Source organism: Echeneis naucrates, chromosome 15 (genome assembly GCF_900963305.1).
Source record: "Echeneis naucrates chromosome 15, fEcheNa1.1, whole genome shotgun sequence".
Taxonomy (NCBI): domain Eukaryota; kingdom Metazoa; phylum Chordata; class Actinopteri; order Carangiformes; family Echeneidae; genus Echeneis; species Echeneis naucrates.
In genome coordinates this window covers 6990951-7279308 of record NC_042525.1, presented here as the reverse complement: position 1 = coordinate 7279308, position 288358 = coordinate 6990951, and the positions used below count along the sequence as shown (strand labels likewise).

The following is a 288358-nucleotide window of genomic DNA, read 5'->3' as shown; positions in this document are numbered from 1 at the left end:
CCAACCGCTCCTTAACCACCTCAGGTAAGCAGCAGGATTGATAACTCTGTTGCCATTTTGCCAGGACTGTTGAAAAAGAGATTTAGCAGGATTGATTTTGTCACCAAGGAGGGCTGGGGGCTTGTGGCTGGTCTGAGTCAACCCAATCTGTCCCTGTAGACAAGCCCAGATGTTCCGGAAATGAATGATGCCTGACTACGTGAACACCATTATCTATTTTTATTGTTAGCTAACTCATTCTTGAAGCAATTAGGAGCGTGCGGCATATACCTCATGTCTCATACAATTACTCATGCACTGTATTGCATTAGCCGTTGAGTGGTGGTGGGGTTTCTTCCCAGTAACTGCTCACTTAATTGATTTAGAATTTTAAAATGCGATGCATTTTCATGATCAAATAATGGATTAAGCAGAGCTCAGTATGCAGCCCTCACAAGACAGACTCCATATGGTATGAATACCTGCTTCATGCTGTGCTGTGAGCAGACTCTAATGAGTGCCCATGATGTGGATACACTCAAGATACAAATGCTTGAAGAAGTGTCACTTTTCTTGTTATATTCTGAGGTACAGAAAAATACAGAAAGTATAAGCCTGTAACTTCATTTAAGTGCTCAACCTGAACTTTTTGTTATCAGAAAGTAACAGAAATTTCCCTAAAGTTAACTGTAACCTCTTCAATAAAGTGGTGCTGCTGCTCACTATGGCTGCACTGAGATGAAACTTAATTTAATGACCTTAAACATGGTTGTCACTTAAAGTTGACACACATCAGTAACAGCACATAAGTTTGCAGAAAATGCCAGCTTAAGAGCAGATAAGCCAATTTTAGTTTTAATAGCCAAGGGGAACAACTCTGAGCATTTTGAGGATGTTTATCTTACTCTAGATGAAAGTAAGAACATGAATACAAGGGTGGAACAAGTCTTAGTGTTCGATTAATACTGAAGTTTAGTGGGCAGGGTGTTGTGATTAGTGAGCCACTAATCTCTGTGGTGGTGGGGAAACACAATGTGTGAAGCATTGCCACATTGGACTCACTGGATTGCCAAACTCATCGGCTTGGAAATCTACTGATAGCAGCTTAGGTGTTTAACATTTGTTTGGCAGGAAGTGACAGAGCACATGTTCTTTTGTTTTAGTAGAGCTTTCAATATTTCAGCCCAGTCTTGTCCAGTCAGGTCAGGTCATGTCAGGTCGTTACTCTCAGGTCTTAACCTGATTTTTCGATGAAGAGGATTTCAAATGGCCAAACGTGCCTGAAAAAATATGTGCACTTTTCGTGGCGGTACCAATTGCCTCTAAAAATGTATTCATATTCCTAAAGGAATACAGTGTCATCTGACACAGTACTGGTATTTCTCATGGTTTTCTGTCCTTTCAGTCATGCCTATGTGGGGCAGGATTACAGCTTCCAGAAGAATGTTGGGAAAATCTCCTTGGAACAAATTGATTCAGTAAGTAGCACTGACCATTTCTTGAAATGTCAAGTTCAGGGTGGCATGTTACCGAGGAACGGGTGGTGTGAAAGTCGAGAAACGAGTGTGTAGTCACTTTAGTGGCCTACAGCGAAGAATGAACAGGAAGTGTACTTAGGCTCATGTTAGTTTTTATTAGTCAGTTTGCAATATGCTGAACATGTTGTACATAGAATGAAAATAAGAATATATAAAATCTAATATTCTTAGAAATGACTAGTTCATTTTGCTTGTTAGTCTGTAAATGTGTCTTCTTTCAGCTTTCAGGAAAATCGTACCCCCTGTGCATGAGGCAGCTGCACCAGGCTGTCAGAGAGAACCACCACCTCCGTCATGGAGGCCGTATGCAGTACGGACTCTTCCTCAAAGGAATCGGCCTCTCTCTGGAGCAGGCATTGCAGTTCTGGAAGTCAGAGTTCATCAGAGGAAAAGTGGATGCAGACAAGGTAATGTTAACAATATCATTGTTATAATATTAGAATTTAGGCATGTGCTGTCAAAAACACATGGCGCCGCCACACTAGAGTTTATTTTTAACAGAGAGGCCCCATCAAAGCTTTATTGATTAAAAAAAGAAAGTTCACTGGTTTCATCAGTTGCAAGCAATACTGTAATAAGGCTCATGATGACTTAAGTGGCTGTGGGTTCAGTTGTATCTTTCAATAAAAGAGAAATTAACAGCTTGGGGAGAGCAACTCTCCTATGTTAATGTGAATAATAACAGGATATGCCACATGAGGGAGCACAGCTGACAAAATATCAACTGAATGCTGACTGCTCAACTGAATCATATGGCTTATTCTTAAGTAGATATGCACTGATTTATTGGGCATCAATTTTTATTGGATGATTTTCACTCTTTTTGGTTTTCTTTTCTTTTCTTTTTTTTTTTTTCCTCCTTCATTTAGTGCATCACATAGCTGCCGACATACTATGGCTGACTGAGCTTGGCTCGAGTACAGGGTCTGATTTTGAAAATGCTAGTGCTTGTCTGACTTGACTGTAAAGGAAATATCTGCTTGTTAAATCAGTAATTGCTTGGATTGTATCGATTTTGCTTTTAGGGTTATGACTCTATACACTAAAGCCTGTAAGAATTTCCCTGTGCACCTCACATTGACTGGCCCATTTAAAATAAGATATGGCTGATTCAGACTGTGGTTTCTAAGTAGTTCTTTCATGCTCGAAAACCCTCACATTGCAGGGAGAAGTGAAACATGTTCTGTTAAAGTGAGTAAAGTTCAATCTGCACAATGTTCTGAAAACTAAAAAAATCAGTCATACTCTATACTTATTTTACATAATACATAAGTTTATGTAATCAATGCATTTTTTTTTATTCACACCTTACTGACACAACCCCTGCAGCATGTTGGAAATTTAGCTCTCAATGGTTCCATAATGCAACCAAAAACATCCAAATAAACCTTGTGCTAAAGAATACCCATGAAGCCAGGTAACACTGCTAAGCTTCATAACTAAAAAATTATGAACCTTTTTGTTGCTCACTTAGTAGCAGTATCATTTGCTTCATGTTGTTATATCTCGTGAGTTTGCTCGAATTAACTGACTACCACAACAAATAAACAGATAATCATTTCAGTCACTTCAAGCAGCAATTAGTATTATTTGATGATATCATGTTCTTAAATGTGCAGATTTGATGAAAATACCTTTGGGTGAATAAACAGGGATGAGCTTTTTTCTCTAGTGTTCATATACCAGGAATCAAGAAAGTAATCATTATCTTTTTCAGAGGTAAGCAGAACGATTGCATCACATTGTGACACAGTGACAGATTTGTGTAAACAATGTATCTATTACTACTACGATTTATACATTTTATTTGCAAACTAAATTCAAGTTAAATTACTAATGATCTGCCAAGCCCTCTGTCCTGCAATGGTTGATATCCATCCAGAGCTGAATCTCAGACATAAGTGTGTTGCGTTTTTCAGTGCTCATCAAAAGATGCAGCATTAACAGCATCCAAGATGCCAAGAAATCATTTAATTGTGCTGAGTTAAACAGAAACCCAGCACGGCAGTCTGGCACAGCAGTTACTGTGGATTTGCCTCAATCTGCTGCGTTGTCTTTTATGGCTTGTAGTGGTATAGTAGATCACATGTCACTCCAGGTAGTCGGCATTTTTCTCCAGTCTAATGATGTGTTCTACACCAGCCAGTGTCTCCAGCCGTGTTGAGTTTTGATATCATGAGTCTCTGCTTCCTGCTGCAGTCTCAGTTTTAGTTGTCACATTAAAAGAATTTTGACCACTGTGATACACAGAGGCTTTCATGTTTTCATCTGTCAAAAACCATCTTTTTAAAAAGGAAAAATTGTAGAAAGGGAGAACAAGTGACACTAGCATGCAGCTGGTTCAAGTTCGATGTGTTATTTTGTAATTTCATACAGTGTGAAGACACCAAAACATTGTTGTGGCTAAAATCCTAAACGTGACGTTTGAATAAGAACAAATCCAAGCAATAGGAATAGATAAGTCTAATGTTAAGCACCAATTGCAGAGCTGTGTATGTCACTGGCAAATGAAAACAGTAAAGGCACAAAAAGCTAAATTGTGTCTGAAACTTTACAATTTCAATCGTACTTAAAAGTAAAAAATTTAGTTTTGGAAACATTTAAGTACTTCTTCTTTGCCTAACAACAACTAATAGTCAGTATCCGGGTTAATGGTTGGTTGTTGTCTGCAACAAATACCTCTACTTGAGTGAATGAAGTACTCTAATTCCAAACCAATCTGAGACAAAAAGTCAACCACAGGTGCTTCTTCACCCCCTAAAGCGCATACTTTCGTGGGCCCACATTTAAAAGGAAAAAAAATATAGTCTGAGGCATTGAAAAATGTATCATCTGTCCTGCTTTCACTCTCTCCTGTCCTTCTGTCCGTTATTGGCTCTCGGTAAAAGCCTCTGGGCAACCACAGTCGACTGGATTCGTGTTATATCCCTCTTTGGTGCCCTGTCTCAGAGGTGGCACGTACAAGCTCCCAGAGATAATGGGATGGCTTCTGCATAAAGTCCAGCTCTTGTTCTACGGCAGATGCAGCAGAGTAGTGCTGACCAGATCGCAGCTCTCACAGTGATGTATGTGTTGTGTCAGGGACTGCACTTTGTGGCAGGCTGCACAAAGCTTGCTCATTAGTATGCGACTGGCACGGAGAAAAAGATGGGAGGCAGCGATGCCGAAAGGGAGGCCTGGAGGAAGAGGCAGTGTAATATTAGACTAGAGGGAGAGAGGAAAATTGATGAAATCAACTTGATCTAGCCATTTTTCTTGCCACGGAAGTCAGCCAATTCATTTAGAGGAGTGTCTATTTGTAGCAGGTTTTAGCGTGTTGTTTAGCCTCAGGGTAGGACTGCTCCGAAATGCTTGTTTTACAGGTGTTAACTTCAGGCTAATTAATTTTCCACTGACTGACACCATTTTTCACATTATATGTTGGTTCCCTCTGGGGTCTTTTCCGACCATCGAGGAGATTCATTAGATGACACTTCATATTAACTGCTGCTAAAGTTTGCTTGCAAATGTAAACCATGTTATTTTAATCACTGGTATAGTCAGTGCATTTTAAAGTAGCCCCCAGCTCCTCCCTTTCTATGGACCTGCCTTACCTTTGAGGAGTCTGATCAAGGCGAGATGATCCTTTTTGTTTTGATTTTTTTTTATTTTTTTTATTTTGAAAGTTAACTCTGATTTAAATAAATAAAAATCCAAATCCTAAAATAACCTTAATATCGATTCGTACATTGTTATCTGATACAAGCAGTTGAAAATGAACTTCAGCACTAAAACGAGGAGAAATTCTCTAGACCTTGAGTCGCATTTGTTTTCATGGAGAATTCAGATGCATAGTTTATTCCAGTTTTAATTATAGCAACTATAATTTATTTGTAAGGGTTAGGGCTCTACTATAAGGTTCTACATCAATGAAATATCTGCCAGTTTCTTTTCTGTTCACAAACAAACACCTTAACTCGTGTACACCTCTAGTATTTTATAGTCCTTCTACTCTTTATTGTTTTCAGGATGTGAAAAGGAGTGTAGTGCAGATTAAAAAGTATTTTAATGGTATTACATATAAGAGGGATTGGCACTACAGAGACATCAGTCACTGTGGACGCTTAAGAGGCCATGCCAAGTTTACACACACACACACACACACAGACACACACACACGTACATAATCCCTTTGATTGTGTCCTATTTCTCTGTCTCCATTGCCGCAGGTTTTTGTGAATGTGTCCTAGAGTGTAGGGGGATGTTGCAGTGATGTAGCCCCACGAGCCAAGATGTGCACTAGAAGAGCTATGGCTCAGCTCCTTTAATGCATCTTTTGTGATTGTGTTCAGACTCTCTCATTTTATTTTCTCAACTCTGTCATTTTTGAGGTCAGCTGTATGAGAAAATGTCCAGGATTACCTAAAGCGTAGGGTCACATTTGGTGATTAGGAGAACAACTGAAAACAGTGTTTTAAAGAAGTTGCATTCAATTTGATGAGAAGCTGAAAACAGAACTGCACTTTACAGCATCTCTATGTGGAGGAGAATTTGAATGTTGTGTCGAAAACAAACTGGTCTCTGCAGTGACATTATTTTTTATTTTTAGACCCATTTACAGTTAATCTCAATTTGTGTGAAGTTCAGTTTTGTTGTTCATATAAAGCTTTTTCTTTAATTAGACTGCCTCACTCTTTGCTGGAAGAAGCTGAAGTTCAATGCCATATCATCTCTAAGTGTATCACTTTTTTGATCACATAGATCTTTTTATGTCCTAATTATTTCATATAATGCATATTAAACACATTTTAGTGCCACTGGAGTTCCAGAATTCATTTTAATAGAGTAGAGGGGTCTTAAATCTGGAAACAGCCTCTTGAATCCTTAGAAGCTCTACGTAATTAATATTTGATTTATTGTACTTAAGGAACATTTTATGCGTTTTTAAATTGCTATTGCAGGTTGTCACATTAGCAAGCTCAGGGGTTTTATTGCAACGTTAATGCGTTATGATGGGTGCAGTCATGGTGATTGTGTTCTGCCACTGTTGAAGCACACTGTGTATTTTACTGTTTGGTTTTTGGAGGCAGGGTCCTTGTAATTCATTTTTAATGGTGGTGCAGAACTATGGTGCTCATAAAAGGAGTTCACTGTCGAGATTGTGTGGAATGACCCACATCAAAAAAAAAAAAAAAGTTTCTTTTTTTGGGGGGTTAAGAAAAAAAAAAAAAACCTGGACAGAAAATGGTGTGAAGTTCTGCAGAGGTTTTGCACTTTAAAGTTTATAGATGCAATTCACTTGTGTCCTTCACTTTGATGTTTTGATTTTCTGGAGATCATAGAAAGATTTTTTTTTTTTGATATTGAATCAGATGTCAGTTTGTTTGAATATAAAACCCTGTGCCATAGATAAAATATATGAAAATCAGCCAAAAGAAATGTAATGTAAATATTTGTATAATCTATATGTTAGCCTGTTGAGCTGTAAATGCTATGAAGATCATACACTAACCTACGGCTGCAACTATTGATACTTTTGCTTATATCAATTCCAAAAAGTCAAAAATTTTGAGATTTCCTTAACTTACTCGTTTTATCCAATCAGCAGCAATGCAGATACTCACTTGATAGCAAAAGCTTATGGCTGACTTGTTAAAATATTGTTCATGCCGAAACATCAACGAGTAAGCACTGATTTATAAAAGTGAACAAGTGTTCTCTCCTCCTGTCCAGTGTTTTCCAGTGGAAAAATTAAATGGAAACTCTCTTTTTAGGGTAGCTGAAATAAGTCACTGACCTCTGACAAGGCACACCGACTGTGCGCTGCTTTATTTTTTTATAGACTAACTTTGATAAAAATGTAATGAAAGAAAACTCCAGTTGACCAGCTGTAGCTCTATATGACACAAACCCTCGTTAATATGGATTTTCTGCATTTAAAGAATACCTTAATGAATAGAATAGTAAATTAAACTTCATATTTATACCACAACATAACACATTGCATTGAATACATAATACATGCATTGTTACAGGATTCCCAGTCTTTTATTTAAAGTATACTCCACGCTGTGTATTAAAGAGCTCAACAGGACAGGGGGCAAAATCAGTGAAAAGGAAAGATAGCCCTATTAAGGTATCCATAATTCAGCTATCTGGACACCTCTACAGCAGGCTCTCACTAATAGCGCTATATTTCATTGAGGAAAACACCTTGTCAAAACTGACATGATGTATGACAATGTCTCTTTTCACCCCGACCTTGTCCCTCTTACACTTTCATCCTCACTAATGCCCTCTCCTCCTCTCTTGCCTCTTGTCTTCTTCACTCTCACTTTCTCTGTAGTTTGACAAAGCATATGCCTACAGCATCCGCCACATGTTTGGCAAAGAAGGCAAGCGAACAGACTACACCCCCTACAGTTGCATGAAGGTGATTTTGTCAAACCCACCCAGCCAAGGAGACCATCACGGTGAGCTGATGACTGTTGCAAGAAGGCATTATCCATGTGATGAGCCACTCAACTCTAATGCTAAGGCTTTTTAGTTAAAACTTGGCCTGAAAATTGTAACAAAACAGACGGCGGATGTTCATCTTGAAAATCAGCACCAAAATCTCATGATATACAGTTTCATTATGCTTATTATTGAACATTTTATTCAATTCTTATGTTGTTTTTAGGATGTCCATTTCGTCACAGTGACCCAGAGCTGCTGAAGCAGAAGCTTCAGTTCTACAAAGTGTCTCCCAGTGGGATCGAACAGGTGGGTGTGACACTGTCCTTAGTAGGTCCTTCAAACAGCCAACATGTTCTTGCTCGATATTTCTCCCCTGGTCTCATTAATGGATGGTGCATTAATTTTTTTCTTTTCATTGGGTTTATATAATCTGTCAAGTTCATTTGGAAAGAAGAAAATGTTAGGACTACTCACCACACCCACAAATTCTGGCAGGGGCCAGCTGAGCTTAGATGTGGTCTTGGTTCAGTTAACTGTTCATCTACAGTGTAGAAAATAAACACACTGAGAGTAGTTCATGCAGAAGCCACTATAAGTGCCGAGGGTAGATTCCAACTGGTGCTTGATTATTTTTATTTTTTTGCAGCTACTTGGGTAAACAAGGTCAATTTAAAAAAATAACCTGATGATGGCGCTAGAGGAAAAGTTAATAGATCACTGAGACATAATTTCATGGCAGGTCATTATCAAGTAAATCATTCAAATCCACATTATCTAACTCACAATGATGCCAGAGGAAATTCACTGCATATATAAAAACCTTGCTGAAAAGTCAGGATAACCAGAGTCATGAGGATTCATCTGTGGATGTCCGTCCAAAACAGTTTACTCCAACAGTTCACTTCTAAAAGACTTGTAACGTAAAACATGTTCTTTTTTTACTCAAATCCCTGCAGAACATTCCTGAGTAAAGCTCACAAATACAAAGTTAAGTACTCGCGTACTCAAGTTTGATATTTTCTCTTTTGCAAAAGAGAAAATTGGGGAAAGAAACTCAGAGCACAGCCAGTGTTTGCTTTTATTTCCACTCTCGCAGATCTAATACTATCCAGAGTGTTTTAGGGTGCTAGTGGCAGTATCATGCTGGAGGCAGCCTTCAGGAATATAGAGAATAATGAAGGAGCTAAACACAGGCAGATTCCACAGAAGAGGCTCTCTTTTAGCTGAGGCTGAAGACCTTGGATTTATTTTATTTATTTTGGCATATCAATCTGAGTGTGTAGTTCCACCAATGTTACGGTGGCATTGGTACAAGAATCTGAGAGCCCTTATGTGACCCAGCCAAGTCTGGGCATCAAGCTGCCCCCCTATCTTCTTTTCAATAAAACTAGGAAGGAATTAAAAAAAAAAAAAAGAACAACTTGATCTACGAGATGAGTTGAAGCTTTAATTGTTGGTAACATTTCCTGCAATCTACAAAGACTTGACTCTGGGCATGAATATTTAAAGTGATCTGTTTTGATTACATTTGCAAAGATTTCTTGAAGGATGTGCTCACTTCTGTCTCAATGATTTATGAGGGATGCTTGTGTAGGTAGTTGATCGAAAGCCAATTAAAATAATTTTGATTATAAAGGTGCAAAATCGCTAAATCTTGGCCCTACCTTACATAAATGTCCTGTACTGGTATCTCAATGTCATAAGCTGAAATTCTGTTGAATTTTTTTTCTACGTCAATGTTTTTCATGTTCTCTTTTCTATCCTCTGCTTATTGTTGCAGATCCTGGAGCTGGTTAAAGGAATGCACTATCAGTTGGCATGCCAGAAGTACTTTGAGCTGACACACAATGTAAGTGTAGATTTGATTTGTTGCGGGGAGTACCTGTGTTGGAGGCAGGTGTAGGGTCTTTGCATGCGATCCGGAGAAAGACCCAGAACTGTCATCACATACATCATTAACTGGCTGTCATAGCCACTTAATTTTTTTTTAAAGGTTTATTATAGCGTTCAGATCTGTTTTGCCCCTAGTGGATAGTTACTTACTTTAATCTGTTTACGTTTGGATGCCTGAGTCATCATCCCTTTCTGTCAGACTCAGAGTCTTGGTTTCAGAGAAGAGCAGTGTGTGGAAAACAAACAAACAAGGTCTTAGACTTGCAATTTATTTGCTTGTGACTGCAAATTTCGTTCATGTAAGTTTGGCACATTATGTTTAGAGGTTAAACACATGCTCTGGTTTTCCGCTCATTCTGCTTACTACATTTACACAACTTGATATATGATGTCTAAGTGCTATTTTGTATTCTCAGACCTCTTAAAGTTCATTTTTGGAGGAAACGTTTTACCTTTAGTAAGCTAGATGTGTGTCCAAGCTGTGATTAGAATTGTCCTTCAAACAGTCACTTTACACAAAAAAATAGCACGAGGTGAGTAATTTTTCTGTTATAGCTTTGATATTGGATCAGATGTTTTTGTCATTTCAGTCAGTTTCTGTACTGTCGCTGACAAACGCCCTGTATAATAGCGTTGAAATATTTTCCACAGCCTAACGTTGAGACCCTGACAGGTTCAGGATTATGTATAAACACATCTTTAATTAACTGGTTTTAACAGATTTTTTCTGCATCCAACACGAACATGTGTGTTGTGTGTTGACCAAAATCTCCTGCAGAATTTTTTCCTTCACTTTAGTCAAACAGGTCGACTATCTTAAGTGAAATGTGTGTTGTTGTTTTTTTTGCTTTGCTTTTTTTAACAGGTCTGTTACAGTAGATATTAAACCTTAAGTCCTCATTATGTAAAGGTTTTCATTTGATCACTCCCTATTAAACAATGATTTCAAAAGTAAAGGTCATTTTATGTCATTAAAGGAAATTTCTCTGATGGAGCAGCTTGTGAGCTAGCTCTCTAATGTCCCAGTGAAAGATTTCATTATTATTACTTAGGAAATAGTTGGTCAGTTAGAAAACCATTCAACAGCTTGCCCACTGAAGCAGATGATATTTGGTCCTCTTGTAAAATGTGACATGTATCAGGTCAGTCTGCCACCAACCTCCTACTTAACTGAAGAGCTCTTTCCTCTTGACCAAACTCTCCTCACTTCTTTCCTTTCTGAACAGATTGAGGAATCCAACTTTTCCCTCAACCACCCCAACCAGTATTTCATAGAGAGCCAAAGAGTTTTGAGCGGCGGCAAGGACATAAAGCGAGAGATGGAGACGCCACAGAGGTTGCAGGAAAACTCTGCAGGATCCACTGCAGCACGAGAAGCAGCAAATGCATCGCAGGATTTGGCTGGAATGACGGATCTGGACTCTATCTTTCAAGACCCCTGATTTCTTTTTTCTTTTTTTTTTGCAGGGGGATTTTTTATATATATATAGATATATTTTTTAGCATACGGAAATAAATGTTTGGCTTTTCTATTGTGGATAAAGCTTTGGATGGGGGAGGAAGGGTTCCATGCTATGATTCGATCTTCAATTGAGTCCGTTTCTTGTATGGAAATTACTAAACCTTCATCAGTAATCTTTTAATAAAGTCAACTTTAAACACAGTAGGATTTAAATGAACCTTTAAGCAACGTTATTTTAATCTCAGCATCACTGTTCCTCCCTGATAAAATTCCTTATTAATATTGGTGAGGCCGTATCACTCTGCTGTTTAAGCCATGTGTTAAAAGTAGTCTCTTGGTTTATTGTCTGTCTTTGTTTTCACTCTGGTCTGGACTCAGATGGCTTATACTCAGTCTCACTGCACAGTGTTTTGGCAGGGAAGCAGTTTTAGGGGTGATGACTAGAACATTTCCCAGCTGTCTCAGAAACAATGTCATTGTATTTGCTGGCAGGAGTATGGATGAATGGTGGCAGGAGGATGGATAGAAATAAATAATTTCCACAGTTGTATTATGCTGCCTTGGAATATTGCCTCATAGTGCACAATGCAATTTATTCAAAGCGTCCGTGGTCAGGAGATATTTCCTTTCTCTTATCTCAAACTGCCTGCCCAATAATTTGTGAAAAATGGTGGCTGTCTGAAAGTTGAGGACCTTTTGTGCTGCTTTGATGTGAATAACAGACTACTTCTCTAATCTTTGTTCTTTAGGAGGTACAGTTTCTAGCCCTTATCTCTCTCTACTATGACTTTTATTTGATTACTAACTTTAGATCCAATTAGAGGCCCCAACGAGCAGGCTTTGAATTATATAAGTACAAATGTGTTTCCAGGGGGCCAAAATAATGTCAAATGATGGGGTGGCAACCATCCTGTAATTTAATGATTGATATTTTAAATCTATTTTGATGTCCCAGACGGTGCAGTCAAGAGTTAAAAATAATAATAAAATAATCTCTTGGCATACTTTTCGACCACACTTCATCACTGTCCTGTGCTTTTTACGTCAGAGCACAAACACATGGTTTGCACCAGAGCTGCATATAGATGGAATTAAATTAGGTCTTAAAATCCAGACATGGTGCTTGACATGGAGAGGATTTATTCAGTATAATAAGGCAACTGGATAACAGTGAGCAGCTGGGCTGCTGTCAGCAAAAGAGCCTTGATGTTTAATATTTGGTAAAGCATGACTACATTTGACAAAGCTGGCACTTTCTTAGACTGTGGGCAGGCAGTTGACTAGAACAGTGTTTATCGCCTCAGAATGGATTTACAATCATTAGTCATGAACTTGCTTGCTTTCCTCGTGCGAGTCGTTCTCTTCCTCTGCTCATTACATGGGCAAGAGGTGTTCAGGGGATCGTGCATTATCTGAAAGAGCAAGAAATTCAATCCAAGTCCGAAGTGCAACCTTTGTTTCATGAGGCTGACATGCAGGGATGTGCAGCGTGGCTGGAGTGAGGCTTTTGTTGCAACCTGCAGCTCGTAAATGCTGCAAACATAACATTTGCACTGCATCTATTAATCAAAATGTAAAACTGAACAAAGGATACAACGCAGGGAAGTTAGAGTTACAAAATCTAATTGTTGCGTTATGATGTGAAAGTGCATGAAAATAAATCAATAGGTCGTTTGTCAGTGGTATTGAATTCTCAGCATTGACACCATTGTGCATTTCTATTCAAAGCCTGATGTTCCTCTTTGTCCTCTTCCTAATATAATTTCGCCCTGGGGGCCAAGTGTGCTGCAGTTTGATTTGTTATTTAATATGCCTTATTAGCAGTTCTGGTTAATTTGGGGGGTTTGTGCATGTTTTGTTTGATATTTATTTTTAAGGATTGCATAACGCATACTTGCACACCTCACACAGGAGCCATTTAAAAAAAAAAAAAAAAAAAAAAATCACAATTTTCGTTTAACTGTCTTGTTCCTGATTTCAGATTTCGTAAAAGGCTGTGTTGTCATGATGGAGTATTAGTGTTAACAGTGGGAGGAGGAGCAGATTACTTTGGGTCTTTGGTGGATTCTTGTCAAATTAACTGAACCGCCTTGATCCTCAGTGTATCATGCTCGCTGCCACAGTCAAAAAAAAAATAAAGGTAATAAAGTCGAAGCAGTTGTGAAGTGGTGCCCAATGAGCAGCTTGGGAACAACATCCATGGCAGTGGAAGTGGTGGTGCATGAATTGAGTCTTGGAACAAAAACAGTGATTTATTTTCTCTTAAATGCTCCACTGTCAGAAACTGGTGTATTTGAACATAATGACAAAGGGGGTGACATTTCATTCCTTTACTCTGCAGAATCACTCAAATGTCATCCACGAGTGCATTCCCCATATTCCGAGTTCACCCTCCACCTCAGAGTCCCACTGGGATGTATTAAACACACTCTGCCTGGATGTTTACTTTGCTGGCAAAGGAAGCAGGACAAAAACTGTTTTACCACGAAAAACATTGCTTCTTTCTGCCAACCACAGACTGAAGATGGAATCCAGAAAAATAACGCATAATAAAAAAAAACTTCTTTTTTTTTTTTTTTTTTTTTGATATGTCACATGGCCAGTCGGGAAAAGTATTTTTAGACTTTTAACTAATTCATTTTCCTCTGAGTTCTCATATGACTCACGAGACTGACATTTGATCAAGAAGCCATCTTGACAGATGACTGCAGAGGTGAATTTGAGAGAACTCTGTTGTCGCAGGACGCACGACTCATGGTTACCATCTACATTTGGTTTCATCCTGATGGTAGCGTTGAACCAAAGCAGCATGGTGCCGTCTTACTTTGATGGCCGTTTTTGATCTGAAAAGCATGTCAGGAGAAGCAGGAGAAAGTGAACTGTGGCGGATGTACCTGTTGGCACTGTTCCATTGTTCTAAATCTGGAGATCCACCAGTGTCCATTACTGTCTCTTGGTGATGTTCAGTATTGATCGTATCGCCAGATGGAAGCATCAGTTACACTCCCATCGGCACTTTGTCTAATTTATGTACAACCTGGTGGTTTTGATGCAGCGTGATATTTGTCTCTTAAATTAAAAAATGTATTATTTTATTAAAAACACACCAAAACACCCGCAGTGCTTTTATCATCAAGTCCTCCATCCAAAACAAAAATTTGGCCAGGAGATGTAACCACCCCGCTAATTGTAAAAGTGGTAGTAAAGTACCTGCAGCTGTATGTAAACTACCCATTAATCCCCTAGGCGTTGTTTCATTAACCTGACAGATGTTTGAGCTCCTGCCTATGTGATTAACTTTGCTCACAAAACTCATCTGCTCTATCACAGCTCCGCCTGGAGCCGTTCTGTCGCTTCCTGTTACACTTTATGTTGGACACAACCTGTGAAAGTGGAGAGTTGGTTGCTGCTCCTGCTTGCTTTGGTAAATCAGGTCTTAATCACTGCGGCACGTATCCACGTTTTCTTTGCCCTTCTTCTTTGCACTGCTGTGGCTCAAACTGATGATCTGTTTGAGCTCCTTACACTGTGGACTTTGGCCAACCGCATCTTTCTCGCCACTATTATTTTTCCCATGGGTTATTAAAGTTTTGAAGACAAAATCTAATGAGATCATATTGCTGTATTATCCATGCATCTCATTTTGTCCGTATTTAACCACAACTGCGTTTGCAATACTCTCCCTTTATTGCTTGTGAGGACATTATTGTACATCCAAGATTGCAGGAAGGGCTACAATTCCCTTTAAATAGCAAAACCCATTTTGGTTGCACTGCATCAGTCAGAGCCAGAAAAGGTCACGTGGCTTGGTTCGTGTGTGGACAATTTCTAGAACACACTTATAAGCAAATAATTATTTTTCCTCAATTACAATTTAAAGATAAATCTATAATTTAGTTTATGATCTTTGTCTCTTGGCTGTGCAATATAATATTTACAACACATACTGATGGCTGCTTCTCTGTAATTGCTTGTTGTTGAATAAAACAGGCAAGAATGTGAGTGTCGCGTCTGGGTTAAATGTCTGCTGTCAGTCTGGGGGGGGGGTTAAGTGGATTCTTTCAGACATGTTAAAAACAAATCTGCAGCAGAGTGTGACACATCAGAGGAGAAATGGAAAACAAACCCCCCTCTTGTTAATGGAGGGAATTGTGGAAACAGGGACTGTAGGGTGGTGGGTTTGGAGGGGGGGGGGGGCATAATGACCCTGACAATCAACCAGCTGAGTGCCTGTCCTTTTTCCCTGCAGGAGGTGTGGATGGAGACAGAGCACTGGAGCCTGTTGATGCTTCCTGAGCTGACACAGAGTTAGTGGTCTGAACAGACCGGTGATAAGAATCCAAAAGATGAGGCTGGGTGGAACCAGAGTTAAGAGTAATCCTCCAGATTCCCTCTTTGACATTGATAGATTGATGAACGAGGGCTCGGAGCAGTCCACCAGATTGCTCCTTTGTGATTGATGGATAAATACATTTCCCCCTTCCTGTATTTTCCATGCTGATGCCCTCCCAAAGGGCTGCATCTATGTTGGCTCGAGCCAGATAAAAGATCACGAAAAGAGCATTTTGTCTCACAGAACCCATTCCCATTTGAAGCCAACGTTTAAATGAAGAATGAACCCGATGTCTTCTTTTGGTTTACGATTTCTGCAGCCAGTGTAGACGCTTGAATTTCATGTCATCGCTGTAAACAGTTTGAAATTATGCCTAATGCATCAACACAGGAGAGAAATACTGCACCTTTTACAGCTTTGTTCCAATGACAAAAAGAGCAATATGATAAAACGACGGCGTTTTTCTTTCAATGAGTCAGTTTTTCAGCTTCGTTGTTTTGTTCTTGGAGTTTTCATTGTGTGAGCCAACTGTTCTTTGGAACCTTCAAGTTGACAAAAATTATTTGCCCCATTAAATCACACCTGTCTACGAACATTTATTAAAATATGAATCACTCTGGGAATTATCGTTTTGAGAGGGAGAGTTGGGGAGAACGGGGAGCTAACCTCACTCTCACACGTTTATTGGTTAATCTCTTTCTCGTGGCTCATAGCTTCAACGCCCTGCAGGGAGATGGGACTTTTCACTGCTGACATGCATTTTTCATTTTCACCAGGTCTCCAGCAGCACTCACTACCTGGGGAATTGCAGTTTTCCACAAGCCACATAATTGTCTGTAGTTTGATGTCTTAGCTGTGGCATGCCCCCCACGTGTTCAGATTGGAACCAGAGACTTCACAAAAAGGTATTCTTTTGCGTTTATAATTTCTACACTTTGATCTACAGTATTATTGTCAACACCTCTGGGACGTAGACAGTATGGTAGGCTCCATATTTTTAATTAATCACAGTGCATATGGGGTTGGCCCTTAGCAACAGCATTTATTTTGTAGAAGAAAATCAAATCAAATAGCATACTTGCAAAATTGGGTTTTTAAAATAACGTGATGACACTCACATAAAATCACACAGTAGACTTTTTTTTTTTTTTTTTAACAAAAAGAGTATGAACATTTTCTTCCCCTTCGTAGGAAAGTGTGTCAAAAACAAAGGACTGCGTAAAGTGTTAATTAGACAATGCCAGAGTGGCTTTGTAAGAACTTGCATCTTATTCAATTCAGTAAATGAAACAAAGCAGTAATATGGGCCCATGGGTTACCACGCTGATAGGGTGAGGTCAGCAGATTACTGAGGTGACACTCCGGGCATTTTAACAAAGAAACTAAAGCAGCAGAAACTGATGCAGAATACTTCAGCAACATTTGAACTATGGCTGTGTAGGGCTTTAGTGATGACAACTGTATCAGGATCGTAGTTACCTTAAACCCCCTGAAACTTAATATATTAGTTATAATAATTATTATTGTTGTCATTTTTTTTATATAGGCTATAAGCCCGCATTTTAACCTGCAGTTACTTGGTGAAAAAAATAAAGCAAAATAGTTTTCATGGTTTATTTTTTGGAAAACGTCTATCAAAAAATTGATTAAGCAATGGACAAATAATCAGACTTCGCTTCCAAGTTGGGAAACTGCTACCATTTTGTCCCTTTGCAATTTCATGGAACTGGGATATCTGAATCAATTATACTTTTGTAGTCATGGTTATTGTGGAATGAAGCCAATATTTAATTTGTAGAGAGTCTGAGCCAACAAAATGCATGTTGCTGTGTTGCTTTACAAAAGCTTTAGGGTGCTCAGCGGTGACCAGGTATTTGTGAAAAGCTCGGCTTCCTGCCTGGCAGTTTTTAATTGGCAAAGTTACCGGCGAAGTTGCACTGGTCACGAGTCAGGACTGGAATGAGAAACTAATTCTTTGCTTGCGTGGTGGAGCAGAACACAACAGACTGAGAGAGAACAGTAGTGTTTCCCTCTGCCTTATACATATTGCAGTGTGATAAGATTACTTCCTATAATAGGAGTCTCATATGGATTTACACTGCACTGAGACAAAGCGCATCTCAGTAAACCAACCTTCATCCTAGTTTATGACGCTACCCTACAGCTGCAGTTACTGCAGTTAAAAGGAAACGAGGACTGCCCCCGTTTTATTAAGATAAAACACTATTTTCCATATTTACCACCAACTAGAAATGTTCCATTTTCTTTGGGCTTCAAAAACAAAAAAGTTGTGTTCATTTGTTTGAATAAAACATGCCAGTAAATTTTTGTTGGTCACAGACTTTATTTAGTGGAGTATTTTGTTATTGGGACCAGGTTCGTGATAACTTTTGTGTTGAACCCCCCCCTCAAAAAAAAAAAGTAATCACTTTATTTGGAACAGAAAGTTTAATGGGGTTTAAAGTAAACATGTTTGTGGAAGAAAAAAAGTGAGCAAGAGCAAATAAACTTTAATAAAAAAAAAAAAAAAATCTAAAAGAGAAAAACTACGTAAATTTGATAAGATTTTTATGATTATATCAATTGGTTGCAGGTAATGCACGTGAAAAATGCAACATATCCTCAATAAATACTAGTTATAGCTCAAAAGGGGTTTTATGAAAATATAATGCGACATAACAAACCAGTGAAGTTGAGCGTATCGCTGAAAAGTTCATGATTAACATCATAAATGAATTGGAATTAAAAAATGTATTCACAACTACAATCTAAAATGAGAGAGAGAGAGAAAAATGAAATACTCAAGCAGAACTGAGAAGACAGATAATCAGTCAGATAGAAGGGAAACTTCCTTCATAACTTCCTCTTCCATTTCCCCCTCTTTGTTGAATTGTTGTTGTTTAGCTTAACAGTTGTTATATATTGTTTTTGGAAACAATTTCAACTATTTATTGACGCCGCAAAATCCAATGAGTTCATTGTTCAATAATTCCTCTTTTTCATAGATTATTAAACGTATCAAATAATTCATCACGTAACTTTATTGATTTGATACTAAATTACACATGAATGTTTTTCTTTCTTTTCTTTTTTTTTTTTTACTACATACAACATGTGTCGTCATGTTTAAAATAATAGCAGCAAATGTGCTCCTTGCATCTTCCTCCTACATTCGCTGGGACAATGAATGTAGCAGAGTCGCAGAAGTCACAGCTACCTACAGTGTTAGTACCTGCTAGTTGTTGACCTTCAGTCTCCATAAAAGACCCTGAATGTTTGCAGGGTGTGACAAGTCTGACTAATTTCACTTGTTTGGCTCCAAAGAGATTTTTAGACAAAGTACAGACTCGTGCCATCTTCTCTTCATTAAAGCACCCAGGGGCAAAATTAATCAAACATGACCTTGACTGACAATCAGCTGCACAATCAATATGCAACTGTTTTTGTGTGGGCGAAATGGACCCCCTTGTCCTCTGAGCAACAGTGGCTTGTATTTACCTTTTGTTATCCAGGTTGAGTCCAACAACTGTGTACTGTTTCTTTGTCCATGAAAAGAAATACAATCCAGGCAAAACAGAAAAGCCTCCATTGGGGACACCCGTGACTCTGAATGTTGACAGCTGACACAGTATTTTACAGCGTAACTCAGGAGGATGTGAACTCTGGGGTGAAAAAAGCTAAGAAACCGAGCAGAGGCACCTGTGGTGCTTTCATCTTTTACAGCAATCTTCAATGTCGTTTCTAAGCTGAATGGACTTTTCAACATCCATGATTGGCACAGCTCACCTGAAATAATAACTCAAATTTAGTTTACATTGTGAAACAGTATGAAACGGTATGAAACAAAATCAAAGCTGTAACACATCGCAGTGAATGAGATAGAAGAGCTTGGAGAATATAAAAGAATCCATTTGTAGTAAACAACTGCTGATGGTGCGAGTGAGGTTCGTTTTCACCCCTGGCATGGTGCATACTTAAGAATATACGTAAGAATAATGATAATCTAGAAACAACGTGCAGAACAAATGTCCTACTAAACATGTACTTACCGTCGGCTTTAGGAGTTTAATTTGGAGCTCTTGTGTTGTATCATGTCTACTTTAGAAATGAATGAAACTTACTCTAAAACGTTCAGTAAGAGTCTGCTGCATATTTCACAAATCATGAGTGGCAGTTTATGTAAAAGTACTTCACATACACAGAAAGTAAGTCAACGTGAGTCATATCTGGCGCAAAAAAAGGCTTTTTGAGTACACTTAGAATATTTTACCCAGGAGGATAGAAGTTCAATAAAAATAAATAAATAAACAAAACAACCCAACAACAACAAAACATCATAACAGCAGTCCTTATTGAACATAAATTTAAAGTGTATACTGGCTGCTTTTATTTGAATCTGTCTCAGAGAAGTATTCTGCACACTATAGAGAGCATGGCAGAAATTACTGAATAGACTTAATCCTGTTAAGACATGGTGTAATATATACGTCGTGTACATTCGTCGCATATTTTGCCATTAGTCAGAAAACACAATGAGTTCTTTCCTACCTTTTTGATCTGTAAAATCTCAGTTATTAATAATAGCTTTTTGTATTATGAATGAGGAGATGTATTTAGCAACTTGTATTTCATTATGCATGAAAACACTTTCAGCAAGAAAGATTTCAGATTCTGCTGATTGTTTTAAGACATTATTCAGACCGAATTGTTTCCATTTTCATTAAGAGAAACTTGAGGCAAATTTAGACCTTGAGCCCAAACACTTTAAAATCACAATAATGAATGTCAGCTTTTTTTTTTTTTTTTTTTTTTGAGGGGGGGTTTGGTGGTATTTATTGTGGTTTTATTAAATTGAGCTTTGCAATCCTGCTACAAATGTTCCAAGGACTTCTACATCTTCTAAAACCTTTCCTGCACTGTTACAAACCACACACACACAAAAAACAGTTTATTAAGTCAGCAGTAAAATCATTTCTGTTTTATGTACCAAATGGCTTCATCAGTGGAAACCATAGTTAGCCCACTTCACTGGCTGCTGAATTTATCCAAACGCACACTGCAACACAACATGCTAGAAGTCATCATCCCTCCAAAAATAGCTTTAATGAGCTGGTGGCAGGCTTTTGTGCAAAAGAGAGCTAAGATCAGGGCTATATAGTGTCTCCCAACTTACTAAAAGCTGCAACCCAAGCTATACATCCTCACCTTCTGTCACCTGGCTCAGATCCCAGCTTGCTGTCGCAGGGGAAACTACATGAAAATCATCAAAACACATCAAGGACTCTGACTTTGCACACCGTTTCATCACAAGTGCTGTGCTGGTGAGGAGGCCCTTTTAGACTTGGGTGATCATAAGCTCTCTCTTTCTATTCTGGCTCATCAAGCAGCTGTCTAAACAGAGCTCAGTTTGCTCAGGTAGCTGTCCCTGGCTGGGGGAAACGCACTGCTTTGCATGATTGAACATTTCTGGGTACTCGCCTAGATCCTGAACCACTTTACTGTGTCTTTGTGTTCCCAATATCTTTGATCAAGCGATGTTGAGAGAGATAAATAGCATGTTGTCTGGCTGTGTGGGGCCCATGTCATGGAGCAAATGAATTAAATATATGCCAGAATCAGAGTTCCATGTTTGGTTGAAAGGAGTCTGTTGGATTTATGAAATGCATTTCCATGAAAGGAGATGAGAAACGGATCGTCCAGACAGATTCGTTTGGTCTGCAAGCTGTTTAAGTTGAACATGTTAGAGACACTCAAGATGCTCTCGGGTGACAAGGCTATCTATTAATTGTTTTGTAAATCACAGGGGAACAAACGAATGGGGAAAGAAGACATTTATGAACATTTATTTGAACAGAGAGATGCCTATATTGCGCCTATCAATCCTGAGTGTTAATCACCGCGTACCATATGTAGAGTGGCAGACGGCACCATTCATTATGACCACTACTCAGAAAATGACAAGGTGTGAGCTGTGACTTCCTCCTGAAATATATTCAAGAGGCAGTGATGGGTCGGGCTCGTAAAGCAGCGCTGACATTTGGTCAGAACGCCAGCAGCGGGCTGGATGTGCTTAATGAACTAACATGTTCATGTTGGCAGCTCTAAGTGAACCATTTATTAGTGAGCTGGGAACAAGGTTCCCACACAGGTTGGTAATGACAGCAGCCACCAGATGACAGTGCCTCTCAACATGGCTGAAAATAAATTACAATCATGTTGATTTTTTTCAGAGATATTTCCACCATAAAGTCTCTTTTGCCATCAGCTGTAATGAAAAGATATTATAATGAATCAGAAGTAACACAATGCTTTAAACCCATCTAATGTCAGGAGCAAGGTGAGATTTACTCACCTGAGGACATTTTTTACAGTTTCAAGAAATGTAACAAGTAGATGCACAAATTCAAAGTTTTATTGTCCCAAGGTGTCAGTTCTTGTTGCCTTCTTTGTAAAACTCAACCTGTAACACACAAAAAAGCACAAACTGCACCCTGAAATTGCAAAAACAGAGCGTAGTACGAAATTAAAGGACATATGGTTGACTCTATATATATGTGTGTGTGTGTATAATGCTTCTTATCTTTCTTATCAACATTCAGATGAGAAGATTGATGCCATTCTCATGTGTGCTGGAAATGTGAAGGTGGATTAAGGCGCAGGTCACTCTAACTTAGCACTTAGGACGTCAATATGTCAAATACAATAATTATGCCAATTCTATACAATAATTGTGACAACAATTTATGTGTCCAGCGTGTTGACATCTGCCAGAATTGATTCAGAGCATGTGAGATGAATGACACTGTGTCCTTGGTGTGCAGTTATTTATATATGCAGCAAGCCTGTGAGCCCCAAGTCTGCCATTTTGGCGCGGTGTGCATCAAAAACAATATGGCAATTCCCTTGATCCACTAACGGTCTGTTTATGAATCCTCCAGTTATAATCTGTCAACAATTGTCTGACATCTGGGATGACATTCTGTATGGAGATGCAGCTTTTAGCCAGAGACAATCAGCTCGTCCTTGAGATGGCGGTAGAATGAGATAGACTCACCTCGCACCCTCACCTCAACCTTTTTAAAATGGGCTTTCATTGTCTTGTTAAAAAACAAATAGGTGCAATTATTTGAGAAAATAAGGCAGTAAGTGTGAGAGTTGGCACGACAGAGCGTGCTGCCATCATTTATTTGTTCACATAGTTGTCGACTGAATTAGAGAGTGTGGCGTGTTGCATATTGGAAGATGTCTCTCGGCCTCTCTCTCTCTCTGTCTCAGCCGGTCTGAACTCATAAGCAGATGGTATCATTGCATGACTGCAGAATGTGCTGGTGTCAGCTGGAGCCGCGCAACGTCTATTTTCAATCATACATATTTATAAATATTTTTCTGCTTCTTGTCTCATTACTGAGACACTGAGCAGCGGTAAAGTATGATTCAGCATACCATTTAGAAAAAGTAAAATCTGAGACATATGCTTCAGAGCTCTCTTGCTAGATATGAGGATCAATAGTTCTGTGAGGAGACATTTAGCTTAGCACAAAGACTGGAGTTAGCTAGAGTTGTGCTTTTATTGGGGATACAGTATTTGTCAGACTATTTCCTGGCGCATGAAAATACTTTGGGAAGGTCTTGGCTAGCTGTTTCTCCCCAGTCTCATTCCTTGTGTGAAGTTAAGTAGCTGGATTCTGGCCCCGACTTTAGATATAATTCAAGCAATTTAAACTAATTTGAGATTAAAAAAAAAAAAAGTAAATTGACATTATATAAGTGTTAAATAACTGTTAACATACATTGGAAAAGCATAGTCTAATATTGAATAGTCATAGTTACCACCACCTCTTTACCCGTGGCTCATTTGTCGCTCTCTGGCATTGTGTTCCGTCACCTTTTTCTCTCGAGTCTAAATTAATCTGTGTGAAACTAACAGATGTTAATATAAACACACTGTCTTTACTTTTTCAGAGGAACAGATGCATTTACAGAGAATTTGCAAACTAATGTGTGTTCTATTAAGATTGTTCTGGCTACACAAACAGCATTGCCAAAGGTGATAAACTTGGCAAAGCAACAAAACAAACAGCTGCCAGTTTGTTTGTTCTTTTAGGTTTTGTCTTTTTTTGTATACATATATGCCAAAGCTGCAGCCCAGGACTCTAATAAACTAGAATCACTGTGAATCCATGTGATGACTGATGGCGTAGAAATATAAAGACGGCTTAGGTCTTTAAATACCCAAGACTCAATTCATTGTTTGTTTGTTTTTTTAATCCTTTTTGTAATCTGGATGTGAGAGGACTTTTATCAGTGGTATTCACTTTAAGAAATGCATCAACATCCGTAGCAGGCTTTGGGATTTCAGCTCTTGGCTGGATTCGAGCTGGCGGCCAGCTTGTTATGAAAATGGATCTGAGAGCGCTTCTGGCAAAGTCTGCCTGAACATCACTGGCATACACAGCCAGCAACACTGATCTCTTCCAACTCACGGTAACAAGTAAACATGGCAGTTATAAGAAACAAGTAAAAGAGGAAACTTCATACAGAGGGGGCTGAAATTGTGAAATCATAGCAGCAAACATTGACAATAATTCTGTTACAGCTATCTGATTAACATAATCTTATTTTTGGCATTTTCAGAAATAACAAAAACTGAACTGGATTTAATCAGCAGTCATCTGTGAACGGTGTCTCAACAGCTTTACTGTCATGCTCCCTGAAACAAGTATTTAATAAATAGAGCACTGCAGTAGCTCACAACAGATTTACAATAGCATTATCCTCACACAGCAGGCCTGAAAAATATACTGTAAGAGAATGTCATCTATTAATGCAAGGCAGAATGAAAGCGTCTTGTTAATTCAGAGTTAAAGTTGACACTAATTCTTTGTGTAACCTCAATGATGAATCTTTACTGATGCAGACAGCTTTATAGCCAGTTGCTTTATGGAGAACGACTTGAAATACGTACCGACTAACTTTGCTGATGGATGAAGCACCTGAACGTGTCTGATGGCTGAGTACAATCTTCCCTCCGCTGGGAGCCAATTTTTGTGCTCTGGAAAGAAGCACCAACAGTAAAAGCAGAAGTAGAAAATAGCATTTTGAAAAAAGGCAGTAGTGCCAGCATGATGCGAGTAGTGTCAAATATGTGTGTGGTGTGTGTGTGTGTGTGTGTGTGTTTGCGTGTATATATATATATTACAGTGAATCTGTGTAATTGTACAATTCAGCTGAACAGCACTTCAGCACACAGCAAAAAAGCTCATCCAGCTATATGCAGCTTTTATTTTTTTTATTTTGACCACCATATGGAAGGTGAAGCAGAATAAATATATACATATATAATATATATACACGGATGATGTAGCTATCCAGGGACCTGACCATTATTTCATAATATATGAAGGCGGCAAATGGAAACAAATGAAAATAATCATGTTTTCATCTTGTGTCCTAATTTTAAATCCAGAATCAGTTTTCTAATGAAAAACTATCCGTATGTTGTTTATAATTTTAAATACCAGAAGTCACAGAACATTTGTCTTACAGTGTGTATCTGTGAGCTGAACGTTATGTGAGTTCATGTGCTGGTCCGTCCACATTTCTAAAAGCACTCAGGTGAAAGCGACTGTTTGGACTTTCTTCCATCTAAGCAAGCTTTTCATTTTAAAGTCTCCAACACAGAAATTAAACCAGTGTATAGCCATTGAGACAACTGGCCAATGGCCTGTCGAAACATCCATAAAGTTTTTATTGCCTCCATCAGTGCCTTTACCGGCAGTCAGTGCCATTTGTGCAGCGGATGACTTGAATGCTTTCTTTCGCAGTCTGACCTCGGAGCCAAAACTGATCTGGATTTACCAAGATATAAATCTGCTCAGGAGCTCCAGCTGGACTGAGGACCAGCTTTGGAGCTGGTGCAGGCCAGAGCCAACTATTTTCATTGGCAAGGTGAGAAGATGCTAAATGTGGCTGGATGATGTAATTTGTCAATTAGCAGGTTCCTGATGCCATGCCTTTCATTGGCAATGAGCCTCGTGTCCGTCACTTTACACATACGTTAAAGACAGTTATTGCTGGAATCTCAGATGTATTAATTGTATAATCACTCACAGAGAAAGTTAGAAATAACAATATGCATGACAGGTCAGTTCAGTCAACTCTCTTCCTTTACGTTGCAGTCATCTTCCTAGGCTCTTAGAAATGACAGTGCTGTGACGGCTTTGTGGTAAGAATCAACAGATTTCTTCCAGAATATTCCAGTAAAAAAAAAAAAAGAAAAAAAAAAGAAACAATTTTAGTTAGAATAATGTCCTGGTTTTTGGAGTAAAAAATATTAAAACAATTCAGGACGAAGGCAACAATAACTGGCGCTGCGTCTTGAACTTCTGGATCCGTGTTGCTCATAAATCTTGTTGTGGAGTATAAGTACAAGTGTATAATTAAGGTATTATATCTTTGATACCTTTTCAAAAAGCATTGCAGGTTTGGAAAAACATCAGTAGAGCATGAATTATAAATAAGTCACCAGATATGTGACCATAGGGATTAAGTGTAGCCAGTTTGCTTGCTTATGTAACAGATTGAAAAAAAAAAACAAAACAAAACAAAACAAAACACAGTGATACGATAAGAGCGTTGCAGAATAGGAGAAGCAAAATCTGCAAATAACTGATGTAGAAAACAAATGTGTTTGACATAAAAGAAGAGATCTAATAAAAGAAAATATACGTATAATACATATTTTTCAAGTTCGGAGTACTTGAGCTTCTGCCGCTGTGAAAGTAGTCATTAGTCTGCATTATGATTATCTCTAATCACATTGCCGTTTTAGTGAGATTTGTTTCCTTTATCCCTGTTTTTCTACTATTTTAATTCACGTCTGTATTTTATTGTATTTTTAATGAGCTTTCATAGGAATAAAAACTTTGTACTGTGAGACTTGGAGCTGAGGTAAATTAGCTTTAATGTTGAATTTATGATAGGTATAGATTACATTTTAGTCCTTTATGAACAGTGCATGTTCAGAGAGAGAAATTCATGCTCTTTTCAAAACAATCGCAAAGACATAAAAGTGATTAAAGACTGCAAATATGCAGTAAGCGTGCGATCTATTGACAAGATTCACACAGTGTGTATTCAAAAAGTCTTAAAACAAGCCAGCTGGATTTCGTTAACTTTGTGACATCACAACTTGACAGTCCCTGCCCCTCGGCCTACCTGGACTCAGTGTCCAACGTTGCAAGATCTGGTTTCTCCAGTGGTTGAATTAAAATCTGCTATATTTCTATTTGATAGCTCGCAAATTTTTACTGTCTCTGCAAGAGAGGCAAGAGAGGCGTAAAATGAAACTTTTGGTGCCTAAAACAATGAAGGTCTTCTTAGAGAGATGGACAGTAAAATATAAAGCAGACGATTATATGGAAAATATGCGACCTGAAAACGTATTCCTCTGAAATAAACATGTGAAGTCTTTGCTCTTTGGAGGCTGAATTAAATCAGGAAGGTCAAATGTGAAATCTGCTGAATTCCTATTAATTATGTCTCATTTAAATGTTCAAATTGAATATGACTCACTTGTGGCCCCTGAAGATTTCAACGGACCTGACTAAAAATCACTTGCATACATATTTTCACTCACCTGTTAAATTCATCTCCACTTGGACCAAATCACATTTCAGTGTGTTTCCTTATCTACAGGGAAGAAAGACAGTATGATAAAGAATATGTCAATCCCGAATATCATCAATATTGAACAAGTGTAGGCTGTCAGTCTGCATGCCATTTAGAATATGAATGTAATGCATATAACAGAGAAGTCACTACAGTCCATCACTGTGAAAAAAGTAAACCAATTCAAGGTGTTATAAATGTCATGTTTTATTCGGCGTTTTGAGCAAATTTTTGGAAAATATTTATATCACTGAGGTGATGTTTAGTTTGCCGGTCATTATTTTAGTGTCTTTTATAGAAACGTATTATTTCTTTTATCACAGTTTAGCTGGATTCATTATCGGCTGTCGAGTTAGCGATAGAGAGGGATTTTAATTCAATCGTGCATTTAATTGGGGTTAAAAAGGGCAGGTTTACTTTTTTTAAGTGGAAGTTAGCATTTGATGATTAAACTAGTGTTATTATTAGGGTTACCTGCTTAGTGTTTAGTCTTCCTTTCATGTGAGCCAGGCTTCAGGTGTACTAATCACAAAAGAGAATTCAAATCGCTAAAAGGACTTCAACTTTGATGTTTAAGGCACGGAAAATTACAGTGCAGTACAGCTTTGTCAGGTTAAATGACAGAAATGCAAAAGAGATTAGCAGAAACACTGATGAGTTACAGATGAGACACTAAAACACTGAGCGTGCTCTTTTTTTTTTTTTCCCCACTCAGCAATGACAAAATATCAGATGGTAAAAAACCAGTACCTACAATCTGTATGGCTCATTATGCTCTTCAAGAGACATCTTGAAACGCTGAGTGCATTTAAGGAATTATTAAGATAATATATGCGGACTTCTTACCTCTTTTAACTCCATATCATTCTCAGAGTGACTCAATGTGTGTCTGTTTAATGGTGTAAAACTCCACAGAATGGATTAAGAAAAGAAATATATTAGTTTCTAAATACAAAGATGATCAAAGATTCAAGGACGATTGAGCAGGAATATGAATTTTTGAACCAATAATTCATTTGGGTCAGGTTGGTGGGCTTTCTTTACGAAGCGGGTTAGCTGTTACCTGAAAGCAAATGTTAAGTTTTAGGAACAAGAAACTCAAATGCAAATTTAAAGCTCCATAGCCACCTATTTAGAAAGTCTTACACACCGTGTTGAGGTTTATTTTGTTTTTATTAAATGCTTTATGTACAAATACAGATTACACACAGAACAAAGCACGCATTATAAATGACACACTGTACACTGCTGATTACTGTCAACCAAAAAGAAGGGGAAAAAAAAGTGTTTTACACGATTACGATCTCACATTTTCTATCATTTAAAATCACAATATAACTTAGGCTAACTTTAGTCTGTTATATCAGCTCACTTTTACCATGAAGTCATCATATTGTAATCAGTTATGGGGAAAATTGAGGACTGATTTAGATGTTTCCACATTAAACCTTTTTTTTTTTTTTTTAATAAATGTTTGGTTAATTTACTCACTTTGCATTCTGTTCTGGAAAAGCTTTGGTTTCCATCTGTTGCCTTCAAAGTAAATTATTGTGGTAATAGTCTGCCTTCAATGAAAAAAACCAAAACAAACTGAATTCATAAAAAGTGTTTCTCGTACCAGTGACTGTGCCCATGTAAAGGCACACTTGACTTGTTTTATGTGTCTTCTCACAGTTGGAGACAATTCGAATGGGATGTTGCACAACGTCCTGAAAGAAAAGGGTGAGCATAGGTGAAAGTGAGGGTGGAAGACAGAACAGATGTGATTGGTCCATGTCCAACATCCCATTTCTCTGGGTAAAGTCACAGCAAAACGTTCTGACTCTCAAAATAACATGTGTACTTTTGACAAGGTGTTACAGCTGATGACTAGTTAAGCAAGTGACTGCATTAAGGGCAATAAATGTAAACTGATTCGTCAAAATCTCAGACAGTATGCGCATAAAAAAAAAAAAAGAAATACGTTTTTGAGGTAGAGGTGAAATGAAGGGCATTTAAACGGCCAATTTTGAGGACAATATTCCAATATTCATAAACTGACTCTGCCCTTTATGAATATAATTAATATACATATCAAAAATTAAATTCAGAATAGTCCATTGACATAACATTTTGTGGATTTATGTGAAGGAGATAGACAAAAGAAGTAAATGTTACAACAAAAAACAAAACAAAACAGAGTTTGAAATATATGTGGAGCACCTTCAGTATCTACCGTAGGGGTGTTTCCTGTAGCCCCCTCGTGTCAGCCGTAAAACAGGCGCTTTGAGACTAGGACGGGGAGAAGTCCACTCCTCCTCTGCAAAAACAGGTAAAAAGACTTTGTAGACAGCGGCTGCATTTACCATGCTGAGAGAGCTTGTGTCACACAGGTATTGTCTTCTGCCACATCCCAATTTTCTGTGGAGAACAGCCTCCAGAGGATGCTCTCCACGGAAAATTAATTTCATAAGCTCTTTGCCCTCTGTTGGACCAATACTGAGATTTGACAGTCGGCAGCTCTTTCCTCTGAGCCAAATTACATAAAGATGGCTACCTCTGCTGCATGGCACATTGCACAGCTTCCAAATAAGATAGTGTTTATGGAGCAGAAAATCAAATCATTGCCCCCTTGGTTTTGGTTTGGTCTGACCTCAACACACCAGCGCACAGTTCATTGTGCTGAAAATGAATGAGCCTGCCAACCCGCTGTGGCGACCAGCTTATCGCCTCCGTCTTGAGATAACCTTGTAACCCCACTTTGGGCGATTTCAACGTATTTGGCCAAAATTGAGTGAACTTGAAGATGCAGTTGGTGTTTTGGGGAGATTCCTTTATACCTGACAGCAGTGTTTTGTGAGCAACAGATCTTATTCAGCCGCTCGTGAGAGCTTTTCTGAAATAGGCCGTTAAAAGGAACATATCCAAATGGACAAGAGAAAGAGGCAGCTCTGAAGGCAGAGGTAGCCCACGGCCTACCACCGGCACATTTTCTGTTCTCATCAAACACACAGTCAGGAAGGTCGGGATGGGGAAGCACGCAGAGGCTCACTGGGTGAAGATGACTACAAGTGTTTTAGAAGCATTGGGCTATTTTTCTTTTGTTTCTCTGCTGTCAGACATATTTTAAATATCATTGTGTTGCCAAGACTTTTTTTTTTTAACCGCTAAGGAATTTAAATTGGGTCCAAGGATAGTTGTGAAAATGTTAGCGACCCGTGTTTTGATCAGGGACGTGATGCTCAGCTCACAAAACAATGCTTTGCTCTGTAAGCTACATATCAAGCTGTTCTTACCATAGTTGTTGTAGGATTCATCGCTGGTCCCACGTCCATATTCGTAGTATTCAGAAATGCTGAGTCAGACAAAGAGGAAACATCACAGTCAAAATTAAGGCACATTGTTTTGTTTTGTAAAAGTCTCTGGTTACAAAAACAAGTCTTCCAGTACTTCAAATTCCTCTTCCGAGACTTGAGCTTTATATATAATTACTCATTTTAAATAAAAGACAGAGTAACTTCCAAAGACTGCTGGACACTGTTCTTATCAAACAGCACTAAAGCCGGAGAACTTGCTGGGGACTATTTTAAGCCGTGGATTAATACATATTTGATGCTCCAGTTAGTATTTATGGCTGCAGAATAGTGTATTTGGGATTAACTTTGGTTCCTGATACTCATGTGCTTTATTGGGCAGTTTATGTTTTGTGGCAGAGGAGTCGTATACTTCAGGGTTGTGCTACACAAGATTTGTTAGTTGGATCAATACTGACAATACAATATCCATGTCAATATTTCTTGTCAATACGTTTGTTGACAGGAAGAAAAATATCACAACAATAATCCTCTAACAAGGATATACGATCCTCGTTCTCAATGTTGTGAATAAACACGATTTAAATGGAGGTTTTCAGTTATTATCAATGAACACATAAGAGTGTAAGGCTGAGCTATAAAAGCAAGACAACAAACCGAGGTGCACGGACTCGTTGTAAAAATCATGAACCCAAACCTGTGAGTAAACATCACCTCTTTGACTGATTGCTGTAGTTATCCTCATAGGCTTCGTAGCTCTCATCATCATACTCTCCACCATATCCATCATCGTAGCCCTGTGAGACAAAACACACTGTTAACTGTCAGGTCGACTTATCTCTGCACGCTTATCCACCAACTGGTTAGAGATGAATGAAAAGACAATCGATAAGCAGTTCCATGGGCAGAGTCCATCACTTTGTGACCGAAGTATTAGAGAAAACAGGAAAAATTCATATCCAAGTGACTATTGATTGGGATTTTCAGGAGAACACGTCTCACTAGTGGAGCCTAATGGACGCTGCCTGATTCTGAATGGCAGTATGGATCTCAGCTCTTAATGACTGGCAACTAAAAGCAACTAAAGTCATGTTCAGTGACAATAAAAGCGGCTCGACAGCACACAGCAAATATCAATGTGTGAACAATGGTTCGGATGTCTCCCTGACCCCATTTGGTACACATATAAAGCAGGTGAAACAGATATATTACTCTTGTTTATATATTTCTCACAAGCACATAGCACTACATTGACAATGTGTAAAATAATTATGCGATGAGAATAAGATTTTAGCATGCAGGTTTTGTTTTTTTGTTTTTTTTTTTTTTCATTTCTAATCATGAGGAAAAAATGGCTCCTCGTGTCTATGAATGGCTACGCTGTGACTCTTTTATCCAGACTGTTAATCCAGTTAGTGACGTTTTACATCTGCAGGGAACTTCGCTCTGAAATGGCCTGCTTTTTGAAGAATCCTGGTAAACACTGCAGGTCAGTTAGCTGAAGAAACTACAGAAGAGTTGGCTAAGAAGACTGGAGTATGAAATACACTAACATTAAACTGGTAACTGTGTGGCATCTCACTGATATTTTAAATTGTTTGCCTGGATTCTTTTCTTAGAAATCTTTTGACCACTTTACTTCTGGTGGACTCAGGGCTGTGTTGTCCACCGGGGACGGGCTGGACCCATTTCTCTAAATGGTATTTTTGTCTGACTCACTTTGCGGTTTTCGTCTGATTTATTCCCCAAAACCTTGTGTAACAGAATAATGTCTGCCCAGCTGATCAGAGAAAAGAGGAGCTGGACCTGATCCACATACCCTCTTCAGAGTTGCTTACAAATGGCTCTACACTCACACCAATTAACTCATCATATTGTGTTGAAACTGGCTAACGTGCAGCAAATTGTAATGATGGCGGTATGAGGAGTATTACATTCATATAAAGCAAGCTTGCACTGCTGATCTGTCTGAAGAAAATCCTCCACATGATCTGTGAAATGGTTCATTTCTGACAGCAGGCACAACCATCCTCCAGAGACCACAGGTTCACGTAAACAGCTTAACCTGAATGACAGCGTGACTGACGAGAGGCCGAAGTGCGTGCGGAACAGTAAACTTGGCTATTGTCTGCCCTTGTAATTGTTGGATCGCGCTCATTTAAGCAGATTTAGTGGAGTTTAAAGTGCTTATGTTTCTTTTTCAGCCATGATCTAATCTCTTCTAATCCTCTCCAAACTCGCTGTCTCAAATCAAGCTCCGCCATGATATGTACAAGTGTTCAGCTCCTGTTGGAGATCCAATGCATTTTAAATCAGCTGAGTTAAATGCGCCGAAAGCTCGGTTGGAGCTGGTTTATGCCAGACGTGGCCTCAACAGCGTATTAATCCTTCACATCTACCTGTAACAGTAGAATAGCATCATCTCGCAGTAGGTGTGGCTGCGTTTGTGGTACAAAAACAGACGCATCAATGTGAAGGACATCAAGTACAGCAATGTAACACACACACACACAAAAGTTCATTTTTTAGAACTGTACACACTCTTCTGTCGGGTAATGCTGCCGGGTCCCGCTGTGTGGCTTTATTTGTATGAACATGAATTTGACTAAATTAAAGTTAGGGATTATACCAGGGATTAAGTTGTTCAGGGGATCCAATGCTTCTCCTTTTCTTGCGCGAGTCTTTCCCCACAAAGCCGTCAGGGGTCAGACGCTTGCTTATCTCAGTAATTGACCATTTTGTTACCAATCCCATATCCACACTGACATGAATTCATTTCAGTCACATGTATTATGAAAACCTCAAGTTAGGATAAAGAAAGGCAGGAACGTGAAGTCATGTAAAAATTGAGTCTTTCCGAGTGAAGCATTATAATATCTTTGCTCTCTTTAGACATATGAACTAAAAAAATGGGTTTGAAATGCAAACGCAGCTGCACAAAATAAATAACTTTACTGAATTCATTGGAACACATCACAGCTCACCGCAGTCTGCAGCTGCTGAAGATGTGTTTGTGTGCTCAGCTTGCCATAAGGTAGCTGTTGATAAAGTTCTGCTGCTATTTACTCCCCCCCCCCCCCCCCAAAAAAAAAACAAAAAAAAAAACCCACCACCCGTCTGGTTCATGCATTTAAATGTATAAAATGTTACTTTCTACAGTTTCTATTCCTCCCATTACTCGACTAAGGTTAGGGTTATCACTTACTGCCATCTGGGTATAGGTCTGCACTGCAGGTATGAGTTTGCATCAGTTCTGTCAATCCAACTGATACACTTACATTACTAAGGTTATTGCTGACAACGGCTGTCAGATCTTCTCTCGGAAAAATGCTCTATGGATGTCTGAGCATTGTGCATATACATGTAAATAACCTCCATTCATAAATATGTATTGTCGAATTATTTGAATGCATTTATCTCTTTAGATGATGTAATCTTTACCCCACATCTGGTTTGGATGGTATAGAAGCAAAAGTTTCTCTAATGAGTTTATGATCTCAGTGTTCTCAAGCTTTCAGTTTTATTCCATGCAACACAATGTTTATTTTATAAATGATGCTCCTATTTAGAGGAAAATATATCATGAAGCAGGGTATGCATCACTTTAGCTCAGCTCCACCATGTCCTCCAGATATGGTTTCTTCTGTTCTTTCAACTTTGCAACGGCTAATTTACGAACTTGAGGTTTTAACACAGCAGTTTATAAGCCAATGGGTCACTTGGCTTTACATGAACAGTTGAGTTTGTGCGCATGTTATCCATCCAGCTTAAACAGGACTTGTCTCACACGGTCGAACCATTTGTTACCCTCACAGTTAGGTTTCACACACATACCTGACTCTGAGCATGTTGTTAATTAATAGTACATGCCTAGGCATGCTAAGAGGTATTTACATTTAATATTAAATTAAAAGTATGACAACTACAATGAGGTGACGATGAAAGCTATCATCACTCGCATTGATACATCCTGTTTTCAACTGACAGCAAATGCAAATTGAAATAGCATGATTTGAGTTGGCTGCTGAACAGTTCGCGCAGTCTACTCGCAGCACGTCCGTGGTCGGGTTTAGGTTTTAGTTTGACATTTGAAATGAGATGTGGAGCTCCCGGTCAGCCTGCTCTGGGATTGTACTAAATTTAACCAGTTTTCAGCAGCTTCTTAATAAACAGACAAAATCATTGACCAGAGTCGGACTATTTGAAGCTTTGCTCTTCTAACCCCATGTTCTTTGCTTTGTCACTCATCTATTCAATACATTGATTTTTTTTCCATGCAAGCGCACCACAACACCGATACTGCCTTATTGGTTTTGGGACTATTTGGGAGTTCAATGGGACAAAGCTTCATTTTATTGGCAAAGTGCAGACGGTGGACCTTGAGTTTTTTCTATATATATCGCAGCCTTGTATGTATGTATACATATACACGACTGCAACTTATCTGTTATGAAATCCAGGCAGTGAGTATTTATTGAATATTCATTGGGGACAATACAGACAAACGCTGATAAAGTCTTAATTATATTCAGTGTCAGCTCAAAGCAAACAAAATGTTCATCACAGTGACTTCTCTCACTGTCCTCAGTCTGACCCACAACACATGCTGCATTCAGATTGGACAAGGCAGTGTGTGTAAATGGACCTGCCCCCAATTAAAGGGCCTTGATTTCTTTGGTTTGACCCTTACCTGCACAACCTATCAACAGTGGTCCACTTTAACCCTCGTATTATCCTCAAATATTACTAACACATTTTACACTTGGGGTCAAATTGACCCCAGGTATATTTGCCTCCAGAAAATGATTTACAGAAAATTGTTGACCAAGTTTTTGTGTCAGGCACTTTGTTTATTTGTTGAATACATAAATAACCCCTTGATAATGAAACCTATCAGTGAGTTTACCTGCCCTCTAGCGCCACCATCAGGCAAAACTTTTAAATTAGAATTAATTTATCTTGAAAACTTTTCATACAAATCTTCTCAAATTTACTGACAACATTAATGACCACAAGAGTATGAATCCTATTGGAAATATTGCCCTTCCAGTCTCAGCATTCCAAAGGCTTGCTGTTGCTTCACCTTTTGATTTATAAACTCCCGCCAAAATGAGCAAGCCAATGTAGGCTTCCAAGTCGACTACATCCAAGTCTTTCCAACTGTCCCCATACACACGCTTCCCCTCTAAATTTGTCATCCCAAGTACAATATTCTCAATCGATGGTGTTATGAAGAGCTCTAATGATGACTTGATGTCTTCAACATGGCTGATTGCATATCTGGTGGGGCCTGGAACCATTTTGATAATATTAGTAGCGCTAAGTCTACCTTGCTGTCTAAGTGGGGAAAGGGACCATATTATCTTTCCATTTTTGGAAAGGATCGTGTCTGCTGGTGGTTGAGAAGCAAAAGGAGGGTCAACACTCTCATTCTCATCAGATGAGAATGCCTCAAAATCAGGGTCCTCCTCAACACAATCCTCTGTCTCAGAAACATTCTCCTCTATGTCACTTTCACTGTCAAAGAGCTGTTCCAAAACGTCATTGACAGTAAACCTTTTCCCAGAAGACATTTTCAAATGAGAGAGCGTGCAGATTGCAGTGTACACAGAGCACAAAGAAGAATGATGTGGATAGAGGGCTGCAATGCAAGCTTTTATATGTTTGCTCCTCCCTTATTTTGCATGAACTACCAATGTCCTTGCAGGAATACCCCGCCCTCCACAGAGCGGGAAAGTTCCCCCCCCCCCTCCACAGAGCGGGAAAGTTCCCCCCCCCAGAGCGGGAAAGTTTCCCCCCATTATGTATCAACTCAAAAGTATCAACTCTGCACCTGCAGGTGTGGGGATGTTAGGTCACACACACAGACAGACAAGTTTTACACAGCTAAAACAGCTTGGGGTCAAATTGACCCCAGAGGAACACCGATGCGTGGAATATGCGTTCAGCACATTGAAAAAATATTATCATGATAATTTTACGCTTATTCAGTTGTCCCCATCAAATTAGGAAAAGTCATGAAATATGGAGCAAAAAAAAAAAAGCCAACTATTGTTTTTTGAATGATAAACATTGATTGGGGTCAAATTGACCCCAAGGATAATAGGAGGGTTAACAAGGCGAAGGAAATAAATCAAATGTTAACACAAGGGTGGAGAGTGCGAGCTCAGTGTAATTAGGACAGTGGGAAGCAAAAGACCCTTAGCGCTGTGCTTCATTATCAATTGACAACCTGTACGTCCCCTGACAGTGACAGATCTTCATAGGGAGCTGCCTGTGAATGCCTCTCCACACAGCAGAATAGGGGGGGGAAATGAGATTTACAGCCTTTTGTCTCAGTGAATGGATGCTACTCCTCACTGCTTTCTACCTGTGCAAATTCAATCAGCACCAACCTTTTGTTGTCTGTTACACACACACCCGAGTTCATGTCTGAATATACTGGAGTGAAGTGTGTCAGAGTTACATTTGAGAAAATTTTTGGCCACAGGAAATAATTGTGATGGGATGGAACCTCGACTACTTTAGTGACATTTAACAATATCATGTTTGTCATGTCGGCTTCATGGAGGCTGAAGAACGGAGTAAACAAATCAGACAAGGCTTTCCCTCTATACAAATGTTAGTACTTGGTTTGCTTGCTGAGTTTAGCATCAGATGTAACTGCCTGCGTCTTCCTCCTCTTCCCTCACCAGCAGCGTTAGTGTTAGCCCGCTATGATGCACCAGAGACCGTCAGGCACGCTACCTGAGTTTTTCTTCTATCAAATGATCTGAGTGCAAGTGTGTGTCATACATCTGTTTTAATAAACAGGAGAGAATGGCGTGGAGAGTTTCCGCAGTTAATTTAACACAAGTGAACTCAGCAGTGTAACCGAACTCATTGTTATAAAGCAATTACAGCAGATGTGCAAAGACTGTCCTTAAGGTGGCCTGAGAAACTGCTCTCCTTCAAGAAATACACAGAACCTCATGAATCTCACGCATCTTTTATGTTCATGAAATAGATGAGACGGAGAGACTTTCTGTCCCCTGTTTCTAAAGGGCGTCCTTTTGCTTCCCCCCCCCCACAGTAGATAGATTAGACTTTTTTTTTTTTCCTTCAAAGCCTCCCAAAGCTCTGTGTTTAATCACATTATGGCATTTCCCGCACAGCTTTGGTATGGTTGCAGGGCTCGGGTTTTAAAACCAAGCAATGTGTTTCAGTTTTTTTTTTTTGTTTTTTTTTACCAGCAATTTGTACAATGAATGGTCCACTGTCAGGGACAGAATCTTGTATCACTCTCAGATTCCGCTCTTCCATCATCAGCCCTGACATTAAAAGATAAGATTTGATACAGATGGGATTTGATCTTTAACATTAAACTGAAGCAACAGTCCCAGTCTATATGAAATGCCATCAATCACATCTTTAATCTCCTTCTGCACTTTTCACATTGAAGAACTCTCAAATGTCTCACAGCTGCTCTGTCTCGAGCGATAGTAATATTCATTGAGCGGGGCTTGTTCAAAAAGTGACAAAATCCTGGTCATTTGTGATAATTTCAGCTCTTCACTATCAAATATACCTCAACGCTATACCTGCACCGACATACTTCGAATGGATGATTTTCACATTAATAACGGATTACAGTAAGCACACTAAAATGAATGTCTGCAGGTGCTTAAAACTTTAAGTTCTATTTCAACTTTTCATGAATCCCTCAAATACATAATATGAAAATCAGTTCCACCTTAGATCACGTGCTGTGCTATAAAAGCTCAATAGAGGAAAGACATTTTCTTCGGTACAATTATGAAACAATTAATCACACAGCTTTACATTTCATCTTAGTGCTGAAATAGCAGATAGCATATCACTGGAAAACAGGCCTCCTTTGGCTGGATAACAGATCTGCATTCTTAGCACTTTCACATTACAGTGCAGATGGGGAAATTCATTCCACAGCTCTATGCAGATGGATGGCTGATTGCTTATTTTCTTGGTTTAATGAATATGTCAAATAATTGGGGAGATTTGAAAAGAGCCAAGCTTCAACTGTTTATATTTTTAGTTACATTAATGAAATGCCAAATTTCAAAGAAGATCAGAACACAAGATATGGTCTCATGCTTCAGTTGACCATGTGGGTGGCCATTTCCTGTCTTAATGAAAAGTAAGCAGCGCCTCACATTAAATGACGAGTCATTGGAGGAATGATCAATCAATCCTTTCTGGATAACAGAATCACCAAAGGATCTGTCAGCTAATCTGAACTGATGCTAAAAGCCCAGTCATACTGATATCTACCTGACACGCAGCAGATAATTTATCGTCACGTCTGGTGCAACATGTTAACATCCTTCCTCAGACATGAAAGCCTGGCAATCATCAATCTGTAGATCAGTCGGATTTCATGTGATGAAATGTGAAAAATCTATTGCAAAAATGTAGACAGTAAAAAATTAGCTAGCTTCAACTCAGAAAAATATTTGTGCCTCACAACGTGGAAGTGTTATCATTACTTGTATGCGCTGAGCCCTCTCACACTCCCTCTCACTGTGAGACATTGCAATCCACGTCACACCTGAATCACTGCTATCCTTTAGGACGCACAATAATGGTCACTGTCACTGTATTAGTTTTGCGACACTGACAGTGTGACAGAGGCCATTAATCACTACAGTCTCCCTCTTACATGATAACCTGCTCCACAGCAAATACAGCATAGCAAATATTTATGGGCACTTCAGCACAAACTGAGGAGTAAACAATGGTCTGCCATTCATTCACTATGCAATAACTGGAAACTACAGGATGCATGCACAATTACACGTGTATGTGCTGGTTATGAATAAGCAATCTGATGCAGATTGGTTTCTGCCAGCAGACTATGCAACAGTGGTCATAACTGCTGTATTGCCTTGCGCATAAAATCACGAGGATCAATGCAACTCCAAAATATTGTGACGCAGGAAACAAAGCAGCGACGAGAGTCGTGTGCTACATCGTACAAACGATTCCATTCTTCAACAACGTTTATGTCATGACTATTTCAGTAAAACCTCAACAATTTGCCTCACAGAAACATATCTTACCCAAATAATGAATGAATCATTACTGTTAATTAAAGCAAATTTAAAACATTGAGCACTTATCTGGTGGTTATTCGGCCAGAGCTTTTTCTTTAACACATTAAGAAAGTATATTTTTAAAGGCTAAACAGTGTACTAAAACACCTGGGCAGTGTGGTTTTAGCATCTGGGAACAAATGTTTTTTTCAGCAGTGGCGTGGTACCCGTTCGGTGCTTTAGGACTTACAGAAGCAGTGGAACTGAGGTGGAATAAACGCCAGTGAAAATGCCACTGAGTGCAAGCTCCCAGTTTCTCATATTTATGTGGCGCAGAGGAATAAATCACATCCTAATTTGGATAGACAGACAATACTTGTTTGCAGGATCAATTTATTCCTGGTTTCGTTTTTCAATGGAATTTGCTGAGGTAAGAGCATTTTATATTATCAACAGATTTATCTTTTAACATCTGCAATAAAACGAGATCTCAGCCAATTTGGCCTTAAAGTCCTTCACAGATTCATGTTGAAAAAATATAATTTAAGGGTGCAAATCTGTTTTTGCTTTTGGCAGGTCTGTTTTATACGGTGTCAGTGAGTGATGGGCTGCGTTCTGTACACCTGAATGGTGAGAGCTAAGGTGAGTCATCGAACAAAGAGCCACACTCTGTGAGTAACAAAGAAAAACGGGTGTCGGAGTAAAGGGTAGAGCAAGGTGAGATTTGTGCGAGAAAGATGAAGAGAAAACATTCATACATCATACGGCAAACAACGATACATGATAACTAACAGCTTCCTCGCGCTTCCCATTGCAGATTCAAATCAATATCAACCTCGATTAGGAACAATTATGGACGTTCTCACAGTATCAGTTCTATGAGACAGACTGACAGTTTGACAGAGTCCATCAATCAGCAGTCTCTGGAGGAATCTACATGATACCCATGCACAGCAGAGTACAGTGAGTATCTGCCCAGAGACAAATACAGGATGTAACAACAAAGACCCATCTACTGCCGCTGATCTATTATTGTGTTTCAGTAGCCTGCACAGTTCAAGATTCTTGTAGTGGAATAACAACAAGCCGTGCAGCATTGTGTATATTCAGCATTTGAAAAAACAAACAAACAAACCTGGACCTCGAGATAAAGAGGTCCAGGCACATTCTGCAAACATGCTCAAAGAAAATCATGTAATGTGGTAGGGGAAAAAAAAAAAATCTTTCCTCATATAGTGTCATATGAGGAAAAAAAAATTTTCAGGACAAACTCATCTTTTTATAATCCCCTAGTCTCTGTGCTCCCACCCTCCAATTACAAAGAGAAAAAACTGCCTCGCTTTCTCACTCCTCAGAAATACACAGGCTCTACATCAGAACTCAATTTGGTTTGGTAATGAGACTGCGCTTGTGCATTTCCCCATGCAGACAGCCCAATCTTCAATTGCCAGCACACATGGGGGCTTTGCTTAGTAGAAAGGCTCTGAGGAAATAGACTGGTAAAAGTGTTGCCTTTTTTCATTTGGATGAAACTTAGAACTCACCTTGTGTAGTCTTTTTGAAATGACCTTGGGAAATTTCCAAGATTTGATGGCGAGGTTACTTTTAAAAAGGGGCTTTAAAAAAAAAAAAAAAAAAAAATCTGGATCCCAGCGTTATTTAAAGGGAAGTGAACAAATATTTGGTAGAACGCTGGTCCATTCGCAGCACACTGGGCCCACTCACATCAGCGAGACAATGGACCATCAATCCTGCTGTTTATGGCCAATCTGCATGTATCTGTCACTTAGGATGGGCATTAGAACATGCATGCATCAGGGTTGTTGTTTTCTTTTTTTTTTTTATTGTTAATCGTGCAGCTGCTCACATTACCAAGCTTCATGAGCTCGTTATTTTCCGTCATTCATAGTAGCTTTATATTTATTTGACACTTTTGTCAAGGTGAACCTTTTTCCATAGACGTAAAGGGTATTTCAAGTAAGCACTAGAAAAAGAAATTTCCTCTCCTGAGGACATTGATCCTAACTAACTAAAGAACTGAGAAATGTGACCTAAATTTACATTTCAGCAGAAATTTCTTTTACCAATTACAGTTATAAATTGTTTTCCATTAAGTTTACTGCAATATTTATCAGTAAATCTGCCCAGCAACATTGGAAATGGATGAAGAGAAAATAATCCCTGCTTGCAAATTATAAATATGCATGATGCATATAAATACACTTCATTATGCATGCAAATAATGCTTGCAAATATATTTCATTCAATAATAACGTGTTTTAATAGTGTACCGGAATCATTGGACACCAAAAGGTTGTTTAGTTCCAAGTTCAAGATGAAATTAATGGAATGCTTTCAAAAACTTGTTCGCACAGAAATATATTGCAATAATTTCGTGATCATTTTTCAAACACATGTCCCTGAATGCCTCACCTCGCTGTGTTGAGCAAGTCATCCAGATCACAGGAAAGCAGATTAAGCCAAATCTAATTTACACAGAGTTCAAGTGAAATTACTATCAGCTATACTTTTCAGTGTGTGAAAAGAGGATTGGACTCACATAGTCGTCGTATGATTCATGTGTGACTGCTAACAGCGGGACCCTGAATCCAGTGCTGCCTGCTGCCCCTCTGGCTCTTGGAGCTTGTACCTCCCTCGATAAAACGGTCGTTGGGAGTTTGCTGTGTGTCACTGCTGCTGTCCCCCGAGGTGCCGCTGCACTCCTCCCCGTGCCTCTGTGGCCTCTGGTAAAGCAAACAAGCAGACAGGCGAGGCGCGACTTAGCCCAAAGAATTTTACCTCACGTCTCTAAATAAAGTCACAAGATTTCAGGGGGAAAAAAAACTGAGCCAAAATAATAGGAAATCTGTTAAATCCCTCTTATCGTTGGATATGTGCAGGCAGCTGGGGCTGAAGGTTGGTGGTAACCTCTGCTGGCACAGAGGCTCTTGGAACGAGGAGAGTGTCTGAGGAGTGTCACTTTGTGTCTTTCTCTGCTCTGCTGCGTGGTGATTTCGTCAACGTGATGGAGTAGTGCCACGCCACTGTTTGCACAAAATCACATCTCCATTTCCCGACTCAGGTCGTAGTCAAACAGCTGTAGTGCTCAAAGGGGGTCAAGACTCATTTAATATTATCCAACTGAGAAACATGAAGGGCCCGAAGGCCTCGGGCAGGCACGAGGAGTTGGAGCTGAATTGTTTCTTTTATGGGAGATGGACTGTCCAGCAGCAAGACCACATGGACACTTCAGGGACTGCAGGATCGATTTAGTGTTGGAGAGCTATCTATTGTCTGCTAACGTCTGTTCTAACAGCAGAATGATGTAGGTGGGCTGCAGCACCCCTCCTTCCTCTGGAACATCCTTTAGGTAGCAGATAGCAGCTCATTGTCATCCAAAAATACAGACACTTTTTATGGAGTTTTGTAATAATTGCTTATCAGTGTACCATAAGGAGAAAATCTGGGAAGTGCCGGTGTTGACTTTAAACTGGGAGCGGCCTGTGTTGGTGCCGGATTTAGAGCAGCTGCATACGCTGCCCGAATTAGGCCAGCCTTCTCTGGCTGTACCTGCCAGGGCTCAGGTAGATTACATAAAATTTGCTCTAAAAATGAACTATAAACGTGTCTGAAAGAGGCAGACACGAGCGGCGTCACGCATGGCTAAGCCAATAATTAGGTTTACTACCAGCTGGCCCTGCCTACTTCCTGAAGACTGCTTGACCTACAGAACAAGTAACATTTATCAAACAAATGACAAGTTATCAAGAAGACATAACAGGAGGAAACACAATAGAGTTTAAAGCTATTAACTACAGCCCACAAACGAAAATGACTCATGTGAAAACACACCATAAAGGTGACTGCTCCCTTTTACATCACAAAAGCACTTTCTCATCATGACAATGCCCATTAGCTTTAGATTATCCATAAATGCATGAAATTGCATTCATCACATTAGAATGAATAGTAAATCTTTGTAAGATGAAAGCTGCCTTCGTCTGTGTGAAGAGACAGCTTTTATGCACAAAGATTAGTTTTCTCATCAGGAGTAGAAGTCAGCCTGTAACAACAGTTGTCTCATGTCTTCATTAACCTTTTATCTGGAGGAAAAAGCCATTAACAGTAACCAGGGGGTATCTATGCATGAAAAACATCAAAACATACCCCATATCAACTGTTAGAGGCTTCATTTCAAACAAAACAAATGTTTTAAGCATGTTTTTTTTTTCTTCTTCGATTTGTGGATTATGTATTTTGCCATTTAATGATTCAAATGCATTTGTTGCATATTTGTAAATTTAACAAATAAAAGAGAAATACATCTCCAAAGTCAAAATCAGAGTATCTGGTAAATCCTGGCATCCCAAATCCTTTTGTTTTTTACTTTCTCATCTTGCGCCTCAATTTTTTGAGTGAATTTATGAGAGTATGATTTTTTCAGTACTTTATATTCCCATCTCCACAGAAACAGCCTTCCTTCCATATTAATGAGCCTGTGCAACACCTGAAATGGCGACTGAAGCATATAAACACTGCAAAAGAACTCCAGCTATTCTGGTACTGCTAAAAGGAAATGGATGAGAAGAGTATTAGAGAGATTTCCTGATGATGTAATCGGGGCTATCATGGCTTTGGCTGAAGACTTTGAAATGGGGTAAATGCTGATTTACTGGTTTTGTTTTTGGTTTCTTTTCTTTTTTTTTATCTCTTTCAACATCATTAAGGTCCCATTCTAAATCACTGGGAGTAAATAAATTGATTTGACATTACGAGTCCTATATATGAGAAAAGCTTGACTTTTAACTTATATGTGTGACAATTTGGTGAAAAAGTTTGAGCTCAAATTTGGGATTTTACAGCAGATGTGCTTTGAAGGGATTTTATTAAAACAGAAGCCTTCAGGATGTCAGGAAACACACGCTGCTGTAAGAAACACTTTACCTTGTGGACGGTGTGGTTGCTGGTCGGACGCTCCTCCCTTGTGCAGTCCTCCCTCTGCTCGACTCATCTGAGCCATTCAACAGGGAGAGCTCCCTCAGTTGCTCCTGTCTGATCTCGTCGTTGTAGTCCTGTGGGAATATAAAACAGCATGTCTCATATAGAATTAGGAAAAAAGGACATTTGTCATCTGACTGCAACAGATGCTCACAACAGCAGCAAATGCCATCAAATTAAAATTATCTTGACGTGCAAAGGAAACACATGGTGTTCCTGAGCATTGAATACTCAATGAAGACTCTTTTCTTTGGGTGCGTTTGGACGCCAAATGCAGTGGAGTGATGAGTAATGTAGGAAAAGACAATACATCTTTCTAAAATGGGCTGTGCAGTTATTGTATGCAGTAAGTTTGGTTGGAAAAAAAAAAAAAGAAAGAAAGGAGGAAATTTTTTTTTTTCTGCATTACTTGTATGATTTCTGACAACAAATTGCCTTCCAGGTGGCTGAAAAACAAAATTATGTTCACCCAACGAAATCAGGACAAGGCTTCCATAAAATTCCAGGTACCTTTGTGTTGAGAAGAAAGAAAACAGAAGTAGGAAATAAATCCCTGAAAACTAAAAAGATGTGTTCCTTTAACGCAACAGAAACATATCTGTGAGTTTGTCAGCACAAACCGAATGTAATTGACAGTTTTAACAAGTTTGTGTGCAGTATCGTCATCTCTGTCGTCAGCACCGTTTTCCTGAAACCGTTATCAGACACGATATGGGTCCTTACACAGCAGATAAAGGAGTGGACAAAGCGGTATTCATTATCTTGTCACTGCTGACAGATAAACAGGCTCATTTCTCTGGAACTTTTGAATCAAACTCACAGGATTTGATGCAAGGGACAATGGACGTTTTTGTAATGACAACAAAGCTACGGTGGCAGCGACTTGTTCACTTTGGTTCTCAGTTGTTTTTGAAAGAAGCCCCCCCCACACCCCACAAAAAAAAAAAAAAAAGACTTAACTCATCAGATTTTAAAAAGATGCATAGGTTATTACACACAAAGACTCAGTTTTCTACATTGAGATCAAATTTTCAGTGAGCTTCCAGGCATGTGAGACAGTGTAAGAGTGAAAAACAATTGCCCTGGATGTCTATTAATCATTACCCAAAGAGTCAATGACGCCTTTGTGTGTGCATTGATTCAACCAATAAATTAACTGCACATTGATGTATAAGATACAATCCTCCCCCGAGTGATGAGTGCAAGACAAGATAACATTAATGAGTGTGCAGGTTAGATTACAGCTCACAGTGCAATACAATAGATTAGTGAATGAATGTCACCTTTTTTTTTTTTTTTTTTTTTTAAACCACCCTCCTTCGTATTTCCTTCGGTGTATTTCCATTAAGCTTTATCTATCAGACCGCCTACACCACACTGAGGAATGAGGATATCACAGCTGAGCGTTTGGCTCACTGAATGCTTTTCATAGACACTGAATATAATAACAATTTTGGCAAATATAAATATTAAATATTGGTTTGTTTGTTTTTTTTTTATGTGTGCAACCGCCCACAGTTGTGAAAGGAATTAATTGTCTAAATGACTTGTAGACTTGTTCAGATGTCAGCTTTAGCAGGTAAGGCGATACTGCGTCCCTCCTAATTCCATAAAGCTGCTCATTTTCAACTCTTTCAACAACATATGACAAAAAACAAGTTGAGAAAAAAAAAAAAAATGAGTGGATGAGCGTGGAGCATGATTGTGTGATGTCACACACACAGCATCCAGCTCACATACAGTTAAACTGCCTTTGCAGTAATGTCTGCTGAATGTGCCCATCTCCCTGTTTTCTCGGTTAATGCGCTCACGGGTGAGGCGATACACGCTCCAGTCCGCGGTTTCACACTGAACAGGTACAATACGTGCCAGCCAAAGCAGTGAGGAAGATGACGGCAAGACAGTGAGCACTGCAGGTTCCACACTTTCAAGAGAAATGTGCTTTATAAATGTGGATGTTTTATGTGGAAGGGACTGCATTCAACACACCTGCTAAACCTGCAGGACACAGACTGAGTAACAGTGAAAATAGATTTTTCAGTTATTTACTTTAGTATATATATTTTGTATATACCATTTCCATATGTTTTTAAAGTATGTTTATACACCGTGTCACTTTTTTATGCCTGTTTATTTTATTTTATTTATTTTTTGACAATTCAATACTGTCAAAGAGAAGATCGATGATGGAAAATTATTCACATCCTGCATACTGGAGCACCAAAACGCAAATCACAAGATCTTATATTAGCAAATATTTAAATTTATTTATGAAATATTTTGCCTTTATCCAGAGATGGGATGAAGATATGGGATGGGAAATTATGGGAGAGGTTGGAGAACTAACCGAACTAGAGCTGAGGCAGTGACACTGTCGTCAGGACCAGGTCTGTACCGAAGAACCGTATTTTATAGTCGGAAAAACAAACTATATTGCGATTGTGTATCTGTAGCAAAGCTTATGTGGGCTAGGGTTTGGACTTATTCAATTATATTTTGCACACTTGCACATGTACCAAACTTCAGCATCGTCTTCCTCACACTGTTTCAGTCACTGAATATGGGACATGGAACTTGGAAAGGAGGCAGGAGAGCATTCGCAGGATGTGTCCTTCACGTACAGTAGCAGGATTCTGATTCACAGGGACTGTATGATGAGCACAAGCACATTTCACAGTGAAGGGGAAAAATCCAAAACAAAGGAAGGAAACCCTTATGGTGGATTTCCAAGCATTTGCCACATTAGACACATGCACTCCTGTTAATGAATTAATACAGCCTAAGATTTTGTGTTTGTTTGAATGAGGTTGGCAGAGCTTTTAATTGGAAAGCTGGCAGCTTATCCGAAGCACAACAAATCTGCCAGAGCCTGTATAAAAAAAGTTGACTGTTGACAGAGGCGTTAACATGAGTACAGAGAAATAAACCCCCTGCCGAAACTTCTCAGGTCACTGTTTGCTCACCGAGATTGATTTTGATCACGCATGACCTTTTGCACACACACACAACGCCCTTCAGACAGCTAAAGTAAGACTTTCTAAGAGGTCCACACATGAAGCACAGTGTTACTGATGCCAGTCACTCTTATATCCTCCACTCGATATGAGCCTTGCCTGCCAAAGTATATAACCAAAGATAAAGCAGTAATTAATTTAAAACACAACCCAAAAAACACACAACACAAAAATCAGTTCTGGCTGTTTGGATAATCAATCTCAATGGATTTAATCTGTAATTAAATGAGATTTCATCAAGCTGGGCCTCCACTGAAACTATGAGATTTGAAGTGGTGGGATTTTACTGAGAAAATACAATTCTTAAGAGACGAGACCAGATATGTTGACCCACATAAAACAAATCATTGCCAGTTGTTAAATACTATACAAACCGTACAACTAATCAGCTCTAATATTATTAAACGTGGTGTGCTTCAGGTTGGCTGCAGGGTTTGTTGGATCCCTACTATTGTTTTTACTGTAATGAGATCGCCGTGGTTACCACGTGCTGTCACGTTGATGTATGTCAGGAGAAGCAGGACAGAGCTGAGGACTCAGTGATAACACAGATAATACAGACTGGGGTCAGTTACAGGGTGCAGTGATGACGAATCCAATTGCAAAGGAAAATTTGAAATGTATCTCCTTTCAGATCAGCTGATGTAGCCAAGCCATCAGCACCCCTTTTAGACGACCCCCCCCCCCCCAAACTCCTGAACGCCTGCACTTGTTTCAGACAGTACTTGAAACATCTCAGGTTGCGTCCTGTCTCCAGGACTGGGAGGATTTGTGAAACACTTAGTAAACATGTTACATCGCTATTCCAAATCAACATGCAATCTGTGACGCACTCATTCTGCAGATACGGTGCTTCCATTCTACCAGAGGCCACAGTTTATTCAATCTATTTCAGAGCTTTGGGACTTCACTTGTCTGTCACCGTTGAGCATTTTGGGATTCACGGCTTCACCCCTCTCGGAGACAACAGCACAGAAATGATGACAGTTTCTAAAACTGTATTTTGTTCAGCTTACAAAAGTCTCCAAATAAATAAATAAATAAATAAATAAATAAAATCACGCACGCTGTCTCACAACTATCTCGTGAAAGACGTTCCTCCTAAAGCGCAGGAGCAGTCACATGGATGCAGCAGCTGCTAATCTGCATCCTGATATGAGGGCTGTGAAGTTTTGTCCTGTGTGACCGTATCTTTCTTGGTGTGAGCTGCTAATTTCATTTCTTAACAATAGATGCCGGATGCTTGATTTACATTCATATTCATCCTGATTTAGATGTGTGCTTTTTGGGTTATTGCATGGTGTGATATTAAATACAGAGAAGAATCAGAACTTTGGATGTCCTGATGCAGCAAAGCATAAGTGAACTACTGAATGAGCCTTTTTCCACATCTGGAATTTGCATATGTTTATACACTCTCTGCCACTTTCACAGTTAACTCAGCACAAATTGCACCGGCCTCATTTCCAACACAAAATTGCCCCCGCCTTGTTAAGAGCACCTGCCACAGCATGGATCTGTCCTGAAGAGGAAAATGATGAGAATGAAATATTCACCCCTCCAAACCCAAACCGACCTTTAGTGCTGTAACTCAGGCTTCTTTATTGGGAGCATATGGATAAACATAATTACATAAAAGTAAAAAAAACAAAAACAAAAAACAAACCAAAACAAAACACGCAGACGTGTGTTGGTCATATGCAAAAACAAATTAGCGCTGCATGTCTTGTTAAAGCATCTGTGTCATCCTCTATCTGCCAAAAAGCTCACCATCGCAGCTTGGTCTGAGATGAAGGCCACATGCTCATCCTGCTGAGAGCAGGATTGCTCGTCCTTCTCCAGCACCTCCAGTCCCAGCCGGTACATACAGTACTCCGCTGATTAGGTTCGTGCCTACATTTCCCCCCCCCCCCCTATTCTCTCAGAGCTGACAGGACGGATCAGATTTTGCCTCACAGCAGATCTGAGGGCTCCCACTAGGACCAGCTTTTCTTTTTCTCAGTGATCTCACAAAGCTTGTAGTCAGACAAACGGCACTTGTTGCCGGTCTGTGTGTTCATTGTCTGCTGAGAACCAGACAAAAAAAAAACACAATAGGCACAAATTATGCACCTTAAATTCCACTGCAAATAATTGCGTGGCTTGTTCATAGGAGGAATATTTGACATTAATCACAGAGTTTGCATAACACACAAGAAGCCTTTATGCATTAGATGAAAAGAATGTCTATTAATTTCTTCCATTTTGTCGATGGTAGCTCCACAGGAAGCAGGCTTTGCTAAATTGTAGGGCCACAACATTTATTACCAGACATCATGGGGCTGATTGAATAATACTTCCCAGGATCTGTAAACAAATTTTGAGAGAGATACCCTTAAATTCCAGCCGCAGTTTGTTGGAAATATATGTTCTTAAATCGTTGCTGCTACTTTACAGCCAAAACAAACACCTCACATGATGTCCCCAAACTGAGTCTGCTCATCCGCAGTAATGATTTTCAGCCCTTTTGTCGCTCGCTGAAATATTACTGTATTAAATCCTTCAGAGTTTCTCCACACTATTAGTTCTGCAGGTGGATTTACATAAAAGATTCAAACTTCTGCCTGGCCTACCCTACCTGTGCTTATTGAGGGACTGCGCCTATTGAAAGAGAAATGTATTACAGCCAAACCTGTGTGTGTACGCCATTTAGAAAACGCAGCTGCAGTTCTGTGAGAATAATTCAAACTACAATACCTCATCTTTTCTCAAGGTGCTGCAGTGAGAGAGAGCTGAGACTCTGCCAGCATATTTCCAGTCAAATAAACCTTCACATACAATACGTAAAAGCCCCCGCTGATCTAAAAGCGGGAGAGGGGGCTGACCCTTTTACATTGGCTTTGCTTGCACACTGAAGAAGCGCGCAAATGGGACGTTGATTTGTGAAAAAATGCTAACGGGATGTGCATTTATAACACCAAGGTAAAAGAAAGATTTCACAGCATTTTAACCAGATCAAATGTGTGCTCGGGATTCGGGCGCCATGGTACAGCGCTGGTCCAGATCTTTTTCCTTTTTTCAAAAACCTAATTTAGCATGAAAATTATCGGCACCAACATGAGTCATGGTTTTATACTCCGCAGAGTCAAAATTGTTTCACCCTTCAATTTTTACTCCGCTGTTACAGTAAATGTAGACGAGGTAACAGAGAAGGTTTTCCTGAAAAATAACGCTTGGAAATATTTCTTTGTTAGCTTACTGGGAAAATAACAGCAGGTTAATTTATCTCTGAGTTGTTCTCTTGTTTTTTGGGTTGGCTCTTTTTTGGCACACAGTGGCAAGTGTAGACTAATTTGTATTTGGAAGAGTACGAAGTACTCAGTGCAGATGCACTATCATCATCCTCCTGGCTCAGTGAGCAGACATGCTTGTAAGAACATTGGCTCGCTATAGAAGACACATGAACTCCATAGTAGACTGATGCAGCACAATTCCTCTATTAGGCTTGTCACATTTGCAAAGCTTGATTAATATTTACAGCTTTGACTCAGCAAGAGTACACAACACACACATTAATTATTGCTAAGTTCTCCGGGCTATAAGTTGTTGGAGTCTTGCGAGTTGTTCCATACTGCACTTTAATTGCTGAATACATTATTTTTCATTTGTAAGTAATGGCCTGAAGTGCAAAGCAGTGGTTGTAATTCTGGGGAAAACTTTGTGCTTATATCTTACTCTCATGTAAACAAACCCTGGATATTCTGCAGAGTGCGGTAAACTATGGAGCTGTTTGCTTTGTGTTAATAAGCCTGCTAGAAAAATTATCAAGTCAGCAGTAATGACTGATGATCACCTATGAAACAAGACGAGATAAAAAGGTGAAACATTAAACTTACGGGAACTAGGAATTTCTTAATCTCTTCCAAGGCATGACTCATGCGGGAATACGCTTCTCCAGGTGGAGCGAAGACTTCAATTAAAACGTGAAGATCATTACTCAGATGGGCGTACTTGGCCTCCCCACTTTTCCGTAATTCCTCCTCCTATAATAATAATAATAATAAGACAAAAAAAAACAGAGCATGTGAAGGATTTATGTGAACAAAGAGAAATCAACATCGACATGATTAGTATCCAATGATATCCTAGCGATGATATTATTATATTATCTTAATAATAAAACAGCAAAATCCACGTAAAAAGCTAGTTTGGATCAATATGAACCAATAACTTTAAGACAATGATGTCAACTTCATGGAGGCATGAGGCAGAGCAGGATTTGCCCTCCAGGGACCAATAATGTCTGTGAAAGTCCAATCAATAGCTGTAAAAGTATGTCAGCCCCTGGACTAACATGGCGGACTGGCTGACAGTATCATCCCTGGAGAAAACACAGCCAGCCTGGTTAGATATCTACATCTACCCAGATGGAGGACTTCTGCACCGAAAATGTGTGGCAACACTTGCACAAGGAATAATTTAAATTCCGGGGAATGATTACAGATTATCTGACAACAGCAGCAACAAAAACGTGTCATATTTTTAGGATGCTGTTAGTGAATATTTTTGCCACAACAAATGAACAACTCCCAGAAATGTTTGAAGGAACAGATATCCTGCAACCCAGACAAGGTTTTGAGTTCAGGTCATCTTGATGGTCAGTAAATGATTTGGTGCCAAATGGATGTAGGCACCTTTACTAAAGAAATGAGCAGAAAATGGTGCCCCAAAAATAGACTCACCTCAAGGGGTCAAAAAAATCTCAACGTATAAGAAATTGTCATGACACACAGACTAAGGACAAAATAAGAGCAGTCACACATACTCACCAACTGGCAGAGATTTCAAACTATATCTAACGTGTATATATAGAAACATATTTTTAAATGTTGTGTTGTGAGGACCAAAGAGAATATTTTTCTAATGTAGAGTGACAGTCTTGTTCAGTAGGACAGGCTGAAGAGTGAACTGGGGGAGCGTGAGCGAGAGAGAGAGAGAGAGAGAGAGAGAGAGAGAGAGAGAGAGAGGAATGACATCGGCTGTGACCAAAACAGGACCTTGTTACCGCCTTTTCAATTAAAATTCTCAACAACTTTTGGATGTGTTGGTCTAAAATTTGGCAGGAACATTCAATTCCCCCTCAGAACCAATCATAACTTTAATAATTTCTTAACTTCACTTTCCCCTGACAGTTGCCAAGAGTCTGCTCTTTGTGGAAACAGCTGAGTCTCCTTGTCTGATAATCTTGTGTCTTTATCTTAACTGTTAAGTGCTTGAAACAATGTTTATCAAGATTGACCATAATACAAATAAAAGTGAACTGAATTAAATTGAATTGATTTTTTTTTTATGACTGCCATGAACTGAATAACTGTGAAACTACAACATTACCATCACCTCAGTTGTGCATCATGGGATACTAACGCTCCAATCTAAAGTGGCAGTCATTGTAAATATTATTAGCCTGTTGATATTCGTGGTAATGTCAAGCTCAAATCTGTGTCTGAGTCCAGCTGTACGTGCAGCGTTTATGCAGTGGACTCAATATGTTATCCACGATGCTAAAGAGAAATTATTATTTAAAACCGTGTTACCCAATAATTAGTCCTGAAAAAAAAAAAAAAAAAGGAAAAAAGAAAAACACTGAATTGAGCAATTTGACCATTCATTGCGGCTCTGAGGCAAGTCTGACAAATTTCAATCCAAGCACCTAGTGGAAATTGTTAGAGTTTGATCACAAAAAAAAAAAAAAAAAGCTGTCACCTCTTAGTATTAACCCGGGCTCCGAGGAGTCCTACCTGAGGCTTCACACCGGCTTTGAGGGCTTAAAAGATCTGTAATATAGCTTGGGGGCCTTAACTCCATTTTAAAAGGATTCATTTGAATCATGAAGTCTGCTCTCATCTCAAGAAATAATCAGAAGTCATTTCAAACTTGGTCTGGCATCTTTTCCCAACTTGTAGCAGCTATAAATGCAGCTTCTGCAGTTTGAAAAAATCTGGAGATTATTCACAGTTCAGGAGGCTTAAAAAAAAAAAAAAGAAAAAAGAAAATAAAAAGAAAAAGTGCCTTGCTCAGGGACACCTTGATTTAGAGAGGTGAGATGGGCGTACCTCATGCATTTTACTCAGCCATTCAAACTTTTGTCCTTCATCACAGGGTTGTTCTTTAGCCTCTGGGAAAAGTCAGCCAGCTTTAATTAAACATCGCTTCAAAATTTCAGCAGGCCTCACATTCCTCTGTTGGAGAGCCTCTGTCAGATGAAAGCATACAGATGATTGAGTTGTTTCAGTGCTAAAATAGTTTGAGACAGCTACACACAACCAATGCTTAACCTTCCTGTTTAATCAATCCGTGTTTGCCGTGTTATGAAGACCAACTCAAAAACAACACTTCTCTCTGACTTTGTTTGCTTTGACTTGCAGTGCACAGGCTTGAGTACAAGAGGTAACATGAGGACTCTGCCCTTTTCTTAAGCGATTATTTTTGGGCTTGTTATGCCTTTATTATAGATAACAACTGGCAGAGAGGCAGACAATAGACAGGAGCATGAGAAGGGGGAGTGATGTGCAGAATAGGGCCCTGGTTGGAGTGGGACCCATGGCGCTGTGAAATCCCCGGTTAAAGATGTGAATATTGACCACGTGGTCGATGATATGAGTGGATGGGCTGCTCTGATGCAAAATTTCCAAACTCGAGCTACTGCCTTTCCACTGGATTGATGCACCCTACAGAGGAAGCGGACGAGACGGCAGGAATGTGTTGCTGCATGTTATCGGTCTTCTGCTGCCTCTGTACCACGCGGTCCTGTGTCCAGCTGCTTGGATCGGCAGCCAGTCATTCAGTCACAACCTTTAGGCGTCAGTACTTCAGACCGGCTCAGACAGTACACAAAATCAATATCGCAGAAAGAAAGTTAAGTCCAATCGTTACATAGGCACCCTTTGGTGGGCAACCAAAGGGTGCCTATGGTTCTATCATTCTTCCTCAGTGCTGCACGCAGCATGTGTCTCGCTCCGACTCAGAGTGATAGTCATAATGATTGCTGTACAGCGCTGAATCACAGTGTGGCATACGTGTACATGCAAGGCCACATTGACAGTTTGGCTATTATTAACTTTATTACAACACCTCTCTACTGTTTTCTAAATGCAGCACATGGGTGAACTAAACGGACTCAGTGGCAGGAAGCCAGATTTTTAAATGAATTCTTGCACACGACTAATCCGCCACCAAAAATGTGGCAGTTATGAAACATTCGAACGCTTTCAAACGCAGTCAGAATGGAGATTTTAAGTTTCACCAGACCGTTAGGCCATCCATGCAAATGAGATTTCTTTCTTACTAAAAATCCCAAAGATTTTTGAAGACTTCTTAATTTTATTTTCTTGAAGGCTGACAATTGGACGGTATAAAATAAAAGATAAATCCTCGTTATGCAGGTAAAAGAGGGTGAATGTTTGGATATGTATCTGCATACAGAGGAAGGCCATGAATTCACTTTGAAATAACGTAGACAAGAATCCTTCAAGGGCTCAGAAAAGAAAGAAAACTTGGAGACATATTTTTCCATTAGAACTAAAGTCAAAAACATCATAACAGTGAACGAGCGGACCCTGTGGTGAGACTGCCAATTCAGCCGAATGACAAACATTAAAATGTGTTCAGGTGACAACTGAGCCCCAGTGATCTGTTGAAAGTGGTTGAACCAGCTCCCGTGGCATGTTCCCCTGAACATGTTTTTGACACATTAAAATGTAGCTTCAGTTCACCAGGGAGGACGTGAGACTGCAGGGCCTTTGTCATGTCTTGATGTCTGAATCAGAGGCTACAGTAATAATAGCGTGGTAACTCTATAGCAGCACACTGAGGCCCGTTCTGAGCGTGAATACCAGATCCAGCAGCCTGTCTGTGTACATGCTCGAATAAGTTTGGCTCCAGGGGACCACAAGTCAGCAGGATAAATGACTTTGGCAGAGATTCATTACTTTGCATCCATAATTGACTATTACAGAATATGCTATTAAACACAACACAGAAAAACATCCCCATTTTCTCCTACATATGTTTGTCAACTGAACGCTATTAATTCCACTCCAGGTGCCATTTGTCTAAGTTACAGCTCAGATATTATTATAACAAAAATATTCTTCCATGCTTTGGGGGAATTTCTTCTATAACTTGGACCACCCAAACAACTACATTTTAACACAAATTGATATTTTTTTTCTTACCTTGCCTTTGTCCCTCATGGACCCTTTGCCAAGGATGGACATCTTCACTCCTGTTTCCTCCTGTAATCGTTTCATGGAATTTCCCCGTGGCCCCAGCAGCTTCCCGACAAAATTAAACTGTGACACAGGTCAGAGAAAAAGGAGGAATCAAACTCCTCATTGAAGCTTTCACAGTTTGTAATTTGAGGACAAATGACGAAAATATGTAAACGTCAAAATGAATCTCTGTGATGCCGCCTTTCTCTTTATGTCTGGAATAGAACAGGAATTTGATCTGTTTGGAGAAAAGGTTAAGCATATAACGTGCTTGGTGGCCATTCGTTATCTGCTATCAATGTAATCTCATCTTCCATTCAACATTCATCATGTGAGGAAAAGCTGTAAATGGCCTGTGATAAATCAATATAATTGTGCTCGGTATGTAGTACGTTAAAGGTGAATGGGAGCCTCATCTGCAGCCTGGAATAAAGCATACCTCCATTCTTTTGCTTGAACTGTGCCCTTGCTAGTTATGTATCTTATTGGCATTTAGGGTCATGCATGTCCTGCCAAGAAAAAAATAATTTAAAAAATGAAAGAACAAGAACATGGGCTCAAACCAATAACATTCCTGGGACTGTTTCAGAGGTCAGTGGTGAGATAAAGTCAGAAATAATGAGTTTCTTCCCAGTGGGAAAGTAAGTAATACTATCCAGATGACAAACTATCAGATCCAAGCCTCAGGGCCCTGACGATCATTTCCCTCTCACTGTGCTCCAGCTATTGTTCATATTGAGAAAAGTAACTCTGGGTTGTTGCAGGCAGAACACTGCTGAGATTAGTGACGTTTAAGGTGAAACTCACAGCACATTTGCAGTAAAAAGGCTGAAAATATGAGCAAAAGATCAATTAGAAAATGACAACAATCTCCTGCTATTGGACACAACCTCATGAAGACAACTCGAACTATCCGGTACACTTTTTGTTTGTGGTAATAGATTGGTCGACCTTCAAATGTTTGCCGTTGGATGAGACGATGAGAGACCACCTCCAGAGCTGAACAGGTGGTCAGTCAACCACCACAACATACTCTGGCCAAAGCTAAAATGATATTAACCTTTAGACAAAACAGCGTCTCCCACTGTGGCTGAGTGGCTAATAACATCTCTTCCAGCTGTGTGGCTGCTGCAACTCAATTCCAACAAAAACGCACGCTCAGCTTATTTCGTGAACACGATTAACATCATGAGTGGATGCTACATCTAAAGTGAGGTGGGTGGCAGGGACAACACTCCCACCCCCCAAAAAAAAAAAAATAAATCCCCGTCCTTCCCTGTCCTCTGATCTGACTGATTAAGGCAGCTTTTGTGGACACCGTTCGTCACAGGGGTGGCTTTGACAGGACTATCCTATAGCTGGCAGGGAGCTGGAGAGCAGATGGCTGCAGCGGCTACACGGAGAAGGCGCTCGCTGGGCGGTAGAAGAGTGGCCTGTTTTCATTAAGCTAATGAATGTCTGGAGCCACTCTGCTGCTCCATGGCGAGCAATTTGGGCTTCAGAAAGGGGCACGATTCGGTGTTAAATGAGGTTTGAAATGATGCTATGTGCCCCCTGCAGTCTCAACACTGATAACAACGCAGATATTAGAAGGAAGGGTGTTGTGAACGCAACAATCATGCACAAAGACATTTAAGACAACAAATCTTCAGAGATAGAACAAATGCATCGACTTCTTTGGTTTTCACAAAGTACACATTATTCTACATGAAGGACAGATATTTCTTTGAGAACTTTTGTACAGGACACATTTTAATATAATAACCAGCATTTCAACTTGACGAAGCTGACTTTTCAAGTTGTATGCTGTGGACCTCTAAGTTTAGAGAGCTGGCTGCAGAAGGTGTCGCACAACTGAGAATCTGCTGAAAAAAAAAAAAAAAAACTCTAACAGAAGCTGGTTGAAGCACCTTCCACAGAAAACTCAGACACCGAGGCTTGTTACTGAAATGTATCTTTGTTGAATGTCCTCATAAGAGATACATAAAGTACAGCAGCCTTGAGAGTTCAACTAACTGAACTAAAATGTTTAAGGCTACATTAGCTGCTACCGACCAGAATCTCTGACCGAATGGGACGTGTTCGAGAGGCATTGTGGGTAATGCAGGGAGAATTCACGGAGTAAAAACAAAGAAACGGTAACAGCAGAACAACATGCTCTGAAATGCAACACAGCCAGGAGCTGCTGTGAGGACCTGAAACACTGTACCTGTTGAATGATACAGCTTGGCCGTGCTTGGTTATAGGCAATCCATTAATAATCCCCTTCTTCGATTTGGCGCTGAGGGTTGGCTTTTGTAAAATCTTTGATTAAAAAGATTTGAGTATCATTCCCAATCAGCTCAGCCTCTTGGCTGTGTGCGAGTCCATTTGCTAATGCTGAGCTGAATTTACTAAAATACTTCTGCCTTAAATCTAACATCAGTGGCGTTAATAGCGCCGCTGTTCTCCACTTATCTTTCTGTGATGACAGGCGGCGGTGACTCAGAGTCACAGAAACATATTTTGAAAGATTTTGTCTGCAGTCCCAGTTGTCATTGTGGCTATCTTGTGTATTTGTATGACGTCAGAAAACTGCTGCTTAGACTTTATGTGGGAGTTTTTGCCAAAGTGGCGCCGGCAGCTTCAATCCTGGTCGCTGTGTGTATCATTTTTTTTATGACTGTTTGTTAATTTAGCTAAATGAGGGAATCTGCTTCCTGCGTAATGCCAAATTATACCGCATTTTTCTTTCAGCAATTCAGTCTAACATATTGTAGGCTATTGTTCAACCTGCTGTTGTTTTTGGGGGGCCTGTTGGCTGCTCTTTGGATGCGTGTGGAAGGCTTATCAGAATTTAATGGCGGTATTGTAACTTAAGCTACATGAAGACGCAAATCAATTTTGCTCTCCTTTTCGCTGAGCAGACTTTTGTGGATGTGTGGGAGACCTAAGCGTAGCCTTCAGGTGGACAGGCGGGTTTTATGTATAGTCTTCTGTGAAATATAATCCTGATGATGCCCCTGGTCTCGAAAGCATGAATATAAACATAAACATGGGAGGACTGAATCCGACTAAATCAAATTTCATTTATCGGTTTTTTTTTGTTTGTTTGTTTGTTTTTTTTTTACAAATGATGCAGTTTAGCATCATTTTGGTCCTGTACTGATCATGACACCATATCTCGACAATAGCTTTTCTTAAAAGCACAATGGTGGAACGGACACAGCCTAATCCTTCTGAAATGGTCTTCCACCCCCTTTAATGCGCCAATACCTCCCTGAGCATGAAATTAATATCCATATGGAATTTGGTGGGAGAAGCCGACTTCATATGGATTATCACATACAGTATATAAAACAATACAATCACTACTGTCTATAAGAGGATTCATTTATTTGATGCAAGAAGCTGTTTCCGCTGCAGGCTTCAGCTTTTTTCATAGCATGCCACTAATGTTCCCTACAAGTCTTGGGATCACTATGAGAGCACAATATTACTGTATGTGTCAAGGCAGCACACAGGAATATTTTTCTTTACACTAAAAGAAAATTATGTAGCTTTGAAAGAAGCTTTTGGATCTTTTTCTCGATGGTGTGAAATTTAAATTCATAAAAATAATATAAATGGAGGCATTAGTATAAAAAAGGCACCTCGGTTTGATTGAATGCACCAAACCAACGTGTCTCTGAGCTTTTGGGTTCCTTACAAAGCAGGAAAATTTTGTAATAACAAAATTATATGGCAAATAACAAAACATCTTTTCAGCTTCCAGCTTGTGAAACGCTCACAGTAGCTGCACTTGAATCCAGCGAACAGGGGGAACAGTTAAGATTTGCAGATGTCCTGTGGTTCCTACTACCAGGTTAGCGGGCTGTGCTGTTGGAGAAGTCCAGGTCCTGTCTGATAGGAGGATTAAAGCCTCTGGTACAGGTTTATGCTTTAATGACAGCCAGGGATGACTGGGCTCTGAGCCCGTCAGAGGAATGCAGCCTATCAACTCCACGGACATTAAAGAAATCGACGAGTGGTTGTTTGGGATGAGTCTGACGAAGGGTGAAGATCTAAAACCACCAAACCAGAGTGTCTGTCAGTGCTAATTTTAATGTTTCTACTAGCATTGGTTTGGCAGGTTAAACATGATTTTTTTTTAGATGGGGACACTTCGTATGATTTGCACAGAAAAATATACAACATTATATTTCACAGATGGAGTTGAATGACCAGATAAAAGGTTCAAGGTGACAGAACGACCTATCTTCCTTTATCTTTATCACAACAAACAGGAGCAGCCTGTTCTAATCGAAATGCCACAAATTCCATTAATATGTAAGCCCAGAGCTGTCGCCCAGATGGCGTACGCACAGCGGAGTAAACAAAACAAATATCATGATTACTGTAAATTCTAACAGGTGATCAGGTGATGAACAAACTTTGATAGATGTTGCCTTCATTGTCAGAGCTGCAGCGACACAGCAAAGAAAAATCAATTCACACAGTTAGCAAAAGCATGCTGCTCTATCATAAATGTCTTCCACTTTACCAACCAATGGAAAGGCAGTTTTACAACTACTGCTTAAAATGTAACCACAGAGGACGCCTACAGTGGCCATTTTCACTGAGCCTCAATAGCTGAAACGTACGTACGCCCGGTATTTAATAAACAGGATTTTTATTTTTTTCCACATCATCCATTATGATTGTGAGGTATTGACATGAGCAGTGTTTAAGTGACAGCAAAATATGTATTACCTGATTTCCTCCTGTAGCTTTCTCCTTGTTACTGACTGTTGACTTTTAATTTTCCCTCGCCGCATTCAGCCCCTTTCTGCCGTGCACTTCAACAATAATGTCAATCAGAGGAACACTCAGTCTGGGACCTGATGTATGTGGGGAGGCTAGTTTTTATTTATTTATTTTTTTTTTTAGCACGGGGAGTAATTTTATCTTTATTTTATCTCATGAACAGCATTGTGGCAGACAAAGCCATCACACAAACACTGCCTCTGTGGTATCCCAAAGTGGAACTGTGATGCTATCATACAAGGGCTTAATTTTAATTCACACTCTGCACTCCCTCTGCTGTATTCAGCACTTATCGAAGCAAAACACCTTCACACATGATAAGCCTTTCGTTGGGACACTGACATCACTGGGCCGAAAAAAATGCAATTTCGGTATGGGTAGAGCACAGCTGTTGCACTATTTAAAGGTTACAATAACCCAAGACTTATAAGCTCGAAATTGTGGCACCCACAAGGACAAAATACAATTTAATGTGTCGTGGGCTGCGCATGCACCTGCAGAATGGATAGTTACAGCAAAGACCCTACAGAGGTGAAAACAGTTTGTTTAATTGTGACAAGAGCCGAAATAAGCCCATTTCGCTTTTCAACCAAATCAAATTTGTTTTAATTAACCGGGCAGAAATCATCTTTATAAAATTCTCACCCACATGCAGAACAGTCCCAGCACCGGACTCAGACACTATCAGCCATTGAAAATCCATTTCATGCCAAAAGGTTATGAGATGCTAATCAAGCTGTCTCATTTAACAGCAGACAATAAATTCTACTTAAGCGATAATGAAAATGACGATGCTTATTGTCCAAATCACTTTTTTTTTTTTTATCTTTCTTTCCTATAGCAAGCATTGATCTTGGGTGGAAATTTCAATATTTCCATAAGAGCCCTGTGAGACAGTCAAATGATCACATGTCGATAGGGCACCGGCACTGATGTGCTTCCTCTGCTGCCATTGACTGAGGTCCATGCTGTTCTCAAGGTCTTGTCACTTTTGCAGAGAGATTAAACATTGAAAGTGGTGTGGAAAGGTCACTGGAGGAACCCCACAAGACCCCATTCCTTTATCTCGACAAAAAAAAAAAAAAAAAAAAAAACACACAAGTGACCCCCTTTGAATGATTAATTTGAGTGATGTCTGTATGTGACAGAAGCAGCATCCTTTCAGGTTTTATTCAAAAATCTGTGATGGAGCAGCTGAAGCAATTTGCTAATTTTCCACTACATTTTCAAAACTAGGTAATCATACTTAAATGCAAACTTGCTGTGGTGGAAACTAACTAGGTACTTTAAAGTGCAGTTTATGAGACACTTTTTAATGCCACGATATTAATTCACCAACAATTTTTTTTTAAATCAGCCGCAACCTTAAAGTGCCTCATGGATTGTAATAAGGCCACATTAATAATATAATTCTATAACTCTGATTTCATTAAATTGTTTATGCTGATGGTAATACTTCAACACATTTCTTTATTGTACTCACTGTCCAGCATGCAGTACCAGTGAAACGTTTGGACACACTTTCCCCCAAAAATGAATAGGAAAGTGTGTGCAAACGTGGCTGGTACTGCATATTGTATGCAGCTCTGTGGTGTATTTTTACGCTATGTTATTGTTATTTCAAATAAACCATTTGAAATACAACCACTGGCACTAATGCTTTAACTTTACTGACAGCAGGGAAGCCGAAAAATCATGAATCCATTCGTTTTTGTTCTTGCAGAGAAAGTTCCTTTTTTCAGTAAACAACGTTCTAATCGCAGCATTACAGGATTTTAGTAGAAAACCCTGAAAAATCTGAATTTCTCAAATGCTTATCCATTATATGGAGTTTATTTCTAACCACACAGAGATTGTTATCAATTGAAACTGCCGTGTTACAACTGCAAGAAATTATAAGTTGTTAAATTTTTGAATAGGATGAATAATTATTGAGGTTGAGAGTCAGAGTCAGTGAATGGAAGTAATTTACCATCAGGTCCACTAATTTACTTCCTCTCACTTTTTAATTCATTCATTCATCTTCTACCGCTTATCCATTTCCAGGTTGCAGGGGGAGCTGGAGCAGATCCCAGCTCACATTGGGTGGGTGAGGGGGGGTACACCCTGGATAGGTCACCAGACCGTCATGGGGCCAACACGTAGACACAGACAGAGAGGAAGAACTACTCACAACTACGGACAATTTAGAGTCAGCAGTTGCATGACTGGTACGCACAGAAAGGCCCCAGGACTCGTGCCACGAGGCCACCGTGCTCACTTCTGACACTGTTTAACTAACCAAAGCTGTCCTATATTGTTAAAATATGCAATTTTTTTAACCATATTTAGTGAAACAAATAGATGCTTGCTCACAGCTGAATAAATGGTCAAATTAGATGAAACATTACACTTATATGGTGTGTTTACAGAGGTTTTATTGCACTGCCTGTGGATATCATTATCATCGTAACCTTTAATGCATCCATACACGCTTTGTGTGCATTTTGCACTCCCATTTACTTTGTGGCGCTGTGACATACAGGATTAACCCTGTGTGTGTGTGTGTGTGTGTGTGTGTGTCTGTCTGCCGCTTGTTTTGTTGATGCTATCGCTGAATTTAATCTAAACAACAAAACTATGTATCATTACAGACCTGAATGAAACAGGCCTTTCTATCACATCCTGTCATAGCAGGAGAAGCATGTGGAAAAAATGACATGACAGCGCGCTGACGTGTGTCAGGGGTCAGCATACACAATACCAGACTCTTGTACCTGGCCAATGAAATTCAGCCATTATTAATGTGCCTAACAACACCTGATGTGCCAAAATTACCACGGACTACAGTGTGTGTCTGTCAGCGCGCCAGGAAGAATGACTTCATCAGCACTGGCTTTTCCACTGTACGATGACATTAATCTTCCATGTGTCACGCTGTCACATTGGAAACCTCGCGGAAGAGTTCTCTCGAGTAATAATTTAATTAGTTTGCCTTTACTTTTGCAGTAAGATGACAGGTGTGAGATCCAATGAACGCCGTCAGGCTGCTGAAACGCGGGGAGCACATTTATGATATTTTATCCTTTGCTCTGCCAACCAGTTGCACGTAGTAAGGCTGAACATTACTGAAGAGGAGACATGAGCAGAAAATGGCTGTGGCATGAAGTTCCAAGGTGAAGTAAAACAAAATCAATTAGTTTGTGCCTCTCAGAGGACCAGATGTTGTCAGAGTTAAAAAAAAAAAAAAAAAAAAAGGAAAAAAAAATCATCAAATACATCAATCGGTGAAAACTGGCAAGAACATGGCAGCATGGCGGCGCCCAACAATAAGCAGGTTGCAATTTCGGTTCCAGAGCATGGAGATGTTTTGTGTGGAGTTTGTGTGACCTTGTCCTATATTAGAGATGTGTTTCTTAGTCTGCTAGGGAGCGACTCTAAATATGTTTAGTGCAGATTTTAAGACTTCACTTCACGTAAGTATGAAAAAGCTTTTTTTTTTTTTTTGCAGTGTACACCATCTAACTTGCATTCCTTCTTTGTTTTTCCTCACCCACTTTGCAGGTCATTTTCTGGATCAAAGAGTTGCAGCGTGTGGTTAATTACCATTAACTCAAAGTGCAGTGCTACCAAGATGTTTAAGATAGTGACACTGCAGTCTTGCGGGGAGCTGACTCTGCAATTAGGTCACTGAAACTGTTGTTGGACAACTGTTCTGTCCCCCTGGACATTACTGCTGTTTATTTTGCAGAGTTAGCATAATAGCAGCACTATTATGCTAATTATAGAGAACCCGTCTGTGCCCTTCACCTATGACTTTTTTTGGTTTATATTATTTTGACCTATATATATATATATACACACACACACCCTAAACTCTATTGGTTTTCAACTATCTAATCTGGGGTGAACTCACATTTGGCACACTAAAACAATTAACCAGCAGCTTGGATATAGAAAAAATAAGGATCCGTATTCTCTCCTGCAAAAATGTAATTTTTCTTCTCTTTGACTTTATATGAGTGAGACAGAACTGCCTGAGACAGAACTTTGAATAAGTTTTTTTAGCTGCAAGGGACAGACAGTACAGACAGGTGATGTTGGGTCCTTCTTGCATTTCCAATCCTGAGATAGGAGAATGAACGACACTTTTTTAATCTACTCAGAAAGTAAATTCTTTGCATCGCATACAGTAGGAGCATTCAGATCTCTCAGTAAAGATGTATTTAAATGACAAATGCTGTAGATGAAAAGAGAATGCAGCTTAACGAGACATCCCTGAGATATTGTGGGTTTTTTGTTCACAGGAAATTGCCTAGATTGGTATTTTTACAGATTTGAAATCACTTTAATAGAGTGAGGAGTTTCTGAGCGCGGCTTAATTACTTTCTCAGCACTGATCCTATGGAGGAAACAGCAAATTGATTTCTACGGCGCATCTGAACAAATGTACAAGCCTGTGCCACTTCAAAGTTTTCCTCCCCTCCTTACAGTCTCTATCCCTTAATCGTTCTCCAGAGAGACTTCACAATTCAACCATGTTTAAACCAAACAACATATGACTGCAAAATGTTTCTGTACAATCAGTAAAAAAAAAAAAAGGAAAATCAATACCAAATCAGTTTGATCATAAAGATTACTGATTGATAATGAAGACACACTTTGACACAGAGACAAGACAAAGAGGTTCCAGGGTTTCAAGAAAAAAAAATGCCCATAAAATTTTTTTTCTTTTTTTTGTGTAGGGTTTTCGATAAATCGCTGAAAACAATAATGAACAATGACAGCCGGAGAGATATATTTCATTTAAAAGAAATATAAAATAGGAATGCTATCAATACAATATTTATCAAAAAATCATTTTGCCCTGTTTAGATAAGTGTTTATGATGATGATCCCAAGCTCGTATTGATCTCTTTGTTTTCATAGGCCTGAGCAATGTTTGTATTATATTATGCATTCGCACTGCAGAGCAAATAATCAATAAACTTCATGAAAACATGTTCTGTTGCACTGACGCCATTATTCTTAGCTTCCTGTCACATGAATGTGTAAAGTGTGTGGAGCAGCTTTTCTTGATTACAGTGGCAGTGAAGCCTTATGGTTTTCCACAAACAGCTGTGTGTGGTTGTAGAGCTGCCCACTGGAGCAGCCTCATTAGGCCACATTTCAAACTCCGTCAGTACTGACATGGCATAACTCAAAAGAACTGTGCACTGTGTACAATGATTTATGGTCATTGTTCCCCACTGTACCCTTGGGTGCTTTAGTGCAGTAAAAACTTTAGGTTTTTTGATGACTACATCAAAATAAACAGACACTGCCCAATGAATTTCTATTAGCTAGTTTGAGACGGAGTGGGATTTTCAGTGCCAAAAGCGTTTATGTAAAAGGCGGAGCAGATGACGCTAAAGTGCCCAGACTAACGGACACCATTCATCGATTAATAGCAAAGATTAGTGTAGCAGCATCACTCAAGCCCTGCTCCTCGCAGTTTAACCGTTCAGGTCACTGAACAAAAGAAGCTCAGGTTCTTTTCACACATTAGGATATAAAACCTTATTGTTGTGTGTCTTACCTTTGGATACTGTTGGACCGGAATGAGCACTCTTTCGGAGAGCTTGATATTTTTATTGCTGATGATATCTAGGTATTTCTTAATGTCACCATCTTTTTTCAACTCATCCCCTTCATATTTTTCAATCTCTGGAGAAGAAAAAAAGAGAGAATATAATTAGTTTGTTAAGTAACTGAAAAAAAAAAAAGAAAGGAAGCAACATCAGTCACATCTGGAAGTCTGCTCTAGAGCCAACTGCAGAATGACAAGAATGACATGATGCTAGTCTGGGGACACATCGGGAGAAATTTAACTAAGCATTGCATCATGCAGCGAATATCTAGCTGATCATGTTTGTGTTTCAGCTGCAAATGTGCTTACACTGCAAACTTTAAAACACAAGATTATCCTGCTGAGTCCTGATATGTCCTTTACATCAGGCCCTGTAATCTCATGAGCCAGTATTTCCAATCAAAATAACAACGTAGACAGTCACACTCTGTGCCTCACGTCCCTGAAAGCTGAAGTCTGGGGGGGTTGTCTAGTCTTTGATCCCCAAAGAACTTAAACAGATTTTCGACTGAACATACAAAACATTTGATATTAGAGTAATTGGCACAGAATTAGATCAATGAACTCTCATTCTGAGATCGTATTTGCAGATCAGCAGTTCCAATCATGCTGCAGTATTTCCCCTCATAATTTAGTGGGTGGACAAATCATGTGCAAATTGGCTCAACAGTCCTTCAGTGTCTCCCCCGTGTTATTGCTAATAGGAAAGAGATGAGAGGGGGATATTAACTGTCCGGTTCAGCTTGACAGAAACACTGAGACCAGGAATATTTCATGACAGATGCATTTTGCCGCACTTGAAACACTCACAAAACATTATGCTCTCAAAATCTTTTGTTCATATTGTGGGAATCCTTCTCAGTGGCTAATTAATACTCTGTGGTATTACAATTATAAGTCGCTAAGCTTCTATTGGACAGGAAAAGATGTTTGTAACCAAGACCGAGAACAAGAACCACTCCAGGGCTGCTATATTGAAACCCAAGAGTTAATTCAGACTGGAGAACTTCATCCTTATCTTAGCTATAGCTGGTGGACAAAGCTGTGAGGTTAACAAACTGGGTTGGGCAAATAAACCGCTTAAAAATGCTCATTAAAGAAGAAGATTCAATATAAGCCACGTGCAATAAATCCTCATAATTGAGAACAACACAGAATCTTTATAAAATGTCTCAGAATCTGCCTATTGATCAATAAGTGCAGAAATTACATTGCCATGTTGGTTTATGCTCTGAGCGAAGTGTCCTCCTGAAACTTATTGCTGACAGTATGAACTTACGTTTACAAAAGCTTAATGATGCCTCTGTTCCAGGTACGCCCAATATTTATTCATTACAGCTTTCTAATGGCCTGATGTTTCAGCGTTCCACCATGAATGAAGTTAAATTGTTTGGCATTGGTAGTGTCTGAGAAATCACCAAGACCAAATTCCAACTTACATCAATTTCTTCCAGAGTGACAGTCTGTGACTGTGCCTCATTGTTCGAGGAAGACCATTATAACAGGAACATGCTGTCGCCCATTCAATGCAATTCTCTCTAAGAAGACTAACGAAAGCTTCAAAATCACAGGCCAATCAAAATGAGAATGCAAATGACTGAATGTGAAAAATCCCTTCTTTGGATATTAAGTATGTATGAGTCGGTGCCAGATGGAAGAGTCTTAACAAAGAAATCTGCAGAAAGGAAAAGTTTTCGTTCATTGCTTCTCAGGACTACTTTCTGGGTTATTTATTAACTCCTTTGGGCAGACAAACAGACTTAAAGACCCCTCTAACCTTTTCTTCATCAGCACAGCTGACTCACAGTGACACTTAGCACAAGGCAGGCGTCCCAGGATAACAGTGGCTCACAAAATGTACCTTTTCAAAACAACATTTATGTGCATGTGGCAATGCCGGAGGAGATAACTAAGAATCAGAGGCGTGCAAACAGATGTGTATTTTGAAGTAGCTTTGTTTTATATTCAGGGTGATGCATAGGGCCAAGCTAAACAGACAAACTATAGGCTATGCTCTGTATGGAGGATGAAGAATGAGTTGTTTGCACCAATCTAGTCCAAAAAACTATGTGAGTGGCTACTCAGCTGGCCTTTGTGTTAAGTGCTAATTTGCAAATATTAGCATTCTAACACGATATATTATGGCATCTGCTAAATAGTAGCATGTCAGTATTGTGAACGTGAGCATGCTGCTAACAGCATGCTGCTTTGAGGCTTCAGCCCAAAAAACCACAGTGCCGTAATCAACCCTCTAAAATTCGAAATTGTCGATAAATCTTCCAAAAGGAGCCAACGGCATCATGGTTGCTCCGGCAAATGCCCCATAATGGCGAATATCATCGTGACAGAGTCTGTGGAGAGAAGAACTTTGGACGGATGAATTAACATCATCATACAGTAAACTGCCGACTGTTTCCTGTTTGCTCAAGACAATAAATGTTGGTTTCTTTTTACCATCACCACGATCTTTCCCTAATGGTTATCATTCTATCCATGGTAGAGGAGGTGGTCCCCCGACCTTGGCACAATACACAATGCACACCCGCAACACAAACTGCTTACACTTCTACCGTCAGGCATCAGGTCCAGGACCACAAGACTCCCAAACAGCTTCTTTCCACAGGCAGCACGCTTTGCCTTTGCTGCTGTTATTTAACTACCTCATTGCCAGTTGCTCAATTACTTGCTGCTGTCTTTTATACTGGTGTATTTTAGCTATTATATGATACTGTTATATCGTGTTACATGATACCCATATTGTGTATTTTATATGTTTACATATATGAATGGCTAGGTTTTACTGTGCACATGACAATAATCGTTGAATCTTGAAAACGATATTGTTCAATAGTGGCATCTGATTAGAAAAAGCTAGCGGGGAGCAGGCGATGAAAACACCACGCATTCTTTCATTCAAGGACTTGTTTGCTGTAGACTCCTTTTCAGGTTTGGATAATTCAAGAATATGTTGCAGGGAAGATTTGACACAATATCAAAAGCAAATTTACAGACACAAGTATATATCTTTTTCAATTAGTAAGCTTTATACTGTCAAATAAAGCTTGTTTGGATTTAAAAGTGCCTTTTGTGCTCATTGTTGAGTGCCATTGGCTGGTTTTATCAAGGATTTATTCTTGATATCCGTGTAGATGAGTTCTGCATTTCTGCATGTGGGTGAAAAATTTGTTTTGGGTTATATTCTCATTTTGAAGTGTTTAACTTTCAAATGGGTATCATGTTCATGGCATTTGAATAAAGTAATGAAGTTTTTATAGCACATGGAGATGATTATACTCTGCACCAGGGAGAAATGGGAAACACCTTTATCCTGCTCTGCAGCCTGCCAGTGAACCCAGAAGAAGATTGTATGTGAGAAAGAGAGAGAGATTAAGAGATGGAAGGAGAGAGAAAATGCAGAAAATGGGCTTACAATGTATAAATGTGGAGAAACAGTCCCACTGGTATCATTGTTGTCAAATAAGGTAGGAAGTGGCGGGAGACTAAAGATCAGAGAAGCGAGAATGTGCTTTGAAGGTCACTGGTTTCAGCCCTGACGGAGAATGAAAACAGTCTCGCTGGAGGAACCGAATGAGTAAAACCCTCAATGACTATTCTAGTGCGCTTGATTCCCTCTGTTGTGCTGCCCAAACTGCTTGAGCGGAAGCTACTCAGCAGCCAAGAATGGAAAAAGAAAAATTTCCAATTTAAAAAATTTGCAATTTTAAAGATTTGCAAAAAACTGCAGCTTAACCTTGTAGCTACCAGATAGCTGCGTGCAACTGTTGGATTCAAGGTTTTGCTGAAAAAGAGAAAATATGCTCAGTCCGCCTGCCACAGCCGGTCGCAAATTCATACATTTGCTTCAGTATGCAGCAATATTATTTAAAGCTCTTTTGCCCGGGATAAAAATGAAATGTGAATAAATGCGTTAGAGTGAATTATCCCCAAAAATGTTGACATTTAGTGAGCTTTTGAGTCAGACTTCTTCAGTGAATGAGCTGGATTTACACCCTAAACAGGTTCTTCTTTTTGCTGACCAACAGGATAATGTCTTTGGACGGTGGGAGGAAACCGGATCCCGGGAAGAAACCCACACAGGCATGGGGAGGACATGCAAATGCAGAACCCAAAACCCAAAATGCTGCCTTCTTCGAAATAGTTTGCCAAAAATGAAATCATGACAAACACGTCTTACAGAGCTTTACCCTCCTAGTAAAGAGTAGCATATATGCAGTTCAATAACACAAGAAGAAATGGAACACGTGCTGCATCATTTGGAGACAATAATGTGTTTACTGCTTGGCTGTTTGTCGTCACACTGTAGCTTTATTCAATATAAGATTTTGTTTGCCACACAGTCCATGCCACCACAGCATGCAGTGTGGTTTGATGCCGAATAGAAGCTGTGTGTAAAATGTGTGTGATCTCCACTTTAAGGCGATGACAGTGAGATCAATTTGTCTACTCTGTTGGTGGGGGGTCGATGGTGTTCTTATTCCTGGAAGGGTCAGAAAAGTTGGATCCATGGCAAAAAAAAAGAACAGGCAGAGGATGATAAAATAATTCAGCACAATAATTCCAGTGAAAATGAGCATCATTGAACACAGGCTGCACACTGCTGCCACAGAGGGATTCGACGAGACAAAACAGAGCTTCAAGATGAACCTCATCGCACAAAACAGAGAAAAAGCAAGATGTCCTGGGTTTCAACATGTAGTCTGTGTCAACAAGTAATGCTCACCGTAAGCATCATCCCTTTTTTCCCTCTTCTTACATCTTTTATTTGACAAAGTTAGCCCGAAGACTGGAAACCTTGAAAAAAAAAAAAAAAAAAAAAAAAAAAAAAAACTGCAAACTGACTGACAAGCATCACAGAAAAACTGCAGAGAATAAAAAGAGCACATGCGGTTTGGATGCTAATGGCTATATTTTGACTTTTGGGCTGATTTTGGTAAGTTACAGCTGAACAGCACTTTTCCACTTGAACTTGAAATTCAGTCAATAGTGAATTGAGTGATGATTATTTTATACGTTTTACTGCACTGTAGGCAGTTAAACCAGCTGCAGTAAGAAGTCAAAGAACAAAGGCTTTGTCAAGTGCTGCCATTAGACTGTAAATTATTCACTGATTTCTTCTACCTACTGAAGAGTATAGCTGCTATAATGACTTTATAATGGGAGAAATGGGAGTTATAATGAAATTGGGTTTAAATAGCACACTATTTCCAAAGGCATTTCATGTGCCATTTCCACGTTTTTTTGTTCTAATGTTACTTAAAACTATGTGATGAATGTGATTTATATATATAAACTTGCTCTAATACTGAGTATGGATTTGAGTGGTGGTGGTGATTACCGCCAGATAAGAGCCTCAGCCACTGTTGCATTTACAAGGCAAGATTATTATATTAATACCGCCTCTGAGCATGACTGCTACCTCTTCAGGGCAATGGGAAGCTACAGTACTTTGGTTTCAAAACGTGACAGGGCAAGTTGGTTTGTGTGCCGATTTGAGCAGAAGAAGAGATGTTAACATGGGTTTTGCTATTTTATCACTGGAGATGGCTCTCGGCGAGTAAAGGAATGAATTTTGATGCAAAACAACATTTCTTCCAGGGAGTTGTAAATTTTAATGCATCAGTGGCTGTGTAGTAATAGCAAAACTTACAAATAGCTGCTTTGAGGGAAGGGTTAGAAATTAGTCAGTGAAGAAATGGCATGGCCAAAACTGTGCAGTGGTACAACGGAATAGGCCTGAAGGAAATAGGCACAAAGTTATTCACGCACTATTTGGTGACACCTGGTTGAATTACTTCCATACAAATGATTGCATGTGAGGATAGTTGTGGCTCTCCTTGGGCAGAGTGAACCTGGTGTTGGGTCGGGGAGGGGTAGACTATGAGGCGTGCAATTAGTTTTGACCTTTTTCACTCTGGACTGATGAATTTAAACACACGTGGTTGAAAATATGCGTCACTGTTCGGCCACATGCTGTTAATGTGGTTTTTAACTAAACTGCATGGAAGCAAACTGCCATTGACACAGTGAAGTATTAAATCTTTAATCTAATCATGATGCCATCTCCAAATTCTCAGCAGAATAGAACAGAAGGTGAATGGAAAAGCTATTGTTGTTCACACAACTTATGCGTACAAAAAAAAACAACACAGTAAATTTTAATCTTGATGGCATTCTCATCTTATTACAACCAAGTGCACAGAGCGATGACAGGATGGAAAACATTGTCCAATGCTATCTTTGGTAGATAGATATGATAGCCAGAACATTTGCACAATATATTATGACACATATAGGATCACTTTATCTTACAGTGAGTATTCGTCAATAAATCTTTATGTTATATGGTGTAAGTGTAACGTCTCGTGCCAATGCCCGGTGTACATTGTACATGGAGGAGCCCCTGATAAGGAGGAAAATGGCATTAAGTAGGAATAAGTAAGGGCAACAAAGGTGATATGTCGTCTATTGATGCTCAACTGGGCGCTGAGCTTTAAAGGAAACTTCAAACTGTAAAATCTTTAAAAGGAAGACAACACGGAGTATCAGAGAGAAACTGAAATAGTGATTCATTATTCCACTTTAGTCCTCTTGATGCTATTTGGCAGTGCTGTGGATGAGATACAGTATATCGGCAGAGATGTTTTTCGGGTTTTTGTCAGTTGTTTTTCATATAATGCATTTGATTGTATTGCTAATCAAATACATTCATTCCTAGTTTGAAGTGTTGACGATTTTCTGCAGAGGATACAACACATTATTCTACAGTGCTATTAAGTGAGCCATGATTAATTGATCAATTAATTGTGGAGGGTGATAAGTGGCAGACCATCAAAACGTTTGATTAATTACTACCTCTAATAACGGAATTGAGAACAAAAATACGAATACAAAGAGTTCTGTCTCTGAAAAGCATAATGAATTTTGCGACAGTAATTTTACTTCTTTCCTAAAAATCCAACATCGTTGTTAGAATACTGTTATGTACTGCTGTACTCAACAATGATTTTTGTTATTTTGGTTTAAAATTCCAACATCTGTCTCTTTCCAATATTTAGAACTTTCCTCTTATATGTGAACATTCAAAAGGCACAGAAACGTGATCTGATATCTAATACTATTGTGCTCTGGCTTTGGCTCATCCACTCATTTCAGTTGCTTGAAATGCTCATGACCTTGGAATTTAATCTTATTCGACTAGTGCCCTCATTGTAAGTCACTCTTGATAACAGCATCGCCTAAATGCTGAAAATGTAATGTAATGTCTCACTTTCCTGAAATGTAATTTTTGCGTCGTTCTGATCGGTCATGCCACACGGGGTGGTGTTTATCTGTCGCTACGAGATGGGTCACTGCTGCGTACCGAGCCGGCCATCTCATAATGGATGTGCTGAAAATGTGGGCAACAATTTATTAAAAGAGAGAGAGAGATTAAGTGAAAATCAATTCTTGAGAGTCTCCAGACAGAACCATGCTCTGTGGTAAAGCATCATCCAAATCACTTGTAACAATAAGACGTATCGTTTTCAATACGTTCTGTATTAGAGGTTATTCATTCTGACTGAACAGGTAACGCGTACATGTATTTACATATGTGTCGAGATAAACCTATGTATGTGGTGTCTTTTGTACCATCTGTATTCAAAGTACGTAATACAATTAATATCTCCTCAACAGTTGGGCACTGGAGCTTACCATCTCACTTTCTAATTACTGCTCTCTGTTATTGGCTGACGAAGGACACAGCCAAACATCTGGATTGCATTGCGCAGGTTGGTGATCAATTTCAATAAAAGTCAAAAGATTATTACTTGAAATGCACCACAAGATCCATTAGCTGAGAGCCAGCACCAGAACCTTCTACATTCAATATCAAAACACAGCAATTGTTGTGTGATTAAGTGGCGGATACTTAATCTCTTTCTGAGAATATTTCCTCTTCGTGTAAACACAGGAACCACAAGAAAGTGCAGCCGAGTTTCTAGGTGAAAATATGAGCTCAAACTGTTTGGTGAACGGTTACAAGGAAGGAGAAAATGAACATGATGAGTACAAAACCCAGATATCAAGAGGATTAAAGGGTGTTTTCAGCTCAAATACTGTGGTGTTTCACATCAAAAGGAGACTCTGCGCAGGCAGTTTAAGCTGCTTTAAGTATCTAACCCACGATTCTAAAAGACGTTAAAACTTGACAACTTCATGAACAAAAACATGAATTTCCACGAATACAAAACAAAAATGTTGTTAGGAATTCTTCTGTATTGCTGCCCCTGCATATACCAGCATTTCTGGTGGTTAAAAAAAAATTGCTTGACAGAAAAATGTCTAGAGATGGAAACCTACAGCTGCACACACTCGCCTTAGTTTTTCTCGTTAACTAACACTCCTCTCCATGCAGACGTCCCACTGCCTCCCTGCCTGGTTTGCTTTTTCGCCTTATTAGGAACCCCATTGGTTTTCACAGCAAGCCTGAGCTAGGTAGCATGTATGTAGGAGAGTATTACAAAGAAACCCTCTGGGATCCATTAAAAGGCTTCCCTTCCTTGTTGCTAACGTCAAATCAACTGCACAGTTCATTAGTAAAAGGCATTAAAATTGACTTTTATACATCAATCTGAGCAATCATTATGCACTCGCTACACTCTGAGTCCAAGAGGAAGAGCTTAAAGAAAAAGTGGGAAGACTGGCTGAATATTAATATACAGACTTATTAATACCGATTAAATTCTTCCAATTATTGTCAGTGTTTTATTATCACTTTCTGTACCCAAGAAAAGAAGACGCTCACACAGAATTATCCTTATTAGCCACCTTGAAGAGCTTTGCCCCAGATAACTTTAAATCTGCTTAAAGAAAGACAAATGATTTTCCAGGCAACAATAACTTAAACACATAACTAATTCATAATTTCATAAATATGGAGCTGTTAACTGAGGCCATGTTAAATCCAAGCTGTGCTGTTCATTGTGCATGATGTGAATAATGCAGGATTACATGCTCTGCTATTCACTGATAAATAGCAGTGAATCTATAAATTTTTGAATGCAGTTCATCTTGCTGTCTGCTGATATGCAATACTAATGTATTATACGTGAGTCTAGACTGACACAGAGGGCACCAACTGTGCAACAGTGGTTAAATTATGTCCATTATTTCACAAGCTGCCCGTGTTTGTATTTTTGTGTATACTTATGTGAAGTGTTCTGTATTGCAGCTTGTAGAACTAAAAGTGAAGCGTTACTATATCTGCTAGAAGTGCAAAAAAATAAATAATAATAAAAAAGCTTTAACTGAGTGAAATGAGTAAATCCAAGAAATAATAATAATGATAATTAAAAATATTTTAAGTGAATACATACAGCGCACATCAGCATTTCAACATGCTAACTGCTGTTCACTGCGGTGAACATAATAAATGCTGAATTGTTTGTTTATATCCTGGCAATGTGAGTCAGGCTTGAGTAAATCTGGCAAAGTGTACCGAGTGACAGATGATCCCATCTGCATCACAGTTAGCGACAAGCACGGGACTGTCAGGTGTCTCATCAACACATTTCAGAAGGAAAGCTCAAGGGGATGAAGCGGCAGACCATAAACACCGTGTCCAATCACAGCATATTAATCTAATGTGCAGCTTGACTTCATCTCTCTTAACAAACACGCCAAACACAGTTTTGTGCTATTTTAAGACTCTTCGATTTGAATTTGACAGATTCGTGAAGATCAGGTTAACACATATGTAACACTGCATTTCCTTCCAGGACAACAGTACAAACTGTTAACAGTTTACATCAGTCGCACCTTCATTAGTGCTTTTGGGTTTTTTTTTTTTAGAACTATACTTCTACTTACAGCACGCAGTTAAAACTAAACATAGCAAGAAAGGGCAGAGAATGGAATTTCCCGTTGGACAAATAGAGAAGTTTACAAGTCCAAACTGAATGAGCTGAGCCATGTTTCTGTTTGCTTTGCAGTAATAAGTTCTCTATCAAAAGTGACACAGGCTCGCTATGTTAATAAGACTGAGGCTACCTGCAGGATGAAGAGGCACTTTATATGCTGAAGTCTGGATTTCCCCTCTGAGACAAACTGTGACTTTAAGTCAGAAGAGAAGACTGTAGAACATCTGTCCCAGTGGCATCATCTCCCTTCTGTGACCTTGATGACAGCTTTGGTGTAAAGGAGAGATAACTTGTGCTGCATGAACAGTTTGTTTAACAGCCTGTGCGGCACGTCTCAGGTAAAGTTCTTCACAATATGGGGTTGGCGATGACATATTCCAGGAGATTAATTGTTTTATCCATTGAACTGAAGTTGATAAAGACATTTCATATGAAATCCTAATTTTGTGCCAAATAGACAAATATTTACAGAACAGAATGTAATATAGAGCTGGTCTGCAGGGATTTTTACATCCTTTAGATACAGTCAGTCATACATGAAGGTAAGTTGTCCTCTGTCCCATGTCCTCCTGAGTTTCACTGTATTTTTTTTTTTTTTTTGTGTGTGCTGGTATCTGACCTTGTAAGGTGGCGGGTCAGAAGGTCTCTGACTTTAAACGCACTTCACTTTCTGTGCTCGCTCCATTTCCTCACTTGACGGTGACAGAAACCTTTGAAAAGTTAAGCAGTGTGGACAATGAAACGCACGGAGACCCGAAGGGACGCCACCTGAGAATAAGCCCACACCGGCTGCAAAAGCAGTAGTACGGAGCAGGGCTGCACAATGACGAGAGCAGATAGGAAATACCTGACTTACCTTCTGCAAGCAGGCGCACGGCGTGCACAAAGGAGGGGTCCAGGCTGTTTTTCTCGGCCACCAGTTCAGGTAAGCACTTCTCAGGATGCATTGTTGTGGTGAGCGGAGCCTCGTCTCCGGCCGGCCGGTGCAGGTGAGACCACAGGACTGCTGCTGAGCGTCGGAATGCAAACTGTAAGCCTTCCCGCTTCCGCTGTCACTGTGCCAGTCTTAATGAGCACCACATGAGCACCCCAAAAAATAAATAAATAAATAAATAAATAAATAAAATAAAATAAAATAAATAAAAGAAAGGAAGGGAGGAAGGAAGAAGAACAGTAATAATAATAAGAAAACCAAACAAACAGGTGATCCTTGCGCTCTCCGACACGCTTGATGGCGGCTGGTGGATTCAGAGGTGTGAGTCCATCCCTGCCGCCGCTGCCTCTCTCCTCGGCTCCCGGCCAGACTCAGACTCCGTGGGGCTGCAGAGCGCGCTGCTCCCCGCCCCTCCGCCCCCCACCATCATTATTGGCCATATTCTGGGACTGGCGCGGCTGGAAAACAAAGACGGTCCCCGCTGAGCGCATGACAATTGGGCGATTTGATCAGAGGGAATGGATTTATTTAAAGAAGAAAGTTGAGGTTGCGATTGGTCGGGGCTGTCATTGGTACTTGCTATAATCTCCCTCCTGAAAAGCTATTCACTTTGGTTTATTAAAAGTTTGATGGCGCTTATGCTGAGACTGGTCAGCTTGAGACAGGGAGCGGTGATTGTAATGTACACTGAAGTCTGCAGCAGCACTGTACATGTGTGAGTTGATGGGGTTAAAAGGGAAACAAAGAAACAAACAAACAAACCTTACAGATGACTGTAAACTCGTTATTCGGCAATCAAACTCTAAACCCTTCTGTGGGCACATAATACAGATGCATCTATGAGGGCATCTGTAGGGGGTGTGAAAGGCCATGGGCTAAATTTATAGCTCACTTTGGTAGTATAAATATTAATTATAACAAAAATCATCAATGTCATAGCTTATCAACTGGAAATATATCTTATCCAATTCCTTTCTGGTATGGTGGCCTGCGAGTTTCAATTAGTTTCCAAAGTTCAGTCCAGCTTGTTCCCCTCTCATAATGAACAATGGACTGTGGCTTGGTGGCCACTGGCAGTGTAGCCGGAGGTAAAACACAGAATTATGGCCTCTGTGCTTAACACAAGCTGCGTGACTCACGATTTCTCATGTTGCTGCATATAAGTAGAATTGGCATTTTGAAGCATTGCATGTACTGTATACAAAAACAAGAAGAGACAACTCAAAGTAATGTTTTCCTTTAACTGTGCTCTTTTCAGTCGGCCCTCGCAGCCGAACAGAACCCGATCTACTCCCACATCTCTGTTAAACACTTTAGAAAGAAATCGAGCTGTATTATTAAATCACTGTTTGGCATCTGTATGAAAAGCTCAGCAAATGATGCCCATCAAGAAAGAAACTTTTTCAGTTGCTTTTTATGGCCGCAGGAAGAAGAAGTAAGCTCCGATTCAGCTCCTCCTGTTAGTTGTTGATTTGACTTTGGGTAACATGTAAGGATTTAACTATATTATTATTTGTTTTCCCAAGCTATTTCTTAATGAACTTGCAATCCCCTCCCAAAATGCACATCTGTTGATCTAGAATGAATTAAATACATACTGTCAAACATATTAAACCACAATCAACTTTATTTTCAGTGAAACAAATGTGTTTACTGGGTCAACTACACAAAGCCCTTTGATGGAATAAGATGTTCTACTGCAGAACAAAGATGCATTCTGCAGCATTAAGGTCAGAGTTACTTAGAGTATTGTGATGATTTTTACTTCCTGCCCTTTAAATGGTTTGATACGGCTTAATTGCTCCTCACAGAGGTCAAGTCAAGAAGAACCTTTTATGCTTGTGAAGTGAATTACAGTGCACTACCTTAAAGAAGTTTTAATGTCAAGTGAACGCTCCATTAGCTCCTTATGAAGCAGTGCCAGCACTGTAAGCATGAACATTTTGCATCTCATAATGCCTCTCTTGTCCCCTAGCTATGATATCGATTTGAGTCCTGTTGTCAGCGCTGCGGGCGTACTGCTTTACTTACTCACAAATGAGTTTTGAGCAGAAGAGGCTGGTGAATGACCAATGTTGGCTGTACTTGACCTTTAGAGATGATTCAGGCTGCACTGATCAGAATCATAAAGACTATGTGTGAGAGCGATGACTGGTGGGGGTGGGGGGGGGGCACTACAGGTGAATAGGAGTGCCTTTTAAGGTGCTCTACTGCACATTATGAATGACGATATCAATAAAATTGAGGAAATCTACTGAGTGCATGAACGCATCATTACTCATCACTTTAATTTTAACATCTAACTCCCTCAGCGTCTTGACAATAGACATAAGTATGACGTTACAGTTAAAGGATTATAAAAGACGATGTGACGTGGATGTTTCAGAAGCTAGAATAACAGATGTTTATTTTAATTTCTACTAAAGACACTATTTTATAAAAGTTTTGTAACTTTTTTCTGTGTATATCTGTATGAATATTTGGAAACTCCAAACAGGCCTATAAAGGGGCAATACAGACACAACCAACTAACCCTTAAGACCTGAGACGGTATTTATTAAATACGCTCTGAAACAAGATGCAACTTCCTATTTCTTCCTCACAGTCTAAAAACAGTAATGCTGTTCATGTCATTAACAAATTTCTTTGTATTTCGTGCTTGTTGGACCTTCACTGATGCTATTCCATTCAATAAAACGATTCATAATCTTGCCGCTACTACACTGTTGATTATGACTTTATGTTACTGTGACTGTGGTGTCATCTTGAAATCCTACAGTATGGGTTTAGCTTTTAGCAAAAAGACAGAAAAAAAGACATTACCTTCTTTATATATAAGGCTAGACTATGACTGGGGAAAATGGTTGGTGGAGTGATGAATGTCAGTGCAAAGATACTTCTATCAAGTTTTTTTGTGCGGCTCTTTCAATCAGTGTTATGATTGACGAGTACATTTGAATGTGGACACTCATATTTATTTATTCACTAATGAATTCATAAATTTTCATCTGCTGATCTGTAAGGGTCTTGGGGTGAGGGCTCTTCTGTTGTAACGCTGGAAACAGTCCTTGTTTATCAACTAGGATTTCATGGCTTCCTGCAGCTCTCTAGTGGCCAAAGTGCAACATTACACACTTCACAGGTCTGCACATGTGCTGATCAGATTTTCAAAGGGCTCTTGCCTGGACATTGGCCAGGATTGGCCACAACAACCCCCCCTTTGCAACTCTGAAGTGTTAAAGGAAGAACAGGACAGAGAAAGAGCTTTTCAAAGGTTACAGTCCTTGGTGAAGAATACTGTTTCCTTTCATTGCCAGAGGCTTGGATATGTCCTCAAACGCTCATTTTCTAATGTTGTATTAATCTCTTTGTTATTTTAAAATGTCATTCCCAATCCCATTTAAAGTATAAATGTCTGTAATGCACTTCAACAACCTAAAAAGAAGAAATAGACCATTTCCTTGTCTTGCTTTTTGCATAATCTTTGCCTTCCTAAGTTTTCTTCAGTGTATTCTATTCACAACGTTTCTTTGACTTGTGTGGGTTTAGTCATTTACTTGAATTATTTAGAGTGAGCATTAAGAACAACGTTCTCTGGCATTTCGTCATGTAGGGATGGCATCATAATGACTCCGGCTATTCATTTATTCATTCATTTCTGGCAAAATTTCAGGGCTGGCAGGGACTTGTCACAGAGTTGAATTATTCGAATGTGTTAAGGTTCGTAAATATTTTTATTTATTACACAAGTCACATTTCCTGGCTGAAGTTCCAGTGAGAGATCACGTACTAACAAGATAAACAACCTTTGCTTTGGGCACAAATACCAACAGTGTTTTTAAAAAACAGGGCAATCTTATGCCCATTGTGATTGCTTGGCCAACTGATAAATTCTGTCCTCTTTTCTCTCCCAGTTAGCCTTCATAAACGCTGGTACATGCCTCTAAAGATGTGTTATCAAACATTATTTTCAAAATAAACTGCTATAATAATAATTTTTACAACATAACCATGACTAATTGTGAGGTGTGAACAAAAAAAGGAAGACCCTTGCACTTACACCCAACAGCTTTGTGTTTATTTACTTTTTTTTTTTTTTGGTTTTTGCTGTCATGTTCAAGCACCAAATGACATATTAATAAAAGTTAATAAATGCTTTAAAATGCTGGAGCTGCAAGTTTACTTTATCTGCTCAATTTCAAAAACCAATTTAATAATTTTAGTGAGAGACAGGCCGACTTTTTCTTTGTGCTATGATTTGCAATTTATCCTTAACATTCAAAGAAGCAGAAAAACGTTTGAAGTCAAGTCTGTTGCGTTGTGCAGCGATATTAGTTTTTTTTTATGTCAAAATGAGAGAACCAAATCAGGCAGGTTTATCAGGCCTACTTGTAGAAGCTTATAATGACTGCTCTCTTGTAGATAGGCAGACAAAGTGAAAAACATGATTTTTTTTTTATTTTTGCTTTTGCGTATTTAATAAAAAGGAAAACTTCAAATTTCAGATTGAAATGTTGAAACTTGTTATCACACTTGACATTTGACTCAGGTGCCTCTCATCATTTGTCTTGATCAGCTCTGAGAGGTGACTATACCTCAACTGGAGTTGATTTGCAGTAAATTCAATTGATTGGACATGATTGGTATAGACATGTATCTGTCGATCTAAGTTTTCAGCGCAATATTGAGCCTCTGAAATCCAAAAAAATGCTTCTAGAGCTCAGAAACAGGATTGTGATGGGACACATATCTGGGGAGGGATCCCAAATGCCCAGTGACCTCCATAATTCCCAAAAACAATATGTGTGCAGCTATGACTTTTCTTCGACCTAGCCACTTGGCCAAACAGGGGAGAAAAGGTGTAGTAAGAACTAACTAAGCACTGGAGACGGGATAAAATTTACAGATGGATTACACTACCTGCTGCACTCCTCTGATCTGAGCTTTACAGCACAGTGGCAAGATGGATGACACTCGTGAAATTTGGGGGGGAAAAAAAAAAAAAAAAAACCTAAAGGGCTCTCAGATTGTAAGGAACATGATCCTCTTGTCTGATGAAACCAAGAGTCCAAGAAATGTGTGGCCACAATTCTAAGCATCATATCCTGATGAAATTAGGAACTTACCCTCCCTGGCTGAATACCATCTTTGTAGGGAAACAAAGTAGTAACAACTTGATCCTGAGGTGAAGTCTGTCAGGAGCAGGAAGAGGGAGACTGGTCTGGTCAGGGAAAGCTGAAGGAAGCACAGAATATCTCGAATGAAAAGCTGATGTTGATAACTCGGGACCTCATTAATTTTTGATTTAATTCATCATATCATATATTATAATTTTGATATTCTCATATCAAAATTCTCATTCTATGACGGCTGTTCACTTTAGCCTCCCTGGTCACTGAAGACCCGCAGTGTATGAATTCATTAAACATCCATCCCATAGTTACATAGATAAGGCCAGCATCACATCGGCTCGTTCATTATTCACGTGGTTACAGCAGTCACATCGGCCTGAGACTGCTGTAACCACGTGAATAATGAACGAAAGACCCGAAGAACCTTAGAACGGATCACACATTTCTACACTGAATCTGCGCAGCGGCCAGAGACTCAGAGCCGAAGAGCCGTACTTTTGAGTCGTCAAGTTACAGGCGGCAGAAGAAGAAGACTTGTTGTGAAACCTCTCTAATCCACGTGAAACCGGCTGAGGGTGTCTGAAAGTTGCAGAGCGAACATCTCCACAAGCTACTAGACCAGCTGTCGGATCAACAGCAACAAACAAGTAAGTGCTGGCATCTGTTTACTGAGCGGAGGAAACGTGATTTCTGCCGTCGGTCCAGAGACTTCACACGTGGCTAGAAGGGAAGTCGGACCAATTCAGATAAAGGTTTCATTAGATGATCACCCACACACCGACAGGGAGACTAAATGCCTACAGGGTGAACCTGTATGTTCACAGTGAGCAGCAGATAAACACTCCCTTAATAACAGTATAAATGCGTCCGTGTTATACTGACTCACACATATCATTTTAAGTATATTTTCTTTATCTGGGCAGATTCTTTTCAGTATTATTTTATTCACCTGGGACAAAATAGTATCATTATTATTGATGCTAATAATATTAGATCTATTACATAGCAAGGCAACAGAAGCAAACACAACACATGCTTGGAAAAAACATGTTTGTTGTGATAATTAAAAAATGCATTTCTGCATAACTTGAATGGCTATTATATTTAATTTGCATGTTATATATATATATATATATATATATATTTGAATTATTTTATATCTTGCATTTTATTTGTTTACTGACAAATTCATTGTACATGAAATAGACCCATGAAAATTCATTATTCACATTGCTGATAGTAGGACTTGAAAAGTTAACTTCTGCTTTCTAAAACTCTAGTGTAACTTTAATGAAATTTCATAAATGTTTGATTTTTCTTTTTCCCTGCAGGAACTAACTATGTCAGCAGTTGTAGTGGTGCACGGTGGGGCATGGGCCATACCAGATGAGTTGGCCGAGGCCTCTGTGGACGGAGTGAAGGCTGCTGCATGTGAGGGGTTTTCTGTGCTAAAAAGAGGAGGATGTGCAGTGGACGCGGTTGAGGCAGCAGTGAAAGTAATGGAAGATAACATTGCGTTCAATGCAGGTATGCCGAATTATTCTTAATGAATGATGTGATGTTGTTTGAGACCAGTTTAACAATCAGTTCATAATCATAAATAAATGGCAAAAAACTAAAACAAAACAAAAGACACCAACTCCCCTTTGGGTCCAAAGAAGAGTCAGTAATTGATCACTCCCTTCTTCATTAATCCAGTCAGTTTTGTAGTGCTCTGTCTCCATCTGCTGGTTGGAATGCATGAAGACACATTTGCCTCAAAAATAAATCTACATCTTTATGTGTAGAAACAAATCCTGTCTTGCTTGCTGAACACAATCCACATAAATCATGAGATATTTAATGTTTTTCAGCTTAAACATTTACAAATTGGCAGGCCACTCATACAATTCATGTCTTTGAAGTATTACTTAAAATTAAATTTAAAAAATTGAACTGACACTCCAATTACGCCTAGATATACACAAGTATATCGAATATTTTATGACTCTTGATAAAAGTCGATGTAACCTGAAGCTAGTCTGAGTGGCAGAGGCATAAGACTGCATGACAGTAATCCTAGTTATTAATGATTCTGATGCTTGTGAGAACACCTGGATCATATGCTTGTGTGATGCCCATCGTTTCAATTATTTAATCACTGACATTTAATTGTAGGGCATGGAGCAGCACTAAATACTGATGGAGAAGTGGCGCTGGATGCCATGATCATGGATGGAAGCACACTTGAAGGTGGTGCAGTGTCTTGTGTTGAAAACATTGCCAACCCTGTTTCCCTGGCCCGGGCGGTGATGGAGAAGGTGCTATTCTACTCTCCAGTTTTCAATATAAGCAGTGGCATCACTGACAGGCATTTATCCAATAACTGATTTGCATTGTTTTTAATAATGGTTCTAGATTTAGCAAATCCTGTGTGCTTTGAGCCCACAAAATAAATACTCTTAACATTTTCTTGGATGTTCGATGCCGTGGAAAACCTCAGACTGCCCACATCATGCTGACAGGCAGAGGTGCAAACATGTTTGCGAAGAGCATTGGTTTTACCACAATTCCCACAGAGTCACTGCTGACTGAGTATGAGAGGAAGGAATGGGAGAAGAACAAGAATTGGGTCACTGGAGTAAAGGACGATTTCAAAACTCAGTGGTAAGTAAAGTATTTCACTTTATTTTGACACCTTGTCAAAAATTAAATGTTCTCATAAATCTCTACACAATATTTGACAAGAAGTATCTGTACTTTTACTCAAGTAGTGAACTTGTGTTCTCTGTCCACCTCTGGTTGGCTGGGCTTTCTTTTTTACTCCTGCTCTCCTGCTCATCGCACCGTGTCACCGTCCGGCTCACTGATGTTTACATAAGGGGAGAGATGCACAGATCTGAGATGGGCAAAACCAAATCAGGGGGTTTCTCTATTCCTTCTTCCCTGCTAAATTGAGAGAATCTACCACACTGTCGTGTTTATAATACCTAAAATTCATTATTGATGATTAAGATATGATATTGGGGGGGTTTTTGTGGGTGGTTTGCAACTCACCCATCCCCCTCATAAATCAATCCCAGCACACACTGGGCAAGGGCAGGGTACACGCTGGACAGGTCACCAGTCCAGGGCCAACACACAGAGACAGACAGAGACAAATAACCACCCCACGCATTCAGACCTACGGACAGTCTTAAGTCACTAATTAACCCAGGCCCGGGAAAAGAACCTGGGACCTTCTTGTTTTGGGGCAACAGCACTAACCACTATTCCAACCACTATTAAATATAAATACCACGTGCTATTCAATTGTAGTTCATAGCACATAGCAATGTTTTGGATAATACATTTTACACATTTCTTTTTCTAGGTCCCATGATACTGTCGGGGCAGTCGCTGTGGACTGTGCTGGTAATGTTGCATGTGCAACATCAACTGGAGGGATCAGAAATAAAATGGTTGGCAGAGTTGGAGACTCTCCAATAATTGGTATGATTTCATTTACCTCTGCTTTCTCATACAGCAGCCTTTACACAGTCAGCTGCTTTAGCTGCATAAGACATGACAATCACAAGACATGATATATATATATATATATATATATATAAATAACATTTTTTTTTTTTTCATGCTCTCTGGGAATTAAGGCTGTGGAGGATATGCAGACAACTTTACTGGCGCAGTGTCTTGTACTGGTCATGGAGAGTCCATTCTTAAAGTCACACTGGCCAGACTCATTATTTCACATATAGAACAAGGTAAATATTTTCACTTTCTAATTGTCTACAGAAACACACACTCACCACACCACTTCATCTGCTCTTAATTTGATTTGATGATTGGTGATTATCAATCAGAGATTTTCTAGAACAATCTTAATTTTACACAAGATCAAAATTTGGATTCAACAAAGTCTTTTTTTTGAAAGCTAATGTTTCTTTGTTCAGATAAAAAATATTTTCAAGAATTTGATTGCTATGAAAACATTTGCAAACAGTTATTGACATGAATACATTCGTTTTTGTTTCTTGGATGTAAAAATTCCAACTCAATACTATCGAAAATAGGGAAATGATGAAGCTCAGAATTTACATGCAAAGAATCACAAAAATGGAAAAAACCCATTACAAAAAAATTAATTGGAGAGGACATGGACATTCATTTATATTATGTTTTTAATTTTTTGAGAAAATCCATGAGATGGAAATGACTTTTGGGGGAATCGACATAGGATTTGAGTTTAGTTTGCAAGATTACATTTTAGGTCTTTATTGTTTGATAAGGCAGAAGTAATGAGTAATAATAATGTTTTTTGATTGGACTGAATGATACTGTCAGAGTCAAAGAGCCCAGGGAAAGTCTGGTGACCTGATCTTTACCTCCCTCCACCCAATGTCAGCTGGTTTTGGCTCTAGGGGGTAATTTGCAGTCATATTTGTTCTTCCCCTGTGCAGGTAAATCAGTAGCAGATGCTTCACAGCTGTCTCTGCAATACATGGGGGAACGTGTTCAAGGTGCAGGAGGTGCAATTGCAGTTTCTCCGTCTGGGGAGTGGGCAGCCACATTTACTTCAAAGCGGATGGCCTGGGCAGCTGTGGACAGTGATGTTGTCTGGTATGGACTGGAGCCAAATCAGCGGTTGAAAGAGCAGTTGGCAATTTAACAATTTTACATTTTTTCATCCTTATTAGTAATTCTATTAAGCAGCATAATACAGAACTGTGTTTCACAGATCTTTTTCACAAATTCACTCAGATTTGGAGCTCAAACTTGTTCTGGCATTTCAGTTATTTTCCACTATTGTCTGTAGTTAAATTTAATAAATACTTTACTTCTGTCTAATCTATGATGTAAACACTACATAATGTTACTATGTAAACAAACATAAACGTAAAATATTTAGAGAAATATTGTCTTGGGACCTCAGCAACTAGACTAACAATTTGATTACTTTCTTATTGCATATTCCAAATGGAGGTGTATCTATGCAAACATTGTGCCTTAGATTCGATGTACCATCAGTACAGTTTATGTCATGGTTCAGCTCTTCAGTCTAAAATTATTAACTGAAATACTGTACGTTTGTTAATTGTCGTCGATTTTTTTTCTGAGAAGGTCTTTCAGTTCCATCACAAGATGTTTGGTTTTTAGCTCTCTTCAAGCACCTGAAGTCAACTTGCTTTTTAACATTAAATTATCTAACTGGTGAGCTTCCCTTTATTTGCTTCATTTTTTGAGTCAATGGCCGCTTGAAAATGGCCTGGATGTAATTAATAAATAAATATTTAAATGAACACAATTTTGACTTAGAAAGCATGAATATTTGCTTCAACCAATTTAAGATATGAGGACAGCTCTTAAATAATCACATTGTGTATTTCATTTTTTGTATCTGAAGAAGGAATCCAATTTTATGTCACTTAAATAATACACCTGAGAGAAAAAAAAAAATCTGCATTTATAAAACTTCTCTTCACTTCCAAGTAACAGAAATGTAAGTGAAATCTGGTTTATCAGAATACAAAGTAAACCTAGAACTGTAACTGCTTATACTCAGTATCAGTGATATTTTACCCTTTCTAATTTAAATCGCCTCTTCAAAGTGTTCTGTTGTCTGCATGAAGCTACTGAATGCTTTGGTAAAGCAATTTCTTCTTCTTTTAAACCAGCTGTGTTCTTCCGTTTGTTGTCTGACTCTTTCAAAAGAGGCTGAGGCCTGATATTGTGCAACATGGCTACACTGAATTGACATTCAAATACAAACAATGTCAAAGTAAGAAGAGAGAATAAGACAATGCTCTGTCCTTGCAGAGGTATCTTCAGTCCATCCAAGGGTTTCATGTAATTTAATTTTAAAATTTACTGATTTATAGCCATTACTTTTTTCAGCTAGTACATACAATACTGACAAACGTAAATAGAGTTACTCAGATATATTTATATTGTACCTTGATGAATTCAGAACTGAATTCATCAAGGTACAATACAGTGAGAAATGCTGCAAGGGCTCCTCAGGAATAGAACTAATAGTACCAGTCCTCATTATATAATACAACACTGCTAAACTGAATTTCTCTGCATTTTCACACTATTGTAAGGAACAAAGGTACACAAATACAAACCTTGTCATGAAAGGAATGTTCCTTGGTTGAGTGTGCTCCCCTGTAACAGAAAGAAGACAACAAAGTTTATACAATATGTCAGTAACAACCTAAATCAAACAAAACTCGAGAGAAGCCTGCGTCTCAGTCCAAGGGTCCACAATAGTTTGAAAAAAGAAGGTTGCTGTGAACTGCTGTAAAAACAGCTATCTTATCAGTCACATTTTAAGGTGCACAGTACTTATAGCAAATATCCTTTTAATTAATTTTCAGTATTCAGTATGGCTAAATTATTTAGCATACTGGTATTGGGCATTAAACAGTGCCCTTTAGTTAGCTTTATGATTAGAAAATAGTGGACAGTTGTTATCCAAAGTATCAATTCTTTGTCTTATTTTTCATCATACTGTGTCTCAATAATAAAGCAATATTAAGTTTTTGATGCAGAATTTGTCCGGCAGTGTCATTAGGCCAACACCAACTCTGCACTCATTCAACAGTAATTTCTGTGCTTTGAATTTTGTCAGCTCAGTAACCGTAAACATAATCTTGCAACCTTGGATTAATCCAAGGTTGCAAGATTAATCCAATTAATGTTTCCAAAGCTGTGATAGTTTTTGCACAACTCTCCATGATGGGAGAATTGAATACAGCCGGACCTAATGAGGCTAGACATGATCAGTCCCTGCCACTGACATTTTCATCTTGACCCTAAAAGAGAGTGGTGACATGGCTGACGTTTTCCTTATTGTATTTTAATACTGTTGAAGTAAATCCCTTTTTTTTGTGAACAGCTTCACACCTTTCACTACGCAACACTAGTTGATAAAAATGCCAAACGATTTTTTTTTTTTTTTAATAAAAGCATAGTGTTGGTAGAATTTAATGAAAATTCAGCCCTCCTATCTAGCCGTAGGCATTGTAGACTTTACTATCCAATAATGAGAGTGACATTCAAACTGTATATTTGGTCAATATACCTTTCAAATTGTATATTTATGAGGTTTTGGCATTGTAGACTTTTGCTGGTGAAATTCACTTCCTGGACTTGAATTAATGGATTTTTTTGCTGCAGTTTATTAACTTGGACCATTTCTTCTCTTGCTGCTGATGTTTATATATTTTGTATCACTCGCAGCAGTTTAACGTCCTTACTGTGTGTTGATGGTGCACAACACGGTAGGACAGACGGACGAACAAACAAACAGCTCACCTGTTCTTTCAGGAAGTGCCGAAGAAGAAACAGAGCAGGTGAGAGGTCACACTGTTTATACACTGCCCTCGTGCGGTTGTCGGGAAGCGTCATTTCTGATGTAAACATCTACGATTAAAAAAAACAACAACACGTGTCTAATGAATGAATGATGAATGAATGAATGAATGAATGAATGAAGCTTTGGGGGATTTTACTGGTGGACCTGAGTTTGGCACATATTGTTAATTGTCCTTGATTGAAACCAAGCAATTAAAATCCCCATGGTAACCCCTGAAACAGCTGATAGAGATCAGCTGATTAGATGACTTCTCGGATGCCCACACTCTTTATTCACTTCACTGTTATTTCTGTCTATGCGTGAAAAGCTACCCCCCCCCCCCCTCCAATGGCCTCCTAAAACCCTGCATCCCCATATGAGAACGGGACATTTAGGGTTTTCTTCGCCTTTATGCTTCATTTTGCTTAATTTAGCCCCGTGGGTCTCATTCGGGATCACAAAGCGTGTGACAATGATCGGTGTACAGTCGAAATGGCCTACAATACCCACAAGGCATGCAAATCAAACCATAGCAAATAAAAGCTCGGAGGTCTCAGGAGGATAGCCGCGCCATTTTGTGTAAGAAGGGTGTTGAGTTGAAGCAAGTGTCTTGCAGTGAGTCGGGGATTTGCAGTACATTTGTTTGTTTTTGTTTGGTTGATCCACGTGTTTTATGGATGTACCCTAACCCTGCACGTCAGCACATGTGTGCGCTGTTTTTTGATAAGAAAAGAGCTGCTAGCTTTCCCGTGCTCAGGCGAGGAGCCGGGATTTCTGCCTTCAGGAATAAAAGTGGCAGCTCGTTTCAGAGAGAAGTATGATCCCGGAGATTTTCTGCAGTTCAGACCGGATTTAGGGAGACTTAGCTGGTTTAGTCTGAACACGGCTCCTTCTGCAGCTGCTCACTTTTCCCACCTCCACTATTTATCGTATATTGCACGTATGGTGTATACTTTGACTCTTTTGCGTTGCCAACACGTTTATCTAAAAACGAGTGCTACATATAGCCGCAGTTCTGTTTCCAGAAATAGCAGTGAAACGTCTCTCTTCGCCGGAACTAAATTAACCCCAGAGGCTAAAGCTAGCCGCTCTTTCCCTAACAAGGAAAAACTTGGACTCGATGTGCGGACATGCATGCTCACACAAAACGCAGACAATAATTGGGCATTACAACAAAGTTGATAAAGTGACTACTGGCTCCATAATGTGGAGATCTGAATACAGTATTAACTTTTATTAGTTAACACCTGCTCAGCTCTCAGCAGATTCACACAACGCCATTTTTCCTCGTTATGACCGTCTCTGGTGTCTTAGATGTCTCGAGGATGTAATCTGATTTCAGGTTGGTCGCATTAAAAAAAACAAACAAACAAAAAAAGAAGTGAAGCAGCTAAACATTTCAACCTATTTGGTGTCAATTACATAATCATCAATTAATCGACTCAGCTTGTCTTTTACGTCACTTCCGGTTGAGTTTTTTTTAACGTTTTTTTTTTTTTTTAATTTAGCAGAAGATACTTGGAGCGAAGTTGCTACGGTGTTTGCCTAAACTTTTATTGACCTTTTCTCCAACCCCCAGGTTATGCTTCAACATGATCAGATGGGAACCATAAGTAGTTTTTGTTTGTGTTTTTTTTTTTTTGTGCAGTTTGTGGATCCCCCGCTAATCAAGCACATCTACAAAGTCACAGTCGGGTTTAGATCACCTCAGAGGCAATTTCCCTGTAGAATATAACACAACAGTCATTCCTAGGATCACTGCACTGTATAATAATTTCTAAAGTTTTACTTTAACTACATCCTGTTTGTCTTCCATTTTTCTTTCAGGTGGGTGAGCGGAGTCTGACAATCGTAAACAAACGTCAACTTCGCCTCAGACAACAGTTTGCCATCTGACTGAGATAAAGTCGTGATTAAATAGCATTAAGACTGACTAAACGGGTTTCTGGTGAACTTCGGTTCTGTGCTGTTGGCTGCCATGCTACCTGTAAACACAAACCACGTGACAAGCGGCGATGCTTGTCAGGGGCTTTGCAGCACCAGGGGCGAATGACGGCTGAGTTAGAGGAAGTTACTGGGACTAGCTGTGCTAGTATGTAACCCGTACGCGAATTGGATCCGACGTTGCAGCGAGACAGTGGTAAGATATTTTTATGCATGTGGGCCAAATATTTCAAAAGATTCCAGCTACAATCGTTGGATCAGATGATTGTGGGCGTGCTCGCCCGGTAGCTACCAAGGCTACAAACAAACTTGGTATCCAGGGCCTATGCTAACGCGACTTAGCAAGCCTGAGTGACAGATTTAGCGTCGAGCTGTGTGGCTGAATATTAATTCATTTTGTACAACGTGTGCTTGCTTTCATGGCACACGCTGTTTCCGGTGCAGTTTGGGATTCCAATAATACTACTTGAGTTTAAAACAGTGAATTGCACTGGGTGGTAAATTCCTCTCTTAAGTTCACATTAGCTCACTAGCATACATTCCCAACGCCGTTAGAGCGGGTTGTTGTTACGATAGCATGCTAACTAGCAAACAGCTCGCAGCTAAAACCTGGCCATACATTCTTGGTGTGGGCGATAAGTAATTTTAGATGGCACCGAGGCAACATATCTATATATCCAAAACAGTCTATTTGAAATTTGAGTAGCTAATGTGCTTGTTTATACATTGCTGAGCTCTGGCCTGCTCGAGTTGTGCTGTTGTACTTTAAGATGGTAACTTGCAGATTATTTAACGTTAGCCACACGCTAACACAAACAAACAAACAAAACAACTAACGGGGGCTAATATGAATTATTTTTCTTGTTTCCTTGTTGTAAACCATTTAGGCATACGTCATATTATCGACGCGGTACATTTTTTTGGGTAGGGTAAACATTGGCGACCCACGGGAGTGGCTAAACGTATGTAAATATATGTGAAACAAGCTAGCCATGTTGGCTCAACGTAGCACCCCAGCAAAGCGTGTACCATGAACAGCTGATGGGGGCATCAGACAAAAGTTTTAAGTTGTCTGTCCAACAACTTGAACGATTGATTTAATCCATAGTAAAACCTCTACAGTAACAGTTGTCCATTGCAGACCGTGCAAAAGTGCTTGTATCTTTTGTAAGGCTGTTTGTCAGTAGGCAGAGAGAAGTTGTCTCAAACTTATCTGGCCTTTACAAAAAAAAAAAAAAAAAAAAAAAAATTTAATATTTGCTTAGAGCATCAGTGGTGGCCCATAATGTCCTCTGAACCCTCATATGTTATCTAGTGTGATGCACATGATGCATTATAGGTGCATGGAAGAATTACTGACATAACTTTTCTTTGATCAAAATGGGTTATTAATAGTTCCCCCCCCCCCCCCCCCCCCCCAACTCTCACACTCCATCTGTGTTGTTCTAATGCAGGAAGGCAGCAGCATTCATGGATATTGTGGACACCTTTAACCATTTAACACCCAGTGACCAGTTGGATGACTCCCTGATTATCGGTCAGAATTTGGAATGTGAAGCCAGTAATGAGTTTGGTTCAGGACTCCGTCTAGAAGATTCACTGAAAAACATGCTCAGTGACAAAGATCCTATGTTTGGATGTGCAAGCTCTCAGTTCAATCTGCTGGACAACGAGGACTCTGCTTTTCAAGCTACTGAGTCCACGGGTATGTCAACAGAGAAAACGGATGGTAAAAATGGCTAAACGTAGGTTTGTACTGGCTCCAGATTTTGATTAAATACTGATTAACATAAGCGCCTACCAAGATTTCAAAGTGACTGTTTAACAAAAAAAGCCATTCAGAATTAACGAGTAAAATTTATTGGAGGTGTATGTTTAAGTCAAAACAAATAACTTGCTAACCTTACACTGAGGTTTTTTTTTTTTTTTTTTATAAAAGCTGAGTTAATACAGCATGTCAGGAGAATTTATCTGTTTCAATTATGTGTTTATCAATTTCTATAAATGTTATTATATTTTTATTAGCTGATGTACAGTGATACAAAAGCGTGCCATAAATCTGTTTTTCATTTACACATTGTATTGATTTGCAGTATTGTAAACTGCATCTATTTTGCTGTTGGCAGGCCTTGATGATAATTTAACACCCACAACTCTTAGCAGTGAACTGACAGCTACAGAGTCCACTCAAGCCAAGGAACCTGTTGGCAGACAGAAGAAACATCTACGTAAGTTGATACTTGTCTGTATGTATGTTTCAACCATAAAAATTATACATTTACATTACATGTACATTTATATACATTTTGTCCCTTCTTCTTTAAACAGAAACTAGTGGTGGTCCACCACCTGCTAACACATCCACTAACACCATGCCCCGAGGACGACCAGTTAGGAAACCAGCTAACAGGCTGCAGAAGTCATTTCTAATTGAGAAAGGGGTGAAAGGTGCTCAATTAAAGAATGAATTAATTCTTGGAGGACGTATCAATGTCAATGATCTTGATGGTGGAGTATGGCTGAAGCCGACAGTTGTATTAAGACGATTGACTGTCACAATTGGAGGATTCAAGATTGAGTTGCTTCCAGGCCCCTCCTATGCTCAGAATGTTGATGCAAGTCAGGCTGCATGCTTAGATGGTGGTATTTCATATGGTGGGGACATTGGTTTAACCATGTTGCCAGGTGATGCTGTCAATGTACAGAATCCCATACCTGAGAATGTGGCAGAAATGGATGTAGCTGAAAAGAACTCTGCTGATGATGCAGCCCTTGGTCTGGGCCCATATGTGAATCCTAATGATGTGCAGACCTCTAATGGGACAGTAGTCGGGAGCTCCTGTGCTCAACAGATAGAGCTTGACAATCAGAGCATTTCTGGGAAGCAAAAGCCTGTCAGTCAAGAAAAAGATGACACCAAACAGCCACAAACCAATGACAACAGCAGTAATCCTGTTAATGAGACTGATAATAAGGAAAAGCAACACATAGTGGCCAAAAGTCTACTGAAGTCTAAACAAGGACTGACTTCTAACAGGAATAAAGACTTGGTTTCATGTAAACCAAGCAATGCAACAAAGGAGCAAAAAGTATCCCAAACCCCAGCATCAAAAATCAGCCAAGGAGGTGACCTGCACAAAGTGAAATCTCCAAAAGAAAAGAAAGACATTGCACCATTAAAAAGGCCTGCAGAAAATACCCAAAGTGAGCATGCAGCTAAAGTGCAGAAGATACAGGGCACAGGAGATAAAGTGAAGCCAAAATTACCAAGTTCCCCAAGCTCCATCGTCAAGAAGAGCCCATCATCCTGCAACCGCGTTGGTGATCAGCAGGCACCAACCAAACGTAATCCTCCTTCAAATAGCTCCAAACTTCAGACTGCTCAACCAGCTCATGGTCGTCAGAGCCAAACATTAAAAATGCCTGAAGAAGGGGGGCAGGAAAAGCCCAAGTTGAAAAAGCCTGAAAAGATCATTCAAAGACAGAAAAGTAAAAATGCAAGAAGCATCTCTGTGGAGGAGCCCCAACTGTTTATCCCAGATAATGCTCCTGTTGTGAAGAAGGAAATGGCTGAGGAGCAACTGGCTAACAGTGAGACTGTATGGGATGGAAATAACTGTTGTGGCTTGTGCAAAAAACACCACAATAACACGTAAGCGATCCTGCTCAACTAAATATAAATATTGCTCAATTTGAAAAGCATATTGCTACTCAGACCGAATAGGCAATTGTATAAGTTACATGTGAATTTTATTTCTGTTCCAGAACATGAATTGTTGAAAGTCATACAGTGTACAGCACAGCATGAAATAAGATGAGATGATGACATTATGAAAGTTAGGTGAAAGCTAGTGAATCATATTTGTATTATTATAAGATGATCTGTTGCCTGTTTAATATAAGCATGTCTGTATAAACAAATTTAATTGAAAAAAAATTTTTTTTTGAACGTCATAGTAGACTTTGTGCTCAGAATGTTCATTTGCAATCACACTTTTTAATAATAGCTCTAATTTGGCTAGGTTCATGGTAGGCTGTGGTCGCTGTGATGACTGGTTCCATGGCGACTGTGTTGGTCTCGATCTGATGAAAGTCCGGGAAATGGAGGAGGAGGACCAGATGTACGTATGCTTGAAATGCTGTGAGGAGGAAAGCAAAAAGGTGGAGCCTGAGCCCCCAAGTGCAGCCAAACCAGAAGTTAAGACTGAGGTACAGGATCACAAGCTACCTCCTAAACCCAAACCAGGACCCTCCCAGACACTCACATCAGGGGGGGTCAGACCAGTAAGAAAGGTAAGCAGGAACACCGCGAGTTCTCATAATAGAGATGTTTGGTAATGGATTTAAGAAATTTAACTCTTTCACAGACAGACGTGTCATTTTTTTTTTCTTCCAGCTAATTCATCCTCTGATTTTAATCATAGCCAGTGTGTTACCACTACAAGGGTTTGTTGTCTTTTTGCTTTTACATGGCAGGAGGCTTACACATGGGGGTGTGGTTAACATGTACATTTGTACATTTTTTTTCTGCAAATAAAACTCACCCTGATTTTTTTTTTTTTCTTTTTCTTTTTAATAAAATATAAAATATTTACCTTGATGGCCAGAAATCTTCATATGTCTAAGTGTTTTTTTTTTTTTTTTTTTTTTATTACTCTATAGGATCCTGACAGAAGACAGTCCACAGATGTAACTCATAAAACAGGTATGTTGTAATAGTCTAGACATTTCAGCACCACAAAGTCTCAAGATTGAAAATTGTCTTTAATCAGATAAGAGAAAAATGTATCAAATTCTCATTTGGGGTCTTCTGAAACTAAATATAATGCTGGAATGCTACAACTAGCCATGTACTTGTTTGAGGTGCATTTCAATGCGGTGTGGTAGTACATGTGTGTGTATCATGTTGTCGGTGTGAAAATTCCAAACGAAGGTTGTGCATATTTAAAAACGATACAGATGTACCCTCCCCAGAAATTGCCGCCCACAGGCCATTGTTAATGTGTTGAAAACTCATATTTGAGTTTGAATTGAGTGCGTATATTTTGGGAGGTATAAATACTGATGTAAAACTACAGTTGGGGTAACGAGGCTCTTTAAATAGCTGCACACTGTTATGCCGCATGCCTCTGTTGTCACTGTTTGCTTCCATATTGGGAAGCTAGTGTCGGTGTCATCTTGCGGCCTACTACAGTTTGCCTACATAATGTTGTGGTCAGTTCACTTGCTGAAGATCATCAACTGTACAACCACAAAGGGAAGATAAATAAGCCTCTCTTAGAATTAGATAATAGCTCAAGATTAAGCAAAACATTTACACATCACCTGCGTTGCAAAATATGCATATTGCTTTGCATTGAAACTTAACTAATATGCAATCCTTTCAAACATAGCTTTGCTTCATCCACTCGCTACATTTTGTCACTCCATCCTCATAGGGGTTCAGCTGAAACAAGAAGCAAAAAGTAAGAGTCTGTCTTCAGCTTCAAAGAAACCTGTGTCTGTGGACGCAATCAGGCGAAGTGTGCGTGATTCTCTGAAAGAAATCCTTATGCAGAGGTAAGCATTTCATGTTTCCTAAATTAATAGAAAAGAGACAGATCTTTTGTTTTGGGCAAAAAATTGACAAGCAAGTGCATAAACCATCTGACCATTTCTTCATTTTAGGTTGAAGGAGTCAAATTTGAAGATCTCGGTGGAGAAGGCTTCTGAGGTTGCCAAGAAGACAGAGAGAGAACTCTTTCATTTGTATAAAGACACTGACAACAAATACAAGAACAAGTACAGGAGCTTAATGTTTAACCTCAAAGATACTAAAAATAACGTAAGTGCCATTTTAAATCAGGCAAGTGATCTGAATGCTTTGGCTTAGCATTTTAGCTTTAATATGAATGCAGTTCCATTTCCATTATCTCTATGTATTCTAAATGTATTTCAGGTCCTCTTTAAGCGGGTTCTCATTGGGGAAATTTCTCCTGCTAACCTAATTCGAATGAGTCCTGAGGAACTGGCATCAAAAGAATTGGCTGCGTGGCGGCAGAGGGAGAACCGACATGTAAGTAAAGCTAAAAGCATTTGATTTGACATTTCTTCATGAAATTTTTAAAAAATTTCAGTAGCTGTTTCAAAACACAAAATCGTCCCTAACAGACAATTGAAATGATTGAGAAAGAGCAAAGAGAGGCAGAGAGACGACCCATCATTAAGATCACACACAAGGGTGAAATTGAAATTGAAAGCCAAGAACCAGCAAAAGCACCTGAGCCAATAGAGGTAAGGAACATGCTAAATATTACTAACGTTTCATTTTCAAGTACAAAAGGCATAGCATGTCTGTTTTTTTTTTTTTTTTTTTTTAAATTTCTGCTCAGCTGGAGCCGCCTCCTAAAGTAACCGAAGTCCCAGCAGAACCTCCAAAAACCCCTGAGAAGAAAGCAGAGAATGAAAACGCAGAGAAAGACACTACCAGTCAGCACAAGTCTCATTTATTTGACTTGCACTGCAAAATTTGCACAGGTAAACACTGATAAGAGTAGTGTTCATTTTAGCCATGAAGCTCTATCTTTAGTGAAATATCTTTCCAAATATATAAATATAACAGACTTTTTTACTTTGTGTCTTCTGTAAGGTCGTATGGCGCCCCCTGTGGAGGAGGTACCTACCAAAGTGATCAAAGTAGCTACAACAGTTGTGAGGAGGCAGTCCACCAAAACAGAGGAAACAAAGGGCTCAACCCCTCCAGCAAATGAAGATGACCTACATTTCACTGTTTTAGAAGAGAGCTTTAGAAACGCTCAGTCAGGCTATGAAGGAAGGTAAGCCTTTATTTTGTGATACTCTATGTGGTTCTTGTGTGGAAGTTGCTTTTGCATACTGGCTCCACTGCTGTTATACTCCTCACAGGTCAGATCATGTTGCTGGAAGAGACGATGAGGCTGTTTTCCTTTCTAACCTGAAGTCCTTGTGGCGAGGATTCATTCACATGCACTCTGTGGCAAAGCTTGTAACAAAAGCTTTTCCAGTCTCAGGCATTTTGGATAACTTGACTGAGGTAAAGACAATAACAACAAATTAACACTATAACAGCTGTTGAAAAGTACTGCCACTAAGGTTTGCATGTTTTATTGTACCCATTACTAGGACCTTCCAGACAGCATTCAAGTTGGTGGGAGGATAAGTCCACAGATAGTGTGGGACTACTTGGAGAAGATTCGGGCAAGTGGAACAAAAGTGAGTTCTTGGCAGCTTTCCTTATTAAAATGATCATGCAGCCAAAAGCACAGTTGAGTGATTAAATACAATCGCCCACAATTGGTTGACAGTGATCAAAGCAACTCAACATTTTTCTCAGGGACTGTTCTCCTCTAGTTGTACATGAGTGGAAGATTCCACTGACGCGTGCTTTTTCTCTTATTAAAGGAGGTGTGCTTGATTCGCTTCTCCCCTGAGACAGATGAAGATGAAATCTCCTATACTCTTCTGTATGCCTACTTCAGCAGTCGTAGGCGTTTTGGGGTTGTGTCCAATAACCTGAAACAAGTAAAGGACATGTATCTCATTCCTTTGGGTGCCACTGAAAAAGTTCCACATCAGCTTGTTCCCTTTGATGGGCCAGGTACCCTGATTGCTGCATTTGTTTTCATTTGGATACTCATTATTCTCTTTGTAATTACATAATGTCTGATCTTTGAAATTAATGTATCTTTTCACTCGACAGGCTTAGAAAACAACCGTGCAAACCTTCTGCTTGGACTCTTAATTCGTCAGAGATCGAAAAAGGATTTTCTTCCCGTGGACATGAATGAAACTGCAAGGATTATTCCTGCGATCAGGCCTGTTACTGTTTCCACTAAGGAAACCAGAGCAGCAGAAGAGGAAGAGAAACTTTTCCTTTCTTCGTTGACTACTATGCACAAAAAAGAGGACAAACCACTTAACACTACTGAAGATGTTGATGAGCCAGTTACTGACACTTTTGAAGGACCATCTGTATCAGAGGAGGCTAACAACCAGGAATCACAAAAACCACTGCGCTTTCTTCCAGGTGTGTTAGTGGGTTGGGGTGGGGAGTTACCACCTCTGCCGGACGTAGGAGGAAAAACTGCAACGGTAGAAGACACCTCAAATAACCAAAAGGCAACTAAAACAGAAGCCTCCACAGGAAACTCAAAAAGTACAACAGCTGCAGCACCACGGGATCGTTTCATCATCAAGAAGAAAGAGGCTAAACCTGCTAAAGCTGAGTCAGAGTTCTCCAGCCCGACTGATACATCTACTGCTAACGGCTCCTTAGGAAAAGATGCAGCTCTGGTGACCCACGGTGCACACATCTCTCTCAAAGATAAGCCTCCAGATGTATCGACTGAAGCGTTCCTGGCAAGCTTGTCAGCAGCTCCGAGTGGGACTGAAACTAGCAGTGCTGCCTCTGCAAACAAAGGCGATGCTGTCCTTTTGTCTGAAACTGAAAAAGGAACGTCTGAAGGGGATTCACTGTCACAATCAAAATCCCAGGCTGCTTCAGATCAGTCAAACAGCTCAAAACCTCCTTTAAGTGGAATATTGAAAAAGTCTTCAGCATATTCAAGTGTGAATGAAGACAAAACAGCGCTGCAAGCGGATAAAGCAAGCCACCCAGCTACTTCAAGTCCTAAGCTTGTTCCTGGGCAGAGAAATGATCCAGTTACGCCATTTCATCAAGGATATTTGCAGCTCTCTCAAACTAAGAATAAACCTGAGGAACAAAATCAATGTGCTGTTCAATCGTTTCCTACTGACAAGGAGGCTCCTGGTGTGTCCCAGACTGGCGCTGCAGTGACTCCAGCACTATATCCTCCTGCAGTGCAGGGACCACAATCGGCACAAGTTCTCCCAGCATATAACAGTGCAGCACCATTCCCACTGCAACAGCAGCAGCCTCAGGTACTTGGCAGCTATGACTACCCAAGTGGTCAGCCTCCCAACACTTTGCCCACCCCGAACACCCAGGATCAGAATAATAGTGCGCCATGGCCTCAGGATAGCACTTCACATGCTCTTCAGAGTTACTCACAGTCTTCTGAACAACCTCCAACCTTGGCCAAAGACTACAAGCGGCTGGAGGAGCAATACAGCGACCCGTGGGAGAGGCCACGAAGCACAGAGCAGGACAGAGACCACCATGGGAGGCACAGCCATCACAGAGAGTCCCATCATGGGAAAAGGAGCCGACATCATGACCGAGAGCGAGAGAAAAAGCATGATCGCGGCTATGACGACAAGTACAGAGAACGGAGCAGGTACCAAGGACACTCAGAGGACCGTTACAGCGAGAAGAGGAAAGAGAGACACCACAGCGACGACTACAGCAGCCGTCACAGGGACCGACACAGGCACAGACGGGACTCTGATTATGAGAATGGACGGAGAAGTTCAAAAGACAGTTACTCATAATTATGGGGTTTCTTTGTTTTGCTTGGGAAGCCCTGCCAGCAACCGTGCAGGGCTCTGAGATGGACTGTTAGCTCGCTGGTCATTTGGCTGGTTTAAACCACTTCAGCTTCTTCGGCTGTTTGTGGAGGTTTTTGTTTTATACACCGGTCTGCAGCTTGTATGCCATTAACTTCAGTTACAATACCTTTTGTTATTGACAGTACAGTTCAAATGAGATATCATTTCAGTGGGACTGTGACGCTTCTCATAGATACCTTTCGCGCCAAGAAGAACTCAGTGTTGGAACAGTTTCAAATTTTTAACCTTTTTATTGTCTTGTTCCTATTGAGCTGCTCTACTGACTACAAATGCTCAGTAAATGTTTTCACAGTTTCACATCATTTACATGTGGACCATTGGGTAAGACGTTTAAATGAAGCTCAAACAGTTGGAATGAATGTAACAGAAAAAATGTAACTGATGGCTCTAAATAGCCGCTTTGCTTCATTTTCAACTTAATTTCTTTTAAATTGCTTAAATATTTTATAAACTTACTTTCTATCAGAAAAGTATGTACATTTTGGCTTGTAATATACATTAGAGATGAAGTGTGCCTTTGCACTGTGTGTTTATGTACAGTTCGTAATAAAGCTAATCCTTTTTTATGGTTGATTATAAAAGAAAAACTTCTCACTTGTCTTTGTTTAATGTAAAAACCACTTGGGTATCAGTGCATTGTTACCCTGATTAGATAGTGTTATCTATAAAAACATCTAAAGAATCAAACCTAGAACTACAGCTCATGTAAGCTAAAGCATTTTTTAAACATGTCCTGATTCAGATGTTGCACTAATGGGTTAAAAAAACAGATGACACTTGAGCTGTAAAATTAAGTTGTAAAACATGGTTAAGTGTTAACTTCCATTTAAAAAAAAATCCTAACAACTCCCAATGTTGGTAGTAGAGCTTTATAAAACCTAAAATGGCTTAAGAGTGTGTCACGTAAATTTTCTAGGTACTGGAAATTCAGAGTTTCACCATTATTCATTTCCCTCAAGAACATTAAAACCTTCACTATTTTTGAAAAACAGCAATGGCTTGGTTTCTCCAAACAAATGAACATTTTTAAGATTTCCTTCAAAACCCTTTGAGAATAACCCTGAGGTGACAGTTGATACAATTCTGTGTAATTCAAACCCTCCAAAGTAAAGCTGACCCCCATAGTTTAAGGCCACATATCGCTCGAATGGGTCTAAATCCTCAAAGAGGATTCTCTCCCTGTTCAGGAACACTTGAAGTTTAGTGCTGTTGAGAGAGAGCGAGACATTATCCCACTTGCCGCAGCAAAGTGTACGATTTCCAAAAGTTAATGGGACGGAAATTCTTTCTCCAAGATTTACTGCAATTTTGAGGCGGCCACTCTCAAGTCCAACGGCGAGGTAGTCGTCGTCTTCATGCTCAGCCTTTCCCATCCACATGATCAGACCCGCATTGGAGCTTGTGCGGAAGCTGAAGGAGACCTGTGTGAATTTTAAATTTCGTGTGTTGTATCTCGGGTCCCGGTACCTGACATACGAGTTTCCCATAAACTTGAGAGCGTCTGTGGATATGTCTTCGTCACAGTACCTCCCTCCCCAGCCTAAGGGGCACATGCACCGGTATGAGGTCCCGTTAGATGGCGTGCACAAGGAGCTGTGTTTGCACATGTTGTTTACACAGCTGACAGACTGATTGCACACAGTGCCAGTCCACGATGGAGGACATATACATGTGAATGAGTGGCTGCTGGTTGCCCTGCACACACCTCCATTTTGGCATACCTTGTATCCGCAGGCAGTCCCATCCCAGTCCCCAACATTTGCTCCACCTACTGCCCCCATCTCTGTTAACTCAAGCTCATGACCGTTGACTACAAGTTCTCTGAGCCCGCCGGTGAAGCCCACCGGCTCCCCTTCAGTTGCATCCGTGGAGACGAAGCTCAGGGTGGACACACCGCCGACAAAGATGTCCGTAGCAACGTCCAACGTGGTCATCCCTTCGGTCGCATTCTCCTTAACCACCTCATTATCCAGACTGAGGAAGCCCTGGTGACCGATTCGGCCGGCCTTCACTGTGCGCCAGGTCCTGCCGTGCAAGTCCACTCGCCCAACAGACTGTAGCTTGTGGGTGCCATCCCCCAGATTGTATCGCAGCTGGACAAACCCCGATTTCAAAGAGAGGCAGAAGAAGTCTCCTGTGTGTGGAAAATAAAAACAAGCCCAGTAATACACGTCAGCTTGCCTTCTATTTGTACAGTAGAAATGTAACGTGTTAACAGGTTAGATTACATGAAGGGCATTGTTCAAAGAAAGACAAATGATGGATCATTACACAAAAGGCCAACACAAAGCAATTATAAAATCTCCCTAATTAACTTGAGAAAACTAAATAAAACTACAGAGCGCTGATTAAAGTGTATGTCTCAAGCACCATCAATTCATACTTACTACCGAAAACCAGGCCCATATAAAAAGTGTTTGTTATTGGACATGACATGAGATTTTTCTTCTCTAACACTTCTTGTGCTTTATGTATACATAATTTATAGTTTGTTTTGATTTCATTTCATTTTACATTATGTCTTGGCACTCTCCAGGTCTCAAATATTGAATTAAGTCTGTGGGCTTGCTTTGAAGTTCAAATGAATTCAAATGAGCCAGTCTCATGGTGTCCAGTTGGGAATGACAACACTAAAGATCTATTAGACAATATGTTTGTTTTTGTCTAAAATGAGACTTAAATGTCACGTTTACATGGACCGATTAAAATGCAGACTGACATCAGACAGACTACCTTCATGTGACTCATTACAGTTGGGATGCAACTGATGCCAGTTTAGCTTCAGTGCTAAATTTGAAATCCAAATCATTTGTTAGGTATTGTAAATTTTCGCCAAACACACTGGTGGTATCGATTCACCATATGATGACAATATGCTGAAAATAGCTCTTTTCAGACACCGATGCAGTTCCATTCATTTTGCACATGAATTTATACATTAAATTATAACCCAGTATAGGTTTCTATTATATATTATTCTTTCATATATGCGCCAACTTAAGAATGACTTGTTGACACAACGTTACCTGTGGTGGCCGGACAGAAAGTTTATATAGTGCCACTGGTCCATATGCTGTGGCTTTTACACAGTCGACACAGTATTTTGTTTTTCACTATGAATCAAAAGTCTGAGTCTGGAGGCGAATGTCCTCACCAGCTCTTGCACCGAGATGCTGTGCAGTGTAGACAAGGATGCCTTCTGGTGATACGGGCTGGAACTGCAGCTGCAAAACAGTCCTGTGTCTGATACTCATGGGAGGGAAAGACATCCACGAAGACGTGTTCCCACTGAAGAATGGATCACTGATGGTCACGGCTGAGCAGACAAAGACAGCGCGGCAGTTCAATTATGGATTGGTAAAAACTCCTGGTCTTTTTAACGAAAAAATATGTTCGGGTGTAGTGTTCAACCTTGCTCGCAGTAGAGCCCAGCAGTCCCCAGGGGGCAGTGGCAGGTATAGCCATTTGGGAGAGGGATGCAGGTGGAGCCGTGGGCACACTGGGGAGGGGGTCTGTGTTCGGCATCACACACAGACACGCTCTCAGAACAGAGCGCTCCCTTCCATCCAAATGGGCACTGGCAACTGCACATGGACACAGTCAGACGCTGAGAAGAGCTTGTAAACACCGTCACTCCTTTTCACTGTACTCGCACTGTGTAACCAATTTTCTGTAGGTCATAGCTGCCTAGTCACGGCACGACATAACACAGTAAGGCCTTCATGTGTTACTCATTAGTTGTTGAGAGTCGTTACAAATATTCAGCGTAAACCAAAACATTGTTTTTTTTTTTTTACTCACTACACAGATGAGCCGGAGTCTACGCATGTTCCCCCGTTCCTGCAGTGAACATGAACACACGGTGTGACTCCACACTGACCCACACTGCGCCCGAAGGCTGGCTGTCCCGCAGGCTGTCCCAGTACTTGGAACTTTCTGTCTCTTCCTGTGCGAAACTGCACATCAAAAATGCATCCTGCGAAAAAGAACAAACACACCAGCAGGCAAACAGAATGTCAGAGAGTTATCTGAAAGAGGATTATTGGATGGAAACTAAATTCTTTGTTTTGCTTGTGTGGCGGCAAAAAAAGCGCACGCTAAAATGTGATCAAAATCTGAATTCTTTTTCGTACACTAATAAGGCCGAGAAAGGAAACCGCTCCATAATGTGTGGAGTGTTCGAAATGAATCTGTTTGATGGTTGTTTATTTTATCATGTGACAACAGGGTTTAAATCAAAGATACATACTTAAATCTGCACATCTTTATTCAATACTGGATTTGATGGAATCGTGCATCTACAACTCTCACCCACGTTTTCAGAGATTTTGGATCCAAGTGTTGCTCCCCCCCCCCTCCAGTCATCACGCATCGCTCTCATCATATTTGCTTTTTGCTTTCATAATTCAATTTTATCAAGACAATATTTGCTTTGGCCTGTACCTGCAGAGCACAGGGCCTTCTATAAATACAAGGCCTGAGCACAAGCCTTGTAGTCATCGCCACATGCAGACTCCCTTCTCTCTGCTGCATTAGTCATTGGCATAAACAGGATGCAGGGGAAATGTCATGCTCATTCATGAATATTCATGGCATGATGCTGTCTAGTTGGCAGACTCAAGTGATGGTTGCAGTGCTGCAAACGCAGACCCTCGCAGAGCAAACTAGATTTATAAGGAAGATTATAAAAGCCGGTTATTTTTGTTTTGGCTGCACACCCTGACTCTTTCAAGAGAACCAATAAAGTCTGACAATTACACCTTAGAGAAAATGTGGACTTAATGGGTTTTTGCAGGAAACATTTTCTTGCAAAGCTTTCACATTGTTTCAGAAGAATATTTTCTTCTAACTTCTCGTGGTAAAACTTAAATATGCCGAAAAATGACTGCGGTTCAACAGGTTCAAGATCTCGGAAATAACAGAACAAATGATGGCATCAAAGCAGCGTGAAATTGCAGTTTTAAGCAGACACATTCCAGCAGAAACACCCCTGTTTCTCCTTATTTGATTAAGAGCTTAAACTGGGTAACTGACCCCCCCCCCCCCCCCTTCCCTCACCCCAGCAGCTTCACTGCCACCTTTCTACATGGGAGTGAGGATCTGTTGATAACTGGGAGTGAAGTGCATTATCAGTGTGTTCACTGCCAGCCATCATGATTAGGGCTCCAGGAAGGTCACACAGATCTGATTAGACGCTCATGAGTTCTCATTACATCCTGAGCAGAAAGGTTATGGTTCCACCACTGTCGCCCAGCTCAGGTAGTACTTACCACCACAGAGGACCATGGCACACTGATACAGGGGCAAACTGATGCTTTGTCACAGCTGATTTGATTTTTTTTTTTTTGTTTGTTTGTTTTATTTGCTGAGCAGAAAAATGAATTATACAGTGATAAATAAGCAAATGCACAAAATGGCTCCAGTCTTTAAACATGAAAAGCTCTTGTTCACCTCATATGGATCAGCCATGACATTTATAATAACAAGCCTCATTGCTATAGTGCAGAAACTGCTGAATATGGTTATGATGATATTCATAGCTGTTGTCATTATTATGGTTATGGCAATTTTGCTCCACAGCTCAGCACATTAGCAGCCACAATGAATGCCCTGCAGAATACATTCCTACACCTGAAAGAGAGCATAAATGATGCTGACGATGACAAAGATTGTTTGTATGGCACCCTTGTTCAAGTGACCTATGGAATAGATTTGTCCCAAACACACAACTGTGTAGAGGAATGTACGTGAGGTCATTAAAGGGTGCAGATACAATCAGCCTCAAAGCTCTATCCTGGTCTGAGCCTCTAACTCCCTTTTCATTACACACCTTCCCCTCTGCTTACAAAGAAGCAGAGATCCTGAGAGAAACTCCGAGGCCCAAAGCTCTTCCTGCAGACAGCAGTGTTGATTTGTAATGAAGCCATAGCAGTCTTACCCCGAAAGCCATCCCGGAACCTGGAGCCAAGTGGGAGTAGCTCTGGGGCGTACTCATTATATCCACCGACAAAGAGCTGGTTGAAAACATTGAGGCCCACCAGAGGCCCTGGAGACGATCCAGTCCTGTTACGTTGCCCATCAAGCTAAAAAAGACATTGTTGAATGTCAATACAAAAGCTGCAGTCTTACATCTCTAAGTGTCAGTGTGGGAGCACAATTCATTTAAAGCCAGCCAAGGGTGAAAAAAATATATATATGTATGACCTTGAATTGATTACTGAGTTTTTCAGCCTGCGTCCACTGACTAGCAATAGAAGCTACTTTTGTATAGTTCCATGCTTTTGCCTTTGAAAAGACTAAATTCTTTGAGGCTGTGAGGATTTGGGCCCTTTGGCTGACTCCATAGCACTCTTTCTGCAGTTTTCAACTACATATTATTCAAACATCCTGCCTAACTTTATCATTGGACAGAAATTATTTGAATTAGATAAACATTACTTTATCGATTCATATCTCTGTCTACATCATCTGGTTCGAGGCTGATCTCTTAACTCTTCTTTGGAAAGACATTTGCGCTGCATGATAACAAAGTTGAATCTAATGTAATGCATCACAGGTGATGGCCTGGTGTGGTCACGAGTCACCTAAACAGTTCACTTTTCCGTTTCTATTTACAGCTTGCCTCCCTGAAATTCTCCTCCATCTGTGTATGTACGCAGTCTGTGGTCAGGTACAGTACCCTGTTTCCTCCAATCATGCAATCACCTTCAGCCATCCCGTCCTCTGAGACCGCCCAAACGTAACCGTGTGCATGTTGACCGTGCGGTTCAGTCGATCGCTGACTATAGTTGCTACACCTGATCCGAGGTTGAATTTATGGAAAACTCGGCCATTTCGTATTCCCAAAACGAGGAAGTCATCGCCATTATTTCCTGCAAAACACGAAACGTTTGCCATTATTACAGCAGACGTAAAATATTGGATGCACAACCAGCTTAATACGAAAAACAAACTCGGGTGAAAAGATGTGGCCTGCTTTCATTAAAACTGCCCCATATAACGTCTCATATATCACATATATACAAACAAGTGATACATCTGTGTGCTTGAAGATGAAATTTACAGTAGTGTGTGTTGTCTCGTGTGCACTCCCTCTCTGCTTGGTTGATTTCATGTAACTTGACAACTGCTGTCGAAAAACGAGATCTGCACCGTTAATGGAGGTTCTTAAAGAAGCCACTTCATTAGTCCAATTATCATGTGAAGTGTTTATATTTCATCTGTTCTTATGTTGTGCCTTTGAATTTGTACCATTTCAGATGCTGCCTTTCAGTCGTCTGACAAATGTTTTATTATTCATATTGCTCGTTTTTTTTGCTTCCACCATGATGAATTGTATCCTCAAGAGAAAACAAGTGTGGGAGATCCAGATCAGTGTTTTTTTTTTTTTCCCCCCCTTCACATTCTTTTGATGAAATATGCCAGAGACAATGACATGTTGGTTACCTGCTACCAAAGCTGACCCCCGGAGGAGGAAGAGGAAGATGCTAATTTAACATGAGGGTAGCTGACAGCATCACAGTGCATCTACGCCTCAAAGTCTGTTTATGGCAATTAACAGGAGTTATTTTGATATGCTAGGCTCACATGTATATTAGATCCCATCAAAACCAACGTGCGTCTTTCTGAAAGTCAATAACAATAAACAGTTTAGCTGGAAATCAACTATCTGCTGGACTGCCAGAGGAGTCATTACTAATGTCTCAAAATGTGCCAAGAAAGAAAATCCTTTGTGAATAGGGTTGATTAGAGGATCTCAGAAGAGAGTGGAAATCTATTAGGTAGCATATTAACACAGCGGGTGAAAACTCTCAAAACAGCAATTTCTTTTCCCTTAAAACCCTTAATGAAATTTGACATCGAAAATCCAACTAAGGAGACATCTCAGCGTTGTTTCCCTCTTTTCATTTGAGCGTAAGGATGATTTTAAATTGCTGTGTGGTGTGTCAGGATTGAGCTCACCTTGTCCTTTATGCCCAGCGAACAGGATCAGGTTGTCTTTCACAGCGGATGAATTGCTGGCGAGTGTGAAGCTCAAGCTGAACTCATAGAAGAGAGTGAAGCTCGGGAGAGGGGAATAAGCCACAAAGGAGGTGTAACCAAACTCATCACTTCCACTGAATCTGGCACGAGTTATGTTGATGGCTGCAAAATAAACACATTTTCAACACACAAGTTAAAAAGTGACCCGAGTTAATTGGAGCTGAATTATCATCACCTTCACAGGTTACCAAAAGATGGCACTATTGCTACACAATACAATCCGGCTGGTTAGTGAAATATTTTCTTTTCTGAATGCTATTAGATGATGACCTGTTTTCAAATACTATCACCTCTTCAAGCCTTCTCTATTTTCATTAGTAGCTGTTTGTTGGCGGGGGGGATGGGGGGGGGGGGCTTTGCTTTACACCCAGTATTCACCAGGGTAGCACAATAATCCATGGAAATCAATTACAATCTAAAGTTTAGTTATTCTGAATGCGTAGTTGATTCAATAATGCTCTCTCATGTATTCCACCTCAGCGTACCCGTCTACTTGATTTTACGCAGGGGACTGAATCTAAATTTCCACTGTCTCATTCACAATTACATGCCTCTCTGTGTATGTGTGTGCTTTCTTTTCTTTTCTTTTCTTTTTTTTTAAGGATTTAAACCTAATACTGCTCTTCTTCACTGCAAACACCTTGCATATTCCTCTGCAGCCCCAGGCGATGGCTAAGAGGGGTTCAGAGCTCCCCTCAGCTCTGTTTGGATGCTAAATTATTAATAATGCTGGAAATGCTTCTGTTATCACTTCTAGACTGGTGGAGCTGCATTTGCCTGTTGTTTCACTGAATGGCCACAGTATTGAAGCTATACTTTATTTATTTATTTTTTTTAAGTTGTGGTGCAGCTGAAATAATCATTTACAAAGTGATGTTTTTGTTCTGATGTGACAATTGTTTGCTTTTCCTTTGCCTCAGAAAAACCAGATATGTATATAGGACATTACTTAAATATTTGGGTGTGCCATTTACTCCAATGATCTAAGCTGATAGGAATTTTACATGACCAGGAATTAAAATTTCTATATATTACAAAAATGATGTGAATTTCTGTTAGTCAGTAACTCAAGCTAACTGTAACCATTTCATTATACACATACTTTGATCTTGTAATTACATAAGAATTAGCAGAATGAAAATTCATTTATTAATTAAGCTATTTGAAACTTGCCATTACATATTAGTAGAACATAACATCACAAGCTGTGCTATCTAATTATATCCATTAAATACTTAGTTATTTTACCAACTAGAAAAAAGAGATGTATTGTTCACATAAAAAAAAAAAAAAAATAGGTCACAGTTGTCACAATAGCTTTTAGGGATAGGGACAAAATTGGGTTAAATCAAAATCCTCAAAGTGTCTAATTTTAGCCTTAGCCAATTTATTTATTTTTTTAGTCAATTAACTTCAGGGGCCCTTTAACAGACTGGCAACCTGTCCAGGGTCTATGTTGGCTGGGATTGGCTCCTGCAACCCCTCCCCACCCCCGCCAAAGCTCAGACAGATAAGCGGCACAAAATGAGTGAGGGAGAGTGAGAGAGTTAACTTCAGGCGTGAAAAAGGTACACTTGAATTCGACCAAGGCCCCTTATAACTCCCAAGACATATGACCTGATAGGATTATAATTTTGATTTAGTGAGTAAATCTCCAGATTTTTATTACTCTCTTCAGGCATGAGCAGTATTTCCAGAGCCATAAAAACAATATCAACAGAAATATTCTTTTAGGTCTACGTCTATTACTCAGTAGTTTCTGTTGGCTAACTCGTCATTGTGAAGTATTTAGTACTCAGTGCTGGTGGAGGTGGTTGCTATTAAAACTTATCATTAGCAAAGAAGCTCACCAACTGTCTCCTTGAGATGCATCCACTGAGGTGAAATAATGCCACATAGTATTTCCGCTTTGCTGGGAATTTGTGTAATATGGTGAAATTGAATAGGAGCGACAGAGGTAAACAGAGTGACATGTGGCACCAGATTGTGAAATGCCTTCTGACAAAAATCTGCATGGGCACGAAGGGACGAGAGCAGCTGCAGAAGGCCTCTCCTGAGTCAGAGGTGCTGCAGACAGTATACCATTAGATTCTTTTCAGTCTCAGAACAATGCAAAGCTAACAGAAATTTCTCAAAATCAATACTTAACTGATGTGCTGATGCAGAATGTTTGATGTTTGTGTTTAAGCAACGTTAAATCCTTGGAGCTTTGACTTTATTTCTGTGGAAATATAATGAACCAAAGCAGCTTTGAACTGTATACCTATATTTTCTTTGTGTTCTGTGATCTAACATTAATTTGAAATTGAAACGCTTGTCACATCTGCAAGTGGTAGTGCTGCACATTTCCACATTTCACAGTGTATTGTTTTCAGCTGTCTAATCACTCTTAACATGAATCTTTAACAGGAGGTATGGGCAACTTGTGTACAAAGGTAGACCATTAATAATTCTGACTGAAGTTATCTTAAATATCCATTAATGTTTCACAAGCTCAATTCTTCAGGCATCAATTCCATTTCCTGTTCTTACTCTCCTCCATTTGCTGTGGGTTGCTTGTTTGGCAAAGTAAAGAAAGAACTGATAATTTCGCATTTACATCAGTATATCAACTACTTTTCTGAATGCAAGATAAAAGACAGCGATAGTACTTTACTAAGGATTACACAACAGAAGGTTTCCACAGGTACAACAACAACAACAACAAAAAAAAAAAAGGAGTTATCACTTTTGACTGATCTCATCTGATGATATCAGGGTTAAAAAAGTCAGCCATATACATAGTGTGGCGCAGAAAGATTAGATTGCTGTGTTTGGTACGAGGGTGCTTGCTGAGAGTTTTACACGGACTGTGGAACGGCTGAGCAACTTCTATGCCAAGTGCCCTGCTGCTCCTGCAGTCAGTCCAGCCAAGCAGAATCTTTGCATTCTGAGGACCGCCGTCAGTAAAGACTCTGTTTTACGCCATTTCTATTAGAAAAATGTGCTAATTGGAAAATTTTAATCACCTCTTGTAATTTATAGGTCATTTGAAATACTTACGGTGCACATTTAATGCTGCGATCATTTGGTACCAGAATAATCAAAAGTATCAGCCTCTGGCGAAAATTCACACAACGACCCACCCTTGGAAAGTCGGCCAAAGTTTTGGTCTACAACTTGCTGGCTTGCTAAGTCATAAACACAAAAGCAGAAGTTGGCTTGATGATGAAAAACATTTGGTCTACGGTCTTTTTTGTAGGATGGTAGTGTGTCAGGTTGCAACTCTTAGGTTATTGTCCACAGAGTGGCCCAGATTAGCAGGAGGTGATATGTAGAACCCTGAAGAAGGCTAATAAAAATAACAGAAAACACTAAATCATCTTTAAAGCATCCAAACTGTCTGGAAAAATAAGACCATGGATACACAGAAGGAAATTAGACAGCTGAAAGAACAAGGGAATTTAGCGAGTTTTGCCTGTTAGATTGGTAACATTTTGACGTTAGAGCCTATCAGTAGTTGGTGAAAAACCGAGTGAGAAAATGAAAACAGAGCACATTTGAACAGTCAAGAGGAGTCATCCTATTTCCCTCAACAAAAATGTAATAAGATTTTTCCGTTGTCCTTTAGATTATTGCAGAAAACAGGATAAAAAACATGATACTTGTAACTCAAATGAAAACAAATTGTATTATTTTATGAAGCCTTCAATGTCATCACTGCCAAACGTTCACCTTCAGTCTGATATAGCAGTTTCCTCTTCTATAAAGTTCCTTCCTCTTAAAAAAAAATTACTAATGGTTTGGAAAAGCTTCAACAGAAGTATCAACAAAAGGAGGCTGTAAAAGCAGAGTTTTGTGTGTGTGTGTGTGTGTGTGTGTGTTTGATGCACCAGACAACCTCTCCAGTCTCACTGAGTCATTCGTTAGCGACCGGCCTTTTGTAAGAGACTACTAAGATTCTGTATGTCATGAATCACTGGGGTTTTTAGTGACATATTTTTTGTCACCTTTTGTGAAACCTGTGTTAACAACACACATCACTGTTTGCCAGGTTGTCCAACCAAAAAGCCATTCAAAACACTGACTGACCTGAAGCCTTGAAATGCTACAATATTAACCTCATTCGTATCTTGGGACTCTTATCGATATTAAACTGAATTTTAATGAAAAAGATGAAAAAGTGTGTACGAAGGCTCAGCAATACTTGTTCTGTCTGCAGAAATTGTCCTTTTTTTTTCACGTGGATAGGTCCCTCGTGACTCTTTTTCACAAATCTTGCATCGAATCAGTTCCTACCTTCTCGCTTATGTGCTGGTGTGGAAACCTCGGCATCAAAACTAAGAATTCACTTTGCAAACTTGTGAAGTTGAGCAGTAAGACACTGGGACTGCAGCAGAGCGCAGTGTCTGACATTACCACCAGGCAGGTAGGGAGCAAGGCCAAAAGCATCCTGTCAGATGCCGCCCACAACCTTCTGGCTCGAGGTATAGCTGCCCCCTGCGAAGAGCAACAGGTACGAACACTCCTTCATTCCTACTGTCACTTCTATTTTCAATGCAGACGAGTGGAGTTAGTTAGCTTTTAATCCAGATGCTTTCTTTTTGTTGATACAGATTGTAATTGTGGTTGTTTTCATCATCAGTATGGTATACTTTGCACTTTATAATCCTTGCACTGTAAAGTCATAGCACTTTACTCTGTATTTTACCATTTTATCATCATTATTTATTTCTCTGGTCGCTGCGTCTCCTTGCAAGGCCGACTGTTATTATTGTTGACTCCTCATCAATGTTCTCAGGGTCCTTTAAATGGATTGGGTGTGTGTTGTTATTGTTTTTAGGAACATTTGCTGCAGAACCAACTGCCCTGCTGGGGACATGAATACAGTTGAAAGTTGAGTCCCGCCTCGTATATTTTATTAATCACTTCGACAAATGCTGCTTCTTAAATGACTTGGGTGGATATATTTTATATGTGCCATATTGAGTTTCTATATATATATATATATATATATATATATATATATATATATATATATATATTAAAAAGAAAAAAAAATAACAGTATGTGATGGACAGATCGTGGCGATGATCCTGTTTGGGTTTGGCAGAGTGATAACTAGCTAAAAAATGGTTCCAGATGCAAACAACAGCTCAGATCATTTATCACTGGCCCTCCAGTTTATATCTTTTGAGCGGATCTATTTTTCTAGAGCTGTGGAGTTGCGTGATACAAATAAGAAATAGGAAGCTGTAGTATGTTAAGCAGCAACCTATAAAGAAGGGAAAACTAAGTACAGACAGCCTGCAGGCAGATGCAGTTTATTAACATCTCTGGTAATGTGAGAAAACATCAACACCCTGCGAATGTTCAGTGCTAGCCTTAACTTTTTAGAGCAAAGTGTATCAATCAAAGTTTCTTTATGACACGCTGCTGAAATTATGGCTACTTGGAATAAAGAGCTTATGAACCGAAAAAGAATCTTTTGGAATATTCACTGAGGCAGCTGTGAGTTTTGCTTTGATTATCAGACTCTTGCTGCAGGAAGACATTTCTGCCTTTTCAGCAGAATTTCATTTCATTAATCCCTTTACTTAACAACAGGCTCTCATTCAGCCAACTGCTCAAGGCTCTCATTCGCCAACTGTTTGCAGATCAGCCTCTTAAGCTGCTAAATCGACGTTGCGTTGATGTGAATGGAGCTGCCTGTTTGCAACACTCACGTTCGTCACACAGTAGACCTTGTCTTCCGTAGGGGCAGAGACACACGGCCTCCAGTGGCGACTTTGGGATGCATGTGGCTCCATGACCGCAGGGGTTGCGCTCGCAGGCATTGAACTGGCACAGCTGGCCTGTGTAGAGCGGGGGGCACTCACAGAACCAGTCCTCGCCATCGCTAAATGTGTGGACAAAAAGGAAAGACATCATTAGCGCCTGAGGTGAAAATGGACCATGACATTGTAGCAACATGTCTAGGTGCATTACAGGTTCACACAGCAGCCCAGCTGAACACACAGGGAGAGCAATGAGGGTGAAATAACAGGAACCTGCTTGTGATACAAAATCGTTCCGTGAATGCACCAACGAAAATGGCAGAAAAATCAAGAATTCATCCATCTTGGAAACTGCTGCAGAGGCGAAAAGGACTTTGTATGTCTTTTGGTGAAGGTAAACAACGACGATGAAAAATAAAAGCAGATAACAGGTGATTAGTGACATGCCGGGAAACTTTAACCTAAAGACTTCAATTGATGCTGTTGCCAAGAACAAGGTGGCGATCTAGCATGCAAAGTCACATCCAGACAAAGATTTTATAAACTGCTCTACGATGTGCGCGACTTTGAAAGGCATGATATCAGATAGGATACGCATCGGTGGGGTTCCAGATCTATGAATTAATAATGTGTTTTTTTGGCAGCAGCACTGCAGGATGTATCCTCCCTGCTCCTTGAAAAACCGGCTTCTTCAAATAAAATATTTACATTCTGTCACCAAAGTTGAACGTTGTTAGATACGACTTTATTGAGATACAAAAGGATGCTGTACAATGCAGTAACATTTCCAGTGTAGAATTATTTCCAGGCTGTTAATGTCATTTTGCAGACACGCCGTCGCTGCCAATCGTGAGCGTTATTTTCAGAATAACAGTCGCAGATGGAAATTGTCACGCAACGAACAGAGCAGGCGTTTCTATACAGTGTGACAACTTGCAAGAGGAAGAATCAAATATTTAACGGAGCACCTCCTGGTTGTGTCCCCATGTTTCAGAGCTTCGAGTGCTGCTAATTTGTCCCTCGCATCGTCAGTTAGTGTTTGCATTTAAATGTCAGCGACACACAAACAAGCAGACCGTTTTGCTCTTCCTCGAGATTCTCCGGTTTCCGCCCACTATCGGAAGGAAAAAAAAAAAAAAAAATTTAATTCGTGTTAGGTGATTTAGGTGACACAGCAAATTGCTTTTATGTGTGAATGTAAGTGTGAATATGTCTGACGGTGTGTTTCAGCTGCAACAGATTGACTAGTTTTCCACATTCCTGCACAGGAATCTTAAAGAAGCTATAGAAGATGTATAGAAGGATGCACAAAATAAATAATGTAAGCTGTAACTAATTAAACAGTGTAGATGCTGTAAAATTATATGATATTTATAATCACTGAAGCCAATTAGATCCTGCATCTGTGTGCGCATGCCTATAAAAATGTGGTTTAGTTAGTTAGCACATATTTATCTGTAGATGTCTTTTTACATGAGAAGTTGTTGTTGAAGTACAGCACAGCTAATGGGAGCGACAAAGACGAACAAACACACAAACCCACACACAAAAATTCCTCACGCAAAAGAATGCAAGAAGACTGACCTTGAAACCATTCATCACCTTAACTACTAAACTAAAGATCTCCCCAGATGTGCTGCGAGCAGCTTATAATTAACACTATCAGATGGTACCAAGTATTTTTTTGATCCGAAAAGGCATAAAAAAAGACATTTATAATGAAATTCTTGTCGTGGCGTATAAACGTTTAGTGCAGTTTTAGGCTTTAATTCACAGTAATTGACAGCAATTGTTTTTATATAGAACTGCGGTTTCATATGTCTCCACACCAGCCTCCACTTACGGCTGTCTACTGGAGGAGATAGAGCTGTTAACCACTATGTCAATGAATGCTTCTGCAATTATATCAGCCAGGACTTAAAGTAGTGCTGTTCTAAACTACATGTAACTAACCAGTAAAAATAAATTTTCAGACGATTTGAGCACAACAAAGAGAGAGTGGATATTTCTCGCTCCACAAAGGTAAAGCGCAGATAGAACAGGTGGAGGGAGCGGAGTTGAAAACTCTCGAGTTTTAATTGGCATAATCAGAAACTTGATGTGTGGGGTGACAAAAGGTTATTTTAATTTGCCCGAGGCAATCACTTTGATTACTAAATTCTAGTAATGTTTGCAGACTAGTTTGAATATGTTAATCACAAATGCATCAAGTTGCCACTTGCCATATCTCACGCCATTCAAAGACTGCAGGGGCCACAGCGCACGCACGCTGCATAAATTATTGAGGAAGACTACCTTTTTAATCTAATGAGAACCAGATAAAATAATGAATAATTGACAGGCTAGCTTATGATATCCCTGTCTGCCATGACAATAAGCTGTGTGGCCACATGCATTTCTCAAATTTCATCCCTTGTAAGCTATTTACAGAACATGATTTTTCGAGTGCTTGTTGGTATGCAAATATACTTCAGCAGTGAGGCACTGATGAGGCTTTGCTGCCATAGCAGTCTTCAGTTCTCTGGATGAAAGAATTCAGTCCACTTCATCCTTTGTTAAAATAAAAAGGACCACTGGGTTTAGCTGATATTATTTATAGAGGAGAACGGCTTTGGTGCTGAAACACCATTTGCTTTCCAGTACTGTAAATGGCCAACTGGACTCTGGTATACTGCAGACACCATGATTCTTGGTTGGTGCGAGGCAAAAATCATTTCAAAGATGACTTGCTCTTCAATCAAGGAATTTGCTATGAGAATTTTAATATTAATAAGGGGATGAAGTGGAATTTAGACATATCATTCAGATGAAGTCCCTCAAGTTCCCTCAAGTCCCTCGGTTTGGGAAAATTTCCCTGACCTCTTCTAAGCACCCTTGCAAACATTTCTTTGGTGGTTAAATAAAATGAGATCTACTAGTCTCCATCACAGAGTCTTTGGAAACTCCTGGTTGTAGAAAAACACACTTTAGGGGGGCACAGGGCAACTGTTCTCTAGGAAACAGACGATTTTCCTACAATCCAAGCACGAACACATTGTACTCTGATGGTTAAAATGCTTTGGTATTTCTGAAAAATAAAGGTGTGAATCACTAGTTTAACTCATACAGGTTTTGACAGATGATTAAATTGATCTGTTAATATCTTTGGATGGGTGAGATTTATTGAATAATTTCTTTACTACAGGCAAAAAACTCTCTACCTCTACTCAGTCTGCACACTGTGATGAAACAGCATCACTTGTTGTCTCCCTCACCGACACACAGGCTGAATAATGGCATGCTATTTACAGCCTAAGGTCTATCTGCTCGCATGAAACAGAAACGGCATTTGCAAAGCTATATGTTTTTGCTGGAGCTGGAGCTGAAACCGGAGCTGTGTTTAAAGAGAGAGTGGAAAGAACATCAGCAAAAATCAAAGCGTTCACTGGCATGATGAAGGAGTGACAGAGGACAATAAATAAAATTGAGATGGAATAAAAACAGCCATAGGGAGCTACACTGTGAGGACACGGAGACTGGATGACCTGAATGAATGCAATGAATAAAATAACGTGATGTTTCTGCCCAGACTGCATGACACCTCACTGCAGAGAACAGATTCCTCAAACTGGAGCTCTTAAATCTTTATTTATTTATCTTTTCCACAAAAACCACCTACACATACTCACTCTCATATTATATCATATGTAATCATTTTTGGCCACCTCATTGGCTGAAATAAATATTTTATGTCTATAGATAACCGTACTTGATGCCCTCTGATTACATATATTACATGCAGTAATTGAGTAGTGCACGTTTCCATAACAAATACAAAGTGACAGTTTGGTTTATCCAGAGAACACAAAATGATTATTGTGCGTTGAGTGATACAATTTGAGACATTACGAAAGACTCCGACTTGTTTTCACGAAATTCAGTGGTTCAGTTTCCAATAAGCAGCTGTGTTATTCTAGAGGTCTTATTCAGTCAGTCAACTCTAATGAAGATGGTAACCAAAACAACAACATCTGATACTGTGAAGATACACAAGATACAGAGATCTACTCCAGCACACACTCCTCTTTGAAAGCTTATGAATCCAGACCAAATTTACATGAAGGCCGAGGGGAACTGATTATTCATATATATATATATACACACACACACACACATACATACCTATATATGCACATATGTACACAAAACCACATTTAAGTATTTCCTGAATTGTTTATTCTAAGTTTGTTCAAATGCTCACTAGAGCAACAAATAAGTGTTGATCTGCTGCTGAAAATAGTCCACCAAAATTCAGCATTTGGTACCGCTTTATAGTCTGCAAAGCAAAAAACAAAACATTGCAATGTCCTGGCCTTTAGTTCAGTAGGAAACAATGGGTCAGGGAAAATATTCAGAATAATTCACACAGTGTGTGTGTTAAATGCCAAACTGATCCTTGAAGAATGGGGTTAAATACAAAATGTGTCCATTAGAAAAATCAATTACGATCTCATTACCTTTAAGTATGTCAAGGTTACTAATTTTTATTTAATTTGCCTCAGGTTTGCGATGTGACATCCTCTTATCGTAAAATTCTGGCTCTAGTTTCGAAGTCGCAATAATAAGTTTTTCTTTTTTGATAGCTGGTGTGTGCCAAAGCTTTATTTATCCACTAAAATGTCAGTTCCATCTTTTTTTCTGAAGGTGACCGGGGTTTCTCCTACTTATTGACAGGTTATCTTCATCACAGGTTGTGCTGGGAAAACAAAATGGCCGCTGCTCTTTTTAAACCTCATGTTGTGTTCTCGATTTATTTTCGTCCCTCTGAAAAATGTAGTTCCTTCAAATGCGACTATCATCTGAACGCAGCATAAATGCCGATCGTTCATTTATTCAATTTGCGGTGTTTTACTTCACCTTTGTATGGCTGGAAAATAACAAAATGTTTAATGTAACGTTATTGATCTGTCAAATATACAGTTCTGAACAAAACTGATGTTTGTGTTTCCATCCATTGTCATGGCAACCCCATGTGTGATAACAGCTCCTTATTTTGTTGTTCTTTTTGTTTAAAAGAGCCCCCCCGTTGATGCTTATTTTAATTTCATGGTTATAAAATGTGACAAAGTTCAGTAGATCAAGCTGGAATGCTTCCACAGTTTGTAAGGTTCATTTTAATTATGCATATTTGATATATCTGTATAAAGTCACAGTCAACAGCAGAAAGTCTTTACTACAGGACCTGTCTTTCTGCTCACCAATCAGAGAGAGCAGAAACCACACAGGACCACACAGGAACGACTGTTGGTCACCAGTCTTCAGTAGAGGCCCCTGTGTGGCCCCGTAAAGATGCAAATAATGAACAGCAATTCAGCAATTCATCAATTGTTAAACAAATGTTATAACATCTCTGTGTGGCTAGAAATAACCATACCGGTAAAAACAAAACAAAACAACAACAAAACAACCCTGATAGAGTTGTTATGACTGCACTTGTCCTCCAAAATACAATGAACAAGTATTTGGGGAACATTCTCCAGGGATTACAATCGCACGCAGGATGATATCCATGTATGTCTCTCATTGCGAATTTAAAATAATTGTATCTTGGACCTTGAGTTATTTTATTAGTACTTTGAAATACGAATAGCTGGATCTCTCATCGAGATAAAATTGGTTTCACTCTCTATTTAAAGAACAAAATTGCAGGCAGTTCAACGGAGCATTCAGAGAATTTTGAGCGCTGCTGAAGCTGGACCAAACATGACACAGTCAATACTTGAGCCAATTAGCAGGTTGTAAACCTGTCTGTATCAGTTCTACTCCGTCTGTGTGTGTGTCTGAGTACAAGTCAGTCCTGAGCTCAGTTAACGACGACGACCTATTTATGTGTGCACGGAGGCCAAAATATGTCACATTCTGACGCAAAATGTTCTTTATTTAGCGTATGAAAGGTGTTGCTTGATGACAAACCCACACAGTCTATTACTAAACTATGCGGTTCAGCATCCTTTAGCTATAAAGGTTTTGGTTCATTATTGGCAAGCTTTTTTCTCCGCAGGCAAAAATAAAAATTCTGAAGACAAGAAACGATTGTTATATTCGGATCAGCAATGGTATATTTCCTGTTTTCTGTGCCACGCACCCTGGACATCTCACCAGACTAACAACCACCCATGCGCATATTTATAGCGATGGACAACTTAAGACTCACCAATTAACCTAATGTCCATGTCTTGGGACTGTGGGAGGCAGTCAGAGTACCCAGAAGGAACCCACAGACTCCGCTTGAACCGCTTTGCTGTGAGGCAACAGTGACTAACCACTGCACCACTGCCACCTAATTTATATTAAACACATCCAATTTCCTTTTCGTTTCCCTTAAAATATAATTTAGTTCATGCAACAAAAAAGGCCGTATGCTCAACAGAATTTTGTCTCAAATCGTAGTGGCTGGATGGTTCCACCTGCGGAGGGTCACCACACATCCAGACGCACCAGGTTGCCAGAAGCAAATTTGCATTCAGGGAATCCAGGTGCTAAGTGCCTTCATACTGCAAAACCCCCCGCACCTCCCAACACCCCCATCCCACAGCTGGTCACAAGTCATGCATCTGCTCGTGGACTTCATGGGAGGGAGAATGCAGTAGTATGTATTTATGTAATTACCTAATCATGATGGCATGATTTTCCTCAGATACCATGTGCTTTTCTTTTTTCTGCTCGTTCCTGTTCATTACGGGGCAGCTGCGAAGTACTCATATCATGAAGTGTATGAAGTGTGTACCTCTTGGAAACAATTTGCACTTCACCATTTCTATTTGCTGCGTTTACATTCACTTTAGTTATATGGTGGGTACAACCTGCGGCCGAGGTTTATAAATATCACATATCAGCCATCACCGAGTGGGCACTAAAGAATAAAGAAGTCATGGACCTTTGGGTGCTGATTGCCTGGCTTTTCACACTGATGTCACTTTAAATACCTCACATGTATGTATCACCCAGCCACCACCACCTAATATCCTCTCAGGTTTAACGGTGATATTCCTACACTTCTAAGTGAACAGAAAACAGCATGAAAGGGGGACGTCAACACAATCACCCCTACTAAACCCACAATCAGAGCTTGTTCCTTTTATTATATTGTGGCAGCGCAATTCAGGGCAAATACCAGAATGAAGAGCGCTCTGTGAACTCCTGATGACCCCATCGTGCTGTGTGGTTTAAAAGGATACTGCATTAACGTGTGTTCATCACACAGTTAATTGCAAGTCTCACTCTTTCACACATGACAAGCGATAATGTGACCACAAAGCCACTGTTTCTTAATTGGTATTCTAGGGGCCATTCATGTTCCAATATGGGGACGACCTTTTTCCTTTCCCTGCCTTGGAAATTCAACTGTTAATTGACAGTGTCATAACAAGACGAAGCTGGACTATCATATGTACTTAAAGCTTGAAAAAGAAAGCCAACATGGCTGCTAAGTGTAATGTGATGGCAGTCTGATGAGCTGGACTAGATGAAGATGAGGGAAGAATGAACCTTCACATATTTGGCACAGTACAAATGACAAATATTAGCTCAGGGATTATCTTTACTGGGCGATCAAATTACGGTAGATTTAGAGAAAATAGAATGATTAATAATTCATTTAGGGTAAATGACATAGCGCTCATAAGGTGAGTGTGAGCCCAAGAGAGTGAAGCTGCGGGCAGATTATAACTGAGGGGAACCATAATGTGGGATGATCATCATTTGAGGGTTTGTCAATGAGCACCTTTAAGATACAAGTAGCATGTAATTCACTGTCAATATAAAACCATTAGCTTTAAAATGGAGGACTTATGTGGCCGTTCACTCCAGTTCCTCCTCTGATAAATGAATAACTTTTATGAGATGGAGAAAACATTTTAACAAAGGAGGACATGAAAAGAAGAAAAGCAGAGGATGGTGGACAACTGACAACTGCTTTCTTGACTGTTCTTGACCTTCCTTTCATTTCGAACTCCTGCTCTTGCACATTCATTATTTGTCACGCATTTAACTGATGCGGTCTTACAAACTCTTGGCAACCTCAACACTTTCAAAACAATGTGTCAACTTGCAAACACTACAGCTTTTCTAACAGTCTGTTCAATGTTAAAACAGCTTTGGCATGCAGCTGTTACTGACTTGTATGTTCTGATCTTCACCAAAAAACATATGAATTTTCCATAATGCAAGTCATTTTGTGCTTAAAAGACAAAAAAAAAAAAAAAAAAAGATTCCAAAATTCTAGAAATGCCTTGTTCCCCACCCTTTGTGCGATTGATAATGCATTATTATTTATTTTTCTACTGATACTGCACCCAGTTTCATTATCTTACAGTCCACAGTGAGCCTACAGAGAGCCTACATTCAAATGAGCCCAGTGCAGATCAGATAAACTTGACAACTGAACGGCTCTGCAGTAAGATGGTGGAATGGTTGTTGCTGGGAAGAGGAGCTCTTGCCAAAACTGTAATTTCACTGGCTGGCTGACTGGGTAAGAGTCTGTTCCAAACATCCTGATGCAGAGCCACATATCCATTCATGTTTTCCCAGATTGAGAAAACAATTCAACTGGAATTTATATTTCTACTGTCTGGCTCTCTGACAAAACAGCCCTGCCTTATAATGAGTCACGGGGACATGTGGGAAGAGCAGGACTAACATGAGGATGATATGGCTCTCGCATCAACGCTACAGTTTTGTCATGACCTCTGTTATTCATAGCAGAGATTTATATTCACTGTGTACTATATATACACAGTAAACCTCTCTCTCTCTCTCACCCTCTGTCTCTTCCTCCCTCCCTCCCTCCCTGTCGAGGCAGATGGCTGCACACCCTGAGCCTGATCCTGCCCGAGGTTTCTGCCTCTTAAAGGAAGTTGTTCTTCACCACTGCGGCCAATCATGCTCATGGAGGGATTTGATGGGTCTCTTTAATAACTCCATAAAGAGTTTGTTCTAGACCTACTCCATATGCAAAGTGCATTGATGTTACGATTTGGTGCTATGCAAATAGATTTGATTTGATTTGATTTGATACATCAGGCTATGCTACGATGGACTGGTGACCTGTCCAGGGTGCACCCCGCCCTCTCCCAATGTGAGCTGGGATTGGCTCTGGTAGCCCCCCGCCACCCGGAAAGGGAGAAGCAGTAGAAGATAAATGAATGGCTGAATATCAGCCTATATTGTTTAAATATGCTTCTCTCCTGTTTTACCCACATCCATAAAATTAGTTCTCCTTAGCTGCAATTTAATTCCAGATTTTTCATGTGCTGTGTATTACTACTAGGGGATGAAAATTTGGCACTGTAAAGAGATTTTATATTTTTCATGGCTTTCAAGTTCAAAGGGATTTGAGAAACGTTGCATCAGTGGGAACGGTGACTTAGTACCTGACACAAGTTCCTCCATTACGACATGGGAGATGTTGGCAGACAGGCGGGTCACAGTTCTTGATGTTTCTCCCTCGCACTGCTTCACCCACCAAGTAAATCTCCCTCGAGTTGACCTGAAGTTCCCTGATACAGCCGATGAATCTCCTCGCTCCCTTTGCACTCTCATCATGCATCTCCCAGTGGGCTGAAACATCCCCAAGAAATATGGGTCCGAAGGCTCCCTGTAAGGGAAAGAAAGAAAAAAATAGTAGAAAGCAGGTGATCAGTGCGCATTTATTATTTAGTAAATGACACTATATATGTCCTCCTTCAAATATGAACATTGCAGGTTCTCAATGTCAGCGTGCGTGTGTGTGTGAATATATTAGCACTATTACATTAAAAAGCCCTTAATGTACATTATGATGAACAAGAAAGATTAACATTATCAGCTGCTGTGACTCTCCAGCTAAATGTGGTTTAAGCAGAACCGAGACATGAAAGTGGAGTCATCATCAACGGTTATCTTTCCTTTTCTCTGAACTGAATTCCTACGATAATAAACATGCTGATACAATGACAAAAAAAAAAAAGAAAAGAAAAGAAAGAAAAAATGCTCCAAGCCTTCTTTGATGTGAAAGGTAATTGAGTAGAATTAATGTACATAAATTCTGTGAACTTGCAGCTTATCCCACCATAATGGTCAATTTAACAAGTCAGGCGTAATTGTGCCTGCTACCAAAGTCGAGCTGTAGATAGAAGCATAAGAACCATTTCATGTTTCCACTTAATTACATATATATTCCATTCACAGCAGTGACCCCAGGTTGTTCAAATGAATATTGAATATCACTGTCTATTTGGAGGACTTATATAATATTTTCATACACACGCCATGCAAGATTAATTAATTTATGAAAGACAAATCCCAGCTCCATTGTGGATTCTTTCAAATTATATAATACGATGACAATGAACTTCAAAACAAACCTCCCTTGAGTCAGGGATTTTTTTTTTATTTTTTATTTTTTTGACAAAATCAACAACTTACGTTTATTTTCATGGCCCTGTCATTGTGATGTTGAAAACTTCTGTATTATGATTTCTTTTTCTCAAAGTTTTTCATGCAAAACACCATAAAACCCTCACTTTTTCTTTAGGCAGCTAGCAAAGTGGACACTGACACTGCTGACTATCCCTGATTCAGCTTTTGGACATGGATGCTTTTATTTTACCATGTCTGGTCACAGCAGATATGAGTGCTGGTTGTTATACCGACAGTTGTCACACTTCATACCTTTCACAATAAAAGCCTGACATGCCATGTATTAAATGGGAGAGTCAGGCAGATTGTTGTTATGGGAGGGTGAATGTCAGAAACTATAGATCTTACTTATGTGGGGAAAGGATCGGTTCTTATTTGAAGCTACCTGCTTACTTTACCTGCATTTTCATTTAGTTTCAAAGGTATGCTGATGATGTCCAACTCTGCGTGCGGCCACACACATAAGCGTAAGTCTTGAAATTGTCAATTTCAGATCAGCAGTTATGAGATCTAGTTTATGCGAATGTGACGTGGCTCCACACCGAGGCTGGAGGAGAGGTGTTGGACAGCTGCAGTGGAGGTGTTCAGCGGCGGGAGAGTGAGGTGTTGAACCAAATAATTATATGAGATGCCGGCTCAATGCAAGCTTTAAATGAAATGACTGGTGTGTATTTGAACGCCTATAAAAAAATAAATAAATAAAAAGACACGGATGATCGGATTCATGGGACTATTTATGTGATGTCGACGGAAAGTGAAGAGCCCTAAAAGTTTCTTTGAAAAAGCTGCGGGTTCAAATAAAATAAGCAGCTGTGACTGGATACTTTCACAATGAGCTGAGCTGTATTTTGTGTGGTATAAGCAGCTATGAGGCGCTGAAGCTGCATGATGATTGACTGATATGGAATGACTTTATGATGCCTTCAAGTGTGTTTACCATGCTTCTGAGAACAGACCATTTAAAAGACTCACTGATGTAATATTCATGACTTTGTAAGTGGACTCATATCACTGACTTCTCCAGTGCCAAATGCTAATTTCTGAGCTCGATCTGAGGGCAGCATTGGTTTCCATTAACATACTGTATGTTCACATATGCTGTGGCTATATTACCTATAATATTCAATTAATACATTTCAGATAAAATAATCAGATTTAAAGTCTGTTTAACTAAAATTCCCCTCTCTCTAATTAGCCAAGCAACGATACTGTCTGGCATTTCTCTTACTATTTGTCATGTACCAAACTATGTTGGTAATGGTTCTGTGTCATGCTGCACTGATCATCAGCTAAAATTACCCGATGAGCCTCAGTCTACAGTCTAGATTAGATCCTGACAGCAGCTAACTTCCTGACCTCTCAGCGATCTGTGGTCAGGCCATGTTGAATTTAACTCGTCTCAAATTGCTCTGTAGGTTCACAATGTCAAGTCACATCCATTTATTTAGATGGCCTCTATTCAAAGCTTTTCCTCATAGGGGGTTTACAAGCTGTACCTCATATGATACCCTCTATTCTCAATAACCCCACACACCAGGGATAGCCTGCTGTTTCACAGCTAGGAGAATGGGGTAGTAGTTTCTTTTATTGCTCTTCTCGATCATGCGAGTTTTCTGCTTTACTTACTTCATATAATTCAAATGAAATCAGCTCTAAGCCCAACTTTTGCATGCCAGCTCTCATTTAGTTCAACTTGACTGACATTAAGCACAATTCATAATCAAAACCCATTCATTCCCAGCCACTTCAAATCTCTGAAATAAATGCTGGTGAAGGTTAACTAGCAAGCGTGTACAGTGTGCACGATTTTCATGAATGTGTCAAAAAAAAAACAAAACAACAACAACAACAACAACAACAAAAAACAAAACATCTTGGCAACTCAAACTAGGAGACCATAAATCACGCTGAAGGAGGGAGGAAGGCATGTTGAGCCTGTGGGAAGGTTGAGCCTCTCTCTGTGTCTTTGGAAGAGGAAAACAAAATTATTAATTTAATAGCAAATATAGGTGTTGTTAATCAAATTAATGAGCCAAAGTGAAAAGACCGGCCTGTGGTTAACAAGTGAGAACGAGTTTAATGCTACTTACATGCTTGCAAAGTGTCATTTTGGCTAATAATGTAACAGGTGCACGTGTTTTTATCGAGAGCTCCTGTTTCTCATTTATAAAAAAGCTGCTTTTAAAAGAAGTACAGCTAGCTTAATAGGAAGTTAGTTTACTCATGATGTTGCTGCCATTAGTTTATTTGATTAAAAGCAAGAATACATACTGTAAATTGAAAATTCATTCAATCCATTATTTATTACAGTTGCCTCCATATTCACAGGCAACAGCCCCAAGGCTTTAGCTCGTATAAACTAATCCACAAACACTCTTTACAGTGGTCTTGGATATTATTTACCGCTGTGGAGTTAGATATAATCACTTTTAACAGAGGAAATCTTAAATTATCCATGAGATATTTTCAGTTTCCTGAATTTACCAAAATTTGCGGCTAAACAACCACAACATTTTGTGGTTGGTTTAAGACAGACAATGTCTAGGTTTGTGTCAGAAGTTGTCTAAGTGTATACCAGGATGTTTGATGCTGGAAATTTGATTATTTGTGCAAAAAAAAAAAAAACCCAAAACATACACAGCAGGTGCAGATACGTTTGCTGTACTTCGGAAATGTCAGCCTGTCATTCGATTGATTGAAGCCACTCTGTTGACACAGTTGGGGGTGCCACCTCAGAGGCCCCTAGCAAACTATATCAGAGTCATCCAGCAAAAATTCTAAAGCCTCCTCAACTTTTTTCAGAACAGAACGCAGCATCATCTGGAAAGTGGAAAGTTTTGGTGGCCAAACAAATGTGTATACAAATATATATGTATACATATATATATATATATATATATATATATATATATATATATGTATACATATATATATATATATATATATATATGTATACATGTATGTACATATATATATGTATATATTCATTTTCATTTCCTCTGAAAGGTGAAAGCTGCTCACCTCTTGATTATCATGATGGAAGAAAAAGAAAATGTAAGCGTTACAAAAAGCTTTCCTGCTCATGCAATCAACCACTGTCTAGTGACGAAAATTGGACGAACCTTCAACCTTGTAAAGCTTTGACTAAATCTTTTCACATGTGGCATTCATGCAAAGAGCAGAGTAGGACAAGTTGTTGAGGTGGGTTGGATGAAAACATGCTCTCTATACAGAAATAACAGCTAACGCATTTGTTTTGACTGCTTTACCCAACCTCAACGGCAAAGTTCACTCAGTTCAATTCCCTTCAATTTATTAGTATAACCCCAAATCACATCATAATATATCATCTCAAGGTAGAGTATGAGGTCAAATTACATTACTGCTTTATTAACATTTTAATGTGTTTAGGGTGAATTGTATTCTAAAAGGAAAGAGATACTGTAGACATATTTATGGATTAGAAATGTTAATTCAAGATAATGATAAAGGGTTGATTGGACTGCAAACAGGTCAGGTTACCTCTGACGCTGGAGGTGAGACGTACTCCTGAAGACGTTGAGCTGTGCCATTATCGGCAGCTATTTCAATCATACATGACCCTCCGTGCTTGCCAACAGGCAGATTGTATCTGTTGAGCGAGAAGAGAAAAGGACCAGCGTTAGTTAGAAAGGGGTGCTCTCCACAATATCTGCTATCTGAAACACAATAAATCCAGCAAAGCATGAAAAATACTCTGACGTTGAGACAGACAGAGCAGTTACAGTAATGGACCTGCTAATGTGGCCACTGAGACTATACTATAAACCGGCTATCTGTGGCAATGTATACATTATACACTGTTTTATGAGAAACTTTATGCACTGGTAGATGTGGCTGGAAGCAATGGTGCGTTTGAATCCAAAGCTACACCTCAGGCCCAAGAGAGACAACAGAAATAGGGAATGGTTTCCAAAGTTGGATTTAAATAACACCAGAAATAGATTCCTGCTCAGTGCTGCTCAGCAGACATGTAATCCATACAATAATGCCTGTAAATTCACTAAAATAAAGCAAAAAATCACAAACTAGAGGTAGCCAGTCAGAATCTTTTTGAACTGCATTATTTGCATTACCATTTAATACTTTGCAAATATGTTAATTATAATAATGCTTATAATAATAATAACAATAATAAGGATTACGTGGACAAATCATGCTACAAAAACATGATCGGGGTATAAGTGCTAATTATGTCATTCAGGATGAATTTATGATAAAAAGGAGGGCACACACTAGATATACATTATCAACCTAATGAGAAGGAAGACAATTTTATCATTTGACCCTTTGTGTCTCTCAGGGGAAATATGCAATTGTAGTAGTCATTAATGTTGCAGCCATAATGTTAAGTAGATGGTCTACTTGTGTCATCTTCCAGCTTTGGCAAAGTCAAGTGATTCCCTCCCTCCAATTCATCACTGGCTTTATACCGGCGAAATATACAACGGAAGCCTTTCTTTTTTCGCAGAATTGTACATTATGTAAAAGGTTGAACATTTTGCACCCTACAACACAAACACAATTCTGTTTGGGATAATCTACATAATATCCTTTTGTTCCATAGGCTTATTCATAGTTTGTCTGTAAACAAAATAATTTTGCTTGTCTGAAAACTCAGATTCTCAGAAATCTCATTCATCTGTTCTTTGCCTTCATGCCTGTGTTGTTGATGAAAAAACCTCCAGTGTGTGTTTTAATGGCCAGATGGAAACAATCAGGCCAATTGCCCTCCTGCTAATTTGAAACAGCCTTCCAGGACGTCTCCCCGAGGCAATCACATGCACACAACTTCAGGTAAGACTAATTACAGGTATGGAAATCCAGAGAGCTGTTTTGTACACACACACACACACACACACTGATAAATTAAAGCACATTTAAGGCTGCAAATGAGAACGCAGTCTAATGTCCAGAGAAGACATCCATCTCTATCCTCGCCATGCCTGCTGTGTTTCAGAGGTCATTCTCCTAACATTAGCATAGCAGTGCGTGATCAGTGAGGGATTTCGGTAAATTAGATCATTCCAATGTTTATTTTTTCGAGTCACAAGAACATAAGATCCTAATGAAATGAGCGGAATTGATTAAATATTTCAATTTATATCTTTATGAAGCAAAAACATGTCATTGGTGAAATACAAACAATATCGCAATGCAACTTTGTTGCCGACGGCATTTCAGACAGATTTGGGTGCTGAAAGTAGCCTTTTATTGGGCCTGCTAATGCTGCAAACACTTCCCCTGTGAGACATGGAGAGCATGCTCACTAAGCAAACAGGATGATGTTGCCTGATGAACTCTCGTGAGCACAGTGAATGCTCCACCAGGCTAATTTACATTGGTCTTGCTCTAAGGCAAAGATGACTATTTTTAAAGATGACTACTGTAGGAATGACTACTTTACTTAGTTTAGGAGTTAGATGGCTTGGAATACGCCCCAGAGACCCACATCATCATCATCCACATATAAACACATACACAGGCAAGCATATAAACAGCAAATCCACGATGGATTCTACTACACAAACAAACATGAGTGAATCAGTGGAAAAAGAAGCAGGGCTTTGTCTAATGTGGAGATGAAGCACTGCTTAATTTCATCTCGGGCTCCCTGTGCACCATTCACAGCCGGGTCTCGTAGGACTAACAACAGCAAATTCCCATTTTGAGGTAAACAAACAAAAATATATGAATATTTCATTTTCTCCAGAACTACAATATGGCTGTGATCATTTTTACTTACTCAGTCATCAATTTTGCATTTGTTCATCTGGCTAATGCTCTAATCAGAAGTGATTTGTCATTTCTAACATCCTCATCTAGACTCTGTGTAGTGCACGACTAATTCAGTGCGACTGAATTACTGCAACTTTCCAGAGGATCACGGCTGAAATATTGCCTGCAATGTTAAGGGACCTTACAAATATTTTCAGCACAGCACCTTTACAGAAAGATATTTGTTAGACCTGATGGTGGGTGTTTGTCTTTACAATCCTATTTGAACTTGCTTTCTTCATAGTCCCCTGCAGAAAAATTTATTATGAGAGAGGATCATTATTAAAATATTACTATTGCATAAAGCATCTGAAAGTATTGGCAACAGATGGCAGTAAAACATCACGCACTGCGTTGGTGCCCTTGCAACAGTTTGCACTGGCAGATAGGCAAGATGTCACTTTTCTTTATGGCTTATTATTCTAATCATAATTCAGACTTGTACAAAAAACAGATGATAACGTGGGACATGGTAGCGGTGAAGTGATAATTTGTGATTCATTTAGTGGTACAACAGAGTGGATTAACTAGAGAATATGCTCACATATTTTCATACCTGTGAGCAAAGAGAGCATAAGTGGGTCACAGATATTACATGTGAAGGAAGATGAGCATCACCTTTTAACTTAATATTCTCTTTATGACAACAGGCGAAACAGCAGATATGACTGAAGGGAGAGGGAACAACGACAAACAAATGCTTAAGAATTATTGACATTCTGAAATGTCACATCTGACTGCAGCACCCGTCGCACAGGATGTCAGGTTGGATCTGTTTGTCCGTTTTTCCTTAAGTGCAACAAGCCCCGTATCACAACATAATCTCCAGCTACATTGACAGTAATGCCTGCTCTGGCTCTGGTGCAGTGACTTTCTCACACGAAGCACTGCAGCACTTGCTGCATAATTTGTGCTGTGACTGGCAAGCCTCAATTAATTTGGGGAGCCTGTGTTCTATCATTATATCTTCACCAATACAATTAGACAGCACACAGCAAGCCTCTTGGCATTGTGGGGCTTGATGCGAGAGATTCAAAGTGTGCAAGCAGGGCTGCCGGTTTCTTCTCCATTGAATCATTTATGGCAGAACTTCTCAATAGAGCGCCAAAGACGGTGTGACTGATAAACACGCGCAGCGTCAGATTTGGCATCGCGTCTAGAGAATGAGGATTTTCAAAAAAAACAAAAAAAACAAAAAAAAAAAAAAACAAATGCTCAATATTAAGCGCTCACTTTTCACCCCACTGCACATGTGGCATGGCACTTCCCCAAAATAAATGCAGTTTCCTCATTAATCCTCCAGCAATTAAAACCCAGTGGGAAAGTGCTCGGGATGGGTTCTGTCCACTGTTAGTGTAGGTTGGAAAAAGTAATCAATCACCATTTACTAATTACTTTTCCAAATTGCACAGGGATTACCTTGCCCATTGCTCAGATAAACATTAATTAGAGCAGCAGTTATTTTACTTCTAACTTACCTGTAACCCAACCCAATAATGTGATTCCAAAAAAGCAGCGCAGATAGCTGTTAAAATAACCAGATGACTGATGATTGTTGATTGAAATAACAAGCATGCTGGGGAGTGTGTTGACTGTTGTGAACAGGCATTTCCGAAAGACGTTGAGTTTTCTATGCATTTCTATCATTGACTCAAAGGGGTCCACAGACGTTAGTCCGAAAGGTGCCATTATTTTTCTTTTCTTCTCACAGCACTCTCCCGTTTTCTTCCTCTTACAGCAGCTGTTGCTAGGCAACATTTCACACCCACATGTGTATTTTTACATCAAAACGATCTTTGCTGGTCAGAGAATAGATTTGAATTTAAGTTTTTGTTAAGAATTGTGAAATAACTGTTGGAATACCACATGCAAATACGAGCGAGTCAACCAGCTGAACAAATCATCACAAAACTTTACAAATTCTCGTTGTACTGGAGTGGAAAACAACGGTGAGAGCAACATATTAATTATTAATGATTTACCCACAACAAAGTGGGTTCAGTTTCTCAGATGTGCTGTCCTGTGCTGTGAGCTGCTTTTAAAGCAGGAACACATAGCTTCGGGAGATTTGGATGAGACTTGAGGTTAGGGAGGATGGCTGACTCAAAAATTCGTAGCCTTTATGAAATCACAGCCTACAAAGAGACAAACAGTCAGACAGTGCTGTAGGAGGGGTGTGGTCTGGTCTGAAAGAAATTCTGTATTGGTTTTATTGCTGTTTGGAAAACCAATTTCTACTGAGGCCGTAGTAATCTAACAAAGAAAGCCATATAAAAGAGCTTATTTTTACATGTGAAGATCGTTCTGAGAAAATAACATTCTAATTGACAACATTAGTTATCTTACACTGTGCAGCACATTTCAAATACTCAAGAAAGCCAGTGTTATGAAATCGGGGGAGAGGACTAAGGAGAGTTTACCAGCCAAGTCGGGAGGATCATTATTGAGTTTCATTTTAGTTATTTATAGTTTATTCATTCATTTAATAGGGACAATACAATTATCATAGTTCCAGTATAAATTCATGAAATGGATTTTATTGCAGCAGTTAATTTTCAACTCTTGCTTCCAGTTCAGCTTTCACTTGAAGCTAGTATTTGGTTGGAGAAAGAGAATTTGGAACCCCGTTATGAATGTCAAGTCAGAATTGCTGAAGAATCATCCAACAAAGCTCTATCCCATCACCAAACAAGCATGAAGGCAAGCTATTTTAGGTGCTTACATCCTTTGATCGAGCATTGCACTGACATTTTCACAGCATCCAACAAAGAAGTGGGGAAAATTGTGAGAAAATTGCAGCTGTGATGGCCAAATATTCATGCACAGCTTCTGGTGAAATGAAATATTTAGTGCATTTAAAACAGATAATAATGTGACAGTCAACACATGCATCAAAACTCATAAGCTGCTTGACACAAAATTCTCTGTCATAAAAAAAAAATATAAAAAAATCCCAGTGAGTCAGAAACACATTTGAGGTTTGAGACACTACTCTCATTCCTTTGACTGGAAAAGAAGAGGGGGGGGGGGCAAGTGGCATAAATTTGAATAATCATATCTGTCAGGGACTGTGGGTTCACTTGTGACTAGGAAAGAAATGTGATGCTGCCGAATGCTCTGTGCCATACTTGTTGATCTTTGACGGTGTGGGAATGAAAATTACTCCAACACTGAATGCTAAGCACAACGGGATTCAGCCAATAGTGTACGCAGCCTTGGAAATGACCCAGGGAGCGTTTGGAGCCTGAGTCTCTCGAACTTTAATCGTAGCAGTATTGCTCCAAACATCCCCAAAGGAAAACTTCCCAACATCAAAACCCAAGCCACCAACAAACATGTCCTACCCAAATGAAAGATGACATTGCTTTTCTCCGGCACACTCCCCTTTGTGAAATTATGCAGCAGTACCAGGCTTGTCAATATTGGCCCCTTTTGTCTTGCCAACTTTTCTGTTTCCTTCATATTGGAGTGCTTCAAATGCTTTGTATATTCAATTATAAGAAATAAAATTGCAATTAAATGTTTGCAGAAGCAGAAAAAAAAAACACTTTAAAATCACAGTGTTATAGTAACCATGACATCTCCTGTTGATCGTGTCAATTGTGCATTCCTACAATGGGAAAGATAATACTATAGTCAGGGCTGGAGTTGGGGGGGGGGGTGGTGGGTGGCATCCGCCCTGAAATACAAATCAAAATCATCCCCCCTTCCCATCCCCTGTGTTATTTTGTTTTATATCAATGAATGTGGAAATATTATTTAAACGTTTTGTTTTTGTGCATGTTGAGCAAAATACTATGGGCGAGGGGCATGTGCACTTACAATGACACAATATATATATATATATATATTTTTACATAGCAGCACAGTTTTAATACAGCCATAACGCAGGTTATACAGTAATCACACAAACAGGAGGAGAAGATGAAGGAGAATGGCCAAGCGACAGCTTTTGAAATGTCACTAAAGGTGGAATTTCTGGAGAGGGTTAATAACAACACAAAAAAAGTAAGCTCCAAACTAACACCATTTAGTTTGGAGCTTACCCCCCCCCCTTGGTAACTAACGCTGGTTAGCTTGCTCGCTAACGTCAGGCTATAACAATCTGTATTTGGCCACTGCTGTTTTCTACATAGATGATAGCCGGGACCAACCTTGGGCTGAGAGAACTGAAGGTTTGATAACTATTCATTTTTAGATTATTTGACTCTTTCCCTCCCAGCACGTACCTTAAAAGTTGCCAGCCAGTGCAAGCAATTTTGACATTTCTATGAGTCTCTGAAAACTCTCACGGCATTTTGTTATATATTTAAACAGTGGTATTAAAAGGAAGGTGCGAAAACTATTTTCAGCCATAAAGCTGTTTTATTTTACATTCAGTTGTTCTGCTGGGCATTTTAATTAAAATATGTAGTTTCCTTACTACTGGAAGAACAAGCTGCTGTGCTTTTATTAATTTGTAAAACACATTTATGATGCTGTCTTTTTTTTTTTTTTTTTGTTTAAGTGTTAAAAGGTTCTCTATCTTTACAGCAAAAAACATTACAGTGTTTGGTCGGTAACATGTTACATAACTTGTAAACATTTCTCTAATTGAATATGAGGCTAGGTGACTGCCCTCTTATTTTCACCAAATCCACTATCCCCTCTGATTATAAGTTTTTTTAAAACTCGAGTAGTGACTATAGCTATAACACCTTCCTTTCCTCAAAGAAAACCAGAGCTACACACACCGCGGTTTAAGACGAAACTATAGAATGAAAATAAATGAAATTCAAGCTCTTTGAGAAAGATCTAAGCGTTACTTTTCATGCATGAGGCAGGCATGTTTGGACTGTTCTGATGCTTGTAGTGCAGCTGTGCAAAACAAAAGGAGAACCTGAAACATTCAATTATGTTTACTGTCAGAACAAGCTGCTAAATTGTAGATTGAACATTCACAATGTTTTTCATTCTTTTGTTAGGGAGGATTAGCAGGATGAAATGGTGCTGGAGTGTTGAAGAGCAGTCCTCTGCGGCTCCGCGAGAATCACAAGTATGGGTGGTTCATGAAAACTAAAAACTCATTCACCGTCTTTAATATGAATTCATTTATTAACAACTTTTCTTTTTAGACTGCGGTGAAAGCAATTAGACAGAAGACATTTGAGGAGCAGTAACATCTGTGTGCCCACCCAGTGAAGGGCTTTTAATGTCAGTGAAACAAACCATCCACTTTGCTGAATGGGTTGTTTGGTAATCATCCTCATCACAACTCGTCACAGCAATTATGTCATTATAAAGACGGCACACAAAGACCCAGCATGAATAAGCATCAAGACAGATGGGTGACATTTTTTCTTATAGTATGGTAGCGCAAGTTGAATGGAGATGTCATAACATCTCTTTGCAAAGGCAATACTGCAAAGCGGGAAATGAGCAGCTTAAAAACATGTATTACGTGACAGCGGTGACCTGTTTTTATGAAAGCAAAGTTGTGTGCGCAACGCAGGGCTTGGGCAGAAGGTGATGTTTCAGTCACATCAGGTAATTTGGATTTTCCCCTGTTTGGTCAACGGTGCTGGGATTATTTACAGTTAAATACCACCACTGCCCTGCTAGGCATAGATGCTGACGGCAGCAAGGCGCGGCCGCTGTATTCAGTGCTGCCAACTTCCATCCGAGGAAAGTAATCACCATTCAAACACGACTTCATGATGTCACATGCTCATTTGAATATGAATAAAATTGCTGAAGCGATCAGGAATAAATAGAGGCAGAGCTCAGCAGAAGGGCCCCCCCTCCCGTTTCTCCCATCGGGCTCCCTCTGCCTCACTGTGCCTGAGTTTTAAGCCTGCGTGCGCACTTTGGAAAGAGAAGATCAGCTGTGCATGGGGAGGCATTGTGATCAATCTATTCGGATGAGATGAGAAAATAGTGCAAATGCAAAATTTGTTTGGATCAGGTTCAACATTTGTCATCAAATCTATTTTCAAATACTGAGGAGTTGACTGTTTTCCCTGATAATCCGCAGAAAGGGGGCTGCATTTGTTGCGTGTGGCTTTTAAGCAACAATTTGATCCAGCGAGGAGCCTGAAATATTCAATTACTAAATCTAGTGACAAGCTGGGAAAGTTGGCGCGATTGCTTTTGATTATTACATTGTTAGCTCACTAAGCTACAACCATCTGATTGCAGCTTTGTTATTGTCGTGCGGTTCATGCACTGTGAACCAGACTTTTTTGGGCAAAACATAAATGCTTTTACTTACTGGATTATTTTATGTTCTGAATTATGTTATGATCGACTCGCATCCAACCTACCGATCCGCTTTTGTCAAGCTGGTTCTTTTTACTCTGCATTTTGCATAACATATGTTTTCGGTGCTTATTATCTGATCTTTTCAATGCCAACTCAAGATTCAAAATAGTTTAGAAATAATAATCAGACTTGTGATGCTATTTTTAAGTTATGCAAAAGTTGCAGTGAATTTTATGGTTTGCATTTCACTTCACAAAATTTAACTTTAATGATCCGCGCATGCAGTGGCATTGCTATGACACCGAAGTTTGTTCTTAGGAACCATATAAGAACACACTGGGCCAGAACAAACTCTGAATAAGTAAAGAAAATCACGGGGGATTTCAGGTGCGGAGGGTTTAGGTCTGGGCTGCTGGGCAATGTCAAGTTTATAGCATCCCAGCCAAGAAAACACTTGACAGCCATTTGCTAAGATGACAAATTTTACCAACACACTGAATTGTCCTTAAGAAAAAGAGTGTACATTTGTTTATGTCTGTTTGATGAACATGATCATGTATGCCCTGCTATTAAAACTCATTCTACAGACGATGATTTATTGAGGTGTAAAAACTGTCAGACAAATTGATGATTGTAGTGTCCACTGCATTTTCTGAAGAAGACACCCAGCTGTTAGGAGTCATCATGCCAAAAACCCAGACTGCCAGTACACTGGACAGTGTTCTTTGTTTATGTGACTCTGACATTCTGACACGTCGGGCCCTGCACATTTGCTGATGTGCACAGAAATCCATCCTGAGCATTAAAGTCGGGATTTGTCTGACAGAGTGAGCTTTCATTGCAATTCTGTATTACCGTAGAATCAATTCTCTGATCAGCTTGGCTGTGGACAGCTACCGGACAGCATGCTGTCACAGGATTGATGAGAGGAACCCTGACTTGTGACCTTGTGTCGAAAACACATTGGACATAATCAAAGAAATGGGGCTGCTTTGCCATACATCCACTTTGGTTCGTCCTTATTTTGGAAAACGAAGAGAAGGAAATTAGAATTTTCGTCATTTTACCTGTTTTGCTTGTGTTCTTTCTTTAAACGGGATTACTTTCATGTTTCACAGGAATTACTTTTATGGATTTGGTGACTGGATTATTCTAGAGGAAAGAATAATTATGTGTAGGATTCAGCCATTATGGTGGAATTAACACTGTCCCAATCTGTACCAAAGATTTCCCTCTTGGCTTTTTTCCCTTCCTAAAATCTCAGGTCATAAATCTATATATAAATCATATTGAATATTTTTTTTTTGAAAAAATGATGTTTCTGAGGTAATGATGGAAGCAGCAGAATATTAGGGGATAAAGAGGAAACAAGGAGATCTTACCGGATTGTGATTGGAATCCATCTGTTATTGTTGATGATCTGGTCTGCAGCTGCACTCAAGACATGGCTGCCACCGCACCCGATCTGAGCAACAGGAGCTCCGTCTTGCAGGAACACGTGAAGGAACTGATCGCCAAACTTCTGCTCCTGAGCTGTAATAGAAAATTTCATTAGTTAAGAGTCTCTTTTTCTGTATTACCGCGGCCAGTACATTATGTCAGCTGCAGTATTTATGACAGTAGTTCAGGCTTAATCCTCAGGATACTCAGAGGAACCTTGAAATACTCGGCCAGTAGAGTCTGTTAAATGTCAGTAACTCAGATCAATAACCACATGACACTGGGAGGTTTCCTGCCTACCAAAAAATGCCTTTACATGGCGTTTGTATGGCTCCGTCTAAATGGGAGTTCAGCAGGTGCCTAGTTTACATCACTATGTGAATACCATGCCAGCAAGCACATACAACGTAAACGGTGAGATTTTGAGAAGCCACCAGAGAGCATAGATCGATAATCAGAGAAGCTTGAGCAACAGATTTAAATTCCTTGCTGTGGGTTAGAGACCCTTTCCAACTTCCAGTACTGCCACCAGCAACCTTCAAACCTTTGGGCTTAGCTACTGCAATGCATGCAAGAATGTGTCCGATTAACCCCCCCCCCCAAAAAAAAAAAAACAAAACAAAAAACTAGCTGTACAGGCCTGGACACCACACGGAGTACGACCTCAGTCTGCAGTTTCTGTTTCTGAAACAGGAACATTATATTCAAAGGCTACTTCCCAGACTCCAGCACATTATATCACAATGGGTTGCTCCGCCAGCCTAGCACGCAAGCTCTTGCAATTGAGCCTTTGCAGAGGGGGAGTGACAGAGGCAGAATTAATCCTCCCACAGAAGCTACTAGGGTCTTCATGAGGGAGGTGGAGAGAGTACACACCAGCTCCCACACCGCTGTCTGAGAAAACATGAGCAGAGGGAGACAGCACGAAAATGCAGCTCTTTTGAGGGAGACAGAGATAGAGAGCGAGTCTGCCATTCTTGTGCCAGTGTCAGGGAAGACATGGTTGCAGGGCAGAGGACAGCACAGGAATGTCACCCTGTTAGAGAGACCTAAAATGTTGCCCTGTTTTCAACAAGGCACATTTCAGCTGAATTAGAAAGGGAGAGACAAGTGGCCACAATTCCATAGGGAGCTCACGGTGAAGGAGCAACACAAACAAGCTTGACCCCTTGCATTTCACTGTCACAATGATACTTCAGCCAGGGCTGTCAGAAATTGGGCCAGCGTAGCTGACTGGCCTTGGACATGGACAGAGGTGTGCAGGCAGCAGAGACGGTCTTAGACCAGACTTGGCATGCACACCATCTCTCATGAAGTAGAGGAATGGGTGGAGGATTTGGACGCCAGAAGAAACTGATGCACAAGTTGAGCTTGTTGTTTCGCAGCTGTGCAGCAACTGATACGAAAGCTCTGAACAATTCCTTCAGGGCAGGAGGGGCTTCCAGAAAATCCCCATCTCATTGTCGGAGGGAGTCCATGCTTAGCTTAATATGCTGCACCCTGATAATGCATTTCCTAAGCTGACTTGGAGGTCTTTGCTATCATAACACTCAACAGGGATGCACTTAAGAGTGCCATGTTGCCAAGCACTCCTGCCAAATTGACCACAGGAGGAATATCTTGCTCAGATAATCCACCGTTTCATCATCCTTTTTCGGCAGAGGAGCATGACTCTTACCCCCTGACAAGCAGTTTCAGTAGGGCCACAGTCTTATTCACTGAAGGCAGAGTTGCACGAAATGCTATTTCCCTGCACCATTTACATGCCACTTAAAAAGGCAGTTCCCCCCGTGTCATTCAGTAATTACATGTCTGTAAAGGTTGACACTGTATGTGAATTTCTCAAGGGATCAATTCTTGGCGCCCTGCCAACAGGTCACCCCGTCCAGAGACACGCTGTTTTTTATCCCAGTTTTCCTCTCAATACCTATTTGTGCACCTTGCAGCCCCTTTGAGATGTGAACATAGTTGTCCAATATGTTACTGCGGTTGAACAACTTAACAAAGACTCCTGTTAATTGCGCTGAAAGATACAAATCCTCATCTAATTTCTGCCCTTAGTGGAACTGAACTGAATCCAACTTATCTTTCTGCTGAAATACCAAAAGCCAGATACCTGGCTGTCATTCCTAAAGCTGGGTCGCGTTTTCACTACTACTAAAAAGGTTTATTATTGAAATTCTAATAATAGGGAAACACACAAATGCAAAAGAAACAAAAACAAAAACAAAGCACGTTCCAGTACTCATTTCTATGATTATTTTTATTTCTTTTTTTGTTCTACCTGTAATGACACTGGACTGACTTCAGCTTATTTAAAATCTGTTCACAGTGATATCCCTGCACTGGCTTCCAGGCAATTTTAGACCTGATTATGAAATGTAACTGTGGGGACTGCAAACCCTGCGTGGCCCCCCTCCACAGTACACTGCTGACATGCGTGCCATTAAAAGGCCATCAGGACTCTCAGGTTATCTGGGACAGAAGCTGACAAAGCTGTTTTTTGGGTTTTTAGGTTTCTTCTTTTTTATGCTTTCACCTGCTGGATTTCTCTAACAGTGCATTAAATATAATGCTTGAGCGATTAAAAATCACACACACAAAAGTTTCCATTTCCCATGTGTCGATGTGTATCGTTTTCGTTACTGCTGTTTTAAATTGCATTTTTATTGTGTTCAGTTTTATGTGCTGGCAGTAAACATCTATATATAGCATAGATCAATGTCTTTGATATTTGTAAAGCATATTTTAGTACCCCTGGAATGAACTTCATATACTTTACTCATTCTGTAGAATCGAACACATTTTGAGCCAAAATTCTACTTTATCAGTGACACTGCTGGAGATGTGCAAGTCTTATTACGTGTTTATAACAAAGGTGATATTTAAAGGTGGTATCAGCGGAGGGCCAGAGCATGTGTGGATAGCATGTCTTCATACATGTGTCAGGACCACACTGAAGTTTTTGTTATTTTAATATTTCCCTTATTTTTTCTGCCTGAGCCAACACGCTGTCATCCGGTTATAGTTAAACTCTGCAGTGCTCAGATCTCATATGGCTCTCATATGACTCCACTTTTGATGCCCATTCTGTGTCTTCCGATTATATTTAGGATTCAATTCAAGAGGCTCCTGCTCCACCTACAGGGCCTTGAGTAATCTAGCTCAAGAACACCAGTGATATATAATCCTGTATGCCTCTGCTAGGCCCCGAGGGGCCTTGGGGTGTACCCCTCTCAACGCTGAAAACACGACGGGGCTGGTTGTTTGCTGTCAGAGGTCCCGGGCTATGGAACAAACTCTCTCAGGTGTTTAAGCCGAAGACAGCTGAAGACCTACCTACTGTGTGTTTTTACTGCTGTTATAATCGCCGCTATTTTGATTTGTGATTTCTCTATTGTTTGTTGTTATGCTTTTATGAGCCATGCCTCTTCTTGGATTGTTCTTTTCACTCTTTCTTTGTCAGAAAACAAAACCAATTATTTGCCTGGTGCATACTGTGCTTTGTGGTGATAAAAGGTGGGATTACTGAAAATTTGTCACGCTTTTCTTTTGTAAGCCAAATCTTTAGTTTGGGTCTTGAAATGAGGGCATGCTAATTCACATACACATCAAAGACAATGACTCCGGACGCCATCCTTTACTGTTTGTGAAAAATCACAAGACCTTTTTCAGCAAAGCTTGGATGAGAATGTGACATGCAACAAACATAGTGTTGTCCTGGAACAATATTTAAACTGTCGGAGACTGTTACATTTGTGTATACATTTGTCATGTTGGTCCTGAAAAACCAGAAACGTAAATGAGCAAAGATGACAAATTTAACACTTTCATTTGATTTGTTATTTCCAGAAAAGAATTATTATGGAGAGAGAGAGTCAGTCTCTGCACATTTTATTTTTACATTTGTGATGCTGGCAGGAAAAGAGCAGCAGCAAGAGAAGTCACCTTGAACAATAGGAAAGATTGAAAACTGAGAGTGTGAGGATGTGAAGCCCTCGTGGCCAAAAATACAATAAATACAACATATATTTAGCGTGTCTCTCAATTATGATTCACAATTTCTTGCACACAAAGACAGTGTGCAACTAAAAATGTCCTACACTTTATGTCAGCCTTTTCAAATACCTTGAAAAAATCGAATCCCTGTTCACCACCAAAAAAAAAAAAAAAAAACACAGAGGAAAAAATTAAGAATAATCAAGCCTGTTTGTGTGGATAAATGAGAAGCAAAACAATAATTATGCTTGGCAAAGAATTGTCTACATTATTACCAAACCACAGATTCAGTGGAGACTCCCGGCAGTTAATGAATCCTGCAGCAGCAACCAAAACCACACAAAAACTTCCCTATGCAACAGTGTGCCTTTGTCTCCTTTTCAAGCTGCTTGTTTCCTCTTAGAGCCATAACTCATTTGTTGACAAATATTATTTACTATAGATGTCAATGGTGCCCCATCATTTATTTTTCTATTTTTCTTGTGTGGGGATATTGTTCCCTGCTGTCCCCATGGCCCTGTTACTCCGCACCAAGCCTAACGGAGCGTTCGTCCTTTTGTCAGTGCCTGTCACCTGTTTCCTCTCAATGCTCCCTCTCTCTTTATCTCTCCCTCTCTCACCCAACATCCTTGAATTTCTTTTCTCGAGCTGACAATCGAAGTCTAGGGGGAGTCTCACGTGTTTGCTTTTGGGAGAGGTGTAAAAAGGGGAACAGAGAATAAGTAGCATGTCTGGCAAAGATATTCCCTGCATCTAAATGCATGTCTTTTGGTTCTCTTCTGATTAACTTTGTCTTTTTGATCTCGAGGGTTTTCTTTTCAGTTCCTATCCTCTGATCTGAAAAAAAGAAAAAAGAAAAAAGGTGGTGCACTATAAGCCAGGAAGCATTACCAGATAAAAGGCACTGTGCCCTCTATATATGCTTTCTGAACCTTCATCTCTCAACATGACAAGTCTCATAGACTTTCGGGCTTACACATGCTGCAGCAGTGAAATGTTGTTTATATGATTAAGAGCAAAGAACGGGGAAGCCAAATTAATTGAATTTAAATTCTGCCGATTTTGTATTATTTATGTAGGTTGATGAAAGCTGCTAGGAGTGAAGACACCATCAAGTTGACACAGTGGTCATTATTTTGCAGGCTAATGCACAGAAAATCTGTTTCGGCTTAGACAAGCACTGATTTAAGATCAACACGGCCTGATAAATGCTGGCAGTGGATATATACGTGGCAACTTATGACAAGGTGGAGGTGAAATGGATTTGCTAACTTGACGTCGGGCGCAGTCTAATTGACTTGCTACATCAAATCTGATGACTGACCTGAGGCAATATTTCCATGGTAAATTTCCCCTGGCTAACTCCACTCAGATGTTTTTCCTTTGTCCTTGATCAGTTCTTTTTTTTTCTTGACTTTCATTCAAATCAACTTTTCATTTTTGTTATTCAAAACTAATCAGAAGGAACAACATAAAATGCCCATTAATACACAGAAAGTTTAGGTTGCTGCCAAAAAAATAAAAAATACTGATAATGAACAAAGTGCATGATCTGAGCAAAATTGTTTATATTTTTATAAATGACTTTCATGGTTCAGGACAATAGTAAATGTATCCTAGTTATAGTCAATTACTGGAGAGCATACTGCGGGGAAAACATGAGTGGAAAAACAAACCTGACAGCTGTACTTTTTGTTCTTGGAATGTGCTGCTTTTCTAAAAACGCAATTAATTCAAGTATAGAGTTTCTTACTAAAAGCTGTGCAAGTACTCTGCTGCTCTCTTTTCAAACCCAACATTGGAGAGTCTCAAATATTTCTCGATAACGCCTCTTAACATTCCAGCTGGATTCAACAACAGACGGTTAATAGTCTAGCTACCAACACACAAAACAGGCAAACAGGTGTTGCACTGCTGGATTTGAGTGGAGGACTGTTCATATCTTCAGATCAATTAAAGCGGGAAAACTTCATATTTCAGATCACTCTAATTGAGCTCCTGTTAGACAGCATATTGTATGTTTATCTTATAATTGGTACGACCATTGTCGACCATGTACAGATGGTAACAAATTAGAAAGAAAAACCAGGAAAAAAAAAAAAAAAAATCATGCAGATACTTTCACACATGGTTCGCTGCATGGTACAAATAAGCAATTAACATCCTGTGTGGAAGTATAAAAATACTGAACAGGTCCAGCTGGTTTGTATTGTGTATCAAGATGGCAAAAGGAGAAAAAAAAACTTTATACAGTAGGAGTCGGCAACCTTGAGCATTAAAAAGCCAATTGGGCGCGATTCCCACGAAATAAAGCCCACCTGGAACCACAAAACTTACGTGACCGTGGTAATGAAGATAGTTTGATAATAAAAAAAACTATGTTCTATTTTCCTCAGAAGTTTTTTTTTTTTTTTTTTTGGGATGGTTAGCTTGGTTAGCTTACCTGTGCTCAAAATAAGGGACAAGCCGGTCAGCAACAGGTGTGGCGCATATTTTGATCGACAAAATATATATATATATAAAAAAAAGAGAAATATTTTATTTGAATATTACAAGATCATCTAAATCTCCAGAGTCATAGCTCTTACATCGGGGAAAAAAAATAAATGGAATAAAATTTACTTCAATTGAATAGCCATTATTTATTCACATTATTTTCTCAAAGCCACAGGCAGCCATGGCTGAGTCATGAAAGAGCCGCGGGTTGCCGACCCCTGTTATAAAAAGTTCATTGTTAAGCTGTGGATGGCAGGAGATTCACAAAAGCTTTGCAATTAGCAAGTATTTAAATAATAACAATGACAAAAGTGACATCTGCGTTTAGATCTTTAGGGAGGACATCAGTAAACAAGGTCATTGGGGCCAATGGCACGCTGATGAATGTGGCAGGATCTGACTGTGAGGACTGTCAACAATTACATCAAGTGCAATGATATAAAAGGGATGATATAGCAAACCCCATACATCAAAGAAAGCACGTTTGAAAGATGGAAGATGTGGAGCGACACGTGAGATAAGTCACCTCTGACCGTTTTCATGCGAGTGCATGTGGGGCTAAAACATGCCATAAATCCAAATGCGTGACCTTTCCAGTGAGAGGAATCTGGTGGCCATGTTTCGTCGTGGAGGGCATTATCCTGGTATGGTACGGTGCAGGTCCACTAAGCCCACTTATGCAATGGGTCACTGCAAATCAATACAAAGTAGTTCCATCCTATGATGAAACGTTTCTATCCATCGGAGTGGTCTCTCCAATGACACCGTGCCCATTTATAGAGCACAAGGAGTCACTGATGAAAAGTGAATCACAGGCTCTGACCTTCACTCTCGCCAGGTCTCAATCTAGCTCAACACCAATGAAGGGGTTTTTGGGCCACTGGGCCAGACTGCACTTCCTGCCATGATCACCAGCATTCTTTTGGCAGAATGGCTTTCATGCCTCCTGTGGAGTTCAGAGACTTGGACATTCAATGGGCTGAGCATTTCTCGCAGAACGTGTTGGCCCTCCCTACTTACGAAGACACTTTATGTTGGTTTTTCCTTTAATTGGCCACAGTGTGTGTATATTTTGGACTTAGTTGACCTTTGAAGCACACCAACTTTCTAAAAAGCACTAACAGAGTCTGAGAGCTGGCTGATTAACACGGCCTTAACAAAGAATTAGGTCTTCAGTGAAACAGTGGTCCAGCTATATCTACTCCACGGAACCCGAGACTGTTTTATGGTAAAAAACTCTGAAAAACATATCACAAACTATTATGTCATATAGAAAAAGAAACTAAATAAACTTCTTCACAGAACTACTTCATGTTAAAAAATTCACTTTGTACGAACATCAGTGATTAGAAAAAATATTGTGCTTCAATTTTTCAAATGAACTTGAACACTCGAACATCACATGCTTCTGAGGGGACGTTTTTTACCTGGATTTGAACTTACTGCTCACCACCAGACTTATTGTCAGCTACTGGAGCCAGAAAATCCTAATTTTGATCAAAGGAAAGGAAGTGGGTGTGAACCCTGTGGTGTAGTACGATGCGCTATAGCTTTACAAATGCAAACGAGAGGACAAAAACCTTCAGACGGCGTCGCAGTTAAGGGGGTTGACCTTGGTTGCACCAGAATAATGAATGTTGTGATGTCTGTGTTGCCAGTGCTGTGCAGACTGAATCATCTGTGATCACTGCACAATGAATGGTGGCTGCTGAGGTGTCACACGGAGACACCAATAGTTTCACAAGCTCAAAGCGGCTTGCGGTTTTTTCTTCTTTTAGAGCAAGGACCTGCAATAGCTGTCCATCCAGACCCAGTCTGATATATTTTTGGACCCTTAGAAGACCTGCTGCTCAAGGCATTCAAGCAGTTCCTTTACCCGTAAGCTGGCTGGCTTTTTAATACATGCATACATCCTTTGAACTAAAACATATAAAGCTGGATAAATAGAACCAGGTCCTCATGGCTCAGCTTCCTCAGCCTCTAAAAAAACAAACCACAAATCTACTGACTCCTCTCCTCACAAAACAATGCTCTATTGTTAGGAGGGTCTACTCAGAGTCTGCCTGGCCTACCTATCCAATTATCCTTCAGTAACAAAGGCAAGTGTGTGCGTGTTTTTGTTTGTGTGCAGGTGTGGGAACAAAAGAGCTGACAGGAGCCACATGTACAATGTAGAGCTCACGGCTGATGTAACGGGTCAGCTCCCACTGTCAGCCATCAGTTTTCTTATAGGTGACAGTTCATGTTGGTGTGATACATCGTATTTAGACTTCAGATTATATTTCAGCACCAATGGCAATTACTTTTGTCGCAGAGATAAAATTAGTAAAAACTCTTGATTTATTCTTCGTTTTTTTTTTGTTTTTTTTTGCCCTTTCTATGGTCAAATTAGTGCTGCCAAGCATCGTTGCTTGCTCGCGCTCATGAACAGATTGTTTTTCACTGCCACTCTTTTTTGTGTCTTTTGTGTCATTGCAACATCATTACTGAGCCAAAAACAGTGGCGATTAGGAGCAGTAATAAGAGTGGTAAATTTTGACACTAAGCACTGCAGTTATAAGAGGGAAAGCTAAGAAAATGTTCCTTATTCATATCATGTCTAGACGGTATCATAACATAGTGCAGACTAGCCTGTCTCTTTTGCTGTGCTTACATAAGAACGATGCTTGAGAGTACAGTTTTGTTTTTATCAATATATATATTATATCAACATATATTTATATATTGTTTTATAAAATTTTCAACTGTAGTCATGCTGGAATTATACCCCCCCCCCCCCCCCCCCCCCCCCCCAACTATTCAGAGTTTGTTCGAGGGGACATTTAAAAAACTGTAATAGAGCACAGATACTATCAGATATTATAAATCACAAATTTCTGTGAAATTATTTGTATTCTTCTCAAGGATTGAGAGAAGAGAGCACTGAGTATAAAGCTACAGCCAGCTGTCAGCTCGCTAAGCTAAGACTAATACTGGAAACAGCTGGACTTGGTTTTGATCTACTGTGCTTCACCAAAAAACAAACAAACAAACAAACAAAAGCTTCCCAGCATGATTGCCAGCCCTCCATTTAGAGGTGCATGTAAGTGCAGTTTTTATTTTTGGAAAGAACCAACCTTTATGCTTAGGTGAGCTAGCCAGTTCCTGACATCATAGATGTATCGAACATTTCCCTAAATGATGAAGTTGTCGTTTACGTTTCTCTGCATCCTGACATTGCAAATGTTCACGTGTCAATTGTGTCTTCCACGGTGACCTTTACTGGCTGGAGCGTATCCAGCCTGTCAATAATTACACAAAGACCTTGATCATTTATTTATTGAAAGGAACAGCTTGGACCTTTTCAATAGGTTGGGTGAAACTCATATTGGCAGTCACAATTTCTTTTTTTCTTTTTTGTATTTTAATGTGGTAGAGAGAAGATTTAGTCCAATATAGCTGGACCCTTTTCAAAAGCTTCCAATTTATAATCTATAGTGCGTCCATTTTTCAGACAATGACAATCACACTGCACAGCAGCAACATGTTTGCCATAAAAAACATAATTTAAAGCACTGAGAATTGAAGGTAAAAAAAACAAACAAACAAACAAAAAAAAACATTCCCTTATACAAACAGAAGGATGGGTACGCATGAGGCAAAGAACAAATAAGACCACAATGAGCATAGAAGTATAGATGTGAAGATTTTCCGAGCCTTTATCGTCAGCTTGTGTTCATAGCACTGCGGTGCCTTTTAAACACTTTCAACGGGAAGAGACTTTACTCACTGTAAAGGATGGTGCCCTGCGCGGATCTTGCTTTCACTGTCAGTTTGAAAATAACGGTGGTGTCCTTGACAGCAGCAGGTAGAGACAGCTGGAGAAGGGATGCAAGAGGCTGGAGCTCCAAGTAAGATGTGCCATCAAACGAGGGGATATAGACTGTCGTATCTGGAAAACAAAGAGCACGACACAATAATGTTAAAAGAAAAGGTGAAAATTTGTACGAACCATGACATTTGAAGTCTGTAGTATTTGATTGGATTCTTTACAGTGCTTTTGTTAGTATAAATAGAACAGTGAGAACTGGCTGCCGTTCTGCCTTTGCAGCACTGGTAACTTGCCTGTGAGCCGAGTCAGCAAGACCCAGTCGGGGCTCTGAGCTTGTGTGTTATTTTGCACTCAATGACAAAGGGGTATGACTTTAAGAAGCGGTGGAGGAGGTACCCACCCAGGTCATCATCTCCACAAGCCAGCAATGATCTGCTGGCTTTTACTCAAAGGACACTGTACACCTGGCAGACAGCTTGCTGTTTAGGTGCTTGACAGTCGATTCAAAAAAGGCCACCCAGGCTTCAACTCAAGGGATTCTACTTTCAGAGTCAACATTGCGAGGAAAAGTGCAGTTTATTCTCAGCGGACAATCCATAATATATGCTATGTGTACTGTAGGGTTTCATAAACTACAGTTTTTTTTTCTGGGATACAAAAAATAACTTCTTATGACTCCTCTAACTTTTCACATGGACCCTGTGAACGGTTGACAACACATATGACGAACTACAAGGTAAAAGGAAATCGATATAAAGAAAGAATACATTAGGAAGTAACTCTGCCAGTGGGAACATTTAGAGCGTGATCAAGAAGCTGTTTCTGCATGTTAAACATGCAGATATTCCTGCTTAGTTCATAATTGATTGATCATAATTTTCTGATCATGTGAAATCACAATAAAGGTTATTCTAGTGAGAGATGGACGATGGGAAAATTATTTCAATGATTTTAGATATTTGCGAAACCTCTATTTAATACACTATTACCAAGTGCATTGCTTCAAGGAGAATAATGCACGCTTTTGAGGTCATCATCATCCAGCCCATCTATTGTAGTCCTCTATGGTGAATCAACATCAAGAGGGGAAGGTGGCTGCTGCTACAGTGTTGGACTGAGTGATCGGTGAGTCAGTTGGATCCAACTTGCCCACAGCTAGTGCAGCATTCTTGGGTTTATTTCTAGTAACAGGGATAATGTCATTTGGGAGAATTAGTCATTCTTTGTCAACAGGCTTTCACAAAAAGGATCAAGACGGGGTTCTGAAAAGGAGGAAGGAAAGAAAAGTTTGTTTCCCCCATGTGAAAGTATCAGCTAGTTAAATTGCAGGGGTTGACTGCCTAGTAGCTTGGGCTGGCATAAGAGCCTGACGCAGACAGGTTTCAAGATCAGTCGACTCATACCATTTGTCAGATGGTCACAATCACCTCATCTATCGCTGTCCCACACATGCTCTATTGCCAACCCCCAGCTGCCTGGAGCACGACACTGTCCTGTATGTGGAGGAGATATGACAGCCAATACTTAAAATTACAAAGAGAAAATAAAACGTCTCTTTCTTTTGTTGTGGTTCAAGCGCTTTCCTTGGGCTGAAAATGATGAATCAATTCTGTAATGTTTGCTGAGCAATTTCAGAGTAAGGCAGATTGAGCTGGCTCATTTTTAAAGGCACCAGCAATTATAGCAAACACACATTAGATACCCACAAAAAGAGCTGGCAGCACCTAGCCAACGTGCTTGCAAAGCAGGAAGCCGACAAACTCTCATCCCATTAACGTCAAACACAAGAAGAGACAGGCACACCGCCCTTAACCGACTTTCTTTGTTTACTTTTAAAAGAATTACTTATTTCTCCAGGCTACGAAAAGATTCCCACCGCTCCTCTTTTATGACAATACATTTCCAAAAATGTATTTTTTCATTAGACGATTTTTTGACAATTACGCACATTAAACCAAGTACGTCCTGTTTTCATTAAGCTGGACTATTCTTTAAAAGTTCTCTGTGTTAGTTTCTTGCTAAGAAAAGGTGATGGAGATGGTGGGGATAATGATCACTTGCCAGGAGCTTCAGCCAGTACTGTGTTTAAAAGACAAGAGTTCATAAGACGACCTCTGATCAGTGCCACTTTTTCATTGTCTCATGTTGACATTAGACTCACTATTGCAAAGTGGCGTTATGAGACAGGACCGGACAGGCCGGGCAAGGCCTAGCTTGTTAGGATGATAACTGCAGAAGAAGACAGAAAGTGAAGCAAAAGCATGCTGGAAACAGTTCTTGGCCAATACAGACAAATAATTTGATGCTGAATTTCTCAACTGGTAAGCAGACAGCTGCTCATCCTGACTATTTAGATAGCCAGATTTTAAAAAACTACTTACAAATAGTCAATTTAAAAAGAATTAGCTCTTAGATTAAAGAGAGGAGAGAGTAAAAGAAAAATATGAAAAAGTTTTCGGAGGAATGAATTCGGCAAAGCTATGTAAGAAAAAAGGTTCAGCTGAATGGAAATGGCACGTTGAGTGAGAAAAAGGAGTGCATCTTATTTATCTTAATGTTTGGTAAAAGTTGTTGAAAAGATGTGAAAGAAAAAAAAAAAAAACTGAGCTCTCAACTTTCATTTTATTATCCCTTTGTGGCCAATATCTGACATCACAGCTTGAAATAAATGAGAAGTGAGGACAGTAGGGTAATGAGCCATAGAAGGAGGTCATGATCAATACAGACCAAGTCTGAATAATTTTTTGCATCACTGCTTTTGGTTTTTATGCCTACTTCCTTACCTCGTAGAAATTTACTCCATAACTGATTTTTGTGATCACTTAGCTTCCATTGACTGCTTATATACTTGACAGATTGTCATTGGCAGAGACCGTGACCTACTGTGTCTTCTCTGAAGAGAAAATTTCTTGCAACTTAAAACTCTTACATGCTCAGAAGAACTGACTTCATCTTGCCAAAACATTTCTTATGATTGGCTACCTGATATCAAAGACTCACTGAAGCACTCGGTACTGGCCTGGATTAGGATGTAACCTACCGGAGGTGCATCTCCAGGGTACAAAGATAAAAGTCAAACACTCAGCTGACACATGTCAAGATTTTTGTTTACAGGTTGAACATAAGAAAGCAAATATGAGAAGAAGAACTGAGAAGCAAATCTGAAAGAATCAGAAATGAACTATCATGAGCGAAAAGACCATATCATTATGATGACATATCTGATGTGAGATTAAAACTGCCTCACAAAGGCGTGTACACCTTTTGCATTAATACACTCAACAGTATCATACCTGTTTTTAAATCTACAAAGAGGGAAGTTTGAAACTTTACAGGTTATGGAAAACCCCAAATATAAAAAAATCTTAACTCTAGCTCTTATGAGTGAACATAGGCTCCACTGCTCACATGCACATTGTAAGTGGCGGACCGAGTACTCAGAAATAAATAATCGCAGTTCATGATATTCCAAAATAACCCTTTCGTATAAACAAGAAGACAAAGCATTAAGGAGCATTAAATGGAAATACTGCAGTAAAGTAGAAATGTATTTAAATTAAGCACTTAGTGTGGTTTAACTTCTGCATGTTACATTTACATACAGTGTGCTCACATGGCAGTACAGTCTGCTGACACGCTGTCACGTTGTTATAATCTGAGTGTAAAGGGCTCTCCGGGAGGCAGGGGAAATGAATAAGGTCCCTGCACGTTACATCTGTTGCTCCTCATCGTGTGCAACAACGTTCATGTCTGCTGGTAGTGCTAAATGAACAAACACAAACATTACATGCACATTTATAGTACTGGAATCCAAAATACTGCAATATGTGTATACAAGCATGCATGTGGGACTTTTGTAAATTAATCCACGGATCTACGGATAAAAGGATGTCAAATCTTGTGAAGATGGTAAAGCCTTTAATTGCTCCTTAATATTGTCCTCAATATAAATCATCATAAAAAGGCCAATGATCAACTACGGGCTCAGAACATGTATTAATAATAATATCAATAGCAGATTAGAGAGTGATATAAATGAGACAAGTGCACAACCAAGGCATTAGCTGAGACACACACTGTATGACATGTCAGCACTTCATCTAGGACACAAACAAGTCCACATCATTAGTCTTTCAGTGGGGAGACATCTCTATAATTATCTAAGCACAGGGGTGACTGGCCTTATTCTCCTCTTGTGACTGTTACTTAATTCAATGGGATGTGAGGACAAAGTTGTCACCCAGCAGAGCTGCTGCGGCAATTCAAAATCACAGACTCAGCATGTAAACAGCCGGTGGACTTTCTGTGGGCTATCTGAACTAGCACGGCAAAGCATGTGACTGGATGAGCGATCATATGAGATTGCACTCTGTTGAATCTGAGAGACTGAACTGCTTTTCCATCTGGGCAATTCCTCAAACTCAGCAAAACAACTGCCACTACTTTCCTAGTGTGACAAGTTGAGGGATAAGCAGCAACTTACTTTAATGGGCAGGTAGGGAAAAGGCTGAGGTTAAAACATCAACTAAGCATAACGTGATTCATCTGCGCTGCATTCACATGTGATACTTGCTGGCCCGTTTAGTAAAATACCCTTCTACGAGACTGAACACCACAATGATAAACAAATGAGTGAATATATGAATGAGTAAATCGATGAACAAATCACAGACAAATGTGCTGACTGTTTAGAAGTTCGCCCTAGCATCTGTAATAATTGGTTCACCAAAGCAGCATCTCTGTCACGTAAGCAGAGGGGAGGGGAGGTGGGGGCGCCGCTTTCCTCGACGGAGCAACCTCCCATGGGAAAAACAAATGAGAGTGAAGCCTTATAAATAGCAGCACTTTTTGTTACAGTGCCTGGAGAGACAAATAGCATTTCAGTGGGTTACTTACACACCAGGAAATTAGCATTGTTTTTAATGCACAGCTTTAGTGTCAAGTGAAGGTGTCAGGTGCACAACGCCTACTGAAGCCACGTTAACAATTGGTAACATTAGCTCTGAGCGACATTCTGTCTGATTTGCATATATTCTGTAAATACAAGGTTAAACTCACAGCTGAAATCCTGTTCAAGGGTTGAGAAGGTGCAAATTAATCCCGCTTCGACCGCTAAACCTTTTGTAATGCTTATGAAAATTTCCCCTTCCCTGAAATATTCCCGAGGCCCAAAACATAAAACACGTATTACATTTGGTGGCCACTGTTATTCACAATGTGTTAGTTGAAACCCGTGAATGAAAGAACTGCGAGTGTAGCACAATCTGAGCTGCGGTAGAAGATAAGTGTGTGCTCCTTGAGGGAGCATGCAGAGAAAAAGGGGGAAGCCTCACCATTGAAAAAAGTCCTACAGGATAATTCATTGTCCTGGATGATACAAGACCCCTTCAAAACAGAAAGAAAAATTCCTGCAAGATCTTTTCATAGTAAGATAAATATATATATTCATTTTGTACAGCAATAAAGAAATCAAGGATTTTTCCGATTTGAATGAATCTTTTCACTTTTCAGATCATGTCAATGGCCGCTAATTGGATACGCTAACATTAGCTTGATGAGTTGGTTGAAAATGCTGCGCAATCTTCACAGTTTGTAAATAAATAAATCTTGCACATTGTCTCAATTCTGTACTTGATGGCCAGAAACTGGTTATTTACAGTTTGTGATCGGAACAAGCTTTGTAAATCTGGCGACATAACCCCATATTTAAGCATCTTGGCTTACATGTTTGCTCATATTTGTTTCGCATCTACAGAAAGAGAGACTTTTAAGTTGATAATTAAGTTGTGTGTTTGGAAAACACTCTTCCGTGGAACATTCACCGAGCCCAAATCCAGCTAAGAGCAAGACTAACATTACAATAAACCCCAGCAGCATCAACTATAAGCTGCAGGAAAAAAATAATGGGTATGATAGTAATGCATAAATAATGCAAAGGTAATACTGGAGCTTCTATTCACATAACAATCACAGAAACAGAATTCAATCCACTCTTTGTGTTTTTGCTCTCGTTTTTGTTTTGGGGTGGGAAAAAAAACGACTTAAATGGCTCATGTATACCACTTCAGCATGTGGAGAAGTCCACAGCTTGACAGAGCATCCACGTTGGAGGATTAATCTCGTACTGTGGAGTGAACGCGGCTATCACAACACAGCGGCGGGAGCGTTTTTCAGTTGGGGGCAGCTCGGCCTGCTTTATCAAGCCCACATGCAATTAATTAACATGTCATGCGCTACTGCCATTGTCACTGACAGAGAATGACAACAATGGCAAACTGCAGGATCCTGTTCCCTTCATCTTCGGAGCATTTGACCAATGGCTGAAGGGTCGACGGAGACGTGTGCTCTGAGAGGAAACCTGTAAAGGAATGTTGTCTTTCTATGCGTGTCTAGTTCTGCTGTAGCTCCAGAGTCAGTGTGGTCGGTACAAAATAAATATTTTTGGTTCGGACAGTGATGAGGGCTTTAGCTGAATGTTGAGCATGTGCTGCAAGGTCGTATGCTCATTCTCAGCAAGTGTTGGAGGTGAACGTGGACACACGGCGATGGTTCAAGCTGCTTATATGGATCTTTCATTTCATTAATCATATCCAGAATAATTCACATCACTCAAAATTCATAATGCAGCCGACTCTTTTCTCCCTCACGGTAAAACCTATTAGCCAAAGAGGCTCAGCATATATTAACCAACAAAACTTGTTGGCTGGCTCTTGATGATACTGTTGTGGAGGTCACAGTGCAGTAGGTTGTGACGCTTCTCACGGGTAGTGTGTGCGTGTCCTTTTGTGTCCACGTGTTTTCAAAAACTGGGATGTGTTCTCAGGTAAAACAAAGAAACAAAGAAAAATGCACAGGCCTACCTTTTTCACAGAAAGTTCCTGTGAAGTGAAGTGGGCAGTGACAAGACGGCAGAGCTCCGGCAGGCAGCTGCAGCTCATGACATGTTCCCCCACTGCGGCAGATGCCATCGTGGCAAACTTGAGGCTCATACCGAGGATGGCCCGGTGTTTGTGTGGGAGCTGCCACTGTTGTTGTGCTCACTGTGTCAGCCTTGGTTGATTGTGTGGCCGAAATTGAAGAGCTTGCTGTGGGTGCTTCAATTGCAAGCAAAGCATATCTGCAAAAATGATTCAGATATATTGGGTAGATTAGACTCAATCTAACATACGAGTTATTTGTTTTTAAGGATAACAACATGAACTACAGTACTCTGCAGCTAATCCTACCCTGGAAGTGCAGTAAGTGGACAGATACAAAGCAGAAAAGGAAGCAAATGTTATGTTCTTTATGTTTTAAGTCATCGTATTTAACCAAAGCATGCTGCTGCTGCTGCTGGATGGATGGATGTAACTATCAAAATCGTCAGAATTTCTTGGGCACTTTTAATAGGTGTTCATTTTTTGTGCTTGTGTCTGATCTAAAAAGAGCAACAACTACCAGGTGAAAATGAAACCAAAAGCAAAGCTCACAAAGAATGCTTTTTTTGTGTGTGTGTGTTTTGTTTGTTTTGTTTTGTTTGTTTTTTTTACCTGCATTGGTCTACATTTCTTCCTGCTATGGCATTAGATGTGGAAAAGCTCCTCAGGTCATTCAGTTCAATCATTTCGATGCATCCAGTGTAGTTGTGGAAAGGTTTTGCTTTCTATGGGGGATAAAAATGTGATAACAGTTCTTAAACATGATGCAACCTAAGCAGTACATTATGTTACATTCATCTATGTTTTATGTACTTCAGAGCCGTGTGATTTCAGCAGGCACTTTCTTACCTGGCTCGGTAAGTATTGTCGTGGGAGGCCCCCTGTGAAGACATGGTTTGTTCTTTGTATCGTGCGCCCCAACCAGTAATTACTCACTGAGCTCTTGACTTTCTCATGGCCAGAAAGAGATAGCTCTGCTTCACAAGGTGTCAGGTGTTGCCTGTGAAAGAATGTGGACCCTTGTGGTTTTAATTAAATGTTTCCAGCATGTTACATCATTCGATTTTAAGAGGTGTGCTCTACCAAGTGTTCTTCCGATAATTATTAATCAGCAGACACATTTCAGATCCTATCCTTTAGACAAATTCACTAAAATGGCGAACTTGTTCCAGTACGCTACAAAGAGAGGAAATGCTGTAGCCTTGATAAGAATACAACTTTTTTTCACTGACATATATGACAGGTTGAACAAAAGAACAGTTTTCAATGGCTGAAAGAATGACCTCAATCTAGTATTATCACGGCTACAGTGTAATGCAACTGTAAATGAAGTGCTACAGTGAAAACTGACAACTTACTTGCGCAGAGGATATTAAATCATTCAGTTTAAGATGTGCACTGACATTCAAAACAATGTACGCTTGTAGTTCTACATTAACATCTGGCCATGTTGTTATTAGTTGCCAGAGAAGCAGGGTGAATTATTGGGTGTCAAGATTTAAAAGCAGAGGTCAATGTAAATAACCGCTTTGATTAGACTGATGGTACATTAATTAATCACTATTCTTTTCTGTGCTGCATCTGCTGACCTCCACTTTGTTGTCTCAAAGTGTCTTATCGGCACCGACACAACTATTTTGGACTCGCCCAGTAGCCATTCATAGATTTCAAAAAACCAATTCTCCATTTTGAAACAACAGGGGACAACAGATAATTAGCTAAGTGCAGATTCCTGACTAACCATCTGCAGCTTGAGGGTACTCAGGCCACAGATGCACAGTCTCCTCTTCACTGTCTCCTGATACCCCTTGTTCCCTAAGTGGAAGTTAGGAGGTCCATGAAGCAATCAAGTCTGATTTGTTAAGCCTGTACTTTGCAGGCTGTTGCATATGCCGGCTAAACACTTGGGGCACTAACTCGGAGCTGCCTAAGTCCTTCCTCCAGAGCCAGCGTGGAGAAGCGGTTAATTTAGAAGCAGTCTGCCAGAGCGGCCTGGCCAGCAGCCAGAGGGCACTGTGTTCACTGTCCTTGAGAAGTCAGCCCCACTGGGTTTCTATTTAACATATTGAAAAGTGTCTTTGACGGGAAGATATATTAAAAGTCTATAATGAGGTAGGCAGTTACGTTGAGGATGGCCATGGTGTTGTAGCTCTGGGTCAAATCAGACAAAGATGGACGGACTCGGCCATCAGACAATTACAAAGAATTTGCTTTGTGACACCAGAAACCATTTTTTCATGCTACTAACGCTCTAGTCATGACAGCTCTCTTTCTTGCAATGTCTCCAAGGGGTTGGTACAGAACATTATGATTGATTCGCACTGCTGTTATATTTTTCTTGCAGGACAAAGTAACAGGGGTAGAGCTTTGTATCTCCTTAAACCAGATTGGACTTTATGGACATGCTCGCACATTTAGGGTATTGCAGCTTTCTGCCCACAAGCATGCAACCTTCCTATTCAGCTGTTTCACAAAGGAAAAAAATCCGACCACCTTTGGCACATTATGTTCATAATCAAGTATTTCAATCAGTATTTTACAACAATTAAAGGCAAAAAAGAAGTGAATTTGTGAAAAACTAAATATATTATATTCTTAAATAGAAAAACTAATTTCACATGAGCTGAACCTTAGCTGCTTTATTTCAGCTTCCAGCTCATACATAATAAACTCCGTATCCCGAAACTAAACCACAGTCCTCCTCATGTCAGAATGTAATGGAAAAGGCTGGCAGCAAGATTGTACCGGGCTTAGAAACAATATAACTAAAGGGGCCACAGCCTCACTTTAAATCATTTAAACATTGATTTTGTGTTCGGCTCTTGCTTGTTAATCTTTTCGTAATGAAAAACTGCAAATGAAGACTTTAGAACAGCCAATAAAACATGGCCGGTGATCACTAATGCATTTTAATAGGCACATTCTGACGTTTGTTTTAGTTCTTTAAAATTTAAGCCCATTTGCCCTCTTTGTAATAAAATCTAAATTCTCAGACTGGTGATTTCTGCCAATTACATATTCTCCCCCGGTATTAGTTATAGCCCTTCTATAAAAATGAATTCAACTACACTTGAAATGAGCGGATAACTAAGGATCAAGTTAATACCACCTCAGGTGCCAACAGTATTGGAATATAATTTGTATATTTGCAAAAGCTACCTTAAGTAGCTTATCATTGTGAATGTGTCTGCCCCCCCACCCTCAGTGAAAAAATGTAATTCTCGCCTGAAGCGTGCACATAACACACTGCACCTGATTTGATGTCTATGTTAAGACAAATTAAAAAGTGCTAAATGAAAATTTGGACACACAAGTTGCAGTAATACTTTTGCTTTCTACAAAACAAGCTGGAGATGTATTGACCACAACACAGTTACGAACATTCACACTCAGACTCACGAGATTACATGAATACCAAGAGGAACATACCTGATATTGACAATGTGAGCGACGCCATCATCAACGCGAATTAATGTTCTGAGCCGCGTGACCGCCTCCTCCTCGTTACAGCAAAAGGCGTACTGAAACAAAGAGTTTAAAAATCAGGCAGCAGCTGACTTTCACAGGCAAGCAGATTTTGTTTTATTCACACAGGTACAACAAACCTAACAAACATAAATACTAGCTAGTTCAGTGGAGCGGAGCTTTACCTGTAGGATCCCATCCAAGATGAAGAGCTTCATGAAAAACAAATCCCTATTAGCAGGTCCTTGGTCCACATAAAATATAGTTCCCTGGGGCGCATGGGTTTGGAATCTCACAGTAATATTGTTGAGTGCGCTGAGGTCAGCACCTTCAAACTCAAGGTATGAATTCCCAAAGTACTGAATGTAGCTTGAATCTAGGAAATAAAAATACAGAGAGATGAAACGGCAGAATGTGGCAAGTAAGAGTGAGGCAGACTGCAGTTTATGCATCTTTACTGTAAATTCTTCTGAGATTTTCCATTGATCTCTGAAAGACGAAATTCCTCTTCTCACTTCCTTCCTTCCACTGGGGAGGTCAGTTCACACGGCGAGATTTGGGGTTATTAAGCATTCAGACTTTGACTCAGGACACCTGAGTCAGGTTTTTGTTGTTGTGCGCGGTTGCACACACTTGTATATGTTACTGGATAAAATGTAAATTTGGCCTGCATCCATCAATGGCCTTGGCAACACAAGGGGGAATACAGCTTAAAGAGACTAGTGCACAATGCAGGGAGTTTTATTGTGGGGAAATATAACCGAAAAGGAGATAATTAAATTACGATTGCAGAACAAAAGGCTTTAAGGCCTTTCGGATCATCGCAGCTTTTTCTTTTTGCTCACTGTACAGGCATACTGTAAATACTCTTATTTGCCAAAAAGCTGTCAAGCATGCAAATGGCACTCTATTAGCCGAGAGAGGAGTCTTGGCTAAAACGAACGTATTCTCACAAGTTTATTACATGCCTCATTTTACATTGGAATAACTTGGCTTATATCATCCATGAGTGGGTAATTATGGGGTATTTCAGTAAAAGTTCCACTGCCCGCCAGCTTATTGGGGTTAGTGACGCAGACAAACTTAAAAGACTGACTCAGACTGCAATTGAAGGCAAACATTAGGAGTGCTCATGCTCAATATAATTCTCATTTGAAATGGTAGTGCAATTTGTTGGAGAAAAGTCAAACAGGAGAAGCTGTTAAAATGAAAAGCATTCCTGGATGCACCTGTCTTATGCTCCGTCTGTTCTCACCGCGGAAAAAAAGAAAAACCCCCAAAAAACCTTATTGCACTGAAGGAATCAGTAAAGCCCTCTTTAAAGTTGTTGCCACGATTAATCGGGCAGCGGCGAGTGAGACCTTTATCAATATGTGTTACACGTCAAGTCCTAATAGGCCAGACCCCCTTTGATCTGACACCGGGTCCCTCGGGGCATTTGGCAAACAAGCTAACCTAAATACCCCCATTTTCTTTGGAGAGCTATACAACTAACACCCTAAAGAAAATTCCTGACGACATAAAAAAAAAAGAAGAAGTAAGAATTATCAGGAGCAGACCTTACTGTGATCTGTGAATTAATGAGGATAAATGCACACAGCAGCGATGCTTTGCTGTCTTCTCCTTCACTCCTGACAATGGGGTTTGCCAATGCTGATGATGGAAAATTACCCCTTAGAGAAAACGCTATTCATTAATTTTAAAGCCTTGTTTAGTCTGATGTAGTCTTTGATGCAGTCTGAGGCTGCTGCCAGGAGGCAGTATCATGCCTCATTAGCAGTTAGCTATAGTCTCTCCTTCAAAGGTCTCCTGTTTTTACCACAACCCCGCATTCTCGCACCAGATTTTTCATCCACAAATCTCAAATAACTAGCAGGGCTAAATCTGAATTGTAAATGGACATAATGTAAATTGTATCTTATTTTATTTCTTTAAACATTTCAATGTCCTGCTCTGCACGGCACCGGTATTTCTTTTTTTTTTTTTTTTTTCTCCACTGATAAAATAGTGCTGATGAAGGAATTTGTTACTGTACGCTGTTCAAAAGCTTTTCAATAGGAACAGAACTCGTCTCAGTGGGAATATTTCGTGATATAAATCTTTCAGATCAGATATAATTAGGACCAGTCTTAATACACGTCCATAAAAGAGGTGAGAAAGTTGATATCAGTCATATTTAATGTAACGTGGCGAGAAAGAGCAACGCGGCTGGACAGACTGCATGGGGATGTCAGACAGGTCAAAGCCCACGATATTCCACCAGCGGAAAAAAAAAAAAAAAAAAAAAAAAAATATATATATATATATATATATATATATTTGGAGAAATTGAACTTTAGATCAATTTATGTGAGGAGAGACTTTGGATGGAGAGATTTAATTGATATACACTTAATGTCCCATTTATTTAAAAAAAAAAAAAAAAGAAAAGAAAAAAGTCAGGATGTAAGTCCTGTTTCGTCCCTGATTTATTGGCTAAGGTAATAGACTGACTGATTGAACGTGTCACAGGATAGAGATAAAATACTGCTGAGGAACATTCTTGGACTCTTGCAATTTCAGAGCCCCGGGGGAAGGCAAAAGGTCATTCTGTACCTACCACAATTGGAGAAAAATGTCTTCTATTCAAGCTATTCAGTTAGAAGATTTTCATCGTATTCTTTTATGCTGCTGGGATACACGGAGGAATTAGATCCTAAATATAATATGGCAGTTTTTATAAACCTAGTGTCTAATTATATCTTTGTTACCTGGCTTTAAAAATAACTGCTGAAATGACTGCGTAACACTGCACTGACAGTTACCGTACAGGAGTACGCAGGCCATGAACTGCAGCTGAAAATGACAAATTTAGATGCTGCTTCTTTTTTTTTTTTTTCCTCCCATCACGCCCACCCTTTTCCTCATGAATATGCATAACCGTGCACATCATGCAAATGTCATTATGACTCAATAGCAAAGTTGTGTCAGTGAATATATCAAAATTGTTACATTAATCAGGTCCTACCAACTCACTTACCGACAAATTACACTGCATACCTCTCCCCTCCTGGCCATTAACAAAACAAAAAAAAAACAAAAACAAAAACTAATGCAGGCTTGTTGACGTCATGTTTCAGAAGATGACTGACCCTAAATAATGTTTGAAATGACCCTCTGGATAAATCATAATGTTTGATAATCATCAAACAGATTTGAGAGGAACTTAAATCATTTCATTTCTGCCACACATGGCTGCAGAAGATAACAGCTTCAGCCGTGCTGCGGTGATCACTCCAAGGAGAGTCAACCAAATCATGGCTTAGCACCGGTAAGCCTCCCTCCACCAGAAGTGTGCTCTCTAGATTCCAATCAGTTCTCATATTGTAGAGCTAAAATATTCTGGAGCTCAGCATTGCATGTGCAGAGATGGGATATTAAAAATAAAAAAAATAAAAAAAAAAGAAGAAGAGGAAGAAAACCCAGAAGACAATCATCTCCATCTTTGGTATAGAAGTTTTCTACTCAACTGAACTGAATTCATCTTTACAGTCAAAATGAAGTAGTCAAGACTGCGACCAAATTCTCACCTTCTATTGAGAAATGTAATCCTCTGCTGTCAGTGTGCCACATTAACCATCTCCCCAATGATTAAATTCCCATTGACTCGGTACATTTCAAAGGTTGTGGAGCCATCTTAGGTTTAAAGGAGCACTGTCTGAGTCTATTTCAAGCAGCACCAAGGGCACTGCATGTGTTTCGATGGTGACCTAGTTAGATAAACTCATGTTTCTGGGTCCTCTTACTTTAAAACTTATTTACTTTGATTATGCGCTTATGTGTAAGAAGAGCAAAGAGATGTTGCGGTGCATGGGTTTGTTTTTCCTTATCACCATCCTGTGTGTAAATTTAACCCCCTCGACACTGATGCAGTGTGCGCCGGATGAGAGCTGGATCAGGTGTGGCGGGGAGGACTCCATTATGTTTTGCCCACAGTGATTTTCAGTGTCGCACTGAATTGGTTCAAGCTCGTCTGTGTTCAATAGGTCTGTTTTACAGCTCTGTGAACAGTTTCAAAGCTAGACAGACCTCATCTGTCAAGGAGTAACAATCTGCCCAATGCTCTGAATTCAACCTCTCACATAGATGACTGAGCCCACTGCCAATAATGTGCAGCAGTTTTGTTCTGTGTCTGTCATTTTAACATTAGAGGATAAAGCCCAGGAATAATGATTGGACTTTCGGAATTATTGCTGCACTTTAGTGGAAAATACATTTTGTTTTCTGCCCCAGCTGCACAAAATGTGACAATATCAATCAAACTTAATACAGCCTCACCTGCTATGTTGCAAAGACTCTAAAATCTCATTTGGGCTGCTACCCGCTCAGAGGGAGTCGGCCCTCATTCAAAACTGGCAAATGTTGTGCAGCAAAAATTGTTTTGCAGAAAGGACGTAGGAAGGATAGCTTCCCTGGAACACCTTCAAAACAAATTGATTGGTTTAATGGCTTATCAGTTTACATAATTTACTGTCACTTCCTCTCACACATAATTTAATGTTATTGGAAATAATAGCATAGTAATGGGATCTATGACATGATCAGATGATGTCCTTCTGTAGGAGAGCTGATCTGTCATTAAGGTTATAGCTATTATTGTTGGTAGCAGAATAATTGTCCATCAAAGCGGTTCCCGTGAGTCTGTGACACATGCACAGGAATGTTACTCATAATTACGTACCATGCAAGTTCTTTCACCCACAGGAACGCTGATATTAAAACATATGTATAATCATATGCATGGTTAAATAGCGAACCACGATTTCAACTTCAGCTCAAGTTAAACTTATTACATGTCTTCAACAATTAGGAATGGAACTAAACTGTGTTTACACCTGTCTAGAAAGCGAATTATTATATTATTAGATGATAATTGATTTTACAATGGTTTAAAAGCAAGAAGCCGGGTTTGGCATAGTAAATCTACCCCGCGGGCCGACCCCAGATAAGCGGATGAAGACAGATGGATGAACTGATGAATGAACGGATAGTTTATCTCTTTTACGTGTAGGGAAAAAAGATCAGAGTTTTGCTTCAGGAATATGTGATTCATTTTTCTCTGTGTTCCATGCAGGTTAATTGTATCTCTTCACACCTCATGCAGCAACTCTGAGGCGGAGGGGGAGTTCCCTTCGGTCACTGCTTTATTAGGAGTCATAACCCATTATACGTATGCACTACTGGTACTATTTTTGAAGTGGATTTCATTCAATGCCTATTTTTCTTTAATGAATGAAATGCATCTGAAAAGAAGTTCATTCTAGCTGCCGTCTCGACAAGATCAAAATGCAAAGCAAGAAAAGAAAACTACTGATACACCACCGGTATTTCCCACCAGAACAGATACCAGCACGTGCATAGATCGGTGTGTACCTGTGGTTTTCTCCATCGTCGGTATCAGGCTGAGTTTTGGCGTTGTCACTCCAGGTGTTGAGCCACTACTGAGGTTCCTGACTACAGTCTCCAAGGGAACAACAGCCGTAACAGGAGGCGGGCAACTGACCTTGTTGATGCCATCTACACAGGAAAATGCTTTGGGACATGGATTCGACAGGCAATCATCATAGTTCTGCTCACAGTTCCTCCCCTGTGTATGTAAAATAAACAGCCTTTAGATGTGTTCTTACTGTAAAAAAAAAAATGTAAAGTAGTAGTAGTAGTAGTGGCAATGATACAAAAAACATATCCCATGGTGTGCTGTTATTTATCTCCTGGTAACAAAAAGGAATCAGATTCAAACAATAATTTGACTATAAACAACAACAAAGTAAAAGAGAATCACACAGTACAGGAAATGAGTGATGAGAGAGAGAGTTAGGGGGGCAAAAGGGTAAAGGTTAATACAAAAAAAAAAAAAAGAAAGAAAGATGGGGACTAAAGTGGGGAGTCTCACCACAAATCCAGGACGACAGAAACAGGTGTAGCCATAGCCTGGATCATTCTGAATGCATATCCCCTGGTTGCAGGGCTGTGGAAGGCACTCATTAATGTCATCCTCACAGTGAAGGCCTGTCCAACCTGCCAGGAACAAAAGCCCACAGAGTGCCGTGCTGAGCCCAGGCTCTCCCACTTCCACCCTCTGAAGTGAATATCAATCAGATTCTACTACATTGATTTGCTTCTTTTTGGGTTCGCACACATACACAGACAAGAAAAGGCTTTCACTAAAGAGTAAGATGCCACATACATTTTAATGAACTGAGGTGGTACCCGCCTTTTTATCAGCCTTTCTTAGTACTGTATGACTACAAATTTCTCCCCGGAGAAAACAGGATGACTTTTGAATGGCTTCGAGGCTCCGGAGCTATGTAGGCATTATGCCAACCTTTAGTGACCCTGCGTAAGGCCCCTTTCAATCCAATTTGGGCGTTCTGTAGGTATTAAGATGGTTTACATATGATAAGCTGCACTCCACTGCATCTGGGTGACATAGGAGCCTGAAGCACTTTTGTTCACTTCACTTGCCATCTAGGCCTTATTTTAGTGATCTTGAGAAACCCAGTTTTGCTCTCACAGAATGTGTAAGGGATGTAAAAAGCTACTTTAGTTACACCTCATTTCAAAGTAAATCGAGAAACTCACCGGATGTCTGAGCGACTTACCTGACCTGCAGTGGCAGACATAGCCATTAACAAGATCTCGGCAAATGGCACCGTTGTGACAAGGAGCTGAGCAACATTCGTTAACATCCACTTCACAGAAATCCCCCATGAAACCTGGTGGACAGCTAAGAAAACACATCATGCTTTAAAACTGTGCAGCTGTCTCAGAGTGCTGTTGTTTGCTTCTTGTGGCTCTGACACGCGATATCTGAGAACTGCTTGTTTTCCATTGATTATAAAAAAAAAAAAAAAAAAAAAACTACAAATTTTAGTCAGCTGGTGCTTCTTATTCTAAATAATAATATGATTTTTTTTTTATATATTTAGGAGACAGCAGTGGAGCCAGCAATCCAACGTTATTATGATCTTACAGTGACAGTAATAAAGACAGTCAAGTTTTACTGTAACCTTGTGTACCAATTTGTTTCGGGGACTTCATGTTGAAGTTCTAGCAACTAAACTTGAACTTTATTGACTTAAATATGAAGTGACACCTACACTGTTTTTTTTTATTACAATAACTTTATGATCCACCAGCTGTATCGGGTGTATAGTTTGTTTAAACTGCTGATTGGTACGCCTGTATAATACTCCTGGCATTAATTACATTAATCTCCAGCTCAACAACATTCATAATAAAGCCACAAATCAACAGTAATACATTCACGGTTCAGTGCTTTGGAGCATTGGCATTAACAAGATATTTTCATACCACCTGAATGAAGTTCAGGGAAATACACAGTTCTTATTCAGTGACGTTGTCCTCTCAAGCCAAGTACTGATTGCTTAGTCTTAATTTGAATCAATATGGCTCTCATTGTGGTAATGTCATTACTGCTAATTAATTTCTTTGACGAAAATCTGATCCACCATCGTTAAGACCAAAAGCCCAATAAGTAAAAAAGTCAGTGTTTAAAACTTAATTTAAGTTTGCAAACTTGAAATCGCAGACCTTATTTGAGGGAAAGATAAACAGAATGGATTAATTCAGCCATGCGCAAAACCCACAGGTAAACAAAGGGGGAAATGATTAGGCATGCCAGTGGTTTTCTCTTGTGGAACTGGCGATTTGCTGCACAGGATAAGCTGCACCTTGAGCAAAGAGAGGTCCCATTCGATTTTACAGATGTCATCCCCGTTGGCTCTATATTTTGTTGTGGAGTAATCATTTTCCAGATGGACAACCCTCATCAAGCATCAAAAGCTACCTGAGGCATTGCTGACTTTCATATGCTTTCAATTCAATAACCAAATTTCAAACTCGCCGCAAATTTGAGAGGATTAAAAAAAAAAAAAGAAAAAAAGTAAAAAAGTAAAATAAATAAATAAATAAAAAATAGTAAGGCAAGGTAGAACGTCCCCTAAACAAAAAAAAAAAAAAAAAAAATTTGCTACAGTAACACTTGGTGCATTCATGAGACTAAAATTCTCTTCTGTTTCAACCTAAGATCAATGAGAAGCAGCTGATTGAATTCTGCACTGCAACAACATCACCAAAGGCTTCATGTATGACCTACTGGCTGACCACCAATGCAGTGAGAGGCTGGAGTGCTTTTGAGGCCATTTGCTGAACAGGTGCAGAACTGAATGTGCACCACTTCACTTACAACGAGCAGATAAAAACAACACTCTCTACTCCGTGTGTTGTAGATGTCATTTGGCTGAGAAACTATTACATGACTGATTCTGTATTTTAGCGCATTAGTCTGTAGAGTAGTCCTGTGTAGGACCCTCTCCACTCAAGTGGAAAAGAAAAGATACGTGGAACTTCGAAATAAAAAATGTAATTCTAGGACACACTGCTATGGATATAAATGACTGGCAGATTTTCACACTGCACCACACCAGCAACTCTTTTAACCAACATTTGCCCGACAAGCACTGGACAACAGCAAAGTACTACTATTTTCTTGTGGTCTAAGTCTACAAAATGCATCCGCACAGCTGAGTGGCAAAATTTTGGCTCAAACAGTTTGGCTCCAAATTAGTCTCAAAATGAGGCCAAAAATCAGTTTATAGTGCACCAACATAACTAGCAGTGCAAGACATTTTATCTTATGCTCAAATCTAATCCAGCACACAACAACAACAACAACAAAAAAACCTCTCTTGTGGTGGGAAGTGCACACAATGCACAATCACCCTATTGCAGATCAGCAGGACATTAATAACGAGAAGGGGTGTGTGTGTACCACTCTCCGTAGTGTACACATGCAATGCACAGTATACTGTATTGCCTCATTGTAATTTATACACAAATGAGCCTATAATGAAAAGGACATCAGAAAAAAGATGCTTAGCTGAGGCAGTGCGGAGTTCTGTTCTGCAAAACACCAGAAACTGCAGCAACCTATTTGGAGTAGTCTAGGTTACATTAAATCATGACACTGAACATACAGCAGCACATCAGCCCAAGGTTAGACGGCGTAATTAACTACAGGGATTCTAGAGAGGCGCTGTGTCAAATCTGCACTTTCTTTCTGCTCACACCTTGTAGTCAAATACACTTTTTCACTCAGGAGAGAATATGTCAGCAATTAAAAAGCAATGATTCACTTGCAACCAACCTTGAGCACTGACACTCTATAGGAGTAAACATATGTAGTGTAGCAACAATCCTTTGAGACAGGATAAATTTTTAATTAGAGACAAACACAATCCCTGGAACAGGGCCACTGAATTTAAATATTGAATTATAAAATACTGATTTTCAAATATTCGTTTTATTTTGTTGTGTTTGTCTCACTAAATTGTCGGCTCTTTAACACCAACCAAGTTTCAACTTCTAGCACATGATATAAATAGCGGACAATGATAAATGTGTCAAATGTACCATAAAACCTCTTCATATATTTATTTAACAACAGAAACAGGAATAGAAAAACCCCCAACAAAAGCTTGTTAGCTAATTAAAAGCAACTTCAACATTACTTCCTTGAGTTTGTTTCCAGCTGGCTTGCTTTATATATATATATATATATATATATGTGCGTGTGTATTTGTTATATCCCCATGCAGGAAGAGTATTATTGAATTCCACTAGAAAGATAGATTGGCTGTTATTTTAATGCTAACATTACCCTGTCTGTTTGTTCGGATAAAAAAAAAAAAAAAGTATGTTTTCACTGTTAACAGTAGAAAAGTTGGGTGTTTTTGGATTACTACTAAAGAATGTATTTGGCAGCGTCAAGCTTTCTTCAGTAAATTGGAATTTACCCAAATCTGAAAGAGAGCACAACACAACTGTTAATATTAGCCTCAACACTGACAGCACCCCCAACATGCATGGCTGAAGTGCACCTAACCTGAACTACTCTCTGGGAGCTGCAGAGCGGCTGGCAACTGCACCAGGTGGGTTTGCTCATTACTGTTGTGTGTGTGTGTGTGAGAGAGACTGTTGAATACCTGCAGACGGGGTGAAAACGTGTGTGTAAAAAACGCACTTCTGTATATTTACACTGGTATCAGCCCCGGCTGTGCTCACCGGGGTTTTTCACATTTGTCCTTATGCTATTACTATGACTCCATCCGGGGACAATGTTTCACTATCATTACCTCCAAACAGCACGCGACACCGAGCAGTGGACACACTCACCTGCATGTGAAATTTGATCCTTCCCCATCCAGGCAGGTGGCTCCATTGAAACACAACGAGACATTAACGGCGGCTTGTTGGCAGACGTCTACATCAGTCTCACAGGTTTTCCCCGTGAAGCCATCTTGACAGAAGCATGCATACTTATCAGTTAGATCCACACATGAGCCCCCATTCAAACAGGGACTGGAGGCGCAGTCCTGCAAATGAAATGGCATTAATCATTTAGAGTGAGGCCCAATTCTAAATAGTTGAAAGATAAGTAACATTCAATGAAATATATATATTTATTTTAAATTTTTTTTAAAGGAAAAAAAATAGAACTATGGAAAAGAATGAATTGTTTGTAGTTAAATAGCAAATTATCAATTCAACCATCTCATCCCCCTAAATGCTCACAAAGACTTTGAAAGCAACCTGATGTTTTATCTCTGGAGTCCAGCATAAGCTCTGGTTTAAATCAATTAGACTAAGCAATTTCTTTTAATCAGGTATTTGCGCAATGCTTATATGATCCTGGTGGTTCGAATGACTTATCTTGGAGAAAAATCAATAGTTAGCAAAAATTCTCTTGACTATCCTTTTAAATGCCCAGCTGCTTTATTAATTAAGCTCGACTTACATCAATGTTGGTTTCACATCTGCTGCCAGTCCATCCCGATTCGCACAGGCAGGAGTATGAACGTATTCCATCCATGCAGCTGAGGAGGCCACAACAGATGGCATCAGCGCTTGTTGATCAAAATTATACAACAGTTTGAAATGAACTCTACAGGATTCCGTCTTTGGCTGTATAGTTTATGCAGAATCCTCAGAGAGAGAGAGAGCGACATAATCTTTTGAATGAATGTGTGCATCCCCCTCAAAAGAATTAATGACTTTAATTTCCAGAAGACTGAGAAAAGCTGTAGGTGCATCATGTTAGCACATGTGACATACTGTACGTCTCTGCTCACTGCTCCGGCAGCGAGTGTAATTAAAAATGATTCCAGGCCACTTCCTAACAATTTGCAGTGTCTGTTTGAAATGGCAAGGGAAAAGAATTGGTACCTCCCGTGAAGACAAGGAGCCGACATGCAGTCATTAGTGTTGGTCTCACAGTGCAGCCCAATGAAGCCATCAGGGCACAAGCAGTGGTATCGATTCAGTGCATCAACACATCTCCCGCTATTTTGACATGGATTTGAAATGCACTCATCGACGTTAACATCACAAAGTGCACCTAGGAAATAAAAGATATTTTAGCAATGCATCAAATATTACAAAGCTGAGACAGAGATGGGGACTTTTTAGTACTTCAGCAATCACACTGTTCACAAAAGTGCAGATGAAAAAATAAAACAAAACTAAAAAAAAAAAAGTTAGAAAAGCCAAGAATATGACCTCAGAGTGAGAGAGTGACTACGCCGTGTGTCTGAGTTCAATTATATTCTGTAACCTCAAAACAACAGTGCACGTCTTTGTAAAATAAACAAACAGCTCTGCATTTTAAATCTCTGGAGACATCACTGTATGCTCCGGGACATAATCCCCATGTTTTTTTTAGTTAGACTGAGAGGAATAAAGTGCACTTGCAATGTTAAATGCATTGTGGGAATGTGCAGCAGCACTTAAGATTTTAAGAATGTCTGTGACAGGTTTATCACAGTTCATCAGTTTGTGGTTATAAATATCTGTTAGTCTCATCCTTCACTTATATCTGTGGGTTATATCTGGGTTGCGGGGGGCTGCTGGAGTCAATCCCAGCTCACCCTGGGCGAGGGCGGGGTCACCCTGGACAGGTCGCCATACCATCACAGGGCCAACACAGAAAGACAGACAGAGACAAACATCCACTCACTCTCAGACCTACGGACAATTTAGAGCCACAAATAAGGCAATACTTACATGAAAATCAATTATTATTTCCATTATAAACACAAATGTTTATATATATTGCGCTTTGTGTTAGTGCAATATATAAGTTTGTACTTAATGCACTCACACCACTACTGCAGTCATTTAAATTAGTAAAATTAGTCCCTGCGCAGCAATGGGCAGTGTCCAGATAAAGCTGCCTCACCAGCATGACATGTCTTTCCTCTCTGGTGTCTTTAGTAACCTTTGATATGAAGATCTTAGGCAGCAGGGTTGGTAAACATGAGTGTGTGGGGCTCAGTCAGCTAACATCGAAATTAAAGGGACTTCTGGGTTGTTTAGATCATTTCCGCCCTAAAGTTATCTCTTTGGTGCTTGTTGTGATTCTGTTACTGACAAACCACCTTGAATTCTTTTGAACTTGTCATTGTTTTAGTTGCTTTTTTGTTTTTTTGTATGGGGAAAAATCCTTTAGCTTCAAACTGGCATTTGGTTTAACTTTCAGTATCCAGCGGATACATAAATAGCAACTGAGTGCAAAAAGCATGAGGCAAACATATTTTGGCTCATATTTAACACATTTTAAGTTTTGGTTAATTAGATAGAGTGCGAGGATGATGAGTGCTAACAGAATGACAGAATTCCTGATCCAATGTTAATGTCAAGGAACATAAAAGTGTCTTATACGCAGTTTGCAGTGAAAAACATATTTAAAGACAGAAAATGAAAGGAAAGTTACAGATGAGCTTTAACACTCCAGGCTGAAGGCAAATGATTATTATTCTTTGTGTTGGTGCCGGAAAGTGCTGACTTACCTAAATACCTAAAATAGAGATTTAACAATTAATAAATTATCCCGCTACTGAAGCAGCAGGGAAAAAGAAAAGGATTCCAAATGACAATAATAATCAACTAATCAACTACCATTGGCGGATAATGGAACTAAATTAAGTTACTCTTTTGATTAAACATGGGTTCATATAAAAACTTTATTCGGGCTATAAAATTTGTGCCTTCATCCATCCAAGAGAAGAAATTAAAGAGTGTTTTGTTCGACAAATTAAAAATTGACAGAATACATTTTTGGGGAAAAAAAAGTTCAGAAGGAGGTCTGAGGATTGTTTCCTTAAAAAAGTTTTGTTTTTTTTTTCTAAGTTTTCGCCATTTGGATTCATTGCGTGATTAGAACTTATTAAGTGAACAAAATCCTGATGTTGATCATTAACATGAACACAGTTGAATAACAGAGCTGGGCCTTTGCAGTGCTGCTGTCCCCTGTACGCTCCCTGTGCAGAACTGCACTAATGGGAAAATGTGTCATATACTATCAGAGCTATAAATCCTTACAGCTGTGACTACACGTCATCATGTCAAGAGGGCACCATCTTCCGTACAAACTGTGCTGCAACGAATGTGCTGACTCAAAATTATAAACAAAACCCTGAGACCTTCGCTGTGCATCAAACACATTTATAAGTCTTAAGCTTCTCTAAATAAGTCAGCTTTATTCAGGGAGTTGAGGATTTTCATTATTTATGTAAACCTCACCAAAATAGCATTGAGATCACAGAAGAAATGAGGTGGAGCTGAGAGTTCACGCTGTGAGGGAAACACCAGATAACAGAAACTGTCAAAATTAAACTTCCTCCTGCCAACAAATCACAGCACATGTTGGATAAACACATTGATGCTGCTTATACGAGTCTAAATTATAGCAGGCGATGCTTTGGAGAGATCCACAGAAGTGACTTTTTGTGATATGGAATTAAAAATGGATGAATGGGCGGTGTCTAATTCTACATCTAAGAATTTTTTGTGATGTTTATTTTCCAGTGAAGTGGTAAAACATTTTTTTAAGCAACTCTCTATTAGAGACTTCCATGAATCCAGAAAATGATGAAAAATGATGACTGACCCACTGTTAATCACTTGGTTCACTTTTTATCAGCAGGCAGAGACAGAAGTGAAGAAACAGTGACAGCAGGACCACAAAATGCATTTATTGCCCGCTGTGTTTTATCATGAAAGAGCATAAATAAACCGTCTTTAGTGTACACAGAATCTATCACCTTCTCCTGTTGCACACTGTTAAAGGGTTCCTTTCTTGTCCCAAACTGATAACTTGTTTCTTTAGTCAAAGGGAGAGATCGGCACTGTTTGGAAGGTTAAGTTTGTGACAGCAGAGATTAAAAAAAAAAAACTGCACGTGCAACCGGAAATAACGACAGAGAAAAAGGAGAGTGGATGCTGTAAAAACAGAGAGGTGATGAAACTCAACGGATGGAAGAAAAGAATGCCCTTTGCCATTTTAAGGTAGTTTCATCTCACATCAATTTTACCTTGACAACAGACTAATGTTTGCCTTAAAAAGTTCAATAAAACTCATCTAGCTCGATATTTTTGAGTGAGACGCATTGAATGAGACATTTGAAGCTGCGGACTGGCGAATTGCTGTCTGGAATGTCTCATTAATTGTGAAATAAATACAGACCACTTTATACAAGAAGACGAAAAGTTTTGGAGCGTAATTGTGCACGAATAAGCTACCACTTCAGTTTCTAAGGAAATACTTTCAATATAAAGCTCAAAATAAACATCTGTTAACTCTGTCTCACAGTAATAAGAACTGGTTTTTAATCAATGTAATTGGCAAATGACAATATAATATAGTTTTAATGTATTCATAAATGTTAGCACAGGTGGTGCATGTCATTCCATTTACTGTAAATATATGACACTTCTCTTCGGGGGTGAAAAGCAAAGTTCACCCTGCGACAGAACGAATTTACTGAAGCCTGAACATCACAACAGCACTGTGGGGGCCAGAACATCATCATCCAACAATGTGCTGACTGAGGCAGCTTGCAACAATGTGCTGATTGCACTGTACCATCACTCAAGGGAACATGCTCCTTAATGATGGGTGAAGAAGAGAAAACCGAAGGTGACGAATTGTGTGCTTAAACCGTGATTCATATAAATGAGATTACCCATTAATCATGTCAGTGTAATGACTTCCGACCTCAGTGCAGAACACCTTATGTGCAGTTAAATAACATATTATTGGTATTACAATTCCTTTTAAACCAAATGACCTAAATGATAACGAGATGTGTCTGTGTTTCTCAAAATAACCCAACTTTTAGACACTCTCAAAATGATGCGCCATTTCACAGCATTAGGTGAGAATTATTACTAAAGATTGACAAATGATAAATAATGAATACTGATTAAAACAGCGGGTCACAAAGAGAGCTTTAGAAAGCTAGAAAGTGATGATGAAAGCTTCGAGAAGTGTCAGAAAGGTGAATAAAACAATTTTCTGGTGTCTCTCTTCAATTATTTCTCAGTGCTAAAAAGTATCACATGTGAACAAAAAGCTTCAGAATTTCCCATTCGGTTATGAAAAGTGGAGGGCGCTTTTGGACAAATTTTCTTAGCAAAAACTGCTCCATTAAAAAAAAAAGAAATAAAAAATAACATAGCGTAAAAAAAAGGCAAATAAATAAAGAAATAAGAAAAAAGCAAAAGAGTAGAAAATACAGATGCACTGACTGACTCTCAAAAGAAAAAGTGTGGGAAAAAAAATCAATATGGGTACCGATGTAGGTGGGAATGAAGTGTCATCATTGCTTAATCACATCCATGAAAGTAGACACAGCAAACCATTACAGTCAGAAGGACTTCTGCCATTCAATTTTTTTTTTTTTTTTTTTAAAAAGGGAGAGCGAGCGAACTAAAACAAACTCACCTTTAATCTTCCTGATGGCAGGAGCAGAAAATATTTTAGTATCAAGTGACATAGCTCGTTAGAGTATGTCAGTGATAGAGGATACGACACATTGTACCATCAGAGCGGGATAACATTTCAATCAACTTCAATCAGGCTGCAACTACAGTACATGAAACAGTGAAAGACCCCAAAATGGGAGAGTAAAATAAAAAAAGAAGCTGCACACGGGCACAGTACCTACATAAACCCATTTGTGTTCTTGTGAATAACTGAATGTGTTACCAGAGCAAATATTTTGTGTGAGTTCTAGTGCGGCTTGGGCTGATCCAAACTGAATCCTCTGGCCGCTTGCTCTCTTGGGGAAGCCTGTTTCCTCATATGAGCTTAGAGCAACAGAAAAAGTAATGACTTGTACTATGCTGTGCGTAGGCCTAATAATAAAAGCTGCTTCTGTGGGAATTGGGCCATGCGTGTCAGGTTCTGCTCTCCAGAGTAGCAATACCTCAGAGATCAGCCCCCCCCCCCGCCCCCCGACACACACACAGACACACACTTTTTTCAACAGGGGTAGGATAAATTGATGATACAGTGTGGAAGACAAATGAAATTAATCTTCCCAGTACCTGACAGGAATTGGCTTTAGATTTAGTGCACACACACATACACACACACACACACGCTAAAATAGCTCGATATCCATCTGAGGGGAAAATAAGACAAATGGATTGAAGTAAAACAACAATAGTGTTGTGAGACTAAAGAGGCTGATGAAATGAAATAAAGGCAACTAACAGACACTGAGAAGTTTTCATCAGATAACACTGGTGAATTTATCTCTTGTTGGCTTTACTGAAAAGCAGCCACAGTGTATCTTGCAGAGGCAGATGAGCTAATTAAAAGCAAAGCATTGTGATCCCCCCCCCCCACCTCAAACTCTAAGCCAGATCTGTGTCAGACTTTCCTCAATAGCGTGCGGCCATTGCCGTCATGATAAGCTTTTTACACTCTCATATTGATCTTCATGTCACCGAAGGGCAAAAGCGCTACCTGAGTATCCAGGGCGACAGGCACACTTGAAGCCCCCGGGCATGTTGATACAGACGCCCTCATGTAGGCAAGGTGAAACTTCACACTCATTCACATCCAGGTCACACAGCGTTCCAAAATAACCAGGAGGGCAAATGCAGAGGAACCTAAAGAAGATGATCATTGATCATTTAGAAGCAAAGTGAAATCCAGCAAACAACAATTTGACAGTAGCACTTGTATGTTCAGGTGAGGGCAAAGCCAAGCTTAAATTAAATGAATGAATGAATGTTCTCAGCAAAACATGCTCAAACTGTCAGAAATAACTACATGGGGAAAAACGCAGAGCACCAGAACACACATCAAGACAAGCTAAGGTGCCGATTAAGACAAATTTTTCATTCTCATACTCATCGTGCAAAAATGAACCGTATGACAGCAATTAACTTTGCAAATTGATTTTTGGGATAAAGGTGCACATTAAATAAGATTATTTGTCTTTCTGATCCCTTTCATTCAGATATGGGGATGCAGTTTATATTGTATATATTTTTTGTGTGAATGAATGTAATTAAATAAACAAGTAAATAAACAAACAAACAAAATCTTTCCCAGTGACCAACTTTATTTGGGTTATGTTTGATGACTTAGTACTGAAGGGATGAGCCTAATCTTCTGCAGTCTACTCAATTCAAATCCCTCTCTGCAGCTGTTGGTGGTTCTTATATCCCCTGACACACACCTCACAGGAGGCTGTTCCTAAGTGAGATAATTAGAAAACACGCGATTAGACACCTCTGTGTTAAAATGCCAACTCCTTCTTTTGATTAATCAAACGGGATTTTCATCAGTGAACGAGTTACGCTGCATAAAGTTCCTGCAATATGCTTAAGTGCATTTTTACTCTCAAGACGCATTTTTATGCAAACCTACGGATCGGAGAAAGCATTGCCATGACAGTTAACACCTTCTTTATTACGACTGGCTGCACAAGGCCTGCTTACAGTTAGGTCGGTCGATAAAACTGAGCATTGTTCCATAAGTAAATGCCGGCGCTGTATATAAATAGATGGGTGACAATGTAACCCTTGTGGAGCCAAACTCAAACTATTTGCAAGAAAAGAATGGATAAATATAAGACAGCAGGGGCAGTAGACTGATTCATCACTGCAGTGCAAATGGACTTGCTCGGCTTGTTGGGTCAGGGAGACGGCGATAACGGCGTGTGTAGTGCTCGTCGTGGGCAGCGAGGTTAAACCACACCTGATGTGAACTCCCTGGACTGTGCAATCAGAGGAGCGCACTGAGCAGGGCCAGGACACATGGGAGGGAAATCATGACGGGAGACAAACTGGAGACAAACCATTTAGGACTTAAATTGGCCCTGGGACTTTTCTACCCATCTGTCCGACTAAGCCTGGAAGCCCCGGGGCTCCCATTAAGCACAGCAGAGAGAAGCACCAACCAGTGGAGTGAAGCCCAATCTGGATACATGATGTGTTCTTGCTGTTTTCACTCTGTCTTTAGAATAGCAGTTTATGTATGTCAAGGATGAAGACAGGCGTGTTACGTAAACCGGAACACTTTGAAGATGAATGCCACAACCTTGGGTTTCTTTCTTTAGCTAAAACCTTTCAAAAAGACCCAGGAAATTAATACTGCCTGGCCTTTATTGATGTTTGATTTTTTTTTTTTTAAAGCACACAACGAATAAGGCGCAAACTTTTTTTTTTTTTTTTTTTTTTTATTATTATATTCGCACTTACTTGTTCAAAAGGTCTTGACAAATGGCAGCATTGTGGCAAGGGCTCGAGGTGCATTCATTGATGTCTTCCTCACAGTGAAGGCCAGCAAATCCCATTTTACAATCACAGCTGCAACAGAAAAATCAATTTATATTGATATTTTTGTCTCAGACGATCTGTCCATTTGCTATTGACACATGCATGGTGTGAAAAAAAAAAATCAATATCAAGCAATTTAATTATGCTAATTACACATCATATTAAGTCTAACTGCACATACGTCATGCTGTTTAACTAATTCCAAAATCTGTATGATAACTGAGGCTGAAGTGGATTTTTTTTTTTTTTTTTTTTTTATTCTTGGCAATTTCGAATGATTTTAGTTTCAGTTTAACTTTTCTTTAGCTATTAAATAAGGTCAAGACAGAATCCCAACGCAGAACAAATGTATTAACTCTGGGTAATCTACAACCAAAATGGCAGAATGACCTTTGCAGATTTAAAATTTTTATAATCCAGATTAGCAGTTGTCACCACAAAGCCAGCACAGTTCCTTGCCTCTTAAGAAATGTAAAGCTGATTATGGGTAACACTTTACCTGTAACTGCTGACCTGGTCCACACACTCACCCTGGTTCTGGCAAGGATTTGAGAAACACTCATTGGTGTCAATTTCACACCAACTTCCTTCAAATCCTGAAAGATATATGAGATGGTCATGGATCAGCAAGCCCCACAACACCCTGAAAACGTCAGGGCCGATGATAACAAAGGCCCCAGTGAGTGCCATTTTAATGGAACTAGTAGCCCCTGTTGCATATCTCATCTTCCAGCTCTCAGCACTCTCTGTTTCCCCTTTGAGAGTGTGTAAGTCTAATAATACTTCAGTGCCACAGACAGATTGGTCTGAGGGTTAGTGGTTTGGGGTTTGGGAGGTGTGTCTCTGCGTGTGCTACCGCGTGTGTGTGCGTCTGTGTGTGAGAAAGAGAAAGCGGTCGAGGAAGGGGACATCTTGTTAAGTTAGGCTAAGAGGGAGAGCCTAAACCCAAGAGCTCTTTTGCTCTTGTTCATTAGGGGGTTGAGGGGCCGGATGGCTAAGCAGATCAACGTGGATGTTTGGTTGTACTTTTGATGGCAGCCTGTGAAACTACAATGTCCTGCCTGGCAGGGAGGTATTTCACCAGTGCTTGTTCTGGTCTGGTTTTCAGCTGGGAAAAAAAATTATCTAAATGCATTTCAGTTTTCTGTGAAGTAACATAAATTCATAAATGAAAAATTGTACAATTCCTTGCTTTCATATGGCATGGATGCGACTGATTGACACATATACTGAATCTTATCAATTGAGAACCGCTATCATTTCTAAATACGTTATTTAAATATCACGATTGATTATAAACCAATCTAGAAAAACATTACACTAATTTAGTGGTCCAGTTTAAAAAAATAAGTGTTTGGTGATATTGTTAGAAGCTACATATTCACCCTTGATGCCATATAATGTCATTTTTCTAACAATCACTGCTGTGGCAATTTAAAGAAAACTGAAAATTACAGACATTACAAAAGGAGACTTTAAGTGGTCTGAATTTTCCTCTTGCTTGTGGTAAATATATAAAAAAAAATACATTCAAACTGTTTGCATGTCAGAAGACTCCAGCTGCATAAACTGGTCAAACTCCCTCTAAAATGAAAGGATGGGACATTGAGACCTGAACCAAGGACGAGAAAATAAGCCTGTCTTGTGTTGTGTACAGCCAACGTTTCCTGTTGTTTCCTTCTCTGACTGCTTCTGGCTTTGCACGCTATTAACAAAAATACAGAGATACCATTTCCTCAACGCTGTGATATCCAAACTCCTTTCAAAGCTCGGACTACCCAGGATGACTACTGTGCTGTCCCTGCAGAGCACCATCTGCCGTGCATAATTAAAGGCGGGACTAGCATCCAACAAAGGGTTAATAAAACAAGCATTTAATGATCGTTAGCGCTGTATTGTTTCCTTGTCTCATTATGCCACTCCTGCTGCTTCAAGTTAGAGTTATACATGCAGTATTTTAACTTTAATGGCTTTTGGCTCATATTAACTGTAATTCTGAGCTGACAGCTTGTATTAACCATTTTGAGCTTGCTTAAAGATATTTTTGACAAAGAGACATCATGTTATTATATATATAATTTTACTGCGTATTATATTATATCCTACCACTGTCTTGTTATTGCTGCATGACACTTTTCTCTATTTTCCCTTAAGGTCACCATAGAAGTCTGAGGGTCTCCCACACGTTGCAGTGATACCACCTATCAGGAGATAACACTATATAATACTCTAATGGCCACAATTTTTGTCATTTCGCTGCCTGGAAATTGCATGGATCAAAAATTGTGGATTTCTTTGTGATTTCATAAGGCTCAATGGTATCAATTGTCAAGGTTTGTTGCATAAAAATTGCTCTGCAAGTAAATGGAGCACGGCAAGCAAAATTTGCTAAACCAACTGAATAATCTGTACTGTGTATCATTGTGTTTAAAATGAACAAAGAATTTCCAATGGGACTAGAGCGATGATCTCAAAAAAAAAAAAAAAAAAAAAAAAAAATTAGATAGTGACACTGACAAAACTCTGTGCACCTTGGGACGTAAGAACAGAGGGAATCCGTGAGACCACAGAGAGCACAGAGCATCTGGTGAATTATGGGACAGCACAAGTTTCGCAAGCTGGTCTGTCAGTCAAAGCAATGGTGGAGCACCTCGGGGACTATTTCGAATGTCACTGCATTGTAATGCATCTTCTGCCACTAAGCAGTGACTGGAGGCTTCTCTTTGACAGAGTACAGAGCGGGATACCCAAGGCGCGTGCTCACGCAGTCATTCCATCATCTGGCTGGAGCTTCAGTACGCGATCACCGCTCCTGCCGGTGCATGTCTCCGAGGGGGAGAAATTGTGGTTAATCCCTGGTGGATTTTCGAACTAACCTTGATGGACATTTCAATTGAAATGTGAGCGACATCTTCATTTTAACTGTGTGAATTTGAGTTTGGCTGTTACATTTGTGGCCAGTGTTCTTATCAAAGTTGCTGTCAGCCTGATATTAGCAGTTTCTCAGAGATGGGTCATTTGCAGTGATATTGCTTAGCACTTGTACAATATAGATTGAGCTTTTATTGTCTGAGGTGTCATCTGTGTGCCGTCATATATTAAATCAATGTCAGACGTCAATGATCCCATGATCAGTCCACAGTTTTCTGATGAAACCTAAATGCATCATACTCTAACATCAAAGTGTTTGTCACTTAGGCTGTGTTGCGTTCTGATTTCAATGTTCATTTTATTCTGAAATTGTGGATTGGGCGAGTCAGTGCAGTGCTTTGAATGATAACACCTGAACTAACACACGACACCCCTCCTAGATTCATCAAAGATGAACCTGAACCAGTAATTAACGATGAATTACATACACTGTTAATTACACATGGGTTACAGTTGCTTGGAAGCTCAGTAGTTTAACATCGGCATACAGGCGCAACCCACTTCCTGAGAACTTATTTTGAACTCCTCAGGAGCTTTCATCTCACGCAGCCCACAAGCCAAACAGTCAACCTGGGACGTAAGATGCTTCGTAATCATGCATCCACCAAAGATGAATACTCTACATCATGAATTCATGCATGAAATACATGCCTCGTGAAAAAAAAAAATAAAAAATTAGACACAGGAATCAAAAATGATTTCATATTCGGTGGCCACCAAGGAATCTCTGCAGGAACAGTATGTTACTGTCTTTGACGGAGCAGGAGCTTCCTTCTGAGGCAAGAAGGAAAAACTGACTTGATAGCATTGTATATGAAGATTTTTTGCTGACATGAAAAATGTGTCAACATTGGAGTTTGATTTAGCACAGAAAGAAAAAGGAAAAAGGAAAATGGAAGAGCGCGGCCACAGCGATCCTTCATTGCACAGAGAATTGCTGTAGATCTTGGTTTGCTTTTGAAATCCAGTTAGATGATTTACATGCTGTCTCTCGAAAATGAAGCAACACCGCTGGCAACAAAAATAAAGTCTTGCGTAAGACTCTATCAGAAGAATAGATGACAAATATGTACTACAGCCATCAGTTCCAAAAGAAAAATTGACTTCACAGGCAGCGGCATCACCAGCTCCGGGCAACAAAGAATAACATTTGGGAAATTTACACCAAAAATAGACACACAAAGTAAAGTAAAACAATATCAGATTAGTCATCAAAGATTTATTCTTTGTGATAAAAATGCACAGGATGTCTACCAGAACTGCCCAAAAACTGGGTTACTTGAATAAGTGGGTTAAGAATAGAAATCTTTTTGCAGATAAAGCTCTGCAGCAAATTTCCCCGACACACCTGGACCACCTCTTCAGAAATGATAATGAAGGCACAAAATGATTAAACACTGAGTTTATTTTAAACGTGTTTACTGTATAGCTGTCACTGGCCTTGGGCCTATTTTTATAAATTATGTATAAATGAAGTCACTAACCTTTTCCTCACAGTGGTGTGCAAGTACTTAACTGGAGGTACTCTCTGGCTAAGACAATGCTCACTGTTTACATATGGAGTTTTTATTTTTCTGCATTCGCAGCTGTCTGAAATTCTTACAAATGGCACGCTGTAAAATTGTGATTATGACTACAGAGTCATCTAATTGCTGCACTAGCTCCATTTGCGTAAAATATTATCGTGATTATTCTAAAGTAATATTGTGAACATAAAGACATAGAAAATAAGTTGTATTTCTCAAAATGCACATCGACAATATCTATACACATCCGTAACCCTACATTTAACACTAAAAGGGGAGATGAGTTTGTATATAATTAGAGAAGTCGTGATTTCCACAGCAAATACACACCATCTATTAAATGAAAGAGTACTCTGACTTGATACAGACACACTCCCTCATGTAGGTCATCTAGGTCACCTTGCACTGAGAGCAACTGACTTCATGAGATGCAGAGAGTGCTTTTCCACTTTTACACGCACCGACTGCGTCTGATGGTGGAGCTGCTGGGCAGCTGGCCTGATCCCTTTGGCGCCACCACATGAACCACTAAAAGACAAATATCATCCCTTTAATACCTCAATCTAATCCTATGCCATAGAATGCGGATATTTTTTCAGCACTTTGGCTTACCTCCAAATGTCTGGACCATTTCAGTATTTTTACCTGCTGTGGAAGATTCAGGGGTCAAACACCAAAATGACTGTCAATTTATACAAAAGGGAAAACCCGTGATAGCATGATGTGCCTGTTGATGCCTTTTCTGTCTGGGTTGTTTATTTATTTATTTTATTTTTTTTATTTTTTTTTTATGCCACTGGAAACAGAGATCTCAAAGCTAAAATGGAAGGGAAAAAAATAAAAAATAAAAAAAATCACCTTTTGGCCTCAGCAGTGGAATATCACTAGTGTGCTGAGATCTTTGCTCGCTGAAGGGGCACACACTCATACTGAGACTCAACACCTGCGACATTTTAATATTTTCTTGCCTCTCTGCGGGTCATCGCTTTCAGAACATTAGACTACTACTTTGCCAAATGGCACTGTGATGCTGTATGCAGTGTCAAAGAGTTTCAATTTGACAGAATTTTTACTTTCATGACTTCACTCCAAGTTATACTAACATATTATTCTGTTTCATCACAACTCAAGAACTTTTATTTCTCCCTGCTGTATACTTCGGAAATGTTTTAATTTGCCTTCTATTTTGTCAGTCATTCCTAGGGTTGGCTTTACGGAGAAAGAGAAGCATTGATAAATAAGCCAACATTGTTTGTCTAAATCTTAAGAAAATGACCAGCAGGACATTTCAGCAGAAATTCTTTGTAAAGAATTCCGATCAATATTCAGTTTACGGCACAATGCCCATTCTTCTTTACAAGGTAAGAATTTATGTTTCTGTGGACTAACAACTTGAAGTTGCCAAAGAAGTTGACATCTGTGGGAGAGATACTTTTGATCTCTCACAGAGGAATCATGAAAGAGGCTTCCTGAACGAATCAAAAGTCAACAGATTATAAATTTTTTCATTATTCTAAGTGTTAAATGAAACCTCTATGTTCTAGATACTGTTGCTACAATATCTCAACCAGGACATGTCTTTAAAAGCGATTTTTATCTCAGTGTGACAATTTCCTCCTTCAATAAAGGTTTTTATTATGAAACATCTTATGATAATATGCTAAGCAGGACCATGAATGTGGGTTGCTTGAGAGAAATTTATGAGCAGAGTGTATGAAGAGGATCAGATAAATCTTTCTCCATCGACAATGGCACACAATGAAATACAAAAGATGCAGTGAGTTCAGCTGAATGGAACTGACTGTATTTAGCAGTGTAAGCCCAAAAAGTAATAGGACATTATGATCTTAATCACGACACTGAGCGAGGGAAAAAGGTCATTGACAGTAACATACATCTGCCAGGACATCTGGCACGGATACACATCTCCCGTTTCTTAAATCCTCTGTAAAAAAATTAAAAATTAATATTTAATAAATAAAAAAATCGCTCGGGATGAATGAGGCGAGGACCGGCTTTTCCAACACGTCTCCACCAACACGTACCCCAACACATCTTTTTCAATATCATATTAGGTGTGTGTCAGTTCTCCTGTTGGCACAGCTTCACAGCAGCTCATTAACCAACTGTTTGATAGGACACAATCTCAATCTTGTAGAAGGTGAAGGCTAGTGTAGCATGCCATGCAAATAAAGGGGTTTGTTCTCCATCTGGCCAGGAGCACCTCTGGGGATACTCTGAACCATACAGACCAAATGGTTTTTGCATGTAAAGAGACCACACAATGTTTCTGGATTAATTCACTTTGCTGCAAGAATCATATTTCTCCACTTGAAATAGACTTGAGGCATTGCAGTTGTCCCCTTGTCAAATAACTCATTTCAAACACTGAAATATGCCCACCAGCGTCAACCAAATGAAAACGTGGTATAGGCACTCTAATGCAGATGAAAGATCACAAGACATATTATGAAATCTTAAATCAATCTAAAACATGAAGTGCTACATTGGCACAGTGGTCTTCTAATATAGAATCGTCAAAATGTGAGCTGTTAACTCTCTAAGTCATCCAACCAACTGCAATTTCAAAGAACATTTAGACAAGAAGGATAAACGGAAAGTGCCATTCATACTGTTCTACAAGGAAAATTTGCCACAAATCCAAAATGTATTATTCTAAATTAGTATTTATAAATGTTCAAGGGCTAAAATCGGCGTTGTATTTAGTTAGAAGGTTCAATGTTTTCAGGTGTCTTTGGTGCACATCTCTATTGAATGTTATCTGTAACTGTTTGACAATGTACAAAGGATAAAGGATGGCCAGCTAATGGTGTACTTTCCAAAAATAAGTAGATAAATAAAACACTCCTGAACTGACCTGTAATCGCTGTGACTGAAAAGGTGCTAACGTGCCACAGATACTATATTTTTGTGCAATGAAGACAGATTTTGTGGCAGCGATGTGTATTTGCAGAGGGTTCTGCTGTTGTCCAGACCCGCTCTGAGCGACTTCTTCGGCAAACTGAGAAAGGACGGCCAAGCCTATTGACTGTGTACAGAACTCTGAATCAGCTGTAGCTCTGCCCTGTGCTGTGCATGTCCGTTTCATTTGTTGTGGTTGTCGGCCACTAACCCCTGCCCCCAACCTCTACCCTAAGTCTCCCATTTTCAGGTTGCTCTTCTATCAGCTTTGGCACTCCCTGCTGAGGCTCCTCATTAAGAGGAAAGTGGAACATCTGTGCTGGTCAGGCAAGATGACTTAGGCCTCCTGGTCAGGAGCGTGGCAGAGAATCACTGCTAGGAAGAACAAAAAACTTCCTGCTGGAGCCCTCTACAATCAAGAGAGGATGGCTGCTTCCTTGCTTTTTTTTTTCTTTTTTTCTTTTAAGAATAATCTTTCAGCTGGCTCTGGTTTTATTCTGGCCTCCAGGTTCTCACAGTATACCTTTGTAGACAAAATTTATTTCCATTGTAGCTGCTTTACAGACCCCTTTAACGCTACAGCACTCCCAGTCGGCACCTCATAATGGCTGCCTCTTAGATTTTGTTCAATTGATGAACACTGAACTTGCATCATCACCCTTTTTTGTGAACCTGAAATAGTCTAGAGAGAATTGTCTTGGGAAACCTATGGCTGCACTCCTGGTCTTTACCACAGCTTTTAAGAAAACTGATCATTAAAGGCAATGGTAAAGTGCTTATCTTTTATAAAAGTACTCTGTCAACTGCTATCGGATATTGTTTTAAGACTGGCCATAAAAAAAAATATGACAGTGACCATCCACTAAGAGATTATTAACATTGTCTCCTGGGCATCTTCACATTTGCTACAAGTGTCTCTTCAATCAACCACTAGCTAAAAAGTAGAATCCTGTCAGACTAAGTACCAGAAGAGAAGCAGAGATAAAGACGCGTTCAGATTCAGGATACAAAAAATGAAGAGATACTTCCCAGTTTGTTTGAATAATTGTTGTGACATTGCCCCGCCCGTTGCTTCCAGATTTTTGAGGCCATTTCCAGGATAGATATTTGAGAATTATAAAAACTAACCAATGATACATTTACTTGCTGCTATCCATCCATCTTCATCCCCTTATGCAGGGTCGGGCCTTTTGTTTTTTATCATTAACTGTCTTTTTTTGTTTGTTTGTTTTGACTATAACATCCTAATAATCAACAACAAACATGTCAGTACTCTCAGCTCGACACAGACTCCAGATAAGCTTGAGCCTTTCAAATGATCCATTTCACCCGAAATCACTAAACTGCAACTACAATTATCAGCTTCATGCTGTACATTTGGAAAATACAAGTCAAACAACTGTATTCCATAATACAGGCACCTTCATATCTGCCCTAAGGCATCTTTTACCGTGGCGCAGCTGCAGTGATTTCCAACTGTGCACATACACAAGCACCCAGACTGTCTGTATAGTGTCAACCGTGTGGGCTTGAGTGAGCTGCAGTTGGAAATGAGTAGCTTGTGGCATTTGCGATGTGCAGCAACAGCGGATATGCGCTGTGGTGCTTTAATTTCATTAGATGAGGTTCAGTATCTCAAAGTAAATTAGAGGTTTCTGGAGTTAAACATAACAACTACAAGTAGATGGGTGAGCCGGCTCCAGGGGGCACCCAAGTTTGTTGTTAGCGCACATTGCTGTAGGAGTGGACACTGTGCCAATTACACAACAAAGGTCTTAGCTGAAATTTGTCCATTTTTAAGTCATATCCATAATGGGTCTCCCTTTCCTTAATTCAGTAAGTTTCAAAACAAAAAATGTCTATACAGTCAAGGCAAAATAGTTCATAAGTATTGGTAGAGGCCACAGAAAAAATGTTTTTCAATGTTGCTCTTCTACAAGTTAACCTTCACAATATTCACTCTGTGGTGTCCATCTTTGGTGTGTGGGATGAGAGCTGCTTATGGCAGTAAATCTGGCAGACTCGGGCAGACAAATTCTAATTTAATTAGGCCTGGGAATAATGTAAAGCCTACACAATTTCCTTGACTGATAACCTACACTGAATGGGAAATAAAAAGTGAGGAAAATTGTTGTGCCGTGATCGGGCCATCGGTTGTATAACAGTTCTGTGTTTGTTGTGTTGTAGCTTTGTAGGATGGATTTATGGTGAATAATAATGGAGAGTAGTGAGAAGTGAAAACGACCAAGCCCACGCAAAGCTCTTGGTGTAATGTATGCAGCCAGCACCTAATTTCCTATTCCTCTCCAAGGAAGCCTTCTGAAACTAACCCAGCTGCTCTATTTATATCTAGCAACATCTTTTCATCTCTGCACTGACACAACCATTAGGTACAGCACAATCCCATAGCCGTGACCTTCATGTTGATAAATTGAATGTTAAAACATATTGTTTATAATTCCTCCGTAATTAGAGAGCTTACAGGGCATTTCAAATAAGCAGCCATTTTCATTGCTCTGTGCCTTCTGTTTTTCTTTTTTTTTGGTTAACATGAACTGGCAGAGCTTGTGAAGTGAAAATGAAAGAGATAAATGTGCTGAATTTCAGATGTGCATGTGTGTGTGTGAAAGAAAAACCCGAACAGATCAGATCGCTTATGTGTGTCTTATAATATATGTCTGTTTAGTATGGCGGGGAACATTTCAAGGTTTAAATATTCACTGGCTGTGGTTTCGACCCTGCTGTGTGAGTTTTTATCTTAGACGCAAGGATTACAACAGATGGGAACTGTGACAATGCACAATACAAGTTGTAAAGTATTTAGGCATATTTTTGCCAATTTGGTAAATCATGGTCATCGAACTACTTACTTAGCACATGAATTGGCAGCAAGAAGTGAATTTGGCTTCAACGGCAGACTGAGCTGTTTCTATTGACTGTTTGATCTCTCATTGTGAAATGCTGTTGTATATTCAGTGCCATAGACATGAATCTGAGTTGACTCGAACTACCTCAGCACTCTGGTGAAGGATGAAATTAAGAAGTTTGCACTTGATACACTCTGTGATACTAGTCCTGTACTCAAACAAGCTGCCAAAAGAAGCAGTCTTTGAATGCAGGGATTTGCTTCAGCACCAAGGACCCAAAAATAATTGCGTGAAAACATCCATAAAACATGTTTTGTATCCCTTTAGCCCGTGGATGTGTTGCCCCTTGGTTGCCATAATATCATGGAAAGGGAAAAATTGGAAATAAACACGTTGTAGTCAGTTTTATATATCGATTGCAAAGCTTAATTTTCTTGCTAATAATATTTAGGCCTACCAATAACTGAACAATACTTATTTTCTTAATATGCATATGGTCAAGTATATCAACATTTATTAGATTACTGTGCATGGAGCATGCTGAAACACTTAAAGGCTGCAATGGAACAAACATTCACAGTGGATTTATAGTTTGACACATTTTTTATGGCAACATATTTATGCATAATTGATATGCCTTGTATGTAAAATCATGTTTTAATTATAGCTTACCTATGTTTTGCTTCTAAAGCACCAGGAGGATCACACATGATGACGCACATTATAACATTAATTAGTTTATGTATTCAAGGTAAGCAGACGCCACACCAGAACTAGAAAGGTGCAAGCAGATCATCTTTCGGCTCGACACCCAGAAACAACACAGCCAAGTAGGAGAGAGATCCCGCTACGCCCTCAGGCCTTTGTTGAGCTTATTGTCAGTACTCTTTCTATGACCATTACATGGTAAATGGCAAGAGGCAGGGTTAAAAGGTCTTTCCTTATTTGCCGTGGGGAGGGGAGTTAATGGATTTACCCAGATGACTTGTTTGGACAGTTAATGAGTGAACGAAAGGAAAATGAGCAACAACATTATGCAAAAGAGAAATAACTATTTTGCAGGGAATTGAATTCAATGACATGCCAAGTGTTTTAAGTGCCGATAAGTACACATTTGGTTAATGGGATGTAGCCAGAGTAAATGCAGGCTTTAGGTGATATTGTTTTGTACAGCAATAATTTAATTGAACACAGTGCCGGGTGGCCTGGGCCAGACTGTTTGAGCCGAAGGATAACCAGGTGGCAGCATGGTAGTGCCTACATACTAAAGTTAGTACACAAATGTGAAGTACAACTCAGCTTGTTTTAGCTGTTCTTAGTTATTTGGAGTTATGTAATCAGGACAAACACAGACCAAAATAAAGTATTAGACAAGTCACTCCAATACGAAGTAAAAAGGCTCAAAGTCAGCTTTTCCGTTACCCTTTGTTCAAAAAGTTGAATGAAAAAACAGCCCGTGACCCGACCCCAGGTAAGTGAATGAAGATGGATGGATAAAATAATTTATTTATTCTTTATTCTTTTTTCAACATATAATCAGGAAATGGCCAGATTCCAGCTGTAGTACTCCTCCCAGATAGCAGCAGAGCATGAAATAAAGTTTGTAATTTTTTTTTTTTTTTTGCTTGACTCGATCATGTTAAATCCTCCTTGTAGGAAGACCTTTACTGTATTTATGTGCCACATTTTTTCAGTGTCAGGGCTCGTCTGTGATGATAGTGTAACTTTTTGGAACAGCTCATAGTTTTCAGAGAAGAGATACAAACGATACATGCTTAACTGTGACAGGAATATTTTTCATCTTCTTGCGAGAACCTATCTATGCTGCAAACGCTTAACTTGTGATTTTTTCATTGCTTTATTTTGTAATTTTTAAAGCCTAATCTCCTTATAGTAACCTACTGCACAACATGATGTAGTTACACTTGAAAATAAAAAGTGGTATTAGCATAAAGCTGTGCCGCAGTGTTCACTCACCAGCTGGGCATCTGCAGTAGGCAGTTCCATTGGAGCGTGTCAGGCAGGTGGAGTTGTGCAGGCACGGATTGTGGGAGGGGTCGCAGGGGTCATAAGGCCGGTTGCACAGGGGGCCGCTGAAGAAGGGGGGACAGGTGCAGGAGAATTCCCCTGGTATGTCTGACTCCTGACACTGAGCTCCATTTAGACAGGGCCCAGAATCACATTCATCCACATCCTCTGCACAGTCCACACCTGTCCACCCCGGTGAGCACAAACACCTTGGACAAACCGGAGAGAGGATGTGTTACTGCAGACTCTGTAAACCCTAACCGCTAAATAATTCATGGGACTATATATATATATATATGTACATGAATATATCTTGCACGCTTCTATACAAACTGTAGTATTTCTACTCTGTGTCGTTACTACCCTCCTGGATATTTGTTCTCTACAGACAGTGTTTGGGATTTTACAGGTTAATTTTACAACTGGTCAGAGCGGCTTTTAATTCTGGGCAGCCGAATGTAGGACACACGAGGTTAGAGCACTGAGTGGGGATTAAGTGTATGAATGTTGAGATAGAGACAGAGAGCGGCGGGGAGAGAGTGAGATAGAGAGACGGGAGGGGCGGCACTGAAGTATCTTCTCTTAAAGCAGGTGACTGTTCCACTTGGTGGCAGTGAGTACCCGAGCACTACCAACCACTCCACAACGCATTCCTTTCCATCCCCCAACTTTTCCACCTGAAGCAGTTTCACATCACCCCAGCGGGAGGAGACAGTGTGTGTCTGTGGGGTGGGTGAGGGGGGTGGGTGGTGGGAGGGGGGGTTATTAGCTGAAGCAGATACACCAGCTTTTTCCTCCAATGAGTCACAGATCCCCTGAAACCTTTTCATGCTGTGAGCCATTGATTGACTCATTTGTTTTACCTGCCATCTGCAATTCATTATCTCCGCTGCCAGTGGAAGGACATATTGCTATCTCTGAGCAGCTTCTTTTTCCGCACTTATTAAGTGGGTGATGCACCTCGTGAGGACAGTGCCCTCGAGCCAGCTCAAACACCTACTTGTAGCCGTTGAGAAGGTCTGTGCAGGTGGCGTTGTTTTTGCAGGGATGCGATAAACATTCATCAATTTCTTGTTGGCAGTACTCCCCCTCCCAGCCAGGATGGCAAAAGCACTCATAACTCTGAAATGCACACACACAAAAAAAGATACGAGCTGTATTAAATTAACAGTGAAATATATCAACACCTTAAATCTACATTTGTCTTGTTATAGTATGTTAAGCTAGTTATAGTCATATTTATTAAAAAACAAAAAAACACACTCCTTTAAGCTATTACCATACTATATAGAAATTGTTAATTATATTTATATGACGCACTCAGAAGGTATTATGCTACTTATTTCTTCACTTTATTTAAACCCGTTATAACAAATGCAACAATGCTTAATGTACTTGATCAAATTTTCATCAAAAAATCTGCAGAATAAAACCTCCCACTCGGAAATTAAAAGAAAAAAAAAAAAAAAAAAAAGAAAATTTCTTGCGGAAATCTGTTTAAACTGTGGAAGAGTCATGCTTGTCTTAAATTTTCACATTACTGCTATGCAGATGTATTCCTCCTACCACCCACCCCCTGGATAAAATACAAGCCTGTTTCTTTCTGTGCCATTCAAGGTATGCGGTGCAAGCCTTTCTTATCAGGCATTCAATATTACCACTGCATATTCTCTCTGGAGAGGAAATTTCATAGGCAAGTAAGCATTCAAAATATGTTTCATTAAGATTTGTCAGCATTTCTCTTTAGAGCCAATGAATACATTGCGTCTACTGTATGTTAAAAAGAAACTGTACATATGCAAGCACATGCTCGCGCGCACACACACACACACACTTAAATAAACAGCTACATATATTTTCCTATCCTTCTTAATCTTTTCCGTTTTTTTCTTTCCTCCAGTCGATGGATATGGATCACTTGTTCTTTATTTCATCATTGCAATCTACTTTATGATAATTAATCATGACATTGGAGATGAATGGTTTGTTTGGACGAGTTTCATTTACTTCCTCTTTGCGCACATGATGAAGGTTGTCATATGGTCGAGGGCTTTTTTTTTTTTTTTTCCTCTCCCCTGGACTTTTCATTGCCAACATCCCACCTAAAAGGTCCTGGGTGCTGCAGGATGAATGCATGCTAATATGTATTTCATACACTGGAGGGGAGCCGTTAAACTTTGTCTGATATAATTTGTACACTGTGGGGCCTACGGTTGTGGAGAGAAAATGCCGTCATCTTGTGATAAATTAGATACCTCCAGGAGACTCCAATTCCTTACCCCTGGCAATAGAACATAATCTCATTTTTGCTGCTAAGTCACCTTCAGGGACTGCAATTCTCCAAAATAAGCTAAAGCTCTGTGGGACACAGTGTTCAGAGAGAGCAATGGCTGCAATGTAAACAAGCCTATATGAAGGGTTTTCCAAATCTCTCCTTATTTGACTGATGAGAAGGAAAAAAAACTAACAAAAAACACACAAACTGGTGAAACAGAACAGCAGGACTTGAAAAATAATGGCTGAAATTTCATTACATCACTCATATCACAGCTCATTTCTTTTTTACGCAGTGTGTCCTTTTGTGTTTGGATTTGGAGGGTTCAGCTTATCCTTGAAAATTACACTGAAATGTTTCAAAGAGGACTCTGTGCTGGGGCAGTTTTGAAAGCTTAGAATTCCTTGTAGACTGCCAGGAGGAAAAAGGACATTTGTCCTTCAGATATCCAAAAATGACTACAGTAGCACTTTCCATAAAAGACGCGTCTTGATAACAGCAAAAGTACACACCAGCTTACCTCTTGTTTATGGATACAAAAGCTCTACAATAAAGACCACAATTAGTTGACTAGACAAGCTGATTTTGAAACTCGAAGCACGGTTCTGACTCTTATTAGTTTTGATGAACAGTTAATATGCTAAATCAAATACGGATCGTTATTTCATCAGTTGCTGTGGAAGAAGGTCACGGAGAACGCCTAAGTTTAAAAAATCTGATTTTGAGATGTTGAAGTTTGGTATTCAAACTGTATTCACATTAGTCTAAAAACAACTCGATGATTACACCATTGCTACTGCGCTGATGAGAGGGTTATGAAATACATGTAAGAAAACACTTCTTTCTTCATTTTTTTTTTTTTTTTTTGGAAACCATTCTGCCTCTACAGGCCGCCCAAACGATCTCATCTTTCTTACATTTATTATGCACTAATTTTTGAGGGCACAGATATATTTTAAACAAGAATATTAAGTCTGGAGTATAAGTTATTCATCTTTGCCAGAATATTAAATAAAAAAAAAACAAGAAACAAACCCAAAGACTTTATCTATGACACATCTGTTTTACTACTGCAATCTGTTAGAAAATAAGCAGCTGTTGGGAAAAAAGGCCCCTGGTACTCATTGCACAGTTTGTGAGCAGCATGCAGCTCCCAAGGCCTTTTTGCAGCTGCAACAGATCAATGTTATTGGCTTAAAAAAATACTTGAATTACGACAGAAATAGAGCTGCCCCTTGCAGAAAGTAAACTCTTAAGTTGATTTTTTCTATACCCAAGTGTGGGCATCATGATAGGTAGACATCAATCCTGAAAGACTGAAACACACACACACACACACACACACACACACACACACAACGTCCTAAAAAGAAAATCGCCTGATCTTTGATGAACAACTTAATGCCCGGATTTTTCTAAACTTGTTTTCATTTATTGCTTCAGCAAGCACTCACTGAGAATCACCTGACGCTGTAGCCAAAAGGCAAACCAAGCCTGCCTTTTGTTTTCAAATAACGTCCATCAACTGAGACTTAACTACATCAGGTTAGCCATGGCCGTGCGAGCTATGGCCAATGAGCTGTGCTGTAAGTGCTCTGTCTAGTTCCGCAGCAAGACGCACTAAGTCGTGACATTTTGGCATTGACAAGTATAATTTCCTCAAAAAATGCCGTTAATGTAGGGGCGCTAATGGAAGGTGAGGCGGCTACATGAAAACCTCATGAAAAACTATTCACTTTGAAGCTTTTTAAGCTTTTTAAGCACTTATACATATATCTAGTTATCTGGATGCTAATCCCAGACCAAAAAAAATCTTTTTAAATCTGATTCACTTTTTCTAGGTTTGAAATAAAAATTGGACTCATTCAAAAAGAGGGACACTAATGAATATGAATTTCATATTGTAGAGTCTCGATACTCTGCTGCAGTTTTGGTTATTTTGGCTCATTGGAAAAGTCTATCGGGAAACACAACTGTGAGGGGCATTAGAAAAGATGATTAGGCATTTTCTGTTTCTTTCTTAAGCCAGAAACATTAAAGTTGGCCAGCAGGAACAAAGAAATCAGGCAGTTTGTCTACACACCTGATCGTAGCCCACCTGTAGCAGATGGGAAGTCCATGTATGCATTTTGTTCCTTTAAATTATACACTAGTACTTATCTTTTTGAACCATCATTTGTTATGTATTTTACAGAAATGCTTTTTAAATGTTCACTGCAGGACAGTCATCAAATGTAATAGGCAGTACCATATGTGATTCAAGTCTGTCAATATTTTATGAAATCTCTTGTGTTTTTCAATGAGATACCAAATGTAGCAATTTACAGGCCACTGGACAATTTTCAAGCCTTTCAGGGGCCATTATATCACTCTGTTATACTGCCAAACAGAAATGTCTACTCACCAGATGGAGGTCCTTACAAACAGAGTTAGGACTGCACAAACTGTTCACACAGTCGTCGACGCCTTGCTCACACCTCAGCCCAGCATAACCAGGACTGCAAAGGCAATAAAAGCCATCTACAACTGAGAGAGGATCATTAGGACAGTTACAGCATGTTGCATCATAAATTAACTCACTCAGCTATCAGGTCATACGTCCTTAGACAGGTAAGCATGAAGCATAATCACTCCAAGTGGTTGATTGCATTATTCTTAAAAAAAGAAATTACAGTTGGAGTGTTCTGCTGTATCAGTCAGAGCTGGAATTGCTGAATCTGTGTGACCGCTAAAAACTCCCTCTCATCAGTCTGACGAAGTGGGACGCAGTAACCACCTTTAAATGAACCTGTCTGGAATGGCTGTTGAGTCCTCTTCTCACCTATCACTTTTCTCATCCACCGGCTGTCCGTTGCGACGCGCTGACTGAGTGGGGGGAGCAGTGCAGCAAAGGAGAAAACCCCATTCGAGGGTCATTCTTTATTCAGATGTTACAAATGTGCCTATTTCTTCCATCAGAAGTTAGAATCTCCCAAATCTAATAATGCATTCCTTCCTCTGGTTAATTATTAATGATGTTAAAGAGGGATGCTTCACTCTGTTTCTCCAACACAACACTGGTGTACAGGCAGCCACTGACAGAGGTAATTGCAGTTCTTACAGGAGTGAATTTATTACTTCCCCAGTCAGGGTCCCAGGATTCTTCATTATCCCAAAGATTTACCACGTAATCTACGCTGTCACTCTGTCTTGGTGCGTGTAGCTGCTATTACTCTCATTAAATGCTTTAGGTCCTGGGTGGCAGCAGCATTACTCATCTCAGCCACTGTGGCTATGCAGTGGTCTCCCTGGTGGCTGGCTGGCTGGCTGGCTGGCTGCTGAGCGCTGGCCAATAGGTCCTCGAGGCCTGCTTCACTAACCTTAGGCGAACTGGCTGCACTCAAGATTAGTCAAGACAGCTGGCTGAGGGCTACTGTAGCACCGTGAGGGGCAGGATAGCCTTACACAGTGATCCACTGCCATCGCTGCTTTGTTCCGGCATGAGCCAGATGAAACAACATTGGCAGGATTTCAGAAATGCTGCGAAGGCTGAACGTTAATACCGCAGCGCAAATATTTAGCTACTGAGAAATCTACTGCGAGTGTGTACAAGTGGTGCAAAGTAACCGTGCGTATCGAAAGGGTTCGGTTTAGTTTCAGCTCAGGAACCTGCTTCCAGTTTTTGTCCTTTACAATGAATGTACACCTACCAACTGACTGTAGGGAATGCTGAACAGTTTATTTGAACAAGTGAGGCGTTTGATAATTCCAGATAATTGATAGATAAGTAAAAAGGACAGATGAGAGATGGAGCAAAAGAGGGTAAATCCTTATTGGATAGGCACAGGAAAAATGTAAACACATTCTGCCTTGAACTTCGATTTTATTAATTTTGTCATTTATCGTTTATTATTCACATAACACAATTGAAACTTACTTGACTCCCTTTTACAGATGTGTTGAGAAACGGATAAAGTCTAAACCAGCAGGTAATGTCCTAGATATTCACATCAGATGGAAGAACTCCACTATCATAACACACTCATTAGCTACAAGGACGACCCAATTAAAAAGTGCTCGTGGACAGAACAAAATTTGACACATTCGCTGCATATATTTGTGTGTCTATGTGTGGCTGTGAAAGTGACAGATGCTTTGCCTCCATCTTGACAGTGCGCTATTAAGTATGTTGGCAAGATAAAGTGTTTCATACCATCATAGCAGAAGCCGTGAAGACAGGGGCTGGAGCTGCACTCATCTACATTGATTTCACAGCGGGGGCCAGTGAAGCCCCGACGACAGTGGCAGCGGAAACCTAAAGGAAAACGGTCCTGATCCAACTCCTCCACACACACTGCGCCGTTCTCACAGGGATTACCGGACTCACAGGGTAAGAACTCACAATTATGACCTGGAGTGAGGCAAAGAAAAATACATAAGACCACCATGTAGCAGACAAGTATCTGTGTAAAAATGCAAAAGAAAGGTTTAGCTTTTGTTACACATTTCCTTAAATGCTTAATTTTGGTAGATTACGTGCTTTGTTAGGCTTTTACCCTGAACAGAGACAAGTGAGGTGAAAGAAATAAAGAAAATTTGACAAGGGTTGCAATAGAAAGTTAATTGGCTACATTTGAAATACTGGAATTTTCCACTCAGAAAGACAGTCATACTGTTAAAAGTGCATATTTGGGTAATTAAAATTAATCACTGCTGGACTCATTAGATTTATTTAAGTGGCTGAACATCAGAAATTAAATGTCTGATGCTATTACAGTACCTAAATATTACAATATCATACTGTGCTTGTGACAAATTAATTTATACATGAATAAGCTCTGTCTTTAGTTCTGATCGGCAATTGGGTTCTGAACTGATGTAAAAGCTCATCACTAGCTGTCAACCAGTCAGTTTCATTAAAATATGTTTGCTGCAAATTGCCATTTGCAAGATTAAAATTGTTCTTTGTTAGTTACTTTGTTTCAGCAACCTGCTACAGAGAAATGAAAATGCCAAGAATTATCATATTCGAGGTCATGCACGAAGCAAACATCTGTGAAAAACAATCACTCCTTTTGAGCGCAAATGAGAAAACGCATGAAAGAAAAACAAAGTAAATGACAGAAAGTGCATCTTTTAAAGTATTATTTTGGTGACTTTTTGTGCCTTTATTCAGACTTTAAATGGCAGAGGTGCCAACAGGAAGCAGAGAGAGGGGGGGGGGGGGGGGGGGGGGGATGAGATGCAGCATACGTCCCCCCAGTCAGAGTTGAACCTGGGACCCCGCAAAAATGTGGCGTGCATGCTAACCACCAAACTTCCTGCACTGCCAGAAAGTGCATTCCTAAATATAAACTGTCACGCAAGTGCTGAACATCAGTTAAAACAGGAAATGCACGTGTAATGTACAAATGTGTAAACAGAAACTGTGTATATAACCAATCATGCAAACTTGGTTTACCCTTGCTAATATTCTAATTACAATTTATGGGAAACAATTATACAAGCAAAATGTTGAGGAAAAAATAAATAAAAGCCGTAAATTGACAAATTCACAAAGTTTGGTGGAGATATTCAAGTTTGGGACTTCCTGACTGTTTTCCAGTCAGGTTGTGAACCACGGCACGGTCTTCCACAGCTTCTTAATGGAGTTAAGCCTGAACCTGGTACATAAGCTACGTTAGCTGAAAAAGACCTGACAACACCATTATGTTGTATTTTCAAATATTTACCAAACAAGTCATTGTATAAGATGGAAGGGCCGATATTGAAGCTTGTTTAAGAAACATTTTGATATAAACTGAAGCAAAGGAATGTAATTTGAACGGGCTGACAGACCTGCCAATCTAAGAATCAACAAGCCACTCTCAAGCTGTTGGCGCTCTCACTAACTCCAGGACTGTAACACAGAAAACGCTTTGCTTTATTATCATACCAAGTAAAAATGTGCATTATAAATGTGGATACTAGCTGCAAGTATTTGTTAAAGGAGGTTTTTATTTTCCTTAGACGCAATGCTTCTCAAATGTCTGAGATGTACCTAACAATACAGATGAGTAGCGAATCGGCTTCACAAACAAACATGTTTAGTTGTCCCGTATTGCAAACACATTGTTTTTTGCTTATTGTGCATAATTAGGCAGCATACTGTGGTCTGTGGCTTTAATATTAGAAAAACAAAAATGGACATAGACTCTCAGATCATCAGCTCTTTGAAGCAGAGTCCATCGCAGAGTATTGTTGTATTTGATTTTACTCACAGTTCCCTCAATCTATGACAAGGTACCACATCATGAAGCAGCCACTTCCATGCCTTACAGCGTAAACACCGTTTCACGGGTAATTGACCGTGTCGCATTTCTGGTGAAAATTCTTTAGTCCTTTGAATTACAGTTGAAGACTTCCAGTTTTATTTTCATCATAGCTTGAAATCTTTCCCCTTACACTGTTGGCAGGTCTTTGAAGTACCTTTTTGTAAATTCCACACGCCTTTTCTGGAGTCATTTCCTCCAGGACACTCTGCGGGAAAGCCCAGATTTGTGAAGTGCTGTCCTAACTGTTGTCCTCACAGGAAGCCCTCACAGCCACTGAGCTCATTGGTTTGTCTGAGTTCGAACCTGCTCCTTCGTTGCTCTTTTAGAAGCGCATGTGACTGGCAAGGCTATATGACAACTTCACTGTTTTTTTTTCTTGCACAACTCTTTATGGTGAAGCCTTTCTTATGAAACCTCGTTGCTAAAATTGTCGCTGCTGGCAATTTAATAGTTGGTGCGTGAAAATGTCAAGCTGCGGATGTTTTGGTGTAAATCTCATCAATATCATCAATTGCAATATTTAAGACAAGCCGTGCTAAAAGAAAAGTCATACAATTTTTCTTCCATATTATTACTAAATGCAGATACAGCTTAGTATATTACAAACCTACGAATTTATTTGAATTAAGTATTTATGCTTATTTCTAAGAAAATTTGCATATTGTGTTCATTCATTCCAGTAGCACACTTTAATATACTATCAGTGTAATGATTCATTGTATTTCTTGTGATACTTTCCACATGCTGCTACCGTTGTGTTGCTGTGTCAAATTCAATTTCTTCTAAGGGGAATAAATTAAGGCACATTTTTTTAAGACAAGAATAATTGGGAGTGAGATTATGAGTCATCATGAAAACTAAAGCTGTGCTTTGGCTGAAAGCAGTGATCATCTGTCCTTAGCTTTTCCCTTATCACATCTTGTCCTCTCTTGCAAAGTTGGGGGGTGGGGGGGGGTTCAGAATCTGTGTCACTATTATTAAAATCAACATTTCTTTTAACTGCAAAGCTCCCACCGCTTGCCAAATGATGGAAATTGACAGTTTTGTGGCAAAAGCACCTACCACAAATTACATTTCCCTAATTACTCAAGCTTTCTTTATTTAACTACGGATACTAAATGAAGATGTACTCCTTTCATTGAGACACATGGATGTGAGTTCAGACAGGTGAAAATAATAGTATTTTAATTAACTTTACTTTTGTCCCCATTCCCTCAGTGCTCATTACCTTTAAATGGAGCCACACATTGGCAGAAGTAATTACCAGGCTGGTCAATGCAAGTGGCTCCATTCTTGCAGGGAGATGAAGCACACTCATCAATGTCAAGTTCACACTTTGTACCTTTGACAGAAAAGAGCACAGATTGATGAATATGTTATATTGAAAGGTCACTGACATTAATGTTTGGCAGTTAAAAGCAAATCAATTTGTAGTGTAGGTGCTGTAAGATAAATCAGGATAGAAACGAAGCTTTTCTTGTGTTGTCCATACTAGAGGCTTGTTAGCATCACTGTGGAGCAACCACAGTCTTTAATATGTTGTATAAACAGGAGTTGGACAAGAAGCTCCTTTTTGTTCATAGACTCCAGCATTGTAGTTCACATTAATGTACATAAGCTATTCTCTGTGGGACGACTTAGTGCTCATTGAGAAACGGTTAAAATATTTTTTTATGTCTGGCTTTTACAGGTAGAAATGCATTATCGCTGTTTTAACGGAGTCATTATTCCTCTTCATACGTCACAGCACCGCATGTGGGGAAATAATTATTCTTCATGACTTCAAAATGACATTACAGCAGTCCGCCATCTCTGCACTACTTCAAGGAGCTGCTGATGGCCATTGACTTTACTTCAAAGCATACCAGGCAACACATCATTTGCAAACAAAGATGTCATTATTTGAACATGTTGTTGGTGACAGAAGGAACAAAAATAAAGCAGAAAATGATTTCCCACGTGCACATGGTGACTTCTGTGATATTTACCATCATCCCAATTTGAAATAAACACTTCAGCAAGACAGGATTTGGGAATTAGCAGTTGCAGTAGGCTAATGATATAGTATATGCTTGTGGGTACGTGTAATTAACATATGTAAAAAACAAATAATAAATAAATATAAACATATATATATATTCTCACTAACCTGTAAAACCTTGCTCACAGACACATCCATAGCCATGAGCAAGGTCAACACATGTGGCATTGTTCAGGCAGGGAGAGGATGTGCACTCATCTATGTTGACTTCACAATAATCCCCTGTAAAGACACGATAATAAAAAGAGTCAATCAAAAAAGGGACTTTAGCTCTGATTTGTAACATGTTATGACTCATGCTCAATTTTAAACTTTCCCTCAACTTAATAAAATATATGTTGGAATTGTTGGATCACTGGTGACACTTTGTGAGTCCCACGTCTTCAGTGTTTTAGACAGTTGTCACAAAAATTATGTTAAACAGATATTTCACATGCACACTTTGCAACACAGACAAATTTAACTTGACACTGATATTTTTTTTGAATTTTTACTAAATGGGGAGGGTTGTAAGTCCAAACGTCAACGTTTTAACAGCAACACAATTGTGCCGTTGCTCGGGAAAAGCAAGATAATACCATTGTCATCTTTCTGCACAAACTGAATACTTTAATGCGGCTGATTTGTATTTAATTCCAAATCGAGACAAAGAGTAGTTTGTGTAATATAGAAAATAGCTTATTCTTTGTGTTGAACCCTCTTTATTACCACAAAGGAGATGAGCTATGTATGTAATAATCTGCAAGATTGAGTTTTCTTTAATCTGTTTCACACATTTGCAGTCTCTGTGAGCTTTGGTGGAGGCTGTAACAGCATGAAATGCCAAAGTGAGAAGAGGCCTTTGAATTATCGCAATAGTTCATATAATTACAGTCTTCCGTTTGTGTTGCTCTTCTCACACTATAAAAGACAGCGCTTGTTTTATAACCTAATCGTGGCTTGAATGTGGCCTGAAGTTCAGTGTGAGTTAAAGTCCTCTTAGAAAGACTTCCTCCACATAAATGATGTCTCCTGCCAAAGAAGCAACAGGAATTGGGCCAGTAAGGCAACTGCGCACACAAGATGTTAGGATTAAGTGGCTGGACATCAGATTTACTGTCAGGAGAGGAGTATTTATTATGTTGTCGTCCCTTGATTTTTACACATCCACACATTTAAGTGTAATTTAACTAACAATGCGTTAGAAAATCTCTTTATGAGCCCCATGAATCTCACTTCATGAGTTATTAAACACACATTGTAACTACACAAATTTTTAATGGCAGAAAACATATAAACACATAAAGTGCACTTAGTGTAAGTCTATATATGTCAGGCCTGACACAGACTAATGACCTGTCCAGTGTCAGCTGGGATTGGCTACTCTCACTTGACAAAAGCATGAATAATTCTTATTACTGATAAGAATTAAGGCTGGATGGAAAGTAATCGAAAACTGTTTCTTGCCAATAATTCTGAAACATACACAGCGGTAGAAACTGTAGCACATGAACTCTGACTTTAAGACATTATGCACAGGGAGCTAAACTGTTGAGCTCCAGCCCCATTCGGCTTCCAAATAAAAGTGTTCAGCGCTCAATAAATGTCCAAGTAGGTACATTTAAAAACACCTATATATTTTAAAGACCACCACATCACATGAATGCAGAATTAACGAGACGCTGCGTGCCCATATGTACGACTTCATATAACGTTCGATGTGTAGTAGTTATTCGGCACAGAAAACGAAAAGGCTCAACCCCAACCAGACTCTGGCAGATCGCTGAGCACTGCTTGGCTGAGCGCTGCTTTTAATGGAGCAAAGAGGGGTGCATTTATGACAGATGGATGGTCAGCTGTTATATGTGGATATCATATAACCTTAAGGATTAAAAGCCTGCATGAACACATGATTACACACTTAAAGTTAATGCTCACTGGGGGTATAATTCCACACCCTTAGAAGTGCATGCATTTTCTGTATTTTTTGTATTTTTTTTTTTCTTCTGTGACTTCATATTAATAGATGAACATTCATGTTTCTTAAATTATTTCTATGCTCATTCTGCAATAGCAATGCTGCGCAAACAAACACCGCCGCGGTAAGATGCATATAAAATACCTGCGACTCCAGGAGGACACTGGCAGCTGAATGAGTTGAGCTCATCAACGCAGGAGGCTCCATTTCGGCAGGGCTGGCTGAGACATTCATTCACTTCAATCTCGCAGTGACTACCTGAGAAAGTATCAAAGGCGCGCGACGTGTTGACATATTGCTTCTATGAATAAAATGTCACTTTAACTGACAAAGAACAACATCAAATAGCTCTGGCTTACCAATAAATCCAGGTGCACAGAAGCAGTTGTAGCCATTCACAGCATCTTTACAAATACTCAGGACCCCACACGGCTGTTTTTCACAGTCGTCAATGTTTATCTCACAAAACTGGCCTGTTAAACCTGCAGAGAGAGAACAAACACACCTGTTTAGTACTCAGCATGGCAAGAGAATTACAGTTTTTCTCCTTCTAATTCACAAGCAAACGATGAAATGTACAATGCATGCACATTACTATGGATTAATAACCAAAACATATTTGCTGCTTTGAAATACATGAGAAGACAACCTCAGTAATCAAGTTAAACTCTTAACTCTCTTATTCAGCTGTGGCATTCAATGGTTTAAAAATATAATAAAAGTACTGTAACAAAAATAAATAAAGTACAGTGATTTGAGGACCCCTGAGGAGATTTTAACCAGTAGCAACAGCACAGTTTTGTTTTGTTTTGTTTTTTTTGTGAGCAGGTCACTGTTCTGTGTTGTAAAACGTAAAAAAATAATCTGCAAAGTGTATTTTTTTTTCAGGAAACAAATAAAATAAAACTGGAAAGGTACATTAGAAAAGTAACAGTTGAATCTCCACTAAATAAAAGTATTATACGATATAAGTAGGCAGTAAGTGAAAAAAATGCTGTTCTGCTTTCATACTGAAAGTGTAAAGTTAGAACCTGAGGCTTATGCAATGCAACGTGTACAGTTACTAAAGTTACTTAACATTTTAAATGAAGTAATCGAATTTTTCCCTCTAAAATAATAGATAACAGAGTAGCTGGATCTCTGCCATATATTGTGGATCTCAAGAAGGCAAAAAGAGATTCTAAGCATCGTCAGAGCTTTGAAGTCAGCTCACAAACTGAAGTACTTACACATTTCATATGGCTGTTATGTGTTGTTGCTTAAGGCCAAAGAGATTAGACTCCCACAGAGAAGGAAGCCGAACAAGTGAAGGCATCAAACCTGAAGTGGGTCTGCTGCGTACATGATTCGTTTTAAGGCACTGCCTTCTCCGGAAACAAGCTCTTGCTGGATGGCAATCCTACCTGGTAAACAATCACACTTGAACCCTCTCAAAAGAAGCACACATGCCGAACCGTGTTGACACAGTCCACCAACACAGTGGTTTATAGGTGTGCTGCAGTGCGGCCCAGCGTAGCCATGTTGACACACACATCTATAAGTATTTGCCAGCCCTTCACAGAAGATAGTCCACTCAGGGTCGTGAGGATTTGACACACATTGGTTCACAGATGAGGAGCAGTCTTTGCCATGGTGTCGTGTAAGAGGTGGGATCAAAGAAGTGATTGATGTGCTGTGCTGTGTACAGTATTCTCCTGTCTGCCCACGTCTGGCAGACATCATGGATTGTGATTTCACGTAACGCTGTCATCGCCAGTGTTTTTTCCTCCCAGCTGATTTACATATTTTATCCAGCCAGAGAGCATAAAGCACTAAAACCAAGGAGGGATTTCAGCATCAGTACACAACCTTCAGAAAAAAAAAAAAAAAAAAAAACAAAAGCTGCCAAACCAATTGTAAATAATTTGTGGATTTTTGCATGAGCTTTCTATTGGTATTCTCTTAGAGGTAAAAGCTGTTATGATGATCACACAGTAATGGAAAACACAAATGTGTTTTCACGTATATTAACGGCTGAGTTTACAAGAGGAAATGAAGTAGAATAAACAAAGAGCGCCACACTTGCTAAAATGATGAGATGGCTTGGTATTACTGCACTAATGCACCTCTGTATTTCGAGATAGAATTATTATCGTATATTACAAAATCAATTACCAATCTACTGCGTGTATGTGATACGTGGATACCTGGACGACAAACACATTGTGCTTCTCCGGCTGGGCTGCGGGAGCAGGTTCCTCCATTCTCACAGAGCTCATCATCTGATGTACAGGCAGAAACAAATACAGAGCAGTTCTTACCTGAAAGATAAATCAAGAATGTTAAGTGTGCTCGTTCGTGTTAATTGAGATTAACATGAGCTACAACAAAAGCATCACCATGGCACATCTCAATTACCTATCATGGAAATTTATGATTTTGACTTCAGAGAGCCAGAGCCATTAATGTAATGAATTAGCATGATGCGGAGTGTGTTTGTTCAGTAATAAAGCCACCGGGGGAAATATTACAGTTTTACTCTTCAATGTTATGTATTTTCTGTGTCTATCACAGTTTCTTCTCACAGCCAGAGGCAGACACAATTTATTTAGTCTAGTTTTTAATCTGCTTTTGGTGTCATACACGGAAAAATATGAATGGAACCGATGAGGTGTCATAAAGGTCACATTCATTTCACACTAAAATATAAAAATGGTCATAAAATGGGCATCTATTAGTAATATAAAAACTTGACATTTTGCAAATTTGAACCATATATGGCTCTTTGATGGATTTCACAAAAGAAATAAATGGAGGACTTTATTACATTTTTTGAACCAATATATCATCTCCGGATAAATATTTCAACCTATATTCAGCCTCCACAGGAGCAGAAAGAACGCTATCTTTATCTCAGTCAGCTGCAATCATTCAGAAACTAGCGAATGAGCTCTAACATTAGACAATGGGAAACACTTTGATGGTTATCAGCGCCGAAGAGTCATCAATCTGTACTATGTTCATTAAAGCCCATACTATGAAAGTGATGACGGAGGTAACTCACCAGCGAAGCCTGGAGGACAGATGCACTCATAGTCCGCAACCAGGTCAATACAAGTAGAGTTATTGGCACAATATCCATGGCCACATTCATCATGGTTGATTTCACAGTTCATCCCCCCAAACCCTGGTGTGCAGGGAGGAATACATCTTATCAGAGGTGTAGTGGGAATGTCAGTAAACACCAGGCTTGCAAAGATAATAATTAGTATGAAATTACACAGAAAAGGAATGTTTTGCTGACACAAAATTTTTTACATGAACTATCACGGCAAACTTATCACACGTAACATATGCATACTGTAAAGATTAGACTGAACCACTGTTTGGAAAACACATTCATTTTTCCTCACATTTGTTTTATGTGCGCCGATGATTAATATTCTTATGGGCTGATTAATTTTCAGTTGTATCAGCACATACGATATTTTCAACATAAAAGGTTAAAGTCATGGAGTGAAAGCGAGTGCTGATGATTTCTGACATTTGAGTGCCCCATAAATATATTCCACAGCATGGTCACACTGCAAAATGACTATCATTAGCAGTGTCACACACTGCAGCTACAGGAGACCCATGACTAATGCCTGGCTATCAGCACCATCGGTGCAGGTCAGATTCCCATCATTTCTCAAACTGACCATGGAACCACTTTCCACTTCTCTCCATGTCATAAAATTCGACAATTATCCTGACTTCATTAAAAATACATAACAGGCTTCACCCGCAATCAAGGTTTAATCAGAGGTGTATCGAACAGGTAAGATGTCAACTGGACCAAGAAATGATTGAAAAAATTGCTTGAGCCGTATACCCTCCGACTCTGAGCATGCGAGGGACACTTTCTGATGGAATGATTTTCTGCATTGGGAAAATTTTCAAGCGATTATATAGCTGTTAACCTACCAGCCTGTTAAGCTACCAGCCAGGAAACGTGACAAAACGTGTAATTGAAAATCATCACAGGGAAAGGCAGCAATCAACATCATGTGGTCAACTTTTGTTCAGAGTTTACTGGTTCTCATTTGAGTCAAACACTAAAGGAACTGAATTTGTTGATTAATTCCTGCTCTCAAAATGAATGTGCTCAGTTGCAATAAAATCGGCCTTTGTGTGTGCTGCAGACTAAATACCACCATCTGTAGCACATCTCATGACAGATATTTGGATAACATTTTTGCTGTCATCTTACTGAGGACATGGAGTTGGGAAAAGGAACATCTTCAACCCCCACCCCTCAGCCAAGCCAGCTGAACCCTTGCATATCCCCAAGTTATATGTAGGTGGTTGTCTACTTCAGAGCAGATTTCACCAAACTGAGTGCACAAGAAATGGTGAATGCTTGAGGTAATGTGCAGGAAGCCGCTTCTAGCTTTGGAAATAATTACATAATAACATTGCATGTGATTTCCTTTGATTATCGTAATACATAAAGTGGTGTCTGGGAATAATGTTTCATATCATTTTGTCTGCATTATTGAGTTTTTGGGTGAATAATGTTTAAAAAATTGGTTTGAAGAAGAGCAATTCTCTGTTCTGCTGTTTCTCATCTGTTGTCGATTATGAATTAATAACATGGTCAGTTATTATAAAGATCTGTGAGGCACGGTATTTTGTTTGGACTCCAAAGAATAAAAAATAAAAATGGCCTCCTGGTTGGTTGTAAAACACAATGATGGGCTGGTTAGCGGAATAGTTTCCAAAATAATAATAATAATAATAACAAAAAATCCCAGAAACAAAGTGTGGTTAATAATTTTCACTGCACATATTGATCCCATCAGAAAAATGGAAACTAATAATTAGCCTCCAGCACCTGGAGGTGGTTAGTTTTATAGATACTATTAAACGTTTGTGGGATTTATATATGTAGTTACTGCAATGCTGTGAAATGCCACTGTAGTATTGAATTGTGAAAAGGTGCAGTTGCAGTCAAAGTGTGAATGCTTAATGTGATGGATTTATTCATCTATGGTTGTTGAATTTCAGCATCAAATGGAGCCATAGCTGCAGTGAAAAACTTTTTCATCACTATTTTGCCATTCATCCACAGGCACAAGGAAGGAACCACCAAACAACTGAGTGCAGAGAAAAAAAAAAAAAAAAAAAAGAGCAAAGAAGTGTTTGTAAACGTCTGTTCCGTTTAAACCAGGGTCGTAGCAGCAGCGGGGCCGAAACCAGCTGGTCGCACACTTAAACACCAACAAATATCTGAACAAAATGCATAATCTTATCGTCTCAGCCACGGAGGGGTCCACAGTAATTGCAGCACAACTTACCCTCTGAGCAGAAGCACTGGTACAGGTCAATGCCATCCACACAGATACCACCATTTTGACATGGTTTTGACTCACACTCATTGAGATTTACTTCACAAAATGATCCTCCAAAACCTGCAGCACACAAGGAGAGTGGGGTGGGGGTGGGGGGGCAAACATAAAAACAAGATACTGTTATTGGAATCTTTTCGCCCGGTTTCACTCCTTAGGCTGATTAGGATCAGCAGGACTTTGTTTTCACAAACAGAAGCTGCTTTTCAAAGCCTGTATTGATTTAAACACCTCGCTGGGAACATGCAGACTCAGCTCACTGGATCATTTAATCATGTTTAATAAGAGCCAGTCATTGCCCTTCTGATTTATTACATTAAAGAAACCAAATCCAGTGATTTTTAAGATCAAAGTCAATCTATACACAAAGGGAACCAGATGAAACAAATAACACGCATCAGTGCACATGTCAATGCTCCCACTCTACACACAGACACACACACACACAACACACAACACACACACAACAGCACAAGCCAATAAAGAGAAGAAACCTGTCAGTCTTTAGACCACATTATTGCTGGTGCTACTCAGGCTTTACGTGGGTTAACCTCATACTTAACCATACAAATTTGTCACACGCGTACACTGTGAACGTTTAACACAAGGCGGCCACAAGACTTGCCACAATTAGGCACGTGGAAACGGATATAAAAAGAAGTCGTACTGCAGAATAAGCAGGTTTCCGCCACAATAAAACTGTTGTACTGTGCCGTACAAAAATGGGAAAAATAACAAAAACATAAACAACTGCTAAACCTGCTAGATGATAAAGAACTCGTTCAAGCCAAGAAGAGCTTTGATGAAACAGCAGCTTCTCAAGCTCAAAGAAATTTATGGCAAAAATAAGTCTCGCAACGCAAAGCTGTTCCTTTGAAATAAATGCTAATGTAAAACAAAAAGATACTGCTGTCAAAAAAAAATGTTTTGGGGGGCTTGTAAAAACAATTATTGCATGCAAAACCTGCTCTTCAAGAAACTTTTAATCACTTACAAATCTAGGAAGAATTTCCTCAACTTTCAGAACAAGGCAGCACTGTATTTTATATGCAAGACTCTTGCGAACCAACTTTAGAAAACCACGTTGAATTCATCCCACTTCCTCGATTCACGGATATGATTTAGTGAAAGTAATAAACACTGGGTCAAAAAGCTGACAGCGTGGAATATATGCTAGGGCGAGGGAGGGTATGGGTAACATGTTTTGCACTACATTAGGTTGGCAAACTTCAGATAATATGGATGCCAAGGCTGTCGGCCTGAAACATCTCGACATGACAGCTCCTCGCAGTTTGCCCTTGAAAAGCGTTCAGGAGAGAGCAGCTCGCCGCGGGTTACTTTCATTTACATAAGAAATCACTCACAATTCTTCACTTTGACATTTGGAGAGCATAAGTGCAACAAGACTAATGAAGTTATGGTTATTGATTAGGTTACATAAATGTCTGCGTAAAAGCCAGTCATCTGAAAACGGATAGCAGAGCTGGTGTGGACCAGTGACAACAAAACTCGACTGGTGTGACGGCTTAAATGTTTCTATTTCGAGGAAAAAAAATCTACATGAATGCATGTATGTGTATGTGCACGTAGTAATTAGGTGCAGTCCTGTATTCAATCCGTCATGGCTGGCAGCTGCTGTTGTTATAATACAATCCTCATGAGGGGAATCAGAGAACCTTGACCCTGACTGACACACACACACACAAAACCCAACATTTTTTCATTGCATGACTTTTTTCGCGTAAATCTTAATAATTATTTTTCACCTGATACTTCTTATGCACCAGCACAACAAATTTTCACACCTGTTAAAGATCTGGCTCACCTCTTTCACATGCGCAAGACACATTCTTTCCACCCTTGGTCTCAGTGCACATTAGAGTATGTTCACTGCAGATTCCAAATGAGCACAGGTCAATATCCACAGAGCAGTCTTTTCCCTTGAACCCTGCAAACAAAATTCAGTTCACGGTGCAGAAAGGAAAATTCAGTAGCACTGGGAAATGAGCAATGAGCAACATGGGGCTGCAATCATAAAGCTCCAGTAACACACATCAACATCACACACATTTAGAGCGGCGTGCATTTTATTAGGTAAAGAGGTGTATTGATTCTTCCCTGTGCAATCTACCTGCTGTGCAGTATGCTAATTGAGTGTCTCATTGACAAAGACCTAACCCACCAAACTGATATATATCACATTTATCTGCCCCACCTAAAGCACGCCTGCATGTAACTGATAGATACCCGTGTCAATATCTATTGTTGTAAATAAAGCACAGACAGAGGGTGCGACTGTTACATGTGTTGGTATAAAAGGAGAAACATCAACTAGATAAGTGTGTGTTGCATGTGTGTGGCTCTTAGGTAATGTAGGTTGAAAAGGAAATAAGGACGAATATCAGTTTACGACGGAACTCGAGAGCTTTTAAAGGGCAAAACATTTCATGGATGAAAACTAAAAAGCTCTTTAAACTCAGCGCCTCTTCGCAGGAGGAATGCGCCCATTTCCTCATCAAATTACTCTGGGCGCAGTTACCCTCTGCAAAGTAGGTCTCACTCATTGGCGCGTCACTTCCTATTACAAAATCATTTAATGAAGTCATGAATTCACACGCTGAACATGGTTTGTATAAGACCAGGACACATGTTTGGCTGGAAGCTGGCTCCTTTGTCTTCACATTGTCACCTGTATCCACAGCGGCCTATTTTACATCACCACACCTGTCTAGATGTTTGATGACCTTCCAGCTACCCTTTTCCCATCCTATTATATATTGCCTTGACTTGTTAATGGACAGCTATTGCCTCCAACAGAGTGTTTCAGAAGTGTTTAATAACCAATTGTGCATGCAATTCACTCTGAGGTTAATGTTGCATGAAGGAATGTCACATTTACAGTGTCACCATCTCCAAATGGGACTCCCTATTCTGCGTGACAGCTACAAGCAGCTCAGCCCAACTCTGCCGCACAAAGAAGGGCAGAGAGGGAGACTCATTGTTTTTTTTTTTTTTCATGTCATCTTAAAATGCGCCTTAACAAGAATGCACCACATTCATTTATTCGTGTTCAGTGGTTAATGATAACAGACATAGGTCATAACTATCCCTCAACACTTGAGAGCTGTTGTTCATCAGTTGATTTCATCATCGCTCATCGATAACGGCTCTGGTTGCTTCACTGAGCTGAAAAACAGAAAATCGTGTCACCAAATTCAGATGTTAATCCTAAACCAGGTTAATAAATCAAATGAGCGTTATGGTTGTGTGTGATTAAGGAACCTGGATGTTGTTTCTGCAGTTCATTGGATCCACTGAAAAGGTCATGTTTTTCTGCTTTATTTTCACTGTGTTAATTAGCAGTTTGAATACCGAAGCCAAGAGAACGGTCAGATGAACAGTCAAGGAGGGAGAGATTAGTTTTCAGTTCTGATCAATTTCTAATAATTCAACCATGCGCCTATGTATGAAATCCCACTTTAAAATAACTCCCCCCCCCCCCCCCCCCAGGTTACTCGGTTTAAGAAAAGTGATTTTACCATCTAAGCAGCTTCTTCTACTTAAATTTCTGCCAAACTCTTTTTGCAACAGTCCCGTCTTAATTTCATCTAATCTTTGCTCTATCCTTGGTTCATAAATTATTTGGAGGAGCCAAAGTGTCAACGCATTTTTTTCTGGCATTGGTTAGAAATATCTTATAGCTGTGGGCTTGAAGAAAATGTTACACTTCTCAATGCGCTCTGCATCTGTAGAAAAACAACAAACAACAGGAACATTGTGAATTTAAACAGTACTAACATCACGCTAATGAGCCTGACTCAGCCGTGACAGGATTTGGGTATTCTCCCAAAATCATTGCTGCCGCCAACTAATCAGCACAATTGTCAACCACGGTGGATGTTGTGATGCAAATTAAACAACCTTGGCTGTACAACTGGAAAACACATCGAACTGAAATACAGGGTTGGAAAATAGTGATGGTCTTTCCTGATTCTTTGTATGGTCTTTGTCATGAGACGCAAACAAACCTGACAGATCATTCATCTAACTGAATTTCTGAAAATGGTAAAGTGATCAAAAGCACCTGTCTATAAATCTATCAGTGGAGTTACAGCTGTAATGGAACCTTTACTGAAACACTGGTGTTCTGTTTTTGCCCAAACCTGATTTGTGCAAAGGGCCGAACAAACAGTAAGAGCTGGTTATTTACAGTGATGCATTTGCTGTGTCCATAACGTCATAAAAACGCAGCGCGTAACAGGTGCAGTGCGTGCTTCAAGACCATAAATGTTTTCGAGCCATCACCCTTATTTGTGGGGATTTATTGCGCCGTAAACCAGAACCTAAATGTTGCACAGTAACAACAAAGCACTGGGGATGTTGTGTCACCAGATTAGATTCAAACCTAAGAGGCAGGGTACACTTTCAGTACAATGCAAATTGGATATACCCAGAATAACTCATGTACTTCTTCTGCCTTTGAGAAATACATGAAGAAGAGAATTTATCCAACTCACTCGCAGAGTTTGTTTTGTGTCCTGTCAGCACCTGGTTTTTGTGGATTTTATTTTTCAAATATTTGTCTGCAAATCTTGTTCTAGGGATTTCGACTGTTTACTGTTGAATGTGACATTGGACTTGTAATGCCAAGTGGGCCGGCTGCAGAATTCTGACTTGTGCAATCAAGGGGTGATCAAGTATGTTATTACCGGAGGGCATGGTAAAATCAGCTGCACGCAGAGGAAGCAACACCTCGCTGCATTATGGACTCATTATGGATTCTTTGTGTAACATATGTTAGAAAATGTTGTACAATACATATACGATGTAAAACAGGTTGTTACATGATGAAAACTTTCATTGGAAAAGTCATGCTTGGATGTATCAGAAGTCATTCATTCATACTTAGAAAACTGCGTTGCTTTTTCAGAGGTTTAAACACATTGATCTTAACTTTAATTCTTCAAAATGAAATTATTCAAAACTTTCCCCATTATACAGATGTATTACTTTCATTTGCTTTAAGAAGAAATGCTAATTGCGACCAGCAGCCTGCGTTGAAGCCATTAAACATCTTGAGTAACTGATAATGCTGCTCTTCGCCATTTTGGAGGCGAGCCGTCAGCCAGAAATCAAAAATTACAAGTCAACTAACAGGTTCGTATGTAAACGTATGAAAATAAACTCCTCATGTAGCCCCAAGGTACAATACACGGAGAGGAGCGTGATACTTTTGCAAACATGTTTAATACAATAAAGTACACAAGTAACTGGTACTCACCAATGGGACAATGACAAATGTAGTCATTTATCAGATCCATACACGAGCCTCCATTTAGACAAGGCTGCGACCAGCAATCATTTACATTCTCAGAGCAGATCCTTCCTGCAGGATGAAGGCAGAAACAAATAAACTTGACTCAATGCCACAGAGAACTCACTCTCAAATGTTTCTACCAATAAATCTAACTGTCACTGACAGCATTTAATAATTATTGGAACTTGTATTTATTTTCTTAACAATGAGTGGCGTGTCGTTTGTTAAAGGACGGGGTTCATTTCACTAAGCAGCTGATTAACTTTGATTCGGCTGGCTCTGAAAGTGATCAAATGATTATGTGTTCAGCACATTGTGTATGTTTGCATAAATGGCATAACCTTGATTTTGTTGTCCTCTGGGCAGCAGTTAGATATGGAATTGATTTCATATTTCACAGATAAATTTAGAGCTAGGCCTTGCCTCTGGCGATATTTCAGACCTTTTAATTTTCTGATGGGGAGAGTTCAGAGAGAAATAACAGCTCAACATGCGCAGAGACCGCTGCTGAAAATCTGCAATACTGCGTTTACCAAAGGAAATTGTACTTTTGCCATCATGACCTCATGGCAAGCTCTCCTTTAATCTTTTACCCTAAGACATTCAGATAATTAAGGTAGCTGCTAACTCTTCCTCCAGCCTAAATATATTGTGCCAAACACTTTCATTTGGACTTTATAAATAAACCAGGTCCTATTACCAGTCAGTACTAATTCATGAGTTGATACTTACACAACGTTAATTAAACAATATCGCACCACTTTCCACGTGGCTGATTTTGGTGCAATTTCTAATATTAAATTGTCTTTTTGTTTTTTAAATATGCCCAGCAAACCCAGTATATTATAATTATAATCATCATGGCAGCAAGGACATTAATCTGCAAAAACTAACTGTGTTAGAAACTACTATACTTTCTTGGATTTATGTTTATCACTGATAAATTAATAGATTGGAAATATTTTCCCCCTGAAATATATCACTGTAACAGACCAGTTAAAAAATTTCAATTTTCCATGTCACAGAGTTCTATGTGTATATTGCTTCAAATTCTGTTTCTCAGGTCGGAACAGTTCAATATTAAAACATTGAAATAAAAAGCTGATAAGATGTAAGCAGATTCTCATTTGCATCAGACGGTCTCATACCCTCAAACCCTGGGGGACAGTGGCACTGATAATCACTGATTAGGTCCACACAGGTGGCACCGCTTGCACAGGGGAAGCTGTTACACTCATTTGTTTCCAGTTCACAAAGCGACCCCTCAAATCCAAGCATGCAGCGGCAGGTGAAGTTGTGCCGCTGGTCCAGGCAAACACCATGTTCAGAGCAGCGATGGTCAACACAGTAATCAATGTCCACTTCACAGTATTTGCCCGTGTATCCTCTGGAACAATAGCAGCTGCAGCAGAATGAAGAGAGTTTTTAATACTGTACAGTTTAAAAGACATTCCTTGCACCCTGAAGGAAGAGAGCAGAAAATGTCACAGCTCTTGTAATCATTGGCATTCTGCTGCCCAGAATGGCCACAAAGACACTTCAGGTTTCAACACTCACCTGTAACCGTCAATCTCATCCACACAGGTGGCTCCATTTTGGCACCAATGTTGAACACAATCATTGACATTTATAAGGCAGTTCTGACCAGACCAGCCAGGCGCACAGATACAGGCGTAGCTGCCGACGTTGCCCAGCACACAGCTTCCTCCATTGGAACATGGCTGTCGATAGAGGACGGATCCATGAGAACCACATCATAAGAAACATACAGCTTCAAGTGCAAAAAGGAACATCACTTCATTTTGTGCAGTAACTTCTGATCTTGGACTGAGTCTAACCATTATTTTGTAAGCGCTGACCATTTCTTGTTCCTGACTCCGTGAAAATGAGCCAGATGACACAATCACGAATACTGATTGCACCAGATTCACTCAGTATTCCATGTTGCATCAACATCATGTCTTACAAGAGAAGATCAATGATCATTTGAGAGCTGAACCCCCCAAAGAGTTCTCTGTAAGAAAAAGATAAGCCTGCTAGCTGGCATATAAATAAATAAACATATATATAGCAGAGGGGTTAAAAAAGAGCAGAGGAAGAACTGGCTTGTGGCGAGGTGTATAATGCAGACATTATGGCTTTTTTGTAAGGGGGCCAACAAGGCCCTTTCTCCACAGTGAGTGATCATCTCCATCTGTCAACAAAAGAAGCTTATTTACTCAGTTCTGCTTTTTTTTTTTTTTTTTTTTTTTTTAAATGGATGGTTGATTTTTAGCCATACTTAAAGGATGCTGCACATTCAAAAATATAGACATTGAGAATCTTAAGCAGCACTTATACACGTCAGGTGGCAGAGGCTTTTCACTCTTTGATTCGCCAAAGGCGAGAAAGAGAGAGAGAGAGAGAGAAAACCTTGATAAACAATGAGACAATTCCTGCTTTGGGTCCTTCCACATAAACAGGAGATATTCAAAAGAAATATATATATATATATAAAAAAAAGACATTACAATATGCTTAAATTATTTAAATATGCAGCATACTGAGAGTGAACTGCATATTTCAGCTGTTTTGTAATAGAGGCAGGTGAAGGTCAGAATCTGGTACTGGATTACATTTGAGTATTGGTGCTTTGCACGTTTCACACAGCAAAATTTCCAAAGTCGCGATGGCACAAACAGTGAACTCAATTATTAGTCCAGAATTTCATCCAGTCGCAAGCAAAGCGACGATATTGTAAAGCTTCCACACTGCGTGTGTGCTGTGTTTATGGATTATCACATTTTCTGTCAGTCTTCCTGCTGAATGTATGCTCAGGTTTATCCCACAGTGCAACTCCAGATTAGCCCACATTTTACTGTATGAATAAGATAACAAATTAATATTGAGTACTTTCTCACAATTTCTACTTATGAAAGCTGCACAGTGTTTTAGGAGATGGCACTTTCTACATTAGAATTAAATTATGGTTTGATTAAGTTCTAAACACAGCCATAAAATACCATCAGATGACATAAATGCGCTTTCTGTGTTTTAATACAACAAAAGCAATGTGTGTAGAAACTCATTTCACTGACTCATTTCAAGTAATAGATGAGAATATTACCTAAAACTTCACTGGTTTCCTTCCCATGATTCCCTGCTGTAATGTTGCAGCACCATTGCAGAGAATACACATACATTTCTTGAAGCCAAATAAACAGAACATTCAGAGCTCTTCAAACACGTATGAGACTTAAGAGAACCTGTCAGCATGTGAATACTATATACTAATATAATAGTCTATTACGGTGTTTGTACCCACTTGCAAGTTTTGAGGGCAAGGCACACGGCAGGTGTATTCAAGGCCGTCTGGGAGATCTAAGCACTGAGTCTTCGGTGGGCATGTGCTGCTGGGAAGAGCACAAGCATCTGTGTCCACTTCACAATTCTTTCCCAGAAAACCTGCAGGAAAACATTTCTTAGTTAGTGTGACTGATGCAACACTGAACCAGCAGAGAGTATATCTGTAATCAGTGCCGCAATCCCATCTGTAATTTATGTCTCTCTACCAGGCCAGCAGCTCTATATATTTAATAAACAAGGCCAAAATTGGGCCAATTGTGGGTCGTCTGGAGGACTGGCCCCATTTTGAAGCATAGTCAATGCACTACAGTGCCTCCCTGAAATTGTATTTAACTTGAACTTCTATTTAATTCTTTGTCTCTAGTTTGAACAGTCAGTCAGTAATACTACGCATTTTTCCTCCTTTCTCCGTGAAATCCCTCTTTTTTTCTCTTCTGGGTTTCATGCTTTTCTGACACTATTGTCACTACAACAACAAAACAAACAAACAAAAAAAAAAAACACTTCACACAATAGATGTTAGTTACCATGGCATCGCAATAACTGAACTCACCATAAAACACCAAAAATTAACTTGTATTAGTATTAGTTTGGCTTTATGCATTTACTTTTATTGGTTATGTGTCAATGAGTTGGTACAGTATAATGTATTCAGTTCCAGGCAAAGCTTAAAATAAAGACTGAAAAAGACCAACAATTTATAATTCTATCCATGTCTGTGGACTTTGGTTTTAAGACTTTGGTCTTCAGACATGTGCGCTAAAACTCAGTGGACTATTTTCCTAATGTTGTAGAAACCACTTCACCATGAGAAGATGCAGCAGATGAAGCATATGAGCAGAAGAGGCTTAGGTTTACTGAGATAACGAATGAGATTTAGCAGCAAGGCTGGAAAGCCAGCATATGCCCTGTGGAATTTCGTTACCATGGATCTATGGCCACATCTAGTACCAGTTTACTCAGGGAGTTAGGGATTCATGATCAGGGATTACGGCAGGCTGCAAAGGCAGCTTCAAAAGGAACTGAAAAGTGGTAGAAATGGCCCTGTTTAACACAAAAAAGCACAACCTTGTGTGCAAAAACGCGGGTCGCTGGGTTGTGTTTGGGATGAGAGAATAACAGTGTCAAGTCAGAGGTGAAGCAACTCTCTCGCAATACTCTGTGTCCATTTATGTCGTATGACTGCAGTCAGTCTGCGTTCAATACACACATGTTGAACGCACAGACACACTAGTGCAGATGGGTGCAGTACAGTCCATGATGTTGGGGGGGGGTGACAGGGGCCACACACGGTAAATGTTCAATCCTCAGGTTCGTTGTGGGTCTAATTCAAGTTGACATCTGTGGTGGGAGGTTCCCAACCCCCCATTCCTCAAACAGCCCAAACCGATTTAAACAGTGATGCTCACTCAAGCAAAAGGGACACGCAAATGACAGTTGTATCAGATGGTCTTATTGTTTTTTTTTTCCCAGCACTGGAATAATCAACACCATTTAAATGTTTTCTTACTTGGTAGATTATTTTTGTTAATTAAGTATTTATTAAGTTTCTTTGTTTGGCCATTATCATTGTTATTCCAGAGGTCCAGCGATTTAACCTGCTTGCCTTTGTGTGTGAGTTTGCAAGTATTCCGCACGTCTGCAAAGATTTCCTCCACCTCCCTCCCCGAGTTCAAAGACATGCAAGTTAAGTCAACTGGAAACTCTAAATTCCCTGCAGATATGGCTTTGTTTTTCTGTCTGTGTGTAGGCTATGACAGAATGCCAACCTGTCCAGGGTGTGCCCCGTGTCTGAACCAATGCATGCCAGATGAGCATCCGGCCTCGCACAACTCCGAACAAAACAAGCGCTAAAACTTTTCATGATCTTCCTCATCTCATTTGAAGAAAATACGATTCCACCTATGAATGTCACCTTAAGTAGTGACTCAAAAGTTCTTGCTTTGAACTGAGGCGGAGGGACCTTGTGTCATTAAGACTGGCATTTTCCTTTAATGTTTAATTGGACAAGAGCGAAAAAACAATCATGTTCCTGCTGAGAACAACAGCTAAAAATAAGAATGGTCAAACTCCGGTGAGAAAAACATCTCAAGGTCACCGAGATGCCGACAGTGTCTTCGCTCTTTGTGAAACATTCTGGTAAAGTGGGCAAGAGCGATTCTCAGACCCGCAAACTGCGCTGTGCCAAGAACAAAGGGCGCCTGCGAATGGCCCGTTTACATTCAGTGAATGTAAATTTAGACCCAGCCAACGAGGCGCAAGAAACAGTTATAGGAAAATTATATTTATAGGACTTTCATAATATAACATTTGGACTTGGTTGCATTATTGAGCTCTGTCAATGAGCTTGTTGAGTACCCCGAGCTGTCAATCACAGGCCAAGACTTTAAATTGATACAGTGAAAGATGTGACTAATCCTTGTTGCCTGTGTGCGTCACAATGTGGGATAGTGTGCTGATACACGTTTTTTTTTTTTTTTTTTTCCATATTCTTTTTTTAAATGTCAGAATTTTAGCAGCTTTACCAGTGAGAAAGCAATAAAAGCACACTTTCACTCTGTACTGAGTGAACGAAAATTATCGAAATGAACAAAATGAAAATGAAAGAAAATATTCCAAGTAAACATAGATGTAAGATGTAACATCTATGATTGATGAGGTGAATTAAATCATTCTGACTTGGCCAGCCTGTTGTCGATAGGCAGGATGTGCAACAGTGTGCAGACCCTGCTGCCAACTACCTTTAGCTTTCAGGGTACAGTCATATAGCCAGAGGGGCACGGTGCCTCTGAAAGTAAAATCTGCAGCACTACCTGCTACCAGCCTACACTGTGATGTCATTCATAATTTATTACAAAGTCCCTACAATACAAAGTTGTGTATATATATCCCAGCATACAGTACCTGGAGCACATTGGCATTCGTAGCGTCCTAGTAAATCTAAGCATGTGCCGTTGTGTTGACAGGGGCTGGAGTCACACTCACTGATCTCAGTCTCACATCTGGTCCCTGAAATAAAAGGTAAATAATGCAGAGTTTAGATTCATCTCAAATGCATCCTTGTCTTCACACAGAAGATCTCTTCATAACGCACATAATATATTTGCATTTGCATTGTTAGCACACATAGTTTTGGGAAATACAGAGCCAGATGCAATCAAAGCACCTTCCCATTTGTATGCTAAGTAAGTCAGCTCTACTCAGCATTCAGGCTGAAAAAAGGGGGAAATTATGAGGCCGGCTTTGTCCAAAAGATATCAAACCCCCGAGAACAGCGTGAGTTTTAACTTTTCACACTGACTAGGTGCTAGACGGACTCCTTTCTAACTTTTTCAATTGCCACTAGTCTGTATGTCAAGCTAAACTGGCTGTTGAGTTGCGTTATATAGTCATCACAGAGTTGACACAATGATATTCATCTTCTTTCAATTCTTCCATTAAGAAAATAAATAAAAACACTTCCAAACTATTTACTCATGGTTTCTCCTGAAAGAAGGGAGAATGAGTCATGCTCTAAGATAAGGTCTGGCTCAAGGAGCACTATGGCTGGATTGGTTCGACTCACTTTTTTGTTAAGCAAATGGTCACTTAATAATGAGCTTTGTCCTGGCTGAAGAGAGCAAATTAGGCAGTGGATCCTGGTTTCCTTGAAAGGAGATTGTCTTCGAGCCCAATTGCATCAGCAGCTGCTAGTTTCAGCACTGTGGTTGGGGGTGGGGGCATTTTGCAGTGCAGGTTATTAATTCAAAATGTCCTATCATCAATAACAGAGCGGCAGTGACACATAGTGAAAGTCCCTTCTTGACAGCAGCAACCTAGTGCTACAACACAAACGCTATGATTGATATCATCTCCACAGAATCTGCTACAGGTCATGATATACAAAATATACTACGCTGCGCAGTCGAAAATTATATAAATTCGTCCTGCTAAAACCTGAGAAACGCCTACGCTCAAATATTGGAGTTAATAAACTAAACGATAGAATACTGTATCCCTGTTTAGTGAAATATTCATTATATAACATGGTGATTTGTAAAATGTTTATTTAGTGACAGCTGAAAATTGTACAAATATTAAAAAAGGATATTGAAAGTCATTGTGAACAAAATGGTTGGTATAATTATTTTTTATTTTGGTAAATAACATCTGGCTCATCATTTTCTTAATTTAGAGGTTCCTGAAGACAAGTCATTTATTGGAAAGATAAAAAAGCAAATGCAAATGTTCTGTACCACTGAAAAAAAACAAACAAAAAAAACAGATTAGTTTATGTCTAGTCCTTATATTGCATGTTTTACTGCATGATATGTCATTGCATATTTTATTATTACGCACAATTAAAATAGAAATTTGGGGTATATGAATGAGCCCGGCAAAATATATGCCAGGAGTTTGTTGTACTGTGAAAAATAAAGCCTTCCAAAATGAAACCGGAATGCCGTAGCTTGGGTAATGCATCCTGAGTTATGATCTATGATAGAGTACTGTGGGGTTTGTGGGCAAAGCTCAAAATTAAATTGGCCTTTCTACGCTGCATGGTTCGAAATTCCAAAGCGAAAATCCCAAGATGCCAGAAAATGATGAATTCTATCAGTCACTAAGACCTGCCATGGTGTAAGAGACAATTTTCCATTACTGAAGTGGCAACAGATTTGAGCTTTGAACAGACGGAAAAAATCTTGTTCATGTAGTGCTATGTAAGGGCTTATCTGACTGACAGGTGAGTATGTCAGGATTTAAGACTAGAGATGGAAAAATATGCTATATAGGCCAGAACGTGATATCGACAGAGGAGGAGAAAAAAAAAAAAAATAAAATTATATATATATATATATATATATTCACCAGTTGTTTAAGTGGGAAAAGAAGAGAACAATGCTGTGTCTTAACAATCTCACCCTTTTACAATATAAAAATGTTAACCTTTTGGATTGAATTGATAATTTAATCATAATATAATAATATTCAGAAATGTCAAAAAATAAATTCCACTCAAGTGTTAACTGTTAAGTCCTCCTAGAAAATGTAGAGACAGACACTGCTGCAAATACGACTTTATTACTGAGTTAAACATCTTAAGAATGGGATTAAGAAACATCATTGTTGTGTACGACCCCAACTGCTGAGAAAATTACATTTGAATTAAGCTTTTGTTGAAGGTGCAGTCCACATTTGAAGTATTTTTTTTTTTTTTTGTATTTCATTATCTTCGGCAGTCAATTTAAAATAAAATAATGGATACTACATTAAAGTGTCAAGTCTCAGGTCTACTTGAAGAAAACTTGATGTGACTATGGAAAGAACAGAAGATATAGTCTCTTTTATGTTAAAGTGTCCAAACAAGAGCAAGGGTTCAAAAACAATTGCACTACTTACTGTAGCTGCGTTTCATTTCAGTCATTTTCAACACAGAAAGAGTTCACAGGCTTGAATGAGAGCTCAGAGACGCCCTTTAAACCAATTAATAGGAGGCAACCGGACCACACAGCTGAAGTAAATAAAAATGGAGGCTGAAAAAATCACAAAGATATTTCAAAGATAGTTGGTTGGCCAAAGCCAACAGGTGGGTGCACTCTTAAAAATAATGATGTAGAGATTGTTGGGTTTGCACATGAGAACAGCCACAGAAAAAAAAAAAAAAGGCAAATGAGATGGTCAACCACAGTTCTGCAATTCAGGTAAAAGCAAAAAATCTCTTGCATGGTCAGGGGAAACTCAGATTTGACTGCAGATCAGACGTAGGTGTACATGTTGCCCCGTCAACAATCAAGAGCCTCAGGATTCACTAAAACATGCAAACGCTTGGCAAGTCTGAAACACAGAAAGGCCACATTGAAATTTGCAAAAACATATAAAAAGAAAGCACTTTGTGAAGTTTCAAAACAAAGTTGCACGGGGTGATGAAACAAAAATCAAGCTTAATCAAAATGATTGAACTGGGAAAGTGTTGAGGGGAAAAAGGAACAGCTCATGAACCAAAGCAACCGCCTCATCTTTCAAACACGGTGCTGGTTCTGTTATGGCTCGGGCTGTATGGCTGCCAATGGACCTGGCTCACCGGGATTTATTGATGATTCCCACTGCTGATGGAAGCAGCAAGATGGATGCAGAGGTATACAGAAACATTCTGTGCTAACATTCAGCCAAATGCATCAGAACTCAGCGGATGAGTCATTTCATCATTCAGCAGGACTGCAATCCTAAACATATGGCCAAACCAAGCAAAGAGCTTTTTTTTTTCCCCCCAGCAAGAAGTGGAGGAATATTCTCACCTGATCTCAGTCCAGCTGAGCACAGACTAAAGAAGGACCTCACAACAAACAAGAGCTAAATGTAAATGCATTGAATACATCACCAAGTAACTGTCCAAGTAATTTCCAAAAATGATTTACCCCCCCCCCCACACACACACACACAGTTCTTTCTATATTGATGCAACCCTTTTCAGATTAGGGGGTGTCTCCATCCTAATCCACCTGTCCTAAACTGCCCTGCTTTTTCAATGCGGATATCACACAGTCTTTTTAAAGCACAGCAAATCAAAAAGGTTACACTAATTTCTCAAATCTCATATTCTTCAACAACCTCTTTTGTTTTTCTATCTATTACTCACTTGTTCGCTCTCTTTTTTTTTTTTTTTTTTTTTTTTTTTAACAGTTGTCATTGATAGCTTAACAAGCTTTGGCCATGCTCTGTGCTGGCAGCTAATTGGTGAGTGGTCTGCCAGAGTATTTGGATTAAACACAATCAGCAGAAGGGCTTAAAAATGTCAAGCAGTTAAGGCTACTGGTGAATAAGCTTCGGTGTTAAAAGAATTCCATTATCAAGAGTACTTGCCTTTGCTTAAAATTAACAGTTGGCTCATGATGTTTTGAAAAAAATAATAAATAAATCACAACCAACCACAGAGCTGGTCTGAAAGTCATCTTTGATGCTCGACTTCTTGTTCTTGTTGGTTTTTCTTGATGTTGCATCTGCACCAAATAACGAAGAACTCCTAGTGCAACTACCACCAAAAACGCATCTACTGATGACTGCAGGGAATTTCTGTTTATCCCTGTCTTCCTCCCCCACACGTAGATCAGAGGTCAGAAGGTCAGAGTCAGTTGTGGAACACAAGCCAGTCTATGGAGGCATTAATCACAGCAGATGCTTGCAGACATGGCACTTTGAAGCTTAAGCTGACGATTACAGAACGGCCTCCCCTCTCACTGTTGCCCTGCTGACCCACGATACACTATTAGAGGTCACTGAATGAACCCTTAAGGTCACTATCTCTGAAAAACAAACAGCTCTAAAATCTGGTTGGTTAGACAACAGACTGGAGCTAAGTGGATTAGAGCAAACACTACCACTCTTTTTTCCTTTTTCTGTCCTTGCAATGCAATGCAGATGCAATTTAAATCTTTAAATTGTAAATTGAAAGCTCCGTAGGAGGCCGTTCTTCATCTTAAGATCATTTATTCTGAGGTATATCTATAAATCCAGGGTTTAATTTAAAGCAGGCTGGTTAGTTTCAGCTGAACTGGAACTAATACACAGTAGTTGAAAATTAATGAAGTCACCACTGCACCAAGTATCTGCAGCTAACTTTAGCTGCACTGTTACAAAATGTTGTTACAAAGCTGTTCAGACCTACCTGACTTCCAAGTTATTTGTTAAGTCAAACATCTCTCAAATTTTAATGAAACACTGGTACTACTGATCTTACATTCGTCAGCTTGGCCATGTTAGGTCAGGGGAAAAAAAAAAAAAAAAAACAGAAACAAAGAAGCAAAACCCCATCAATATTGAAATTTGATTTAATCAAAAAAGGGTTTAAAGCAGCCTTCATTTTTGTAGTCAGTCTAATCATGCCAACAAACTTAAGACGTGATTAATGGTGGATTAAACTCATTACAAACCGCAGAGTTAACTAATACGTCAGATTAATGCTTTAAATATTTGGATATAATATATGAGCAGTTCAGTTTTTCTGGGATGACAAAATGAAACACAGAAAGCATTTCCCAGCTTTTTATTTCCCTTCAATTTACCAGCCAATCAGATAAGAGTATTTTTCTGTGAGCACGGTAGAAGTGTATTTGTTCTAGCAGGATATAAATTATGCATGCTGGATGCAATACACACGTTTCTCACGACTTGTCTCTATGTTTCAATGCCATCTCCCTTAAAAATACCAATGAAAGGCAAAATAGAAACTTTTATAAATTATGGATAGCTCTCAACATGAGCGCTTTCCATATCAAATGTCCTCCATGCCGACAGCACACGAGTCTTAAATGAGTTAGATATTCAAAAAATTCGACTACCTGTATTGCATGTCTGCTTCACATGATTGTTTAGAATTAAGAATACATTACAATTGCATGATGTTTAGATTAAAAAAAAGTCAGTAAATGTCAAAAAAAAAAACAAAAAACAAACAAACAAACAAAGCCCACACACAAAACAAGCCAATGCCAAAAATATGCAATTGTCAATCTATGCCAACTCCATGTCAGATTGTCCCCAAATATCAATCGGTCATCACATGTCCCACAGCCAGCCTCCCCAAACAGCTTGTACGAATCAATGCATATTTTGAGATATCCTGCCAACAGACAGATGGACAGGCAGATGGAAACAGGGCGACAAAACAAAACAAAACAAAACAAGGCAGTAAAGTGAAGTCATCTCACCTGTGAAGCCAGGGAGGCATTTGCAGGTGTGCTGTGGGGAAGATGACGCCGGACTTGTTGTAATGCACGTGGCTCCATTCAAGCAGCTGTTTGGTTTCATCAAGCAGGCGTCGGCCACATACTGACAAAACTCTCCCACCCATCCTGGGGTACAAACACACTGCAGATAGACGACAAAAGTGGTACAGCACACATTAACTCATCATGAAGATACAGACAAAAATGCTTTTTTTTTTTTTTTTATTATTTTTGCTCCGACCCACCACGCTGGATTTAAAGCTAAACACTGAACACTTTAAGGCTCCAGTTGGTGAATGCTTCCTCGACACTCGACAGAGAACAGCGAGGGGATCTTTTCGCTCGTACCAATGTTGCCAGAATTAAAACGTTAGCAATTAGGACGCAGTTTATCTGAAGTGCCTGTACACCATCAAATTAAAAAGGGTCAACTCACCCGAACTACAAGAAGCTCTATTGCCTCATTATCTACCCACACAGAGAGGTTTAATTTGATTTTCTCAGGTTTTGAGGTAGCGATATCTGCCAACACCTAAATATGACGGGAATAGCTGGACGTTGTGGTCACAGCATCGAGAAAATGACTTTAAATAAACTCAGCAGTACATCTGATTTTCAGAGATTGTGTTCAAGTTATGATGGATAGTCTAAATACCTCTTAGGTATTATTTTCTCCTGTAATATGGAGGTGGTTTGAAAGAAAAAGGCCTGTAGACTACTGGGATTGACAAATAGACATTTTTAAATAATTAGATCTCCATGAATGAAACTACATTGTGGTGAATGAAAAGAAATTGTGGAGATGGATATTGGATACACCCAAATGAACCTGGTTGGATTGGTCAAATCATTCGTGCACCATTATGTGTAGCAAGGGTCAAATTTTTTTTTTTTCCCTAATTTGCGTGTACTAGTTTTTTTCAAATAGGAATCCATAGTCATTAATTTACCTCCATCTCTCCATTTAAAATGCATTTTTTAGACTAAGTGATAATTTACTTCACGTCTGTATGTCAACCGACAAAATTGGTTCAATCTGACATCTAGTTTAATTCCGTCCACTGAGAAGCATCTTCATCATGAGGGAAATACAAGCAGCCTGTTCTTAACAAACTACATTGTGGTTTTCATGCTCAAAAGAAAATGTAAAACAAAAGTAAAAACATAAAAACAAGAACAGGCGCATTTGAAAGGAGTAGCGTTTTCTGATTATGTCTGACCCCGACTGGAGGTGCGTCAGCATGAAGCAGCTAAAAGTGGATTTCAGATTAAGGACACTCTCAGTGGTCTAATAGAACAAGACTGATGGAGAATAATTAGGAGCTATGGGGCATTACAGAGCAGTCTCAGGTGTTGTGTTAAAAAAAAAAAAAGACAGACATTTCAGGAAAGTGAGCAATAGAGAGGCAAATTAGACCAGAACCCGCCTGTCTGTGCAAAGCATCCACATACTCACAATGATTAATGGGTCAGAATTGGATTACTGCTGTCTGTCCACAGATCCTACCACTGACATTTTTGTTTTTCTCTTTTTATTGTTTTTTTATTTCAAAGTGAAGCAGATATCTACACACTGAAGATGGAGAGAACTTTCAAAGTTACATTTATTTTAAACACTGGAGGTGTTCAATAGACTATTTGTGTCGAATTTTTACATATATTCAAAGAAAATTGGCCACGTCAAGTCAGGGGTTGCCCCTCTGAAGCATTTATCAGTCAAATCAACATTATTTAGTATTTAAAGATTACATGTTGACATGCATGAATTATGCAACAAATATATTCAGAGAAATTCTATTATCCTCATTATGTGTTACTCTAACTGAGTAATTAGTTTCCAGGGAAAGTAACTACTTCATTTTTTTCCTATTGCCATTACTACATCAAACACAGAAGTAAAACAAAACAAAAAAACACTTGTTAGGAGTTTTACATGTAAATTGGCAAATTCTCGTCACATTTAATCAAAAGCAATAAAAGAATGGACAACTTTCATTGCAGCATTTTGAGCTCCAAGTCAAAATCTATGACGTCTCTTCATGTGTGTGTTCACCCTCCGTTCATACAATAACTCCCATGTAAATGCAGTGTGAGTCATATCTTGCAGGCCTGAGAGTATTTCATTAAGAATGAAACATTGAATTACTTACCTGATATCCGCCAATTACACTCAAGCACAATCCCTCATTTAGGCAGCTGATATTGAGCAGGCTGCAGTAGTCAATTACTTCTTCACAATTCTTCCCAGAAAACCCCCTCAGACATCTGTTGGGAGGTCAGTGTCATTAAAATCAATTCACCCCGAGCCTCAAGCACTAACAAGACACACACACACACACACACACACACGCACACACTTGTTTATTTATTTATTTATTTTCTGGGGGGGGGGGGGGGGGGGGGGGGGGAGAAAGGGGTTATAATTTTTTCCTCCACGTTATCTGCTTGTGATACATGCCAATTGGACCTTGAGATTGGTGGATTATATTTTCTTACAACAGCCAAAAAAAAAAAAACACGCTTGTTATTTCACTGATTGTCACTTAATCAACTTTCCCCGTAATTTTCATATACTGAGTCTTGTGACTGCGAGAGCTGGCAAGTTGAGAATAATTTCAGATATTGTACGTCTATTATTATCATCTGAAATTATGATGGAGGAACGGTTCCTATTATTTGGAGCCAAGGTCACTGTGTACTGTGCCGTATGTGTTGAGTGCTTCAAATGAATCAGCCTTGTGATACGCTGTGTAAAAACTCCATTTCAAAAACATCGACAGTGCGCCACAGTGGACGGTGAAAAAATAAGCGGGTGAAAACAATATTTCAAAAACCAAGTTGACCGGCCTTATTTTTCTATTTCAAAGAAGATTCTGGTGGCATATCACAAACAAACCAAGCATTTTCCGACGATGCCTTTGCTGCCCTTGTCATCGGGCCCCAAGCTGGCAAGTGTGTGTGTGTGTGTATATATATATATATATATATATTTTTTTTTTTTTTTTTTTTTTTTTTTTTTAAGTAATTTCTTAAAACTGCTGCTAAATATTGCATTTAACAGGGACTATTTCCAGCTGTGGATTAAAAACACAATTGGTGCACAAGTCAGTATTTACATCTCCAGGATGGTGAGTGAAACACCGATTGAAGTTAATAGATAGTACCCATCTTCTTGGTAACACTGTGGCTATATAATGTTTTGTATAGTTAGTGTAATATAGTTTTGGAAACATAATTCCAACTCCTGGTCTCTTTACCTGGTACTGGTTGTCAATCAATGAAACATCTTTTTTTCATTGGGAAAAAAAAAAATCTAATCCCAATAAAAGATTGAAAACAGATCCACATTCATTCCTTTAACATTGGAACACAAATTCACAAGACACCGCAATCATCTAGAGAGCGGACTACGAGAGTGGCCTCCATTAGATTTTTCTGTGTTTCACCTGCAGACATAATCATTTCCCCTGGACACGCAGCTGGCATTGTTGAGACACGGTGATGGGCTGCACACGTTCTGCTGCCTTCTGCATGCTGGGACTGCATTATCATCTGGACAGACACATTTGGAAGCCTGCATACAGAGGCAAGACAAATCAGGTCACCTATCGGCTTGGGAGAACAGGGTCAGATCGCACAAAAGGCCGCTCAGGTAACTAGATTTAGCGTAGTGAGAAAATCCTACCTGGATTGATTCATTATTTCTTAGCAACATCCACAATTACATAAGAACATCCAAGTAGGAAAGTCAATAATGGGCTTAATGTGTATGTATTTTAAGACGTATAAATGTTATTGGAGGTTAATAAATGCTCATACTCTTGTAATTCAAAGTTAAATGGATTTGAAATTCAAATTAAGCAGAAGGACTAAAAAAATATCCATCTTAAGCAGCAGCAATATCAGGCATTATTTAGATAAATGTCCCTTTTAGCCCATTCTACTCTAGTATTCTTAGGTGGGTTGTGAGTATGTGGAGTGCACTTGGCAAACTCTAATGAACAAAGCAAAAAGGTCAGGAAAAGACAATTAGGCCATTACTGGATTTTCTCTTGTGTATCCTACTAAACATTAGGAACACTACTGCATTTGGAGAATGTATGATCACAATAACATTTCCAGCCAAAGGTGAAAATTGCGGCAGGCATCCAATTACAAAAAGCTTTTGATGAGAGCCATTTCAAACTGGCACTTAAATGTGCAGTGGGACATACAATCAAAAAGTTAGAGGAGGGAAACACTTTCCCAGAGCTCATCTTTATGAGAAGATATTAATTGCTGTTGTAGCCTTCAGAATAAAACCATTTGATCTTGTTTTAAGATACTATATTAATTTCCATGAGAAATCCCTTATTTATGTCCCACAGAGATAAAATAAATAAGATAAATGAAGTCCTCACACGGTCCCCTGCAGAGCAAATTTGTTCCTCTTGACACTCGTATGACGCGCAATGCAAGTCAACTCTGGAGTCACAATAGAGGCCACCAAACTCTTCTTGGCAATGACAAACAAATCCTTCTAGGCCCTCCTCACATGAGCCGCCGTTTCTGCACGGATTCGGGAGGCAGGGGGCGCTCTTCTTCTTGCAAGGTGGGCCTACAGAAATAAATTGGAGAAAATTTCAAAAATTTAAATTCATTCAACCAAGATGCCTGAAAAGAGGTGACTGACTGATCTAGCATATGGACATGGAGGTGATGGACATGATGATTGTCTAATTACATGGGAGAGACCCATATGCTGTGCCATTCCCCCTTGACGACGTACATGTGCAATTTAAACAAATATTCTTGCAATTATGGGAAAGGCATCTGTACACAGTGTCAGGGCTGTCAGTGCTCTCTGCATGACTGACACCTAGAGAAACCATCGCGTTTAAAACCAGCAGACCAAATCAATTAGGAGATAATTAAAACGCCTCTAATTTAGTCAGCTAATAGAAACAATATTTACATCACAATATAAAAAAGGCTAACTAACCAAGGTAATTACTAACCCCCTTTGCAGGAAGTTCGTCAGTCTTTGGTGATGTGCAGATAGTGTAGCTTATGAAAAGACAAAACATGCCAGCCCTGTACTCTCAACGCTTGTGCCTTACGAAATAACACCATTACGCTGCACTCATTCTACCTGAGAGACACTGGATGTGCGAAGGAGCACTACAAGTGTCCTGAAAAGCTGACCAAATAAATGATTGAGGTTGACTCACTTAAAAATTCATGGTTTTTCTCTGAAAGCTGTAAACAGGAAGACGAGTGTGTGTTTGTGTTTTTGCGACCTAGTCCGTCAGATGGACGATTGGGTTCACCTCAGGGCGCTGTGCTTCTTGTTTTAGGCTTGTGCAACACAGCTGAGGGTTTAATGGGGCGAAGCTGCCATTCAGTGTATTTCACATGTAGCATTAATGGAAATGATCATTTGGGACAGTATCATCAGGTTTTTTCATCTAGCATGTGATGGAAGAATTTTTTTTTTTTATTTGGTTTTTACAGCGCACATGTTTTGGGGAGGGTGGATCAGGCATTTCTATGCACCAAGGAAAGCAATAAAAGGAAACTTATCAAAAAGATGCATAAATCATTTTCATGGAGGATTTTCATGGAACTGTAAACTAAGCGGTCAGTGTTGCATTCCGGTTCACAGTGTAAGCATTTTCCAAAATAGCATAAATCTGAATTTAAGCTGGAGCCCGGGTTGCGGTGGCACAAAATTTTCACCAGCAGCAGATTAACCCCAGAGCAGATAATGCTGCAGTGACATTGTATGCAAAGGATAAAATTAGACTGAATTCACTGCAGGTTCAAGGTGAATGAAATTTTTATGTTATTCCCTGGTGAGGGTTTTCATTTTTTGTGTTCTTCACAAGGTGCCTACACATTTATCTTTCCACTGACTCTTTCTTTGCATATTTTCCTCTAATCCCCCTGCTGATACAAGTGCTCATGTCCCAGAGGCTCTTCATAGCCTCCTCTGTTGGCATCAATCTTACTGTGTGCAACTTCACGGCTTGCTTTTGCCTTAGCTCATTTTCCACCAGAAAGTGACTTTTCAGAGCTGTTCCACTATAAGTTGCACCAACATAAACTCTTATATTTTTAGGAATTTCTTTCCAGCTTTTCATTGGTATTTATGAAAGGGATAATGGCTGCAGCGCATTCTGCACTCAAGAGGGAATTTCCCAGATATGTGATCGTTTTGGTTCAAGTCATGCTTGACGTGATTATTCTTTTTTTAAACATTTACATTTGAGCTGCAGATCCCCATCACAGACGCTCGTATCATCGCAGCAATCTAATACACATAAAGAAACAACATGGTATCAGTATCTAATTAAACTGTTTAACAACGGTGACAAGTGCATGTACTTTCCAAATGAAGATGAAATATTTTTTAGATTACTTCCAACAAGACCACAAAAACAATTAACACTTTGTATCAAATGAATATGGCCCCATAAAGATGGTAATATCAGAAACAAATACCCTTGAGGGAGCGCAAAGGGGAATCAAATCAAAAGAAAATCTCATTTGAAACGTCCCATGAGTTTGGCTCATTATTCTGTGCGCATACTTTGGCCTACGAGTTCAGCCAGTGCTGGAGCAGGCACTAACTTCCAGTTGATTAATGATGCAACTGCAGCAGCGAGGTAGAGCTCTACAGAACTCCCAAGAAGCTGATGGGACAGAAGGACACCATGACTGTGCGAAAGCACCCAGCGGAGTCTGCTTACTTGAGAGAGCAGCAGCAATTAAAGCAAATTAGATAAAAGCTGCGAAGGAAGAGGGTGCATGTAACTCAACAATTTGTTTCTGACATGAATTATATGAATTATCCATCTCAAACTGCACAAGCGTGGCAATTTTTTTCTTTATTTTTTTATTTTTAACGACACCAATGTTGATGGTTCAGCTAAATCACTGGACGGGAAAATTGCGTTTTTCTGTTCCTCAGCTGTACGTTAGCTCAGCTTGGCCTAAAAGAAAAAATAAATGAAAAAATCTTTGCATTTTATCAAGTGATGTACTGTTCTTAATTGATAAAACAGTGCCAACACTTCTCTGACGTATGTTTTAGTGTGAGGAAAGAAGAAAGCTGAAGCATGAGTAACATTTATTTAATCAGAATGTGAAAAAATGTCAAAAAGGAAGTAAAGGTTTTTCTGAGATTCCTATATTGTAATTCACTGTGAAATAAACACAAACCCCTTCGCTGAATGTAATCCCCAGCTTTTATCGTGAGGTTATATAGTTCAGCAGGCATTTGGCGTTGAGCCTGCACAAAAGGATAAAGGCAAAGCAGCATTGCTCCGTTTAAAAGATTCAGAGCATTGTCTTGACATTTCCTTGTCTGGATGTTGAACAAGTTCAGAGCTGTTGTTGCTCTCTGAAATGTGAATACTACCCTTGAATTCCTATCACAGGCTACATTAAATTAAAAAAAAAAAAAAAAAGTTTCTCCTTCTTCTGGCCTTAATCTGCTCTTGTAAAAGCAGATGCCAGACAGCGCTGGAAGTAACCTTGACACCACATCACCAAAATAATAAGCTGAAAGCATGGGCCCGACTTGAAAGGTGAAGCTACGACACTTCAAGAAAGCTGCCGGGACAAATTGTGCTCCATACAAAACAATGAATCATTGTGAAGATCCACCAGGAGTTTTTTTTAACACCGGAAAGTTCATTGCAGACATGTTTTTACTGCAGACAGTGATATCCAGGGCAGCCTGAGGAGTACCCAGGTCCCTTAACCCATTTGTGTGCGATACCCATTAACCTAACTGTATTTTACTGGAGCAAATGAGACTCATTACTTAAATAATGAGAGAAGAGATAATGTCTCATAAACTAGCTCACCATATCGCTACATAGGCCTTTGGTACTGTGTCTAAATCACAGGGCAAGGAATGCAATTTGGCCGCCAATGGGAAAGCCACTGAAAGCACGAGAGGAAGAGGGAGTGATTCATCCAGAATATCACAGAAATTAAACAAGATGTGTTATCTAATCTAATGACCAACAGTACCTTAAATTATGTTTTTGGATATGCCCCCCACCCTCTCTCTGATCTACTGTACGACCAACAAAGAATGAAAAATGGAACTAGTTCTAATAACAATTAAATGCTGTGTTTTAGCTTTGCCTTAAATTCTGTCAGGCTAAGGCCTGAATCAAATGTCCGCTTTAATATCCTCAGCAGAAACAACGCACAATGAATCATTCTTTAATTGATTGCTGTAAACCTTTTGTTTTATCAACTGCGACATGCTCAGTTAATCAGCTGTTTCGCTCCTGTTCTTTACAACCACATGTCACTGGTCATAATGAGGTATTTGATTTGAAGATGCCGCTTCATATATTGCAATGACAAATGTAGCACAGAGCGGGATCAGGTTTAAAGCCCATAAGGAAATGCTGATCTTTTCATGATCTATGACTTCTGTAGTTTTTGGCATTGACCTTTCCGAACATAGCTGCCCCTTTGAGGCAAATGACATGGCTTTGCATCTGGAGGCAGGACGTGGCAAAATCGCTCCTTTGAAGCATGAAGCAGGGGAAAACTGACTGCATGTGATTCAGGGTCGAAAGTTTTGCTCAGTTAAAACACAGGTTCCCCTCGTGAGAGTAACAAACGATCCATTTTACTTAAACAGAAATAAACTTACCAGAGAGTCCTGAGTCACATCTGCATCTATAGGACGTAGGTGACACTTGAATGCACGTTCCATTTTCACAGATTTTGTCACAAATCTCTTTCCCAACCACGTCCGAGCAGTTCACCCCTAAAAACAAACAGAAAATCAGCTGTAATGCGGCAAGGAGAAAAAAAAAAGACTACGCCTGGATTCTGGTTTGTATGAGTGTGTAATACTCTGGCTTTTTATTTGAATTCCTATTTTGGCAAAATATTTTACAATGTGATTTCTGTGAATTCTGTGAATTTCAGTGTGCTGCATGGCTTTATATAGTTTTAAATAATCAGTGTCAAATTACATGAAAGTCATCTATCAGAAACTTAATATACAAAGATGATGGGTTTCTCTGGGAAGATGGACTTCTTGGATAGTGTCTTTATACATTAAATAAAAAAAATTTAATAAAAATTTTGATTAACATGGTTTCATTGTACAACAAAGTGACAAATCAATGCAATGCAGTAATAATTTCCGTTCAGATGAGTTAAACAGTCTCAACAAAAGGAATCTGTGGGTTGTGTCCTTACCTGTGAAATGTGGAGGACACAGGCATTTATATGTTCTGTGGCTTGGATCTGTGGATCCATTGCTCAAACAGACTCCTTTGTTTTCACAAGGATTATCCAAGCAGGCATCAAACTTTTCACAAAACCTCCCAGAGTAACGGTGGTGGCATCGACAGTGGTATGCTCTCTCCCACCGGTCTGTTTGACAAATGCCGTTTCCCGAACAAAGTCGAAGCAGAGGAGAACCCCGACAAAGCTGCGTTTTAACAGACACGTTCAGCCTTAAGCCAAACTTGCACAGCTGTGGATCTCCCTCATGCAGAGCGATGAAGTAATGGTGACCGGGAACAAGCCACTTGGCCTCCACTGGAACGGTTTCATTCATATTGTGAGGGAAAAGGAACTGATCTTTCGTCGGTCCGTTTGTGCCACAGTTTTCAAAGTCGTGTTTTGAAACGTTGAGGAGTCTGACGCCGTAAGATTTCAGCGTTTCGTCAACAGACATCAGCAGTTTGTCTCCATGTTGCAGGTGAAGTGGGCATATCTGTGGGAAGTTGAAAAGGTCTTCGCTTGACTTGTCTCCCCCTTGAGAGTCCCAGCACTCAGAAACACTTGTACAGATGTTACCTATGAGAGTCCAATTCATTTGGACCGTGTGTTGTTTCAAATGCCACTGACGTGAAGCTTGTCGGTCACAAACTGTTTGGCAGTGGATCGTGCCGACAGCCACAATGAAAGCAATCAAGAGATATAATGATGCTCCCATGTTTTCCCTCTCTTCCTTTTTAATCCAACTCAATCGGAGACATTCAAACCCAACTTGTCTCATCGGGAGAATAGATGAAGGGAAACAACTTGTATTGCTCTTCATGAGATGCAGTTCCACATTGTCCAACAAATCCACGTGAACATGATTAACCTGCAGAAAGCAAAAAGATCTTTGACCGGTGATTTGCAAAAAGGATGTTGATTGTTACAACAGCTATCTATCATTTTTCTAACATAATTCGGATCTTACATTTTCAAACATGATTAAACGTACAGCTGCAGACCTCACGCTGCTATCGTGAAGGATAGACTTCAGCGTAACGTATAAACTTGTGGCTTCAGCGAGTCGAGCAGAGCTGTCATAATGACGTGCAGTGCTGCTGACCACCAAGTCACAGCAGCGTCTGCTTCCCCGAGGTTTCTACAGAGAGTGACACTGTCAGATAAAATATTCTCACTCCCCTGCTGGCACCTGATACCTCAGTGTCAGGCAGTGAGATGAGTTAAAGCAGACAGCATTGTCTTTTTCCCTCAGGCCCTTTTTATACGTGTGCACAAGATAAAACAACAAAGTGGAGAAGCCTCCCCTACAAGTGAAAAAGTCCGCTCCTTGATCAACCCACAAAGGCTGATATGAATAACTGCATGGTGATAAGTAATAAAACGCTGAATATGGAACACCAACATCATTAGAAGGGGGGAGTGATAAAGTGAATACGATTGGAAGTATTGTCACGAATGCTGTGTGAGCACCTAAACCTCATTTACATGAGAAGAGGTTGACTATTGTGTTTCGCCAAACAAAGAGAAAAGCTGCCACCTAATTTCTGATGAAAAAGAAACTAATTAAAATTCTTAGAAATGTAACAAAGTAATTGTATTGTAATTGGTTTGTGCGTATATATGCATGTATTTGAAGGATATCAATTATTTGCTGCAGCACAACAATAAATAGTTTAATTAAGTGTCTCTTATTTGAAATCAATGCTGAAATGAATAATGAATAAGATGACTATGTCAACGTCTGGCATGGGGACAAACCCACATAGAGACCTATACCCTCAGCTCTACAGGGAATTTTAATGTTCCTTGTTTTACAGCCCGCTTCGTTCTTGGTTACTACCAGTTTTGTCATAACCATCAAATTCAGCAGGCAGTGATTATCAGTTAAAACCCCAAAACTCACTGTACACTACCTGCCTAATCCCACAGGGACACAGGGAAAACTCGACAATCTGCTACAGTCTACAAGCATGAGTCGTGTTTCTAAGTGGAACAGCCAACGGCGTCAGCAAGCAAATTTTGGAGCTGCCAGTCCTCTTGCTAGTTTCTCTACTTGGAGTTAATCAGCTCAGAGAAACATCTCCACGTGAAAAATTCTCCAAACGCTGCACGTCGAATAGAAAGGACAGCAAAACTTTCAAATATGGCTATTCTTTTTGTTTTCATTCTTTCACCTCATTTGTGATTTGAATGAGAGCAATGCACAGATTATGATTAACCGACCATACATTACAACGGGAAGACTAAAACTAACTGACACACAAAACTATGTGATCCAACAACTTGACCCGAAAATTATTTTGATATACAGGAAAGTCATTTTTAAGCATACATCAGACTTTTTATTGGATATAATAAAACTGCCCAGATCTGTGATCTATGAAACAATGCAAAATGGTATCTAAATACTGTTAAAAAAATAATAATAATAATTGAAAAATAGATTCAAATGCTTCCAAACAAATAGTTAGGCAGAGCAGGTTCTGCAGCTACACGGTGGGAGAGTTGATTTACATCAGTTACCCATCAGCGGCAATGCAATTTAGGAGGCAGGAGGCCTTGGCTGCTACTGTACTGTTTATAGGAACTAAATTTGGAATTGGACACTGCATAATATTACAGCATGCTTATTTTCACCTCATACACCAACCACAGCAGTATCTTGATCACCATTCAGCAATCCTGTCTGACAGAGATCCGCAATCCAAAGTTAGAGTAGGAACACAGCTTGGATAGAAAAAGGCCATCTTATATCACCACACATGACAGCAAACTGGGGATGTTTCTCCAGTTTCAGCAGACACTCAGAAATGATATAGAATGCAAAAAAGGGATTTTTTTTTTTTTTTTGACCTCCGATGCACGGCTCCTACGTTGTTTTTCAAAGTGAGATATTTAGAGGTCGTTTCAACTCTACACACTCTGCATGATGAATGCAATTTAGCGCCTCAAGCACATTCATCTGTTTTAATTGTGTGGTGCTTCAAATTCATTTAATCTGAATTGCATTCAATACTAATTCATCCTATTACAGCAATCTATACTGTTAACGTCCATTTAAACACACGGAGCAAAAGGTGTTCTGGGATATTAAGACACCTTAGAGGTATTGATCAGTCAGGATTAAACTGCAGACCATACGCAGAAATGGTTCAAGTGATAAGGGCCACGGGGTCAGAAGCAAGGTCATGTACATGGGGTCAACTGTTTGTCTCCCCCGGCCTCCTGCTTTCATTATCGCTCAGTTCATCCTACATTTCAGGATGCCAATCACGCAGGTGTGCAGAGGGCAATGGATCAAGGAAGCTGTGAAAATCCTCGGCTGACTGATGACTGAGAGACACCGAAAGGACACAGCAAATGATCACATCAAACTTGGTCGGCTGGTCCGTAGCTTGTTGTCATGCAGCGCAAAATAGACTCCAATGTCTTTAATGATTAGTTGTACAAAATGGCATTTATCTGGAAAATGAAGTGTGATCATTTTACAAGTAATTTTTTAGCAAAGATTAATTAGTTGAGTGTCTGGAATGTAAACATTTGCTTGTTTTCTTCGTTTCTTACCAAATGCGTTGGCGTTTAAAACTTGTATTTGAACAAAACCAGGAATTCAAATATGCTAAGCTGGCCCCAGGGGAAGTTTTGAAGGCCACTTTCAACTGTTGCATATTATATAGACGGGAAACAATTTATCTATTAATTAGATCAGCCAACTAATCAATAATAAAGAGATTAGTATATTGGTCGGTCGCATTCCTCTAGACATTTATTCAATAAGAAATAAACCTGAGATAGGTTGTTCCACATTTCATTTGAGTACAGTATGAATTTAATCGAGACCATTTCTGAAAACATTTGCTAACTTGCCATTGAATGATAAAAGATTATATTTTCTTTTTGCTTGTGAAGTGGCAGCATTTGGCTCATTAAGCTGTCAGCGCTCAGACAGTGATGAAGATGTTTGCTCGTGAGTGAGGCTCGATTGCTAGTTACAGTAATGGCACTTATGCAGGAATGAGGATGCGCAGGTGTAATATTGAGACAAACATTGTTGGGATAAATAGAGCAAGCCTCCTTGCATGTGTTAATTTATCATTATGATTCCTGTGATTCAGAAAATCTCACATTCTGACATCAGCGGTGGTTCAATGCTGCCTGCGTTGCACAGTATGTCGCATGTACTGTACTGTTGTTTGCCTGCTCGGATGCTGGCTATTAGTTCTTGGAAGTTCATCTACAATTGCACGTTTAAAAAAAGCATGATATCAAGTATTAAGTCTCCAGAACTGATTAGATCGTCTTCATTTTCACTTTTCACATTTCCGAAGAGAGAAAAGAAAGTGAGCGTGTTATGAATGTCCTCACCTCAATGAAGCTGCTGAAACAAGGAGAAAATCACACCAATTATCATCACAGATGGAAAGAAACAAGTTTGGTGAGCACCATTACAGTCCTTCCTCTTTTTGAAAAGCTCACCAATGATTCAGGAGTCCAGGCCTTCACTGTGAAAGAGAGAAAAAAATCTTGAAGTTATTTTGCCTGAGCAGATCTGACTATAAAGTAAACAGACAGGTTTAAAATCTACGCACACAGAACTCATTTCTCTGTCCACTCACTGTTTCAGCCTCCTCCTGATAACACTGTGGTTTCAGTAGGTGATGCCTCATTTCAGAGCAGGTTGGAGCTGAGAGAAGTTAACTGCCAGCATCATTAAGTGTATTGGAATAGAGACGCATTTACAAATTAAAACCATCTCAGCTCTAAAATTTGCGATGATGCACCACTAACATTATCATTAAGTGAAAACATAATAAACCTGACATCCTGCAGCTAAAATTCAACTCTAAATATCGGAGTGCGTGTTTATCACCAACGGGACGCCGCTGAGGCAGCACAGAGCCATTGATGTCACAGCGGAGACGCTGGAGGACTGATTAGCCGAACACCAGCAGGCTGCTGGCCACAGCTGCTGTCAGACTCATCACTTGTGCTCCCTGGGCAGTTATCTGGATCACCACTAATCAGTTATAGCACTGATGAACATCCGGGTATCCGGCCCTGAAAACCAACACCAACATCCATTTTCCTCCTCTGAAACGCAGTAATTAGTGCCAATGTTCATTCAAATCTCAGGATTGTTTTTCTGGACAGCTAATATTAACTTACTGGATCGTCACAGAGAAAACAAATCTGACTGTTTTTCTTGATATCGCAATATAGTTACAAAAGGGTGTCACAGTTAATGTTTTCTGTCACCCATAGAAACACACAGTTTTATATTTCTTTACTCTTTAAAACCTTGAAGAACATTTCGAAGGGTTTCAACTGAAGGGTGTTTCCAAGACCGTAATGCCTCACAGAAAGCAGAGCTGCGGGTTAAATTAGGCCAGAGCCAGCATGACACCCGCCTCTATGAATTGCTCATTTTTGTTCGAGGCAATACCTTCATCAGTCACAAGCTCCCCCATGTAGTATCGTCTACAATGTTTCCTGTTTATTTGGTGCTCTGGGGGAGAACCTCAATAAGGAAAGGTTGTGTGTGTGGTTTTTTTGTTTTTTTTTTTTCCTTCTTGTTGTTTAAAATTGTTGTGCGGTGCTTCCGGGAATTTGGCCACACAGACTTTCAGCCACTCAGAGCCTTCACAGCAGCACACAACGGGAACACAGCAAATCCACCAGGCAGCGTGGTCACATAACCCGTGTTTGGCCGGTAGGTCAAAATTGGGGCACGTCTGCAGAGAAGAAAATTGCTTTATGATTTTCTCCCCTTGTGGGCCGGTCAATGTATGAGTTAAATCTTTTGTATGCTCTCCGACACCGGGCAAGCTACGCCTTGGTGTTAAAATCACTTCAATGAGGCCACCTCACTTTTACCAAATCTCTCACCGCTTCCCCTGGAAACCTTTAGTTCACTTATACAAAAAGTAATCAGTCCCCACTTTTGAAGAAACGATATTTCTCCTGAACACCTCTCTGCTCTCACGAGCTTAAAACGAAGGTCAACCTCCTACATACTATATATTTTGTCATGGTTTAGAATTAGGAGACGTGAAAACACGTATATACAAAAGTACCAGAGCAATCTATCATGTAAGGGGGGCAGCAGTGTCGCTCAGATTTATTTTTTTTTTTCCTATTTTTTATGTGATGCAATAAGAAGAAAGGAGGTAAAGTCACTGTGAGCCCTGAGGTCTTCACTGATTACCTCTGCCAAGAAGCTTCAATCTTCAGCCCCACATGTTAGTGCGTTTATTTCAGAGGATGTCTCAAAAACCTGTTATCAGATTTCAATTACATTTGGTGGAAGGTTTGGCCATCAGCCAAGAGCCAAGTGATTAGTTTTTGGTGCCAATCCAGATCCAAATGTGGATCCCAGGGTTTGTTTGATTATTATTATTATTTTGTTTTATAAGTTCAACAGTGCCAGAGAGGACATTTTGGAATCATTTTGATTCCTGCAACACTTCTATGTGACAATTAATTTTACCATTAATGCTTCATTCATTCTATTTTTCTTAAACAAGAACAAGACGAAGAAAATTCGCTTTGTTGCAGAATATATCATCAAACATTTAGAAATGGGAGGTTTGTTCATTAAAAGGCAATGATACATACACATATACTCTGCTTCTTGGTGATTACACGGATGTTCTCCTCAGCCTGGATATGAACTTAAGATAAGCCTGCTACATTTCACTCTAACTGGGTTTTTTTGTCAATTACCGTGAAGGAGTCCACCTGCTCCGGGCTGTCTGTCAGACTGAGGGCGAAGCTGACAGAAACCTGGACGGACCGGTGCTTCTCCTCACACAGTTAGAGCTGAAACAGGCCACAGACCTTCGAGTAAACAACAGCTTAACATGAAGCTCAGCCTGAACGTCCCTCTGCCCCGGATTCACCACGGACCGGTAATCTTACGACCGCACTGTGAGGGTGCAGGTTGTAGGACGCATTGCTCACCATTACGCTGAAGGAGTGTTCCGACTTGGGACGGCGACTTGTGGCATCGTTTATTTATTTATCTTTTGTGTGTGTGTGTGTGTTTGTTGAGAGTTTCTTATTCTGGGCTGGCGCGCGTCTCTCCCCGGGGAGCCATCCGAGAGCACACAGGAGGAAACACTGCTGAGGCCTGGAGGCGTGTCTGAGACCTGAGGGGCGGGGACACAGCCTGCCTTGATTGATTATTTAATTAGCCCTAACTAAATATTCATTAGCCAAGCCAAGTTATTATCTTCTGTAAATAACTGAAGCTCTTCCAGTAATTCTAAATGATTTTATATCGTTCCTGTGGGGAGAAGAAGAAGAGAAAAACTGGACTGTCTAATCACTAAAGCGGTCCTGAATTTGAATGTAATAAAAACCCAAAAACCTGCTTTACTTGCTTACTCAATGGCTTGATAGCTATTTCACATTATACTGTTATACTATCACAATTACACTTGGCCATGCATGAGCTCTTTCGATTGCCTTGGCTGATAATTAGATGATGATTACTCTCTGGTCACCTGCAGCCATCCTGAAGCTTGGATACTGTGAAGAAAGGGATCTGTATTTTCAGAAGAAGAATTTATCTATGCCACAGTGAGGATGGTGGTGGTGGGGGGAGGTATTCAACAATGATAAAATGTGCACTCTGCATGGTGAAGCCACACTCAGCAGCCGGTTTGTGTAGTTTTGCCATAATGACTGGAAGCAGGACAAAACACAAAATGACGGTGTGTGACAATGAAAAATTGCAGTTTTTGTGCAAGCTATATAAACTAGAAGTAAGATGTTAAGTCCTGGCAGGGAAGCTAATTAGCATTTTCCCAAAACGTAGAACTGTTCATCTAAATATTGTCTTCTGACCCAAACTGCATTATCCTCGGTACCATTTCACAAATCACTTCTTTTTATTTTTTTCTCTCTTTCTTCTACACACACACACACACACAAAAAGGCAATTAGACAGTGGCACCATGGTGGGAATGTATTTATATCATATTTATTTTCATGAGAATGTTTTTACTGTTTTTTTTTGTTATTATTTACAATGACCTACATCCTTTTCACTGCACAGCCACATTCACACCAGGGAGCTGCGCTGCAATCAGTCTTGTACTGGTAGCTGCTGAGCACCACTATAAGGGGCTATGTGCCTTGCTCCAGGGCAATTCAATGGTCTTTACAGAGGTGGAGGAGCATGTTGCCCATTTACTCTCAAAGTTCAGACTGCCCCGGCAGGCCAGGGAGCAAACCTGGAGACTGTCCATTCATACGCCTTATGGTGGACTGCTACCTCTGTTTGTCCAGTAACACTCCAAGTGTGCGTAAGAAAGACAGTCAGGAGACTCATCTTCTGTCTTAATGTGCAGTAGAGCCAAGGTTTCTATAGCATTTTCCTTGGAGGTGACGGGTCAATAGCATTTATTTTATTGAAAAATTGCGGGCCATTGTATTGTAGAAATATTCTCAGTGGGAATAGAAAAACATTTTCTTTGATATATTTTCCCTTATTTACTAGAATTCACCTGAAGTGATCTGTATCGACATATTTTCATGTCCAAAGCACCGACATGATTCTCTGACCCACTTTTAAGCCCCATTAGGTGAGAAACAATTGAGTGAGATGGTAGATGTCTTTATAAAGGTCACTGGCTTCTGTTACACCTTACTTTTCCTGATTGTTTGTTCACAGTATGACTCGCAGCACATTTTGTTTTTTACAGGACTACTTTGCTCTGTGGTTTGCGCTCCACGCTGATTCTGCTCTCCACTACTTATCCCTCCGCAGAAGCTCTGCAAATAATGGTCTTGCCAGTAGTCAGTTTAAAGTAATTTCTGGATCAATTTTAAGATGTCTGTTGTTATCAAAATACATCAGAATGAAGCACCTGCCTGACCTTAAGATTTGACACATTCTATCTCCGATGCTTTTCCTGCTGAAAGACATTTAAGTTCTTGAATTTGGTTTGTTTCCCACCCGTGACTAGATTAACGAGCTGCCCTTTCGCTTGTAGCATCGGCCATATTTTCTGTGGCTTTAGGTATCTTCATTAGATATAGAAATATTGACCTTCGGTGCTTTTTATGAGAATGTACAACAGGGAAAAGCAAGCATTTATCTGTATAGTGCTGCAAACCATTCTCATCATTCCATATCTTCTTGGACTGTACTAAGCCCACACCTGGCACAGGCCTGTTTTTGGTTTCTTGTGTGCGTTTGGGATTTGCTTGACCATCAGCCCCATATTTCTAAATTTGTTCACTACAGAACAATGGTCTGGAAGGACCATAAAAACCAAATACATTCGGAATAATGATGCCACATAATGAGCACGTTTCAGAGCAGCTTTAGCCAATCTGTCTTGAAAATGTTTTCACCCGAAACAAAGACGCAAACTAAATTCCGAAAGAATTGTTTAATTAGTAGTGTTAAAATATTGAGATAAAGATAAGTGCTGTGGAAGTGCTGTGGCACAATGATAATATTTTAGTATGCTGTAATCTGTTGTACACACACAACAGCAGTGCTACATGAGTCAATTGTTTGTTTAATTGTAACTGACGGATTTTTTGTACTTATTAGACAAAAGAAATGTTGAATAAATCAAACAAGAGCCAATAATAATCGATCAGGGCTGATTTATGGTTCTTTATAGGACCCTGCTGTAGGTTAGAAAGTCTGTGGACTTGAAGCACTTTACTACACAACGTGCTGACTCAACGACTTGTTAATCAAGCCCACAGTTTTGCACACACAGTCAGCTGTATGGAGTCCGCTGAGGAATACTCTGATCCCTCTTGAATATAGATATAATTAGATTGTTGCACACAATCTTGCCCGTTGAATTATGAACTCAGGCACACGGTGTATGTTCATTAAAAGGAGTGTAGTGACTGATGCTGCAGTGTGGAGTATAAACAACCAATCAGCGGGGTGCGAGGTTTGACAATCAGACATTCCCACGTTTATTTACTGCATGCGTTGCGGTTTGCTTCTCACGCAAGTGGCACAAAGTTTGAGGTTTGTCACAGTTTACATGTGTCGAATAATACTCTTTTCAATAATATTATCAGCCGTTAACTCGGACAAGAAGTGCATATGTAGAAACTTCCAGTCCAGAATGTCAGTGTGGAAAAACAGGCCCAGAAAAATAATGACTATAGACTGACATTATGAAAATGTCACTGAAAAATATTCATACATTAATTACTGATTCAGGGGCCAAATGCCAGGTTGTAACTGTCAATTTTATTTTATTTTTTACGTTTTAAGGTGATAACATGAAAATTTTATGTTTCATAAATTTTCCAGAGAGTAGTTGAGATTAATCAACATTTACATGGAGCGGCGTTAAGTCCGTCCCTGAATTATGTGACCTTTCCCTCTGTTAGCAGCAAGCTGCAGAGCTCTGGGGTAAATGCTTTTGTAACATGGGTAGCATATACTCTATTAATACAAATGCAATCCATTATCTTGGTGTTCCCTCAAAGTGACATGCAAAGAATTCCCATCCGGACCGGGAGGAAGGAAACAATGTACAAAATAAGTAACGCCAATGGAGGAAAATGGACAATATTTACTATTACGAAAATCGGGACACACAATAAACATGTATAATGACAAATAGCAAAGAGGCGCGTAATGTCGCCTTAAGCTTTGCAAATAGAACAAAAATATTGACGTATGTAGATGTGGAAAATATCAAATATGAGAACAGCCCACTGGTATCATTATCCTGGAAATCTTTCATGGCAGTTGCACTAAAAGCTTTGTCTGTGAATCATAATCTTTGCACATTTTCGGTTTCCATATCCCTACAACAGTAATCAATCATTGTTGTATTGGACACAGAGATTGTGCTTTGCTGTTTGACTGATTACAGAGTTGATAGAGTAGGGAGGGCACTTGAAACAAGGACACTGCCATCGTTCTCTCTTTACCTGTGGGATTTAAATATTAAACATAAAGGATGGCAGATTATTATCCCTGTCACCTTGCCTTAAGCAATGATATTCTGTTTCAACACTGCCATTAAATACCTGCTGTGTCACATATTAGTGCGATTTTAGATTCTCTGTTTATGACGCAAGTGAGTTCAGGGATACAGCATATCTCCGTAGACACTGGATTCTTTGGTCTCATAATCATTGATCACGGTTTGAAAATAGTCACTGTGAAGGATTTTCATTAATATAATAATGACCCCAAAAACTCTGTTTACCTGACTTTGAATAAATCTCTTATGTAGATTAGAGAAAGTCTGCAGTGAATTTATATGTAATGGAAATTATTGTCAGATGCTTTGAGATAAAATGGCCTTCTAAGTCTTTGCTTTTCTGTAGTGTCCTTATTGTAGTGTTACATTTAGATAACAATCTCTTGAACGACAAAACGCCTCAAAACAGAGTAAGAGCTTTGTTCTTGCCCATTTTGACTGGCTTTGCTGCAAGAAGCATGATCAACAAACGCTTTTGAAGTTCAGAACACGATGTTAAAACATGACAAAGGAACAAAGCGTGCAGAGAACATTCTCACTGCTAATGCTAAACCTGTTTCTGTTGACTAAATTGCTCAACGCTTAAGAACATAATTCTGTCTAATCTACTTGTAAGCTAAGCCCACTGTCAGTCTGAGGTTGGTAAAAATGTATGGATTTAATTTTTCTGTGTTTGCACAACAAGGTCTTCATGTAGTTGAAGTAAACGCAGTGTAGCATAGCAAACGAAGCTTTTTAAGTGACAAGAAAATTCAAGGCCCAGAGGTTAGTCCAATTAAAGCCAGAGAATTCCCATTATTGACTATCAATTATTCAATAATGGGAATAAAGAGCAAATACAGTGTTGGACGCGGTACTGATAACGACACAGTGCACGGACAGTGAGAGCATTTAAACAATTCCAGATTCATCATGTACCTGTATTCATGCATTTTTAAAAACCTCCTCCCCCAAGATGGTACATTTTTGGCATAGCACCACAGTACATTTCCACCTTCCTCTTATTTTCAATAGCTCGTTTCCATGACAACGCTACCTAAATTCTGTTGCTGCCATCGTTCCACGTTACAAAAAGACACTGACACGACACACCAACATTTCAACAACACATTTAAATAGATTTTAAACACCTACATATGCAATATTAAAAAAATAGAAAATAAATTAAAGATCACGGTTCCAGTGTTAATAAATGAAATGTTTCTTTAGAGTTGTGGTGTGTTTGTGACCAGAAGTGTAAGTGCAAAGAAGCTTTAAGGTTATAGCTGTTCTAAAAAGAAAAACTGGGTTATCTTAAATTCTGCAATAGAATAGGAGGAGATATAGTGAGAGACTTTGACTGTGGTGGCCGTAAATAGACTAAGATATGTAATATGCTAAGCCACTTCAGCGAAAACTTGTTTTCACAAACTTTATTCAGGAAGCTGGCTGATGGATTTTACACTAGTTTAAGGAAAGCTTCGGAGTCGCAGGCATCATATTACAAGTATCAAACTTTGTTGTGTCCTAAGAGAGCTATGTGAAATCCTCAAAGCCGGCAAAACATAAATCATCACAGAGGCACTAGACATATCAGTTACTGAGCTCTGCACTCACATGAAAGTCTCAGTCCATGCTTGGAAAATCAGTGAAGTAAAAATGTCACTACCTGTCAATGTTGGTGTGCTTTCTGGCAGCATTCTCAAAGTCTCCCCATGGCTTCATCTACCCAATCATTTGGAGCCAAGCTTTATGACACACACAGAGAAGCTACTGTACCCTAGTTTCCTTGATAGAGTGTCCTATCTGCTAAGACCCAGCCAGAAAAATAATAATGTACTAAAGTCGGTGAGAAATAATAACAGTTTAGGAACAACTGTGGCGTAGGAGGTAGACTGGGGTATTCAATAATCAAAAGGTTGATGGTTTGATCTCCAGCTCCTCCAGTCCATATGTCTAAGTGCCCTTGGGCAAGATACTGAATCCTAAATATCTCCTGATGGCAGCTCTATTAGTGTGTGAGTGTGTGCGTTGGGTGAATGTGATGAAGTATTGTAAAGCGCTTTCAGTGGTCGATAAGAATAGAAAAGCCCTACATAAGTATAGCCTATTTACCATAAATCTTGTTGATCAAAACAATAATTGCAAATCGAGCAGTGGCAGCAGACTAATTTGTCATGACAATGGGATGGAAAAAAAAATCTCATTGACTCACTCTGGACTGTTGTGAGCGGCTCTTAACTGGATATACCATTAGCGGCTCATCCTACAATTGAATTAGATTTCTATGAGGTGCTGTTATGGAAAATAATGAAATATATTCTTTACAGTCGATTGCTGGGCATTTTTTACCTTCAGTTCCAATGACGAACCTTTCCAAAACAACTTTTTTTGTTTGTTTGTTTTTTTTTTTGTTTTTTGGCCGCAGCTTTAGCTCATTCTGTGTTTTGTTGTGGAATCAGCTTTAGAGTTTTAGCAAAAAAAAAAAAAAAAAAAATTACTTAAGTGGGATTCAGTGCCAAAAAGAAAGAAAGAAAGAAAATAAAAGTAAAGAAATCAAAAGAAAACAGAAAATTAAAAGCATAGCAGCAGTCATCCATAACCCTGAACCAGCTCTGGGACTGAATTTACATGGTAAGTTTGCTTTATTCTTTGTTGCTTTAGGGGTATTCTCAATACTCTTGCTTTGCCACATTTCCTCCTGCACTGCAAGCTTGGAGTTTTTCCAGCTGCCAAAATATTATGAAATACGTAGTCATCCATGACAACCACGGTGTTGTTATCATGGAATGCAATTGTGCCAACAGTGTTTATTCATCTTTTCTGAATGGTAATTTGCAGCAAGACACTCTGAGGAGATCATTTATTCTGCTGTGAAGTAGCTTAGATAGGCACATTGCACAAGATTCAAGATCCTTTATTTGTCATTTCTCATGGTATTTATAAAAACAAAAATACACACGTTGAAGCGAAAAGATGCTCTTCACCAGCTTCTGACGGTGCAAAAAAAAAAAAAAAGGAGAGAGAGAACTAAGAACTGAAGCCCTTAAATAGCCCCCCTCCAAAAAAAGTTACTTAGACATGACATATATTAAAAGACAGAAAGAGAATAACAGACAAAAACACTTGTAAGTAGCAGTCCTCTCACGGACAGGGATTAAATCAGATCTGAATCTGTGAGTAATACATTTGACTGTTTTTTCAAAGTGAACATGAATGGGCGGGAAATGACAATGCAAGAACACATGCTTGCAGTTCGTGCTGATAGTGGGTAGACACCACTGTATTACAGCAGAGGTCAGTTATAAGAGCTCTCTAAAACAAGGTCGGAGATAAGGAGCCATACTTATGATTATTTTAAAGTGACATTCCTGATAAATAGTTTTTCATTGAACGGTGGAAAGTGGGTATTTTGCCTTAAGATTTATAAAATGGGTCAAGCTTTGTGTTTCAAGTTTCACTTGTAACTGGGGAATTGCGTAAACTCTTTTGAGGTGAGTCTGTCGCTTAGATAACTGAGTGAAAAGCGTCAGTGGAAAATGGCAGTTATTTCTGACAGTTCTATATAAAGGATAAAATCTATAGTTGTTCACCGGTAATCTTGTCAAACTCGTGTTAATCCTCTAATCTACGACGCTTAAACAGTATTGGACGTTTTGCAGATCTGCACATCCCAATTTGTCCATAGCGTCTCTGCTCAGATTTATTGTGCAAAACCAAAGGAAGCCCACATTTTATGTGTATTTAATACCATCCAGAAGCAATTACTCCCAGTACAATTATCCTGACCCGATCATCAAATTTAGCAATTGTAGTTCAGCTTCCCTCATGAATATTAACTTGTGTAATCCATTAGCCGAGAGAGCTCTGATAGCTTTTAGATGATGAACACTTTTTTGTTTTTTATCTTACTGATGAAATAGATTTTCTTTCCTGCCTTTCTATGAGAAAAAATAGAAGGGAAAAAAAACCAAAACAAAACAAAACCCAAAAATAATAATTGCTGCCAAGCTGTATCTGTAAGATCAGCGGGGGGGGATCAAGTGCTATCTTCTTTTGACCTAGTTATCTGTGGACCTGGCATCTGCCCAGACTGAATCATTACATCTGTGGTGTGATCTGAACCAAATGGCACTGCTGTCTATTACCCACAGGTGTCTTCAAGCCACTTCCAACTTTGCCCACTCTCACTGTAATTCCCTTGATATATTATGGAGTGGTAATTTGAATGGGGAGTAGCCATGACTCAGAGTGGCTGGAACATGAATCAAGCCGGACAGAGCATATCTTTGTACCCAGTGACACCACAAGGTCATCACTCTTCCAGCCTACGAGCAGGTTTTTCCTTTTCGATGGGTGCCCGAAGTACAGAAAATGTTCTGCGATGCTGTCGGGGTGGCTGTTTGGATGTCCTTTGCTGCTTCCTCATACTTTCCTTCAGACTGTCTCCACAGACTGTTTATAATTAGACAGTGAGGTATTGACAGTGTTTATGAACTGATGTGATTTATAATAATGGCCATCGTTTTGACAGTGCATGGTGATGTATACTAATGATCTATAGATGTGCTGGTATTTTATTACATTTGGACAGGGCTATTCTAGCTCTATTTATGTTCCCCGAGAATCTCAGAGCCCCTTCAGCTGCTGAGAAAACATCATTCTTTTTTGTTTTATTTCTTTGGTACATTGGCGTCCTTTTCTAACAGTTTGAGTCTGTTGCATAAACAGGATTGCAAAAGGCACAATGTGAGTCCTTTACAGAAAATGACAAATCACTTCTGTTTAGGAGAGCAGCGCTATAAAGCCAGGTAAATACAAATTATGTATCCGTCATTGTGTTTGTTTGTTTTTTTTCATAGACAGCACAGCACAACTCTACTTGGATCTCCGCCACTTTAAAACAACAACATAATGTAGGGTATTATATTTTCTTTGTGAATGAGGTTTTAGCAAACTAAAAGAAGATCTATTTGTTAATAAAAAATTTTTATTATTAACTTTATATTTTGTCACATATCAAACACTTTGTACACATTTCTGTGCACTGGATCTTCATTAGGTCAGAAAAAAAAATATTGATAATTTTGCTGCGTATTATCTTTACACAAACGGCAGTGGGGACTCTGGGACCACAAACATTGTGGGGAATTGTGCGATCATATGAATCCTGGATGCATTTCACTCTCCCCACTGCATCCCATTTCCAGCCTTTGGTTATTCAAGCAGGTGCTTGGACTGGATCGGTTGTGCCTTTGTGAGGCATGAGAGCCTGTCCACCTTGGAGGTCCCCTTAGTCAGCACACTGGTTTCTCAGATGTAATATCCTGTTTCTACACTGCGTGCTGCAGGTTATTTGTTATATTTCCCCAGGCGCTTCATACAGTATGTTGCATAGATGAAGTTGTGTCTGTGCTGTAAAATAACTGTTTACTTTGAATACATACCAAAATAATGTATGAAAGGCAGAGGCCGGTGGCTGAGACATGCTCACATTTCTTTAAATGATCAACATAAAGTTCTGTCTAATTTGTCTCAACTCTGTGCTTGGAGCATTTCTATCGTTCAGCTCTCAATGAGCAACATACGCTAAATAAATAAATGAAATACATTTTAAAAATGTATGCACTTTTCAGGCAGGGCTATTAAGTATTTCCTAGTGTGATATGTTTTATGCAAGGTAGCGTTATTCCCAGGACGTACCATCAAAGACACAAGCCGAAGTTAATAATTTGATGTATGTTGTCATTTCCATATGCAGTGTGCTTTCTCTAATGCTATCAATAATAATATCAATAACATGGTTTAAACACTTTGCAAGCCCTCGAGACTTAATGCGGTTAATCGAGAGCCATGTATCTTCGTGTCAATATTTTACCCCAGTAATCTGATTCATAATCATTTCAGACCTGTGGGGATATGAGAGGAGTTGGGGGTTTTGTTTTGTTGTTAATGTTTTGAAGCACCATCATTTTGACCCATTTACCCACCAGACTTTATTTGCACAGGCAGCAAGATACTCCACGTCTGCGCTCAGAGGAAGAGATTTACCGCGCTCGTTGCATAATCACTTCTTTCTCTTTGCTTGCTATACTTAGCAGGCAACCTGACATGCCTCACCAACCAGGCCCACAGACACCTCCATCCTCACATTGTTTTCCAAGGACTTTTAGCTTTGATGTACCAAGGTCTGGCATTGTTAACATTGGGAAGGTGTACCTAGCATGCAAATACTGCTGATATTTATTATCGGTACAGGAAAAGAGGAGTGTTACTCAGGATCCTTTCTCCTTGCTGCCTGTGTTGAAGGTTAGCCTATTTGGGCTCTGGATGTGATTACGTTTTCATTTCGCCACAAAGCAAAACAAAACAAGAAAAAAAAAAAACAAAACAAAAAAAAAAAAAACACATTTTCCACAGAATGCACGCTCCATCCAATCCAAAGAGATTTCTTCCCAGTATTCACCATATGGATTCTGCTCTACTGATGCTGTTTCTTTGAGGTTGTTCCCTTGGCAAAATAATAACAGGCTTTTTATACATGAGATGAATTAAATATTTAGTCTCATATGCTGCCAGCTTATCATACCTGCTTCTATTCTATGCTAGATATATAAGGAACTATAATTCGTAACCAATGCTGTGTGATATGGATGTAAAGATCCTTTACATCCATATCACATGACAGAGCTCTGGATTAACATCAAAAATCTTCAACAACAAACTGATAACGTTTGGTTTCTAATTCATACTTGCATCAGTAAATAGACATTTTAATCAACAAAGATGACATTTGTCATTTCGAATTTACGCTACAAAGACTGAAAACCTTCTAAGTATAGATGAAATGAAACATTCAGCCATTTTACTCCACAACTAATTGCAGATTGTAGCCAGAATGATATCATGCACAATAATATTCCACAGGCTGCAGCTACCGTTTTCTACCAACCTCATAACTCAAAGGTTTAATACAAATGCTCTATCACATCGAGAGAATCAAAAGAAATCGCAGAACGGCAAACTAAGGGAGATAAATACCCTTCAGCTGCATCAATCAATTATCAATTCATTCATTCGCTTCGTTTTGCAGGTTATGTATTAGTTATGTTGTTCAAATAATGACATGAAAGCTGAAGGAAAAAAAGAATTCTAAATCAAAACAAATTCAAGCAAAGCCAAGAACAGAAAACTGAAAAGAAATTTTCGGGCATTTAAATAATCAAAGTCCTCTGTGATGATCAGAACGGCTGAAGTAAATCACTGCAAATATCTAAACTCGGTGTCAGATGTTAAGTATTGTGCTTACTTTTACCGTGGGTTCCTTTTCTGACCCCTCTGATTTGAAAAATATTCATCAAAACACAAGCCTTGAAATGTGTTTTGAATCACTGCTGGCAAACGCCATGTTTGCACCATTAATCCCTTTCACAAGACGAATGTTCATAAAAAAACAAACAAACAAAAAGGACAGATCAATTTACAATTCCTCTTCTTTTGTGTAAATGGAGCATGAGCAATTGAGGGACAACAAGAAAGTGAGGCAGTGAGCTGGAGTCGGTCCAGCGCAGGACATTTAAACAGACTTGGGAGTTGGCTTTGCCAGGTATGGATGTGGCGACGATGCCAACCCATCAATGTGCGCTGGTGACACAGTTTAAAGCTGTGTGCATTCCCACTTGGCTGGACTGAGGCAAGTGGACTGGGGGTTGGTTGGAAAGTATAGATGAACAAAGTTCCCTGTTAAATAAATTGTTTTGAGTGTGAGCAATTTATAGAGTGCCCCTGAAACCTGCGAGGCATCCTTTAACTGTTACATTCTCAGCATTTTTCTTGCCAATGGCTAAAGCAATTGTTGTGGTGTAAAAATAATGGTGAGGTTAAGGACTGAGGCGGAATCCCAGCCCCCTTAGCCAAGTAAGTTCAAATGTTATCGGGCAATTGCAGGGCGGGAAAATGTCCCTGGAATTGCATGTTAATGTGCTTTTTGATGTTTTCAAAGCACATAGGGCCGGATGGCACTGCTCAATTGATACTATAACAGCACCTGGAAAAATTCTCCAAGCTAATAGCTCACAGAGCTTCTGAAACTGTACTAAGCTTTCAAAGGTTAAGATGCAGGTAGCATTTCCAACCTATTAGCCAACCTTCTTCATCCAATCACACCACTTCCTGGAGTTTAAGCTTTTAAATGTCACTCTGGGTGCATCGGAATAGCTGTTAAAATTGCTGGAATGATTGAGGTGACAGATTAAGGTGAAACTAAAATTGACATCACTTTTTAAAACGCTACTTATTTGACCGAATTCAATATGCGTTGCAGGATGTTACCACTGAAAAGGAAGAGTGCCTCTGGTTTCCCTGGGCCCACTTCTAATGGTGGCTCTCAAATCACAGAGATTCAGCTTAAAGGGTGTGTTTTGAAAGCTTTTTAACCCTCCACACTGATAACAGAATGAGCACTCAAACACAGCCACCATCTTATAAAATACACAGACAGCATACTCCCACTCACTCTGCTCCAGGAGTCTGTGTTCTGCAGAAAATATCTCCTGCCCTATGCTGCCAGTTTGTACTGCTCCCACTGGGCTTCTGTCTTTGCCATACTGACTGGACAACAGATAGATATCGAGTGTTGTTTTTGCCTCAGGCCATCCAGTTACTAAACTAAACAGGACAACAGCAGAAAACCCATGCATCTAATGTAAAAGCAGTTTGCCTGTCTGCAAGTAGCTGAAGAAATGCACTTCCGCTTGTGACTGATGCCTTTGTGTGATAGTAGTTCAACTGATGTGAAGCAAGCTGCCCTTCCCAGATAGGACGCCAAAATATGAAGTGCACTGAATTGATTTAGACTAATGCTAACAGACCTGCAATGAGGTGGACCTGAAATGAACCGAGCGCTGAACTGAGCTCAGTTAGTGGATTAAAATAGCATGAAATGCTAATGTAAAAAGGCCAGATGATGTCTTAACTATCTGGTATGAGCAATTGAGAGCTTCACTTCACCTATGCAGTTGTTCAGTCCAGATAGTGTGCATTCAAAAGTGGAAATACCACGTCTTTTGATGTAAGGTCACTGCTGGAGGAAAAAATGGATCTCTGACAGTTTGGTGATGTACCGTAGCTCTTGGCACTGAGCTAGTTGTACTTCCTTTTTTTGCGGTCAAGTGAAATATGAAATATGCCCGCTATTCCATGGATTGTGGCACCTTGGGGTTGACATTTTTGTTTTTAGTTAATGTCTTACAGGTCTAGGGTGATTGCCAAATGGGTCAGCAGCCCATATATATCCATAGTGCCCAGAAGATGAATCCCGATGACTTAGTAAATCCTTGAATTATCTCCCCTAATACCACCAACAGATGGATTTTTCTACTTCAGATGGATTTTTCTACTAAGTCACTGAACAATCTCAAGAACACCCTCCCAGATAATGAACACTACTGTTCAATCCTTTCATTTTGACATGTGGGGTTTAGTTAACTGACCCGATCATTGGGCCAAAGTTATAACTTAGCTGGTACTTGCTGCTCATGCCTAGAATACAATGATAATGGAACAATTTTAAAATGTTGGACTTTGGTTACTTAACAACACAACTTAGGACCAATTATTTTCCATTTCCTCATGAAATGTATACAAGTAATCAAGGTCTTTAATAAAAACAAAAAACAAAACTACGACTTAATATCAGATTTCGCTCTGAACTAACATGCTGTTTAACTCCAGCCTCACGGAGCTCACAGCATGAACTACCAAAAGCAACAAGGATCAAGGGTGAAGACAAACTAACAAAACTGAGTGCTTGTTAAGTTGTTACTTGGCTTTTGCACCCATTGGTTTGTTACCTTGTATACCCTGAGCGTGTCCAGTGAACGAAATGCAGGCTTGCGTCACTTCTTTACATTAAAAAACGTATTTTAATAATAATTAATAATTTTCCCCCTGTTGCTTCACACATTGCTCCCGTCGACACAAAGCAGTCTGGTTTCACAAAATGAAAACAAAAAATAAATATATCAATATAAAAATTCCGGGTTTGCACAAATGCAGAGTTATGATATTATGTGATTGCAGTTGGGAGAGAGCAGGAGGCATGAAGCAGGCCAGACAGAGGGCAATATTTTATCAGCTCCCTAATAAAGGTCCTGAACCATAAAATCTCGATGGACACTGATCAAGGGTGTGAGGTTGTTGACCTGCCCCTCTAACTAATTGCTCTTCACACTTGAGGGTGTATTATGTATGTATGTTGACCATAATTTTGTAATGATTAGCTCTCACATAAGTGAAATTATAGAATTCCTATCGCAAAAAAATAATAATAAATAAAAATAAAAAATCCAATGCCTCTTTAATTCATGATGTTCCACTTTAAAATTATGCTATAGAGTTGATATTAATGGTCAAATATTTAATCCCACATTTCATCTACATCTTATTACTATGAGGACCTTAAATGTGACTGGTTGATAAATATGTGCAGGAATTGGAACAATGTGACCTTTTGCAAATATAAATGTCTCTCACAAGACATTATAATTGGCTGCACTGAATACCATGGGGAGAACAATTAACAATAACAAGCAACTATCTTTGCCCCTAAACAGCATTGTGATGGAGTGAAAATAAATGATTCAAAGCTGCATCTCGGTGAGCCTGAGAAAAAAAATAGAAAATAAAAATAACTGTGCAGCACATGCAGACATTTTGCTGATTACCAGTTATCCTCTTCGAACAGTATTCGACACATGGCACATTGTGGAGGTTAAGCAGAGAGCTACACGGGCCGGATAATGACAATATAATTACTGAAATGATGGCAGGATCCTGGACACCTGCTTTAGCTCAGCACACAGCTAACAGCAAATACACAGACTGATCCAAATCAATCAGGTTTCCGCAAAGAACATAAAGGCACAGTGAGGAAGAATAATAACTGGTTTTATGTTCAGCTCTGCTTGCAAGAAAGGCATGGCAGTTTTAAATGGCGTAGAAGATGCACACATTCATAGTGTGTAACACTTATAAGATAAGAATAAGGACATTGTAATGTTCATTTATAAATGAGTTTTGTCTTCTTACTTTTGCTCCTGAGGAGTCGGAGGAGCTCATGTAGCACTGCTGCGGCTGCAGTATAGCTCTGCTTCAGGAGCCTGTTTTTTGTTGTCAGCAGGATTTTTTTTTTTTTTTTTTGGTCCCACTCCTACATAATTCATGCCTCTGTCCTTCACTTTCATATAGTTCTACTCAGTCAACCCCCTCCACACAGACAAAAATAGATTTCAGTTCTGAGCATCCTTTTCCTGCTATGGCCCCTCCCAAACTCACATTGTCTTGAAAACTAAAATCTGACTTAGCAAAGTGCAACTCTGTGTGGATTACAGGGGGGAAGTTGTATTTGCATTGCTACATGCTGAATGAATGGTTTCACAATTTCCACTAAATCTGCTAGACCGATACTTTTAACAATCTCTGTTGAAAGTGAACTAGACATCTAAAATCAGTCTCTTTTACGACCTCAAGCTTGGATGGAAGTCCAGATCTGAGTAGGACCGCTCCTGGCAAAAATCTTTATTCATCTGTCTTGTTAAAGAAATACTTTTTGGGGGGGAAATGGACTTTCTCACTTTCCTGCTGTGAATTGATTCTAAGATTGATGCCCCTCTAAGGTTTGTCCTGTTTATCATATCTTTTTTTTTTTTCATGCTTTGGTTTTGGTACAGAATGAACAAACAAGATATAATATGCTAATTACGTAGGTGGATTTTTTTTTTTTTTTTTTTTTTTGCCTTTGGATAGAGTCAGCCTTGCTGTATCTCTCCGTTTCTGTCTCCCATGCTAAACTAAGCTAACCAGCTGCTTGAGGTGTCTTCATGTTTAATGAACAGGCTGAAGAGCGGTATCAATCTTCTCATTAAACACCCTGCAAGGAAACTGATTTTCCAAATCTAGTCCTCTCTAAGAAAAGTGAAGGAACTGTTTAGAGTGCACTGTAGATGAGGAGAACGAGGAGAAAGAGAGAAAGTGCTGTTGTTTCTGATATTATGCATACATTTATTTTCTTTCCATGTTTCAAGTATTTTGCTCCTCTGTTGGAGAAACCAGATTCTCTCAACAGTTGACTTCTTCATGATGAGGAAAATGCTCCCAGCAGCAGAAACATTGGCTTTCCAAAATAACACACTGCTTTAAGGTCACTTAGTCACTGCATGAGGTGAGCTTCCTGAATGGGTCAATTCATGTCGGCATTAGTATTTGAAACATGCTAATGAAAAAAGATGCTCACAGAGTGTCAGTGTCCAGATGGCTGTCCCTTTTTCTCTAAGATTTCCTCCATCAGACCGAGGACATGGCTATCGCCATTTCCGGCAGAGCCATTTGTCTTACCAACATTGATGAATTGATTATGATGGCAATTCCTGTCACCATAATGAAATGCCACCCAAAGATTGGCCCCTGGTTGAAATGGAGAGCAGATATATACCCCAATTATTGTAAAATTTCAGTCCTTGGGAGATCCATCTTTCTTCCGTACGCTCATATTACCAGCATGGTATTGTGTCTCCCACTGCTGAAGGGCTCTTTGACATTCAAATGAATTTAGAACATCCCCCTTTGGCAAAACCCTTTTCTTTAATTGCACCTTTTACAGGATTAGACAAGGAACTTTGATTAAAACTTATTATGGACCAAATCTGTTTCATTAGAAACAATTATGGTATTTATTAAAGTATATCCTGGGGTTCAAGAGGTTTTTCGTCTTGGTTATACAGCTTTTAGACTTGTGAATTTACTGATCACAGAAAAGCACATACTCATATTACTGAAATGACACAAAGATGAATACATTACTCCAGTATAATAAGAGTTAATATTATTATTGTATATATTATCTTATCAATTCATTAAATAATGTTGTGCATTTTTATTATTTCAGAAATGGGAATCCTGCTGAAATCGGAAGCTTGAAGAAAATATTAAAAATTTAGAGTGCCTATAATTTGCCATTATTTACATTTGAATTAATGTACTTAAGACTGATTATGACAATGTGGTGGACCAAAGAAAATATAAACTCAATGGCACCCCGAATGAGTAATGAGTGCATAATGGTTTCAAAGCAGCCAATTAATAGGAGAAAATGCTCAATTAAAATATCTCCCACAAAGAGAAGTTAGACCCAGGACCCATTAGGCAAAACACTTCAGAGCACATCACTTAAAAGGAAAAACTGTAAATGATCTAAACACGCTGTCCCTCACAAGCTGTTGTCACTCTCCACTGCCCTGTGTTGTATAAGATTGGATAGGATTTGTGTCACAGGATTATCTCCCCTCCATTCCCCTCAGGCTTTCATTGTAGGTCTGTGACATGGGCACAGGCGTTTAGTGCAGACTCCCAAGTGTCACTGGCAGCACAGCAGGACTCCGCAAAGCTCCAGGAAACACCATCTATCATTGTCATAAGACCAATCATCCACATCAGCAGGGCCTTTTTTTCAGCAGGAACCATGACACCCATTAAAGCACTCTCACTGACCCTGTTCTGGTATATATAATTTCTCTTTTATCCTAATATTGCATTGAGTTTCTTTTTTTTTTCCCCTTCTGTGGTTAATATTATCTGAATATCATAATGAAATACAAAAGACACCAGCAGTTTTGTTTCGTTTGGCGTCGTTTGTGGAAAATAACACGATAATCAGCGTTTGATGAAACTGCTTACAACCCCAGGGCAGAGTTTAAGTGGTAATTGCCTGCTAGATATTGGGCCACTTCATGATGTAGATAAAAGTTGGGGTCATTTTAAGCTGCATTTTCTGAATCGTCCTTCTTTGTTCTTCACTCGATGAGGAACTGCATGATAAGTGGTATTTTGGACATTGGAACTTTAATATTTTCCAACTATTGAGGGTCCTTGATGTAATGAACTCCATGTAACCAGGATTATTGGAGGAAATGAAATCTCTAGGGGTGGAGGGGGGGGGGAGAAAGTTCATTTCTTTATTGAAAAGAGGGCAGCAGGGGTAATGTAGGGCTTTATGGCATTTATGTAAAGTTCAGAGAGCAGATACGAGGAAGGTGACATGGGAAGTATGGATAAAATTCTCAAGTTCCCACCAACGCTAATCAAATCTCAGGTGGATCTGGGCTCCTTTTACGAAAATGTGGGAAAAGCCTGACTCCTTTTTGGAATATGAATAAAGTTGACCTGCTTGCTAGAACATTTAATTTGGATATTCTTAGAATAGACACAGCAGTGTCAGCATGCAGTCTGACTATTCATGTATTAAAAGACAGGTGGATGCAAAAAAGCGGAGATGATGAGCTCAATGTCATGGTAATTTGATCTGAATTTCATGCAGTAAACACTGAAGCACTCCTCTGCACCCATCATATGATATGACTACACAGACAGAATTATATTCTAAATAAATGTCTACAACTTTGATGGCAATCAAAATTTTAAAATGTCTGCTGTGCCAGTGAGCTCTCGTCTCGGATGTCTCAGATTTGTGTGGACTCCTTTTCTTTGAATGCATCCTTACAATGAGCAAATAGATATTCCATCTATTTTTGACAATTTAAGGTTTTCGGGCTGTTGTGTACGATTATTTAAGGTGAAAATACTTAGCAGAAAAAGAAGAAGGAAAAAAAAAAAAAAAAACACAACCCCAGAGGTGTTGAAGTTAAAATTCGCCAGCTCCAGTGCCTAGTGAGCCAAGAAGTTAATTTCAAGCCATGCTGGCAGTACACAAATGAAATGCAGTTTGTTTTGGTCAGTTAAAAGATTTTCATGAGCCTATTTTCCTTCCATGCTTGTATATCACTTTACGCAGCCTGGAGCTCAACCATGAAATTCAACTACAGAATGTAAAATTACTGGTCAATCAAAACTGTACATCCCCAATCTTGCTGCACTCAGGGGTTCTTAAAAGACATTCGCATGCCTGATAGTACATGCTGAGCTTTCTGCCCACACCGCTCCTATAGCTTGTTAATGCAGTTTCGAACAAGGAGAACCCTTAACTTAATTCTCTTGGTGGAGATCATGAAACTGGACGTTAGTTTATTCGGTTTGATGGAGCCTGCTGCTCTGGCTTACCCAGTGAAATAGTGCCTCGGCCAGCATCTGTGCAAAGATGAGCTCCGGCTGTACACATCTGGAATAATCCACCTGTACCTCCAGAGAGAGGTTCAACTCAGGGCACGCAGCCATCTCTCCCCTGAGCCGTGTTGAAACAGCTTACAAGCAGGATCATGCATCATTTTCTCTGGTTGTCCAAGCAGCAAATGGACAATGTCATCATATGTGTCAGTCATCTGAGAAACTGAATTTTATTTCAAAAACTATGATTGCAGAAACTGCGATCTTTTAATCCCAGTGTTAAAAAAAAATGCTTTGAAGCATCTTTCTGCTCTGTTGCACAAATATTTAGCATCTCATGTTTGCGTTTTACTCACCCAAAATCATTTAGCTGAATATTTTACTTTTATATATGCTTATGAGTGGCATTAACTTGGATGGATTGTGACTATCAATCACAAATGAGCTCATGGCTGCAGATGACAGCTGCATTGCCCCTAGCAGGAAAATAACTGCTCTATGCACTGTCCTTTTCAAAGCCTTTGCTGGGAGGGGCCGTGTTGAACAGCAAAGCAAGAAAACATCCTCCAACCTAACAGCCATAAACAGGATTGATGTCTGCGACCAAGATGTTTGACTTTATCCAGTCGAGCTTGCAAGGGATCATTCAGCTTCATTGAGATGCGCTCAGGTTGTGATGGAATTGTTTTTGCCCCAACAATCCCTTTACCCATTGCCAGACATCATCAGTGGACAGCATGTAAATCGGGGATTGATTGAAAGCCAGTATTACTTGTGCTAATGCTAAATCATGACACGTGTGACACAAACTATGTGTGATACGACAAAAACAGAAATTGTGTTAACATACGGGTATGGCTCATTCACATTTACATTTTCTTTATTTAATTACGGTATTCATAGTCCACTTTCTTTAAAATGAACTTTCTAAACTCTACAGTGAGGAAATTCATCTGATAGAGATCTGATAGAGGTTGCACAGAGGAAAAGCAAACAAAATGGAAATACCCAACATCTGAAGTATCTAGGAGTTACTGCGCCAGATTCAGTCTTACAGGTCCAGTGGTAAATCTGTGTGTCTTGGGAAGTTGAACAAACCCTCAAGTCGGAAAGTTTCAATAATTCCTTGGTTGGGGAGGAAAAAATAAAAAATAAAGATAAAGCATAAATCTGCCTCGGAAGCTGCACTCCCATAAAAATTAAATGATGCTTACATTATATGAGGCTGGAAGATGGAGTCGACTTCATCCCAATGTTTACGAAACCGTATTGTGTTTGTTTAGCCGTTTGGTGGGAGGTATTAGAATGGCTCAATATTGGAACATAATAAGGGAACACTGTTTGGACCTTAGGATGCATCTGCTCCTGTAAATATAGCCCTATATTCCTTGGTAGCTACTCAGAATGCATTGCAACCATGGGACCTATTGTCTCTCATGAGTTGGCTGTCTGTACTATTACAGGGCCACCACCATCATGTTAAACAGCCTGCGACAGTCATTGCTTTTTGAATGCCGTCTTTTATTTCTCCAGACTGAAGCCCGTTTGGATTAAGGCCAAAAGAAAACTTATGCCTTCTTTTCGGTTGCACAGAAGTGCTGGTTATGTGCTTTTTATACCAACTTGTTATGCGTTATTGTTATGATTCCGTCATAAAGTGTCTCATTCATGTCCCTTCAAAAAAAAAAATGATGGATGGCTTGTTTGCAAAGACCCTACTAAACAACTAGAGTGAATTTCTGATGTTACATCAGAAAGGGTTGATGAAAAAAATAAGATCTATTGCCCCTCCATGGTCATCTTTTGTTGTTGTTTGGGATACCTTGGTTAATGTGTCACAAAACTGGATGGGGTCCAGGGCACAAAAACAGTCTACAGGGGGAATTGCTATTATCTAATATTCACCTCTCTGCCAACTGAGATAGGTTTGGTGTTTGAGGAAAAAGCAGGTGCAAAGGTTTGGCCAGAGTCCCAATTGATTTTCATCTTTGTGTGCGACATTTATGCAGCGCATGTTGTAATGTGCAGTCTCAGTCTGGCTCTGTTTCCTCACCGCTGGGCAAGCTGCTGCCGGAGTGCGCATGGAAATGAGCTTGTGGTATAATCTGTGCCGGCACTGGCACACATCCTGCACTCAGCCAACTCCCTATCTGTGCTTATACAAAGACGCAGTTTAAATGTTATACCTTTTACACTCTTTCAACACCCACCACCTTTGTAGGACACTGACCAAAGGAAGAGATCATGTATTCAATCTAAAACGTCCGCTCAAAATGGAGCAAGCAATGAATTTTAAATGCATAATTAACCTACATTCTGTTATATTGCTTTATTGTATCATTTCCAGAAACTGGATGGAACAGAGACTAACAGAGAACAGAGAGTAATAAAAACCCTTTTTTTCCCTACTTTCCTTGACTCATTATTGTGCTGCAAGAATGTGGATTTCATGAATTGCAAATATTATTAAGCGTCTATTCAAATTTCATTCCAGATGAAACATTGCTGGCAGGTTTTTCTATGTGAATGAGGTCCAAAAAAAAAAAAACTTAGGGCAGGAAAGCAGTAAAATAAGACAAAACAAGATAAATAAAAGGCAGCAGGGACACCGTTTCTCTGAACTCCCACAGCACCATTTGCATGACATAAAGTCTTTGCTGTGACTCTGCAGGCTCATCAACTTTCCTTCTCCCCATCTCTCTCTCTCTTTTGCACTCGCATCACCTTATTTTAACCTCACATAGGATCTCGCTAACAAAAGCTAACAAGTTTCTCTGTCATTTAATTGTCATTAGCGCTTCGGATAAATAGATCCTGGAGGAGAGACTGCATATAATTAAGGAAATGTTATCAACTGCTATAGTAATTTAGCGTTGCTGATTCCATGTCCTGAGTGAATACTTGATTGTAATCAAAAGTTGCTTATCTAATCTGCTTTACAGATTAGACCAAATTATGCCAAATTACGTTTCAGGCTGGATGGTTTAGAACAGCCTGTCCTGTGCCCAGCAGTGACTATTGTGTTAAGTGTAACAAAACACAATCAATTTGGGACTATGACAAGCAGATCTGAAAGGATGATCAATGGAAATCCCTGGTACTAATGAGACCAATGTTTCTGGGTGGCTTTCGGGAGAGATTTTTCCAATATCCTGCCAAGGCGAACTTTTCCCCTTAAAATGCACACTTATAAATATGAATGAAACATTGATGGGATGAATCAAACATTAGGAGGGATCTGCAAGCGGTTCTTTTTTTTTTTTAGCGAGAAAAAAAAAAAAAAAAAAAAAAAAACCCTGCACGTTTTGTGAGTGATAGCAGAGAGTACACCAGCTGTTCATGCAGAAGATGCCGACATGCAGAAGCAATCCCACATCTAAGTCACTGTGACATGTTTACTCTGAACCTCTGAAGAATCATGAGCACCAGTGCGCCGGAGCTGTGACCCTGATCACTAATCTGGCATCGGATGAGAAGGAAATCCTGTTTGGAAAACATGGCCTCAGCGGTTCTATTCAGACTCATTTCAAACGTGATTCACCTCAAATTACTGGGCTTGTTGTAATTGCAATTGTGGCCAAATCAATTATATTGCCTTTTAATGCAAATGAAAATGTTGAGCCATATTCCTGAAGAAATGTACACCATGCATTAATATATATTGGAAATGCAATAGAACACATTAATATAAATTGGTGTTTTCTGTATGGGTCAGTTTAACTGGTCAAAAGTCTTTAACGTAACCTGAGGTTTATGAACTTTGCTGTCTGTTGTTTGTTGTCAGTTAGTTTGCTCCCTGAGTATTGGGAGCCCGATACAGATATCGAAAAGTTAGATTAAGGAAAGTGGTACGTGGTATGTGCGTACAGAAAGTTTTCAGCTAATAAGCACTCTGGAAAAGATGAAAGTGTTATGTGTTCATACTCTCCTTAAGCATTGCGTCATCTTAAGAGCGTTGTTCCAGGAGTGTATTATTTTTACTGGGCTCCTTTCAGTCCAGAGAGCTTTGTAAATTGAGTTCCATATCTGTGTGAAATTGTTTCTCTTTGCAACTGTCCTCTGACACTGTCCTTTCAATACTCAAGTAATATTTCATTAATGTCCTACATTTTTAAAGTGTTTTCCAGTTTCGCAATTTTAACTTCTTAGAAAGAAATGAGAGAGAGAAAGAGAGGAAAAAAAGAAAAAAAAAAAACCCTGCGTCTTGTTCAAATAGCTTATCTTTCCAACATTTTGAAAGAGACAGAAGTATGACTCAATAATTTCAATGTTCTTCCAGGTCTTCTGATGTCTGAGGGAGTCACTCTTCGTGTCACATTTCAAACATCAACTGGAGGAGGTCGTCCCAGATTTATATCAATTATGGTGCCACTAATCTTTTCATTTGCCCTTTTTTTTGTGAGCGTTCTTTGTATCTACCATCAAACATTTCAAAATCTTCTTTGCCTTTATTGCTTTCAGCTTTGATAAGAATGTTGTATAAAGTGCCACATTGTATTAAAGACAGAGTACAATACAAGCACCCAAGCCCATCCTGAACTTAGAGCAATGTCAGCTTCTAAAATTTTCCACAATTTTTTCTGCATTAAGCCTCAAGGTTATAGTTTGGCTATTGCTGAGTCTGCTTTTTGAAACTAAATAAAAAAAAAAAAAAAAAAAAAAAACATATTTGAAGGAGAAGGTGGAGCTGAGGAGGAGTGAGGGCTGGATCTGACCTGCTTCTAGACTCTTATCGTGATTGTCAGACCGGTCGTTTTATTTGGAGGAGTGTGTCAATCACACAGTAGCCATGCCTTGATGCACAGACTGCTTTTTGGTGTACTTTCCCCCGAATGGGACCGACATGATGTTCATTAAAAAAAAAAAAACACCATGTTGTATAAACGAAGACACTGAGGCAATAAACTCTATTTAAACATTTGCTTTTCTCAAGCCACCCCCTGACAGTAATTACAATACAGGTTTAAGACACTAGCAGAAAGTGTGAATGGATACAATACCACCTGGCTCCATTCACTGTGGGGTTTAAACAGCACAGTACGGTCTTTAGTTTTACTTTTACTGCTTTAACATTATTCAGTATTTTGCTTTGAATGCAGGCCCACCAGTTTGTGGTGGCTAATAGTTTATGGGGACTAATGTTCAGTAACACACACAAACAGTAAATAGCTCATATATATATGTCTTTTTAAAAATGTTTTTCCCCCGCCACTTCAAAAATCTTCTGATATGTTTTTGTGAAGTAAGATAAAGTAAAAATAATGTTTTCTTCTTTGAGCAATGTCAACAAACTGTTACGGTCCCTGTGAAATCAATTTTTCTTTTTTTGTGTGTGTGTGTTTGGCTATGAATGTACAAGGACACAAAAAGAAGGCTGTGAAAAATGTGTCTATCACAATTAAGTTACTTCAAAGAACAGTCTCTGTCACCATTGTGGGCGTTTCGCTGTTTTAAAAGGGAAAGACAGCCTCCCTTGAAACTCGCATTGTTTTTTGACAAATAACAAGTGAATGTCATGTGCTTTCAAATTCTGCTTGGCACACAAAAGCAAAAGCTCTGAGCAGGTATGCCCGACCCTTGCAATCACCTCAGCGGGAAATCAAAACAGAAAAAAAAAGACAACTTGAAAGGATTTTTTCTTGCATTGATGCTTTGCAATAAATCTAAGTGCAAAATTCCAGCATAGTACTTTCACCTTGTACTTGCTGGCAAAATAACCCTTAAACTAAGCTTAATGTACTTATTAACAGATATTCACTGTGAAGTCATTATTTCAGCATCTACCTTTGGAGGCTGTTCCTGACCCTCCGCGATGAAGAAGGAAATTCACCATAACACAATGTTGTTGCAAATCTGACTTTGTCCTTTTCATCCACCTTAACCCACAACAGGTATTATCTGTTTACAGCTCTCACTCCTGGGACCCAGTAAATATGGTTATTTTACTACTCTGCAGCCTCCAAGCTGTTCAACAACCTTCACTTTCCATTGGAATGAAGGTAACTATGTTTGCCTCTGCTCTCCTATTACAACTTGAGAAATGACTAAGAAATACAAAACCACAACATTTGCACAACAGTACAGTGTGTGGCGTTAAGTACGACACTCGTCACCTGCTGCCCACGACTAGAGATAGGTTGGTTTACATTAAAAATTAATGTCCCATTATACCCCCACAGCCGTTGTTGCTAACCTTGGTCCAGATACAGGCTACACAGCGTCCTTGGGGAAGGACCTGTGCCACCTGGAGTTACTTGGCTGACCTATATCCTGGGGAACAGTGGTACCTTGCTGTGACTCACCTTCTATCTTTTAGTATCAGCATAAAGCAGACAGGCTACCTGCTATAGAATACGCACTCTGGGTCCTTTCGCACAGCCTATGGAGCTGTAGTACGAAAACTAAGAACTTGGTTGGAAGTTGGTTTGTTATAACTTCTGGAAAGACTTGTTTCACAGAAACAAATAAGGTATTTTTCAGAAAGGTGATGGTAATCTTACAGAAACAGAACAGTCCAGTGCATTTCATTCATATCGCTGATGAAAGGATTTGATGACACTTCCAGCCACTACGAAAACTTCATATCGTGCCCTTTAACGTGAAAGGAACATATAAAAAGCAGATTGGTATTTCACATTCACTTATGTTGATTGAAAGTATTTTAAACATTCCTTTAAATTATATTGCTTAAATGATGTAATAAAAATGTATGATGCAATATTTGAGGCTGTATGAAGCCTAATATGGGCTTAATGATGTGACTCTAAAACTTAAGATTTAAATGAGCAAAATAAGGATTATCAAACATTAATAATAAATGTGACTGTGGAAAAGGAAAATTAAATAGTTTATATTGTTTATCTCTATCTGTAGCAATGCATTATCCTTATTTTTACATTTTGCCTGAAGCATTTAGGTAATCCGTTAAACCAAACAAAATAAGATAAATATCATCTGAGTTTTAAAATGATATGTGAAATAAATCAGCGGCCAACCGTGGGCCCTTTATCGCGATCTAGGCCGGTGGACACAGTAATGTGGAGTGACACAGGGATAAGCTTAATCACAGTCTGCTTATTCAAAGCAGAGGGTCAGCCCAGGCAGGCAGAAGTACAGAATCACTGGGCTAAAGTCAAAATCGTGGAACAAAATCAGGTCGACAACTCAGGAACTCACAAGGAGCAGAAAGCTGGAACGCTGACAAGACGACAAGGCGAGCTGGTACAGGGGAGGTGGGGAGCATGGCTTAGGTACACACAGGGAAGCGGCTAATGAGACGAAGGTGAACCACAATAAGGTGGAAACAAACGGCCAGGAAGACTGGGGTAAATCAAAATAAAACAGGAAATGATGAGAAAAGACAGAATACTAGTTGATCCTGACACCCTTGATGTTCCCCACACTAACAGCTACAGATTACAGGACTCTTCATCTTGAGACTAACTCGACTTGTGGATATCTTCATGGCTGTCTCAGTAATAACTTACATTTTTTTTTTCTTCCGTTTTAATATTGTTGGGAATTAAACAAATTTAAAAAAAACAAAAAAAAAAAACAACTTGTTTGGCCATTAAATGAGCATCGTAATTAATTTTAGTCTTTCTGCTGGACAACAACTTTGAATATATTTGATCATGTTTAGGGTTATTCGTGCATCACATCACTCTGAAAGTTGATAGTAATGAATGATTATTATTGAAATGTTGCTGATAGCTTCTAGCCTGCTTTGCACAAATGGTTTCTACTCTATAGTACAGTAAAATATAAAAAATGAAATCCATGTTTCAGATGTTGACCTTCTCTGCACACCAGGGAAGCATACAGTATTCTTCCATCTAGTTACTACCTGAACAATATACACAATTTATCACCACTGAATATGTTTTCAGAAACTTCAATTTTCCTCTGAGAAATTGTATCCAAAAGTACTTACTACTTTCAGCTTGTGCTTTATCTATCTAATATAAGTATTCAAATCTGTATCTATTGGAATTCAAACCCTGAATGGACCATTTGAAAATGATAGAGGGAGAGAAAAAGTTTTTTTTTCTTGTTTAACATAATGTAAAAAGAGCGTCCCATTTCCTGTACTTCTTCATCAAGGTGGGCATTGAAGTGGATAATTAAATGTAAACTGCCCAGTGTAATTTGTCATGTCATGTGCAGGACCCAAGGCATTTTCACAGTGAGCAGATGCTACTCAGCACTTCTCTAGCAAAATCTTTCATATGGGTCACAGTTTCCTTTGCTGTTGTTCATGCCAGATGGCTAAATTAAAGGGTTTTGCCTTTCGGAACCATCTTTGTGTGCCGTTTAATAGCTTGTAAGTGTTACAATAATGGGAGCCTAGATTATACAGGTGCCTTTGTGCAAAACAGTCGATCCCACAGTTCCCTTCATAATGTCAATACTTGGGGAAAAAATAAGCGGTAAAACAAAACTCTCTCTTTAAATAGCAACCAATCATAGAATCAGCAGCGGGTGGGTGGGTAGCTTGTCCATCCGATGTTAAATTGAAATAAATTGTTTCCCATTATTTCGATGACACTTTCACTTTAGTAGGAGGATGTCAGTCCAAATCATTTGGCTTTCCTATGCACAAAGAGTGAGAACACATCATGTCCTCAGTGAACCAACAAAAAGCTTATAGTTTTGAGTGTCATGGTTCATACTGCTCTATTAATAACCATTAAAAATGCAACCAAAAGCAATCAATCCAGATTTAGCAGATGCAGACAGACTAAAATGGATTTCAAGGATCTGGTTTTCATGATTACAACTAAAACTGGTCCATCATACTGCACACCACACTTGGGCTGTCACAAAACCACAAAAAAATAAAAATAAAAATAAAAAATAAAAAAATAAAAATAACCAGAACAAATGCAAAGTGAGAATTATCAACTCGCGTCCCTTAGACTGAATTTTGCATATGACTATTAATTGCAGAGTATTTAGTGGAATAATAAGAGAATCAAGAGGAAACAAGCTGCATTTTTCATTTGCATAATATGCTTCATATTCCTAATTTTCTCAAAAGCATGATATGTGGATGGTGTCAATGTTAGTGGGCCTAAGAGTTTAAAAAGAACTAATGTTCCGTCTTCTATAGTAGAACACAGAAAAAAAACAAACAAAACAAAAAAAGAAAAAATGAAAGAAAAACCTGAACTGTTAGAGCAAAGACTTTCTTTGCTATAGCCCATGGCATGGTTGACCCATTGAGGATATTTGTGTGTTTCCTGCTGTGAAACCTATGTGACCTGTTTTGTTTCCTAGATGCTGCATCAGTTGCATGAAATCGGTCTATGATCACATCATGACCACTTGCCACGAGGAAATGTACAAACTAAAAATAATCTGGGTTGACATAGTCACACAGCAACTTAAACCACCCTAACTTTGTATGTTGGCTCTATTTGTAGAGTGAATAATAAAGTTTCTAACTCTACATTAAATAACCCTTTGGTGATCTTTTATCCCGTTATCTTTTAGTCATTAGGCCCTGCAGACCTAATTTGTCAATTGTGCCAGAGTAAGCCCTTGTCTTAAAGATTGGTGGTTGTGTGCAGGCAGAACATCTGCAGTTATTGATCCAGCAGACTCAAATGCTCCTCTGATCCATATCACAGTAAGGCCTTATCAGTGACGTACAGGGATTTTCTGACGCTTATAGTCTCCACTGAAGTTTAATGCATGTATGCCTGAAAGGCTATGAGATCAAGCAGCTCCTCTTTAAAGCAGGAGAGGAGAATAGCCTCATATTAAAATATGTTAATGATGTGTAAAACTGATGTAAACTGAAAGTGCTTGAGTGTTTTGCTGCCCTCAGTGGACTTGCTTTAGAGTCCATATCTTCCAGATTATTATACTTTGCAGGAAATTTCAAAAGAAACTTTTGAATATTCGACAGATTGGTTGTGCTTAAAGGAACTAAGATATGAAACCATGAAGGCAGTGCAGAAGCTCGGCCTGTTCGGATCATACATTTTTTCCAGTTAATACAGCGTATTAAGCAAACTAAATGCTGAGATATAACCAGGTAGAGTAAGTAGTGTAGGCTCTAATTTCCTTCAGCTGCTTCTTCAACGTGCCGGATCTCTTTCCTGTAAAGGCAGGGGCTGTCCAACCACCCCACTGTGTTGCAAAACCACAAGTTTGCCCCAACCCTCAGGGATGCTGAGGGAGACTGGCACAGCTTGCCAAATAGGAGTTTCTCCTAAACGCCACCTCAAAGCCCTTCGAGGAGTTGTGTGCAGTACATCACTGGCTTAAGATCGCTGCTGCTTTTGTTGTTTGGTCATATGAGAGAAGCAAGCAGCCATACGTCAAACAGATCTTTTGTGTTTTCAAATTAAGAGCCACGTCTACGACCTTCATCGCTCAACTGAAACCCCTACCTTTCCCCCTGCTAGCAGCTTAATTTTCCTATAAAACACTGTTCTCATTGCCAGCTGGGTCAGGACTCCATTACAGTGTAATAAAATCTCAGTGGTCAGAAGCCCTGCTCCTTTTCCAAACAGACACACTCTTTGGATGCACAAGAGGCAGCTGTTCCCACCACAATGTCACCTCTCATTGTGTCTCTTCATACTCCTGTGTCTAGGCTGCGTCTTCATTTTCCTCCCATCTCTTGTCCCCTGTCATTGCAGAAATCTTAGCATTGATTATTTCATTATGATGTTATTGCAGAAACCCGAAGCCACCTCATAAAGCACCGAGAGATTACAGAATCAAAGAACCATTAAGCATCTCTCAAATCTGATGGCGCTTTAGAACAGTTTGTGTGACAAAAATATGAATGCCCCAAAGAATCATAAAAACAAGACAAAACCAAAAAAAAAAAAAAATGTCGAAAGATATAATTTAGCACCAATGTCATTGTCAAAAATACACAATGAGATGTATCATTGCTAACCTTTTCCTGTTTTTGGAAGGAATCAGAATCCTCGATGAGTAGATCAATACAGTTTCTTTTGTTTTTGCAACATCTTCTAAAACTTCTTTGGCTTTTGGTCCTTATCATCATGTTCCATTTGACCAATAGCATCATAGCCATGAGGAAAGTTCGCCACAGTATACACGGAATTTGCAGTCATGCTTCCAGTCGGACATGGGCGCATCAAGGACACTGTGACAGACACACAGACAGACAAATATTATTTGTGTTATGACCCTGCTGGAAAAATATCTAAGAAACCTTTGAATGTTGAGCGTACAGCAGGGTAGAGAGGAGCAGAGGTTATATTGTGTTTACAAAAACCTTAAATACTTGCGATATACTGTCAGTATGAGAAGATTTACTGCCATTTATGAGGGGGAGAGAATATATCTATTTAAGGCAGGAACATGAAAGTATATATATATATATAGTATATGTCCTTGCAAACATCACCCTTTTTTTCTTACACGGTGAAAACTGCAGCAATACAGTTGTGATGGGGAATGAATGTAATTATGTGTGTATATTTCTTATTTTTCTCTTTTGTACCTAAATGCTGCAGTTAAATTAGTTGTTGATTAAATTATTCTTCCCATCTTTTATTAAACAACTAAATGAAGGCTACGTGAGGTAATTATACATTGGATGTGTTTGTCTCTTTTTAATATGGATATATCTGTGTTTAGTTCGCTGTCCTCAACCAGATAAATATCACACAAAAACTGCATGATTTATACAGCTTACAGTCTTTGCCAATTGCTTCTTTTAATTTGGACAAAGACGAGGAAGTCTGGGTTGAGGTGGGATAAGGAAATGGCAACTGCAACTGCCAGTACCAGGGGAAATAAATATACTTTGTATTTAAGAAAGAGGAAAAGATTGTCATCAAATTATTAATAGATTTTCAAAGATATTCCAGTTTTTGGAAAATTGGAAAACCTGGGATGGACAACTATGGGATGGTGGTGTAATATCGCAGAGAAAGGACGGTCAGTATTCACACAGGCACAGAGACAGGGAAGAATAACATGAATAATGTTAGCATGTTAATAACAAACCTACACTGCTGTTTTGGTTTGGGTTTTTTCTGATGAAGAAGGCTTCCAGTTGCACCCATGGTCCTACTCCTTTAGGCACTTTGGCCATGGCGCCAAGTTTTGGCTGTGGCTGCGGCCACATGGCTTGCTGCCTTCTGTTGGAATCCGGGCTATACATAACGTATGCCCTCTATCACAATGAAGTGCTTGTCACTGGTTGATTTCTTTCTGTGTAACATTATGAAAACTCAATTCCCGCCACTTAATGGGTTAAATATTATAGATCATATTAAACATAGCAATAAAAAAAAATAAAAATAAGAATAATATTTGACTGTAAAATATTCCAAATATCATTTGGAAGGCAGCCATGTATTCACATTATAAATAATCATTTATCTCAGTAAATGTAATTTTGCGTTTAGTGTTTATTTTTGTCTCTGCAGATAAAAGTTCAACACTGACACCTGAGCTAATGAGTCATGAAAACACACAGACTTGAATGCCCTCAGGTGACAGAAAGACACCGTAGGGCTGCACAATCATCACATTATAATATTCCCCTTTTTTTTGTTTTTAAGGCCAGTGACTCACTGGCATCACAGTCTGTAGTTTCATATAAAATATTAATGTGTCTCTGCAAGTCTTTTAACTCTCGCCAAGTTAACAATTGCAGCACACCTAAACCCCATATCAAACGGCAGCAGCTGCAGAGAAGCCCCAAGCCACCTCAGCTTAATCCAATTTGACTGGCCATCACTGTGGGCGATGCTGGATGGAACATTATGTGAGGTGGATAGAGCTTTTTACTCTGCATTAGTGGAAAGGGATTTATCAGTCCACTTTTGACTTTGCTGTGAAAAAAAATAAATAAATTGGTCAAATGCTGATATTTATGCTGTTATGTCCTACCGTGGGGTCATTTGAGTGATAAAAAAATATGATCTGCTTTTTATAAATGCGTTAAAAAACAAAACAAAACAAAGGGACTTTGTGGAGTGAAGTTTTTTTTTTTTTGTATTTCAAATATTACACTATTTACCTATGATTAGCAAATTGTTTGGGAAATAGCTCACATTGTCACAAAATATTTGTAGCTCCCAGATTTGACCTTGAGAGATGACTGGCCGACTCGATTTTTTAAGGGCAGATGCACGTGTTGGAAAACCTTCCATTTCTGTTGCATGGATGCTTCACAGCCTGCACATGATTTGGAAGCTGGTGAATTGTCTGAGGAGCCTGAGCTCCAGTGGCAGAGAAGGTGCAGAAATAAGCTTTTAGCTAATCCATGCCAAACATATCAGACATCTGTCACTTGCAGCGCCGGCCAGCCTTCTGCTCCAAAAGCTCATTTGGCACTTGAAAGTAAAGATTTTAGAGACAATCTTCAGATTACGTCGCCACACACACACATATATATATATATGCTTTCATAGTGGGTGTACTGTAAACAGGCGGCTGACATATTAACTATTCAAAATGTCAAAAAGATGCTCATTCACACTGACAGGGTTCAGTTAGAGTCAGCCAAATGATAGGATGCGCTATTCAGAGATAATGTTACTCACCTGTGCTGCAGCACTGTGAAAACAAATAAGAAGTGAGCAGATGCAGAAGTGGTGTGGCATTGGGATGACCTCAAAACAAGTAATTAGCACAGTTGAATTCATGTGTGAGAGAAAGTATGGCAAAACTTTTTTCCTCCAACGAGAGAAGATTAAATTAAAATAGCAGAAGCTGGTAATGTTCATTTGTTTCCTCGCACTGGAAACAGATTTTACATTCAGTCATGTCCCGCTCCCTCTGTCTCCCTCTCTCATAACAGATGGTGAGAGGGATTCACTCGTGGGTCAGATGCACACAGAGAACAGGTAGACTGTACTAACTCATTTCACTTCACCGCAGTGTCAAGGAAGAGTGTTTTTCCTTTTCCGTGCAGCTAAATCTGAAGAACCAAACTTTGCTTAATGGGGCAGGCCGTACTCTGAACAGCGCTCGATACGCTTGTGTTAGCACAGTAACTGTTGCTTCCTAAGTGAGCCCTAATTATCAGCAATAGATGCTGTGCGATAATGGCTGCATTACAGGTGCCTCTGTATGTGTAACCGTGGGCTATCCTCATTAAATTATTGCTGTGGAATTAGCAGAATGGCAAAGGAATAAAGAAGAAAAGACAGACAGCACTGCGTTAAACCCAATTATCTGTATCATGTTTCCACTTACTCCTTATTGGAAATCTCGGCTCCTGACGGATAACAAAAAAATAGAGAAATAAATAACATGATACCCCCCCAAAGTGCACAGGAGACAGTAAGTCAGCCTTAAAAGAGCCTGGGAGTGAAATGAGTGTAATATGCTGATAGTAAGCAGCTAACACGGATTATGTAATGTTGTGTCAACGGTTCATACAATGATATCTTGAAGAGGCTCCAATAGGTGTTTGGGTTGTTGTTTTGTTTTGTTTTTTTTGTTGTTGTTTTTTTGCCTTGACATTAAGACCCCTCCCCATCGCCCAACCTCCCTACAATAAATCAGTTCAATAGGTTCTCCTGGGCAAAATTATATTCCTTTAAATCATGAAATAGAAACATGATCTTGTTCCCAAACCGGGAGTTTTTTAAAAGCAGGAGGGACACGGCGTGCCTGGGCAGCGTAAAACTGAAAAGCTTTGGCACCCTCTGCTGTTAAAGTGATTTCCAGATGGCAGTTATTTACACACAGACCTGCTGTGGTGATGTAGAGATGGCAGAGGGCAGAAGGAATCTGGAGCAGCCTGACAGAATGGAAGAAGGAAAATAGTTATTATGCTCTTATTAATCCAACTGTTGAGATGGACTTTTGTTTGTTTGTTTTTCCGTCTATATTTATAAGGAATATGTCTTATCTTTAATACATTTGACTCATTTAAAGGGTCACCTTTTATATATTATGGGCTTTTATGGGGTTTTTGTTTTATCGCTAGTTTTGTCTTTTTGTTTCCTCCTGGGTGATGACTCCCAAAGGTATACTACAATAATTGTTGCTGTTGGTTGGCTCGTATTCATTTAATACGTTGCAGCCTTTCTCTTGCTCCCCGGAGTAGTGCACATTTGCTGAGCTGTTATTTGTTGGGGCAATGCTGTGCCCACATTGTGTGCAGTGCGCTCAGCTTATATGGGGGCGAACTAAGACAAGCATTAATTGGTGCCACTGCATCCTGTGCTCTGTACCTGCTGTGAGACCGCACCACGCTTCAGTGTGGCAACCCCATCATCCCTCCTATCCGAAATCTCCTCTGACAGGGCGAGCGGCACCGAGCTCCTGGTTATCATTTATCATCCCAGCAGATTGGCTCATGTAACACACGGCAGACTGATGGGTCATCTTCATGCTGGGGACCTGGCTGGAGCAGAGCCGTGGCAAGTTGTCTGCATGATTGGAGAGCTGAAAAATGGAGAGGAGGGCTTGTCGTTAAAGAGAGAGGAGGCAGCCTTCTAATTCATCTCGCTCGTCAGCGCTGTGCAGTATAAATGCTTCAGACAGCTCTGATATCATATTAGCACACCTGCAGGGGCCCCAAGAGGAAAGAAAAGGACTTCGTAGTGGTGTTCCTCACCAGCTCCCTCAGAGATGTACACCAGAGATTACCCCATTAATATATCCCACTACTCATTTCCAATGCACATCTGTAGGAGACCACAGGTGGCCTCCCCTCCACACAGGGAGGTACCCTGATGTGTTTTCAGGCCTCATCAGCTCCACTGAGACTGTTCGGTTGGAGTTATTGACTTGGCTCACACCTACAGCGTAATTTATTCCTTACAAGCCATCCGATCACTTTTCCCATTGAGCACAATGTTTGGCTGATATACCTATAGTTTATTTTTATTTTTATTTTTTTTTTCCCATCTTCACCTCACACGTTTGTTGTGAATGCCTCAAGTTAATCAAAAGATTGAGGTTGACTGGTCATTGTCATAATCTTCCCCCCACCCCCATTTTACTGTTCCTATGATCCTGGGAAATGTAATAAAACACACTTATGAGCATGGACATTGTTTCCAAAAGGTCAAAAGCAACACACCAACTGATCTGTGACATCATGGAGAGATGTGAGCTGCTCCAGGAGGTGACTTTGTGGACTTAATGAGCTTAATTTCATAGCAATGCTCAACGAGGGAATATCGCTCTCCCTTGAACATTACCAAGGATACTGACTGTTATTCGGTGTTAATGGGGCAGACAAGTTTTGCTTTGATGACAAATTGAAGTATTGGCTAGGTTTCATCTGTTTTAAAGGAAATGTGATCTTAGACACAAGTCTGGATTTCACTGTCCAAGTTTATAGCAGTAATATAAACTGATGATTTAAAGTGGATTTTTACTTTAATGGAAATTACTTATGCGTCTCAGTTTTTGGCATTCGGTAGCTCAGCTGTTTCACTGTTACTCATCTCCCGGGATGAACACACACTGACAGGTCCTCCTCAATATTGCAAGGTGAGTAAATTGTGCTTGATGTTATTACAGGTTTAATAAACGAAGCTAACGCACAAAAAATAATTTGAACAGGAGCGGGCCTGTAAAAATACAATACCGTGGATTCCATTATTAGAAAATATGTTTCCATACAAACTGAATCTAATTATTTCCAAGTCCAAAATTGGTCAGAGCTCACTTAACCGTATGTACATGCTCAACTAAGTTAGAATTAAAATGTAAATGCCACTGTAGCAAATTCTCTCATAAGTTTAGTGATGCAATTGAAATGGACTGTCAGCTTTGTGATGACAGAGGCACAGTTCACCATGGCCATTCATGCTGTTGAAAGCAGCTTTCTGGGCAGATGTGATCAGCAGAGGCAGTGTCTCCCTCCAGCTCAGATTGACAAGCCAGACCGGACTCAAGAGATGGATATCACAAGGGACAGCTGAGATGCAGGAAACCGGTGGTGCAGGCAGTTTTCAGCCAGCCTCATTAAGGCGGACAGGTTTATCCAGGCAATTGCTCCTCCAACAAGGTTGTCTCTGAAGCACTAATTGTGAAATGCAGAATAGGATGATGATTATGATCCAGTTCCCTGATGTAAAAAAAAAAAATGAAACGCTTGGGATGTTTACTTTTCTTTTTACCAGAGCAAAACAAAGACATGTGTGAGTCTATATTATTAGTGGCATGCTGGGGTGTGAGCAGTTGATGCGCTCGCTAAGCAAATTTCTTCATCTATAATTTCAGACAGGCCACATTAGTCAGAGCGAAACTGTGAAATAGTGAGGGGACAATTTATTCATACCGTGTACACATCTATTGCAATCACAATTAGTGTAATGAAGGAAACATCTTGTCTGCAATTTGCTTATTCACCTCATCTTGGAACCATGGATTGTTTGATTTTTGCCTCCTACTTTCATAAAAGCATCAGATCAATTATAGCCACGCACGGTCTGCCTGCATTTCAGTATTCTCTCATGTGTCTCACTCGCCATGGCAAAAGTATAATCTCTGAGCATTAATCTTTATTATTCAGCAGAGCCACTGCAGAATCCAAATCACCGACTATATAGCCAAGGTCAGATTGAAAAAAAAAAAAAAAGACAGAAGTGAGAATTGAAAGAATAAAAAAGGTTACACAGATTAATAAATCAAATTGTATGCCTCCAATAACAATGTAAGTGGAACACTCAATATTGATTGAAGTACCTTCATTTTCCTCAGTAAAATACTGAATGAATCACATCTAGAGGAAAAAAAAGGGAATCGAAAGGTTTCTGCTCTACACCTTTACTTTTCTTTATGAATGGGATAATTCATTTTGGGGGTTGAGTTCTCATCTATTGCTCTACGGTATTGCTAACTGCCTGAGACAAGCAGCTGTCTGTAATGTCTGCATGCAGATCCCCGGCCAATTTACTGATTGTGCGCGCTCATCACGTGCACGAGGAGCGGTCAATCCTGACCACCTACAACACACAAAAATGAGTTTTGCAAAAATCACACGTTTCAAAGAGAATCTTGAGGAAAGTGGCTGTATTATAATTCAAGCTCTTGTTGTACTTTACAATGAAGGAAAAGAAAAAAAAAATCATACATTTTATAACATGTTTCCTAATTGAACCCCTTTCAGCTGACATTTTGTGCAGCGATAATTGACAATTCTCAATCCCCTCCCATTAAACAATGAATGTCCAAATCATTGTTTAATAGTTTAGAAGGTCTGCACAGAGACGTGGAATGATCTGAATTTGGAGGGCACCTGATAATTGAATTATTTTTCTTTTTATAACAGCATTATAAACACTTTAAAATTGATCTTTACGTCATAGGACTATTTCTAGGCATTAAATGGACTATAGGTTAGTTTCCTGTGCAGGTTAAAGTTTTTGTTTTGTTTTTTTTTTTCTTTGCTGCCTGAGTGTCTGGTGATGATTATTTCTTAACATTGGCCATCATCACATTCACAAGACAAGAGTTTCTGATCCAGCCTCCGAGCAATGCTATGTCTTCAGGGCAGACTGGCGGCTACAATGTATTTCTTTCAGAAAGTGACAAGATGGGTTGGAACAGGCCAGGCTGGCTACTTATTATGCCAACTTAAAAAGAGGCAGACGACGTCATAGAGACAAGAGTTAATATTGTGCACATATGGAGGTAGATGTGAAATTTGAAACATTTCTTTTTGACTAATACTAACATTCACTTTTTATCAAGTTTCTGAGTACAAGTTCGACTCGGATATTGATGGCCAAAGTGCAAAAATTAGAAGGCTGCTAATATTTCATCTATCTGCAACAAAAGAGTGCATCTTTCAGACAGGAGTAACTAATTTCATACTTCAGCAACCCTGGCCGACATTATCTGATAAGGACAACACTATCTATTCTATACATGAACCTTGGCTATATAATGAGCTGTCTAAATGACCATTGGGGGGATATCAGTAAATGATCAGTTGCAATATAATTGCTACTTTTGTTTGGTTCATGTTGCTCTGACATTATTTCCCTGTCCTGTAAAGTAAAAAACATTTTATTTTTTTCTTTAATTTTTAATAATAGACATTAATGAGAATAATTCTGACACAATATTTTGGTCTTATGTAATCGTCCACTGGCCTACTGGCCTATGAGCAATCATCCAGGTGAAGGCAAATTTACCAGAGTGAAATAGTGGTTGTCCTTTTTGCAGCAAATTGCAAAATGCTTGCGAAGTTTCTTATCAGTTCATTTAAGTGATTACGAAAGCATTTCAGTCTCCATTGTCTGCCAGGGAGGCTAATTATTTTATCATAGAAATTTTAATTAGCTGTATCTCACAGTTGTCCACGGAGCTACAAAAGCTACAGCAGATAGAGCAAATAGGGGATGTGAAGCTTTCCATAGGAGGAATTATGCTTCACATAGAATAATACAGAGAAAATATGCTTGTATGGGATGAATGAGAAAACGTTGCTTATGATGGTACAAAAAAAAAAAAAAAAAAAAAAAAAAGTCCCTGTGTGACATTTGACAATGCATTCAGCACAGCTTAGGGGAACGTCAGTTTTTGCTGCATGAGCCGTTCTCTGAAAGCAGTCAGCACAGTGCGTGAGCGTTTGAATAGTAAAAGGCTGAACAGAATGTGATTCCAACAGAAGCACAAGTCAAAAAATGATTGTGATGAAAGGCTTTTGGAAAAAAGTTAAAATCATCAACAGATCCTAAACAATGCCTGGTGCAGATCAGTTGCACAATGCTTCAGATTTGAAGGCAATAATCTTGCAGAAGTGGAGCAGATTAGGGTTTTAAAATGAAAATGACAGAGATTTATTAGTGGTACGCGATTGATCGACTGCAGAAGACAATGGAGTATGTCATCACCGATGACAAAATCGTGGGGTTAAGTCGTATTCATCTCTGTTATTAATGACTTAGCAGCTCTTTCCCAGCCATCTTCAAGATTGTCCATGTTTTCTAGTCCACCCCCTCACTCTTTCATAACAGGGTAAAATAAATTATAGACAGGAAAATGAGAATGTGGCAGGTGATTTGTTGGAAAGATAGTTTGTTATTGCATGCGTTCAGGATTGATAATTGCCAAGGTGACCTGTGATTAACAAGGACACGGCTGTATCCTGACTGCTGCGAGGCTGTTTCCACAGCCCATCATCAGCACAATTTTCCTCCTTTTTTGTATTGGATGAATTACACATTCATATAGTGAGATTTTATTTTTAATATTTTCAATGTGAATTTTGAATAATCTTTCCTTAAATATACCTCCTTAAGCACATTTTAACGAAGGAAGCCAAGGGTTTGTTCACATTAGTTGGAAATGTGTTGTCGCTGTACTCAATGAGGACCAAAGTGCCAGTTGGTAAAATAAAGCACAGGGACCATACTATAGGTTTAACTCTACCACCGAACCAGCTCTTAAAGACAAAAGTTTTCAAGTCAGGAGTGCTTGTCAATGCACAGTTTGGGAGCAGCAGCTCATGGAATATTTACATAGTCAGAAGAAGGGGGGGCGGGTTGTGGGAGTCTAAGGCCTGGTGGCTGGAACCACATTCAAAGGAAACGGATAAAGGCCCTGAGGATTCATGCAGTGCAGCATTGTCTTGGACAAAAACAAAAAAAATAAAGAAGAGGAGCACTGCTGGGGAAAAATACCTTGATTTAAATTCAGTTCTACGCACCGGCACGGAAAAGGCAAATAGCAGTGTGAGTGGAATGTAAAGCAGTACTGCATACAGCAGACTGGTGTAGTTTAGGTCGCACATGCATGACAGATCAGACTTAAATTCCAGTTGAGAAAAAAAAATTGTGCCCGTTTAAGCTCAGCGGTGTCTCGTCCCAGTAAGGCTGCCCAGCAAGCATCTGCAGAACTCACAAACAGTTTTCAACTCAATGTATTCATCTGCTCAAGAGTCATCCAAATTATGCCCAGTTTCCCACACATGCATTAAAAATGAAAGTGAATTTATTAATATTAATACCGAGCCATATGGTAAACAAGGACCACTGTGGCTGGGAGATTTGGTCCGGTTTGGTGGATGTCAGCATAATTTTTTCTAAAAGGAGAAATGCGAAAAGCAAATTCCTTTGAGTAGACAGCAGACTGGTATATTTAACATCAAAAAGACCTGGGAGGAAAAGTAATGAAAGTTGCTGACAGAAAACACACTTGTCATCATGGGGATTGCTCAGTACTGTCGATGGTTGATTGCCTTGTCTGCTGCTTTTTCAGATAGAAGCTGCTGATAGAAATCCCAATGAAGCGCTATCATGCACAATTGTGTATATTACGACGAACATTTTTTAATCACAAAAAGCTTAAAAACTTGGATTTAGAAAAACCTAAGCCCCATTTCTCAACATTTCCAGGTGGTGTACATAAAGACTAAATGACAATGGCACAATCACCGACTCGAGCCCATCATTTTCTTCCAGTCCCATCATATGAAACCCTGGTAGTGGCAGTTTGGTATGTTGGTGCATGTCTCCGTCAGTGTGCCCATTTTTCAGGCTGCAGTGTATTTATTGTTTGAAAAACCCAGGATTCGTGATGTGAACATCCTGCTTCTTCCAGAAATATGTCAAACTGCTGTAGCGAGTCACCGCAAGTTTCCCTGCAATTGTGAGGGAACATATCCAAGGTTTAGAAGGCTTTGTTGCTGCCTGCTCAACTGTGTACTTCAAAGTTATTTGATTGATGATTAATTAAAGACAGCAGCCACACTGTTGGAGCAACCGGACTCATTTTAAGGCTCATCATCTTCACTCAACATGCTCCGCTGTTGGCAGGCTGTTATCAGAAGCCACTATGACTGCGTTGTCAACTATTAATCAGGCAGCACACGGCTCGGTCTAGTCTTCAAAACCTAGCCATAGCCAACAGCCGAGCTATCCTTAAATAAATGCTCACTCAGATAAGCGCTCTGTGTTTATTTTCCATGTGCTGTCGCTCCATCCCTTTGATTTGAATATTTCTTTAAAAAGACTAATTTGTGCTATTAAAACCTGTGTTTAGTTATTATGCCAAGTTCACCATTAATCACTGCTCTTAGCGCTTCCGTCTGACAACAAGGATTAAAAGCAGCACAGCCTGCTGCTCTTAAAAGATGAGATCACATCACATCCATAAAGCATTTTTACACTGTTGACTAACTGTTGATCTCCTCGATTACTGCAAAGACGCTGCGGGGTCAGAAGAACAGAGTACGTTTAGAGTGGGAACACCCCATGGCACAGTCCTTGGCCTATTGTCTCAAAGCAGAGATGTTTCAGGGCTGTTCTTGCTGCATCGTGTCAGTACACCATAGATCTCACCTCATTAATCAAGCAAGGTTATTCAGAGTTTAATTTTAGTGGAGTTTCTGTTGGAATAACACATTTCAGCAAAGCGGTAAATGGTGGTGTTTCTGTGAAAATATCTGAAATCCTTGGTTTCATACACATTACAATTTCGACAAAAGTGGACCTCTGGAACCTTGGGGCAAATTTTGTATGATAAATGAATCCCTTTATGGCATTTTTGTTTACTAGAGGGCCTAAGAAGGAGAACTTCTCAAGCCATACGACAATAAATGCAAATATGTGTGGTGTTATTTACATTGTTGGTTGTAAAGAGACTGAAAAAAAAAAAATGTTCGTAGCACTTTTAGTCGCAGCCTTCTCTCTGCATTGTATTTGAGGGTGTGAAGTGTGTGTAACAAAACAGAATTCGGTTAATAATACCCTGATATTGACAACCAGGCTCATATCCCACCATAACCCGCCCATGGGAAGTCATCTTGATGCATTGATTGCAAGTGCAGTATATCTTCAAAGAGCTTCAACTACAGTATGCATCTTTTTGACAGACATTGATTATCTCATACAGCTAACATACATTTCCCTCTGCACTCACTTCAAGTGTTTATGATTGCCATACAAGAAAAAGTGCAAGGACTGCCCTTAGCACTTAACCTCATCTCGATTCCAGCACTCTGCAATTTCTGCAACAGTTTTTAATTAAATATGAAGAAAAATGGGAAAACAGCCCTTGAAGGGATGCAAGGAAAGTGCCCACACTTTAATTTGTTAATAGAGCAGTACATCATTAGTGTAATGATTGCGTCAAACCGTGAGACACAAGCCTGTATACCGTGTTAATGACATCCAGTAAACATGCCGCATGAAGAACATTACTATAAGCCCGAATCCATAGTGCAAATAGTCTGTGAATGCGTTGAACGAGTCAAACTCAGCAGGAGTATTTGCGGAAGTCTCGTGTCTCGGCGTGATTATGCACCTCTTTTCATGTCCCAGGTAAGGTTACAGCTTCCTTATTCAATCATGTAGCTCTAAATAGTGCGAGATCGGGGAGTATTATTGTTTTTTGTATGAACCTGCAAGACAAAGAGCCCCCTTATAAAGCTTAAAAACCTTTAAGTTGAAAAAGGGGTTAATATTTAAAAGGACTACTGAGGCTCAGCAGTGATAAAAGCCTGCTATCATGTTCACACTGTTGACGCTGATGTTCAGCAAGTGCAATGTTTACCATGCTCAGAATCTTCTCACTATGCCGATTAGCATGCTAACAGTTACTGATTAATATTACACACACTGTGGAGTAGAGACTGGTGGGAATGTCAACAGATTGAAATGAATTTGATCATGAAGCAGTATGATAAAAGAATGGGCCGTGATTCCATTTTTTTTTTACTAAATCACTGCATTAGATGAAAGGTCAGCGGATCAGCAAAGTGATTCCAATTCATACTGAAGAAAACGTGCAAATTTGGCGTGAATGTCCATACCAAACTTCAAAGCAGTCCGTCCGACAGGTCTCGAAACGTTTCACTCAAATCCACAAATGTCAGCCTCCTGGTGGCACAAGAGGAAAAGTGAGGGGATTGCCAAAGTCATTATGATTCATCGTTCGGGGAACACATATGTCACTTTTGAGATTTTGCTTGATGATAGAAAACTTTCATCCACTGATGGTGGTTGATGAAATTCACTACAATAATGAGGATTAATCCTCCGGGGACCATGAATATGAGTGCAAATTTCATTCCAAGCCATCTTATGTCTATCGGAAAACTTGAGCAGACTGATTGACAACTGAGAGCCTTATCCTGCGAGTGTGGCTACAAAAAGGATGACATCTTTTTTTTTTTGTTCTAAAAGAATCATCGAATTGGAGTTTGGATTAAACCTGAACCATCATGTTGAACAGACACCCTAATCCCGGTTATACTCGGATGAAAATACACTCCATGACCATTACAGAAATACAGAACTTCTGCAGTGACAAATGGTGTAATAATTTATTCCACCACGGCACAGGAGGATACAAAAATAATACAGCATTTCCAGAAAAACTTCCTTCACTTGTGCTCATTTGGGGTTTGCCCATAACTCATCCAGCTGAGATTCCTACTGGGAGGAGCCCATTATCACTGTGTTCAGACAAATCTAACATATGGACTACCTGGTGGTGACGGAGTTGAGCTGAACATCTGAATTCATTTCACCAGTGTCTGGAGAATTTCCTGTGTGTGTGTGTGTGTGTGTGTGCGTGTATGCCGTGGTGGGTGCAATGAAAACCCATATTTTTTTTCTCTATGAGATTGCATACATCCTTAAAGTAGTTGCACTGCAATGATTCATAATGCTGGTTTACATCAATAAACTGATGTTTATCATGCGATCAATGGACTGATGTTTATCGCAGCAGATTTCATAATGGGCATGACTGCTATAAAACAGCCATTTTATCAAACAGATAAACTATTCTCACACACACACACACGGGAATGAAGACTCAGTCACCCAAACCCACACCCAAACAGGAGCAGGTGATAATAGGGCTTTTCTTCATGCTAGACCATGAATAATTCAATTCCATGTTCTCAAATAGATTCTTGTGCTGACAGAATAATATGATAGATTCTTCTGCTGCTATGAGATAAGAAAGATAACAAATGTTTCAGAGATGCTGGCAGGCACTAAATTAATCTGTGTGTGTGCTACTAGTTTCAAACTAAAACACAGACCAAAACACAATGTTATTTATGTTGTTCGTTTATTCATTTTTAACTTTCAAACAACAGATAAATCCTTTATAGGAACCATGAGAATGTCATCGTAATCAAACAGATGCCGTTCTCCCAATCTGCCGTTCCACTGCAGATTTTCATACTATCATTTGTTGTCAAACTTTAAGTTCGTTAAAAGTTTTTTTTTCTCTCTCTCTCCTGGTGGCAAAATAAGCAAAGATGCCATATGCCATGATGGAATTGTCCTTGCAGCAGAGAGCGATGGCAGCTTTCATGACACTTTGGCAGTAGCCTTCCCCCATGAGTCCGTGGAGAGACACTTATTCTGTTTTCATTGTTCAATAAGGTTTTGCATGAATTTCTTCCACCTCTCAGCCTATTGAGCCAACAGCTCCCTGTACACCCAAGTCTTCATTATGGCCATGGAAAGTGGGCTGGCTCGAGGTCACCGCCGATGTTCCACTGGCTGCCTGGGGAAGGACTGGAATTAGAAAGCGACCGCAGTCACAGGCCATGGCAACCAACTGGGCTGAATGACTCCGATCTCCTTTATAAGTCTGGCAACAGATTAACAGTGTTGTAAACACTGCATGGTACAGGATGCTGGGGGATATAAACAAGGTCTTTCAGAGTTACACAGTGCTACGGCTGCTAAGGCTCTGCAGCATTCTATGGGAAGTCTGCCTCACAAATACTTCACACTGAAACTTCCTGGAAATAAATAAACAATTAGGCTCTTCATGCAGCATCTGCTCAGATGGAACGCATTCAGTCAAAGCCTGAAAGAGCCGGCCAGGCTAATGAATGTTAACTGTGCACAGCAAAATGATTAGAGTGGGCTGACCCAACACTCCAAGAAAAAAAAGAAAAAAGAAAGAAAGAAAAACTCTCCCTTAGGAGAAATGCTCCTGCTGATCTAATAATAGGAATGCATTGGACACCAAATTAGTCAAAATTTTTAATGTTTATGAAAAATATAGGCCTGTGGTAATGCTATGCTTTCTTTACAAAACTTCAGAAGATCCCTCTATAGAGAGAAAGCTCCGTGTTCCAGCTTGAATTGAAGATATTGTGCTTAGCAGAGGACTATAACTCCACGTCCACATGTCCATTACAGTTCCATTACTCCGATCAATTCATTCAAAAGCCACTGAGTACATCTGAAGAGGCATTGGTGACGTATTGTCCGGATTTAATTAGCTCTCAGGCTGATGTCTGACAACAAAGACAGCAAGGAGGTTAAAAAAAAATTGATCCGTTTATTTGTCAGGTATTCGGAACAACATTTTATTCTTACCTGGAGTGTACAGTACAGTGCACAGCATTAGTTGTACCTGAAAAGCTAGCGGATTGTTGTTTTTGTTTTTAAGCAGCAGGTTGGAGTTGTACCTGAACCCGCAGCAACTTCCCAAAGAGGACTAAAAGTTGCTTCCGTACGCGGTTGTTCCTCCTGCAGGCGTAAAGACGGTCACACATCCGGACAGAAAAATGACCAAACACAGCAGCCGCCTTTCTCATCCCACTGACAGAGTGCGCAGGTTGCATTGCAGGTCATGTTATTCTCATTCACTCCTTAAAGAAAGAAAAAAAAAAAAAAAAAAAAAAAAAAAAGTCCATGAAATAGGATTCCTGGATTTTGGAGAGCGCTGCAGCGACGAAGCGCAGCGACGTCTGAGCGCAACTGAGAAGGTCCGGTTCAGGAGGGGAAACCCTTTTGACTCGAATTAAGGAAAGGCTGTCTGAGAGGAGGAGGGGGGGGGGGGGGGGGGGGAGTAAAAACAGGAGGAGGAGGATGAGGAGGAGGAAGAGGAGGAGGGCAGGGAAGAAAGTGGTGTTGGTGCCAGACGCAGCGGCAGCGAGAAGCGTACGTACGTGCTTTATCTCAGCGGCGGAGTGTGTGACGTGATATTGCAGCCTGCTCCGGCGAGCGCGTCTGTTCCTCTCTCTGTTGTAACTCACAACCCTCCAACATCTCTCATCCACCCACACCTCGGATCTCTCTCTTCTCTTTTTTTTTTATCCCCCGCCTTTTCCTTTTCTGTTTTTATTTTTTTATTTTATTTTATTTTATTTTTTGCCTGTGTGTGTGTGTGTGTGTGCGGGGGGGCGGCGGCGGTGGGGGACCGAGGACCGGGGACCGGGGGTGGGGGGTGGCACCCGACTTGCTTGAAGAAAACATATCAGTGGGAAATAGAGACGTGGAGTCTGCCGTATTAATTTATGATAATACTGTAAGAATTGCTCTCCTCTTTTCATCACTCCAAGAATTTCTCTCTCTCTCT

At 39.6% G+C, this 288358-nt stretch overlaps 5 protein-coding genes across 7 annotated transcripts in view; 3 read left to right on the top strand and 2 right to left on the bottom strand.

Annotated features, from left to right (window-relative positions):
- The window catches only part of prim2 (DNA primase subunit 2), a 19361-nt gene extending 6706 nt beyond the window's left edge, over positions 1-12655 (top strand). The window contains exons 8-14 of the mRNA XM_029521453.1: positions 1-24; positions 1385-1457; positions 1739-1924; positions 7843-7969; positions 8179-8261; positions 9736-9804; positions 11075-12655. The exon at positions 1-24 is cut by the window's left edge and continues 44 nt beyond it. Of these exons, the coding sequence (XP_029377313.1) occupies positions 1-24; positions 1385-1457; positions 1739-1924; positions 7843-7969; positions 8179-8261; positions 9736-9804; positions 11075-11290 (778 nt within the window). The 3' untranslated portion in view covers positions 11291-12655. The remainder of the gene's footprint in view (positions 25-1384; positions 1458-1738; positions 1925-7842; positions 7970-8178; positions 8262-9735; positions 9805-11074) is intronic.
- A 16272-nt stretch (positions 12656-28927) lies between these two features.
- On the bottom strand, positions 28928-77177 carry khdrbs2 (KH domain containing, RNA binding, signal transduction associated 2). Its single transcript, XM_029521686.1, has 10 exons — positions 77087-77177; positions 66260-66387; positions 55882-55998; positions 51544-51690; positions 44601-44728; positions 42217-42400; positions 31321-31403; positions 30589-30647; positions 29516-29612; positions 28928-29022 (listed from the first exon to the last, which is right to left on the bottom strand). The coding sequence occupies exons 1-9, from the start codon at positions 77175-77177 to the stop codon at positions 29518-29520; spliced, it is 1032 nt and encodes a 343-aa protein (XP_029377546.1). The 3' UTR covers positions 28928-29022; positions 29516-29517.
- Positions 77178-83636: 6459 nt separating this feature from the next.
- Positions 83637-86941, top strand: LOC115055774 (isoaspartyl peptidase/L-asparaginase). Its single transcript, XM_029521795.1, has 6 exons — positions 83637-83823; positions 84454-84596; positions 84779-84942; positions 85649-85767; positions 85926-86036; positions 86733-86941. Exons 1-6 carry the CDS (start codon positions 83637-83639, stop codon positions 86939-86941), a joined length of 933 nt encoding a protein of 310 aa, XP_029377655.1.
- A 4669-nt stretch (positions 86942-91610) lies between these two features.
- On the top strand, positions 91611-101674 carry phf3 (PHD finger protein 3). Of its 3 annotated transcripts, none has more exons than XM_029521234.1 (16): positions 91611-91772; positions 93031-93281; positions 93703-93804; positions 93905-95228; positions 95599-95785; positions 96239-96281; positions 97015-97135; positions 97244-97400; positions 97515-97631; positions 97727-97849; positions 97948-98092; positions 98205-98391; positions 98480-98627; positions 98717-98806; positions 98996-99191; positions 99294-101674. In XM_029521234.1, the coding sequence occupies exons 2-16, from the start codon at positions 93047-93049 to the stop codon at positions 101003-101005; spliced, it is 4887 nt and encodes a 1628-aa protein (XP_029377094.1). In that variant the 5' UTR covers positions 91611-91772; positions 93031-93046; the 3' UTR covers positions 101006-101674. The 3 variants fall into 3 exon arrangements, with proteins under 3 accessions (XP_029377094.1, XP_029377093.1, XP_029377092.1); XM_029521233.1 differs by having other exon boundaries at positions 95599-95860; XM_029521232.1 differs by having other exon boundaries at positions 95599-95869.
- A 147-nt stretch (positions 101675-101821) lies between these two features.
- On the bottom strand, positions 101822-235737 carry eys (eyes shut homolog). Its single transcript, XM_029521794.1, has 49 exons — positions 234993-235737; positions 234436-234552; positions 233627-233705; positions 230308-230370; positions 227924-228038; positions 225756-225915; positions 219976-220080; positions 217031-217170; positions 215284-215447; positions 214875-215128; positions 213691-213795; positions 208359-208472; positions 206084-206206; positions 205227-205340; positions 204444-204593; positions 203400-203522; positions 203185-203298; positions 201192-201305; positions 200271-200384; positions 196942-197139; positions 195154-195275; positions 191475-191596; positions 190424-190683; positions 178700-178796; positions 178123-178230; positions 176378-176523; positions 170791-170962; positions 170363-170441; positions 169741-169940; positions 166146-166270; positions 165437-165561; positions 164917-165130; positions 159690-159880; positions 159469-159560; positions 156889-157039; positions 156652-156764; positions 155983-156239; positions 149081-149242; positions 138759-138909; positions 128842-128950; positions 124293-124516; positions 114832-115004; positions 109046-109228; positions 107789-107955; positions 107022-107166; positions 104885-105059; positions 104495-104667; positions 104238-104399; positions 101822-103217 (listed from the first exon to the last, which is right to left on the bottom strand). The coding sequence occupies exons 1-49, from the start codon at positions 235735-235737 to the stop codon at positions 102025-102027; spliced, it is 8802 nt and encodes a 2933-aa protein (XP_029377654.1). The 3' UTR covers positions 101822-102024.
- Positions 235738-288358: the final 52621 nt, after the last annotated feature.

What these genes read in the sequence shown, in the direction of transcription:
- khdrbs2 (XM_029521686.1), bottom strand. Translation starts at nt 77,177, where the DNA reads ATGCATCCTGAGAAGTGCTTACCTGAACTGGTGGCCGAGAAAAACAGC. An exon ending in CGTGCGCCTGCTTGCAGAAG is followed by an intron (nt 66,388 to 77,086) that starts GTAAGTCAGGTA and finishes TTTCTTCTCCAG; the next exon opens with AGATTGAAAAATATGAAGGG. An exon ending in CCATGAGGGACAAAGGCAAG is followed by an intron (nt 51,691 to 55,881) that starts GTAAGAAAAAAA and finishes TTATTATTATAG; the next exon opens with GAGGAGGAATTACGGAAAAG.
- LOC115055774 (XM_029521795.1), top strand. Translation starts at nt 83,637, where the DNA reads ATGTCAGCAGTTGTAGTGGTGCACGGTGGGGCATGGGCCATACCAGAT. An exon ending in CCCGGGCGGTGATGGAGAAG is followed by an intron (nt 84,597 to 84,778) that starts GTGCTATTCTAC and finishes GGAAAACCTCAG; the next exon opens with ACTGCCCACATCATGCTGAC. An exon ending in GACGATTTCAAAACTCAGTG is followed by an intron (nt 84,943 to 85,648) that starts GTAAGTAAAGTA and finishes TTCTTTTTCTAG; the next exon opens with GTCCCATGATACTGTCGGGG.
- phf3 (XM_029521232.1), top strand. Translation starts at nt 93,047, where the DNA reads ATGGATATTGTGGACACCTTTAACCATTTAACACCCAGTGACCAGTTG. An exon ending in AGATGTAACTCATAAAACAG is followed by an intron (nt 96,282 to 97,014) that starts GTATGTTGTAAT and finishes CCATCCTCATAG; the next exon opens with GGGTTCAGCTGAAACAAGAA. An exon ending in AAAGAAATCCTTATGCAGAG is followed by an intron (nt 97,136 to 97,243) that starts GTAAGCATTTCA and finishes TCTTCATTTTAG; the next exon opens with GTTGAAGGAGTCAAATTTGA.
- eys (XM_029521794.1), bottom strand. Translation starts at nt 235,737, where the DNA reads ATGGGAGCATCATTATATCTCTTGATTGCTTTCATTGTGGCTGTCGGC. An exon ending in CTGTGCACCTGGATTTATTG is followed by an intron (nt 203,299 to 203,399) that starts GTAAGCCAGAGC and finishes ATACTTTCTCAG; the next exon opens with GTAGTCACTGCGAGATTGAA. An exon ending in GACCAGGTCAGCAGTTACAG is followed by an intron (nt 178,231 to 178,699) that starts GTAAAGTGTTAC and finishes TTTCTGTTGCAG; the next exon opens with CTGTGATTGTAAAATGGGAT.